Genomic DNA, 288,358 nt, shown 5'->3' with positions numbered 1-288,358 from the left:
CTGCATTGAGCAGGGGGTGGACTAAATGGCCTTGTATGCCCCTTCCATAGTATTCTATGATTCTAATAGTTGGATCGACATTCTGATTCTTCTGCAAAACATTTTAAGACGCTATTTTCAAAATGGTGGACAATTTTCTTTAGGTTGCTAGTTTTCACCAACCACAGAAGTGTTTGGTATTAAATTACAAGGTTTTGGGGTCAAGGAGTTAAAAGAATACGTTATTTTAATTGTCGGAGTACTCCTGTTATTTTCCAAGATGGTGCTGAAATATCTAATTTCTTGACAAATCAACGTACACATGTGATTCGGGCTTAAAGTATTTATTATTTATTTATTTATTACATTTCTATACCGCTCAATAGCCGGAGCTCTCTGGGTGGTTCAAAAAAAGGTTTTTTGGGTTGAGGAAGTCAACAGTGCTATTAATTTTGATGGAAAAGCAGTCCTTCCATCATTCTTAAAAATGGCGCCCAAACTTTTATTGGTATATGCAATTGTATTTAATAGGTTTTTCTCTTTTCAGGTTTGGTGAAATGAAAAATATAGAACTATGACTAAAATGGCTGGAACTAGTGCAGCGCCCTGCACTATTCTGTTGCAACAAACATCTGAGGACTACCTTGACCTAAGCAAGTCCATTATATGTCAAAACGATTCCAAAGAAAACGTAGCTTCTAACCAAAAAAGGACAAAAGAGAGGTCAGGATGCAGCCAAATTACGTGAAGATATAGTGCTAAAACGTTTGAAAATGATGAATGCAAAAGATCAAATAGTGTACCATTGCAACAATAAGTGCTATAAGTGATACTCCATGGAAAAATTGCAGAAGGCAAATCAGAAGTTACTGAAATGAGTACTGAGGAAAAGTTATCTAATGCTGGTCCAAAGAAATGGTCAGTGTCAAATCCTTGCCCACCACCAAGCCGGGAGATACCAGATAATCTCAATTGCATTATATGCGGCTTTTTTAGAGCAAACAACAAAAGAACAAAATACAGAATCATTCTTTTTCATGCAAGGTGGTCAATTCATCCCTTCTGCAATTCAAATTTACAAAGTTAAGACTCTGGCCCAACTTACGGTATTCCTATTTGGATACTGGGATTTAAAACACCTATTTGCAGCTGTCAGTAAAGGAATGTGAAAGGATAAGAAGAGAATCCAGCAGTGATACAGTAGGTCTGACTGTAATTGAAAAGAATATACCAATGCCTGTTCAGCATGAAAATTTTTAGTTATCTACGTCACACAAGACAAATTTGCAGAAGCAGGAAAAGCTATATTTGCACTCATATCTAGTGGTTCAGTTGTTGATAAGCTGCAATTATATTTATAAGAGAAGGAGTCATGTTGGAGCTCTAAGTGCCAAACCAACAAAGTATCTTCCCGACTATCATAGACTAGCAGAGTTGGAAGGGGCCTACAAGGCCATTGAGTCCAACCCCCTGCTCAATGCAGGAATCCACCCTAAAGCATCCCTGACAGATGGTTGTCCAGCTGCCTCTTGAAGGCCTCTAGTGTGGGAGAGCCCACAACCTCCCTAGGTAACTGATTCCATTGTCGTATTATTATTATTATTATTATTATTATTATTATTATTATTATTATTATTATTTATATAGCACCATCAGTGTACATGGTGCTGTACAGAGTAAAACAGTAAATAGCAAGACCCTGCCGCATAGGCTTACAATCTAATAAAATCATAGTAAAACAATAAGGAGGGGAAGAGAATGCAAACAGGTACAGGGTAGGGTAAGCAGGCACAGGGTAGGGTAAAACTAACAGTAGAAAGTAACAGTAGAAGTCTGCACAACATCAAGTTTTAAAAGCTTTAGGAAAAAGAAAAGTTTTTAGTTGAGCTTTAAAAGCTGCGGTTGAACTTGTAGTTCTCAAATGTTCTGGAAGAGCGTTCCAGGCGTAAGGGGCAGCAGAAGAGAATGGACGAAGCCGAGCAAGGGAAGTAGAGGCCCTTGGGCAGTCGTACTGCTCTAACAGTCAGGAAGTTTTTCCTGATGTCCATCTGGAATCTGGCTTCCTTTAAATTGAGCCCGTTATTCTGTGTCCTGCACTCTGGGAGGATCAAGAAGAGATCCTGGCCCTCTTCTGTGTGACAACCTTTTTAAGTATTTGAAGAATGCTATCATGTCTCCCCTCAATCTTCTCTTCTCCAGGCTAAATATGCCCAGTTCTTTCAGTCTTTCTTCATAGTCATTTTGAGGAAGTGGAGAAGTACCTTTATGCATCTGGAAACCTCACTCAAAATGTGACACTTTTGACAGTCTGCGTTTCAGTGAGTATAAAAGATCTCTACCAAACAGTGAACTTCCACCCACATCATGCTTTATAAGAGACCATACAAGAGCATTTTATCTGGTAAGATATGTTTGCCTCCTAGAGAGTCTTCATCCAAAAGTAGACCCATGTGATTACAGCTGGGAAAATGATAACGATGGCCTACATTGTTCTTGAACTTTCTGCCAAATGATCTTTTACATGTATGTAACTGTAAGGTTTGTCGTAGAATGAGATGTCTGTGTTCAAACGCAGTGGTCAAATGCAAATTTTTGAAAATGTTTTGGAAAAAAACCTGCAAAAACACTTACGTTAAACTGTATTAATATTTCTGAATAATTTTTTTAATGTTTTTGTAAGTATTTAGATACATACTGAGAAAAAAGGAAAAAATATGAACCAGTAATAGATGAAAAGTATACAAAATAAAATATACTCAAATTTCATTCCTTTTTTTTTAATGAATGATGCAATAAGCCATTACTTAAACCATAAGGTTTTAGCATCCATCATGAAAAGACGACAATATAAGCTACACATTCACATTACATGGCATGTAAGGGATAAAAGTTTGGGTTGCCATGTTTAAAAATGGCAAAACGACTGCCTTCCATCAAAATTAATGCCGTTGTCGACCTTCTCAACCCAAAAAAACCTATAATTTAAAGGCAAAATCACGTTTGTACATTGGTTTGTCAAGAAAATGAGACATTTTAGCACCACCTTGGAAAATGGCCGGAGTACTCCGACAATTAAAATAGTGTATTCTTTGAACTCCTTGACCTCAAAACCTATAATTTGGTACCAAACACAAGATAGCTACTTCTTTGGTTGATGAAAACTAGTGTCCTAAAGGAAATTGTCTGCCATTTTGAAAATAGCACCTAAATTTTTTTTGCACAGGAATCAGTATTTCTACCAAGTTAGTATGTTAATCCAATACTTCAGGATCACATATCAGCAGAAAAAATCTCTGGACCTCAAAATTTTCACAGGGGTATAGTGTGGGGACAGGAGTAGATGAGGCAGTGGACTCAGGGCAGGCAAAATTCTTCCACAAAACATTGTAACGGTCATAAGGCTTTAAAAGAGGGTTGGACAAATTTATGGAGGAAGAGACATCTCAACAGCCAGGTTCAAGGTGTTCATGCAGGTTGGGAATTTTGAAAACAAGGTGCAACACTGGAAAGCAAAGCAGGCAGGCAGCTTAGTTTATGTCAAAACTCTTGTCATGCACATGGGCTAGCAGGCTAAAAGAAAAGGGAAGGATACAGCCATCTATACCCACGAGTTGTTTTAGGTCTCGGATGGTGATATATAGATATGACAGTTCGCTGCAGGATAATGGGCAGTTAGTTCCTTCCATAGCCCTGTGGGCCGTTGCATTGGCTCAAGTTATAAATCCAGTGGATCCTGAGAAATCCCTCTCCCCCTTCTAGCATGTGAGGGATTTTAGCAACATCTCAGAAAGGATCATGGAGGTTTGGGGCAGAAAGACTTGGAGAAGTCTGTGCAGGTTTGCACGAGTTACCCTCATGTGAGAGTTGCACTCAGAACTGACCAGCTAACTGCCAGTGTGAGGCCCTTGTGTGACATAAAAATCACAGTTTTTACTAGCTTTGCTCTTGTGCCTTTAGCAGCAGTCTGACATGTAAAAATTAAGCAGCTGAACCTTTCCTGGCAGGGGAAACCTACTGCAGCTATCCTGTTTAAAGCACAGGAACAGGACCAGAGTAATAATAATAATAATAATACAGCAACTTTAGGAACTTCTTACAATCAGGGTTTTAATTTTTTAGCTGATGAACTGTTCCTATACTTTTAATAGCAATGTGGTAGGCAGAAATTAAGTCAGAGGAAAATTTCTGGCAAAGCAACATCCTGGCCAGGTAACGCAAAATTTCAGTGTGCCAGGCTGCTGCTAAAGGCACACACAGCCAATTAAAAATGGTGACAACCATAGTTTCCCAATATGCAAAGTGCCAGAATTCCTACCCTGGAAGTGAAACTGCCAAAGCTAGCAGACAGGTGACTGAGACATTTTGAAAACCATTGCCTTCCCCAATGTGCCCTCCAGATGTGTTAGACTGCAACTCCCGCCAACATAGCCACATCTAGAGGGCTCCAGGTTGGGGAACACTGCTTTAGAGCTTGGTCTCAAATGAAATTTTATTACCTCCAAATATTTCTACAAGGAAAAGACTAAGTTTTGGAAATCAAACAAGTTAACAAATAATCCCATCAACTTCCCTATTGAGTTTTATGTTTTCCATTTCACAGTTTGGAAATGGGATTAAGAATAATGACAATGCCTGCTCCAGGCAGAGCCTTACACCTAAAAACTCATTGCTTTGGGGCAATTGCAGAGCTAATGGCTTGCAGATTACAACCCTTGATGAGCCTGCCATTTTTGGCCTGTGCAGAGAAAACTATTAGTAGGACATAGATAGGGGAGGACGGAGAGGGACATGGCCTTTACAGGATTTCAGGGAGCGGGGAGGCAGGGCGAGCCTATAAACAAAGAAAAGGAAATAAATACATCAGCAGGAGAGTCACGTTGGTTGGTTTTCCCTCTTTGTCCCAAACTCGAAGGAGGCTAATTTGCTCAGCAGAGGAATTCATTGTGGACACAGCCTGATACGTCAGCGACAGGCAGTGCAAGTCCAGCTTTCTCCAGAGCTCAGTGACGCTCTTTAGTAGGAGATTATGTTTCCCTTTCGGCTTTAAGTGGGGAGTGCAGTCTGCCCCACATGAAGAAAAACATGAGCTCACTTCTGCAGAATGGCAAGAAGTGGTTCACTTTACTCCGCTAGACCAAATCTCCACGGGGAAGGAAAGACTTTAGAAACGCTCCATGTATCTCTTGGTCTGACAGGTTTATAGGGCCAGCTTTTCTCAACCTGATGCCCTCTAGATGTGTTGGACTACAATTCCCAGCATCTCGCAACCAGCTGGGGTTGTAGTCCAACACATCTGGAGGATGCCAGGTTAGTAAAGGCTATTATAGGCTGTGTCTAGAAATCAACCCCTTTCCATGTCTGACCATCCCTAAGTGGCCTGTCTCTCCATGGTCTTGCCATGATCCAGTTTGCTTCCCCATCTTCTCTGGTATGGTGCTTGTTGCTGGCTCGTTTTGTTAAATTTTGTGTTGCATGCCAGTATAACCCCCTCTGGGTATCACCAAAAAACGTCAATGATCAAGAAGAGAGGACTTCTATTTTCCTATTGGAAAAAGTGCATTTTCACGTTTTCCCAGTTTCCTCACTCAAGCTACCGATGAAGGATAGCTCATAACCCGGGATATGCGGCAGAACACAGAGGCTTTCATTGAACATACTTTTAAACCATGAAAACAACTGTTATAATACATAATTCCAAATCGTTAACAGAAACTAGACATTGGCTTAAAAATTCAAAACTTCTTGTGGATAAGTCACAATACATAAAGAATAGTTCCATACAGACCTGGAGACGCACTTAATTACAGACTTCTTTGCATGCAGACACAGGGATGGAACTGGGAGTTGGCGGGGGGGGGAAGCACGTGGGACATCATGGCCACAATCCAGTACTGAGTTCAGCATGCATAAACTCCATTGATTTCAATGGGGCACATAATTACATGCTGGGCAACATGTGAACGGTCTTTTCCAGCCTGGATGTGCTCATAGGGAAGCTATTAACACATCTATTGTCTTTTCCATGCCTGAGTCTGGACTGGAAAACATAGGTTATATTTTATCTCTTGGTAGCAATTTAGTGAAGAAACAGGTAAGTCTGGAGGCATGCATTTCCTCAGCCTTAAATAGATAAGTCTCTCAAAAACCAACCTTCTTGGATCAGAGTATCAAATAGCAGCAATGAAAATGAAAACACATCCAATGTATTTGCGGCTCCCTGTATGTGAGTTCCGTCCATTTCCAGCTTGGCAACAAAAGGTACTCGGATCTTTCCTGAAGCCTGGCATGCATTGTTTATAGAAGGCCACACTATAAAGTCGATATAGATGGTTAAAAAAATAAAAATCGTCAAAAAGATGGGAAGGGCAAATCTGAAAGTATAGATCTACTTAACATCCATTAGAGTAGAGGTAGGTAACGCATGGACCATATTGCCCACACACACACCTGTGCATCCCCCATCAAATTTGCTGTGGTGGCAGCAAACACTTCCCCCCCCCCCAACAAACAAGATTTCACTATAAAACAAGGCATGTGGGAATCATGCAACTGGTTTTAGAAAAAAATGCACTCCCAGAAACCTCCCAGATGCATGATTTTGCTTTAAAACTAGGCACAGACTCAGTTTTATAATGAACTTGTGGGGAGTTTTGCAGAAGGATTCTGTGATGTAGTGGGGGCTGGCTCCGGATTTGGGGGGGGGGGAGAATTAGCCCCTAGATGTTGCCCACCCCTGCATTATAGCATGCTTCAGGAAAGCAGGAACCACTTCAGAAACAGCAACATCTGTTCCTTCCAGAAAGGGAGGGGGCCAGAAGGCTAGGCAGGGCCCTCTCTCACTATCAGCCTCCAATTTCCTTGCCTTCCTGCGACAAACTTTTATCAGTACAGTTCAGCTGTAGGGATAGTGTCTGCTCTAGGATAAACCAGGCCTCCAAAGCTAGACTTGTGCAAGAGAAGGGAAAGGCTCTTTTGGCAGGCCTGGATGAGCTTTTGGAAGGACTGAGAGGCGTCTCCTGGCATTTACTGTGTTTCCAGCATGGCACAATTCCTCTCCCCCAGCCCTGCTCCATTCCCCTGCAGACTACATGGCACATGTTCCCCCTGCAGCTCGGATGGGTGGCAAATCCTTCTCTCCTTGGGAGAGATTTTCAGGACTGAACCTTTGGCAATTTGTTTAGGCAGCGAGACCAAGCCTGCTGACAAAAGACAAGTGCACCTGAGCCTACCTGGCTGCCCTCTGAACTAGCATACGCTCCTTCTATGTATAAATTCGCCTTCCAACATCTAATCCTCCGCCTCTCAGAGAGACATATATACAGGTCCTGGGCATTTTAACTGTTTTCCTCCATTGAGCGTGCCACATAGAAGTTCTTTCTCTACCAGTCACAGGACGCACGTTTGAGATTCTTAGAAATATTAATGATAGCAGATTTATACCCATTCAGCTAAACAGGATCCTATTTAGGGCGAAATGTTAATGACTGCCTCCTCACTGGGATCGAACTAAGGGTGTTCCCATGTGAAAGGACACCATGCCCCAGAATCCCCTGGGAACCTCAGTGACAGACTGACCACTTCCAGCATGGTGTCTGCTGGCTGAACTGTGTTGCCCCAGGCAGAGGCTTAAACTGTCTTTACGCTCAGCCCATTCTTGGATCCCTAAAGGCCCCTGAGATGCAGTTGTGGCTTGGTTTCAATCACGGAGTCATACCAGCACTGCAGCTTTCACAAGGAATGTACCTGCCCCTCCAAGCAGCACCAACAATTAACACAAAGCTCATGCCCACCCCACCCCAGCATACATGATCAAAAACCAGTGTGGAGGATTCTGTGGGTTACTTCCTGTAGCAACGACGAGGCACACACTGCAGTGCCGCGGTAGGCATCTCAAAGCAACAACGTTTACTTCCTTAATGTCGTCGGAAGCGAACGCTTCTTCATCCTGCCGTAACAGTGATTATGGCCAAGTGAGAAACCCAAGTAGTTTTCTTTTGTTTTCAGTCCCCAACAAAAGTCCTCCCCGATTCAGGGGCTGTGAACCTCTCCCTGAAGCCAAGGCCTTCCCTCCACTGGCTTCCTACTTCCGTTTCTTCCCTTTCTTTTTCGGAGAGTCTGGCCACGGGAAACCGCGGTACTCCAAGCAGGCGGCGGCATTGTGGGCTATGTAGTAGACGTTGAGCATGGCAGCCGGGCTCAGGATGTCCACCTCAGGCACGGCCTTCTTGGATTTCTTGCCTTTGCCTTTGCCCTTGCCCTTGCCTTTACCCTTTCCTTTGCCTCCCTGAAAGAAAAAGAAAGAGCAGAGCGGAAAAGTTAGTTCCTGAGTGCAGGGCAGAAGCAGGCGACTAGCTATGACACCAGGGGCTTAGGCCAAGCAGATTGGTACGGAAAGATAACGACAAAGTGGGGTGACACAGAGGCTGAAATGTAACAGAGATCAATATGAGAGGCAGTGCAGAAAGGGTTCCCCTTTTTTCCTTTTTGGTGGGGGGGTGCGTGGGGGGAGGGGAAGCGGAGCTGCCTCTGAGACCTTGGATCTAGAAATCCAAATTATCCCATGGCACTGTTGTGTAAATTCACCTGGAGTGAACCCCCAATATGTCCATTTCCACCCCCGCCTGTCCCTTTGTTGAAAAACTCTGTTTTTCCTCCCACAGCTCTAGCGCCACCTAACGTCAGGTAAACATTGCTTAATGGTGTTAACCATTTATATTATGGTTTTATACTGTTGTTTTATACTTTGAATGTTTTTAATTTTTGTGAACCACCCAGAGAGCTCCGGCTATTGGGCAGTATAGAAATGTAATAAATAAATAAATAAATAAATAGGTGCAATTTAACACCACACCAGTCAAACCCAGCCAAGTCCTTAGGACTGCCCCCTAGCCACATCACCAATAGGGGAGGGGCTACAGGCGCAAAGCACACCTGGGAGCACATGGCAATGGCGATGGCCAGCTAGTTTCAGCTGCAATTCTCCCTCTGACCACTGCATGGAGGTGTTCTGTCCAGGCTTGAGTGACGCAACGGGTGATGTGGACCAATGGGATGTGAGCTAACGACGTGAAACACCTGGAGGTATATAAGCTATTGTCTTGCCCCAGTGCAGTGTAATCCTGATTTTACAGCGGAAGCGCCAAGAGGTCACCTTATTCTCGAGAATAAACTCTGTTAGCCCAATGCTTCGTCTGTGATCTTTCTCAAGTGTACCAAAATTGGATATTGGGTTGTACTTGAAAGGAAAACCAGCATATTTTTGCAACAGCTCTCCGGATGCTGTCTAGGAGCCATAGCATTGCTTTCCTAAAGTTCTTGGTGAATGAAAGGTTTTTACCTAGTGTGTCAGAAAGATGATAAGAAGGTGCCAGGTGGGGCAAGCCTCTCTGCAGAGGCTATTCCCCATAGCCAGAGTGCTACCACTGAGAAGGCCCTGTCCGTAGTAGCCCGCCTGATGCACCCCACTTGATGGGGCATATGGCACAGAGCCTTTGAAAAGGATCTTAAGATTTGGATAGGTATATATGGGAGGGAAGTGATCTTTCCAGCAAGCTGGTCCCAAACCCTTAAAGAGCTTTAACAGCTAAAACCAGCACTTAAAATTGCGGCTGAAAATGGAAGGAACCAGCACATTATCAAAAGGTTAGAGAATTACTATAACTTTGTACTACAAGGAAAGAATGAAGCAGTTGAGCATATTGGGGGTGGGTGGGTGTATGATAAAAGATTTAGAAAATTATGAATAGCATGAAAGAAGTGGGGAAAGCAACATTTTTTCCTCCTCTCTAAAAGGTGGGACTTGCCTAATTACTAAGTATGACACTGCATCATCAACATATAGAGTTCTCTACTCCAAGTACTCCAGCTGTACTAACAGGGCAGTGTGTGTGAGAGAGAGAGACAGAGACAGGATCTCTTTGTTGCAAGAAAAACAATGCATCAGGCTCATTCTTCCTAGGGAAGGCAGACAGTTGGTGGCACCCCTCTCATCCCATTCACAGAGAAGCTGCAAGAAAGGCCAATGCTATTTTGGGCTGCATTAATAGAAGTATAGCTTCCAAATCACGTGAGGTACTGGTTCCTCTCTATTCAGCCCTGGTTAGGCCTCATCTAGAGTATTGCATCCAGTTCTGGGCTCCACAATTCAAGAAGGACGCAGACAAGCTGGAGCGTGTTCAGAGGAGGGCAACCAGGATGATCAGGGGTCTGGAAACAAAGCCCTATGAAGAGAGACTGAAAGAACTGGGCTTGTTTAGCCCGGAGAAGAGAAGATGGAGGGGAGACATGAGAGCACTCTTCAAATACTTAAAAGGTTGTCACACAGAGGAGGGCCAGGATCTCTTCTCGATCCTCCCAGAGTGCAGGACACGGAGTAACGGGCTCAAGTTAAAGGAAGCCAGATTCCAGCTGGACATCAGGAAAAACTTCCTGACTTTTAGAGCAGTGCGACAATGGAATCAGTAACCTAGGGAGGTTGTGGGCTCTCCCACACTAGAGGCCTTCAAGAGGCAGCTGGACAGCCATCTGTCGGGGATACTTTAGGGTGGATTCCTGCATTGAGCAGGGGGTTGGACTCGATGGCCTTGTAGGCCCCTTCCAACTCTGCTATTCTATGATTCTATGATCACTGGGAAAGAGATGGGATAAGAGGCACTTTATCAGAGGGTCATTCATGGAGAGCAAAAGATCCAGGAAAAATAGGTTCTATATTGGCTCCACCACTCCCAATGTCACTGAACAGCAGTGTGTCAGGAAGCAGCCGGAATAGCTGCTACTGATGGGGTCGGAGAATAATGAAGAACATCCAGAATCAATTAAGAGACATTGACAGATCGGTCTGAAAAGGCTTTGGGAACAATTGTTGACTCTCTGCTGACTCAGCAGCAACTAACAGTGCCTCCTTCACAGGTTGAGAACTTCGAAATCCAGATGGTGTAATACCTTTATTAGGGCAGCACAAAGATCACTTTAAAATGTGCAAGCTTTAGAGATCTCCAGATCACTTCATTGGGCAAGAGGTTACAAAAAGCAGGCTTTGTGGGGGAGGAGGTAAAAAGCTGACTGGATGCTGTAGTCAGGATATATACATAATCAGAGCATGGCTGGCAGGGGAAGGCTGGGAGTTGTATGACTATTTTCTGTCTAAACATGCATAAGTTTGTGCCCTTAAAAAGAGGAGGTGGGTTTTCAGGTATTCAAATTGGGCTCTGCCAGGTGATCTTGTGGTTTGGGGATTCAGTGTCCATCGGACCTCCTATTCCCCACCCTCATCCTGCAACAACCTACTTTTTGTAACACTTTGCCTGATGAAGAGATCTGGAGATCTTGAAAGCTTGCACATTGTTTTCATGATCACTTGAATTGGTCTAATAAGGGCAGTACACTAATACAGGCAACCTAGATGATCAGGGGTCTGGAAACAAAACCCTATGAGGAGAGACTGAAAGAATCGGGCATGTTTAGCCTGGAGAAGAGAAGATGGAGGGGAGACATGATAGCACTTTTCAAAGACTTGAAAGGTTGTCACACAGAGGAGGGCCAGGATCTCTTCTCGATCCTCCCAGAGTGCAGGACACAGAATAACGGGCTCAAGTTACAGGAAGCCAGATTCCGGCTGGACATCAGGAAAAACTTCCTGACTGTTAGAGCAGTACAACAATGGAACCAGTGACCTAGGGAGGTGGTGGGCTCTCCCACACTAGAGGCCTTCAAGAGGCAGCTGGACAACCATCTGTCAGGGATGCTTTAGGGTGGATTTCTGCATTGAGCAGGGGGTTGGACTCGATGGCCTTGTAGGCCCCTTCCAACTCTGCTATTCCATGATTCTGTGATTCTAATCTGGCCCTCCATCTATGTTAATGTCTTATAATTTTGTTGTGTAGTTTAAACGTTTATGGGTTTTTTCTTTTCCCTCAATGTATGTTTTAAACTTTGTAAGGCCGCCTTGAGGCCCAGCATTAGGCAAAAGGTGGGATACAAATAAATAAATAAATAAATAAATAAATAAATAATATGATTCTATGATTCTATATGAATTTTGCAATGTTTCTTATGGCCAACACGACTGCCTTTGTGTTTTGTATGCCATTGAGAACTGAGGATCTTTACCTTACCATAGCGTTGTCCGTTTACTGAACTAAATTGGTGACCATTGCATGTAGTCCCCAAGCAAGGCAGTTAGTTTTCTGTAAAGTTCCAAAGGAAGTACCTGCAATGTAAAACACACACAAAAAAAACCTGTGATGAGGTCCATTTATTATAGGGTAATCAGAGTATTACTTCAGGAATCAGATATTTTAATAAACCTTCCAAACAGCCACAGGATCCACCCAGCATAAAAGTGATGTGGCTGCTCTTCACTCATTTATATATTTTATTTAATGTATTTATTCATTTACTGTACTTTTAAGCTGCCCAATAACCAAAGTTCTCTGGGTGATTTGTCTCAAAAGGGCTTGCATTGCATTAAAGCTCAGCTAATCTAACCTTAGCATGCCTGGTAAACTGTTAACAGCGGCTGCCTGCCCTCCTGGTTGGAAAAGGCAGGCATCTTTTCTTCCCGGGACCCTTCTGCATTGACAGCAGGAACTTGGAACACAACTGGGCAAGATGTATAGCTCTCGCTGACCCTCCAGTCTCTTCCACCCACGCTTGAGGACTGCCGAGATTAAAGGAAAGGCACAAATGTTTCCAGTCCCTCATATAATCATTGTGCAGACACACTCAATGTAAAATTGTGCAACAGCAAAGTCAGAATGGTTTTGGGGGTGGGGTGTTCTCATATCAAGCAACTTGGCTTACTTGCTTGAGTAATCTGAATTATACTTAACTGCCCATTGAAACATGCAGAAATCTTTGACACAGAGATCTTCTGGTTGGGACCAACAATTTGTAAGACACAAACAACATACCTTTTAAAATGCTTGTCACCCCCCCATGTTATCCTTGATCATACTTATCCAATCCCCCACCCTCAAGAAATGGCTTACTTTAGCAAAAGCTCTGCCTGGAAAAAAAAAGACACCTCTGTCCTAGAAATGCCTATAAAGTGATTGGAACAATGAAATGGACAAGGAGCCAGGGCAACTGGCACATCACAGGCCATAATGCCAGTCTCAGTTAGCAATCTAAGAGACATGTTCTGCCCTAGCCACAGTTTCAGTCTTCAAAGGCAGCCCCAGGTAGAATGTGTTACAGTAGTCTGGAAGCTAGGAAAGCATGGATAACTGAGGTCAGGCTATCTCTGTCCAGGTAGAGCGGCCTTCCCCCACAACATGGTGTTCTTCTGATGTGTGGACTACAACTCCCATAATCCCACAAATAGAGCAAAGAGCAGCAGGAAGCTATGAACCAGTTCTTTGGGCCAGAGGGAGGGGGTGTGATTCTGTTTATATATCTATTGCCCTCATTAACGCAAATCAAGCTGCTGCTAAAGGCAGAGGCACAGGGCAAGCTGGCTTCTTTCCCTCCGCCTGGTCTGGTCAGTTGGCTACATTATTATTATTATATTTATTTATTATTTGTATCTGCCTTTTGCCCAATACTGGGCCTCAAGGCGGCCTTACAAAATTTTAAACATATACATTTTTAAACCTATGTAAAGAAATATACAAGAGTTAAAATATATTAAATATATTAATATTAGAACATTAAACATTTAAAATACACGACAATTTTAAACGAAGGCCCAGATTATTCACCAAAGGCCTGCCGGAACAAAGAAGTTTATGCCTGCTTCCAAAAGCACATCAAGGAGGGAGCCAGTCTAGTTTCCCTGGGAAGAGAGTTCCAGAGCCCTGGAGCAGCCACCCAGAAGGCCCTGCGTTCGCACCAGGTGGCCGGACTGAGAGAAGGGCTTCCCCTGAACATCTGAAAGCATGGGCAGGCTCATAAGGGAGAATATGGTCTTTCAGATAACCTGGACCTGAGCCATATAGGGCTTTTTAGGTCATAACCAGTACTTTGAATTGTGCCCGGAAACAGACTGGAAGCTGTTTTAACAGGGGAGTTGTCTGCTCCCTGTAACCAGCCCCGGTCAACAATCTGGCTGCAGCTCTTTGAACCAGCTGGAGTTTCCGAACAGTCTTCAAAGGCAGCCCCACGTAGAGCGCGTTACAGTAATCCAGTTAGGATGTAACTAAGGCATGTGTCACCGTGGCCAGGTCCGACATCTCTAGGAACCTTAACAAGATCTGCCAATGCATCGATCCAAAGGGAGAGGCGGGTAAGAAACAAATATATTATTATTATTGTTATTATTATTATTATCCCGTGGCGACCTGATTTGCTCCTGTAATATCCCAAATTACGAAAGGAAATATTTTTTTTAAAAAAGCCTTGACACGGAAGTCTTGATTCCCACGTGCTCCGCAAGCGACACGCGTTGCCAAATCACGCGGGGACGTACTCACCAGCCAACCCTTTCTTTTCAGCGCAAAGTGAATCGCGCGGCGGCGGCGGCGGCGGCAGCAACCACCACTCACCGCCGTCTCCTCCTGCTGCCGGCTCATCGGGCGTGGCTTCCCACTTGTGGGCGGAGCTTGCCTTCTGTTTACCTCCCACCAGTCCCGTTACCATGGTAAAGGGGAGGGGTGAGATCGCCTCCGTGTAGCCGGGCAACGAGAGAACCTACGTAGTAATGCCTGGGTTTACGCGTGCGCACTCGGTAGCAGCTGCGGGAGGAAAGTTGGTTTTGTGACGTCAGGGTGGCGGTGCGGAAAGGCGATGGGAGCGTAAAGAAAAGGCGGGAAACGCGAATGCTCGCGCTCCCCTCCCCCCTCATTTACCTCTAACAGAAACTGAAGGGGGAAAAGAGCGGGAATATATATAAATATTCCAATTTTTTCCTTTTATATTTTTAATGGAGGAGTGGGAGAAAAGCACGTACAGCCTCCTATCATCTCAATTTTATTTATTTAATTACATTTATATACCGCCCCACAGCCGAAGCTCTCTGGGCGGTTTACAACATTTTAGTGGTACATTCAAAAGTTGCCTGAATAGAAAAGAAGTCTAAAGCACCTCAGTTTAATTATATCCTGCGCTCTTTTGTTTTGTGGCACCAAAATCAGCATTTATTGTCATGTCTGGCCTACACCAATACATCAACTCTCTGTGTGATTTTAAGGCAGCTTTAAAGACTAGCCTTTTCCGGCAGGCCTGTCCAGATCAATGTAAAATCAAGAATTTTTAAGATGTATTGATCCCTGTTCTAAAGTTCCCCGCCTCACTCCAAAGGGAGAGGCGGGTAAGAAATAAATATATTATTATTATTTATTATCAAAAGTCACACCTGGGGGAGAGGGGGTGTAACTCACAAACCACAAGAAATGGAATTGTCAGTAAAATAAAGCTATTTCAGCTCAATGCTGCTTGTTTTCAGCCTCAATGATGAGAGTTTACGCTCAGCTTGCTTGTTTTTAAATATTAAATACTGTGAGGCTCCAGTATTCCCACTAGTAAAGGGCAAACACTATGTTGGAAATGCTCGCCTACTAAGCAGGCCTCTTCAAAAAAGCCGCACTTAAAATGCAGATGGAGCCTGAAAATGCATATGCAGGACACTCCTTCTGTGGAGCAGGGAGACGAGTCTCCATAAATATACTAAATGATACACAATTTTAGCCAAGATGGTTTCCCTCATGGTAATGGGGTTGCAATATGGGATGGGAAGCACCGGATCTCCTGAGCTGGGCGTGCGCAGCTAGGGTTGCCACACATCCCAGAAAACCGGGAATGCCACGGTTTCCAAACATTTCCAAAATGTCCCATCCAGTCAAGAATCCCGGATTCCTGTTCCAGCCGCCGGAGAAATTCCAACCTCCAAAATGGTGCCTTGAGCCTGCTCAGTGGAGTGTAGGGTGACCCTATGAAAAGGAGGACAGGGCTCTTGTATCTTTAACAGTTGCATAGAAAAGGGAATTTCAGCAGGTGTCATTTGTATATATGGAGAACCTGGTGAAATTTCATCTTCATCACACCAGTTAAAGGTGCAGGATCTATACTAGAGTGACCAGATTTAACAGAGGGCAGGGCACCTGCACCTTTAACTGTTGTGATGAAGAGGAAATTCCACCAGGTTCCCCATATATACAAATGACACCTGCTGAAATTTCCCTTTCAATACAACTGTTAAAGATACAGGAGCCCGGTCCTCCTTTTCACATGGTCACCCTAGTGGAGTGTAATTTTCCATACTGACGTCTCCTCTAACTTTTGAGAACTAGTGGAGAAATGTCATTTTTTTCTGTTTGTTTGCTTAAACTGTTCTTTGCCTATTATTTATTTGCAGGTGCTTAAGTACTTTAGGCTGCACTCCTATGCATACTTACCTGGGAATAAGTCCTATTTAACTTAATAGGATTTGTTTCTGAGTAGACACTCATAGGATCGTAGTGTTAGATAACTAAAGCTTAGATAGCTTTCTTTCTTTCCCTAGACCTTTACATATAGCTCAGTTTTTTTAAAAAAAGCCTAGCCCCCACAAAATTATTGATTGATTGATTGCATTTCTATACTGCCCAATAGCTGAAGCTCACTGGGCATTTTATAAATTTAAGACAATTCAAAACGAAACAATAGTATAAAACCTTCTCAAACTGGGGAGAGGCAACGAGTGGGGTGCCGCAGGGCTCAGTCCTGGGCCCAGTGCGCTTCAACATTTTTATTAATGATTTGGACGAGGAGGTGCAGGGAACGCTGAACAGATTTGCAGATGACACAAAATTGGGTGGGATAGCTAATACCCTGGAAGACAGAAACAAACTTCAAAGTGATCTTGATAGGCTGGAGTGCTGGGCTGAAAACAACAGGATGAAATTTAATAGGGATAAATGCCAAGTTTCACATTTAGGAAATAGAAACCAAATGCACAGTTACAAGATGGGGGATACTTGGCTCAGCAGTACTACAAACGAGAAGGATCTTGGAATTGTTGTAGATCACAAGCTGAATATGAGCCAACAGTGCGATATGGCTGCAAGAAAGGCAAATGCTATTTTGGGCTGCATTAATAGAAGTATAGCTTCCAAATCGCGTGAGGTACTGGTTCCTCTCTATTTGGCCCAGGTTAGGCCTCATCTAGGGTATTGCGTCCAGTTCTGGGCTCCACACTTCAAGAAGGACGCAGACAAGCTGGAGCATGTTCAGAGGGCAACCAGGATGATCAGGGGTCTGGAAACAAAGCCCTAAGAAGAGAGACTGAAAGAACTGGGCATGTTTAGCCTGGAGAAGATAAGACGGAGGGTAGACATGATAGCACTCTTCAAATACTTAAAAGGTTGTCACACAGAGGAGGGCCAGGATCTCTTCTCGATCCTCCCAGAGTGCAGGACACGGAATAATGGGCTCAAGTTAAAGGAAGCCAGATTCCAGTTGGACATCAGGAAAAACCTCCTGACTGTTAGAGCGGTACGACAATGGAATCAGTTACCTAGGGAGGTTGTGGGCTCTCCCACACTAAAGGCCTTCCAGAGGCAGCTGGACAACCATCTGTCAGGGATGCTTTAGGGTGGATTCCTGTATTGAGCAGAGGGTTGGACTCGATGGCCTTGTAGGACCCTTCCAACTCTGCTATTCTATGATTCTATGGACTAGATCCTTGGTCTGATCCAGCAGGGCTCTCCTGATATTCTTATGTCATACTTGCTGGATTTATTTTTGTCGGCAGCTTTACCCTATTCCGGTGCTTCCAGTGAATTTAACAGGCCAATAATTTCAGCCTTAGTTGGTACTGCATTAAATTATGCAACTAAAATACCTTTTAGGAGCTGCTCTTGGTCCTACCTTTTAATGGTCCTACCTTCAATATCCAATTTATCTCTTGGTTATTTATCGTTAGTAAGGTGGCATCCTATGTGATGCAGCTCTCTTGTTGTGGGCGGGGGGGGGGGGCTTGGGGTGGTTGCCCTGGGTGCAAAAATTTCAAAAAAAGAAAGTAGTAATAATAAATAAAAAAAATTAAAATTTGTGTAGATCCAACTGTCTAGACGGGGCAAATAAACGTTGCCACGTAACATTTTACAGCATTTTTCTTGTTGCGCACAGGTCAGGAAGGCCTTGCAGGCTGCATTTCCTCCCAAACAGGCCTCTCTACCACACGCGTTGCTGCTCTGGCTACCTTCTAAGTCATCCAGGAGGACAGAACAGCGACGCGTGTGCTAGAGAAGCCCATTTGGGAGGAAATGCAGCCTGCAAGGCGATCGGTTATCATATCAAGGTCGTCATATCAGCCATGATGCTAAATAAAAAAGAATCAGACGCACAATGCAGGAAGAGGAGGAATACTGTCAATTGAGAGAGATTTCAGTGTAGATTTCAATACTGTTATTGAAAAATTTGCACATATTAAAACCAAGTGATTTTAAATAAATGTAAGTACCGGTATACTAGTATTAAATTAATTTTACTTTAAATAGGTCAGTATTTTCGTAAAATATAATACATGTGCTTGGGGGGGGAGTAAGGGGTTCAATACTGGATTGGTGGAAGGAACTCAGGGAGTGCTAAAGGTCCATGGATTAGGGGCGCAATACTTGCCTTGCCCCAGGCCCTGGCAACCCATGCTATGCCACTGTCTTGCTGCCATAGCATACCGTGATGGGGAAAATTAATGATTTCTGATCCCTTTTCTTCAAATTCCTGTCTGCTCTTCTATCTTGACATCATGCCACTTTAAAAGACTGCTACAGAGTAAGTTCCAAGCATGGGCAGTGCTTCTCCCAGTTATAGCTCTGCAGTAAGAAGAGCCAGGGAATAATTATTATTATTATTTTACATTTGTATACCGCCCCATAGCCAGGGCTCTCTGGACGGTTTACAGAAATTCTAAAATTGAGATAAAAACAAAATTTAAATTTCTAAAACACAGAACATAAACACATAAAGCATTAAAAACCGTTAAAAAACTAAACATGTGGGTGACTAAGATGTGCCGCCATATGCCTGGGCAAAGAGGAAAGTCTTAACCTGGCGCCGGAAAGATAGCAGTGTTGGTGCCAGGTGAGCCTCGTCAGGGAGATCGTTCCATAGTCTGGGGGCCACCACCGAAAAGGCCCTGTCCCTCGTTGCCACACTCCGAGCCTCTGTCGGAGTAGGCACCCGGAGGAGGACCTGAGATGTTGAACATAGTGACCGGGTATATAAGTGTAATAAATAAATAAATAAATAAGTCCCTGGAGCATTTCAAACTATCACAGGAAGTTCTTACAGTAGCTTTAAGTGCTCCTCCTGTATTAATGTGAATGCACCTGCAGTTAGTCTTTGTTAATATAAATACAAATCATTAAATGAGCAACATACACACACACTTTAATAATAGCTTTTATTCTTGATTACAACTTGCGCTTAAAAAGCGGACAGACTTAATATGACCATTACTTTGAACAATGTTTTGTTGATACAATTCATACTAGGAAACAAATATTCTCACTACGCAGTAACAGAGAATACATTATTTTTGGAACTTGTGTATATTATTAACCAACTATAAACACAAGTGATGTGCAGTATTTGTGTAGTATATAATGGTACATGCTGCTAGAATGTTTAAAAAGTACATTTCTGGTTTCCAACTCTGAACCCCTCAATTCCAAATAACATTAAAAAAAAACCACTATGCTCTGCAAGAGGAGTTCAGATAAAAATACCAATTCTCACATTAACAGCTTAAAGATGCAAAATGTTACCTGCGTCTTTAAAGCATGCAAATGCTTTACTAGAATGGATAGCATGAACATCTGGTTCCCAGTCAATACCAATGAACTATGGAGTGATTTCTGGAGTTTACATCCACATGTCTAGCAGTGAGCTAAATGTATGCACTGTCTCTATACGTTTGCACGTAATCTTCAAACATGGGAGTAACACGTGGAAGTCCGTTTGTGCCTTTAAGAGGTAGTATGAGAAAACCTCCACGCATTCTGACAAATGCACATACTGATGAGGGAGGAAAGAGGGAGAATTAAAATCCTCTCATTTGCATTTTAGAGAGAAGGCTTTGCTGTGTTGCACATTCTACCAGTAAAAAATACATCTTACACCAGGGTGAACCTATGTATCTTTAACAGTTGCATAGAAAAGGGAAGTTCAGCCGGTGTCATTTGTATATATGGAGAACCTGGTGAAATTCCCTCTTCATCACAGCACTTAAAGCTGCAGGTGCCCTGCCCTCTTTTAAATCTGGTCACTCTAGTATAGCTCCTGCACGTTAACTGTTGTGATGAAGATGGAATTTCTCCAGGTTTTCCATATATACAAATGACACCGGCTGAAATTCCCTTTTCTATGCAACTGTTAAAGATACAGGAGCCCTGTCCTCCTTTTCATATGGTCACCCTATCTTACACACACACACACAGTACGTACAGTACGTACGTATAATATTGCCAGGATTCGATCATTTTTGTCTGTCTCTTCTGCCAAAATGCTTGTTCATGCACTGGTTATTTCTCGATTGGACTACTGCAACCTTCTTCTCTCTGGCCTTCCTTCTTCTCACATCAGTCCGTTGATTTCTGTCCACCACTCTGCCGCTAAAATCATCTTCTTGGCTCGCCGCTCTGACCATGTTACTCCACTTCTGAAATCTCTTCATTGGCTTCCAATTCACTTCAGAATCCAATATAAACTTCTCCTGGTGACCTTCAAAGCTTTTCACGGTCTAGCTCCTTCCTATCTCTCCTCTCTCATCTCACACTATTGCCCCGCTCGTGCTCTTCGCTCCTCTGATGCCATGCTTCTCGCCTGCCCAAGGGTCTCTACTTCCCTTGCTCGGCTTCGCCCATTTTCTTCTGCTGCCCCTTACGCCTGGAACGCTCTTCCAGAACATCTGAGATCCACAAGTTCAATCGCAGCTTTTAAAGCTCAGCTAAAAACTTTTCTTTTTCCTAAAGCTTTTACAACTTGATGCTGTTTGGACTTTATACTGTTATACTGTTAGTTTTACCCTACCCTGCGCCTGTTTACCCTACCCAGTGCCTGTTTGCATTCTCTTCCCCTCCTTATCGCTCTACTATGATTTTAATAGAATGTAAGCCTATGAGGCAGGGTCTTGCTATTTACTGTTTTACACTGTACAGCACCATGTACATAGATGGTGCTATATAAATAAATAATAATAATAATAATAATTTACAGTAAAATGTTTCAGGCTAGGTATAAGGATGGCTGTAGCTAACTAGGGCCCCTGGACAGAACTGGGTTTGACCCCATCTCATTCTCTACCCACTGCTTTATCGTGCGTTTGCATCATTCACACCGTAAAATAGTCCATGTATCACCACTTGGGGGCAGGTTTCGTGATGGAAAGATACTCTTAAAATGTGAATAAGAAAAACATTTCTTCAAATATGTGCAAGAGGATTCCAGGGAAACAATATAAGGAAAATTACGTGAATAACTTTTCATACTGGAGGTACACCCACACACCCTTTATAACCAGATGCCCAAACTAGCATTATGTTCTATTTAGAGAATCACTCCCATAAGAAGTTTTCATGCCTGGATAACCTGGGATATACACCTTTGGATTTTACTCTGACATGTGCAGTTTGTTTTCTGTGAACCATAGAGTTTGAGTATATGATTTTTAGGGAAGAAAACATGTTGGCACAGGTTTTATTCGGATATCCAGACACAGGAATTGCCCATGGTAGTGACCCAAGTCTTAGAAAATGACTCTCACACCAAAAGTAAACTAAGAAAGGAAATCCATCAATATAAGATTCTTTAAATATATAATATTCAAGATAGATCAGTGAAAATGGGTCAGAATTGGGACCTCCTCTGCCACTTACATGCCCCTTTACAGTAGATTGAAGTAGTTGGAGGAAAAGAGAAAATTCTAACAGCGATGAGGGCATTATATTTAGGGTGTCTAACATTTGAACTCATTGGCCAAGTTCAGATGGTCAGTGGGGGAAAAGAAGCAACTGTGCCTTCTTCCCCCACCCTCCACCCTGCGCGTGCTGCTCACACACCTGCCGTTTCCCTAATTACCTTTTTGCCATGGCACAAGTTGCCATGTGGTCCAAACCTGGCAAGGTGTGCAGCAGCGGTGGCTTCCCCGTAACCCATGGCTTGTTATAGGGGTTACAGGGTAGTTTGGAAGCCATCCCTTCCACACACCTTGCCGGGTTCAGATGACAAGGCAACCCACACGACATGAGCAGCACACGCTGGGCGGGGAAAAGAAGTCACGGTAAAGTCTTCTCCTTCGCTGATTGTCTGAACCCAGGCATTGTGAAATGTTTCCTGCCAGATATAAGGGTCCCCAAATGGAAGAATTTCCTCTTTTCCCCCAGACACAGCACCTATTATCTAGAGAGACTGAAATGGCATTTGGTTCAGGTTGAACTTCCCAGGTGCCATCACTGATAGCATAACAGTTCTTCCCAGTGGATGGGCTGTGAGAACACTTCTCTCTCCAGCCACAGTTCGTAGGAGTAATAGAAATCTTCAGGAAGTTCCAGCTGTTGCCCCAACACGCTCTGCAAGCAGTTGTCCACTGGAGCAAATTCAGACTCCTGGGGTTTATCGTACCTCCGACTATTAAAGGCTTCAATATTGGCTCGTAAAGTGCATTCTTCTGCTTGGAAGTCCCAGGGCCGTGCATCAATATCTGTGTGTCAACAAGGCAGGAGGGAAAAGTAAGACAGCTCCTCAAATGATGCAGAATTACCACTTGAACTTGTGGCTCTGTGAATGATGTTATAGGAAGGGATGCCTCAATACGTGACCCATTTATTCACAGTAGCGTAGACAGTGTGGTGTACTAGAGTCAGGAGCAGGAGAGCTTGGATTCCCAGTTATACTAATAATGAGCCTGCTCGTAGTTATTGGGGAGGAACAATAGACCAGTGGCAAAATATGTTCCTTGCAGGCTGAAGGTCCCACACTCAGTGCATGCTCCGTGTGGATCTATGGCTCGACTGCAGTCCCCCAGAGAAAAGCCTTCAGTGTGGTGGCCCCTTTCCTTTGGAACTCCCTGCCCCTGGAGGTCAGGCAGGCATCAACACTGTGTTCCTTCCAGTGCCTCCTGAAAACAGTCCTATTCCAGGAAGGAAGGAAAGAAACCTCTCGTGCAAGCACTGAGTCATTACTGACTCTTGGAGGGTCGCCAGCTTTCGCTGACGTTGTCTTGGCAGGCCTTCTAGTGGGGTGGTTTGCCATTGCCTTCCCCGGCCATTATTCCCTTTCCCCCAGCTAACTGGGTACTCATTTTACCAACCTCGGGAGGATGGAAGGCTGAGTCAACCCGAGCCGGCTGCCTGAGAACCAGCTTCCGCTGGGATCGAACTCAGGCCGTGGGGAGAGTTTCAGCTGCAGAAACTGCTGCTTTACCGCCCTGCACCACACGCCAGGAAGCACTCCTTAATTGACCAGCCATGGTTTCCATCGGTATTACAGTACTTTTTAAAAACAAAGAATGATTTTAATATGGTGTTTTAATCTTTTTAACGTTTTACCCTTATGTTCATCACTCTGGAATCTATTGTGGATGTAGAGTGGTTTAGAAATGTTGTAAATAAATAAAAGTAAATAAAAGAAATCCCTGGCATCTCTACTTCAATGAACTCAGGTAGCAGGTGCTGAGAAACACCTCTGTTTAAAGTCCAATCAGCATAGACAACACTGGGCTAGATGGACCAATGATCTAACTCTGTATAAGGCAGTGTTACAGGCTCACAACTGTAAATGCCCAAAGTGGGAACTCCACAGGCAAACTGAACATCTGCTCTTGTACTTAAGGAGCAAAGTCAATGTGCACCTGAAAGTGATTAACACCACATAGATCCGATGGGGTTTAGGTCACAAAAATATATAAGGGGACAACATGGTGAGTGCTCTGTATAACCCAGGGGGACAGATCGAGTATTTAGCAGCCGGTACAGAGATTGGAAAAATGATCATTGGGAGGATCATTGGAAAAATGATCCTCCCAGAGTGCAGGACACGGAATAACAGGCTCAAGTTAAAGGAAGCCAGATTCCAGCTGGACATCAGGAAAAACTTCCTGACTGTTAGAGCAGTACGACAATGGAACCAGTTACCTAGGGAGGTTGTGGGCTCTCCCACACTAGAGGCCTTCAAGAGGCAGCTGGACAACCCTCTGTCAGGGATGCTTTAGGGTGGATTCCTGCATTGAGCAGGGGGTTGGACTCGATGGCCTTGTAGGCCCCTTCCAACTCCTCTATTCTATGATTCTATGATTCTTTGATCGTAGTGTGATGTTCAACCAAAGCAACCACCATCCTTGCAACACTCACCGTTGCCATAAGCCCAATCATCGTTCATGCGGTGGCGCACTTTCTGGTAGATGGCAGACATCGTTTTCATGTTGCTCTTTCTCCACTGGCGCCCAAGGTACTTGGTCTGGATCTTCAGCAGCTTCAGGACATAGAGCTGCATCATGGCTTGCTTCACTTTCAGAGCCCGTTTCAGAATCGGAGCAGACTTGAAGACTACCAACATCTATCAACAAACCGAGCAGGAAGAAGCAAGACAACATAGATTCCTCCTTTTTTAAAAAGTCCTTAATGCATTAGCGCAACTTAGAAGACAACTGCAGGAGGAGAAAGACAATACAGTTAAGGCTTTCTACATGTGGTGCGTGGGGGAACACAACACACTCCACTCCTCAGGCACAAGCAACGTAAGAAGAGCCACGCTGGATCAGACCAAGGATCTACTGTATCTCGTCTAGCATTCTATTCACACAGTGGCCAACCAACTGCTTGTGGGAATCCCAGAAGTAGGATATAAGGGCAATGGCACCATCCTAGAGTTAACTCTCTGCTAACATGCACAGCTTACGGCATGAAGGTGCCACGTACTGAATCTACAGGTTCATCAAACCCAGCATTGTGTACTCTGGCAGTGGAGCAGGACCGGGTCGATCAAAATGAAAATGCCCTACTGTGTTTAGCTTGCAAACCTGTTGGGTTTTATTTTCATTTATTTCAACCATTTGTATCACAGAGTAGCTGAAACATTGCTTTATTGGTTAGGCCTCATCTAGAGTATTGCGGCCAGTTCTGGGCTCCACAATTCAAGAAGGACGCAGACAACTGGAGCATGTTCAGAGGAGGGCAACCAGGATGATCAGGGGTCTGGAAACAAAGCCCTATGAGGAGAGACTGAAAGAATTGGACGTGTTGAGCCTGGAGAAGAGAAGATTGAGGGGAGACAGGATAGCACTCTTCAAATACTTGAAAGGTTGTCACACAGAGGAGGGCCAGGATCTCTTCTCGATCCTCCCAGAGTGCAGGACATGGAATAACGGGCTCAAGTTACAGGAAGCCAGATTCCAGGTGGACATCAGGAAAAACTTCCTGACTGTTAGAGCAGCACGACAATGGAACCAGTGACCAAGGGAAGTTGTGGGCTCTCCCACACTAGAGTCATTCAAGAGGCAGCTGGACAAGCATTTGTCAGGGATGCTTTAGGGTGGATTCCTGCATTGAGCGGGGGGTTTGGACTCGATGGCCTTTTAGGCCCCTTCCTACCCCCTTCCATAGGATAGGTGAGCCAGCCAGCAACTCACCATGGTCCTGGAATGCTTCCACTTGGTCAGTTTGTTGAGAATCCTCAGCAGGTTGATGCAGGAGAACAGGTTCCGATAACAGAACTGGTTGTTGTCTCCCGTTTCCTGCAATCAAGGAGAAATGACAAACTTTTATTGTAACAAGGGTAGGGAACCTCAGGCTCAGGGGCTGCGTCCAGTGCTCCAGGGTCCACAATATGAGATCTTCTCTGAAATTGAATTCAGCCCTTGGGCTGAAAAAGGCTGCCCAGCCCTGTTCTAATAAAGAGGTTGCCCACCCCTGCTGTTGAAACAGTTCTCAACAACAATTCAGTTTTGGCAAAATATTTGTGTAGAATTTACCATCTGCATCCCAAACACACACACACACACACACACACACACACACACACCCCTTTCACATCATTCTCTTGAGAAGCTGAGAACTGTATTTAAACGGCAACGCACAATGTGATGATTAGTCCACATTACGTGCACAAGGCTTCACGGAAGTGTAAAAATGCAGCTTGCGTTTCAGCCAACTCCCTTACACTTAGCAACTGCACCTTCTGCTACCGAAGAGAAATATCTATTGCTGTGTCAGAGCTTGGTCCCCTGGTTCCCTTAGTAAATTAAACTCCAGAGGTCTCTTTGCCTTCAGGCTTTTTATTTCCATAGATCAGGTTACACAGATACAGAGCGTTCTAGTTCTTGGCAAAGGACTGACATACATAAACCTGTTTCCAAGTTATCTTAAAGAGAGTTCATGAACAGACGTGGTAGATATCGAAGCATAAAAGACGGAGCACTCCAGGAGATGTTATTAGCTAGGGCCTACTTTAAATATCAAGGTAGTCCTAGTTAACTCCTCTCAGTTCCTCACCACCACCACTTCAGATGATCATGAAATGGTGAGACACCCGATCCACTCTTTTCCTCAGAATCCTCTCATTCTTTAGTTCCTACTGTCTGGGGCACTAATTCATAGGCATAACATGACGCCTTATTTTGCAACTGGGTGCAATCTGATGATACACTCCTCATTGTGATTTATTTATTTATTTATTTATTTATTTATTACGTTTATATACCGCCCCATAGCCGAAGCTCTCTGGGCAGTTCACAAAAGTTAAAAACAGTAAACATTAAAAAAGTATTCATAACTTAAAAACCATCAGAAACATAAAAACAACAGTATAAAAACAACAGTATTAATTTAAAAACAACAGTTCTGGGGTCCGTTAAAAAACAAACTTCGCTTTGTTAAATGCTGTTAAATGCCTGGGAGAAGAGAAAAGCCTTGACCTGGTGCCTGAAAGATAACAGCGTTGGCGCCAGGTGAGACTCATCAGGGAGATCATTCCACTGTCAGGGTGCCACCACTGAAAAGGCCCTCTCCCGAGTAGGCACTCAGAGGAGGACCTTAGCTGTTGAGCTGCACCAGAGACAGGCTGCACAAGGTTCCCAGCCTTGAGGTTTCTACTATAATACTGGAGTCTAAATCATCCCTCTGTGATTCAGAATCAGATCCTGATTCTTAGTGTTAAGGCTCGCTGTGATGCTTGGGTCACACCTCACAACCACATATGTCCAAGCAGCTGAATGTGCACATATATCACAGCCAAGTATTAGCTAGCGCCTCTAACATCTGTAGAAATGAGTAGCATAACTCTCTCTCCTCCCCATGTGCAACCCAACTAACCATATTTGAACCATTTTTGGTGACTTTTCCCGAAGGTATTTTTATTTTTTAAAAACGCTTGAGATACTGAGCGCCACCCCAGAAGTGAGAGAGGATGTTTGTGCATCCCTAAAAAGAAAGGCGAACCAAAACAAGGTTACCTCCTTCCCCTGCCTCACCATTTCATGAGCGTCTGACTTTCTTTCTGCTGAAATATCCCCAGCTCCAGTTTTTAAGACAGAGGCAGGGGGTAGTGAGAATAAGTTCAGATATAATATGCTCTTCTGGAGCAAAATGCTGTGGTCAACCTTAGAATCATAGAATAGCAGAGTTGGAAGGCGCCTTCAAGGCCATCGAGTCCAACCCCCTGCTCAATGCAGGAATCCACCCTAAAGCATCCCTGACAGATGCTTGTCCAGCTGCCTCTTGAAGGCCTCCAGGGTGGGAGAGCCCACAACCTCCCTAGGAAACTGATTCCATTGTCGTACTGCTCTAACAGTCAGGAAGTTTTTCCTGATGTCCAGCTGGAATCTGGCTTCCTTTAACTTGAGCTCATACCTTCTGATGAGAGAGGTTTGTTGAGCGTAAATGACTCCGGCTCCATATTGTTTTCTGGACTCAAAATGAAAATTCTAGTAAGGACTTACAAAGCCTTAAACGGTTGTAGGCCCAGCACAGCTAAAAAGCCACATCCATCCCTGTGTTCCATCATGGCCAACCAGAAGTCCCTGTTAGGCCTATTATCTGTGCAAAAAATTCAGTTTTGCAAGATTGTGCAGAGTGGTCCTCCCCCAAACTGAGAGGTGGACAATAGAGAACTTGCATGAGAGAAAAGGGCCTAACTTAGGGTGACCCAATGGAAAGGAGGACTGGGCTCCTGTATCTTTAACAGTTGTAGAGAAAAAGGAATTTCAGCAGGTGTCATTTGTATGCATGCAGGACCTGGTGAAATTCCCTCTTCATTACACCAGTTAAATCTGCAGGAGCCCTGCCCTCTTTTGTATCTGATGACTCTAGTATAGCTCCTGCAGCTTTAACTGTCATGATGAAGAGGGAATTTCACCAGGTGCTACAGGCACCTGCTGAAATTTCCTTCTCTATACAACTGTTAAAGATAAAGGAACCCTGTCCTCCTTTCCATAGCGTCACCCTACCTAACTCCCTCCGCCTCCTTCTGCCGCACCACGGTCCCAATCCAATTCAGGACATGCAAGGCTGTTTTATGACCGAAAAGGTGAAAGAAATCCCAACTTTTTACAGAAGGTTTGGCTTTAAGAACCGCTGTTACACAGCATAGCAAAAAAATCATTAATTGGCGTCAGTTTGCATAAGCTACCACTAGAGGTCAATGTTGCTTCAGGGCAAAGTTTTGTTTGGGACGGTGACGTCAGAGCAATCCATCCTGGGGTGAAGTTTGCCAAACTTTTGGCAGCTCCTCGCTAACCTGACTTCAGCTTTATGAGTTGGGCCAGCTCACAGATTTCTATTCCCTCACCTCACCCCAAAAGTGCAATTTGCTCAAATTGCAGCCGTAATTTGTGCCAAATTAAGCAATTTATGGCTGCGATTTGTGGAGCTTCGGCTATTGGGCGGTATAAAAATGTAATAAATAAATAAATAAATAAATAAATAAATAAATAAATAAATAAAATTGTGGCCAGAAATGGCGATTTTAGGGGGGAAAAGAAAGAAAAACGTGAAATTTCCTAGATTCCAGGAAAAAGCCCAGGGCTTCAGGGAAAACTGTTCAGCCTGAAAAGGGACCGCCATCCCTAGGATGGGGTGGGGGAATACTTTTAAAATTTAAAGAATACTTTTAAAATTTCCTAGCAGTGAGCCTGTTCAATATCTGGAGCTGTCCCTGAGCAAACCCTATCAAAATAGACAGTCCGTTCATTCAGTGTGCAGAAGACATTACTGGTGGATTGTGGCCGGTCTCCTTTGCTCCCGAGACCTTTTTGGAGGGACTGCATGGTGGTCCCAGTCCACTTATTTGTTTGCACTTCATCAGAAAAGATTTCGAGGAGAGGAGCAGAAGAGACGGGGGAAGCATGCGACCAAATGTAAATCATTTTAAGAGGCAGAAACATGAATGTACCTTGCTTCACCCTTGCAGTGATATAGAATCATAGAATAGTAGAGTTGGAAGGGACCTACAAGGCCATCAAGTCCAACCCCCTGCTCAATGCAGGAATCCACCCTACAGCATCCCTGACAGATGCTTGTCCAGCTGCCTCTTGAAGGCCTCTAGTGTGGGAGAGACCACAACCTCCCTAGGTAACTGGTTCCATTGTCGTACTGCTCTAACAGTCAGGAAGTTTTTCCTGATGTCCAGCTGGAATCTGGCTGCCTGTAACTTCAGCCCATTATTCCATGTCCTGCACTCTGGGAGGATCGAGAAGAGATCCTGGCACTCCTCTTTCAAGTCCTTGAAGAGTGCTCTCATGTCTCCCCTCCATCTTCTCTTCTCCAGGCTAAACATGCCCAGTTCTTTCAGTCTCTCTTCATAGGGCTTTGTATCCAGTCCCCTGATCATCCTGGTTGTCCTCCTCTGAACACGCTCCAGCTTGTCTTCGTCCTTCTTGAATTGTGGAGCCCAGAACTGGATGCAATACTCTAGATGAGGCCTAACCAGGGCCGAATAGAGAGGAACCAGTACCTCACGTGATTTGGAAGCTATACTTCTATTAATGCAGCCCAAAATAGCATTGGCCTTTCTTGTAGCCCTATCGCACTGTTGGCTCTTATTCAGCTTGTGATCTACAACTCCAAGATCCTTCTCGTTTGTAGTATTGCTGAGCCAAGTATCCCCCAACTTGTAACTGTGCATTTGGTTTCTATTTCCTAGATGTAGAACTTGGCATTTATCCCTATTAAATTTCATTCTGTTGTTTTCAGCCCAGCACTCCAGCCTATCAAGATCACTTTGGAGTTTGCTTCTGTCTTCCAGGGTATTAGCATAGTATATATTACAGCTGTGATAGCACAGCATATTACAGCACAGTGTCTTTAAATGTGGTCATCTTTTTTACCCCATTGGCCCCTTCCACTGATCCAGAAATGCCACAGCAGGCTTTCTGTTCCTCTTCCTAGTTCCAGAGGTCCCCAATGAGCGTGATTCACCGGGTGGGGAGTGAAACATGCCAACCCCACACTGTTCCAAGCGCAGAATCTATCCCATCACCTATTTCTACCCAGATGAAGTGTTTCAAAATCCAATTCTTCCTCACAATAATTCTGTCAGTTATGACGTTTCCATCACATGTTGCTGGCAGAGAACAGAGGCCCATGACATTGTAGCTTTGCCCTAGCCCACAGGCAACCTGGAATGTGTAGAGTAGTTATAATTCCACTTACTAGGCTTTCAGCATTGAGTTCCGGTAACTCATGGACAGTACAGGAGGGATAATCCAGGACAGATATGCTGGAGGGAGATAAAAAAAATAAAGAGAGACACACACATCAATTATTGGCCATTACAGATCAGTGCCAAAACTACTTTTGTGTTTGCAGGAGGAAAGGAAGATCTATGTTTACACAGACTGTACCTGTTTTTGGCAGTTATGTAGGACATGATATTCTGGTTGAAGAACTTCAGAATTAATGGGATGCAGTTGGCAAACACTAGATGCTGAGAGACATATTCAAACTGGAAAGAGAAGAGCGGCCAAAACATTAAACAGGAAAGGAGTTTGAGACTCTCTGTCTACAAGACGTTTACACTTTCTCTCAAGCACTTGCACGCGCGCGACTTTCAACTCTTTCTTATGGGCACTGATCTGAAGAGGAGTCCCTCCAGACTGTCGCATTTCCACTCTTGACCAACTGGTTGGCTCCAAATGCAAATTCTTTTCCTTCTCCACACTGCAGGCTTCATGTGGCCTTACTGACACAGCCACATAGCAGTCCATGCAGCTGCAACATGTCCCTTAAAGATCTTTCTGAAATAAAATGCCTTACTGAATTACTCCCAGTAGTGTGTGGAATGGCAGATGGCCACCATCACTGGCTCCTACAAGCCCTCCAGGAAGCCCAAAGGCTAATAGTATAGCATTGGAAGCACAGTCACCGCCACACCCATCTTTATGCCAGGATGGATGGAGGACTTGATGGCACACTCTATCCTAACGAAAGCCACAATTAATGGGCACCTATATAGACATCCAGACAGCCTATAGATATCTATGCTCAATGTCATAGGTTCACACAGAATGGGAAACTTATGTAAGGATACCTGGAATGTGTATACACCTGCTTACTGATATTCCTTGAACTGGACCTGTCCTCAACCCTCTACTTATCTACGTCTTATTATTTTGTAAAGCATGAAAAATAGCTAATAAAAGAAGAGGAATGCCTTGAGTTCCCCCCATCAGGGCAGCTAAAATGATTCAGGGGCTGGAGCATCTCCCCTAGGAGGGAAGGTTACACAGCTGGGATTGTTTAGCTTGGAAAAAGGGAAGCGAAGGAGAGACGTGATAGAGGTGTACAAAATTATGCATGGTGTGGAGAATGTGGACAGGGAGACATTTTTCTCCCTCTCCCATAATACTAGAACCAGGGGACATCGCATGAAGCTGATTGGTGGGAGATCCAGGACAAAAAAAAAAAAAAGGAAGGACTTCTTCACACAGCGCATAGTTAAATTATGGAACTCACTGCCACAGGATGCTGTGATGGCCACCCATTTGGATGGCTTTAAAAGGGGGTTGGATAAATTCCTGGAGGTGGAGGTTATCGATGGCGACTAGCCCTGATGGTTGTGTGCTATCTTCAGTATTCGAGGCAGGAAGCCTGTATGCACCAGTTGCTGGGGAACATGGGTGGGAGAGTGCTGTTGCACCATGTCCTGCTTCATTGGTCCTTGGTTGACAGCTGTTTGGCCACTGTGTGAACAGAGCGCTGGACTAGATGGACCTTCGTCTGATCCAGCCTCAGGGCTCTTCTCTTGTTCTTATGTTCTTAGATATGCAATGATGGTCAACGCATGGCAGCCTTCTTACTCCAAGCTTTCATTACAGCTCTTCCCCCAGGGACCCTCCTCATCACCTCCAAAGAGCAGTGGAACAACAGCCCACTGCCGCATGAACAGGTTGTCTGAATCTGCTCTTCTGTCAATATCTTGAAAAGGTAAGATAGGCACCAGTTCCAGGTTACTCGTATGGGCCTTATGGAAGTAAAGAGGCTATGGAATGCACGCGCATCTAATAATCCTGGAGTATCACTGGCACAAACTTAAAGAAGGGGTTTCTAGAGGTATTTATCTCTGCCTTTTTAAAACCATTGTTGAATCCGCCTTTCAAGTTCTGTGCAAAAAGTCTCTTTGAGAATAGTTACACCCATCACAGCCCCAACTGAATTCTTTTTGGGAAGAGACGGCCTGATTGCTTTTGATTGGGAAATGCAAAGCAAAGGGCAATCCAATGGGAACCGGCCCTCAGTGTCTCAGCTAAAGTGCTCTAGAACCACAGATACGCTCTTTAAATCCAGCCCTGAATGAAGAAACGCAGGAGAAGGAAACCTTTTTGCCCTTTTAACGCCCCCCAAACTCACCTGATAAATGTGGTTCAGCTTGAAATGCTTCAGGAGCAGCAGGAGCAATGCCGAAATGGCCTTGACAATTATCTCTTTGTGCCTGTTCACATCGATCCCCAGTTTCATGCTCTGAAGGACTGTGATCCTAAGGCAAGAGGGGAAAGATGAAGAACTAAACAGCAGTCTGGCAGGATTAAACCCAAAATCCACCCATCCCAGCATTGTGTTTCTAACAGTGGCCAGCCCAACGTTTCTGGGAAACCCACGAACAAGGTGTGAAGGCCAGAGTCCTCCACAGCTATTTCACCCCAACAGCTGGAAAGCAGAGATACACTCTGGCTGACCATGGAGGTTTCATCTACCCATCACGAGGGAGATGAGAGGGGAAGCAAAACCATTCCACCAACCTACTGAAAGGCTACCTGTTTTTTCTCCCTCTTCCCTCCCCATCCCTATTTCCTTGTATGTCAGGTCTTTTTTTAGATTGTTTTAGTGATTGCATGCAAGCCATTCTGAAAACTTTTGGGGGGGGGCTGAAGAGCAAGATAAAAACACTTCCAATGTAAATACATCATAGAATCATAGAATAGCAGAGTTGGAAGGGGCCTACAAGGCCATCGAGTCCAACCCCCTACTCAATGCAGGAATCTACCCTAATATCAATTTTTGCTGTGTGGTTTTAATCCTGGTTGTGCTTTTTATATTGTATTTTGTATTCATGTTTTTAAATTGTTGGTTGTTTTTATGCTTTTCATGGTTTTGATTTTTGTGAACCGCCCAGAGAGCTTCGGCTATTGGGCGGTATAGAAATGTAATAAATAAATAAATAAATAAATATCTGACATACATTGGGAATTCAAAATTCCACTTTCTAGTATTTTCAACTTGTTGGCATCTCTTAAGCTGCCCTTTTACAGATGTCACCCAGCTGGCGATCAAGCAAGGACTTACGGCATCTCCTCTGGTAATACATCTGCCAGGATATTGATCGAATCAGTCTTGGCTTTGGACGTTGGAGCTGCAGCTAGCAGGATCTTCAGCAAGGCTATCTGCAGCAAGGAGTGAAATAACATCCCCCCCACCCAGTCCCCAAATTAGTCATTTTTAGGAAACTGGCAGGTACCTCACAGTAATAGGATGGGAAGCACCTCCAAAACCTAAAATGCTGTCCAGGGAATGAACCTGGAAGAGCAGACTCAGAACTTCTCTACATGAGCAATTGATGGCACCCTTGTGATTGGTCACTCACAGAAGTTTGTGGGTCATTTGCATGATGCCATCAATCTCCAGGATGTCTCCCACACTTGGCCCCAATAATTTTTTGGGTTTTTTTTAAATTGAGATAATGCAGTATTTAAAATAATCACAGGATGTAGCGCTATAACTCCACCACTAGATGACGCTGTTTCATTGAACTTAGTAGCATTGCCAAGAGGGGAAGTTTTCAATTCAAAAATCACATGGTCGCCATGGAAAGAAGCTCATAATAAACACTGAAAGACTCCCGAAGAAGAAACCCCGGTAAGGTTGTGGGTTTTTTTCTTTAATGTAGAGACACCCTCAGATGCAATTCCAAAAGGAAAAGAATTGAAGCAATTATCCTCACACCTATTTATTTATTTATTTATTTATTGCATTTCTATACTGCCCAATAGCCAAAGCTCTCTGCGCAGTTCATCTCATTCTGAGATGAACCTACAGCCCCCACCCCACCCCCAAGGGAGATCTACCGTATTTCTTCAATTCTAAGACACACTTTTTCCCCCATATAAACATGTCTAAAAATGGGTTGCGTCTTAGAATGGCGGGTGCATTTAGAATCAAAGCTTTTTCTCTGTTGGTGGTACTGAAATTAGTGTGTGTCTTACAATCGATGGCGTCTTAGAATCAAAGAAATACGGTAGTACAACAGAAAAGTCCCCCAGGTTCAGCTGTCAGCATTACACACACACAATATTTACCATGTACTGTGGCAAGTTGTACAGCATCACCCGATAGAGAATTTCACAAGGTGTCTCCTGAACGTCCTCTTCCCCCTGAGACACACAAGAGACCAGGTACAAATGGAGGGATGGGAAATAAAAGCTGTAAAGTACAATAGTCAAAAGACACATCCAATGAAGCAGGAAAACAGTAATGGTGTCAGTGGCACCTCAGTCCCCAGAGTGAGATCCTTACTTCTTTAAAGGTGCAAGTGCTTTCCTGCAAATTTCCCCCATGTGAGAGTTGCAAACTTAAATTCTGGGTGTAGCACCCAAGAACTATGATGTTTGCACTTCTACCCCCAAATGGCAGCTAAAATCCAAATTCTAGTGACCAGGCAGCCCCTGGGCAGGAAGGAAGCAGATCGACAGAGGCTGCATTCAGACAACGCAACAGTCAATGGTGGGTTAATCGCAAACTCCACGGTTGATTATTGAGGGGGCACTCCCCACATGACACGATTATAATCAACCATGGTGTAGATTAAGGCCAGTACTGAGTTGACTATTAGTCAACCGTGTGTTTGACTGACACATCCCCCACCCTCTCTCCCCCCTCAGTCCTCCCGCTGGTATCCCATCAGCCATTGCGAGCCCTGTTGGCTGCATTACAGCGGTATCTTGCCAGGGGACTCTGTAGTCGCTGAAAATAACCAACTGTGTGCGATGAAATAGTCAACAGTGCCCAACACACGACACGATAACTAACAGTTGTTCCAATAATCAACTCTGCATAGCGTTGGTTATTTTCGCCGAATAGCCAACTGTAGTGTGAAAAAGTCCCGACAGACAACACAATAACCAACCGTTGACTATTTAACCCACCGTTGACTATTTAACCCACCGTCGGTTATCGTGTCATCCGAACCCAGTCAGGTTGAGCGGTACGGTCACACAGGGTGCCCCGAGAGGATGCTTACCAAAGACATGGGGCACTTCTCCATCTCCTCCTCATTCTTGATCTGCACTTCGGAGATTGAGATGTACTTGTGCTGAGGACAAGGTGTGAACAAGAGGCTTTGTTGTAAAAATCACGGTGCTCTTGAGAAGAAACTTTGTTCTAGGGGCTCGAGGGTTCTGTTCCAGGGTGATGCTGGCCACCACAGAGACTCAGGAAGCCAGGCTGCCTTACTTGCTGCACCACCATGGTAGCTGGTCAGAGGAGGGAGCTGCAGGCTTTGCCGGCCAGCTAACAGGAATTCCTAGGCAAACTCGAATGAGGTAGGGACTACCAAGCCTTACCCCAGGGCCACCGAGGAACCAGAGCTTGATTCCCAAGACCCCAGCCCTACCATGAGACAGGGCAGTTTAACCACGGTGTTGCGCTCTCCATGGGAAAATCCATGACATTCACAACTAGATCCTTCTCTGAAGTTATCACTTCTGAATTACCTGCTTTAGAGTCTTCACACTTTCATGGATGGGGCGCGGCAACCCTACTAAGGTGTCCGTGTCTCTGCAAGAGTGGGGCAGGGGGAGAAGAAGGCAGGGGGGTTAAGTTTGAAAATTGGACGGTGGAGGGAGAGAGAGAGAAAAACTGAGCTAATTTTTCTACTTTTTTGTTCTGGATTTACAAGCAGAATGTTTAGGGTTCTAACGAGGCCAACTTGACAAGGACCACCTGTTCACTGCTGCTCTCCTGTTTTCTACCATCCTGCTGCATTTCTAAACAAATCTGGGGAAAGCGACATTACAGGAGCACAAGGATTGCACATGCTCACATACACAGATAAAATGGGAGGTCCACCAGATTGCCTGTCATTTGCCAGCCAGGGACATCGAATCCTAGAATAGTAGAGTTGGAAGGGTCCTATAAGGCCATCAAGTCCAACCCCCTGCTCAATGCAAGAATCCACCCTAAAGCATCCCTGTCCAGCTGCCTCTTGAAGACCTTTAGGGTGGGAGAGTCCACGACCTCCCTAGGTCATTGGTTCCATGGTTGTACTGCTATAACAGTCAGGACATTTTTCCTGACATCCAGTTGGAATCTGGCTTCCTGTAACTTGAGCCCATTATTATGCATCCTGCACTCTGGGAAGATCGAGAAGAGATCCTGGCCCTCCTCTGTGTCCAGGCCCAGAACAGCTGGGACATCCAGGCATGCAGTTACTGGGTGCCCATAGTGGCGACAGTCTCTCCAGGAAGTAATCGACACCAAGCAGGATATTGCCCTATGGAAGCGGTATGAAAGAAGTATAGAAAAGGCAGGAGCCACACTGCTGCTTGATCGCAGTATTGAAGCACACTGACAACGGTTGGGGCCCATTGACATATACCATATACTGCTTTCATACTACTATATCCTGCTTGGTGTGGCTCCTACTTTTTATATACCACTTTCATAGCTCTATAACCTACTTGGTGTAGATTAGGACCAGAACACAGTGCCTAGGGAACACTGCCTAAATTCACCCTTCCTTAAGCTCAGGACATAAGCAAAGACATTTCTATCTCATCAGGCTTCTAGCACTGGCTAGAAACTAGCTAGACTCTGGCCAGAATCTAGCCTACTTCTGAGCTAGATGAATGAACTGGAAGCTGTATTATTATTATTATTATTATTTATTTATTTATTTATTTAGCACCATCAATGTACTTGGGAAGACTTTCCTACTCAAGGATGGAAGCTGTATATGAATATGAGCCAACAGTGCAATATGGCTGCAAGAAAGGCAAATGCTATTTTGGGCTGCATTAATAGAAGTATAGCTTCCAAATCATGTGAGGTCCTGGTTCCTCTCTATTCGGCCCTGGTTAGGCCTCATCTAGAGTATTGCGTCCAGTTCTGGGGTCCACAATTCAAGAAGAACACAGACACGGAATAGCGGGCTCAAGTTAAAGGAAGCCAGATTCCAGCTGGACATCAGAAAAAACGTCCTGACTGTTAGAGCAGCACGACAATGGAATCAGTTCCCTAGGGAGGTTGTGGGCTCTCCCACACTAGAGGCCTTCAAGAGGCAGCTGAACAAGCATCTGTCAGGGATGCTTTAGGGTGGATTCCTGCACTGAGCAGGGGATTGGACTCGATGGCCTTGTAGGCCCCTTCCAAATCTGCTTTTTTATGATTCTATCACGCCACAAAGTTCCACCACGGACATTGCACAGACCCTGCTTAGACCCTTAAGATGTGCAGATTCTGCACAAGGGTAAATCACCGTGTTTTGTAACATGCAAAACGGCACCAAGAGACAGGTCTCTTCTTCATTCAGCCAGCTGCCAATTTAGTGACAGACATTAAGTGAAAACCCTCATTTAAGAGGCAAAAAATAGCCCTGCTCCCTTCCTAAATGCATGATACTCACTGGCCAAGCGTGAATCCGATGAATTTGTTCCTGCTCGCCTCCAGGAAATGTTCTATGTCCTTCTGTCTGGAGTTGTGGGGGAGAAGGAGGGGAATAAATAGGAAAAACATACCATAGATTATGGGGGAAAGCACTCTCAGCCTGAAATACAACATTCTGCCTCCAGCCAATTTATGTTCAGAAGGATCATGCACAGAGGTGATATGGAACTATCCTGAATGTTGGTATATAGGTCAAGTAGAATATTTATACAAACTTCTGAATGTCACTGCCTCTCTTTCTTAATATGGTCTGGATTTCAATAAGGGTCTATCTAATTTATATAATAGTTATTCTTTAATTCATATGTTTTGGCAATGCCCAATAGTTGCCCCCTTTTGAGAGGAGGTTAAAATAAGGATAAATTTTGTACTGAAACGATCTTTAATACGGAAGGACGTGCATGTCCTCCTAAACTACCTACCGGCTTCTTGGAAACTAACGCAGGGTCAGCGCAAATGGATTTTCAGAGCCCTTGTGACAGCTAAGAGACTTACACTTTCACGTTGGAAGGATAAATGCTCACCTCCCACAGTGCAATGGATTGAGGACTTAAAAACGTTATCAACATTTGAACGGGTGATATATAGGCGCAACTTGCGAGTGGATATATACACGGATACATGGTCTGCTTTTCTTGAAACCTATGCATAATTCACCTTTTTTTTTTTTTGCATACTTGATGAAAAATGATGACATTCCTGTATATGTAACATGTTGTTGTTTTTTCTTTGTCACAATTTATTTTTGTTGTTATCGCTCTGTTTTGTTGATATTCACAATTAAAGGGGGGGGGAACCATGGTCTGGAATAGAGGACTTTTTGCCTTGGCGTGTTATTTATTCTCTCTGCAAAATTCTGTCATGCCCAGATCTTATTTTTCGGCAGAGTTACGAGGGGTGCAGATGGCAGCAAGCGCTGGCTAACCAACACCATTACTTCCAAACATTTTTGGCACAGCAAAGCCAAACTGGGATGAACTTCACCCTGAGGCCGGCATTCGGAAATGTTTCGCAACGCACACATTCCTTGGCATCGCAACTTTGAGGTGGGCTGAATCACATAGGCCAATTCAAAACTAACCAAGGTGGACTTCACCATGTCAGCAATGGTTGCTACCGTCAACTGATCCCACGTCAACATTATTACTACACCTACCAGCCGGATACTGGCTTCCTGTCACTTGAGTCCATAATTCTGTGTCCTGCACTCTGGGAGGATCGAGAAGAGATCCTGGCCCTCCTCTGTGTGACAACTTTACAAGTCCTTGAAGAGTGCCATTATGTCTCCCCTCCATCTTCTCTTCTCCAGACTAAACATGTCCGGTTCTTTCAGTCTCTCCTCACAGGGCTTTGTTTCCAAGTGCTGCCTTCTAGCGCCTTCTTTATTTGGGTTCAGAAGAGTGGTTTTGTGTTTCAGGGTTCATCCCCCACCTCTGCCTTTGTATTTAGGTTCTTAGGCAAGTTGCCTTTTGGGAAATGAGTGTTTTCTCCTTGGCCACGCCCACTATGGCAGCCATTTTGTGAGAGTGCCTAAGATTATTATTATTATTATTATTTATTACAATTATATACCGCCCCATAGCCAAAGCTCTCTGGGCGGTTTACAAAAGTTAAAAACTGTGAACCTTAAAAACAAATATACAAAATTTAAAACCATAAAAAGTGTAAAATACAAAAACAGACAATATCCGCTCTCTCAAAATTCCAAATGTGCCCACCCACCCAAAAAGACTGGGGACCCCTGCTGTAGGCCTTTTGACAGGCTAAGGGGGGGGCAGTCCTAGGCATGATTAGGCAGAAAAAAAGTCCTACAACCCAGCCTTCCCAAGTCAGCATCTCTATTTTATTCTCTTGGGTCTTTGGACTTAACTGACTGTTGTTGTGGCTCTCTAAAGCAGCCTTCCTCAACCTGGGGCGCTCCAGATGTGTTGGACTGCATCTCCCAGAATGCCCCAGCTGGGGCATTCTGGGAGATGCAGTCCAACACATCTGGAGCGCCCCAGGTTGAGGAAGGCTGCTCTAAAGTATTTTTTCATACATAAGATTTATTTATTTATTACTGCTTTTGCTCATGCTGCTTCCAGCTTCAGTTTTTTTTAATGCTAGCAGGCTTGAATTGTCCATTCAAGAACAGGTCACACACACACCCCAAATACTTTGCATTACAAGAAAAGTTTTGGGGGGATTCAACCCCCCCCCCCAATTACTGTGAAAGGGGAGCCTGAAGAGGTGTGTGGCAGACGGGTGTATTTTTATTTATTTATTTATTCATTTAATTTCTATACCGTCCAATGGTCGAGGCTCTCTGGGCGATTCACAGCAATTTACCCAAAAAAATTACAAACCACAACATTATAAACATCACACAACGACCTGATGGTGTCATTTGCCCCTGCTAATCACAAAGTCCAGGCACTTCAAACCCCTGGGTCCACTACACCACAAACTCCAACTCCACAACTATCACAACGGGACTGTGATCACGTTCTGGTCCAGCCTGTTCCCTCCTGCGCTGGTTTTCTACTTGCAGGGAGATCTCGCGTAGGCGAGCATTCAAAAAACTAGCACACCCTGTAGTCCGGGGCTGGATCCAGCTGGGCCGCTACCTCCCAATTCTGCTGCGTGTAGAAGACTAGCTGTTAGAGTTGCACCCGAGGAAGCCTCCTCAGATGAGGAGGAGGCAAACTTACAAGAAGTAGAGGGTGTTTCCTCCCCCACAGCCGGACCAGAGACCAGTGCACAGTTGGTAGGGAGTCATTCCATGGAGGAGAATGCAGGTCCCATGGAGGAGCCACGGGCCAGTCAGTTGCTTCCTCTGCCTGTCGCTCCTGAGGCTGAGTCAGAGACGGAGGTGGTTCGACCACCCAGCCCCCGCGAAAGGAGACGAAGGAGAAGGGCAGAACAAATGCAGGTGGTGAGGCGAAGTATGCGCCTGCAGAACAGGCAGGGAAAAGACGCCGAGCTGTAGGAGGGGGTTGGGTCAAAAGGTGAAGGAATGAGGCACAGCTGGGATCTGGGTGGGGTTATGCTGGCAGGGTTTGAAAAGGGAGAACCTGACCGCTGGTCTGGTGTAGCAAACACCTTTCGTTCCTCCGGTTGCTACTGTGCCCTACGCCTTACCGTTTGACTGTGACTTTGGTTTCCTGACCTGGACTGGCTTGATTGACTCTGCTTGACGTTTATCCCTGGCATTTTGGACGACTGACTTGGCTCTTGATATCGGACTGGACCTGACCTTCGCTTGCTCTTGGCTCCTTGACACCAGCACCCTCTGTTTGGTTCTTCGACCCGGATCGGTAGGCTTGCACTTCAGAACTTGTCTCTGGCTAGAACTATTGTACTTTACTTAAAGGACTGTGTTCTTCTTAAAACGCAGCAGTTCCCTCCTGCATTCTTGGCCAGAGATTTATGGCTGGGTAATTGGCAATAAAACACTAAAGCAATAAAGCATTCAGCAGAACGCCTTGACTCGTGGCTGGTCACTGAAACTAGCCCTCAAGAGGGGGCAGGGGAGGGAATTCACAGGGGATGGAAGTACCTGACTTTGGGGGCCCAAGGAAGCCCTTTTGGGAAGGAGACCCTCTCGGCAGGCGGGTGTGGAACCGATACGGCCTGGACGCCCACGTCCCGCTCTAGAAGGTCCAGCTCGCCTTCGATGATGCCGTTCTCGATATCGTCGGCCTCCTCTTCGTCCGCCGCCACCTCGTCGTTCTTGAAGGGATCCCTCTCGTTGTAGATGTCCAGGCTGTCCTGCTTCATCAGAGGCTGCGCGCCAGGAAGCAGGGAAGAATAAGCAGGGGAAGAGGGAGAGAGCTAGGCAGCCCACCCATGGCAGTCGATCCCAGGACTCCGAGAACCATGCGGCAGCAACAACGGCCACCCCACGGTCCCTCTGCACATGCCTGTCAGGGCAGGAAATTGCAGAGGGGGGCCTGCAGGGAGAGCTCAGCTGACACTCAAAACATGAAGTCCTTTGCCTGCTGCTGCTCCTCTCGTCTCACGCCCGCTGCGATGTCTTGGGGGAGAGCAACGTTAGCACGAGAGCATAAATCTCAGCTGCTCCAGCTGTTGGGGGGAGCGGGCGTTGGTGCAGGCTGTTCCTGAGAGCCTTTCCCTGCTGCTTTAGACAGCACCTTCCCTGTAAGTCCATGCAAACCTAATGATCTTAAGAACATAAGAAGAGCCCTGCTGGATCAGACCAAGGGCCCATCTAGTCCAGCACTCTGTTCACCCAGTAGCCAACCAGCCGTTGGCCAGGGACCAACAAGGCAGGACATGGTGCAACAGCACCCTCCCACCCATGTTCCCCAGCAACTGGGGCACACAGGCTTACTGCCTTGGATACTGGAGGCAGCACACAACCATCAGGGCTAGGAGCCATGGATAGCCTTCGCCTCCACATTCTTAGAATCATAGAATAGCAGAGTTGGAAGGGGCCTATAAGGAAGGGGCCTATAAGGCCTTTGTGCTCAATGCAGGAATCCACCTTCAAGCATCCCTGACAGACTGCCTCTTGAAGGTCTCTAGTGTGGGAGAGCCCACAACCGCCCTAAGCCATGGGTTCCATTGTCATATAGAATCATAGAATAGTAGTTGGAAGGGGCCTAAAAGGCCATCGAGTCCAACCCCCTGCTCAATGCAGGAATCCACCTTCAAGCATCCCTGACAGACTGCCTCTTGAAGGTCTCTAGTGTGGGAGAGCCCACAACCTCCCTAGGGAACTGATTCCATTGTTGTAATGCTCTAACAGTCAGGACGTTTTTCCTGATGTCCAGGCGGAATCTGGCTTCCTGTAACTTGAGCCCATTATTCCGTGTCCTGTACATAAAGAAATAATACTTTATTGGAAGAAACTGATGACCTCGAATGAAAATAACCTGATAAAACTATATTTATCTGAACAGCTCTTGAAAGGAGGGTGGGCTCAGTCCTGGGTAGTATTATCACAACCATTATGTCAAGGACATATAAAACGTCCATCAGACACAGAATCTTTGAGGAAGATACCTATGATAATGTTCTATCCAGTCAGATGCAGGCCTTTTCACCATGGTTCTGCCATTTTAAGAAAGGCCAATATTTACCACAATATTTACAAGATCTAACGTTCCCAGCACTTAGGAAGGCCTTCACCGCTCTCCGCTTTCAAACAATGCCCTCAGCATATTTGGAAGGGAAATACAAAGGGATCCGTTATGCACTAAGACGCTGTATTTGTGGCTCAGGGGAGGCAGAAGACTTAGTACACCTCTTGCTACATTGCCCGTTATATAATGAGATCAGGGAGTGTTTTTAAAGAGACTTCCTGAGATCAAGAGCAGGGCTGGCATATTAGTGATATAATCTGCGACCTGTTAGCGGACCATAACAAAGTAAATACACTTAGAGTTGCAAATTTTGCAACAGCAGCTCAAAAATTTTGTCAAAAGCTCCTGAAGGAAGTGGGAGTTGACTGCAAGAGGGATCATTTGATATGACTGGTTGTAATGGTTCTGTTGGGTGTGTGTGTGTCATACTTAAATGGTAAATGAATGCTTTGCTCTTTTGTGCTCAGATATGTAACCTGAGCTATTTCATGAATGTTGGGTTTGTAAAGGCCTTTGTGCTATAGGCAAGTTAAAGAAAGCCAGATTTCAGCTGGACATCAGGAAAAATTTCCTGACTGTTAGAGCAGTACGACAATGGAATCAGTTCCCTAGGGAGGTGGTGGGCTCTCCCACACTAGAGGCCTTCAAGAGGCAGCTGGACAACCCTCTGTCAGGGATGCTTTAGGGTGGATTCCTGCATTGAGCAGGGGGTTGGACTCGATGGCCTTGTAGGCCCCTTCCAACTCTGCTATTCTATGATTCTATGAAATAAATCTCTTGTTGTAAAATTATTTCGTGTCCTGCACTCTGGGAGGATCGAGAAGAGATCCTGGCCCTCCTCTGTGTGACAACTTTTCAAGTATTTGAAGAGTGCTCTCATGTCTCCCCTCAACCTTCTCTGGCCTAAGGAAGGCACATTCTTGGCTGTGGAGTAATTTTGCCAAACTTAGGCTCACCCAAGGGCTCTTCATATGTCCACTAAAGCTCGTGTATACCGAATTCAGCGGGAGTCCTGTATCACAAGGGCCCTCTCCCTGCCAAAAAAGCTTGGGCCGCTAACACCCAATACTTCAGACGATGCGTGGCGGCACGAGCCATGCCACTTGCCCCAGGGAGAAACGGCGACCACTTCCCTCAACGGACGTTCTCCCTGGTTGCTCCAGAGCTACGAAGCCCTTGTGCCGGAGACTCCCCAAAGCAGCCTTCCTCAACCTGGGGCGCTCCAGATGTGTTGGACTGCAACTCCCAGAATGCCCCAGCCAGCTCTGGCTGGCGCATTCTGGGAGATGCAGTCCAACACATCTGGAGCGCCCCAGGTTGAGGAAGGCTGCCCCAAAGGCACAGCCCAAACGTTCTCCAGAAGTTTAAAACAGCGGTGTGGTGATTTTGCTTCAAAACAGCAACTCCTAAATGGTTGTGTCTGGTTTACTGGTTGCATTGGAACGTTGCTTTAGTGCAGGGGGGCCACAACCCAGAGTCCAGAAGCCACAAACACAGTCCCCAAAGGCCTTAACTCCAGCTCCCAAGGGTGCCCGGCCTCCTCAGCCACTGCTAAATGAGATCCTCATAGAGATTGGGTTTTTCCTCGCTGGTAAGAGCAGACGAGTCTGGAGGTTCCGATGTCAGTGGGGCAGTGAATCCGCTCCAGGTTTTAGTCTGAGCTCTAAAGGAGCTTAGAGCTCAGACTAAAACCCGGAGCAGATTCACTGCCCCACTGACATCAGAGCCACCAGACTCGCCCTGGGAAAGAGCCATCGCTATGAGGACCGGTGGTGTAGGGGCCGTACGCGGCCCGCAGGTCCCACGTTGCCCACCCCTGCTCTAGCACAAGATGCCAGGAACAGAGGTAGAGGGGGGCTGCCATGCTCTCACCCTCCTGCTCCGGTGCCCCCGTTTCTGCTGCTGCTGTTCCACCAACTCGATGGCGTAGGCCGGGGGAGAGGCGGCCCTCATGCCCCGCATGACCTGGATGCTGTCTTCCGGCAGGGGCGGAAGGCCCAGATCCAGGCGCTTCTTCACCTTCATGGCCTGGAGGGCGCCGAAGCCACCCAGAGTGAACTGGAGGAGGGGGAGAGAGAGAGAGAGAGAGAAAGACAGAGCAGCAACATCACGGCACGGCCGGTCCCATCCTGTCTGTTCCCGCGGCCTCGGCTGGTTGGAAAGTACCTCTCCTGAGGGAGCGTGGGGAGCGTCAAGCCAAAATACACCCCTTTTGCCTCGGGTCCCATCCTGCTGGACCTTCGGTGCCACTCCCACCACAGGCCCCCAAGAGCCTCTCCGAAATCGAAGCTGCCCGTGGGCTGAAAGAGTTCAAGAGCCAGTGTGGCGTAGTGGCTAGAGCGTCGGACTAGGAGTCGGGAGATCCGGGTTCTAGTCCCCACTTGGCCATGGAAACCCACTGGGTGACTTTGGGCCAGTCACAGACTCTCAGCCCTGCCTACCTCGCAAGGTTGTTGTTTTGAGGATAAAATGGAGCAGAGGAGGATTATGTACGCCGCCTTGGGTTTCTTCGAGGAGAAAAGGCAGGCTATAAATGCAATAAATAAACTAATAATAAGACCTCTGCCTTAAAGGAACGGGCCTGGAGCCTAGCGTCCCTCTCTCTCTTTAACATCGCAGGCAGGAGACAGCAGCAACATGGACTGTGCAGGCCTTAGATTTGAGGGTTCAGGCTCAGGTGCCACAGGTGTGGATTCAGACTGGAAATTTTCAGGCTCAGTGATCTCTGGATCCACAGTGGCACTCAGGCCTGGCGTCTCTTCTGTTGGCTAGGGTGACCGTGTGGAAAAGAGGACGCAGCTCCCGTATCTTCAACAGTTGCATAGAAAAGGGAATGTCAGCAGGTGTCCTTTGTAAGCAGGCAGCACCTGGTGAAATCCCCTCTTCATCACGACAGTTCAAGCTGCTTAAGCCTACAACATGTTACTGTTAGCTGCGAAGGCATTTAAGCCTTATAGAATAGGGACAAAACTGTGCAAAAGCTGGGATATCACTAAACATTTGGCAAGTGAGTGGCCCTTCTGTTGGGTGACCATATGGAAAGGAGGACAGGGCTCCTGTATCTTTTACAGCTGCATAGAAAAGGGAATTTCAGCAGGCGACATTTATTTATTATTTATTTAAAACATTTATATCCCGCCCTATATCAATAAGATCTCAGGGCGGCGTACAGATAAAAGCATCCAGTATAAAAACAGTAAATATACACAGATAAAAGCAAATTAAACCATAAACCAAGTTAAAACAATATATAATTTAAAAGCAGTAAAACTATTAAAGTTTTACACGCAACACCTGGATAAATTCCCTCTTTGTCACAACAGTGGAAGCTGCAGGAGCCCTGCCCTCTTTTGTATCTGGTCACGCTAGGCAGGGCTCCTGCAGCTTTATGATGAAGAGGAAATTTCACCAGGTGCTGCCTGCAGGGCTGTAGAGTCGGAGTCGTGGAGTCGGAAAAAATTCTTGGGTTACTGGAGTTGGAGTCCGAGTCAGTAAAAATGCACCAACTCCGACTCCTAATAAATTTAAATTGTATATAGAGTTGTGGTATGTATATTCACTTGAATTTTATATTCAAATGATACTTTAATCTCGAAAAAGGTTTATGTTACTTATGTACCTAACTGAGTTCATTTCTTTTAAAATGGTCATTTGTTAAGTTGTTTTAAGTGTTCATTTTTATTTTTTATTTTTTTTGTAGTTTTGGCTTTGATATCACAGTATATACTTTAGATTTTTGAACTAGTAGAGAAAGTTGTTCCTGATTTTTTTTTATAGTTTCATATCCTATTACTTTATACTCTATAGTCTTTTGATAAACCGCCCAGAGAACTTCGGCTATGGGGCGATATAAATGCAATTAAATAAATAAATAAAAATATAACCTCATTCTTTTCATTTTTGAGCTTCTTTAATAAATAAATAAAAAAAAAACCAGAACATCTTAGCTATAGCCTTTAGACCCAGGCTTTAACCCAGGTGGCTACTAGGAGCAGGGCCTTCTCTGCTGTGGCACCCCGGTTGTGGAACGAGCTCCCCAGAGAGGTCCGCCTGGAGCCTACACTGTACTCTTTTCGTCGCCAACTGAAGACCTTTTTATTCTCTCAGTATTTTAACACTTAATTTTAACTTAAATTTAAATTTTACTGTTCTAACTCTGTATTTTAATCTTATATCAATTTTTGCTGCGTGGTTTTATCCTGGTTGTGCTTTTGATACTGTATTTTGTATTTGTGCTTTTAACCTGTTGGTTGTTTTATGACGGTTTTAATTTTTGTAAACCGCCCAGAGAGCTTCGGCTATTGAGCGGCATAAAAATGTAATAAATAAATAAATAAATAATAAACAAACAGGTTAGAGTTCCAAAAAGTTGCATGCTTGCAGTTGACGTAGGAAATATATAGGAAATTTATTTCCTGTTTCGATATATAATGTAAGGAGTCGGAGTCGCCATGAATAATGGAGTCGTTGGTTTTATGTGCCGACGCCACAGCCCCTGGCTGCCTGCATACATCGGACAAATAAATACAAGGCAATGGTCAAGTTAATATAATATGAACAAAGAGAACCTCAACAGGCGACCACCTAAGGAATAAAGTTAAACCAGTAAAGTAATTGTTATTCAAATTTGTACATATTAAACCAGTCAATACATTGAATTAGGACCCCATTAGTAACGAGAGTAATATCCGATCAAAAACAATACACAATTCACATAGATAAAGAGTATATCTAGACCAAATCAGTCAAAGTAATTAAATATAAAAGTAATTAAAGGCGGCATGCATTTCCCTTCTCTTCTCCATTTTATCCTCACGTACCAGAGGTGGGCGGGACCGAAGGCAAAAGGGGCGGGGCCTGAAAAACCAGCATGTTTTAATGTAAAGCTCTTACAGCTTGTTAATAAGCCCTTCGGAGAGGCGTCTCAATTTATTTATTTATTTATTTATTACATTTCTATACCGCCCAATAGCCGAAGCTCTCTGGGCGGTTCACAAAAATTAAAACCATCATAAAACAACCAACAGGTTAAACGTCTCAACCGTTTAGAACGAAGTAAAAACTGGGCAAAAGCCAGAAACAGCTCAACAATCAGTGATCGGGGAAAAGTGGGAGCGGATATGAGCATCTGAGGGACTTTGGACGGCCAGAATGAGACCCCAGGAGGGCTAGATGGAACCCATGGGCCAAAGGTTTTGCATCAGCGCTTACCACATTCTATTAAAAACAGTCATCACAGTGTTGAAAGACCTTGGCAACAACCACACCAGAAACCTCAACCTCCAAGTGTTTTATAGGGGAGGTGACCCTGGCACAAATGCTTAAAGCCATGGCTGCCACCGCTAAGAATCATAGAATAGTAGGGTTGGAAGGGGCCTACAAGGCCATGGAGTCCAACCCCCTGCTCAATGCAGGAATCCACCCTAAAGCATCCCTGACAGATGCTTGTCCAGCTGCCTCTTGAAGGCCTCTAGGGTGGGAGAGCCCACCACCTCCCTAGGTAACTGGTTCCATTGTCGTACTGCTCTAACAGTCAGGAAGTTTTTCCTGATGTCCAGCTGGAATCTGGCTTCCTGCAACTTGAGCCCGTTATTCCGTGTCCTGCACTCTGGGATGATCGAGAAGAGATCCTGGCCCTCCTCTGTGTGACAACCTTTCAAGTATTTGAAGAGTGCTATCACGTCTCCCCTCAACCTTCCCTTCTCCAGGCTAAACAGGCCCAGTTCTTTCAGTCTCTCTTCATAGGGCTTTGTTTCCAGACCCCTGATCATCCTGGCTGCCCTCCTCTGAACACGCTCCAGCTTGTCTGCGTCCTTCTTGAAGTGTGGCGCCCAGAACTGGACGCAGTACTGGAGCCAAGGAGTGGAGGAGCCGTACTCACCACAAGCACTTTCCAGAGCAAAAGCAGGACTTTCTTCATGGGGAAGTGCGGAGCGTGCCCACTGCAGAATTTGGTCACCATGGTAAAAAGCAAGAGCGCAAAGGGCTCCTCGCTGTGCACAGGGAAGCCTGTGAGGGGGCACATCAAAAGGCAAATGGGGTGGGGAGGCGGGAGGCGAAAAAAGACATCAGAATTTGGAGCGGGCCAGAATGGCAGCCCAGCGGAGTCCAGCGTTTTTCCTCCAGCCCAAAGCAGCAGCAGCGACCACCCCAGACGCTACAAGAAAGGAACTCCCATCACTCCCAGTCGGCCTTTTGTCCCCGCCCCTTCTGCCTTTGGTCCCTCCCACCACTGGGATGCTGAGAACCCCAGGGCTTCTCCAAAACGGAGTCTGGGCCTCGGGCTTAAAGAGATGCGCCGCGCCGACTCCAGGCGATGCAATAACACCTACTCAGCTCGGTCCTGAACGTCTCCCGGGAGGCTCTCCGCTTCGGTGGGTCGCTCTCCGCCTCCACGCGGATGGTTTCCACCATCAGGTACATGACGCTCAGCAACACCCTGATGGAGAAGCAGAGAGAGGAGGCTCAACGCATGCACCCCCACGGCACGTAGAGGCCGCCCCTCGGTTCCCAGGAAACCCAAGAGCCAGAGCAGGTGGTGGTGTGGCAGCGGGGTTTCCTGACATTTTCCTTAGTCAAAATAGCCCCAACGCTGCTCTTAGTCCGACTGATGGGGGGGGGAGGAGGGACCCGTAGGTTCTTTTCAAAGGGGGATGAAATAGCCAGCAGGTGGGGGGCATTTTTATTGGGAAAGTGGCATGCGGCGTGGTGGTGAGGATTCCAACACTCCAGCACCCGACGCCGCTGCTCCAATCAAATCAGATTCCCCTCTGTGGCTGTTTAGCATGGAAACACAAAAACATCTAGAGATCCAAGCACAAATTTCCCGCATCGCATCTGCTTTGGTTCCATAAACACAAGGGCTTTTCCTTCCCCTGCCACTGGGTTCAACGTCACGACTCTCACATGTAGCCCCAGCCAACGGCTACAGTTGTCGTGTTTCCACCAAACCTCCCGCCTTATTGGGAGACAATACAGAGAGGTCTGCCAAGTAATCCACAAAGCTTTATTCAGGCAATAAACATCTCTTCCCACCCGAAGAGAGTCTAACCTCTAGGAACTTTCCTCTGGGCAAAACTATGCAAAGTAAGCGAGACAATGGTCCTTTCAAGAAAAAGGGAAAGCCTTTTCCCAGAATGCTTTGACTTTAAGGAGGATGGTTCTGAAGAAGCCTTTGGTGAGAAGCTAGCTGGGCTGACCTTCTCTCGCTTTCCTTTCGCTCTGCCTGTTTCAGTCTGCGCCGTACTCTAGGATCAGCTAGCCTTGCAGTGCCCTCCCCCTCGGAAGAATACTGACTTCCAACGGACTGTATGTTGTTAACGTTTTCAAAGATAAGGTCTGGCGAAGGTTCATTCCCAGACGGTGAAGAGCCCGTGAGAGTCACCTCCTCGACTCCCCAAGTAGGCTGGTATGTTTCTGGTGCCGTCTCTTCTGCTGCAGAATCTGCTTCTGATTGATCGCCTGAAACTCCTTCCCCCCAAGCCTAAGGGGGACAGGCCTAGTCATGACACCAGGTGGCTCACCTGAGTTCAGTGCTATCAGCCAGGGAGATGGCCGGTTTCCTCAGGGCGCTGCTGCAGGCCTGGCTATTGCTGAAATTAAGAAGTGGGGGAGAAAGACTGTCAAATTCCATCCAGTTTTTCTTTTTCCAGAGCTTAGCTAGGGGAGGGGAAATCACAGAGAATTCTTCGGCAGAAAATTCATAGAATAGCAGAGTTGGAAGGGGCCTACAAGGCCATCGAGTCCAACCCCCTGCTCAATGCAGGAATCCACCCTAAAAGATGGTTGTCCAGCTTCCTCTTGAAGGCCTCTAGTGTGGGAGAGCCCACAACCTCCCTAGGGAACTGATTCCATTGTCGTACTGCTCTAACAGTCAGGAAGTTTTTCCTGATGTCCAGCCGGAATCTGGCTTCCTTTAACTTGAGCCCGTTATTCCGTGTCCTGCACTCTGGGAGGATCGAGAAGAGCTCCTGGCCCTCCTCTGTGTGACAACCTTTTAAGTATTTGAAGAGTGCTATCATGTCTCCCCTCCATCTTCTCTTCTCCAGGCTAAACATGTCCAGTTCTTTCAGTCTCTCTTCATAGGGCTTTGTTTCCAGACCCCTGATCATCCTGGTTGCCCTCCTCTGAACTTGCTCCAGCTTGTCTGCGTCCTTCTTGAATTGTGGAGCCCAGAACTGGACGCAATACTCTAGATGAGGCCTAACCATTCATAAGAGCAGGACTGTGGTTGGCCACTGTGTGAACAGAGTTCTGGACTAGATGGACCCTCGGTGTGACCCAGCAGGGCCCTTATGTTTTTATGACACGGCCACCATTGGCGCCTTCCCTGAACAAGGCCGTTTTTATTCCCGACGACCAGGGGTAGTAGCCACCAATAGTTGTGGCCTCTGCATAAAGAACAGACAACTTTAGCCCCCCACGACTCCACTGCCACCCAACAGACGGTGGCGGTGCACGCCACGAAGCCATTTGTATGTTTCTGTGGAGTAACTCATCCTTCCGGCTTGCCACTTCCAGGAACGAACTCAAAGGGAAGGGGCGCGCTGAATGCGTGCAGGTTTGTAAGTCCTTTTATCAAAGGACGCCTTACGCCATTTCCATGTTGAGCAGCTCCAGGAAAGCCGTGAACGTTCCCATCTGGTACAGCAGGAAGTTGTTGTGCCGGGCCCAGTGGAGGACGTCTGCTTCCGTGTCGCAATCCCCAAAGACACCTCGAAAGAGAGGAGAAGAGAAAAGTTTTACAGGTAGATTGTGGAATTCGCTACCCCAAGACCTAGTGACGGCCAGCAATCTGGACGGCTTTCAAAGGGGGTTACACAAATTCATGATGGAAAAGGCCACCTTTGGCTACTAGTCATGATGGCCGTGGTATGGTACTTCCAAGTTCAGGGGCAGTATTAGGGGTGCGCAGAGCTGGTCTGCTCCTCCCTGAAATTCAAGGTGGCGCTCCGTTGAGCAGGCTACTTGCTCTGATTTTCGAAGGCGGTCTGTCTCTCCATAGCACTGGATTGCTCATTGGAAAAGCGCTCCATTTTCATCAATGGGAATTAACAAAAATGCATACATCTCCATCATTTTTAAAGATAAAGAGATGAAATTTGGCACCCTGGCCGCTCTGAAGCCGTGCCAAGTTTAAAACAGATCCCTCCATCCCTTGATTTTTAGGATTTTTTAAAAAATCCCCTCAAACCATTCCCTCCCATACACACACCCAAAACTGTGCAACATATTTTATCCTTTACTTCAGTTTATAAACATAGAGATCTACTGCGTTCCCTGTTTGCTCTAATGGGGTAAATTTTGGGGCGGGGGGTGCTCTGCCTATGAGAGGTCAAAAAGAACAAACATAAATATAATACATTTTATATATATATATATATATATATATATATATATATATATATATTTAAAGCATATAAATTTGAGTCCTGTATTCAAAACAGGAGATAGCTACTAGTACTAGCAATAGCCAATTTTTATATATAAAATATAAAAATTGATACTTTTTATATTTTATATAAATATAAATGATACTTTATTGACCATTAAGTCAATAAAGTATCATACTTTATTGTATGATACTTTATTGACCATGATGATACTTTATCATGGATGATACTTTATTGACCATTAAGAATCCATTAAGAAAATTAGAAAGAATTAAATATCAGTTGAGGGAATTTGAGGAAATTACAGGGTTAAAAATAAATTGGTCTAAATCAGAGATGATGTTGTTTAACTATACTAAGAAGGAAGAAAAGGATTGGGAATTTAAGGGGATGGAATTGAAAGTTAAGAATGAGATTAAATACTTGGGAATTAAAATTACAAAAAATCTAGAGAATTTAGAAAGGGAAAATTTAACGAGGTTAAAGAAGGAGGTATTAGAGAAATTGGAGAAATATAAAAGATTAAATTTATCTTGGTTTGGGAGAATAGCTTTGATAAAAATGAAGATACTAGCTAAAATTAATTTCGTATTTAGGATGCTACCTATAAAAATATCAGAAACCGAGATAAAAAGTTGGCAAAATATTATTAATAAATATTGTAATGGAGAAAAGAGAGCAAGAGTGAATAAAAATAATTGGTACCTAAGCCAAAAAAAGGGGGGAATGGGTCTCCCAAACATAAAATTATACTACGTAGCAAATAGATTAAGACATGTTGTAGAAGCAATTATGGGAGTAGGAGATTTATACTGGATGGAAGAAAAAATCATAAGTAAGGTAGAGATGAATCTGGAGAATGTTTTTTTTAAAGATGGAGGAAGAAAATGGGTTGGAAGTATAGATAATCCACTCCTGAGGACTCAATGGGAAATTTGGAGCAAATTTAAAGGGAAGCTGCTTCCGAGCAACTCTCCCTTAGCACCGATAATAATGTTAAAGAATTTCCCAGAGGATCTAAAGGGTAGATTATGTAAAATATTAAAAGAGAAAAATAAAATAAAATTAAAGGATTGGGTAAGAGATATTAAAACAAGAGAAGATATGGAAAATTTGTTAAAGGAGAAGAAGCTATCTTGGCTAGAATATGGTCAATTAGAACAATGGAATAAAAAGTGGATTAAAGATAATAGAATGTGCAGAAAGATGACGAGGTTTGAAGAATTAGTAGTAAGTAAGGAGAAAGGAAAAGGAGGTAGTATAGTTTCAAAAGGATTAATGAGTGAAATATATAAAATATTGTTAGAGAAGGAGTTTAGAGAGAATACAGAGAAAGTGATTTGGGAATCAGATTTGAAGATACAAATAGGGCGACAGAGCTGGGAGGGACTATGGAAACAAAGAGTGTTGAGAAGTTTATCAGTAAGAATAAAGGAGAATTATTTTAAAATTTTATGGAGGTGGTACCTAACCCCGGTTAGATTGAATAAGATAAGTGATCAACATTCAGCAAATTGTTGGAGAGGATGTGGGGAAAAAGGAACGTATTTACATATGTGGTGGCAATGCAAATATGTACAAAGATTATGGAAGATGGTGTTCTCAGAAATTGAAGAAATAGTGGGAATGAAAATAGAACAAACACCAAAAATAGCATTGCTGTCACTATTTGAAGATATAAAGTGTGGAAAAGGAACTATAGAGCTGATATCGAGTTTGTTGGTTGCAGCACGATTGATGATAGCTAGGAACTGGAAGATCCAAGGGGAATATTCTATTGAGGAGTGGTATAAAGTAGTATGGGACATAGCCATTAATGATAAACTGACATGTAATATTAAGTGGAGAAAAGGCGTAACTAAAATAAATGAGTTCGAAGGAATTTGGAAACAGTTCCTAGTGTTCGTGTTTACTAAGGGAAATGGGAAACCACCATCGGAAGAAACGATTAGATTTTGGACTCAAGAATGATCCCGAGGTGGGGGGTGCACTTTTATGTTAAGAATGAAAATGTTGTAGTGTGACAAGGCATATGTAATAGTTTTTGATATTTGCACTCAACAATTATTCAATATGTATGAAGCAGATATTTGATGTATTTCTTTTTCTTATTGTGTTTGTTTCAATTATATTTTGGAAATGTTCATTTATGTTTATATAGTGTTGAAAATGAATAAAAATTATTAAAAAAAAAAAAAAAACATAACGTGAGCCATTTTTCCTAAATCCTTCCTTTCAGCCAACATCAAGTTTTCAAGAAGGGAAGAAAAGTTCAGACACAGCTCCCATAATTTCAACATATGGTACCAAGTCGACACACATGAGGGACTTTAATTTTTGTAGGCGGTTCTAGTTTCTGGAAATTCTGCAAGCTCTCTTGAGAGAAGATGAAGGGCCTGTGCGGAGGGGAACTTGGACTCTTTCTCGCGCTACAAGATAGCAAACGAACGAGTTCCAGGCAGGGGGAAATGGGTTATATCATTTGCAATCCCTCCCCCTAAGCACTGTGATTGGAGTGGGGGGACAGGGAGGAGAGTGTGGGTATTGGTTAGCCACAGATGTCAATCTCAAAACTACCCCTCCCTCGCCCCTCAGTGACAGCATCTTTCTAATATGGAAGCGTGTTCAGTTAGTTGTCCATCAAGAGGAAACGGACCCATGGGTTTTTAGATTGTTGGTTGTTTTATTATGGTTTTAATTTTTGTGAACCGCCCAGAGAGCTTCAGCTATTGGGCGGTATAAAAATGTAATAATAAAAAACCTTTGGATACCTACAGATCCATTAGGGACTCTAAACAATCTTCTAACCGCACTGTGGGTTTTCAACAGTTTTAGAACTGACCCCTAACTGCACTGCAATTTCGGAGGTCCATCGGACCCCTGGATTTTCGGTGTGAAGTGCAGCCCCCTAGGCAGTATGCCTATATACATCAGCTGCTGGGGAACATGGGCAGGAAGGTGCTGTTGCACCCATGTCCTGCTTGTGGGTCCCTGGCTGACAGCTGTTTGGCCACTGCGTGAACAGAATGCTGGACCAGAGGGACTCTTGGTCTTCTCGATCCTCCCAGAGTGCAGGACACGGAATAATGGGCTCAAGTTAAAGGAAGCCAGATTCCAGCTGGACATCAGGAAAAACTTCCTGACTGTTAGAGCAGTACAACAATGGAATCAGTTACCTAGGGAGGTTGTGGGCTCTCCCACCCTAGAGGCCTTCAAGAGGCAGCTGGACAACCATCTGTCAGGGATGCTTTAGGGTGGATTCCTGCATTGAGCAGGGGATTGGACTCGACGGCCTTGTAGGCCCCTTCCAACTCTGCTCTTCTACGATTCTATGATCTAGCATCAGGGCTCTTCTTAGGTTCTTATTTGAGGTATCAAGAAACATTGTCTCCCAGATTTTGACATTCCGTTTTATCCAGCCCATCAATGATCTAGTTCAATCTGCTTTGAATTTCACCCTTTTCTCACCAAGAGCTCAAAAGCATCTTTCGGGTCCGTCTACTTCTACCAAGCAGCTGGGGGGCAGAGAAAGGGCCTCATACCTCACGTATAAAGGTTATCTACAGGTTTTATAGACTGCCTGCGACTTTGTTTTGGGTTCAATAATTACATGCCATACTGGAAAAAGCAAACGTTTTACTAAAAAGGCATTGGGAAGAGACAGTGGTCAGTTGCTGTCTTCACACAGATTTACAGCCCCTAAGACAGTGGTTCTCAACCTGGGGCACTCCAGATGTGTTGGACTGCATCTCCCAGAATGCCCCAGCCAGCTGGCTGGGGCATTCTGGGAGTTGTAGTCCAACACATCTGGAGCGCCCCAGGTTGAGAACCACTGCCCTAAGAGCTCTGCCATCATTACCTTGTGCCAGGTAGAGGATAGCACGAGCAACTTTTAGCCTCTTGTCCCTGTTCACCACCTCCAGCCCGTCCAGTAACCGCATCACGTAGGCCTTCTGCCGCCTCAAATCCAGTTCCGTCCATCGCTTGTCCTTCACTGCAGAAAAGGCATGACCCGTCAGCCAAAACCTGGTCCGCACTCCTGCCCCCTTTCCAGGACTCTTAACAAAGTCTTTGGGTACAGAAGCTGGGGGGCTGTCTACACACAGGGAAAGCCCCGCGGTGGCTGTGGATCTGCGCCCTCTTGGTTAGACGACGCAGGCGCAGGTTCGCAACTACCACATGGCTTCCCTGTAATGCCCTGATTTGAAAATGTCAGGGATTTGCCCCAACTTTTTCAAAGGAAGCGACGTCAACATGGATCTGTGTAACATCGCTCAATAGCGAATCCAAGGCCAATCTGGGGGCGCAGCCTGGTGGAAGGTGACCGGCGTTGCCTTCCACCAGGAATTGGGCAGGGGTGACTACTGGACCCAGATGGCCGCCCAGAAACCCCGTGCTCTCTCCTCAACGTTGGGATTACCTGAGACCGCCCTGGGAAAGGGAAGGCGCAGAGTTGAAGAGGGAGGCGGCACTAACCTTGCACCAGGATGACAGCCCCCTGGTTGTCATAACCGTCAAGTGCCGTTGACTGTGAAAGGGTAGCCCCAAAGGCGGCATAATATAATCATACGGCTCTCGGTGGCTTTGTAAAGAGAAGACTGGAGACCATGAGGAGCAGGTTTATGGAACTCTCTACCACAAGATGTAGTGACGGCCACCAATTTGGATGGCTTTAAAAGGGGGTTGGATCAATTCCTGGAGGCGAAGGCTATCAAGGGCTACTAGCCCTGATGGTTGTGTGCTATCTCCGGTATTCGAGGCAGTAAATTGCTGGGGAACATGGGTGGGAGGGTGCTATTGCACCATGTCCTGCTTGTTCATCCCTGGCCGATGGCTGGTTGGCCACTGTGTGAAGAGAGTGCTGGACTAGATGGGCCCTTGGGCTGATCCAGTATCAGGGCTCTTCTCATGTTCTTTAGGACACAGGAAAGCATCTCCATGAAGTCATAACTCTTGTTCTTATAAAAGATAACTTAATGTTATCTTGGCTACCACATCTCACTGTCACCACACATAAGAGGTGTTTATAGGAGCACAGTAACCACAGTAGTAGGGGAATACATCAACTAGCCAAAACACGTCCCAGCAGAAAATGCCTCCCCTAATCTGGTTCTCTCCAGATGGGCTGGCCCACAACTCCCATGATCCCCAGCTTGCATGGGCATTGACCATGTAGGAGTTGTAGCCGAACACAACCGGACAACATCAGGTCCGGTTAGGATAAAAATAAACTCACAATCAACCTGCAGTTCTGGGGCAATTTGCCCTTAAACTGGTGCAAAATACTGATTCCCGAGTCCAAGTGTCAGAGTTGTTGTCGGGTGTTTCTGGAGCTCCATCTTGGAAACATGTTGGAAAAACCGCATCTCCCACCCCATCGCTCCTGCACTTTGCCACCCCTGTGCTCCAGGACCCTCGGGTTTACGTCATTTCTTTTTGCCACAACGCCACCTCTTTGCAAAACAATCAAACAAAAGCTCCACACATAACAATGCCCTAAAGAATTATACAGAAGCGCGAAGATTCAGAGTTACGCAGGTTCACTGAGCCTTTTCAAAAATAGCGCAAATTCATTCATGATGCAAGATCAGGCATTTTGGGGCCACCAAGGACTGCATATTTTTTCAAGCTTCTGGCCTAACGCAAGCCACCACAAAAATAGGATACCTTGTGTTTGAAAATCCTCCTCAAAGCACTTCCTGTTGAGGGCAAACTCAGACTCTTCCGTGTAACTGTACAGTTCTGTTAGAGAAAGTTAAAAGAAAAGAGATTAAGTTGGGCGAGCGCATGATTATATAGCGTCCTTGTTTAAGTCAGCGCACTCATCAATCCCTTACTTTACAAGGATGTCAGAAGAAGGGATCCAAGAACCAATGTGGTACAGCAGAAAAACGGAGACATGGGAACTGGGTTCAAATCCCGCTTACTCACATACCTTGCTGGGTGGCCTCAGGCAAATTGCTTTCTCTCAAACTAATCTCTGCATCCGGTGAAGTGGACAGTGTGTCCATGGAAAACTTCTACTAGAAAGAAGTAGACTTTAGGGTGCCACTAGATTCGTTATTGTTTTTGCTGCAACATTCAGACTAACATGACTTTCCCTCCGGAAATCTCATAGAGTCATAGAATAGTAGAGTGGAAGGGGCCTATAAGGCTATCCAGTCCAACCCCCTGCTCAATGCAGGAATCCACCCTAAAGCATCCCTGACTGGTGGTTGTCCAGCTGCCTCTTGAAGGCCTCCAATGTGGGAGAGCCCACAACCTACCTAGGGAACTGATTCCATTGTCGTACTGCTCTAACAGTCACGAAGTTTTTCCTGATGTCCAGCTGGAATCTGGCTTCCTGTAACTTGAGCCAGTTATTCCGTGTCCTGCACTCTGGGAGGATCGAGAAGAGATCCTGGCCCTCCTCTGTGTGACAACCTTTCAAGTATTTGAAGAGTGCTATCATGTCTCTCCTCAGACTTCTCTTCCCCAGGCTAAACATGTCCAGTTCTTTCAGTCTCTCTTCATAGGGCTTTGTTTCCAGACCCCTGATCATCCTGGCTGCCCTCCTCTGAACACGCTCCAGCTTGTCTGCGTCCTTCTTGAAATGTGGAGCCCAGAACTGGATGCAATACTCTAGATGAGGCCTAACCAGGGCTGAATAGAGAGGAACCAGCACCTCACGTGATTTGGAAGTTATACTCCTATTAACGCAGCCCAAAATAACATTTGCCTTTTTTGCAGCCACATCTCACTGTTGGCTCATATTCAGCTTGTGATCTACAACAATTCCAAGATCCTTCTCGTTTGTAGTATTGCTGAACCAAGTATCTCAAGGAATACTTCAAATTTATATAGAACTAGAGTGTCCAGTTCACTCATACTCCTTACGATGTCCCTGTAACACAGCTCTATACGGCAGATGGAGGTGAAGTTATACAGAATGAGGCTTGTCTGTTGTGTTCAATGCAGCGGCATGTTTCGAACAAGGGACTCACTGGTTTTCAGTTCTGTCTTAGTTGCTGTGCTACAGTCACCCTTTATCAGGGTCTCCTTTTTATTCAGGTGCCTGCCTTCCCTCAACACACGCACACTCGAGGAATGAAGGAAACTCTTCTCCTAGGAACCGAGTGAAAATTCTTCCAATGCGGCAAAACAGAAGAGAAAGAAGTTACAGTTGGTTATTTCTGTCTTCCATTGGTGGCAAAACAGCTTTGAATTTCTGCTTGCCACGCGAACTCTTCAACACGCCCATGATTCCTAAGCAGAAGCCGACGAGGTCAAGAATTTTCTCTTCTCTCAGGCATTTAACAGCATACGCCGAGTTTTTTTTCTTAACTGAATAGTTGTTTTTAAATGAATATCGTCTGTTTTTATGCTTTTTATGGATTTTTTTTTTAAATTTTGCGTATTTGTTTTTAACGTTCACGGTTTTTAATCTTCGTAAACCGCCCAGAGAGCATCAGCTATGGGGTGGTATATAAATTAAATAAATAAATAAACAAATTAAATAATAATAATAATAATTATAATAACAACCACCACCCTGGCTGGGAATTGGCGACTGCCTTGCACTCTCATGTGAAAAAGCTGCCCTCGGACAAAATGCATTCCAGCCCTGTCTAGCAACAAGAGGCCACAAAACCAAAAATAGCTCAGATGGCTCAGCAAACGTGCATGCTAGGGCCCCCTCCCTTCCTCCAGACCCACAAGCATCCTGGGAGGGCTGCTACCAGTCTCAGTGAACAATTCTGGGACTTCATTTCGGAGGTTCCCAAGAGGAACCCACCAACCAACAGACTGCAAGGGTGCAGTCCTACGCATGTTTAGACAGAACAAGAAGTCCTACAACTCCCAGGAGGAAGACTTCCATGGTTGGGGTACCACCATAGAAACGCCCCTATCTCAAAGACTTCAAAGGTTGTCACACAGAGGAGGGCCAGGATCTCTTCTCCATCCTCCCAGAGTGCAGGAGACGGAATAACGGGCTCAAGTTAAAGGAAGCCGGATTGCGGCTGGACATCAGGAAAAACTTCCTGACTGTTAGAGCAGTACGACAATGGAATCAGTTGCCTGGTGAGGTTGTGGGCTCTCCCACACTAGAGGCCTTCAAGAGGCAGCTGGACAAGCATCTGTCAGGGATGCTTTAGGGTGGATTCCTGCATTGAGCAGGGGGTTGGACTTGATGGCCTTGTAGGCCCCTTCCAACTCTTCTATTCTAGGATTCTGTGATCTCTGGTGGCTCCACACTTGGCTGCCATGGGCACTAGAGAAGGCCCTCGGATGACATGCAGCTGCAGCGGAGGCGGCCAGCTCAGTGTCCGTGGGCCGTGGTGAATCTGTCCTGGGTTTCAGTCATCAGAACTCTAAAGGAGCCAGTCATGGTGATCCCGTGGAGTTCTGACTGAAACCCGGAGCGGCTTCACTGCCCCACTGACAACAGAACCACCAGCCTCCACTGCTCAGCTGTCTGACAGGTTGACTTCTTAAATCTGGGAAACGTAACCTTAACCCGAATGCATATTTGATGCATGTTTAGGCAGAAAAGAGCCCTCCAGCTCCCAGCGTTTCGCAGCCACGCGTGTTTAGACTTTCCAAGCTTAAGACTTTGTTTTCTGTCTGAACATGCATAGGACGGTGCCCTAAAAACTCAAACCAGCCTTCTCAGCCTGGCATAGAGCATTTTTTTAGATTTTGTACTGCTGCCATTTGGGTTTTAATTCTGTTTTTGTCATTTTTAACTTACTTATTATTACATTTTTTTTTCTTCTCCTCTTCATTTATCCTAACAACCACCCTGTGAGGTAGGTCAGGTTGAGAGTCAGTGACTGGCCCAAAGTCACCCAGTGAACTTCAAGGCTGAGGGGAATTAGAACCCAGATCTCCTGAGTCCCAGTCCGATACTCTAACCACTACACCACACTGCCTATTATTCCGTATCATCATCATTTTTATTTATTTATTGCATTTTTATACCGCCCAATAGCTGAAGCTCCCTGGGCGGTTCACAAAATTTAAAACCATTCAAAGTCTAAAACAAACAGTATAAAACATGATATAAAATACAGTAAATTATTGCCAAAATCATGTGTTCTGCCATCCTACTGAGATGGTCACATTTCATGAATAATTTGATAGCCTGTGTCTTTTCTGTTCTAGTTTCTGAGCCTGAAGGGGCATTCAGTCATGAGATCTAGCGACTTACTTTTAGTGGAAAGCTAAAACGAAATAAATGTAATTATATTACCCAGGTACAGTCATTGCATTACCTACTATCCAAAAATAAATCAAACCATCACATTAAATCTTTACAAGGAAAATAATCTTAGACTACAATGGGTTCCCCAACTGTTAGATGCTTTCTTTTTTTTCTTTTTTCTTATTTTAGGTTTTGCTTGGTGAACCACTCAGAAAGTTTAGGCTATTGAGCGGTAAAGTAACACCCCCACCCACAAGATGGGATGTTGATGGTGATCTCTGCCCTGCCCACATGCTTTTCAGTATTGCCATGTGCTGTATTGTGCTAACATTTTTCAGTGTGACCGGCACACATATCAGTCACTGGAATCTTCCCAGATGATTGGTGCTCTATAAATACAGAGTGATATTATTATACATCCCTTATTGACAATGGCTTGGTTTAGGAGCAATCTGGCATGCGGCAGAACCCTATTTTAAAAGCAGAGGGGAAGAGAGGGAGAGAGAGACAGGCAGGCAGACCTGCAACCATAGCTCTGTATACCCCACACAAAACAAAAAGAATTAGAAAGTTCTGCACCCAAAGGATTTCTGAATTCTACAGTCTGTATTTTAAGGCTCCAGGCACTTGCAGGAAGGATTTCTAGGGCACGGCGCTCTCCAGTCTCAGGATGCTATACTGCCGCACCTTGGAAGATCACTGAACCAAGTGACAGCTTATGATCACTGCTTTAGAGCGGTGGTTCCCAAAGTGGGCGGTATTGCCCCTTTGGGGGCGGTGGGATTGCATAGGGGGGCGTTAAGAGGCATGGGAGTGGCAGGAGGGTGCTACGAGGTAAGGGGGTGCTAAAAGGCAAAGGGGTGGCAGGGGGGCGTTCGAGGTGGCCTTTTCCGAGAAGCGCCTCTCCAGAAGGTCTTAAAACCCAGGGACATTTTTATGGAAGATGGTAGTTTGGTCCCAAGCCATAGAGTGGAAGAATCCACACATGTATTAATACCATTTAAGAAGAGTCCTTTTAACGGTGAATTGAAAAGTTTCAAAAGCACCAAAATGCTAATGAAGAGACATACTCTGCTTGGTGTGCCCCGCCACGCCGGCTGCAAAACAGAGGCGTTCGCTCTCTATTCCCTCCCTCCCTCGGCAAGCCTGTAGTGGGTGCTTCGGATTTTGAATAAATAGTCAATTAATTGTTACTGTTTTGAATTTTATTGTTATTATCTTCCTTAGTGGGTCGTTGAACACCGCTATTCTGAATAATGATTTTTATAGTGTAGGGTGGGGGGCACTGGGCATGAGTTTGTGGAACTAAGGGGGCGGTGACCTGAAAAAGTTTGGGAACCACTGCTTTAGAGCAGCAACTTATTTATTTAGAACATTTCCAGGGTGTTCAGAACGCTGACAAAAAAGGGTGAGGGGGGGAAGGTAAACCTATAAAACACTACAAAAATAGAAGCAGCAATTAAAACAAACCCATAATGGATAAAGCCATACAAGGAAAATATTTAAAAAAATAAAGGCCTTCACCAGATGACAAAATAGCATCAATGTGGATGCCAGGCAACCCATCTGGGGAGGGGAGAACTCCACAGATAAGGTGCCATGACCAAAAAGCCCCTCTCCTTGGCCATCACCCACCTAATTTAAGGTAAGGGACACGGAGGAGGGTCTCCTATTAGGCACAGTGCCTCTGTCCCAAAGGGAAATTACAACAGAAATTTCTATGTAGGGGAGGCAAGAGCAAATGATTAAGAACACAGGCAAGGGTGAACACTCGTTCCAGTCACATAACTTAAATGCAGCCATAGCTTGAGATACTCTTGTGCAGCTGTGGGCCATATCCGGCCTTCTGTTATTTCTCAGAGGTAGGAGGGACCCTATGGAAAGGAGGACCGGGGCTCCTGTATCTTTAACAGTTGCATTGAAAAGGGAATTTCCGCAAGTGTCCTTTGTATACATGCAGCACCTGGAGAAATTCCCTCTCCATTACAACAGTTAAAGCTACAGGAGCTATACTAGAGTGACCAGATACAAAAGAAGGCAGGGCTCCCGCAGCTTTAACTGTTGTGATGAAGAGGGAATTTCTCCAGGTGCTGCATGCATACAAAGGACACTAGCGGAAATTCCCTTTTCCATACAGCTGTTAAAGATACAGGAGCCCGGTCCTCCTTTCCACAGGGTCACCCTACCAGAGGGCCACTCCCTTGCCAAATGTTTGCGGAGATCCCAGCTTTTGCACATGTTTCTCCCCATTCTATAAGTCTTAAATGCCCTCGTTACTGATAGTAACATATTGTAGGCTTAAGCTACAATATGCTACTATTTCTGTATTTCGGACACGGATACCCTTTCTCCTCTGCCTTTGAGCCCAACTACCACTGGACCGTCCCCCTACGGAGCTTCTCCAAAATGGCCCTTGTGCAATGGGCCCTGTCTCATTTGTGTAGATCCTGAGAACGTGCAGAGATTTTAAAAAGAAAAAGGGTCGAAATATCCTTCTGCTATCAAAAGACACAGGAAGCAAAGGAAGCCACACAAGCTGCCATACGAGGCAACGAAATCCCGATGCAAGTTTTTAATATCCTGAAAACTGACATTTCCTTCCCTCCCCTCCCCCCCCCCAAAATAAAACTAATATAGCAGATGTCGCCATGAGGCAGGGAATAGTTTTGGAAACAAATTTATCCTCCAGAAGAGAATGGGTGAAGTGCATTTGACCTAAATACTCCGAAATATGCAGCTATTTTGCATGGATACTCAATGGTTATTTCCGTTTTACAACATAAAGCATTCTCTTCTCTTTTTTCCACGCGGCGCGGAACCTTTCTCTCTGCATTTTTTATTAATAGGGTTGCTGGAATATTATTCCACGGTTATTTTAAGAGATGCCCTAGTAACTAGGCTGCACCATGCTCCGTTAAAAAATAAAGAAACCAAATGGAAAGTAACTCAATTCAGGCTGGAACTTTAAACACACTTAGCCACAAGGCTGGAGTGGGGTCATGGCAGGCCCAGGGCTAGAAAGGGGACTTACGGATCCATTAAAGAGGGAAAAGATGAAATAGCTGCAACAGGGCTTCTCGCTGCTAGTGCTGGGAGCCTTTCTTTCTTTCTTTCTTTCTTTATTTATTTATTACATTTATATCCTGCCTTTTTGCCTCCAAGGAACCCAAGGCGGCGTACATGATCCTCCTCTTCTCCATGTTATCCTCACAACAACCCTGTGAGTAGGTTGGGCTGAGAGTCTGTGACAATTAACAAATCCTGTCAGACAAATTTGATCTCATTTTTTGATCGGGCAACCTCCTTTGTGGACCGTGGGAATGCTGTGGACGTCATATATCTTGACTTCAGCAAAGCTTTTGACAAAGTACCATATGACATTCTGATTAACAAACTAGCTAAAAGTGGGCCAGATGGAACAACTATTAGGTGGATTCACAGTTGGCTACAGAATAGGACTCAAAGAGTACTTATCAACGGAAACTTCACAAACTGGGGAGAGGCAACGAGTGGGGTACCGCAGGGATCAGTCCTGGGCCCAGTGCTCTTCAACATTTTTATTAACGATTTGGACGAGGAGGTGCAGGGAACGCTGATCAGATTTGCAGATGACACAAAATTGGGTGGGATAGCTAATATCCTGGAAGACAGAAACAAACTTCAAAGTGATCTTGATAGGCTGGAGTGCTGGGCTGAAAACAACAGAATGAAATTTAATAGGGATAAATGCCAAGTTCTACATCTAGGAAATAGAAACCAAATGCACAGTTACAAGATGGGGGATACTTGGCTCAGCAATACTACAAACGAGAAGGATCTTGGAATTGTTGTAGATCACAAGCTGAATAAGAGCCAACAGTGCAATATGGCTGCAAGAAAGGCCAATGCTATTTGGGGCTGCATTAATAGAAGTATAGCTTCCAAATCACGTGAGGTTCTGGTTCCTCTCTATTCGGCCCTGGTTAGGCCTCATCTAGAGTATTGCGTCCAGTTCTGGGCTCCACAATTCAAGAAGGACGCAGACAAGCTGGAGCGTTTTCCGAGGAGGGCAACCAGGATGATCAGGGATCTGGAAACAAAGCCCTAGGAAGAGAGACTGAAAGAACTGGGCATATTTAGCCTGGAGAAGATAAGATGGAGGGTAGACATGATAGCACTCTTCAAATACTTAAAAGGTTGTCACACAGAGGAGGGCCAGGATCTCTTCTCGATCCTCCCAGAGTGCAGCACATGGAATAACGGGCTCAAGTTAAAGGAAGCCAGATTCCAGCTGGACATCAGGAAAAACTTCCTGACTGTTAGAGCAGTACGACAATGGAATCAGTTACCTAGGGAGGTGGTCGGCTCTCCCACACTAGAGGCCTTCAAGAGGCAGCTGGACAACCATCTGTCAGGGATGCTTTAGGGTGGATTCTTGCATTGAGCAGGGAGTTGGACTCGATGGCCTTGTAGCCCCCTTCCAACTCTGCTATTCTATGACTGACCCAAAGTCACCCAATGGGTTTCCATGGCCGAGTGGGGACTAGAACCTGGATCTCCCGACTCTCAGTCCAACACTTTAGCGACTACATCACACTGGCTCTCTATAGCCCCACTGAGAGCCATTATAACCCACTGGGTCCACCTGGAAGCACCTCCAGGCTTCGATTAAAAGGGTTACATTTTTGTGCAGTGAATCCCTTGGTGACCTGGAGATCCCCCATCAAAAGGGCAGTCCTTTTTTGGGGTACACACACACCATCTTTCTCCCCACAAAAAGGGTAGTTTACAATGGCATTTCTTGATTTCTCTGATAGACTTCTAGGGACGTAGAAACGATGATGATGGACACAGCGGAGGCTGGTGACTCCCATGTCAGTGGGGCGGTGAATCCGCTCTGGGTTTCAGTCAGGCCTCTAAAAGAGCTATTCAAGGAACCCAGAGCGGATTCACCACTCCACTGATATCAGAGCCACCATCTCCCCTCTCCGTGCCTGCCTCAGGCAACTGAAGGCCGATATCACAGCTCGTGGGTCACACCCTCCTCCCCCGTTCACCTCCATTAGTCAGGTTTTGTATCCCTTCAAAAACCTCCCATACCTGTTCTATTAGAGGCGGCAGCAGCACACCAGAAGCAGGCGCAGGGCTGCTCAAACCACTTCCAACTCTATCTCCGGGCATATCCGAACGCTCCTTGCTCAGACCCACATCCGGTACCTTAGCAACACAATGCCTGACCCACCCTCCCCTCTTTTACCTGACAGCTCAGCAGCGCAGCAGTCGGAGTCTCCATATTCAAATTCCAGGTTGGGGCAGTCCACAGAGCCCTGCAACAGAGGACCCAGTTAACTGAGGCTGACACAGGGGACAGCAAGAGACACACCAACAACCACGATCCAGTGGGCTATAATGGACGAGACCCGAGAAAACATTGATCCAAGCATGGCCAGGGATTTCCCAGCAGCACACCATGGTGGGATAATAATAATATTAATCGTTTTCTCTCGGGCTCCATTTGCCTCAGTCTGGGCCTTACAAAAATGCTTGTGATTGGAACCAAAAGATTGATTCATCAGTCAGGTATCTAGTACAGCCATCCCCAACCTGGTGCCCTCCAGGTGGGTTGATAACAACTCAAAGCATCCCCGAGGCATCTGGAGGAAATTAAGCTGGAGAAGCCTAGTACTTGCACAGTGACCCTACCTCCTCAAATAATAATAAACGTATTTCTTACCCGCCCATTAAATACAAAATCCCTTTCTCCTTCACCTGTAGACCTTTTGTGAGTCTAAACCTTCTGCCTCCTGCCTCCCCAGGAACACCCCCCCCATAAATGCTACACAAGCATAAGACGGTGTTTTTCTTCCAGCCAAAACCAGCCATGCAGTTGCCCCTCACAGCAACACCACAGATGAGTTTCTGAACCTTCTCTGACATCACAGTAGCTCAGCCAGTGGCTGAGGGGACCGGGGGAGTTCACAGACCTGTGACAAAGAGTTTTTAATCCTAGGGTTTGGCTTCCAGCGGACAACAGATCCGTGTATACCAGCCCACAGCTAGTAGCGTGCAACATTGATGGAACTCTGAATGTGCTAAGAGGTATGAAGAGTATCCAAAATTAGCATCCCCTCCTCAGAGGCAAGAGAAGACTGAAGACACAGGAGCCTCCAAAATGAAGAGGGAGAGAGATGCCCTTCAGTGGGCAGCCTAGGCTGGTGGCTCCGAGGTCAGTGGGGCGGTAAATCCTCTCCGGGTTTCAGTCAGAAACCCAGAGAGGATTCACCGCCCCACTGACCTCGGAGCCACCAGCCTCCTCTGAACTGTCTAATCTTTAGAGGAACACAACCTGATCTTAAGCACGGTTACGTGCTTCTGTGGCGTTCAGTCCGGCTTTACTCCCAAGAAAGCTTGTAAAGGACTGCACCTCTCTCAGGTGCCTGCCCTCTGCTCGCATTTCCTCTGCCATCTCAGCTAAAGACATTCCAAGCGGATTGCGGTGGCGGCCATATGGGAAGCAACGGAAGCTACAATGGGCAAGGTTCTCACCCCCTTCCACAACATCCATTAAGCTTTCCCCAGCTTTTAAATAACGCCCCGGGGGTATGCTTTGACCTAGATGGGACACAGCCCATTTGGGGTTGCTGTCAGGGTCTCCTTCCCCCATGGAACGTAACTGGGGCGTGAGCAATTTAAGTGGGGTGGGTGAAGAAGAGGAAGACCACCACCAAAAAGAGAGTTTTCAATAGCGTTAGTGATGTTTATCCTTCCAAACAAATGTAGTTCATCTATACAGCTCTTTCACCGCCTACAAAGTGCTACTCAAACTCTGTTGGCCCTACTCCCCCTGCGAGGTAGGCTGTTATCTTAGTTTTGTATAAGGACTGAAGCAGTGAGAACCATTCGCCCAAAGCCATGGTGTAGAGAATGCATGATATGGAGAACGTGAGTAGGGAGACATTTTTCTCCCTCTCCCATACTGCTAGAACTCAAGGGGGACATCTTATTTATTTATTTATTACATTTTTATACCACCCAGTAGCCGAAGCTCTCTGGGCGGTTCACAAAAATTAAAACCATCATAAAACCACCAACAGGTTAAAAACACAAATACAAAATACAGTATCAAAAGCACAACCAGGATAAAAACCACGCAGCAAAATTGATATAAGATTAAAATACAGAGTTAGAACAGTAAAATTTAAATTTAAGTTAAAATTAAGTGTTAAAATACTGAGAGAATAAAAAGGTCTTCGGCTGGCGACAAAAGCAGTACAGTGTAGGCGCCAGGCGGACCTCTCTGGGGAGCTCATTCCACAGCCAGGGTGCCACAGCGGAGAAGGCCCTCCTCCTAGTAGCCACTTGCCTCACTTCCTTTGGCAGGGGCTCACGGAGAAGGGCCCCTGAAGATAATCTTAAGGTCCGGGCAGGTACATATGGGAGGAGGCATTCCTTCAAATAACCTGGCCCCAAACCATTTAGGGCTTTGACTGTCAATACCAGCACTATGAATGAAGCTGATGGGTTGGAGATACAGGACAAATAAAAGGAAGGACTTCTTCTCACAGCGCATCGTTAAACTATGGAACTCACTACCACAAGACGTAGTGATGGTCATGAATTTGGATGGCTTTAAAAGGGGGTTGGATAAATCCCTGGAGGCAAAGGCTATCCATGGCTACTAGCCCTGAGAGTTGTGTGCTGTCTCCAGTATTCGAGGCAGTAAGCCTGTGTGCACCAGTTGCTGGGGAACATGGGCGGGAGGGTGCTGTTGTACCATGTCCTGCTTGTTCATCCCTGGCCGATGGCTGGTGTGCTGGACTAGATGGACCCTTGGTCTGATCAAGCCTTCTTAGGTTCTTATGAGAACCATTCACGCAAGCCAGCAGCAGGACTTGAACTCTGTCCGCTATGAGCTTTGCGGAATAATTATAACAACAGGCAAAGCCACAGGATTGGAGGATTAAAGCACTCTACTTATTAAAAGGTCTTTAAATCTCACATTCCAAAATTGTAGATGCCCTTCCGCCTGGCCAAGGATCAAAAGTAATATCTAAAGAAACACAAATGCTTCAATCAACAGGACTGCGCAGCAGGCTGAAATCAGACATGGCCGCATGAAGATTTCATCACCGCTGAACTCAGAAGAAGAACCAAGTGACGTAAAAGCAAAACTCTTCAGATTGCAGAGTTGAGGGTTTGAGGGAGAAATCTTCTGTTTTCTCCCGGCATCTCCTTCTCCTCCTTCTCACTGTTTGGGCCAGAGTGGGAGTCAGGAGCACAAAGAGGCAGCAACGAGGAGGAGGAGGAGCCAGGCCAGGGTGGAGTCTTGCCCGTGGGTGCCTCACCATGCCCACCTGTGATGCCATCCTTGAACCAAATCCTCACCTATCACGGAGAAGACTTCGAAAGGGCTTTCCTTCTGAAGCCTGAGTACTCTATGTGCAGAGCACTTTTTTAGAAAACAAACATTTTAGTAGGGTAACGCTGGGGGGTGGGGGGAACTAAGCAAACCATGCACTACAACCTGAAATGATGCAGTCAAATAGCTGTACCACCTGAATCATAGAAAAGTATTATTATTATTTATTTATATAGCACCATCAATGTACATTGATGGTGCTATATAAATAGAGTTGGAAGGGGCCTATAAGGCCATCGAGTCCAACCCCCTGCTCAATGCAGGAATCCACCCTAAAGCATCCCTGACAGATGGTTGTCCAGCTGCCTCTTGAAGGCCTCTAGTGTGGGAGAGCCCACAACCTCCCTAGGGAACTGATTCCATTGTCGTACTGCTCTAACAGTCAGGAAGTTTTTCCTGATGTCCAGCTGGAATCTGGCTGCCTGTAACTTCAGCCCATTATTCCATGTCCTGCACTCTGGGAGGATCGAGAAGAGATCCTGGCACTCCTCTGTTTGACTATCTTTCAAGTCCTTGAAGAGTGCTATCATGTCTCCCCTCCATCTTCTCTTCTCCAGGATAAACATGCCCAGTTCTTTCAGTCTCTCTTCATAGGGCTTTGTATCCAGTCCCCTGACCATCCTGGTTGCCCTCCTCTGAACACGCTCCAGCTTAACTGCATCCTTCTTGAAGTGTGGTGCCCAGAACTGGATGCCCTATGACTAGAATCATGGAATAGTAGAGCTGGAAGGGGCCTACAAGGCCTTTGAGTCCAACCCCCTGCTCAATGCAGGAATCTACCCTAAAGCATACCTGACAGATGGTTGTCCAGCTGCCTCTTGAAGGCTTCTAGTGTGGGAGAGCCCACCACCTCCTTAGGTCATTGGTTCTACTGTTGTACTGCTCTAACAGTCAGGACGTTTTTCCTGATGTCCAGCCGGAATCTGGCTTCCTCTAACTTGAGCCCATAACCTATTGCTCCTCCAGTATTTACATTCCAGTATCCGTAGAAGTCTACAGGTTCCATCTTTCCCATATGTCCCATAGGAACAAAGGAAGCTGCCTGATTCTGAGTCAGGCTATTGTCCCTCCAGACCAGTATTGTCGGCACTGACTGGCAGCAGCGGCTCTCCAGGGTTTCAGGCAGGAGTTTTCTCCCATCCCTACCTCATAGGGCTTTGTTTCCAGACCCCTGACCATCCTGGTTGCCCTCCTCTGAACCCCCACCGGCTTGTCTGCATCCTTCTTGAAGTGTGGTGCCCAGAACTAGATGCAATACTCAAGATGAGGCCTAACCAGGGCTGAATAGAGACCTCCTGACATGCTCATGACTGCCCCTTCTATGCACAGGGCATCAGCCCCTTCCACAAGGAAGCACTGAAAGAATGCTATTCCCCGACCTGCACGTGGTACAGCCCGGGGGAAGTGGTACAGAGCACAAGGAAAATATTGCCGTTTGATTCCGCTGAATACATAAAGAACACCTCTTAGATAGCAACAGTGCATTTATAAAAAAACACACACAACCTTCTGAGATCCACTCAAAAAATATACATACCTTCTGGGTCTATTTTAAGAAAACTTTTTTAAAAAATGGAACAAAGGGTAATCTTTCCTAGCTCAGTGGCAGAATTTCTGCTTATCATGCAGAAATCCCCAGATTCACCTACGCTTACAGGTAACGCACCCAGAGCAGCCGAGGTCCATGAGTCACCTCCAAGCACAAAGCGGACTCCAGAGTGTGCTCAACAATTGTGCAGAAGGGAAAAAGTCACTGAGTTATTTGTTCCAACCGGGAGCATTATGCGCCAGGGGACAGGCAGCGCATCCGTCCTGCACACACCGTGGTGAACATTTCCACAAGTATCTCGACAATCAGGAAGTTTGCAGCGGGAGGGGCAGAGACCCAGCGAAGCCAGCATGCCCCCAGTTCACAGCCTTCGGCCGTACCCAATTCCAACTGTGATTTGTAGCCAACTAAATTATGAGGAAGCTGTGATTGCATAACGCACAGCCAAGGATCAAGACTTATGAGGTGGGATAGAAGGGGAGAAAGCGCAGACTGCTGACAAAGCCAGCTTTGGGGCATTAAAGACTAGCAAGAATTCAGTTAATTAGCAGGCTCCGTCAGCACTAATCCGCCCAACAAATGCAATTGCAGGAACAGCAGGAACGGTGCTGCAGTTTTGGGTAGTGAATTGGATTTGTCAGCCACGGGGCTTTTTAGCATATAAATTCTGTCCACTGAGAATAAAGCCCAATCATCTAAAAAAAGAAAGCTACATTGACAGGAACTTTAACAGATTAAAGTTAAGTCACCTCAATGCAGGCTGTTTTCCCAGCGCGTTGCAACAGGCAAAACCACAACGCTGCTCCAGAGCAAGCGTCGTACAAGCTGAGTGGCAAAAAAGAGTGGCAAAGGGTTACGGCGTTGATTCTCAATGGGCCAGAGCTCTGTTGCAAAATGCAATGCTTTAACCTAAAAAAGAGGGCTGTGCTCCGCTTCTCCTCGGACCGGAGAAGCAGAAGCGGATCAGGGTGCTTCGCCTCCCCTTAAGGCGAAGGCGAAGAGGATCGGGGGAGCAGCGGAGCGTCGCGGAGCATATCGAGGTGAAGGCGGATCCTTCACCTCGATCTGGAGCTCCGCAAAAAAGGTAAGAGGGAGTTACTTGGCCCTGCCGCCGCCGCCTGTGTGGCGACAGCAGCAGAGCCAGGTAAGGGGGCAAGGGGGAGGGGGGTCTTACCTGCGTCCGTCGCGGCCCATCGCCGGCTTCACTAGAGCCCGTGGCTCAACCTGGAAGTGTAGGCCGCAAGTGGGGCCTACAGTTCCTGGTTGAGCCGCGGGCTCTAGTGAAGCTGGCGGCGGGCCGGGCCGGAAGCAGGTAAGGGGGAGGAGGGAGGGGGCCTTACTTGGCACCGCCCCCTGCTGCTGCGGAGTTCCGATTCGGAGACGGAGCTCCGCAGCGGAGCAGAGCAGAACCTAGGCAGATCAAGGCGGGGCGGAGCGGGGGGTCCATGCACAGCCCAACTAAAAATACCGCTTTTGAACTTTGCACAGCAGAAACCCAAATCTACCATTCCGCCCTGAAACAAGGCAACCCCGGCCACCATCCGGCCAAATCCTCCCGAAAGTTCTGCACAATCAGCTCTGATTTGTTTCAACGAGGTTTGCAAAAGGATGACATTCCTACAAGATGGAGGAAATTCCTAGAAAGTGGAGGGCTTTGCTTCAGCAAACACACCTAAGGATATATATTCTAAGGCTTACCCTGATTTTACCGTCACAGCAGATCTGCTTAGGTAACTTTAAAAAAAGAATTCAGCCAGGCATCCCCAACCTGGTACTCGGGTACATTATTATTATTATTATTATTTATTTATATAGCACCATCAATGTACATGGTGCTGTACATTCAGCCAGCATGTCATCCGAAGGGTGGGGATGATGGGAGCCGGAGTCCAACACATCTCAAGGATGCCAGTTTGGGGAAGGCTAGATGAGGCAGACACGTGAAGGAGGGATCCATCAACGATCACGAAGTAGAGCCTGCTGGGAGTGCTTTGGACTAAAGGCGCCTTTGGCATGGGCCAGGAGGGCTCTTGCTTGCTTGCAGGGTCGGCCCTACCATTAGGCAGAGTGAGGCAGTGGCCTCAGGCAGCATAAGAACATCAGAAGAGCCCTGCTGGATCTATCAAGTCCAGCGTTCTGTTCACGCAGCGGCCAACCAGCCGACAGCCAGGGCCCAACGAAGCAGGACACCGTGCAGCAGCACCTCCTGCCCATGTTCCCCAGCAACTGGTGCATATAGGCTTACCACCCAGCAGACGCTGGGAGGTGGCAGCAAGGTGGTGAACAACCACCCTGGGCACCAACTAGCCTCTCTGATGCCATCTAAGCGGGCTTTGCTGCTTTCAGGAGTGGCGGCGGGCGCTGTCCCAATGGCAGCGTTGAAGGAGGATTGCGTTGCCCACCCAGCCCGTATTTACATGGTCCTGGAGGGGGCGCCATCTTAGAATCATAGAATAGCAGAGTTGGAAGGGACCTACAAGGCCATCGAGTCCAACCCCCTGATCAATGCAGGAATCCATCCTAAAGCATCCCTGACAGATGGTTGTCCAGCTGCCTCTTGAAGGCTTCTAGTGTGGGAGAGCCCACGACCTCTCTAGGTCACTGATTCCGTTGTCATACTGCTCTAACAGTCAGGAAGTTTTTCCTGATGTCCAGCTGGAATCTGGCTTCCTCTTGTCCTCTGCTGCCTCAGGCGGCAGGGTGCCTTGGCCTGGCTGGGCTTCCTAAAGAGAGGGGCTGCAGGACCATGTCATGTCTAACCCTACTGCTCCTGTTTTGGGAGAAGGTGTTTCAGGTAATCAATCAGACTCAGATTCAGAAATAGAGGAGGCGATGCCAGACACCAGCCAGCCTGTACCAGTGGGGGAGGAAGCTCTCATGGGTGATTCCCCAGCTGGGAGTCAGCCCTCTCCAGAGCTTATCTCCTCAAGGCCAAATCCTACACCCCCAGTGGGAAGTGAGGTTTCTTCCGGAGGAGAACGCCTCAACAAGCTAGTTGATGCTAGGGTCCACCAGAAGCTCAAACGCACGACGTGGAAGGAAGGTGTGAGAAAGTCAGTTAGATTATGCCAGAACCTGCATCCGTACCAGGCTCTCTGAAGTTACGGGTGTTTGGGAAGTGGCTTCCTATTCTTCTTGAACAGACAATTGTCTTTCTTAGTTTGCATAGTTTTGCCTAGGGGGACGTTTCCAAGACGTTAGACTCTCTTCAGGTAGAAGAGAGGTTTGTTGTTTAAATAAAGCTTTGTGGTTTACTTAGCAAGCCTCGTCATTTGCCTCCCATCGAAAGCAGGAGCGGAGAGGTTTATACTGTCTAACTGGAAACTAGAGGCCAAAGTCCTTAAATAGCAAGTTTATTTTTCCTGCTACTTGAACCCTACAAGTGCCTTTCTACAACAGATTGCCAACAACAAAAGAACAGCTGTCTAGATAAGAGAGGAGGAGCAGGCCCAGGTGCGAAGGCGACTAATTCCTCATGAGCAGACACACACAAAAAGGCCACGAAACTCCCTCATTGAGCTTCTAATCCGACAAACACTTACCTGGGAGTAAGCCGCATTGAACTCAATGGGACTTACTTCTGAGTAGACATGCCTAGGATTACATGGTTAGGAAAAAAGGGCATCACGGATACACCCTGAACTTACAACCCTTTAAATTTGTTCTTAAGGAAAGAAAAAAATTCAAGAATAATAATGAGCAACTGGTAAGGAATGAGACAATAAAAGGGGGGGGGGAGTTTCCCCACCAGATGTCCAGGTCTTCCAGAGCTTGGGAGCAGAGCAGCAGGACCGCGTGGTTGGATCCAACCGTGTGGTTAATTCCGGATATTTTTTATCAGGTGAGCAGGCTGCTTATTGCAAGGGGCAGAAAATTTGAAGGAGTATCCCTAATTCACAGAATCATAGAATAGCAGCGTTGGAAGGGGCCTCCAAGGCCATCGAGTCCAACCGCCTGCTCAATGCAGGAATCCACCCTAAAGCATCCCTGACAGAGGGTTGTCCAGCTGCCTCTTGAAGGCCTCTAGTGTGGGAGAGCCCACAACCTCACCAGGCAACTGGTTCCATTGTCGTACCGCTCTAACAGTCAGGAAGTTTTTCCTGATGTCCAGCTGGAATCTGGCTTCCTTTAACTTGAGCCCGTTATTCCGTTATTCCGGTCAAGGAAGCTCGTAGCCTTGGCTTTATATTCGACTCCTCGCTCTCCTTTATTCCTCATATTGAGGCAGTAGCTAAATCTTGTCGATTTTTCCTGTATAATATTGCCAGGATTCAATCATTTTTGTCTGTCTCTTCTGCCAAAACGCTTGTTCATGCGCTGGTTATTTCATGGTTGGACTACTGCAACCTTCTTCTCTCTGGCCTTCCTTCTTCTCACATCAGTCCGCTGGTTTCTGTTCACCACTCTGCCGCAAAGATCATCTTCTTGGCTCGCCGCTCCGACCATGTTACTCCGCTTCTGAAATCTCTTCATTGGCTTCCAATTCACTACAGAATCCAATATAAACTTCTCCTGTTAACCTTCAAAGCTTTTCACGGTCTAGCTCCTTCCTATCTCTCCTCTCTCATCTCACACTATTGCCCCACTCGTGCTCTTCGCTCCTCTGATGCCATGTTTCTCGCCTGCCCAAGGGCCTCTACTTCCCTTGCTCGGCTTCGTCCATTCTCTTCTGCTGCCCTTTACGCCTGGAACGCTCTTCCAGAACATTTGAGAACTACAAGTTCAACCGCAGCTTTTAAAGCTCAACTAAAAACTTTTCTTTTTCCTAAAGCTTTTAAAACTTGATGTTGTGCAGACTTCTACTGTTACTTTCTACTGTTAGTTTTACCCTACCCTGTGCCTGCTTACCCTACCCTGTACCTGTTTGCATTCTCTTCCCCTCCTTATTGTTTTACTATGATTTTATTAGATTGTAAGCCTATGCTGCAGGGTCTTGCTATTTACTGTTTTACTCTGTACAGCACCATGTACACTGATGGTGCTATATAAATAAATAATAATAATATTCCGTGTCCTGCACTCTGGGAGGATCGAGAAGAGATCCTGGCCCTCCTCTTTGTGACAACCTTTCAAGTATTTGAAGAGTGCTCTCATGCAACGTCTTCTGCCCAAGATGCCTTGAAAAGGATGAGTCTTGCACACGTGCAATCCATTTTCATGCCCCTTGCACAAGGAGTGCTGCTGCTGGACCGCGTCCCTTGTGTCTGGATGCTGCACGAAAGGGAATCCCTCCCAAGACGCAGCGGTGTTGCCTTGAGCAAGGGAATCGTTCTGTGGCTGGCTGTGGGGGATTTCTACGGCTCAAAATGGCCGTCAGTTGAGGGAGCTTCCTACCCCTTGTATTTGAAGAGTAAATGTCCTCCTCTCCCCACTGTTGTGTCGTCCTCATGCCTGCGGCATTTTCACTTGCCTGCTTCAAGGGAAAGTGACCATTCAGCGTTGGAATCATTGGCAAAAAATGTTGTCGGGCAGTAATTCAGAAAGCAATTAAGAATGTGAGGGCAGCATTGCTCAAGACACAGTTGCCCCTGAGGAAGACCAGCCCTGAGATTGCCTTTCTCTTTGGACCCCCCCCCCACTGCTTTGCAGTGTCCTCGGGGGACAGGCTGGCAGAACCCCCTCAGGCTGCATCCAGGGCTACGCTCTTCTCCAGAGGAGGGCAACCAGGATGCTCAGGGGTCTGGAAACAAAGCCCTATGAAGAGAGACGGAAAGAACTGGGCATGTTTAGCCTGGAGAAGAGGAGATGGAGGGGAGACATGAGAGCACTCTTCAAAGACTTAGGAGGTTGTCACAAAGAGGAGGGCCAGGATCCCTTCTCGATCCTCCCAGAGTGCAGGACGCGGAATAACAGGCTCAAGTGACAGGAAGCCAGATTCCGGCTGGACATCAGGAAAGACGTCCTGACTGTTAGAGCAGTACAACAATGGAACCAGTTACCTGGGGAGGTTGTGGCCTCTCCCACACTAGAGGCCTTTGAGAGGCAGCTGGATGGCCGTCTGTCGGGGATGCTTTAGGGTGGATTCCTGCATTGAGCAGGGGGTTGGACTCAATGGCCTTGTAGGTCCCTTCCAATTCTGCTATTCTATGGTTCTATGAATTCCTCCTGTTGTAGCATTCCCTGGGAGTTCTAGTCCGAAAGCTCTTTTAGGGATAAAACTTGAGCTTGGGTTTAGAGCAGTTTCCTCCAACCATCTGTCAGGGATGCTTTAGGGTGGATTCCTGCATTGAGCAGGGGATTGGACTCGATGGCCTTGTAGGCCCCTTCCAAGTCTGCTATTCTATGAGTCTATGTCTCCCCTCCCTGCAAGATTCAGGTTCACACACTTTAGGCGTGTTCCCGGACTTGGTGCTAATGCTGGATACCTGAGCTTTGGCGTAGGCCAGGAACACCAGTACACCTATTCCTTGAAATATTCGCTGCTTTTGACAAGTATTCGGAAGCTTCAGATGGTTTACGACGCTGTGCCAGGACTCTGGAACGCCCTGCTGAGGGATGCCCAGTGATCTCTGACAACCTTCTGCCAGCAGGAAAAGAAATCTTTATTTAGTCAAGCCTTTGGATGCTGAGCCAGTGGGAGCTGGTGGCTCCGATGTCAGTGGGGTGTTCAATCTGCTCCAGGTTGCAGTCAGCGCTCTAAAGGAGCTCTCCACCTCCTTTTATTTATTTATTATTGCATTTATATCCTGCCTTTTTTTCCTGCAAGGAACCTCACAGGGTTGTTGTTATGAGGATAACATGGAGAGGAGGAGGATTATGTACGCCGCCTTGGGTTCCTTGGAGGAAAAAGGCGGGATATAAATGTAATAAATAAAAATAATAATAACCCAAGGCAGCATACATAATCCTCCTCCTCTCCACTTTATCCTCACAACAACCTTGTGAGGTGGGTTGGGCTGAGAGTCTATGACCGGCACAAAGTCACCCAGTGGCTTTCCGTGGACGAGTGAGGACTAAAACTCAGATCTACTGACTCCCAGTCTGACACTCTAGCCCAGCCTTCCTCAACCTGGGGCGCTCCAGATGTGTTGGACTGCATCTCCCAGAATGCCCCTGCCGTAGGGAATCACAGGCCAACAGGGGCTCCTGCCCGCCTTTCTCCATCTGCCTACCTCTGCTTCTCTTTCACATTTATTCTCTAAACCCACAAGAACAACTAGCTGCTCTAGCCACTACACCACACTAAAGCTCTGACTAAAACCCGGAGCGGATTCACTGCCCCACTGACTTCGGAGCCACCAGCCTCCAATGCTCTGATCTCAAAAGCTGCAATTGGTTTTAGCTGAGAGTTTTTTAAATTGATGATTCACCTGTCTTGGGATTTTTTAAATGTTGTTTTGACTTTAACTGTTATTACCATTTAGTGTATTTTATTGTATTATTGTCGTTAGCTGATCCGGGCACCACTTGGTGGGAAGGTGGGATTTAACAAACAAAAAATACCTTGATTTCATCTCTACACCATTACTGCAGGATTCAAAAGACAACCGACTGAATAAATATTGGGGTTCATCTCTAAAGCAAGCTTAAGGTGCCACAGGGTGGGTTTTTTTTTTTCATTTCAGAAGACCATCCAAGTATCTTCTTGTAATATCTTAGCCCAGAACCTCAGAAGGAAAAGAAATCCGGAGTCAGGCACCTCCTGAAGATGTTAGAATGCAGCTGTACATATATTGGAGGTGAGGAAAGGAATTCTTCACATGTCTTGGGCCAGGGCAGCCCCAAACAAGCCCATTTTCCCATCAGTTTCATTCACTCGCGGCTTAAATACTCCCAAGATGGTCTTAGAATGAAATAAAGATGTCCCGCAATTCATCCCAAGCCCTCGCAAGACGGCAGGAAGAGGAAGAACCATCCTAGACCTGAGACGGCGTAACTACAATACACTAATGAACGCCCTTCGCCAACCAACAGAATGGCGCCACACTGAAAGCAGGGCCTTCTCAGTTCTGGCCCCTACCCTCTGGAATGTCCCCCCTCCATATGGTTCAGGAGGTAGAAGAAGTGGTGTATTTTACAAGTATTACAATTAAAGAATAAATCAACCGGTGGATGGCACGCACACCTGGTTCTCTGTGGTCCTTGCAGAACCAGAAAGAAATGGTGGTGGCACCAGCGGGGAGCTTGCCTGCAGCCTGGGGGATCACTGGATTAAGAAGCCTAAGCTACAGATCAGCGCAAAGGCTTGTAGCGAGCAGGGCCGGTGCTACCATAGAGGCCACTCAGGCGGACGCCTAGAGCGCCAAGGTAAGGGGCGCGCCGAACGCTGCACCTGGAAGCCGCTCTCCCACAGCGGCTCTGAGAGGGCGGCTTCCGGGTGCGCCGTTCCGAAGCCGGCAGCCCGCCCCAGCATCCTGGCTTTGCTTCGGCTGGGCCCCCACCCAGCCGAAGTGAAGCCACACCCGCCACACCCACACCCCAGAGTCCTGGCTTCGCTTCAGCCGAAGCAAAGCCAGGACGCTGGGGCGGGCAGCTTCGGAACGGCGCACCCGGAAGTCACTCTCCCAGAGCGGCCTCTGGCCGGGCGCACCATTCCGAAGCCACCTCCCCACCCCAGCATCCTGGCTTCACTTCGGCTGGGCGGGCACGATGGCGCCCAGGTACGCTGGGGTGGGGGTGGGTGAAAGCAGCTCACCTGCCTAGGGCACAAAATAGTCTGGCACCAGCCCTGGTAGCAAGGCCTAAGCACTCCTCACCACCGTCGCTGGGCTCCAGCCCCGTTTTTAGTCAGCTTCTACGGTGCCTGGGCTCTGACCAAAAGTCACACAGAGCTGGGAAAGGGTTCGGTCGCCTTTCCCCGTCTCCTGTTCCAGCTCGGCCAGATGTGTCGTCCTGCCTTCTCTTCCTCGCAGGCACTCACACGCCTCACCTTGCTGAGCTCCAATCCCAGAGCGGAGGAATCGGTCTGAGTGTGTGTGTGTGTGTGTGTGTGCGCGCGCGCGTTTTGCAGCTACAGCCCCCACCACGGTCTCCTGCTCCAGACCGCAGGAGGAATCGCCCTGGCGCAAGCAGAGGGAGCCCCCCCCCCTCCTCCCCAGCCTCCTGACAGGCAAGACGCGCACAGGCAACGTTCTCCACACTCCAGCTGCTCCTGTACATTAGCCACACGGGACCTGCCTGCCTCTGGCAGCACAGAGAGGCGAGGGGGGGGGGGAGAAAGGTAAGCCAGCCCAGGCAGCAGGAGAGGTAACAGGCGGGTCGGCCGTCTCCACCCAGGCTACACAAGTGCCCCTGCCCCCCCCCCCACCAAAGATGACAGCTTGGTCAGCAGAAGGGGGCAGTGAATGGTGCCCCCCCCCCCAATCTACCCGCACAGCTCCAGAGGGCACAAGATCAAGGAAGGCAGGTTCATGTGCTGGAGCACCCGCGCACCCCATGCAGGAAAGGTCTGGATAAGGGGGGGTGGGGGATGGCAGGGTCCAATGCAGCCATGTTCTCCCACCCCTGCCGCTAAAGACCTGGAAGAAGGACCCCTGCCCCAAATAGCCAGAGCGCTTCCCTGCAGCAACACACACACACACACACACACCAACTTTCTCAGGCTCACGCTGAACTCCCCTCTTTTCAAGGAGCCCCACAGCCACGGAGGGGGCCAGGAATGACTGCGAAGGGGGGGCATCACTTGCCCCCCATGCCTCTTTGGGGTGGGGGCGATCCCCCTTGGCTCTCCCAGGCACCCCTGGCCCCACAGCGTGCTTCCTCGCCCCATTGGGCTCCCCTCCCCAAACGTTCAGCTAGTCACCCCCTCCTCCCCAGCCCTGGGGGGGGCTCTGCAATCACCGGTGGGGGGCATTTTGCTGAGCTCTCGCCCTCTCTCTTTCGCCATGCCCGGCTCTGCCCCACTCCTCTTCGCTGGATCCCACCCCACCCCCAAGAAGCCTGGCTCACCGCTTCCTTCACCTGGCCGCTTTTGCCCCAAGCCTTATCCCCTCTGTAGCCTCCCCCCCACTCCCCACTCCTCCACATGGCACTAGAACCCCTTCCCTTTGAATGCAACCGACCCCCCCCCCCAACCACACACAGCATAACGTCTCCCTGGACCCCCGGGGGGGCTGCTTTCCTCCCCTCCTCTTTCCTCAAGGCCAGCAGACACACCCGGACCCCCTCCCCATCCCCTTCCTCTCAACCCAGCCTCTGCCCCACAGCTCCCCCACCCCACCCCCAGGTGACTGCCAAGCCCCCACCCCTCACCTCTCCCTTCTCAATCTGGCCCTGCAGTGCAACCTCCTCCCCTCACCCCATATCTGCCTCCACCCCCCACCTCTGACTCCTTGCGCTGGTTCCTGAACAGCTCCCTGCCCTTCGCCTGCGGGGGCGCCGCCTGCTGCTGCTGCTGCTGCTGCTGCTGCTGCTGCTGTTGCGGAGGAGCTCGGCCGCCTTTGCCCGGCAGGGCGGCGATGCCCGCCTCGTCCATCCACGCGGGCGCCCCTCCGTCTGCCTCCCCAGCCAAGCGGACCAGACACGTGGGGGGCTGGCCAGGCGTCGCCCTGCCCGGGCACGGGAGCCACGCCCACCCGCGCCTCCTATTGGCTGCCCGCCGCCTGTGGGCGGCGCCAGCGCGCACACCCCCTCGCGGCGATTGGCTGCGGCGGGAAGGAGGGCGACACCTGTGGGAGATCTGTAACCAGGGCAGCTGGAGGAAAAGGGGGCGGGGCCGGCAAACGAGTCTTGCTGGAAAGCAGCGAAGCCCGCGCCCTCCGCCCTCTGAGCATGTCCAGAGCGCCCTGCCGCAGCCGCAACCCGAAGCTAACTGGGCATGTTTAAACATACGCTGCAATCAGCCTGCCCCAAGCGGATGCCTTCCAGATGTGTTGGTCGGCAGCTCACAACGTTTTCCCCACTCCACCCGCCTGATGGGGGTTGTAGTCCTAGAGGGCCCCGTGGTTAGCACCAGTCGTGTTCAGGTAGGCTGACCCTATGGAAAGGAGGACAGGGCTCCTGTATCTTTAACAGTTGCATAGAAAAGGGAATTTCAGCAGGTGTCATTTGTATGCATGCAGCACCTGGTGAAATCCCCCTTCATCCCAACAGTTAAAGCTGCAGGAGCCCTGGCCTCTTTTAAATCTGGTCACTCTAGTATAGCTCCTGCAGCTTTAACTGTTGTGATGGAGAGGGAATTTCACCAGGTTCTCCATATATACAAATGACACCTGCTGAAATTCCCTTTCCTATGCAACTGTTAAAGATACAGGAGCCCTGTCCGCCTTTTCATAGGGTCACCCTAGTTCAGCTTTGGAATATCCAAACATGAGTTAACCAGCCCAACAACAACCCTGGAAGGTAGGCCAGCACTACTCTCATTTCCAGTAATGCCACTGGGCGGGGTGTGGGGTAGTTCTGAGCCAGAGAGATTGCGGCTCTGCTAAGTCCAGCTGGTCTGTTCTGGCAGAAGCAAGAGCTCTCTCAGTCCAGCGGCCCTCCCGCTGTGGGGACTTTGGGTGACCCACAGCAGAGAGTCAGTGGTGGGGAAAGGAGGCGTGCTAAGGGTCATTCATGTATACCCCGAGTTTTCCTTCAAGGTCCTCCTCCTCCTCTCCATTTTATCCTCACAACAACCCTGGAAGGTAGGCTAGGCTGGGAATCTGTGACTGGTCCAAAGCCACTCAACGAGCTTCCTGGCTGAGCAGGGACTAGAATCTAGATCTCCTGAGTCCTGGTCCGACACTCTAACTGCTATGCCCCACTGCCCCACCCAAGCACCAAGGTCACATTTGTCCAAGGCAAGAATTCAGCAAGAATTGGAAGAACCTTTCTGCAGCCCTTTCCCAACCTAGTATCCTCCAGATAGGTTGGACTACAACTCCTATCATCACCAAGCCAGCAGGGGTTTATGGGAGTTGTAGTCCAACACATCTGGACGGCACCCACTTGGGGAAAGGCTATTTGTATTTCGTGGGGGTGGAGAAATTAAAAGCCCGACACCCAGGAGGACGTGGGGAGCTTGGTGGTTGTGCAGGAGCTCCTCCCTTGAAGCTCAGCCTTGGTCCCTCCGTCAAGCTCCGTGGGAAGCAACACGCGGACCGTGCGTGTCCTTCAGGCCTGCCCTTGGCAGCTGTACTCAGACAAGATACGGCCTTTGCCCCATGATCCTTGAGCTGGGCCTGCCCTTGAGCATGGCGCGAAGAGACTCCCAGAGGCAGCCAAGAGGGCAGAGGAAGCGGTCGTGTCCATTTCAACCTTTTAGAACAGGTGGGAAAGGGCAAACGGTGGAATATCAGACCACCAAATGAGGAAAGGGGGTGGGGCCACGTGGGAAATGCTGGAGGACCAAATTGGGACCCCAGGTGGGCTGGAGTCTACCCCCCAGCCCTGTCCTAAACTGGTCCGGCTGAGATCAAACCTGCGGGTTTCTGGCCAATGGGATGGTCCTGCTGCCCCTGCCTTGCAGCCCGCTCCACCTGCGAGGTGCTGTGGTACTGGGCCGTGGCGCCTGCCCCACTGAGCAAGCCTCAGCGGGCCTCCCCTGTTGAATTATTCCATTACTTACCTAGATAAGTGGGGTCAGGAGGAAGTGAAGCCCAGCTGATGCTGCACCTTCTGGAAACTTTGCTGACTCCCAAGACATAGAATCATAGAATAGCAGAGTTGGAGGGGTCCAAAAAGGCCATCCATTCCAAACCCCTGCTCAATGAAGGAATCCACCCTAAAGCATCCCTGACAGAGGGTTGTCCAGCTGCCTCTTGAATGACTTAGTGTGGGAGAGCCCACAACCTCACCAGGCAACTGATTCCATTGTCGTACTGCTCTAACACTCAGAAAGTTTTTCCTGATGTCCAGCTGGAATCTGGCTTCCTTTAACTTGAGCCACGGCTCGGGGCCAGCGGCAGCAGCCCTTGAGGAAGAGCACCGCAGCCAGAGGAGGTGCTTAAGCATTTAAGCAACGCTTGAATCAAGTTTAAAGGGGTGCCGTTCTACCCCAGTGGACCTCCTGAAGAGACCAGGCCTCGCTGTAACCACGGCACTTTAAGAACATAAGAAGAGCCTTCATATAATACTTCAATGACATTCAAATGTAAATTTCCCTTATATGAGAACGGTAAAAAAAAATGTCAACGCAACACATCCAGCTGTCTACTGTATATCTAATGTCCGATCATACCAAAATCTAAGCAGATATAGGCGATATGTCAGTAGAATCATAGAATAGTAGAGTTGGAAGAGGCCACTAAGGCCATCAAGTCCAACCCCCCGCTCAATGCAGAAGCAAAACCCCACAATCCACGGGGCCCTTCGGTTATTATACTATCTGGTGACATAGTCATTATATTCCTCAAGTTAAAGGAAGCCAGATTCCAGCTGGACATCAGGAAAAACTTCCTGACTGTTAGAGCGGTACGACAATGGAACCAGTGACCGAGGGAGGTTGTGGGCTCTCCCACCCTAGAGGCCTTCAAGAGGCAGCTGGACCACCACCTGTCAGGGATGCTTTAGGGTGGATTCCTGCATTGAGCAGGGGGTTGGACTCGATGGCCTTGTAGGCCCCTTCCAACTCTGCTATTCTATGATTCTATGATTCTATAACCTATTATGTGCAAATCATGCCACTGAAGCAATTAACCAGAATATACATATGCACTGGTTGTTTATTTATTTACATTTCTATACAGCTCCACATCGAGGACAGATTCCGGAGTGAATAGAAGGGTAAAACATTAAAAATATTAAAACATTAAAACAGCATATTAAAAGCGTTCTTTTAAAACAGAGTACCAATAAAATACCAATAAAAAACATGGCTGTTCAATTAAGGAATGCTTCCTATTTTCAGGAGGGGCCAGAAGGCACACAGTATTGGTGCCCCCTTGACCTCCAGGGGCACGGAATTCTGAAGAAAAGGGGCCACCACACTGAAGGCTCTTCTCTGGGTGGACTCCAGTTGGGCCATAGGCCCATGATAGCCCTCTTCCTCATTGGTAACAATCAGTAATGAAGTTGTTACCACTGCAGTGCCTGTAAATCGCAGTACAAACAAGACCATAAAGTTGGCATGAGAACATCAGAAGAGCCCTGAGGCTGGATCAGACCAAGGGTCCATCTAGTCCAGCACTCTGTTCACACAGTGGCCAACTATCTGTTGACCAGGGACCCACAAGCAGGACACCGTGCAGCAGCACCCTCCCACCCATGTTCCCCAGCAACTGGTGTATGGAGGCACGCTGCCTCTGAAACTGAGGTAGCAGATAGCCATCAGGACTAGTAGCTTTACTCTCCTCCATGAATTTGCCCAGCCCTCTTTTAAAGCCATCCAAAGTGGCTTTGGTCTTGTAGTAGTGAATTCCGTAGCATGACTATGTACTGTGTGAAGATCGGCATGTGCAACATTGACGGCACGTTTAGCCGACAGGTGCTGCAAACTGTCTTTCTCTGTTGCCAGTGCTTTTTGTGTGTGGCTATTGGGTGGATTCCTGCATTGAGCAGGAGGTTGGACTTGATGGCCTCGTAGGCCCCTTCCAACTCTGCTATTCTATGATTCTATGATGAAGATATCCACATAAAAGTTGCCATTACTGCTGTCAACCCCCAAGTGTTTTCCATACCAAACACTGAACGTGAAGCCCGTGCAGGAGGTATATTCCAGCAGCAACAGATACAAAGTGTTATTCTCTCTGCAGAGCATTTCTGAATGTTCTTTGCTGCATGCAGAGTGCCTCAGGATCCGTGGGGCTCGTTGGCGTTCCATCATTCCCTGTATGTCCCCATGTACCAACCTTCCTGGGCTTTTTGATTATTGCACAAGTGTTTGCTTTATGAACATATCTCGGCTTTTTTTGCTGTTTATTCGTTCAGTCGCTTCCAACTCTTCGTGACTTCATGGACCAGCCCACGCCAGAGCTTTCTGTCGGCCGTCGCCACCCCCAGCTCCCCCAAGGTCAAGTCTGTCACCTCCAGAATATCATCCCTCCATCTTGCCCTTGGTCGGCCCCTCTTCCTTTTGCCTTCCACTTTCCCTAGCATCAGCCTCTTCTCCAGGGTATCCTGTCTTCTCATTATGTGGCCAAAGTACTTCAGTTTTGCCTTTAATACCATTCCCTCAAGTGAGCAGTCTGGCTTTATTTCCTGGAGTATGGACTGGTTTGATCTTCTTGCGGTCCAAGGCACTCTCAGAATTTTCCTCCAACACCACAGTTCAAAAGCATCTATCTTCCTTCGCTCAGCTTTCCTTATGGTCCAGCTCTCGCAGCCATAGGTTACTACGGGGAATACCATTGCTTTAACTATGCGGACCTTTGTTGTCAGTGTGGTGTCTCTGCTCTTAACTATTTTATCAAGATTTGTCATTGCTCTCCTCCCAAGAAGTCAACGTCTTCTGATTTCCTGGCTGCAGTCAGCATCTGCAGTAATCTTTGCGCCCAGAAATACAAAGTCTGTCACTGCCTCCACGTTTTCTCCCTCTATTTGCCAGTTATCAATCAAGCTGGTTGCCATAATCTTGGTTTTTTTGAGGTTTAACTGCAACCCCGCTTTTGCACTTTCTTCTTTCACCTTTGTCATAAGGCTCCTCAGCTCCTCCTCGCTTTCAGCCATCAATGTGGTGTCATCTGCATATCTGAGATTGTTAATGTTTCTTCCTGCGATTTTAACTCCAGCCTTGGATTTGTCAAGCCCAGCACGTCGCATGATGTGTTCTGCATACAAGTTGAATAGGTAAGGTGAGAGTATACAACCCTGCTGTACTCCTTTCCCAATCTTAAACTAGTCCGTTGTTCCGTGGTCTGTTCTTACCGTTGCTACTTGTTCGTTATACAGATTCCTCAGGAGGCAGACAAGATGACTTGGCATCCCCATACCACCAAGAACTTGCCACTCCAGCCCATACTCTGAGGCTTTAAGGTGCAATTTTATGCATGTTTAGATGGAAGAAACTCTTAGAACTTCCAGCATTTCCCAGACAACATACTGGGAATTACAGGACTTCTTTTCCATCTGAATACGCATAGGATTGCACCCTTAATGTGAAATTCATTTCCTGGAATGCTTTGTCTACTTCTAGTTACCTGTCTTTACATTCTGTTATTTGCTGAATGTATAGTCTTGCACATTTGGTGTAATTATTGTGTCAAGCATTTGAAAAAAAAATGAAGCATTAATTCAGCTCTATGCAAATTTAATTTCCAGTTTCCGAGCATTTCTGCCCATATAAATGCCTTTGCTAGATCAACCAAATGAAGACACATAATCCAAAGGTATACTGTTATTCTACTCTTTCTCAGAGATTCTTTAGTTTCTTCAAGCGTTTTGGATTAGATTTATAGAACTACTGAAGAAATTATCTGGCAAGAATCCTTTAATTATTGGGGTTGTCAATCTCCATTGCTTCACTGGGGTTAGGGGGAAGTTCTTCATTTTCTTTGTGGTCTTTGCTGAGGTGTGTTTATCGATGTCCGAGAATGAAGACTTGAATGTCTTATAGCTCCTGACGAAGGAACTCCAGATCCGAAACGTTGAGCGTTTGTACAAGTTTTGGGACATGGGAGAGGGCCTTCTCTGGTGTGGCACCCGGTTTGTGGAATACCCTCCCCTTGGACTTCATTTCGGTGCCAATTTAAATCATGGCTTTTTATCAAGGCCTCTGAAGGCTGGATTCTGCATGGTTGCACATAGTTCTTATTGTTTTTAATAGTTTCTACTGCTTAAAAAAAAATCTACTGGTTTTACATGACCAATTTAATATGTCTTTAGCTGTGTATTGTTTTACATTGTTCTGCTTTTATCTGTATGCTGCCCTGAGATCCCAGTGATAAGGGGCGGAAAACAAATAAATAAATAAGTGGGCAGGGACAGCATGTAGGTCTGCTTCGCATGTCCTTATATGACCCACAGCTTTACCCACACACCCCAGGTCCAGGATTTCCTCAATACTACATCCACTCATCAGATTCCCAATGGCTCCCAAATATAACATCAAAAGGTGGGGTCAGCCAAGACGTATAATAATCTATTAAACTCTGTAGGACAGGAACTTACTACTTGAATTGCTTTTATCCGTAGACTCCAATGGAAAGTAACAACAGGCACATGCATACCCAAAAGCTGCAATTCTGCACATAGAATCATAGAATAGCAGAGTTGGAAGGGGCCTACAAGGCCATCGAGTCCAACCCCCTGCTCAATGCAGGAATCCACCCTAAAGCATCCCTGACAGATGGTTGTCCAGCTGCCTCTTGAAGGCCTCCAGTGTGGGAGAGCCCACAACCTCCCTAGGTAACAGATTCCATTGTCGTACTGCTCTAACAGTCAGGAAGTTTTTCCTGATGTCCAGCTGGAATCTGGCTTCCTTTAACTTGAGCCCGTTATTCCGTGTCCTGCACTCTGGGAGGATCGAGAAGAGATCTTGGCCCTCCTCTGTGTGACAACCTTTTCAGTATTTGAAGAGTGCTATCATGTCTCCCCTCAGTCTTCTCTTCTCCAGGCTAAACAGGCCCACTTCTTTCAGTCTCTCTTCATAGGGCTTTGTTTCCAGACCCCTGATCATCCTGGTTGCCCTCCTCTGAACACGCTCCAGCTTGTCTGCGTCCTTCTTGAATTGTGGAGCCCAGAACTGGACGCAATACTCTAGATGAGGCCTAAACAGGGCTGAATAGAGAGGAACCAGTACCTCACGTGATTTGGAAGCTATACTTCTATTAATGCAACCCAAAATAGCATTTGCCTTTCTTGCAGCCATATCGCACTGTTGGCTCATATTCAGCTTACGATGTTAGTTTGGTGCACAAGCAACTGAGACTCGTTGGGTTTCAGTTGAGAATTTGGAGGAACAAGGTGGGAAAACCCATCTGGCTGAGGACCATCTGGACCCTGGTTGACTTTGCAATCTTTTGCTAAGCTACAGCAGCAGGGCCGGCCCTCCCATGAGGCAGGGTGAATCCTCTGCCTGAGACGGCAGAGCAGGGAATCGTGTGTTCCTTTCCCCCGACCAGGGGGGCACCACCACGGCTTTTGTTCCAGAGAGCTCCTGCTCTCTCCTTTCCTGCTGCAGCATTTGCTGGCTTGAAGGAACGCCTTCCAAAGCAGCTTGTCTTCCAAGGACAAAACAACCCAAAAAGTCTTTTCTCCTTGAAATTATTAAGATTCATCAAGGGCTGTTTTGGAACAAGAACGAATCCTACTCGACCCAAAGCCAAAACATTCCCTGCTTCTCCAAGGCCATCCTTCAGCCACGGAGGACAGATTCGCTCTACATGAGGGTGATTGTGCCTGCTGATGCCGACGTCCCGTGAACGTGGCAAAACGTACAAAGGGCAGATGCAGCCCTCAGTTGGGGTGGGGAAGTGGCATGAGCCAGGCAGTCACGACTTGCCCCGTCTTCCTAATGTGCCTCCGTTCTGCTGCATGTGAGGCTGCACGATTGTTAGTGGAGCCTGGACAATTCAATCCTATAACGCCACTGCCCTGTTAACTGCACGGGCTTTCAGTCCCTCTCCGGACCCAGTTCAAAGGGCTGCTTTTGACCTGTAAAGCCCAGAGCAGTCCTTGTTTCCTTACAGGCCCTCAGATCCCAGGAGACAATCTGCCAGGGATCCTTCCCTTGGGTAAAGGCGTTCTTGGTAAGGTGGCTCCAGAGAACAGCTGCAACAGTGACAGATACTGTTTAAACTTCATCCGGCCCACAGAGCGCTGGATGGTTGGCTGGCGCCCTCTGGCCCCCCACCCAAAACTAGAACTGGACCCCTGGTAGAAGGCTTGATTTAGACAAGCTTAATTTGCCTTTACATTTAAACTTAAGCTTTCAACAGTGTTTGCTGCTAGGTCACAGCCTTCCTCAACCAGGGGCGCTCCAGATGTGTTGGACTACAACTCCCAGAATGCCCCAGCCAGCTCTGCTGGCTGGGGCATTCTGGGAGATGCAGTCCAACACATCTGGAGCGCCCCTGGTTGAGGAAGGCTGTGCTAGGAGAAGGCGTGCTAAGAAGCAGCAGCAGCCTTGAAGCAGAGGCCACGGCCCTCGGTGGCACCATCTCACCCACAATGCGGAACATGGAGATGCAAAATGGGCCCCAACTGGCGAGATTGGCCACGCTGCTGCTGCTCATGAATGTGGAGGCAACAACTTTTTAAAAAGGTGACTGGCAGTGGGGGGTTGGGGAGAGGATGGAGGGTCTTCCTCGCTTCAGTCGGAGCGCTGGCTGGTGCTGGCTTCTGTCTGGATGAACAGAATCTTTGGGGGATCTTCGTCCACAGCCATGAAGACACACAGGGAACGTGGGAGCCTGAGCGCTGGATGCCGATGGATCTCATGCCAGGGGGAGAGAGGTGGACGGTGGTGAAAAGTGTGTGTGTGTGTGTGTGTGTGTGTGTAGCAACAGGCATGGGTGGCGTAATGGAGACCGTGAGGATAGGGTGACCATTAGGGTGACCATATTTGGGAAACCAAAAAAGAGGACACCTAGTGTGTGTGTGTCGAAGCAGCTTTCTGGGTCCTGCAAAAAGTACGTTATTCCCCCGCCACCTTAAAGAACCCGATTGGAGTGGAAGAGGGGAAAGGATTTCATTCTGCACCACCACCATCCACTCCAATTGGGGCCTTTTCTATAATGTCCACGAATGATCCACTTTCCCCTTTAAGACCACAATTGGAGCTCGGGGTGGGGGAATGATGTGCCTCAAGAAAGCATGTCACTCCCTCCTGCCATGCTAATGGCAGCCTTAAAGAGGAAGGTGTGTCATTCCAGGACATAATTGAAAATTATAGAAAATCCCCCCTGACACCATGGAAAGAACAAAAACCAGGACAAATCCGGGGAAATCCTGACAGTTGGTCACCCTAGTGACCATATGAAAAGGAGGACAGGGCTCTTGTATCTTTAACAGTTGCATAGAAAAGGGAATTTCAGCAGGTGTCATTTGTATATATGGAGAACCTGGTGAAATTCCCTCTTCATCACAACAGTTAAAGTGCAGGAGCTATACTAGAGTGACCAGATTTAAAAGAAGGCAGGGCACCTGCAGCTTTAACTGTTGTGGTGGAGAAGAAATTTCACCAGGTTCTCCATATATACAAATGACACCTGCTGAAATTCCCTTTTCAGTACAACTGTTAAAGATACAGGACCCCTGTCCTCCTTTTCATAGGGTCACCCTAGTGAGGAAGCCCCCTGCAAGGGATCAGTTCAGGTGGGCAGGGAGGAAGAGGAGGGGAAATCTGAGAGGGGGGTAAGAAACGAGAGCTTGCTCAGTGATGACTCCAAGAGCACTTTCCCCGTTCCCTCACTCCCACCACCACCAATGTTTTGGCTCTCTGGCAAGACATTGCTCTGAGGAGAGACCCCAGAGTGGGAGGGGGCTTCAGAGCCCTTTGCTGCACCAGAGCTCCATGGCTGGCTGGGAGGCAGCAGCAGTCCTGGAGGAGAGGAGGAGAGGGGACACCCCCGGGGGAGGTGGTGATGGGCGGCCCTGTGGGCCGGGGGACGAACATTCACCCATCCATTTTATTTCTATACCACCCGATAGCCAAAGCTCTCTGGGGCCGTAGCTAGACTCAAGGTTTATCCCAGGATCGTCCTGGGGTCAAACCTGTTAGTCTAAGTGTCACACAGGGCATCCAGCGCTCAGGGGTGATCCTGGGTTAAACCTTAGGTCTAGCTACGGCCTGGGTGTTTGACAAAAATTAAAACCACAAGGTACGGCCTAAAATAGGGAAGCTTGAAATGACAACATCAGTCCATTGGTTTCTGTCCACCACGCTGCCGCTAAGATCATCTTCTTGGCTCGCCGCTCCGACCATGTTACTCCACTTCTGAAATCTCTTCATTGGCTTCCAATTCACTTCAGAATCCAATATAAACTTCTCCTGTTGACCTTCAAAGCTTTTCACGGTCTAACTCCGCCCTATCTCTCCTCTCTCATCTCACACTATTGCCCCGCTTGTGCTCTTCGCTCCTCTGATGCCATGTTTCTCGCCTGCCCAAGGGTCTCTCCTTCCCTTGCTCGGCTTCGTCCATTCTCTTCTGCTGCCCCTTATGCCTGGAACGCTCTCCCAGAACATTTGAGATCTACAAGTTCACTCGCAGCTTTTAAAGCTCAGCTAAAAACTTTTCTTTTTTCTAAAGCTTTTAAAACTTGATGCTGCTCGGACTTTAGACTCTTAGTTATACTGTTATACTGTTAGTTTTACCCTACCCTGTGCCTGTTTACCCTACCCAGTGCCTGTTTGCATTCTCTTCCCCTCCTTATTGCTTTACTATGATTTTATTAGAATGTAAGCCTATGCGGCAGGGTCTTGCTATTTACTGTTTTACTCTGTACAGCACCATGTACATTGATGGTGCTATATAAATAAATAAATAAATAATAATAATAATAAAAGGTACATAAGAACATCAGAAGAGCCCTGATGCTGGATCAGACCAAGGGTCCATCTAGTCCAGCACTCGGTTCACACAGCGGCCAACCAGCCATCGGCCAGGGACCAACAAGGCAAGACACGAAGCAACAGCACCCTCCTGCCCGTGTTCCCCAGCAACTCGTGCAAACAGGCTTATTGCCTTGAATACTGGAGAGAGCACACAACCATCAGGGCTAGTAGCCATTGATAGCCTTTGCCTCCAGGAATTGATCCAGAATAAAACTGAGCAGCAATGCAGGGATTTTAAATACAGATTTAAAGCAGCAGAGCTAAAAGACTAGGATGCTAAAAGACTGGGAAAATAACAAGGGCTTCACCTGGTATCAAACAACAATGGAACCCATGACCGAGGGAGGTGGTGGGCTCTCCCACCCTAGAGGCCTTCAAGAGGCAGCAGGGCAGCCATCTGTCAGGGATGGTTTAAGGTGGATTCCTGCGTTGAGCAGGGGGTTGGACTCAATGGCCTTACAGGCCCCTTCTAGCTCTATGATTCTATGATTCTAGGAGTCCAACGTACGGGCCAGGCAAACCTCTTTAGGGAGCTTGTTCCACAGCTGAGATGCCACAGCAGACAAGGCCCTTCTCTTGGTACCCACTCGCCTCACTTCCTTGGGCAGGGGCCATGGAGAAGGACCTCTGAAGATAATCTCAGGCAGGTACATATGGGAGAAGGTGGTACTACTTTCAGATAACCTGGCCCCAAGCCGTTTAGGGCTTTAACTGGGCCTGAACATGGAATCGCAGCCAATGCAGCTGGAAAAGTACTGGTGTAATCCCTGGCTTGAGCCATGCTTGGTCCCACTCCCATGTATTTTTACCCAAAACTCAGGCGCCTTTTCAGAGGTGCAAAGTGAAGGAAAGCAGGGCCTTTTTTATGGCGGCACCCCAAGTCTGGAATGCCCAATCCCAGAGCAGCTTGCCTGGCACCTCCTGGGATGGTTACTTCAGCAGCAGGTGAAGACCTGACTTTAATCTCCCAGGCGTTTTAAAAATCTGTGATGGCAACTTTTAATCTGCTGCTTGTTTATACTGTATTTTTAATTATAGTTTGAAAATGGTTTGGTGACAATGTTATGCTTCAGTCTGCTATTTATAATTGTATTTTAAATATTTTATATCCGAGATCCATCCAGCGAGCATTGCTACTGGGCAGCCTGTATAAACGTCATAAATAAATAAAGGGTTAGATCCAACCTGCTAGTGGCATGGATTCCCCACCCACCCCAAATCTGCTCCGGAGAGTTGGGGGAATCTTCCAGGGAATATTTGGGGCACATGCGGGGAGCTGCAGGTGGCAGGAGAGGACGAGGAAGTTCCATTGCACCAGTGGGTGGCTGCTTGTGCAACGTTGGGCGAAATCCAAATCGCACATCATCAGAAATTGCATCTCTCCGTCACACTTTCAAGCACTTGCTGCCACATGATAATAGTGTACAAGCAGTACATGCATCTGCTATATGAAGTGGGAGGCAGACACACACACACCCCGCCACGGGTCAGCTTGTGAAATCATTAGAAGGAGCCAACTGTCAAACCTGGGCTAACCATCCGCACACCCCAAATGACCACCCACTGAACACTTACATGTTGCGGAAGCTGCAGCTAGTGCAAAATGCAGCAGCTAGACTGCTGGCGGGTACATCTTATATTGCCCACATAACACCGGTCTTAAAGGAACTGCACTGGCTGCCTATACGCTTCCGGTTGGAGTTCAAGGTGCTGGTAATGACGTTTAAAGCCCTAAACGGCTTGGGACCTCGATACTTGAGGGAGCGCCTCTCCTTATATATGCCTGCCCGAGACCTTAGATCTGTTGGAGGAGCCCTTCTCCGCATCCCACCAACGCAACATATACGCCATGATGGGACAAGGGAGAGGGCCTTCTCTGTGGTGGCCCCCCGACTGGAATGCCCTCCCCTTGGAGGCCCGATTGGCGCCAACATGGATTGCATTTCGACACCAAGTAAAAACACGGCTTTTTAACAAAGCCTTTGATGGTTAAACTCACTGGCACATTGTTTTAACTGTTTTAACTGTATCCATTGCTTTAAAATTATATATTGTTTTAACTTGGATCATGGTTTAATTTGTTTGTAACTGTGTATATTTATTGTTTTATACTGTATGTTTTTATCTGTACGCCGCCCTGAGATCTTAGTGATATAGGGTGGGATATAAATATTTTAAATAAATAATAATAAATAAATGTCATAAGCAGTAACTGTGGCACCAACTCTACAGAAAGGGGTAATCCTTCTAGATGACCTCAACAAGGTAGGCAGGTGCTAAGTTCCGCAACAACACTGAAGAATATAACAAGCGCCCTGCTGGATCAGACCAAGGGTCCATCTAGTCCCGCACTCAGTTCACACAGTGACCAAACAGCCATCGGCCAGGGATGGACAAGGCAGGACATGGTGCAACAGCACCCTCCCACCCATGTTCCCCAGCAACTGGGGCACACAGGCGTACTGCCTCGAATACTGGAGGCAGCACACAACCATCAGGGCTAGGAGCCATGGATAGCCTTTTCCTCCAGGAATTTATCCAACCCCCTTTTGAAGCCATCCAAATGGGTGGCCATCACTTCATCTTGTGTTAGTGAGTTCCATAATTTAACTATGTGCTATGTGAAGAAGTCCTTCCTTTTATTTGTCCTGGATCTTTCATCAATCAGGTTCATGGGATGACCCCACTGGGTTCTAGTATTTTGAGAGAGGGAGAAAAATGTCTCCTGGTTTGAATCCAGTAAGTGAGAAGTGTGCTCCTTGTACTAATAATTATTCTCTGCAGCATCCCCCCAAATATGAATTCAAGTTCAGTCGTGCCTGATTTTGGAGCTGCAAGGGCCAACACCCTTCACTTTCTGCTCATCTATTAATTGCCATTTTTATCTTTATAATGTTACTCTGTATAAAGAAGTTTACAGACTCCGTTTAGCCTCACAGTGGTCACTGCTACTCACATTTTAGGCCGTGAATTGAGGCAGAGCACATCACCCTCGACTTCACGTATTAAGGGCGATTTGGGGCGTTAAATCTCCCCGCTCACCTCACTAGAGGTTGCACAGATGCACCAGAAGGAGCAGGCCAGAGTAGAAGACATGCGATTCTTGAGACGTCCCTAGGAACTTTGCATGATGCAGGAATCTCCTACTCCAATCAGATTATTTCCAAAAGCACAGAGCACCACACCACAGGGCCTATTTTCTGATTGCTTCCCTGGATGCATTTTCAAATCTCCCCCCACAAATAGGGATGCTTAATGCCTGGGGTTTTAAAAAACTTGAAGCTACGAAGGTAGAGAACCCCTCATCTGAAGAGAGAGCAGCATTCTCTTCCCCCGTCACACCTAACGTCACGACGTTCAACTCAGCCTGGAGCTGTGATGGAGGTTGGAAAATTTCCCAGTGCTGTAATTTTCCAAAGAAAATCTTCCGTTTTGTATTAGTAACAATGAATGGATGCCAATTGCAAATACAATATTAGACAAGCCTTGACAATTTTGAAATTGTAATTAACACTTTTCAGGTGATTATCCCTAGCAAGCATGTGAGAGATTACATAATGTCATTGAAAGACATTTACGTTCCAGTGTGAAATAGAATTAGTAAGTATTGACTATGAAACGGAAGATGACCCCACGCTTCAAATGAAAGCAAGTTGAACTCTGGTGAAATAGATGCGTGGTTGTTAGCATATCAGAACTTGTTCGACTTCAGAATGAGGCTCTTATATGACTCTTAATACGCAGAAATGTCCCTGTAAATTGCTTCTACATCCAATATGACTTCCAGATGCCTCTTGGACCAAGACACTCCGATTCACTTCCCGTTTGGACAGGAGGTCTCTGGTGGACTAGCAACTTGAGCTGAGAACTATGAGGCTTGCATCATTTCTACTTCAATCCAGGAATATCTGAATGACCCAAAAGCTCATGTAAAACTTCCCAGAGACCAATGTGGATTTTACAAGATTTTATTTGTAATTTTGAGATTACAGAGTCCTTATTGCTGATCTAATACAATCACTCAGACATTAATATTTAAAACATCCTTTTGAAAATATTATAATCTCATACTTTTTTTTTTTAAACTTCCTTAGTGGTGAATTATGACATGATTTTTGTTTCCTGGTTTCTGACATTTTGAACAGAATTCATTGTTTTTCCTTATACAGCTTTCCCCCTCTTTTTGCTGGTGTTTCTTATAATTTTTTTTCTTTAATCGTCTTTCAAATGTTACATTAGAAGATAAAACATCACACTGTTTAAATTTAGAGATGATCACAGAGTATGGCGATTCCAAATTGATTAGGAAAAGCTGAGCAAGCGAAATAGCTTACAGGTAAAAAAATATGCAGAACACAGAGAAAGTTTTTTTGTTTTTTGTTTAAAATCAAAGGGAGATAAAAGCCTTTTTTTCTTTCTTGTGGGACATTTTTGTTCCTCCCTCCCTCCCCGCTCTACAAAGGTAAAAATGATTAGCACAAAGGATTTACAAATGAGCATAGCGCCATCACACACTCTAGCTAGTGACAGACACAGAGTAGGTAAGTGAACCCCCCTTCTCCCCTGCACACACACTCTCGCACTCAGGGTTACATGGGCAGAATGGCTGTGTTTCATGCCTGAGGTAGGGGATTAGATTGTCCCCTGTTCTAATCAGAGGGCTCCTCCCTCCCTCCCTCCCCACAATGACATCACTCCAAAAATTAAGCAATTGGGAGGGGGGTGTCCACTAGATCTCTCTTCTCCACAAAACCAAAGCTAAGCAACAGGAACGCTGGCACAGGCGGGCACGTTCACCTGGGCGGCCTGCTGACCTGGTCTTATGAACCTCACCCCCACGCAGCCCTCGGCCACTTCCCTTCCACCAAACGGTCCTCCACATCACTCTCTTATTCCTGATCCGAGTGCAGACGGCAGGCGCTACCTGCAAACTGACGCTTCCCCGCCCCCAAGACTGCAGGCAGCTCCTGTGTCTAAAAACGGTTAGCCACAATCCATGCTACAGGGTTCTCACCTTAAGATGCTCCCCATCTAGAGTTGTGAAGGTTTGGGGAGGGAAACCCCCCGTTCTTCCCCACTGAGTTTTTTGTCCTTGGGGAAAAGATACTGGGGCGTGCACTGGGAAGGAATGGGTTGTTTTGAATGTTTCATTGGCCCCCGGGGGGCTTCCCTTCTATTCAACTCCCCGCAACTGGTTTGCAGCTCAGGCCGCACAAGGAATGTCCGGACAAAACACACGCCTCCTAACAAGCGTTCGAGATGTGTCAAGTCACTTCGTTCGGAAGAGCACGGGCACAGCTCTAGCTCCAAACACCCCTTTCGTTTAAGCCCTGCTTACAGCAGCTGCCAATAGCTTTTTAAAGGCACTTGCTTGTGCAGGACATGGGGCTCAATACATCAACTCAGGTGCATGAGCCTGAGAGAGAGAGAGAGAGAGAGAGAGAGAGAGAGAGAGAGAGAGAGAGAGAGAGAGAGAGAGAGAGAGATGCAGACATGGGAACCCTGTTGCAGCCTCTCTGATGTTAGAGAGAGGGCAGTGCAGGGAATACGTTTAAAACAGCAATACTGCATTTGCACCCATCTTCCAAGCAGTCTGTGGCTTTCGGAGGAGGCTCCTCTCTCTTTAAAAACTAACTGGAGAAGAGACCCTTCCTCTCCAAGCATGGACAGGATCTCTTCTCGATCCTCCCAGAGTGCAGGACACGGAATAACGGGCTCAAGTTATAGGAAGCCAGATTCCAGTTGGACATCAGGAAAAACTTCATGACTGTTAGAGCAGTACGACAATGGAACCCGTGACCTAGGGTGCTTGTGGGCTCTCCCACACTAGAGGCCTTCAAGAGGCAGCTGGACAACCATCTGTCAGGGATGCTGTAGGGTGGATTCCTGCACTGAGCAGGGGGTTGGACTTGATGGCCTTATAGGACCCTTCCAACTCTACTATTCTATGATTCTATGACAAGGTGGCAAGGAAGGACAGGTGAGCAATTCTGCAACACCAACGGGAGACAAGCCAATGTGCAAGAAGCGAACAGGACTGCAGGGAGCCTCCCACAAGGAGGAACGCTTGAGCGTTGCGTGGGTACGTAGGAAGCTGCCTTATACTGGGAGAGATTAATGGTCCATCAAGCCCAGTATTGTTGACGCTGACTGGCAGCCATGGCTCTTCGGGGTTTCGGGCAGGAATTTTTCCAGCCCTACCTGGAGAAGCCGGGGATCGAACCCGCGACCTTCTGCATGCGGAGGAGGGGCCCTGCCACTGAGCCATGGTCTGTCACTGAGAGCACAAGGACGGAGGAGATTTGCATTTGTGGGCTACCAGAAAGGGGAAGAGGAGTTGCCACAATTTGAGAGCCAGGGAAGCTATGCCCACTCTTCAAATACTGGAAAGGTTGTCACGCAGAGGAGGGCCAGGATCTCTTCTCCATCCTCCCAGAGTGCAGGACACAGAATAACGGGCTCAAGTTACAGGAAGCCAGATTCCGGCTGGACATCAGGAAAAACTTCCTGTTAGAGAAGTACGACAATGGAATCAGTTACCTAGGGAGGTTGTGGGCTCTCCTACCCATGAGGCCTTCAAGAGGCAGCTGTACAGGGGTGCTTTAAGGTGGATTCCTTCATTGAGTGCGGGGTGGGGTTGTTGGACTCAATGGCCTTATAGGCCCCTTCCAACTCTACTATTCTATGATCCTATGGAAGGAGAACAACTTCAGAAACATTCCTGTAGCAAATACGACTCAGGAGGCGAGATCTGGCTTCCAGAATCCAGAGGCAGGGACAGAGTCACTGCCGCCTCCCTGATGCATGTGCAGTTCAAGTCTCTCCTAGGTCACCTGGAGCAGCCTTCCTCAACCTGGGGCTCTCCAGATGTGTTGGACTACAACTCCCAGAATGCCCCAGCCTGGCTGGGGCATTCTGGGAGATGCAGTCCAACACATCTGGAGCGCCCCAGGTTGAGGAAGGCTGACCTGGAGGCTGCATCAGCCGTGCTGAACAGCCACTCAGCATCTTATGGAGGCACGGCAGCTGAGACGGGATGCCCTGTGCCCTGGGTCTGAAGCCATTCTTCTCGAAGGAAGTCACGAGGACGTGGCAAACCGGACCAGACTGCAAGAAGGACAACGATGACTCACCTGCAATTCTGGGGGAGGGTGGGCAGTGTGTTCACATATCCACCTTTTCTTCCTGCACTAAAGGGTCTCCTTGCTCTGGTGCAAAAGTACCTGTTTTTTCCACTCTTTTGTATCTAGACGAGAATGTGGCCTCCAGTGTGGTAGTGGCTCCAGTGCTGAAGCATCCCCTTCTCTAGTTTCCTTACCACTTATCTGCATCCTCCACGCCCACAGTACCCTGGCTCTGGCAGGTAAGAAACCCCGGCCGTTTCACTTCAAGATACACCACACTGGCTCTGGGGTGAAGGCAAACAGCCGCAAACTATACTCTGAGAAGCCGAAGAAACGACGTGATTTTCTTTTTTTAAAAAAATAATGATAAACCCAGCCTGCACTCAAAACTACGAAACTGCTCAACAGCCTCTTCCGATGTGGTTCCAGATTAGCATATAAAAGTCACCAAAGATTGTTTTAGATTTGCAATGGGTGTTGGAAAGTCACTCAGCCAGACCCCTTCGCGTCGTCCAGCCCTCCAGAAACACCAGTCAGACTAAAGGATAAAGGATGCCTCTGGGCTGGCAGGCTTTCACCACCAAAGGCACACCCAGGAGAGCATTTTGTTTTCTACTGTCAAACTATTTTGCAATCATTCATTGCTCTACTGCCATCAGGCACACCCAGACACTGTGTCCGCTTGATCTGTCCGTTGCTTTCAGGAGACGCTCGATCATCCCCAAACGCAGGGCCCTTCGTGATCCCATTTGGAAGGCAAGACACAACACACCTTCTTTTCCGGTAAATCAAATTCACTAGGGCAGGTAATAGGTATGCAGGGGAAACAGTGCCAATTCAAAGGATGAAGACATTAAAAAAATATCTTGAGGCTACAGTGCCAGAGAGTAAGCAGATACAGGGCATTAGTACCAGCACAGGGCAACATAAAAGTAAAACCAACTGCAAGAATCCTAGAATAGTAGAATCAAAGAATAGCAGAGTTGGAAGGGACCTACAAGGCCATCGAGTCCAACCCCCTGCTCAATGCAGGAATCCACCCTAAAGCATCCCCGACAGATGGTTGGAGGAAACTGCTCTAAACTCAAGCTCAAGTTTTATCCCTAAAAGAGCTTTCGGACTAGAACTCCCAGGGAATGCTACAACAGGAGGAATTCATAGAACCATAGAATAGCAGAGTTGGAAGGGGCCTACAAGGCCATCGAGTCCAACCCCCTGCTCAATGCAGGAATCCACCCTAAAGCATCCCCGACAGATGGTTGGAGGAAACTGCTCTAAACTCAAGCTCAAGTTTTATCCCTAAAAGAGCTTTCGGACTAGAACTCCCAGGGAATGCTACAACAGGAGGAATTCATAGAACCATAGAATAGCAGAGTTGGAAGGGGCCTACAAGGCCATCGAGTCCAATCCCCTGCTCAATGCAGGAATCCACCCTAAAGCATCCCCGACAGATGGTTGGAGGAAACTGCTCTAAACTCAAGCTCAAGTTTTATCCCTAAAAGAGCTTTCGGACTAGAACTCCCAGGGAATGCTACAACAGGAGGAATTCATAGAACCATAGAATAGCAGAGTTGGAAGGGGCCTACAAGGCCATCGAGTCCAACCCCCTGCTCAATGCAGGAATCCACCCTAAAGCATCCCCGACAGACGGCCGTCCAGCTGCCTCTCAAAGGCCTCTAGTGTGGGAGAGCCCACAACCTCCCCAGGTAACTGGTTCCATTGTTGTACTGCTCTAACAGTCAGGACGTCTTTCCTGATGTCCAGCCGGAATCTGGCTTCCTTTAACTTGAGCCCGTTATTCCGTGTCCTGCACTCTGGGAGGATCGAGAAGGGATCCTGGCCTTCCTCTTTGTGACAACCTCCTAAGTCATTGAAGAGTGCTGTCCTGTCTCCCCTCAGCCTTCTCTTCTCCAGGCTAAACATGCCCAGTTCTTTCCGTCTCTCTTCATAGGGCTTTGTTTCCAGACCCCTGAGCATCCTGGTTGCCCTCCTCTGGAGAAGAGCTTAGGCCTGGATGCAGCCTGAGGGGGTTCTGCCAGCCTGTCCCCGAGGTCACTGCAAAGCAGTGGGGGGGGGGGGTTCCAAAAAGAAAGGCAATCTCAGGGCTGGTCTTCCTCAGGGGCAACTGTGTCTTGAGCAATGCTGCCCTCACATTCTTAATTGCTTTCTGAACTACTGCCCGACAACAATTTTTGCCAATGATTCCAACGCTGAATGGTCACTTTCCCTTGAAGCAGGCAAGTGAAAATGCCGCAGGCATGAGGACGACACAACAGTGGGGAGAGGAGGACATTTACTCTTCAAATACAAGGGGTAGGAAGCTCCCTCAACTGACGGCCATTTTGAGCCGTAGAAATCCCCCACAGCCAGCCACAGAACGATTCCCTTGCTCAAGGCAACACCGCTGCGTCTTGGGAGGGATTCCCTTTCATGCAGCATCCAGACACAAGGGACGCGGTCCAGCAGCAGCACTCCTTGTGCAAGGGGCATGAAAATGGATTGCACGTGTGCAAGACTCATCCTTTTCAAGGCATCTTGGGCAGAAGATGTTGCCACTGGAGCAAGCCAAAGGGTGGGTTTTTTTTGTTTTTTGTTTTTAGCAAACACCCCTATTCAGTTCACATTACTGGCATTTGCCCAATTCTTGTGAATAACTGAAAAGTAGATTTTGTCTCTTCGGGAATTTGGGGGAAATGAAGCCCCAGATCAGATTTGCAATGGTCTGAAACGCCTTTTAAAAAACAGCGCCCAACCAGGGGAGGCTCAGAAACGTCAAATCTAGAAGGGTCTCAAGGACTATTCTCCCGCAAGGACCGAAATCCCTGGGGACCCAGAAAAGGACTGTGAACCAAGAAAAGGCCTCACAGGGAGGCTCTGTTTCGTTTCGTTCGCACTGTTCCACAGTGACATGTGAATTACAAGCTTTTCCTCCGGGGAATTGATAAAACGCAAGCAGCGGTTGTCCGAATGAGTTGCTTGGCCTCTTACCAGCATGATGAGTGCATGACGGCCCAATAGTGCGGTCCCCCGAGAAAGCAGCCTTGGGAGGTTTGGAAAAGGGTCAGGGCTGGTCGCAGCTCACGTATAAACCCTGCAGAAGCGCGACAGCGGCCTTAAGCAAACGTGGCGACTCTGCCACGGACCCCAGAGGACCCCTCCCCAGCAAGGGGCGTGGGCGGCAACCTCGGTTTGGCCCTGCTCCCCCAAAGTTGCCCCCTTTGCACAAGCAGCTAAGGAAAGAAGTGGGTTTCTTGCAATGGGCTCGGAACCGTCTTAAGCAGCAACTTGAGCAACAAGCTTTCGAGACGTCCTTTTGAACGCAGCAGGGGCAGCAGGCCCCTTCCTCAGCTGCTAGGGCCTGAAAACATGAATGAGGCGAAGGAAACCAAGAGAGACGGGTGCCATTGATACCTGCTCTCCTCCCGCCCGCCTCCCCCTGGCTGCTTCCTTCGACGCCTTGCTGTACATGGGATGAGACAGAACAGTGATAACAGATGGCTTGAAGCTGACAGAATCTGCTGTAAAATTCATTTGGCCAGATACGCTTTCTCCCACCTCCAGCTTTCACCCCACCCCTCCCCACCAACCAAGGACCATCATCTTACAGTCCCATGGCAGTTTAAAAAACACCATTGGCAGAGGCCGCATTTACAGTATTCTAGTTTAATAAATAAATAACCTAACACACTGTGTACTACGGCAGCAAGCCTGGTTCTAACTTGAGAAGCTTGTACTGGTTTGTCCTGTACAGTAGCCGAGAGAGGCCGCGGGGTTCTTGTTCCTCCCCTTCCTTCCAGCTACAGCCACAGGAAATTAATACCTGTTCAGAAATCACAAAAACAAACCGGGTTAGCCAAAAGCACCCCAACTTCGTTCCACCTCTGGAGATGTTTGTGGGGAGAGGAGGGCTTGTGCAATGCTTCGACATTTGTCCCTGTAACATTTCTGAGCTCTCCTCCCACACCGGATTCCTGCTCTAACACCTTTCTTGGAGATGGCAGCATCGTGAAAGAGTCAGACCTGGTAGGGAAGCCAATGCATTTAGCTGGGTTGAACCGTCCTGGAAAAGCAACACCCATGTGGCACTGTGAAGTCCACCAAGCTCTGGTCATGAGAGTCTCGGGTCACAGTCAGACCCAACCAGCTTCTATCTCCACTGACACCCCAAACTAAGTTATGACTTGGGCAGCCTCTGTGTTATTGGAATCAGAGGTGCAACGCCATAAGGGACTCTGCTGCCGTTACCATTTGGTCAGGCTTTTGCAGCTGCAGAATTCACTGGACCCAGTTCTCCCTGCTTCCTGCCACAAGGCGACTGCAAAAGACCATCATCTGCTATAATCTTCAACCTAAATGTCTGGCATCATGGCGAATCCTGCACACACTCACTCACTCACCCTAAAGACAACCCGGTCAAATATGAAGGCCTCAATGTACCTGTTTGGTCTCTTACTATCAATTCCGTTTAGTCGCCATCCAGCCTACAGGTCTGACTTTGATGCAAGCTCCCTGTTCTCCAATATGCGGGACACTGTATGTCCTGACAGGTGGGGCATGGGGACGTGTGCTTCAACTGAACACTAGGAATTCAGTATCGGTCTTGGCACGGTTGTTGGAGAGAGACGTCCTGCTCTTGAATACTCCACGGAGTAGCAGATGGTCCCGTCTGGGAAAGCAGGTCTGAATCGGCTGCCCCACCTGCTTCACGGGAGGGTTTCCCAAAGTTCTGCTAGCTGTGGCGGCACACTTTCCTCACTGGATTAACATGGGAGGCGCCTTCATTGAAGTGTGTAAGAACCAAAAGCATCTGCCTGCCTGTATGGCCCTGAGAGAGTCCTTGGTCTGGGAGGGCTTCCTTATTGGGAAAAGGCAAACCCAGAGCAGCGACTCACACAGAGATGGAAGAGGCAGCCTCCTTGGAGCGATGGGTGTGCCAGAGCGACTGAGTGCTCCAAATCGCAGCCAATGCAGACATGGCAGAATGACCCATTCCCAGCGAAGGCTCGCTGGAAAGGTACACGGCCAGGTAGAGGAACAGCCAGAGGGGCGGCAGACAGCCTCCTCTGACAGTGGATACGTGGTGTCATGCGCTTTTAATCATTTAACTCCTTTCACATGGCACACTAGTGTGCCCCACCATGAAGACTCAGAATTACCACATGGTTTGTTCGTTTGGTGAAGTGATCAGGGCAAACAGTGCCATCATCAACACAGTCCACTTACCTTCACCATTGGAACGTGCAAACTGCCCCCCGCCCCGCCCCTGTAGTTCTGCTCCGGGAACTACAGACAACACCCCCGGGGTGTGCCGTTCCTAGTGGATCGTATGCCCTGCAGATAACTTTTGCTTTTTTATTTTAACGAAAGGAAAGTACCTGTAGTAGTTTGGTTTGAATGGCCCGTTTTTATTTAGCCCCAAGTATTTCGCTTGCTCATCTGTAAGCTCCGTCAGGTGTGCGTCAAATGTTGGGAGATGAAGACTTGCCACATACTCATCTGAAAGAGAAAAAGGAGCGGCCCGAAATTAGCCTGGCTGATCACGAACGCCGGGACCTTGCCGTGCAGCGAGGGAGGGGATGGATGAGGCGTACCCATTTTTTTAGGCAGCAGGTAGACGTCCTGCTTGTAGCGTCCCTCTGGGGCGTTGTAGAGCTCTATCAAGGCGAGAGCCTGGAAACACACAAAAAGAGGTTCTTAAAGGAATTTAAAATAAAGACACACCTTTTAAATAAAATCCTGTTAAGCCGGGACCCAAACTGCACACAAATCCACCCATCAGTGATGGCTTAAGTCTACTGGAATAGCCGATGGTGAGGGAGTTTCGTTATTAAAGACAGAATTAGAAGTGGCCAAGCTCATCCAATCGAGGACTCAGCCCTATGGCAGGTTTTTTTGCATATCTGAGGTAAAATGTCCTTTCCATTTTATGTAAATCTAAAAAACCAGAATGTAGTATTGTTGTGATTGTAAGAGTAAGAAATTAAAAGGTTGCCGGTAACTGAAGCCTGTTACTTTACATCCAGGGCTTTTAAAATATTATTTATTGATTGCATTTGTATACTGCCCCATAGCCAAAGCTCTCTGGGTGGTTCACATAAGATAAAAACACTTCAAAACAATATGCAAAGATTAAAAACCACAAAAACAAGCAAAATACACATACGTTTAAAACCACTATAACAACTTTAAAAACAATGAGCCAAAAAACAGACCTAGGGTCATTACATATTGCTAAATGCCTGGGAGAAGAGAAAAAGTCTTGACCTAGCGCCAAAAAGATGACAATGTTGGCTCCAGGTGGGCCTCGTCAGGGAGATTGTTCCACAGTTGGGGGGCCACCACAGAGAAGGCCCTCTCCCTTGTTGCCACCCTCCAAGCTTCTCTCAAGAGTAGGCACCCGGAGGAGGACCTTAGATGTTGAATGTAGTGTTCGGGTAGGTTCATGTCAGGAAAGGTATTCCGACAGGTATTGTGGTCCCAAGCTGTGTAAGGCTTTATATTTTAAAAGTATTTTAAAAGTTGCTGTACTTCCCAAGAAAACTGTTGCAGGCCTCGCAGGGGTGGGCCGCTTGTGGCCCTCCAGGTGTTTTAGCCTACAACTCCCATGATCCCTCACCATTGGCTATGCTATCTACGGCAGATGGGAATTGTAGGCCAAAATACCTGGAGGGCTCATATGTTGCCCATCCTTGTCTTAGTGCAGCCTTCCTCAACCTGGGGTGCTACAGATGTGTTGGACTACAACTCCCAGAATGCCCCAGCCAGCTGCTGGGGCATTCTGGGAGATGCAGTCCAACACATCTGGAGCGCCCCAGGTTGAGGAAGGCTGTCTTAGTGGTTCACAGTTAATCTTGTCAGGTTATATATTGGACAAGAAAATGAAAGGTCAGGTTTTGAGAGGCTAGTTAACAAACATGCTTTTCACTCTTATAAATATCGGCCTGTGGGTTGGCTAATCTAGAGGGGGCAGAAGGTCATCTGGGTCACGGGGTCCTGACTGACAGTGCCTACAGAAGGCCAGCCGCCAACAGTCAGTCGGTTGATGGAAGCAGCTCAGCCAGTGTGGTCAGTTCCAGCAGGGAAGAGGCCGAGAAAGCAGGGAACACCAGCGCCCCGGGCCAGCCTTCCAGGTGAGCAGGGGCTTGGATTCGATGGCCTTTTAGGCCCCTTCCAACTCTACTATTCTATGATTCTATGTGTTGAACTGCACATCCCGTGGACCTGCTGGCCTTCCACGTTTGAAACGGTGGTGGGATTAAGGGTCCTTGAAGACCAGGCTTTTATCCTGACATCACCCTGGCGTTCACAGAATTTTATAGAGGGTCTAGATCAGCCTTCCTCAACCTGGGGTGCTTCAGATGTGTTGGACTACAACTCCCAGAATGCCCCAGCCAGGCTGGGGCATTCTGGGAGATGCAGTCCAACACATCTGGAGCGCCCCAGGTTGAGGAAGGCTGGTCTAGATAGCATCGTCCTCCGTTCGTAACCCTCCCATGTTTTCCCAGCACTTCTTCCGTCTTTTCTCTTACCGCAGAAAACCCATCAAGGAGAATAAGACGGAAAAGGCTGCACCACGCTTTCTGAATGATAGCGCTAGGAGCCCTTTGTCTGGAAGCACCCTGGGTCACAACCCGCCACAGTTCAGTGTCCAGAGAGGTGGGATGGATAAAATGTAAATACCCCACCTTTGACACAACCCCAAACTGATCCTCCCCACATCTCAGAAGCTGAACACAGGCCAGCAGTGTGGGGGGGGTGGGAATGGGAGGGGGAGCCCTTTGCCAACTCCAGATATAGCAATCTGCTAAATACACTGGCTGTGAATGCCACACTGGAGGCCTTCAAGAGGCAGCTGGACAGCCCTCTGTCAGGGATGCTTTAAGGGTGGATTCCTGCATTGAGCAGGGGGTTGGACTCGATGGCCTTAGAGGCCCCCCTTCCAACTCTGCTATTCTATGATTCTATGACCACACAAAGCATATCTAACTTGCAGAATCCATGGCTGCAAGATGGGGTAATGACCAATAACTGAGATGGCTTTTTTTAAAAAAGGTTTAGACAAAGTCATGGTGGAGAAGTCTGTCAGCAGCTCTTAGGCACGAAAGCTACATGGAGCCTCCGGTTTCACAGACAGTGGACCTGGATAGCAGATGTTACGGGCAGAAGAGCAGCAGGGGGCTATTCAGCCCGCAGACAAGGCACCCTGAGTGGGACCCGCTTAACCTGCAAGAAGAAAGCTGTGCAAACTAAGGGGACGCTTGCACTGCCTTCCTGGGTGCCCCAAGCAAAGTGAGAACGGCCTCCCTGTCGGGGCCAATTCAAAACAAGCTTGCCATTATTACAGAGTGCTGAAATAAATGGCCTTGGGTCTGATCCAGGTCGGCAGGGTTTCTTGAATACCCCCCCCCCCACAACCCCGCCCCCATATCCCACTCACCTGGGTAGTTGCTGTGATGGACAGCACAAAGGTTGGAACGGTGGAACAGCTGAGGTTCAGCAGGCGTCCCTGAAAGAGAAACACGTTTCTGCAGTCAGCACCGTCTTCTCTGCTGGCAGATCCTTTGATCTGCGTGGGGAATCAGCAATCGAACCCCAAGAGCAAACAAGAGATATGAGGAGGAAGCAACAGGAGCAAGTGAATTTCGTCAGCACAGCCTTTGATTCAGCCAGGATGCAAGTTCTAGGGCGAAGCATCGGAACTGTTGGCGTCTGGAGGCCTCCCTGGCAGGCGCTGGGCCCTCACGAGTTGACATCCGGGAGGAGGTCGCCTTCTCATTCACAACTGCACTCAGGCGCCAGCGCACCTGTGTAGGTTCTACCCTGTCTCAAAAGCCCTCCTGGGTGCTGTGCACTTACCTCTGCCAGCAGAACTATCCTCTTCCCGTCAGGCCAAATGACGTGGTCTACCTGGGACCTCACCCTCTCCCACGTCAGCTCAGGTGTACGCAAGCTAGCCTGAAAGAGAGTATAGGAAAGGTTAGTATGCAAACTTCATGAGGGTTGAGTGAGATTTAAGGTCTCTAGAAGGGACAACCCAGCTAGTTTTTCAACCCACCTGCACAAGTAACCCCAGCGGTTGCCTGGGGGCAGCAATATTCTGGAGAATGATACCAAAATACACTCAACGGTTATAGAATCATAGAATAGTAAAGTTGGAAGGGGCCAACAAGGCCATCGAGTCCAACCCCCTGCTCAATGCAGGAATCTACCTTAAAGCCTCCCTGGCAGATGGCTGTCCAGCTGCCTCTTGAAGGCCTCTAGAGAGGGAGAGCCCACAACCTCCCTAGGTCACTGGTTCCATTGTCATACTGCTCTAACAGTCAGGAGGTTTTTCCTGATGTCCAGATTAAAGGAATAGGCTTGGATTCCCCAACTCCTCTGTTGCCACCCCCAAACGGGGAGGTCTGATCTGAAAGTAGCTCTTAAGAGCAATGTGGTGTTTACTAATTTACTGCAGGAGCTGCGTAGCTGCTGAACACAGACTGGCACCAGCAGATGTCCAAAACAGCCTTGAGCTCCATTGCTTATCTCTTTTTCTTCAGACTTGGCCTCAGCTCAAGGATGCTTTCACAAAAAAAGATTTTAAGTTGCCTCTTGAGTTACCTATTTCTCCTCACGCCCCAACCCTGAGCTGCGTGACGTTTATTCAAATGTTAGCATCTATTATATTATTTATTACACTAGTTTGGAAATAGCAGAGTGCCAGATCAAAGAGTGCCAAGCAGATCTGGGTTTGCACTCAGCCATGTAGCTCACTGGGTAGAACCCGGGCCAGTCACTGTCTCAGACTAACCTGCTTCACAGGGTTATTGAGTGGATTAAGTGGGGCGGAGGGAACCTTGTACTCTGGGCAACTTGGATGAAGGGCAGAATTATTATTAATAATCGCAGTTTTTAAAGCTCAGCTAAAAACTTTTCTTTTTCCTAAAGCTTTTAAAACTTGATGTTGTTTGGACTTTACACTGTTAGTTTTACCCTACCCTGTGCCTGTTTGCATTCTCTTCCCCTCCTTATTGTTCTACTATGATTTTATTAGATTGTAAGCCTATGCGGCAGGGTCTTGCTATTTACTGTTTTACTCTGTACAGCACCATGTACATTGATGGTGCTATATAAAATAATAATAATAATAATAATAATAATAATAATAATAATAATAATAATAATAATAATAGAAGCAGTAAGATATTCTTCATAATTAAATCATTCTGGGTATTTTCTAGTTCAGAAGGTGGCACGCCTCAGGAGAACTCTCACACAGTAGTTATCTGGTAATATGTATGGATTGGCTGACAAACTTCTAGGCTCCACAGAGCTCTACTTCCCATCCTCTGTTTAGGTGTAGCTCTGCCAGCAGAAGCCTAGGAGCTTTCCACGCTTCCAGTGACGCACTGCATCTAAGCCCTCTTCGCCCGAGACTAGAAAGGGGAAGGAACGGCCCAGTTCTTACCACGTCGATTTCAGTGTTGGAATGTCCCATGTTACAAACAATACAACTGTTCTTCATTCGGTCAAGATGTTCTCTGGTCACTACGTTTTTGTTGCCTGTAAAGAGGAAACGAGAATTAGTCATGGCAGTAGTGAATGATTATTGTAGCCCTTCCTTTCGTAACAACGGGCACAATCCACCAGCACGTTCCCTTTCCTGACTGAAAGGGATATAATCTGTGCCCACTCCACCTCCCCCCCGCCCTGCCCACAGATATGCCCCCACTGTGGATTTCCGACAACCATTGGCAGGCTTGGCAAAGGGGCAGGCGTGTGATCATTTTTACAGATAAATTGCAATACAACACGCGTACCTGTGCAGGTGATAACAATGTCGACTTGCCGAATCACTTCGTTGAGTTTCACGAGACGGAAGCCATCCATGCTATGAGAAATGAACAGACAGGTCCTGAAAATCTGAGGACCGGCAGAAAAACACCCAAACCTGACTATGAACCTCAACGACCAGCCCTTCGCAGCCAGGGACTTGGGAACCACAGGTGTGCAACACTGCGGGGTCTGGTCCTGCTTGTTCCAAGGCCCTGGGCCACGCTCCTCCGCTGAAGTCCCTCATGCATTTGGGGAATGGAGGACACAGCAGGCTTTTCGGTAAGCATGGGCTGGGATGACTGCAAAAGTGCTGCATGAGGAACCACACAGCTGCCTAAACACAAGAATTTCTACGGAAGGGTGTTTCCATCCAAGATTAACGGGGTCAACGTTTTACTCTTGGGCCTTTCAGGTCCTGACTAGTATGGCTGAGAAGGCATTTGTGTTGGTGCTTTGAGAATAAAGCAAGCATGATCTTGCCTGCCACGGCTTGGCAGCACTGAGTAGGGCCTTCATATAGTGCAACCCTGAGTAGCAAGGGGGGGGGGGAGGGGGTTCCAGTCTACACTGTGCAGGTACAGGTCTGTTCTGCTGCGCGAAGTCTCCAGCGATCTGTGCGGTCCAAGGACACTGGCGTGACATCCGGTGCTTGAGGAGGCAAATCCTCCACTCACCGCTCCTATCAGCTCCTGAGTTGCTGAATGAAGCCTTGAGACGGAGACACACATCATAGAAACTGATCTGCTGCTGCTGCATGGGCTTTTGTAGGCAACAGCCTGCTCCGTCCCTTGCATGAAGGAAATGGACCAAGTGGCATTCTATTTGTTTCAATGATATCCTACTAGTCTCCCTTCATGGAACTCAAGGCAAGGATCTACCACCTGAATATGGGCCTGCTTAGCTTTCAGCCAAGTTCTATTAAGTACAAACACAGCAGTAGTTCCCAAACTTTTTCAGGTCACCGCCCCCTTGGTTCCACAAACTCATGCCCAGTGCCCCCTACCCTACACTATAAAAATCATGATTCAGAATAGCGGTTTTCAACGACCCACTAAGGAAAATAATAACAATAAAATTCAAAACAGTAACAATTAATTGAATATTTATTCAAAATCCGATTACATCTTTTCCCTCTCTCCCTTGGCAAGCCTGCGGCGGGTGCCTCCCATTCAAAGGGGCCACACTCCTCTGGATCCTGCTGGTCTGGGCGTCCGGGCTGAGCAGCGGTGGTAGCCAGGCGGGAGAAGCCAAGCTGAGGAGCTGAGAATGAAAAAGGGGCCATACTGCACGTGGCCCCTTCAAATGGGAAGCACCCTCCGCAGGCCCACCGAGGGAGGGAGGGAAAAGAGAGCAAACGCCTCTGTTTTGCAGCCGGCGTGGCAGGGCACACCAAGCAGGGTATGTCTCTTCATTAGCGTTTTGGTGCTTTGGAAACATTTCAATTCACCGTTAAAAGGACTCTTCTTAAACAGTATTAATACATGCGTGGATTCTTCCCCTCTATGGCTTGGGACCAAACTACCTTCTCCCATAAAAATATCCCTGGGTTTTAAGACCTTCTGGAGAGGCGCTTCTCGGGAAAGACCACCTCGAGCGCCCCCCTGCCGCCCCTTTGCCTCTTAGCACCCCCTATGCAATCCCACCGCCCCCAGAGGGGCAGTACTGCCCACTTTGGGAACCACTGCGCTAAAGCAGATGGTAGGAGCTGTAATCTCAACACAGCTGGAAGGTGCCAGGTTGGAGAAGGCTGCTCTAGAGGATAAGCCAATAAGATGAACTTTAAGGTAACTGAAATGTCCAACCCCCAACATTTGGTCTGACTCTACTGGAGCCCTGTGATTTTCCTAACAAATTTGACTGCATTTCCCAAAGTTTGAATAAGACAAGCGTTCCCAACACCACGCCTGCAATTACCTCCCATGGCGCTTGTGAAGAGGTCCCCAACATGGTGCCCATTGGCACCCAATTTTTGGGTGTGTGTGTGTGTGTAAATCCATTTTTTAAATCTGGATACATGGAGTTGTATGAAAAGCATACAGCTTTCTAGCAATTATACATAGGCCTCAACAAAAATGGACCAAATATCCAAATGCGTATCCATTTGAAGTGGGCGTCCATATGGCACCCGTTCAAAAATTGAAAGCGTTGTAAAATCCTCAATCCCTTACATTACAGGAGGAGAGCGTTTCTCCTTTCAATGTTGTGATACCACTCTTTTAGCAGTCAAACGGATGGAGAGAATCCATTTACGCTGACCACGTTAATTTCCGTGAAGCAGGTAAATAATTCAAAGGAGTGTGTACATCAGTGAATACTGAAGACTGTTCCACTACGACACTTATCTATGTCATAATCACCCCACAAAAGAAGCAACTACTGAACATTGCCAAAACATATGTTTAAAAAGAAACATTAGCTGGACTGCACCATCAGTAATTAGCCAAATTAGACAATATTAAAAAGACGCTGCGATATCCAACAGACACAGGAAAAAAAAACAATTTTGATGAATAAGACGCCGAATAAGATCCATAGACGTGACAGGTAAACACCACTGATTAGGCATTTCATGGTGCTGCCCACAACAGTTTCTCAAATTCCCAAATGTGTCCTTAGGCCCACAAAGTTTGCGGGGCCCTGTAATAAAAACTGTGGCTGGCTCTGCCTTGATATGCAATTTTTGTCCTATTAACAAAGCACCTTTTGTTTTTGATCATGCAGCCCACCAGAAAATACTGAGATGACATACTGAAGTCAGCCACCCCAGCTATGAGGGTGTGGAAGGTTGACATTCCTATGCTCTTGAGTGTTCTCGAGCTCCTTTGTGAACTGGAGAATTAAACTGGCTTTTAACAGCTCAGCCACCGCTGATTCATTGGGTATCAAATAGCAGGTGCCTCTCTTAACTCCCCCACCCCAAATGCTGATGGCAGTTGACTATTCACGGGATGCCAACCCTTGGCTGACACAAGAAGGGCAAATGGAGTTGGCCAAAGCAGGAGTCAAAGCCACTGCCAGGCCCGTTCCCTGGAGCGGCTAAAGGCTGCCCCTCTTCCCTTCATAGAATCATAGAATAGCAGAGTTGGAAGGGGACTACAAGGCCATCAAGTCCAACCCCCTGCTTAATGCAGGAATCCACCCTAAAGCATCCCTGACAGATGGTTGTCCAGCTGCCTCTTGAAGGTCTCTAGTGTGGGAGAGCCCACCACCTCCCTAGGTAACTGGTTCCATTGTCATACTGCTCTAACAGTCAGGAAGTTTTTCCTGATGTCCAGCCGGAATCTGGCTTCCTTTAACTTGAGCCCGTTATTCCGTGTCCTGCACTCTGGAAGGATGGAGAAGAGATCCTGGCCCTCCTCTGTGTGACCACCTTTCAAGTATCTGAAGAGTGCTACCATGTTCTCCAGGCTAAACATGCCCAGTTCTTTCAGTTCTTTCAGTCTCTTCATGGCTTCAGCTCTTACCAGGCTTGTAGGGCACAAATGGGGTCAATCTCCGTCACGTACACTATGGAGCCCATGGCCTTCAGTGCGGCACAGCAGCCCTTCCCAACCTGCGGTAGGAGAGCAGAACGTCAGGAAAGACACGGAGGCCTGAGCGGCTGAACAGCGGGGCAAAAAAGGCAACTGGACTTCCTCAGCCCAGATTTAGAGTTACAAAGTCAAAATAACAGCAAGATAAATTCTGCCATTGCCACCTGGCCTGTGCAATACAAAGGTCTTTACATCCCTTCTAAACATTTGAAGTGAGCTAGTCAGAGAAGTTTTTTCTGGGGAGGGGAGTTCCATATTACGGTTAGCTAAAGAGTCTTCACCTCCCTACTTCTTGAAAAAGAGGCTTCAGCAAGATAGGACAGAAGCACACTGCATAGGTGTGGTGATTCCAAGCCCTCCCACTGAGATGCAAGGCAATAAAGACGTCTGTCATGTAATCCACAAAGCTTTATTCAGCGAATAAACATCTCTTCACACCTGAAGGAAGAGAGAATCTTGTAACCTTAATTTAGGGAGTTGCCCTTTCAACTAACAGGGAGAGTTTCTCGCACAGTCCAAGAGCCACTCGGGGAGGGTTTTTTTTGGGGAGAAGTCTTTGGAGAGTTGCTAGCCTGGCAGACCGCCTCAACTTCGCCCACTTGACCCTGCGTCAGACTCTGGGATCTGTCAACTTCCAAGTCCCCACCCCCTCTGAGAGAGGCTGAGTTCCCAGGGACCGGGGAAGGATGGGTTCTGAGTCATTGGCATTCTCTCTGATAAGCTCCTGGGAAGATCCCTCCTTGACTCCTGAAGAATCTTGGGAGGATCGCCTCCCCCACTCCCTGTCTTGGCTGGTAAATTTCTTCTTCTGACCTCCTGAAACCCCTCCCTCCACACTAGGGAGAACAGCCTGATCCTGACAATAGGCTAAGCGCATGAGTACAACAGCAGGCAGCTCAGCAATTTCAGAGCATTTGCTGCAGCTCTATTCATACACTGCTAGCATTCCTATTTAAATAAGCAATAGGAAACCAAGTGTTCAGACTCTGTTGACAGAAAAGAGAAGGTACTCCAGGGTGCTTCTGTGCCCATTCTTGTCAATGAAAGCTGAGCAGGAAACACAGAAGTCCACAGCTAGCCTTCCAAAGAGAAGGCTGCAGGGCAGGCATGGGGAACCTCCAGCTCCCCATGCAACCCGCTAGCTTCTTCCCCAGGTCCTGCCCTCTCTCCCCAGGCAAAAGGTCTTATCTTATCCTTCAAAGGCCTCTTGAAAACGTATCTTTTTAGACAAGCGTTCCCTGGACTATCACTTATTCTGGTTTTATATGACATTTTTAAAGATTTAAATCCTAATGTTTGTATATCATGGTTTTAATTGTAAACTAACCACAGAGCCTTGGGTGTTGGGCCGTAGAACTATGTAAATGAATCATCATCATCATCATCTTTGACCAAGACCTTTTGCCTGCTCGGCACTGAGAAAGGAAACATGACCCCCGAGTGATCAACATGGACCCACTGAGGTGGTGGGGCTGGGAAGTAAGTATGTGTGTGAATGGTATGGATGGATGCACGTGTCTGTGTGCACGGTGTGTGGCAGTGGGGCATCCACACCCACTTTGGCCACGTTCACTGCTAGCGTGTGCCCCCACCCCCAGGAGTTTTCCCAAGTGACAAGCCAGAAAAGGTTCTCCATCTGTTATAGGGCTTTAATACACTTCTGGGAGTTACGGAAGACTCCGCATCTACGGGTCTCCAATGGGAGGGAGCCCCACAGTTCTGAGGCAATCACTTAAGTTGGAAAACCTCTTTGCCTGTCCCTGCCATATCGGGCATTCAGATGTGCTTTCAAGGAAGGCATCCCATTCATCTTACGAGATCGCAAAAGACAGAGGAAGAAATCAGTTTTCACGGCAGCCTTCTGCAGCATTTAGTACGGTAGAATTTCAAAGCCAGATGGCATAGAAAACATACAAGAAGAGCACCCAAGAGAACCAGGCAGACCACCAGCCTGTTGCCCCACAATAGGTTAAAAATGCCGCAGAGTGCAACGCTTCCTTTGACATTAGGTTGAAAGTCTCATGTGCTGTGAGATGTTGAAGATCAAGGGGTGGGGATCAATACAGCCTCAACACTTCTGGTTGTGTGTACTGCAGCGTTCAGGAGTTATAAGATGAATCCTTCTCCAAATCATCCTTTCAAAAACCTATTATCTAGAGATGCCCTTAGATATCCAGAGGGGAGTCTTGGAGAAAAGTCTTTCCTAGAACTGTACAAGGAGGGTATCTGTTGCCATCACACACAGATGTAGCTTGCCCTGAAGGGCATGTGTTCAAGTCTTACCTCTCCATAGCCACAGACGACCACTTGCTTCCCTCCAAACATCATATCGGTGGTCCTTTTAAGGCTGAAAAATACCAGAAGACATTTGCCAAAGTTAATCTCCAGCAATCCTGTAAATATGGAATTTCAGGCAGAAGGTGGTACAGATTTTAGTCTTCTGAACTCCTTACTATTATTGCTAAACCCTGATTTAATGTCAATGGTGTGTACTAGATGCTGTGCAAAACACAAGAGTAGCACAGTTCTTGCCAAAAAGGTGTTACGATCTGCAGACCACTTTGCATGTGACAAAAGTCTTAAGTGGGAAGTGACAGCCTAGAGATTAGTTGCCTGTTGTGAGACAAATGTGTAGGCTGTCACAACCACATGTGTGGATTGTTTGGCCTCTGTATGCACACTGTGAGACTGCAGAACGTGCTGTGGTAACCGTGCACGCACAATTGTTGCACGTTATTCACACATGGGGCCTTTTGCAAGAACCTGCTGTGGAGGCATTTTGCAACATGTGAAGTGGTCCTGTGGTTTCATAGAATCATAGAACAGCAGAGTTGGAAGGGGCCTACAAGGCCATCAAGTCCAACCCCCTGCTCAATGCAGGAATCCACCGTACAGCATCCCTGACAGATGGTTGTCCAGCTGCCTCTTGAATACCTCTAGTGTTCCCACAACCTCCCTAGGTAACTGATTCCATTGTTGTACTGCTCTAACAGTCAGGAAGTTTTTCCTGATGTCCAGCTGGAATCTGGCTTCCTTTAACTTGAGCCCGTTATTCCGTGTCCTGCACTCTGGGAGGATCGAGAAGAGATCCTGGCCCTCCTCTGTGTGACAACCTTTCAAGTATTTGCAGAGTGCTACCATGTCTCCCCTCAATCTTCTCTTCTCCAGGCTAAACATGCCCAGTTCTTTCAGTCTCTCTTCATAGGGCTTTGTTTTCAAACCCCTGATCATCCTGGTTGCCCTCCTCTGAACACACTCCAGCTTGTCTGCGTCCTTCTTGAATTGTGGAGCCCAGAACTGGATGCAATACTCTAGATGAGGCCTAACCAGGGCTGAATAGAGAGGAACCAAGACCTCACGTGATTTGGAAGCTATACTACTATTAATGCAGCCCAAAATAGCATTTGCCTTTCTTGCAGCCATATCGCACTGTTGGCTCCTATTCAGCTTGTGAGCTACAACAATTCCAAGTTTATAGTATTGCTGAGCCAAGTATCCCCCATCTTGTAACTGTGCATTTGGTTTCTATTTCTTAAATGTAGAACTTGGCATTTATCCCTATTAAATTTCATTCTGTTGTTTTCAGCCCAGCACTCCAGCCTATCAAGATCACTTTGAAGTTTTGTTTCTGTCTTCTGTCTGTCGCTATCCCACCCAATTTTGTGTCGTCTGCAATTTTGATAAGCATTCCCTGCACCTCCTCGTCCAAATCATTAATAAAAATGTTTGAAGAATCACAGACAGGGAAGAGGATGGGAACGGTCAGTGAGTGATAATGATTGCGAGCAAGGAGCACGAGGAAGGCAATGGATTTGCACGCACTGGATCTCAAGCCATATCCACAGCAATTAATTACCAATAAAAAGGTTTCCGCCCTTCTTAGGACCTGTTCAGAAGACACTTTAAACCCTGCCGGTTAAGGCTTTTGGTTAAGCAGCAGGGTTTAAGGCATCCTGTGTGATGTGTTTTGCTAAACCCTGCTCACTCACTAACCCCAGTTGGACTGTCTGCAGGAGGGTTAGCGGCTCTAACCACGGCTTAAAGTGTTGTGTGTGATAACATGGCTTGTGGTTAGGGCTAACCCCAGAGAACCCCAACCACAGAGCTTGAAGTGTCGTCTGAACAGGCCCATTGTCTTTTCATGTGTATGATCAGGGGTCTGGAAACAAAGCCCTATGAGGAGAGACTGAAAGAACTGGGCATGTTTAGTCTGGAGAAGAGAAGACTGAGGGGAGACATGATAGCACTCTTCAAATACATGATAGCACACAGAGGAGGGCCAGGAACTCTTCTTGATCCTCCCAGAGGGCAGGACACAGAATAATGAGCTCAAGTTACAGGAAGCCAGATTCCGGCTGGACATCAGGAAAAACTGCCTGACTGTTAGAGCAGTATGAAAATGGAACCCATGACCTAGGGAGGTTGTGGCCTCTCCCACACTAGAGGCCTTCAAGAGGCAGCTGGACAGCCCTCTGTCAGGGATGCTTTAAGGTAGATTCCTGCAATGAGCAGGGGGTTGGACTCGATGGCCTTGTGGGCCCCTTCCAACTCTGCTATTCTAGGATTCTATATATTCCTTCTGTATATATTCCAGTCTCTCCCATCTTTTGTTGTTAATTCTTTGTTCTGCTTGCACAGAGCCACACAGTGCCTCCTATACTCTTCAACTCCGAGAATCATGGGATTCTGTGATGTCCCGACCTTTGCCATATGGTAGAATTCTCTGCTTTGCGCTCTGCTGAATTAGCCCCAGAAGGGGCAGACACCAAAACCCAGTGATTTCCAGGTGAAGCCAAGCTGATCTGCATAGGCACACTCCTTCCTAGTGCATCCTCCCTGCTTAGCATCTCTGCAACTGTGCCCTACATTGTAGTCTATTTTTAGCAGACGAGTAAAATAGGTTAGTGGTGTAGAGAGAGTGTACGACTCCCATTTTCCACTGAATGTAGCCAGCAGTCCCAAAGGACTGAACAGCGATTCTGCTCCAGTTTCTTGTGGCCCATTTTCCAAGGCACAGGCCAAGCTTCTCCTAGCTGTTTAGTTTACTTGAATCTTTTAACCATTTCCATATCACACAGCAGGACAGTAAGTAGGGCGGCGATCGCAGCTGGTATCCCATTCACAACTAAGCGTAACTGCAATTAAGACTTAGAAGGCAGCCATATGGGTTTGTACCAATGGGGGACCAAGAAGAGGGTAGTGAGAAAGGCTCCTTTTCCCGGGCACAGCAGACAGGTTTCCAACACGCCCACTACGGTCTCGGTCTCCATGAGGTCATCCACCTGTGTCTGAGCTCTACCACTTCAGAATACAGGCCATAGGATCATAGAATAGCAGAGTTGGAAGGGGCCTACAAGGCCATCGAGTCCAACCCGCTGCTCAATGCAGGAATCCACCCTAAAGCATCCCTGACAGATGGTTGCCCAGCTGCCTCTTGAAGGCCTCTAGTGTGGGAGAGCCCACAACCTCCCTAGGGAACTGGTTCCATTGTCGTACTGCTCTAACAGTCAGGAAGTTACTCTTATCCTAAGAAATTTAAGGAAGTGATCCAGTTGTCTCAGCCAGCTGCTCATAGCTGCTTTGTGTCCCACTTTCAGTGATCATATTTATTACTGAGAAGGTCTCTTTCTCTTCTCAGAACGTGCATTTAAACAGCGAGATACATACCCATCTAGAATGGATTCCCGGCAGCAGTACAGGTTGTCAAACTTCTGCTTGGTGACCGAGTCGTTGACATTCATAGCCGGGACACACAGCTTGCCTGCCTTTGATAGCTGGTACAATCTGAGGTAAGTGAGGAAAAGAGCAACGAGAAAACGACCAAAAGTTTCCTCCGGTTTCCTTGGACGCTCTCCAGTCTTCCAGGATAGCGCACAATCAATTGACCAGCACAGTTGAGGTTGACAGACTGTTACAACTGTGAAGTCTCAGGGTTCAAATAACTTGGCTCTGTTTCCAGATGAGCGTGCTTTTACTTCAGAGCAGAAAGAACAGCTGAATATTAAAAGGCCTTTTAAAATGTAAGTACTGCACCACTCTGAAACACTGTACAAGAGTACAGCTATTTAAAGAACGGCCTACCTGGGAAAAGCAGCCGCAGTTTATGCGTTACCTTTCCCCGCTGCGGTGCTCGCATGCATGTCTGTATAGAAGCCAAGAGAAAGGGACTTGAACGAGACAGTGGCCTAATCTACACCAAGCAGGATATTGCACTATGGAAGTGGTATATAAAAGGCAGGAGCCACACGACTGCTTTATAGCGGTATTGAAGTGCACTGATAACTGTTTGAGCCCATTGACACAGTCCATAGACCGCTTTCGTAGTGTTATATCCTGCTTGGTGTGGCTCCTGCCTTTTATATATTGCTTTCATAGTATGATATCCTGCTTGGTATAGATTAGGCCAAGGTCTCCTTTCCCACGAAAAGGAAGACGGAGAGCCAGATTCTCACGCAAGGCCTGTCCTCCAGTCTTACGCTGCTTCCATGAGTACAGGCACAGTGATCTGTGCTTACCGGCAGGGAAAGCTGTTTTATGAACCTGGTCTGATATTCAGCGGCCGAGACTGCTCTTTGTAGAAGTCATGCTCAGGAGAGAGAACCATGCGGACACCCACACACCCCTCTATATTTCCTAGAAATGCAGCTAGTGGACAGTAAATCTGGATTAGCTGCAATAAGAAGGAAGTTTCAACCCTGCCACACCAGACGACTGATTCTGTGGAACTACAGTTCACCTTGAAGAGAGAATACGTATGATAATGGTCTGTTGACTGCAAATATACCAGCTGCGCCCTTATCTGGACAGAGATAGCCTAGCTACAGTGATCCATGCTCTGATAACCTCTTGTTTGGATTACTGCAATGCGTTATACGTGGGGCTGCCTTTGAAAACGGTCCGGAAGCTTCAGCTGGTACAAAACAGGGCAGCACGGTTACTAACAGGGACTGGCCAACAAGACCACATCACACCAGTCCTTTTACAACTTCATTGGCTGCCAGTCCAGGTCCGGGCCCGATTCAAAGTGCTGGTATTAACATTTAAAGCCCTAAACGGCTTGGGGCCAGGCTATCTGAAGGAACGCCTCCTCCCGTATGTACCTACCCAGACCCTAAGGTCATCCTCAGGGGCCCTTCTCCGCGAGCCCCTGCCAAAGGAAGTGAGGCAGGTGGCTACCAGGAGCAGGGCCTTCTCTGCTGTGGCACTGCGGCTGTGGAATGAGCCGGAGGTTCGCTTGGAGGTTCGCTTGGCACCTACATTATATGCTTTTAGACGCCAGGTGAAGACCTTTTTATTCTCCCAGCATTTTAACAGTCTATAAATAAATTTTAACATGGTGTTTTGTAATTTTGCATTGCTGCTGTTTTTATCTGGTTGAGCTTTTATATTGTATTTTATATAATGTTTTTATACTGTTGTTTTATACTTGGAATGTTTTTAATTTTTGTGAACCGCCCAGAGAGCTCTGGCTATTGGGCAGTATAGAAATGAAATGAAATGAAATGAAATTAAATTAAATAAATAAAGATTGACTGACTGATTGATTAAGAGAATACATATGACTAGTTAAGTGGCCAAGTTTGTATCTTCTCCTGTCAGGCTCTGACCCCTGAAGAACCCAACCAGGTGAGCTCCTCCACGTGACATCCACAGCATACCAAAACACCGATGGCATCCCCTCCCCTCCCTTTGCTACTTCAAAATTTTGGCTCTTTTCTAGTGGCCTTCTTACCCGCTGCGGTCTCAGAGTTTTCCTTTGGAATGGCCTGTCCATATCAGTCAGAATCCTGAGATTCACACATCCCTATCAACACTACACGGCCACCCTATTAGCTCGTAGTTCCTGAACTGTGATCTCCTCTTCCCCCCACTTGGCCTGATTCTGTAAGTTCACGATTCATAGGCCAGGTCATCACCCAGATCTTGACAGAAGCGGGGAGAGTCAATGGCTACAGCCCCCAGCTCCGCACTAACTCTAATGCAAACACAGAGCTCTGCAAACACAGGGGCTTCAACATTCACTTCCATGCACAGAGCACAATGGGGACATGTTCCCCTGAAATGACAAAGCACCCCAATAATACACCGCAGTTCATGAGCTTCACGTTGGAGCTGACTGCACTGATACGCTTACTAAATTTTTGTGCCGTACTTAACAGCCCACAAAACGGCATCCTGAGGCTCAAAGTCCAAAGCAGAGGTTTGAAATACTGTAATTCACAGCCCAAAGTGTGGGGCATCAGCCACTGGGGGCTTGACGGCGGGATGGTCAATTCCCACTCAGCTATGAAGCTCACCAGCTGATCTCAAACGCGTCGCTACTTCTCAGCCTAACCTAATGGGATACTGTTGGGCTACAGGGCTGCTCTGAGTTCTTCAGAGCAATACAATTAAACAAGTTGTTATTCTCCGAATAGATGCACCGCTGGGCTACAATCCATTCCCCAGCCCTCCCCTCACAAGTTCGTGAGCGCAGTTACCTATGAACACCAGTAACACTCTCCTCCACAATCCCCTTGATCTTCTTAAACATGTTGGGGTACTTCTTATAGATCCAGTGTGTGAGGTCCCCACCGTCGTCCAAGATCTGCAACAACACAAAGGTGTTATTAGCATATTGCTTTAGCCCAGACCCATAGGGGGTCATTCCACATAAGTGGTGGATATGAAGATTTCCCCATTGTTGGTTGTAGATATAGTGGGATTAAAGGAAAACTGGCTGAACAGCAAGAATCTGTGTGATATAATGCCATTATCCCAGGTAGAAAACCTTTAGAAAGAATAGGAGAGGGTGTATTATGGGGTGGCTTTGTTGTGTATCAAAAAGGGCCAAAGCCCAGTAAACTAGAAAACGTAAGAGGAACAAACCCAACCACAAAACCACTGTGTGAAGAAATACTAGTCGCAACAAGCAATTTCGCAGCGGAGCCCGTGTGGTGTAGCGGCTAGAGTTTTGGATTGGGAGCCGGGAGATCCGGGTTCTAGTCCCCACTCAGCCATGGAAGCTCACTGGGTGACTTTGGGCCAGCCACAGACTTTCAACCCAACCAACCTCACAGGGTTGCTGTTGTGAGGATAAAACGGAGGAGGAGGAGGAGGATTATGTATGCTGCCTTGGGTTCCTTGGAGGAAAAAAGGTGAGATATAAATGTAATAAATAAATAGCAGTGGAGACAAACCATCACCCCTTGACCCAATCTTGAGATGGAAAAATAATATTAGGAAAGCAAGCAAAAAGGAGAAGATGTCATAAAAAGTGACTTCAGCTATCCTCATGGATCCCAAACGTACATTCATGTCATGTTGGAAGAGACAAGCATTCTAGATACCTTAAACGGCTCTTCCTTAGACCTGTTCATCATGGAATCAACTAGAGCAGCCTTCCTCAACCTGGGGCGCTCCAGATGTGTTGGACTACAACTCCCAGAATGCCCCAGCCAGCTCTGCTGGCTGGGGCATTCTGGGAGATGCAGTCCAACACATCTGGAGCGCCCCAGGTTGAGGAAGGCTGAACTAGAGGGAAGCAATGCCTGACTTAGTCCTGAATGGCATCAAGAATCCGGTGGGAAATGTAGGTGATGTTGAACAATGACCGTTGTTGCAATAAAATCCGACGGATTTTAAAGTGGGAAAAGTTGCCAAGGAAGTCCAACAGGGTGACATTTACCTTCAAATACATTTCTAAAAAATGAGGTGATTAGTTAAATGGGAGCTGTCCTTAGCTCCAACTTAACTTTGGAAGGTTAAGTTAGGGCCAAGGACAGCATTGTTATCAATACATGGAGGGGTTAAATGTACACAAAATAGTAAAGAATTAATAAACAATTTATTAACCGCAGCTAGATTAATAATTGCCAGGAATTGCAAGGAACAAAGGGATTATCAAATAGAAGAATGGTACAAAGAAGTCTGGGATATAGCTATTAATGACAAACTTACGTGTAGTATTAAAGTTGAAAGGATTTTTGAAACGAAATGATTTTGATGAGGTTTGGAGTCCATTTGTTAAATTTGTACTGGAAAAAGGGAAAGGGAGTAAACCGGTGCAGGATACATTGCAATTTTGGAAAGGAGAATAAGGGTCCCAGGGGTGGGGTGGGGTGCACGAGATAGTTCTATATTACTTTATTTAGTTTTTTAATTCTTATTATTGTGGTATATTAAGTTGATGTAACGTGATTATTGTATATGAAATGAAATTCAAGTAAAAACTATTTAAAAAAAAGGGGGAGCTGAAAAAGAGAGCCAAGAGGTCAAATGTCTCCAGGATGCTTGAAGGTTATTTAAAACCACTATAATGAGAGCTGAGGTAAAAATGTATACCACAGATTAAGCAAGGCAGAAGGTCATGCGGAAGTCCCTGTGCCCGACAAGCGAAGTTAAATAAGCAATGAAGGAGGTTAACAAGAGACGGCATTCAAATGCTAAAAGACAAAGCTACATATGAGTAAGTCACAGGGTTGATTCACATATATGGCTTGGTGTTACTCGCAATCCTGGCTTTAAGAACTCACGGTTCAGATGTAACTTCTTGCGAAAGTGGAAGAAGTTTGTTAAAATGGAGCATGCGAGGGAGAGGCAAAGAATGAATGAACAAGCACAAAGCGGATTCGTGGAGATGCGGTAGCCATTGACCTCCACAATTCAAGAAGGACGCAGACAAGCTGGAGCGTGTTCAGAGGAGGGCAACCAGGATGATCAGGGGTCTGGAAACAAAGCCCTATGAGAAGAGACTGAAAGAACTGGGCATGTTTAGCCTGGAGAAGAGAAGATTGAGGGGAGACATGAGAGCACTCTTCAAATCCTTAAAAGGTTGTCACACAGAGGAGGGCCAGGATCTCTTCTCGATCCTCCCAGAGTGCAGGACACGGAATAACGGGCTCAAGTTAAAGGAAGCCAGAGTCCAGCTGGACATCAGGAAAAACTTCCTGACTGTTAGAGCAGTACGACAATGGAACCAGTTACCTATGGAGGTGGTGGGCTCTCCCACACTAGAGGCCTTCAAGAGGCAGCTGGACAACCATCTGTCAGGGATGCTTTAGGGTGGATTCCTGCATTGAGCAGGAGGTTGGACTTGATGGCCTTGTAGGCCCCTTCCAACTCTGCTATTCTATGATTCTATGGCTTGGTGCTACATGCAAACCCATGTGCATTCACCTGAGTGTCCTTAAAGACCTCAAATGCAAAATGACTCAGGAATTGGAACATCTTCTCTATGAATAAAGGCTAATGCACTTGGAAGGTTTCAGTTTAAGGAGGGTGGGGGGACACACGACAGACATAAAATCATGTGTGGCATGGAGAGAGAGAGAGAAAGAGGATGTTCTCTGTTATACTAGAATTTTTTGGGGGTGGGGGTCACCCAAAGAAATTGACAGCAGATTCTGAAATTAAAAAAGATGTGTCTGTGTAACACATAATAAAATTATGCAGCGCCCCAAAGTGTGATCGACATGGCCTTAGACCAGCCTTCCCCACTTAATGCCCTTCAGCAGTTTTGAACTAAACCTCTCAGAATTCCAGAGCTTGCGTGTGGCGGGTGGGAATTGAAGTCCATAACACCTGAAGAGCACCAGGTTGGGGAAGTCTGGCTTAGATGGCTTTAAAGACGGATTAGACAAATCCATGCAGGAGGAAAAGGTTTAGTGATGGCTATTAGCCGTGGTGGCTAAATTGAACCTCCGTGTTCAGTGTACCAGTTGCTGCCTCTGCTGCCTTTATGGGATGCTGGAAAAGACTGGTCTGTTCCAGGTCTGTTCCAAGAGAAGGTAGGCTCTTCTTCGTATTAACAAGAAAAGCCGATGTGCTGCTGCCGCTGCCACATGAGGACCAGCTGAGCATGCATTTTTTCTCAGAGACAGAGAGGAGAGAGCTGTGCCCCATTCTACAGGAGGCAAGACTTTTAAGGTGCCTTTAACACACCCACCCAAATCTACCCTTATCCTCGTCCGAATAGGAGCGTCCAAGGGTCAAACCTAGAAATTCCAAGTACAAGCCCTATGCTCTGCCACTGGGCAGCAGCAGCAGCAGCGTCATTCGTGTTTCAGCGCGTTCCCACGCAGGGAGCCTATTTAGGCCATGACAAGCAAAGTCCACCCGGGGATTTGCACTTTTTGAAGTATCCCAGAGGGACAGCCGTGTGACTCTGTTGCAGCAAAACCAACAGAGTCTCAGAGACATCGCAGGCTTACTGCTGCCTCTGTTGGAATCCTGGAATAGGATCCTGGTTATGTTTCCATTGATTTGCTAATTGTTGAGGAGCTGGAAGAATCAGAAGACTCAGCAGAAAACTTAAAGGTCAACATTGCACCTGGACATTGATGTCATAATTGAATAATTGGTAAACTGACTGTCTTCAATTAAGGGTTGCAAGAAGTTGCATCGTTGTACAGGTAGTCTATAAAAGTAAATGTATTTCCATGTACATGTATCACTCTGAATGTATCACTCAGAGCTGTGAGCTGTATTGACCGACCATTTGTAAGTATTTGTTATCTGTGATTGCCATAACTAAATTATATTTTTATATGCCAGTAAAGGTTTGTTTAAACCAATTCAAATCTCAGTCTTAATTAGTGTCTTTGCTGACTTGGCTGGAAAACGCTGTAATACTCTGCTACAAAGTTATTGGCCAGAAGCCTAGTCTGTGCAATAACTAATGAGGTTGGAAAATCTCCCATAAACCTCAATCATAAAACCTCAACAGGCTAGCAACCTCTACATTTCTCGGGGGGGGGGGTTGGCCCCCAACGATGACAATTTCGTTTCTGGGTACCCACACAAAATTATATAAATTATCTGCTAACAGAGGATTACCTTTGCATCTTTAAACACACACACACGCAAATATAATAGAAAAATAGGGGTTTGGGGCCACAAATGGTTCTGCTTCCATAAATTAGTCTTCAAGAGACCATGGTTACGGTGTTTGCTCCTGCTTTTTGAATCAAGCCTTTTGTCTATACCTGTTGAGGGCAAAGCACTCACTTGTCCACCAGGATAAACTAGAGAGGCAGCAACTACTCTGCCTATGAAAGTGGATGAGGATCAAACTGCATGTGTGGATCATAGGGACTTGGCTGGGAGACATTTAAGGCATTCCCCAAGGCTATAGAGCCTGACTCCAGAAGTGTTCGAAAACCCTAGAGGCGTTCAAGAGGCAGCTGGACAACCATCTGTCAGGGATGCTTTAGGGTGGATTCCTGCATTGAGCAGGGGGTTGGACTCGATGGCCTTGTAGGCCCCTTCCAACTCTGCTATTCTATGCTTCTATGATCTGTCAGAGACTTGTTCTGGGAATGTTTGGGAAACCCAGGGCTGTTGTAGCAAGATTTTAAAGAGCCAGGAATTATCCCAGCCTAAAACACACTGTTACCTGGATGTATTTGAACAGCCGTCCTCTACCTGCTGCCCTCCACGTAAGGGAAGGCTGCATTAGAAACACCTGCAAGTTTATTTTTATTTTTTTGCTTGTGAATTACTAGGAAACCTTGTCCCTGAGCTTCCTACAGCGTTCAGCACCCTCTGCTGGTTTTGCAGCAGTCGCTGCTTTGCATCCCCAAGCCAGAATTCGTCTCTACACAAATAGACGGTCGCAGAGGAACCTCCTACCCTCAAAACAAAGCCCGATCAAGTCCCAGCGTTAAGCATGGAGAGATCGATGGCTGTTTTATACAAGGAAACGCAGTGCAACGGTGGAGCGCGATGTGCGATGTGGCTCTTCCAGCTTCTAATGCGAGAGAACCGTTGGCAAAGCGGAAGGAAACTCCTTGAAATTAGATGGACTTGCAAACTTCAGACGGGAAAAGTGGAATTTCAAAATCATTTTGTCACGCAGCAAGGGAAAAACAAATGCCAACCTTCGCTTTCTGCAACAAAGATGTGAAATTTGCTACTGCGCTCAGAGCCTCTCTCTGGAACGGAGACTCCCTGCGCCTACTTCTTATGTGGGATTTAGATAGTTCGGCTGTAGGATAAGGAAGAGTCCGAATTTGTTGTTGTTTATTTGTTCAGTCGCTTCCGACTCTTCGTGACTTCATGGACCAGCCCACGCCAGAGCTTTCTGTCGCCCGTCGCCACCCCCAGCTCCCCCAAGGTCGAGTCCGTCACCTCCAGAATATCATCCCTCCGTCTTGCCCTTGGTCGGCCCCTCTTCCTTTTGCCTTCCACTTTCCCTAGCATCAGCCTCTTCTCCAGGGTGTCCTGTCTTCTCATTATGTGGCCAAAGTACTTCAGTTTTGCCTTTAATACCATTCCCTCAAGTGAGCAGTGTGGCTTTATTTCCTGGAGTCTGGACTGGTTTGATCTTCTTGCAGTCCACGGCACTCTCAGCAATTGTTACAAGGAGCTGTTATGGGCCGGCCATAATTCTAATGGAATCACAGGGGCGGGGGGACGGACACAGAACATGTTTATGGAGTCTGAACGTCGCTTCCTGAAAATCCCTTTCTTTTTAAAACAATTCCTAGCCCTTGTGGCTGTGAAGATGGGGGCAACCTCAGAAGCCAGCAAGTGGGTGGCAAACAAGAGTTTTGGCGGCTGGGGCTTTGGGGAGGGCTCTCGCAGCTAAGGGTATGACTGTGGTTGGCACAGGGGCTCTACTGATAAGGTTATAACCCACCACAACAGGACCCCAAAGCCCTTTCAAATGCACGGAGCTAGCTGGAGCTCCAAATATGGAAGCCACTGGGGCTCTCGACCGCTGGGCACGAATGTTGAATTCTGAATCTCTCCTCTCCCTCTTGGTGGTGTTTGCATGGCACTGCTTGGCGAGTGAAGATAAAACTTGAAGCGAATGATACGTGAGAAGCAGGACAACAGAAGGTAAAGAGAGAGACCAGCCGCTCCCGCGCCCTGGCCCGTTGCTCAAGCCACATCATCTTCAAAACCAACGGATTAGTGGCCTGGAGAAAACTTTGCAATACAAAGCTCATTCTTCCCTCCCAATCAAGGCTTGAGCTCATTAATCTTCATTTAATTAAGAAGTTGCGTAATCCACTCCCCCCCCACACACTTTAAAGTGCACAAATAGGCCATAATTGCGCATTTTGGCTAGCTCCCCTCGTGCCTTTCAGGGAAAGAAGAACAAGGACTAAAGCCAAAACATGCCCGGTTCCTGGGGGGGAGGAGGCATCGCCTGTTTTCCTGCACAAAGCACCACCCGTTACAGCTTTCGTTGTAAATTTCAACTGCGTCTCTCCATACGCATCAGGACCAACAGAGAGGCAATAGCGCCCACAGGGTGCAAAGCACTTTACAAAACATAAGGGAACAGGTCTGCATTCTGAGGGGGGTTTACAACCTAAAATTCGACACAAAGGAGAGAACAGAGAGAAGGGAGGGGGGGCAAGGTGGAATAGGGGAAGGGCAGGCATTTGTTTCTGTTAAACGTACTTAAGCTCGGTTACAGCACGGTAAGGACCAGCCTTCCCCAACCTGTGTCCTCTATTGTGTTGCTGGCTGGGGATTCTGGGAGTTGCAGTCCAACACATCTGGAGGACACCATAACAACGGAAAGTGTATTGTAACTGCTAGACTCCATATCCAAAACCTGGAGACGGCTATTAATGGCTAGTAGTCCCGATGGCTATGTGCTACCACCAATATTAGAGGCAGTATGTACACCAGTTGCTGGGGAACATGGGTTGGAGGGGTGTGTGCTGTTGCACTCAGGTCTTGCCTGTGGGGTTTCCCATGATTGGCCACTGTGTGAAAAGAATGATGGCCTAGATCAGCCTTCCTCAACCTGGGGCGCTCCAGATGTGTTGGACTACAACTCCCAGAATGCCCCAGCCAGCTGGCTGGGGCATTCTGGGAGATGCAGTCCAACACATCTGGAGCGCCCCAGGTTGAGGAAGGCTGGCTTAGATGATGCCTTGGTGTGATCCAGCATCAGGGCTCTTCTGCTGTTCTTAAGGAAAAGAATAATTATTATTATGATTTTATTAGAATGTAAGCCTGTGCGGCAGGGTTTTGCTATTTTATTGTTTTACTCTGTACAGCACCATGTACACTGATGGCGCCAAATAAATAAAAAAATAAATAATAATAGTCTCTCAGGGAGCACTGAAAATCCTACAGCAGGGGTGAGCAACTTGTGGCCCTCCAGATGTTTTGGCCTATAACTCCCATGATCCCTCACTTCAGTACTGCAAGGTGGTTGCCGTGTTCCCACAGAAGTCACATTTGAAACCGCAAGCAGAATCATAGAATAGCAGAGTTGGAAGGGGCCTACAAGGCCATCGAGTCCAACCCCTTGCTCAATGCAGGAATCCACCCTAAAGCATCCCTGACAGATGGTTGTCCAGCTGCCTCTTGAAGGCCTCGAGTGTGGGAGAGCCCACAACCTCCCTAGGTAACTGATTCCACCGTTGCACTGCTCTAACAGTCAGGAAGTTTTTCCTGATGTCCAGCTGGAATATGGCTTCCTTTAACTTGAGCCCGTTATTCCGTGTCCTGCACTCTGGGAGGATCGAGAAGAGATCCTGGCCCTCCTCTGGGTGACAACCTTTTAAGTATTTGAAGAGTGCTCTCATGTCTCCCCTCCATCTTCTCTTCTCCAGGCTAAACATGCCCAGTTCTTTCAGTCTCTCTTCATAGGGCTTTGTTTCTAGACCTCTGATCATCCTGGTTGCCAGAATTCATCCAGAATTCCAGAGCAGCTGATTTGCCTGGCAAAGGTCTTGGGTTCATTCTGTGGAATCTTCAAGTAAAAGGCTCTCAGGCGAGACACATCTTTCCCAGATAGGCTACCTGTACTCTTGGAATGCCGCCCGGAGTAGAATGAACTGCTCTACATAGACTCTGTGTAAGGCCGCTCCATAGGCTCACATGCACTTGGGGCTTCCCACGCAAGGCAGCGCATGCTTGCAAACTCTCCGTAATCTGCAGAACTGCCCAGCTAGGTGGCAATTTCCCACCTCCCTTCTGTCAACAATAAGACTGGCACTCCCTCAGACAAAATTCAGCCGGGCACCTTTACCAGCTCTGTGAGCTACGAAGATGCAGGAAGAGAACCCACCATGTTTGGCTGCCAGCCTTCAACGTTGACACAGCGATCGATACACCACCAGAAGTCGTCCTCGGATTCTCCCTTCCAGGCAAAGACAGGGAATCCTGCACGAGAGATGGGGAAAGAGTACTTTAAACAATGGCAGCAGTAGGCAGATACAGCATGGGATGCTACACGCGCATGAGGAGAAGGCTATCCATGGCTAATAGCCCTGATGGTTATGTGCTATCTCCAGTATCTGAGGCAGTCAGCCTGTGTGCACCAGTTGCACCAGTTTTGGACTACAACTCCCAGCATCCCTGACCACAGGCCATGGAGTTTCGTTGGCTGATGGGAGTTGAAGTCTAAAACATCTGGAGTGCACCAGATGCTCTGCTCACGTCTGTAAAAAGCTTTGGCTATTGGGACGAATAGAAATGTAATTAACTGAGCCCCGTGGGTGGAGTGACCTTCTTAAGAGGCGTTAATGAAGCAGGGTGAGATCAGACTATGGGAAAGCAAGCTCTAACAACTGAGCTGGACCAGACTGTGAGCATCACAAGGAAGTTAACAGAAGTCGGTGAGCCATCTTGAGTAGGCACCGATGGAGCTGGAAGGCAATCTAGTCTCTCTATTGGCACAAGGCTAAATCAGCTACCCAGCACCAGCCTACACAAGATGGCCCACTGTGTGTCATAAGTGTAAAGAAACCTGTGAAAAAAGTCACCCACGGAGCAAGTAATGAATACCAAGCCACACCTTGCAGAAGGGAAGAGGCAAAATCCCTAGCATCACCGGTCAGTCTTACAAACAGGGGGAGAAAGGGCAAATGGCCTCCTAGCTCCTCAACAGAGAAGTCAGACTTCCCCTCACCAAAACCCACTTGTGTCCATTCTAAAGTACATTTTGCAGCGGCACAAATCCAGACTTCCCAACCTCCTATGTCTGTTGCAATCCCTGAAGCCCTACAAGAATAACAGCAAGATCACGTGGAGAGAAAGACAATGTCCCTGACAAGCCGCAGAGCCTGAGAGCAGCCATCGTTGATGGGGAATGTTGGCTCTGGACTTTCCAGGGCTGGGCACCTCGGCTACACAGCCTCAGCTCCTCCCGTATGAGTCGGGAAGGCTTCGTGTGGCACAGAGAGACACCTTAAGTCCAGATTTCAAATGCACTAGCTAGCAGCCAGAAGCAACAACGCGTAGCTCCATCGACAGCAGCAACTCCTTTCCCCGAGGTCAGAGGCTTTAATCTGAGCTGCTTATAAAAAAGAAAAGAACACCAGCAGGGCCTGTCCCACAAAGTGAGCGAGTTGCACCATCATCTGGGCTGCTTCTGTCAAAGTCCATCCTATCCTTTCCAGCCATACTTTTAGTATTTTTTAGCGATCTCTGGCTAGAACTCTGAAGACAGGCAAATCCTTACCGCTCTCAGCCAGGGCAGCAGCCACTTCGTTGAGGGTGGAGTAGATGTTGCAGGCAGCCCATCGGCACTGAGCACCCAAGGCACCTAGGGTTTCCATGAGAACCTGGGACAAGGAGAATCCGGAGTGAGCACGGCTGGCTTGATCATCGCCAGGGCTACACAAATCTTCAGGCACAAAGTAAATGGCTACTGGTCCTGGTGGCCATATGCTACCTCCAGTATCAGAGGCAGTAAGCCTATATACACCAGCTGCTGGGGAACATGGGTGGGAGGGTGCTGTTGCACGGTGTCCTGCTTGTGGGTCCCTAGTCAACAGCTGATTGGCCGCTGTGTGAACAGAATGCTGTACTAGATGGACCCTTGGTCTGATAACGGGCTCAAGTTAAAGGAAGCCAGATTCCAGCTGGACATCAGGAAAAACTTCCTGACTGTTAAAGCAGTACGACAATGGAACCAGTGACCTAGGGAGGTTGTGGGCTCTCCCACATTGGAGGCCTTCAAGAGGCAGCTGGACAGCCATCTGTCAGGGATGCTTTAGGGTGGATTCCTGCATCGAGCAGGGAGGTTGGACTCGATGGCCTTGTAGGCCCCTTCCAACCCTGCTACTCTATGATTCTAGGATCTAGCAGGGCTCTACTTGTGTTCTTATGTAAATGTCACACCAGTTACCTACTAAAGGTAGTATTCATATTTGCTACCTATAACTTTTTTATTATTATTTTATGTTATTTTAGCACTATTCATGCTGGGCACATTTCAAGTATCATTCGCACATTGCACATCTGTCAGCTTTTATGAACCTACAAGAATAAGGGGCAACACAAAGAAAGCCAAGTGACTGATCAGTTCCAGCCGGTAACATGAATGTTACCTCCCAAGTGCTCGAACCCTGGACTCCAGTGCTTTGCTTCCTCCTCTTCTGTTGGAAGAAAGATCTCTCACTTCACTTCACATGCACAGAAGATGAAATGCTCTCTTTTATGATAGCCTACCACGTGCCCGTGACCACACCAATTACCAGCAAAACCTGACAGCAGCTGGCGCAATGCCCTCCCTTTCCCACTAGCTCATGCCCACACCCTGCATACGAAATGGTGTCTGGAAGAGCAGGAAGTGAGAACAGCAGGTCGCAACGGAAGAGGGCAAGCCCAAGAAACAGCCTTACCCCAAGGTCCAAAGGAAAGGATACTTAGGCTGAAGCTGCTAGGGAAGCATTACGTCACCACGCGGGAATACAAGGACCATCCCTTGAAGACAATGGGGTAAAAGGAAGAAGAGGGACGCACAGCAGCATTAATCTCCCCACATGCTGCCAGGCTCCAAGCTCCCTCAACCATCAACTTTCTCCCTCTCTCAAAATACTAGAATCCAAGGGGGTCATTATCCCATGAAGCTGATTGATGGGAAGTTCAAGACAAAAAAAAAGAGAAGGACTTCTTCACTTGGAGCCAGGGTGAATAATAAATCAATGATTTAAAAAAAATTTTTTTAAAAAAAAATCAGTTTTTTAAATTTAAATTGGATTTTTTTGATTTAAATTGGATTTTTTAAAAATAAAATGCTTTTTGAGGAAAAAAATCTATCTAAAGATCGTTTTCTATTTAAGATACATTATAGTCCAAAGGTTATTCACAGAATAATGGGTTCAAGTAAAAGGAAGCCAGATTCCAGCTGGACATCAGGAAAAACTTCCTGACTGTTAGAGCGGTACGACAATGGAACCAGTGACCTAGGGAGGTTGTGGGCTCTCCCACCCTAGAGGCATTCAAGAGGGGCAGCCATCTGTCAGGGATGCTTTATGGTGGATTCCTGCATTTAGCAGGGGGTTGGACTTGATGGCCTTGTATTATTATTATTATTATTATTATTATTATTATTATTATTATTATTATTATTATTAGCAGCACCATGGTGCTGTATAGAGTAACAATAAATAGCAAGACCCTGCCGCATAGGCTTACATTCTTACATTGTAGGCTCCTTCCAACTCTGCTATTCTATGATTCTATGAAATAAGGATTAGTTTTTAATTATGTAGCATGAGGCTGTATATTCATGCAATGTTTAAGTTTTTAGTTAAATAAATTCCATTAATCCATTCGCAATGTCATGCTCTTCCAGAAGTTTCTGTTAGATTACTGGGCAATTTTTCTATCTAGAAGGTATTATCACAGATGCTTGGTTTTACAGTTCTCAAAACCGTGAATACGTGTCTGCAGGGAGGCAAAGGCTATCAATAGCTTCTACCCCTCATGGTTATGTGCTCTCTCCAATATTTGAGGCAGTAAGCCTGTATGCACACCTGTTGTTGGGGAACATGGGTGGGAGGGTGCTGTTGCACCATGCCCTGCTTCGTTGGTCTCTGGCCGACAGCTGCTTGGCCACTGTGTGAATGGAATGCTGGACTAGATGGAACTTTGGTCTGATCCAGCCTGGCGCTTCTGATGTTCTGGTTTTCGTAATACACACGATGAAGTGTGTTCAGGCAAGTGAGGGCACAGGGGTTGCTTACACGTTTCAGCAAACGGCCCCCTGGTTGGCCTTTGGCTTGCTTACCTGCCAGAGGCAGCAGCAGCCAGCCATTTCAATGTCCCACAATGCCCCTGATGTACCATCACTCCAGGGCATTGTGGGAAATTTAGAATTGGGCTCGCAGACCCAGCTGCCTGCTTATTCAGGGGAGACCTCAATGGTGGTGGGCCTGCTAGGGTGCGAGGACCCAGCAGCTGCCCATGGGTGCCAGGTGGTGACACTAGCAAGATGCGTGGAAATCTCTGCAAGTTCAGCTGCTAGAGAATTGCAGGGCAGGGTATGAATTGAATAAAGTAAGAAGTGGCCGTTTCCTGAAAAGCACAGCACGGATTTCCCAAAGTGAAACACGGCTGGATTTCTGAAGACATCCAGTAATTTCCTGGAGGAGTCACAAGTGCCTGAAATCTGAGTTGCCTGTCTATTCTCCTCCCATCCCAGTGCAACAATGCAGGATATCAAATATTTAAGTCAAGATGTGGTATTCGGGTGGCCATGTGTCCTGGCTGTGAAGCGCCGCAAGGATGTACGGAAGGGCTGACTTACAGCAGTCTGGGCCGTGATGTGCGTGCAGCCCACGATCTTGGCTCCAGCCAATGGCTTCTCTCCCTGAGCTCGTTTCCTCAAAGCCATGAGCGCAGGCATTTCTAGGAAGGAGGAGAAAGGAAAGCACACCAAAATGAGCAAACTCCAAAAAGCGGCATGAATGCCCAGCGGAGGACAGGAGACATTTTCCAACAATACATTTAGCATCCCATACCCCCAAATCACCTCCTTAAAATATGGCAGTATCTACCAGAATCCGTTATCTATGTATCTTTTGCAGGGGAGCAGGGAGGAGAGACAGAGAATACTTTGCAGTAACGACGTCCCAAATTGCTGGGGAACAGTCAAAGATTTGCTTCCTCCACCCTCAAAAGGTACAAGGGAATAACTAGACAAGGGAATTTTGGAATCTCAGGGTTGGAAGACACCCAAAGGCAATAGCTGGGGCCCAGCCTCTGCCACGAGGCAGGACATTCTTTGCTTAAAAGGCTTCCCTAGGGATGCTTCTCCAACATTTCCTCAAGAATCCCCAAGGAAAAGGGTTCATGGCATCTCCCTACACTGTGTAATTCTCCCAAGGCTAAATTCATTTTAGGAGACTTCCACAATCCACCTTGCTATAGGAAAAGGGGTGGAGAGAGAGAGAGAGAGAGAGAGAGAGAGAGAGAGAGAGAGTCAAGGAGAGAAAAATCAGTTTCACTTGAATCTATAGGATTACAGTTTTGTTTTGCTTGCACTGGCAATGGAAGCTGAATATTAAAAATGTATGTGATTTTGCTGGGCTCTATTTTGTAATCTCAAATGGGACTCAAGGTCCAGAATACCTTGCTGCTTGATAACAAAGTCAAAGGATTAAATTGAAGACTGGTGTGTACTAAAGAAGATGACAGAGAACCATTGAAAGCTCTTTTGTTCTGTCAAATCAGGGAAAAAATGAATGGTGTGTTCATTAGGTTGGGTGAGGGAATGTCCAGGTGGGAAATTATTTATTTATTTATTTATTTATTTATTTATTTATTTATTACATTTTTATACCGCCCAACAGCCGAAGCTCTCTGGGCGGTTCACAAAAATTAAAACCATTAGGAACATAATAAAACATCCAACAAGCTAAAAAACCATGCAGTGACAAGAAGTGACAACACAAAATTGCCTGAGCTACTTAGGAATCCCCACCCATGTAAGCTGTGAATTCAGAATATTCAAGAATCTCCTAAAGAGCTTCATTTATGGAAGAAAGACTTAAGGGCTATACATCACACTAGCAAATGCTGATTTCGGGGACGCACGTTTACCAACCAACAGAAACGTGTGCAGTGTATACATTCCACCCCCTGTCTGATTCTCATCTGCAAATGCCTCCTCCCACCCCACGTGGGTTATAGAAGAGTGCTTCCAGACAGAAGGCTCCTAGAGGTAGCAATGAGAAGCCATTGTGCACCTGGTCTTTTTAACATTTGTTCTGCATCAAAGGAAAAGACGGAAGAAGATTTAAGAAAACACAGGAGTGATTTATAGAAGACAATGAGGTCTCGACGCCTCATAAATTTCCATAAAAGCCTTGCCTGAAAGCACTCTTAGTCTCTGGGTCTGGCTAGGGAAAAATAGGCTAAAGATGGCCGGGGGTGGTGGTGGTAGGGTTGCCATATTCTGAATCCACAAAACTGAGACAACTTTATTTTTATTTCTCCCCTCTCTTCTTTCCTCTCCTTCACCCCCTCACCTCCCCCTCGCCCCCACAAAACTCTCTTTCTTCCCCCACAAATAACTGAGCAGCTCTGCCCTCCGTTTACCCTAAAGCTGTGACCAAAACCAGCCAAGCTCACCAACCTCTTTTATTTATTTATTACATTTATATACCGCCCCATAGCCGAAGCTCTCTGGGCAGTTTACAAAAGTTAAAAACAGTAAACATTGAAAGTATACAAAATTTAAAACCATCAAAAACAGTATAAAAACAGCAGTATCCATTTAAAAACAACTGTTCTGGGGTCCGTTAAAAAACAAACTTAGCGTTGTTAAATGCCTGGGAGAAGAGAAAAGTCTTGACCTGGCGCCTGAAAGTTAACGGTGCCAGGCGAGCCTCATCGGGGAGATCATTCCACAGTCGGGGGGCCACCACTGAAAAGGCCTTCTCCCTTGTTGCCATCCTCCGAGCTTCCCTCGGAGTAGGCACTCAGAGGAGGACCTTAGATGTTGAGCGCAGTGAGCGGGTAGGTTTATGTCGGGAGAGGCGTTCCATCAGGTATTGCAGTCTCAAGCCGTGTAGGGCTTTATAGGTTAAAACCAGCACCGTGAATTGGGCTCGGAAATGTATAGGTAGCCAATGCAAGTTGGCCAGAATCGATGTTATATTTTCAAACCTCCTTGTTCCAGTTATCAATCTGGCCACTGCATTTTGCACGAGCTGCAGCTTCCGAACCGTCTTCAAAAGCTGCCCCATGTAGAGGGCATTGCAGTAATCTAATTTGGAGGTAACCAGAGCATGGACAACTGAAGCCAGGTTATCCCTGTCCAGATAGGGGCATAGCTGGGCCACCAACCGGAGTTTGTAAAAGGCACTCCGTGCCACCGAGGCCACCTGAGCCTCAAGTGACAGAGATGGCTCTAGGAGAACCCCCAAGCTACGAACCTGCTCCCTCAGGGGGAGTGCAACCCCATCCAGAACCGGTTGAGCACCTGCATTGCATGGGACTCAGGCAGCCTGAGGAGAGCACGTGCGCCTTTCCTTGCTGTTGTTCCTCTTCTACGCATCCGCAGGCGCAATAAGGTGAGTCACGGTGAGTGACTGAGCTGAGCCTGTGGAGGAGCGGTGGTGCTCTGGAAAAGGTGCCAGAATGATGCATCTTTTTCTCTGCTGCTGCCACTTCACTGAACAGGCTCAAGGCACCATTTCAGAGGTTGGAATTTCTCCGGCTTGCTGGACCAGGATTCCGGGATTCTTGACTGACCGGCCGGGACATTTTGGAAATGCTTGGAAACCGTGACATTCCCAGTTTTCCAGGACGTATGGCAACCCTAAAGGGAGGGCGGGATGTGCCAGCACAAAAGTTGGCAAATAGGTTACTTTGGGATGTACAGCTCTGATTTAAGAAGTTCCATTGACACAACAGAAATTTGTTATTCTCTTTTCCTTGTACATTGTAGTGCACCCTGTTCTATAATCTGTAAGATCTCCTGATCTATACAGAATAGGAGCAATGTCAGAAAACATTCTGGGGGGAATGCAATAATTTGTTCTAGAGTGTAGCACCCAAAAACCCCTCCATGTCCCATCTCAGTTCTTGAGAGATGCTTCGTCCCCTATACTTTAGTAGACGTGCCTCAAGGGGTTCTGTGACAGAACAGAAGAGTCCATTCTCAGCGCTTGTCCAATAAGCTCTGCCGGAACAGGTGTGTAGCCAATGGCTGCAAGGTCAAGAGAACATAATGCACCAAATGTACCCAGGAAAATATCTCGCCCTTACCTTGTTCGGCAATTTCTATTTCCCGGCGCCCAAATTCAGCCTGCTTGATGTTTTTCACACAGAAGTCACTGCTGCCTTTGGAGCTCTTCTGCTGCTTGTCCCGGGGGGAGGTCTCATCATCGGAGCTGTCTGTGTAGGAGGCAGCTGGAGAAAGAGACAGAAAAGGCAGTGAGAGAATTGCCACAACGACCCCTGGCATTTACGAGAAGAGCGCAGCATGGGATGCGGCAGGGTGGGGAAGGGAAAGGGATCTAAATAAGCAAAGCTCCTGAACCAAAAGGAGCATCCTGCATACTTGATGGAAGCATAAGAACCGAAGAAGAATCATAGAATCATGGAATAGCAGAGTTGGAAGGGGCCTACAAGGCCATCGAGTCCAACCCCCTGCTCAATGCAGGAATCCACCCTAAAGCATCCCTGACAGATGGCTGTCCAGCTGCCTCTTGAAGGCCTCTAGGGTGGGAGAGCCCACAACCTCCCTAGGTAACCGGTTCCATTGTCATACTGCTCTAACAGTCAGGAAGTTTTTCCTGATGTCCAGCTGGAATCTGACTTCCTGTAACTTGAGCCCGTTATTCCGTGTCCTGCACTCTGGGAGGATTGAGAAGAGATCCTGGCCCTCCTCTGTGTGACAACCTTTTAAGTATTTGAAGAGCGCTACCATGTCTCCCCTCAATCTTCTCTTCTCCAGGCTCAACATGCCCAGTTCTTTCAGTCTCTCTTCATAGGGCTTCTTTGTTTCCAGACCCCTGATCATCCTGGTTGCCCTCCTCTGAACATGCTCCAGCTTGTCTGCGTCCTTCTTGAATTGTGGAGCCCAGAACTGGACGCAATGCTCTAGATGAGGCCTAACCAGGGCCGAATAGAGAGGAACCAGTACCTCACGTACTGGTTCCTCTCTATTCAGCCCTGTTGAATCAGACCAAAGACCCATCTAGTCCTGCATGATGCTCTCACAGTGGCTAACCAGATGTACCAAAGGGAAGCCCTAAGCAGGATACGGCACAATAGCGCCATCCCAATTGCGTTCCCATGAAACTGGTATTCAGAGGCATGCTGCCTCCGATCCTAGAGGTGGCCATCGCTACATCTTGTGGTAGCCAATTCCATAGTTTTCAACTATGTGCGCTGTGCCTCCTGTTGCCTATCTTGAACCTCCCACCATTCAGCTTCAAAGGATGACCCCACAGGATTCGTGTACCGGGAGAAGGAGAGGAGCTTCTCTCTATCCACTTTCCCCACATCAAGCCTGATTTTATATGGTATCACATCCTTCCCCCTTACTCACAGTTTTCTATGCTGAAGAGCCCAAAACGTCACCTTTTCTCATGGGGACCTGCTCCAGACCCTTGATCATCTAAACATCTGTTGGGCAATGTGGTACTTGCTAGCATAATCAGCCTTGAAACACCAGTTGTAAATGGCACCTCACCAGGCCCAAAGCTATTTATTTATTTATTACATTTCTATACCGCCCAATAGCCGGAGCTCTCTGGGCGGTTCACAAAAATTAAAAACATTCAAAGTATAAAACAACAGTATAAAACCATAATATAAAATACAATATAAAAGCTCAACCAGATAAAAACAGCAGCAATGCAAAATTACAAATTTAAAACACCACGTTAATTTTTTTTATAGACTGTTAAAATGCTGGGAGAATAAAAAGGTCTTCACCTGGCATCTCCAAGCGAACCTCCTTAGGGAGCTCAGCCGGGGTGCCACAGCAGAGAAGGCCCTCCTCCTGGTAGCCACCTGCCTCCCTTTCTTTGGCAGGGGCTCGCAGAGAAGGACCCCTGAGGATGACCTTAGGGTCCAGGCAGGTACATATGGGAGGAGGCGTTCCTTCAGATAGCCTGGCCCCAAGCCGTTTAGGGCTTTGAATGTTAATACCAGCACTTTGAATCGGGCCCGGACCTGGACTGGCAGCCAATGAAGCTGGAAAAGGACTGGCGTGATGTGGTCTCATCGGCCAGTCCCTATTAATAAACGGGCTGCCCTGTTTTGTACCAGCTGAAGTTTCCAGACCGTTTTCAAAGGCAGCCCCACATATAATGCATTGCAGTAATCCAAACGAGAGGTTATCAGAGCATGGATCACTGTAGGTAGGTCCAGCTAGATTATATAGCACCACTCCCAATTCTGACATCCACGGAATGACTCCTGCAGTGGTTCCTGAAGCCTACACAACCTGCACTTATGTGACAATCCTGCAATGCAAGGCTGAATTCCTCAACCACTGAAGTTGCAGGTTTCATCTAGGAGAAGCTGTGTGGAAAGTCCCTCTCACCCAGGTGCTTTAATACAGAGATGCCAGTGGCAAATCGTCACAGCAGGTGTTGACTGCACCTCATATTGTCAATGTGATTTTAAAAGAGCGGTTCTTCTGAAAATGACCACAGAACAGGAACTTCTCAGAGACTTAATTTGTTGCCAAAGGTTGCTTTAAGGATGTGAGGAAGCTTTTACTCTGGAATATCCACTTGCTTTTACCATTTCTATTCCCAGGGTCTACCTAACTACGTGAACCCAGCCCAATGCTCAAGCAGTTCACCCTGTCGAACGTAAGTACACACAGTCAGGTGGGTAGTTACATTGGTCTGGTTCACACATGTCACCAATTCATGGGTTGTTTGAGCAAGCATGGTGACTCAACTTTCATGAACAATCCAGGAACGTCCCATTCCAAGTTGTTCGATGTGATGTGGAAACCTGGAACTCTGGGATGTTGAGGGACAAACAACCTGGAGTTTTAATCCAACAACAAACCATGGGTTCCCGGGTTGTTTATGGAACCTAATGCAAAGCGGAAGTGACAAACAGGCAGGAGGCAATGCTCACACTCACTGCTACTCAGCCACGACGAACCATGGGCTGCTTAACCTGTAGCTAGTTGTTCTGTGTGAACCAGGACATTTTAATTGTCACTCAGCAAAGCTGATAAGTCCTTTTCTCACCCAGGTGCAGAGAGGAACAAGATTTATAGGACTGGGATCCAAGTTACACATTCTTTTCCCCCAATATCTGTTCAGGTAACTGACTGTTTCTGTCAGACCGTTCTAGGTCTGTCTACCATTTTGATAGGTAATACCAGGTTATCCAAAGAGCCACACAGCAAAATCTTTGTATGATTTCCCCCTGCCACTTTCCCCTGCCTACTCTCCCTCTGACTCTGCCACTTCTCACTCACCTCGGTCCACCTTACTTACAGCCCGGCTTGGCCTCCTGCCTGGTTCTAACCGCATTGAAATCTGTGACACAGCAGGGATTTCACCGTTATAAGAGTCGCATGAGAAGACCCTTGGTACATCCATCTTATCTGCATGGAACCCTTCCGTTCAGCAGAGAAGTGTCTTGCGTATGCAGATGTACATGGGCATATCTGAGGATGATTTTCCTGGACTGCTTTGTGGTTGATCAGTCAAAGTCATGCTCAGGGGCTAGGGATGAGTCACAAATGGCCATTGTGACATTGGGTTCCAAAGACAGGAGGGAAGAGAACATCATATTGGCTCTCACGGTCAGGCACAGTAGCTCCCTGTACTGCTGCCATACCACGGCTGCAGACAAACAGTAAAAGCCGTATAGTCACGTGGGCCCCAGAAAGGCCCTTCGGTATCTACAGATGTCTCCATCTCTCTCTCCAGGTTTCCAAGTTCATACCACCCCTTTTCTGTTCTCATTTGAATTCTGTGACGCAAGCTCTAGCACACACATATTCTCAAGCCTGCAGTGAGTTCAAATAGAGCAAACGCTAACAGGCATCATAAGACTTACTTAAACCGACACAACTCACCCTAAGGAAAGCTGTATATGGGTAGCACTGCTGGATCAGACCAAAGGCCCATCAAGTCCAACATCTTCTTTCCAACAGCCAGCCTGTCGCAACACTCACAAGCAGATGCTGAAGACAAGAGGGCTTCCTTGTTGCTCCCCGGAACTGGTGCTCAGGGGCACAGGTATACTACTTCTTGTCATGGAGGTTCCATCTAGTCCTCCTGGTTAATATCTACTGGTAGACCGACCCCCACCCTTCCATTAATTTGTCAAATCCCCCCTTCAGAACCATTTAAAATAGGGCTCTTACCACATCTCATGCAAGTGAATGCCATTAGTAAATTAATTATGTGCCTGGAAGAATGACAATATCTGGGTTTCATGTTTTGTATTGTTTTCCCTAATTGTTTTCCCCCACATCCTTTGAACTTGTGAATACAGTTGATGCATTTGAAAGCATCGCAATTTAATCTGAATGACAGTCCCTAGCCGTGTGGCTGTTCAATTTATATGAACACAGAAAGCTGGTCCAATACCATTCAGTCATTGGTCCTACTTGGCAATATGGACTCCTGCGAGTGGCACTGGCTCTCCGAGGTTTCAGGCAGGGAATGGTTTCCCCCAGCCTTATTTATTTATTTAGAATATTTATATACCGCTCCCCACTGAAAAATTTCAGAGCGGTGTAGAAGGTAAAATGAAAATAAAAACAGAATAAAACACTTAAAACAAAATTTAAGAGAAGCAATAACAGTAATCCAAGGCTGCATGTTAGAGAAAGGCTTCTTGGAATAAAGATGTTTTCAGGAGGCGCCGAAAGGAGTACAAGGTTGGCGCCTGCCTGACCTCCAGAGGCGGGGAATTCCACAGGAGGGGCGCCACCAAGCTGAAGGCTCTTCCCCTGGTGGATTCCAATCGGAGGATGGATCTATGTGGAACCACCAGGAGCAGGCCCTCGGATGACCTCAGTGCCCGGGCAGGTTGGTAGGGAGAAGACAGAGCTCTCTCAGGTATCCTGGTCCCAAGTTGTTTAGGGCTTTGTACACAAGTACAAGAACCTTCAACCTGGCCAGGTAGTGAATAGGCAGCCAGTGCAGCTCCCTCAGCAGAGGAGTTACATGCTGGAAAGGGGCAGCTCCAGACAACAGCCGAGCTGCAGCATTCTGCACTAGCTCCAGCTTCCGGAGCAGCTTCAAGGGCAGCCCCACATAGAGCGCGTTGCAGTAATCCAGGCTTTAGGTTACCAATGCCTGTACCACCGTGGCCAAGCTATCCCTGTACAGGAGAGGCCGTAGGTGGCGAACCAACCGAAGCCTTATGACTGAACATCCTTCTCCTCACCTGCTCTTTCAACTGCAGATGCCAGGGATTGAACCTGGGCCTTGCTGGACGCAAAGCACCTGCTTTACCACATTGCTGTGGCTTCCCCCCACCCCAATCAGAATGGTTCACAAGATGCAGGGTCTGCATTTGCTGTTCCTGGCAAAAAGTGTCACCTTAAGCATGGGTTGGCTGCTATCATGCTCCTCCGTCTCTCTTCCTCGCCTCCTCTTGCATTCCAATTCTGCCCTCACAATAACCATTTTTACGGCTGCAGCCAAACTGGGCAAATGATATTTACCACAAACCACAACTTCTCTCCACATCAGAACTGGAAGCCACTGAGAATCAAAGAGCCTGAGAGAACGAGGGGAGCACAAGCCCAGCCAAAACTTACCCTCTACCTTGATCTCTCCCAGGGTAATTAAGCCTTGTTTAACAACATGGGGGGGGGGGGAAACCCCATGAGATTATTTTTTGTTTATTTAAACTATTTTTATACCACCTTTCCAGGCAAAACCTCCTCAAGGTGGTTTTCGAGATACATTTCAAAAACAAAACATAAAATGCAGTGAACTAAAGCAGCAGCATAAAACATTTAGAACAAGAGTACACCTTACAAAATAAAAATGGGCATCCATTCATCTAAAAGCATATGAGAACCTGCAGATCTTCAGGGCTGAGAAGGGAGGGAATCACACGTACATCTCATGGGCAGGGCATTACATAAGGATGAAGCCACTAGCAGACTTTACGGGGGGGGGGGGGGCATGTGACCGTGGCCAGTCTTAGGGCTTGGGCAGGTTTATGTAAGTGTCTGTGCTGGTGGTCCTCCAAACAACCTGACCCAAGCCCTGACTTGGTGGCGAGTTTCATTGTCTTTACAATTGATATATGTTTGATTTGGATGTGAAACTTCCACCTTGGCGGGGTTCTATAAGATAATATATCATCTCTTATTATGTTTTTCAGTCTGAAGAAGCATTAAGCGAAACAGGTTTATATTAAGCCGGCAGCCTGCCAAATCAAACAAGCTTCTTATCAAGTGTCTCGCAACCATAAACAACCTTTGCTTCCTTAAGTGAATTAAACAAGCTATTGTACAGGCTCATTATCAAGCTATAATTTTGCAACTATAAACGACTTTGTTCAATTAAGTTTCTTGTTAGGCGTTTTCCAACTATAAATTACTTTTGTCTGTTCTGAGCACTAAATACTACGTGCCAGATACTGTAAAAAAAACAAGTGTCTTATGTTAAGCGTTTCACTACTATAAAATACTTTTGTCTGGTCTGAGCACAAAATAGTACGTGCCAGATACTATCAACTAAAGAAGTGTCTTATCAAGCATTTCTCAACTCAAAACAACTTTTGTTTGGTTAAGTATCTATTGTTAACTACCTGCTGTTACATTGTTAATAAATTGAGGCATTATTGTTAATTAAAATGTTTCTTTGAATCCATTACCCCAATTTTTGTTCATATTTTGTATACTTGGTTTTTCTAGACAGACGTGACGGGCTTTGCCAAATCATGCTGTCTTTTACAGATTCAGGAATTTCCTGACAATTGAGCATGTTTTAATTATGCCTGCTTTCTGGATGTTGGTGGGGATATATTTTGGTAGGCCCAGTTCCTGAAGGTTTTCTGTATAGTTTTTTGATGTGATGCTGGTGACTGATGTGACTAATGGAATAAATGTGACCTTTCCTTGTTGCCATAGTTCTTTGACTTCCATGGCCAGTGGTGTATATTTCCCTCTCTTCCTTTCCAACAATATTTTTGTCATTCGGTATTGCTATGTCGATGAGGTATGTGTGTTTTTCTTTTATGTCTATGACCAGTATGTCTGGTTGGTTGCAAGGTATTGTTTTGTTGGTATGAATTGTTCTGTCCCAGTGTATTTTATTATCTGCATTTTCCAGGATTGTTTCAGGTAAGTATGTATAGTATAGTGTAGGTTGTTTGATGAGGTTGAATTTGATGGCCATTTGTTGGTGAATTATTTTTGCAGCTGTATCGTGTCAGTCCATATAGTCCATTCCTGCCAGAATTTTACATCCTCCTGTTACATGGTCTATTGTTTCTTGGAATTCATGGAATTTCCTGCATAGGTCTGTTGTTACATAGTTATCTTTTTATGATGTATTTTTGGTAGTTCTTGGCTGCTATAACTTGATCCTGTATAGCTATTAGGAATCTTTCTGTTTCTGGAAATAGCTCACCCTTCTTGAGCCATTCGTACAATTGTTCTTTGTTTATTTGTGGATTCTGTATTATTATAATTATTGTTGTTGTTGTTGTTGTTATTGTTGTTGTTGATGATGTTGTTATTATTATTATTATTATTATTATTATTCTGCACTCGCTGAAGCTTCAGAAAAATCTTTAAAGGCAGCTCCATGTACAACTAGAGATGTGAAAGCCCGGTAAAAAAACAGAAAAATTCAGGAAAAAAAGGTTTTTTTCCTAAGCCTCTTTTTTTTCCCGAAAAATTGAAAAAAATGAAGAAAAAACAGATTACGGGATGTTTTATTTTAGCATGATGAATAAAATGTTTAAGACAAGGTGTTCAGATATTTACTTCTCCAAATGATTTCTAAAAATTGTACAGTATCAGATTATTACAATGTCTGTGCACCAAGGACAAGCAAGTCCTAGGTTGCAAACTGAGACTACAACTCTTAAATGCAAGAGCAAGATGCATTTCTGCCTCTAGGGGGCAGCACTGCCATTAAAGCAGAGACTGAAACTGACAGTGATAGCTATAGGTCAGAAAATGAGTCTGATTAAATTTCATGTATATTCATTGAATCTTGGTTCCCCCATTTTTCTCAGTTCTTCTTATGGGAATGGGGGCTTTACGTATTGACAATGGAGGACTTGCGGAAACATAAATAATTTTCTTTGTTACTAATGTTGGTGGTTTCTTCTGTTGTTGTGTTTTTTAATTGATTTTTTTTGCCTGCTCCACATAAACTGGCATAACCAAAGAGGTTCCTTACAGTTCAGGTGTTCCTAACAGTTCAGGAGCTTGTAGCTCCATTTCTTACCAAAAAGAAGTAAAAAAAAGTAAATTAAATTTGTAATAATTGTTTGAATACACTAGTTTTAATATACCAAATGTAATAATTTTATGCCATACCAACTTGGACGTAATTACATTTTATGTTCCTAAAGAAACAAAGTGACTTTCAATCTGTAAAAAGTGCTAATATTGCATTATTTCAATTTTTCCTGAAACCCCTCGGAAAAAAACAGTTTTTTTCCCCCATGGCTTCCAAATTTCCGGAAATTTTACATCTCTATGTACAGCACATTACAGTAGCCTAGTCTGGATGTAGCCAGCACATGGATGACTGTAGCAAGGTTCGCTTTCTCCAGAAACCTGGGCTTTTTAATCCTTCAGTTTTGTTTTTGAAATATGTTATTGCATTTTTAGACCTTTACACACTGCTGCAGGCTTTTATTCTGGTTCTATCCGGAATTAAACTTTTAAAGGTTTTATATCATCATCATTATTTATTGCATTTATACCCCACCTTTTTTCTTCCAAGGAACCCAAGGTAGCGTACATAATCCTCCTCCTCTCCATTTTATCCTCACAACAACAACCCTGTGAGGTAGGTTGGGCTGGGAGTTTGTGATTGGCCCAGAGTCACCCAGTGGGTTTCCATGGCCGAGTGGGGACTAGAACCCGGATCTCCCGACTCCCAGTCCAACACTTTAGCCACTACACCACACTGGCTCTATTATGTTTTATTATGTGGTATTTTAGGGTTTTAGCTGTTGTGAACCATTCAGAGAGCTTAGGCTATTGGGTAGTATAGAAATGTAATAAAGAAATAAGCGCTGACACAGCTGGTGAATCAGTCAAGGTTGGTAAAGGGCACTCCTAGCAAGCAATGCCACCTGGACTTCCATAGAAGAACCCCCAAGCTGCCCACTTGGTCCTTCAGCGGGAGGGCACCCCATCCAGCCCTGGGCTCATGCTTCCATCCAAACTGGCAGGTTTCCTAACCCTCAGTGACCTTTTGCCTTATTCGCCGTGGTTTAAGGTGTCTTCTGAACAGGGCCAGTATTTCCATCTCACCTGGATTAAGCCTCAGTTTGCTTGCCCTCTATCATCCCAAAAATGCCTTCAGACACTTGTTGTGGGTTTCCGCAGCCTCCCTGGGACAGGTTGGAGGAAAACAGGTAGAGCTGCGTGCCATCTGCATACTGATAACACTCAAACCCAAACGTCCAGATTACTCGCTGATATGTTGATAGCACTCAAATTTGTGCCCTTTTGTTTCGAAATAGTAAATCGTTAGAAACAAGGGAAGTAGTGCAATGCTGCACTACTGTGAACGTAAATGACACCGCCCTGGTGTAAACTATTTCTAGCACAACGCCAATTGTATTTGTTAGCGTGATGAATTTTCCGGGGAAACCCTATGCACCAGCAAGTGCTACTGGCAAATCACTAGGGAGAGTTTCCACTAGTGCAACGTCATTACATTAGTGGTGAGGTGAGGTTGTTGCCTTATTATTGATAATACTGTGAACTGCCCAGGGAAAGGTGGCATGAGCGGTTGCCGAAGACGAGGGAATTGCAGATATACATCTAGAGCCCACGCCGAAATTCTGAGAATCCTCTAAAGAAGAGGCTGAGGCTAATGGCACATACCAGAGCTGTAACTATCCGTTGATGATTGAGAGATGGATCGGGACAGCGAACGGCGACCAATCTTTGTGGGGCGCTTGTTGAATTCCTGCTTTTGGTCAGCAAACTGGATCTGTCAAGAGAAGCCCAGATTTAGCAAAGTGAAGGAAAATTAAGAACAAACAACCCACTAGGTTCTGTTTTGGGGTCAAGGAACAACTGCCTGTATTGGTAATTTGACTAGATTGCAATCTCTTCAACATGAACCCTGTTTCAATAATTTTGGGGGGGGCTTCGCTACTTCTCCTGCTTCAGCCCCAAGCAACACCCTGCCTATTTACCCAATACGCCCTTTCCAATCACAACCATCTTCCATTTTCACTTTACACACACATTCAAAGCAACGGGTTGTATCGGATACAGGCAATTTGCCGGTTCTAAACACGTCACATTCTCAAGAATGCCTGCTGCCGTGACGGGAAGGTAGTGCTTACGAGCACAATATAAAAATTACCCAAAACTACCAGTTCCAGAATGGGATGAGTCAGCCGAACTCTCTCTCACACACAATCGCCACTGACTTGTGCCATTCTGGAAGTAGTAATTTAGGCTAGTTCCTTGGCAAACACTTACTGGCAAGCATTACTTTCGTATTGCAGTACAGGTTCTTCCCTAAATGTTTTTGTCCATACCCCCCTTCTAAAACTGTCCACGTTCCTCATGAGTACAGGCTATTTTGGATCCTGTAAGGCCAGAACAAAATCTGAGACACTCAAGAGTCTGATACTTGCACCAAACTGTGCTGACATTTTTCTCCACTCCTGCATAAGGGATGATCTTAACATTTGACAGACGGGTTAAAAAAAACTGGGGTTCTGGTGCCCAGGAATTTGAAATATATTTTAAGCTAAGCCCTGCTTGCAGAAAACTTGGGGAGGGGCTTTTGTAAAGAGACTGGGGAATGTCAAGATGAAAAATTAAGCAATACTGTAGCATGGGGGAACGTGTACAGATGGGGAGGAGGTAGTGCGAGCCAAAATCAGTAAGTAGAAAGCATATGTTTAAAAAACAGTTTCATGTGACTTGGAGCCAGACGGCAGCAGAGAAATGGGGAGCAGGGAGAGAGGCATGTGTGTTTGCCATGTGGTTGCTGCAACAGCAGGATTAAAATGAACAACCAGAAAGCAACTGGTTGGAGGTGAGGGCCAAAGAGATGCTCAGTCTTCTCCCTTTCCACAATGACTGCCCAGACCCTTCGGCTAACTTCGCATTACCTAGGCTACTGTCAGGTTCTGTCCTGCAGCACCACCTGGCGGCCGCAGTGCACCTTGTGGGCCGCAGAGTAGTTGCAGGATCCAGGCTCATATCATAGAATCATAGAATAGCAGAGTTGGAAGGGGCTAACAAGGCCATCGATTCCAACCCCCTGCTCAATGCAGGAATCCACCCTAAAGCATCCCTGACAGATGGTTGTCCAGCTGCCTCTTGAAGGCCATTTGTGTGGGAGAGCCCACAACCTCCCTAGGTCACTGGTTTCATTGTCGTACTGCTCTAATAGTCAGGAAGTTTTTCCTGATGTCCAGCTGGAATCTGGCTTCCTTTAACTTGAGCCCGTTATTCTGTGTCCTGCACTCTGGGAGGATCGAGAAGAGATCCTGGCCCTCCTCTGTGTGACAACCTTTTAAGTATTTGAAGAGTGCTCTCATATCTCCCCTCAATCTTCTCTTCTCCAGGCTAAACATGCCCAGTTCTTTCAGTCTCTCTTCACAGGGCTTTGTTTCCAGATCCCTGATCATCCTGGTTGCCCTCCTCTGAACACGCTCCATCAAGCACTCACAGGTGGGTTGATGCAGCTAGGAAAGGGCTATATAAGAACTGCATTTCCACTCCAGCTTTGCTACAGCAACACGGTCTCCTATGGCTGCTGCAGTCTGTTCCCAACTACCTGCAATCCTGGACTTTGCCTTGCCTGACCTTCTGTTTCTCCTGACCATGTCTGTTTGCCTCTGGACTCCGAACCTTGCTTGCCTCTGGACCTTGCCTTTTGCCTCTGGCCCTGCCTGGACTCTTGATTGTCAGTTCCACCATCGTCCATCCTGGCCCTGGCGTTCCTGCGCTGAGGCCTTGCCGCCCACGCCCTGGACCCTGACAGCTACATTCATGTCAGTATCATAAAAGGCCCAACAATTGAACTGAGAATTTGCTAAATGTGTTAAGAACATAGGAATCTGCCTTATACTGAGTCAGACTGGCAGCAAGGGCTCTGCAAAGTTTCAGGCAGGATTCTTTCCTCGTCCTTCCTGGAGAAGCCAAGAATCAAACCTGGGACCTCCTGCACGCAAATCAGGTGTTCTATCACACTGCGCTATGGCCCCCTCCCTGTGGTGTTATTTCAATCCCCAGTATCTAATCAAAATTTAGGGGAAGGGTTCTCTAGCCCACAAGACAGAGGACTGTGAAAACTCTAGCTAAATCACAGTAGAGGGCAAATAGTTTTCAAATCTCATACAAATGTAGGAAATTAATAACATCATCCTGCCTACATGATGGGAGTATATACACACATGAAATGGGATTCCTCTACAGAAAACTGAATGTACACTGTTAGAATAAAACAAGCTTCATGAGACAGGGCTGGGGGAGGGGGGGGGTCTGAAGTTTTTAGAAAAGATGGAGCTGGATGAATTAAACTAATTCAATTTTTAGAAATCCAGCCAATTCCCATCAGAATAAATAAACGTGTTTTTTTTTTTAAAAAAAAGACAGAAGCAATAATTCATACCAAGGGATGCTGTGTGAAGCCCTGCCCACTCAAAGCCTTTGCTATATTCACTTCTATTCATGGGAAACCCTGCCCACTGTTGCAATGGCAATAATAGATGCATTCAATAGCTAACCTTTTCTTGCAGGAACCTTGTAAGGTTCCAGAATATGCTTCCTTTTCCTCCAAATAAAGAAGTGTATCCTTTGAAATCCACTTCGCCCTAGTTACATGCATCAACACAGCAATAGTTCTAAACAGCACACAGTAAAGCAGACTCTTTTCCATGACCGGGGGGGGGGGGGGCAGGGTTCTAGACATCCAAGTTACTGCTGAAAAACTGAATTGCCACTGAATTGGTGGTTTAGAGAAAAGGCCACCAATAATAATAATAAATAAATGAATAAAACCAGAAATGGTGGTCAACTTTATGGGGAAAAAATTACAAGGAAGAACAAACATGGGTGATAAGTAATAATTATACTCATAGTTTTTCATTTATCTTTGCCAGGTACCTGCGCTCAAGTTGCATTCCTAAAAATTATCAGCATTCATTTCCACCCTAAAATAGCACATTTCTAGTCCTCATATTTGTTGAAAAACACCCAGAAAACATGTAAGCAATATCGGTCCAAGGCTCCAACATTTACGGTGCTCCAACTACCAAAATGGCAAGTTATAGGAAAGTTCGAACAAAGCCTTGGTCAACCGCTAATTTTCCTGGGGGACGAAGGCTGGTGGGCCATCATCATCTATTTATTGCCCGCCTCTCCCTCTGGATCAACGTGGGGTACAACACAAAACACCATAAAATACATATAATTAATTAAAACATATAAAACTAATACATTATTAAAAGGCAACACATTATTAAAAGGCATCTTAAAATTCAACCCATTGGTAGGCCTGCCAGAATAGATCAGTCTTTATGGCTTTCTTAAATTCCGGAAGACTCTTACGTTGACGAATCTCTCCCGGCAGGCCATTCCACAATCTGGGAGCGGTAGAAGGGAAGGTCCTCTGGGTAAGGGTTGTCAGCCTTGTTTTTGTTGACTAGAGTAAATTCTTCCCAGAGGACCTGCGTGTGTGGGGCAGATTGTACAGGAGTAGGCGATCTCCCAGGTAACTTGGACCCAAACCATGTCGGGCTTTAAAGGTAATAACCAACACTTTATACTTCGCCCGGAAGCTAATTGGCAGCCAGTGTCGTGATTTTAAAGCTGGTGTAAGATGGTCAACCCTAGATGTACCGGTGACCAACCTGGCTGCCATATTTTGCACTAGTTGAAGTTTCCTAGGGTGACCATATAAAAAGGAGGACAGGGCTCCTGTATCTGTATCTTTTGTAAACCGCCCAGAGAGCTTCGGCTATGGGGCGGTATATAAATGTAATGAATGAATGAATGAATCTTTAACAGTTGCGTAGAAAAGGGAATTTCAGCAGGTGTCATTTGTATATATGGAGAACGTAGTGAAATTCCCTCTTCATCACAACAGTGAAAGCTGCAGGAGTTATACTAGAGTGACCACATTTAAAAGAGGGCAGGGCACCTGCAGCTTTAACTGTGGTGATGAAGAGGGAATTTCACCAGGTTCCCCATATATACAAATGACACCTGCTGAAATGTCCTTTTCAATACAACTGTTAGATACAGGAGCCCTGTCCTCCTTTTCATATGGTCACCCTAAGTTTCCGGACTAGGCACAAAGGTAGCTTTATGTAGAGCACATTGCAGAAGTCGAGCCTTGAAGTTACCAGCGCATGCACTACCATCTTTAGGTCTTCCGACTCTAGGAAGGGGCGCAGCTGGCATATCAGCCGAAGCTGATAGTAGGCACTCCTGGCCGTTGCATCTATCTGAGCTGTCATTTGGAGCGACGGATCCAGGAGCACCCCTTTCACCTCCATCCCCTTTGAGTAAGTCTTGTTTCCACAGATGATACTCCCTCTATACATTTGGCTGGGAAACAGAAGGCCCAGAATGCTGGATGTGGACTTCCAGTCGCTGAGCCTGAGTACATCTGCAGAAACTCTGAGCCTCCTGGGGGTACATTTCCCCCTTTTCCCACAGACTTGATCTTAATCCACTGAACATCTGAGACTCCAAATGGCTTTACACTGGCTACCTCATGAGCTGCTCTTCTCCGAAGAATGAGAACATGTAGGCCTGGGCAGCTCTATATTTATCAACTCCAACCGAGAGTACAATACTTGCTACGTTCCGCTTACAAAAAGTTTAAAAAATGTGCTTGTGACAGACTCTGGACTGTCAAGCCAAGGGCTTTTTATCCATCGTCAGGGCTTTGCTGCAATTCTATCGTTTGCCAGCGTAAGTGAAAGGAATTTGGCAAGTAGCTCTATAGGTAAAGTCAGAGCGCCAAGGTCAACCCAACCAGCCATCCTTTTTATCTACTTTGCACTGACCCACCTTAACACGGCCAACTCAATAGTGGTGGTGGGGGGACCATAAAGGGAAAAGCCAACCAGCCACAGCAGCCTCAAATATAAATTATATTATTGCCCTCTCAGTTTAAGAAGCTTTGTGTATTCTTCTTTCCTTTCCTTTTTTTTTTCCAAAAAGAAGAAAAACAGAATAAAAGTGAGAAAAACTAGATACATCATTTTTGGTGCCTGTATTTTCCCCAGCTATGTCCATGCATTGCAGTAATTCAGAGCTACTAGGGTGTGGGTCCAGAAGAAGGTTTTTATTTATACATACATTTCTACTCCACCCTTCTAATGCTTATGCAGCATGCAGTGCAGCTTCCAAAATCAATCAATCAATCACAATATCACAACAAAACGATATCAAATATAAAAAAAACACAGCAAAAACTTCATTACAATGGGGGCAGGCATTACAGGTAAAAAAAACCAGCTCTTCAGGTAAAAGCGTTATCTGCCCAGCTCGGCAAAAGCCTCACGGAATAAGAAAATCACCAGCTAGTGGAAGTCAGTAATAGAGGGAGCCACCCAGGCCTCATGGGGTAAGATGTTCCACAGTTTGAGCAGATACCAAGAAGAACCTCTCCACCAGATCTTCAGCGGTAGGCAGGCTGGAACAGAGGAGATGGGCCATTAGGGTGTCCCCCTGTGGACTTTCCCTGAACCAACCACCCAGGCACATATCCAGCAGCAGAAATAGAGTAAGGACCTGAAGAGGGGAGAAGCTCTCTGAGCACCATATTAATCCCTCCAATTTTCCAATGTTCCTGAGGGGTTTATTCCCCAATCATGGAAGTCGGTTCAGACTATGACCCGGTTCGCATGCAACAGTTGCAAACGATGAGTGAATTCAGCATCAATTTCTTGGGCAGTCATGAATTAAATAACCCATGATTTATCTCGGTTGCATGTTGCCTCCATTCTGAATATGCAATCTCCAATCAGAGGTTGCTCTATGACATGCAACACAGAAACTATGGGTTAATTGTGGGTTAAGCAACCCACAACAAACGTACAATTAGTTCTTTGGTTAACTGTGGATTGTTTAACTAACCCATGATTTGCTGCCATTATATGCGAAGGGGGCCTATAGGTTGAGACACGTGCCCGAAGCAAAGGTGATAACAGCTGGGAAAGAAAACTGGGAGAGATGCTGCCAAACCATGTATATCATGCTAAGCTAGATGAACTAACCATGGTCTGACTAGGGAAAGGCAAAACTAAAACTTTGAAATATGAAGCTCAAATTTCTTATCTGGTGAATTTTCTTGGTAGCGATACAAACAGACAATAATGTTTAATTTAGATTATGATGCAGTTGTGCTTTCGAAAGTTTTATTCGGCGGGTAAAAACCTAAAATAAGACTCCTCAGTTCGTCCCCTAAAAGAAAGCTGCCGCAAAACAGCACGTCTTCATGGTATATAAAATGAGCGTCCTGTGTTACAGTTACCGGATCTCCGCTTGCTATTCAAAGCCAGAATGAGCAGGGATACCCATTACCTAAGGTGGTGGGGAGGGGGGCAGTTTACTCTAAGAGACAAGAATCCATTAAAAGATAAGCATCCATTTCTGGGGCAAGTTGATTTCTGCATCACTAATTTTGGGGCCCTAAAACACAGCCACCCACAGAGCAACTCACAACTCTGACCTGCTGCGCTTAAGGTAAGTGCTGCTAACACAAACCATGCCCAGTCTGACAAGCTGTGAACATTTGAAGCTAGGAACTTAATTTGCCAAAGGACAAGAATGATGTCTAACACAGCAAGGCCCTATCCCGCATCTCACCCCCCCAAAAAAAGACCCTCTTCCACAACCCGCAGAATCTGCCTTGCGTTATCAGTTCTCCATCGCCTCGTGGAACCCAGGAGCACACCTTGCCATCTGAGGATACGACAGGTCTGGTCTGTCCTCGCCTGCAGCACACTGTGAGGGCTGAGGGGAGACAGAAGGATAGTCCTAACTATCAATACTTTCAACATGATGCTTCTACGCTTGACCTGTGGAAAACGCAGCCAAAGGCAGGTGGGTGCTGAGGTGCTGGAGCTGCAGTCGTCCGCCCGCCTCTCCAAAGGAAATGGGGAAGGCAGGCAAAGGTACACTCTCGGCTACCGTAACAAACTGAAAGGTTTCCCTCACCTGGGCTTTAATCCCCGAGTCGCCGTTCACAACGTACTTCTTTTGGTTCGGCATGGCGCTGCTACCTAGAACTTCCTGGCAATCCCTTCCAGCCCTCCAGGGAGGCAGCTGGCCATTCCTTTATACCTCCCTGCACCAGTGATCCTGTCTGCTCTGGTTTCAACTCTTTTGCTCAGGGAGGGAAGATGGGGCAGAGGCGGGAGGGGAGGGAGGTTGCGAGAGGTAAAGAGGACTCCTGCCTCTTGCCTGGCTGCTTCAACTCTCTCTTCCAGGGCTCCATTTAGCAGAGAAAGAAGCCCAAGGTTTAATGAGGCATCGCTGCTTGTGCCTGGCAAACAAAACCTCACCATCTATCTGCCACCCGCTATTTCTTTTCCCTCCTTTCATTTTTGTTTTGCGTTGCCCTCACCTCAAAATCATTACGCTGTGGTTTCTAATATGGCCTGGCTTGTGTGTGCATAACAATAGCTTGTTTATGTAACCAGTACATTTTCTTGTCTGCTATAATTAACTTGCTAATTAGGCACCTTTTAACTTGGGTCTCTCGCCCTACCCTTCCCCCCCCCCCACCTCACTTTTCTCAGGGTCAGATTATGTTTAAACGGAGGCGCATTAGAACAAAGTTAACTAATGAGCAGCTGAAACAAAGAAGGTATTTACTGGCTGGCTTGGTAGTTGAGAGGTCCGTCCCCCCACCTTTTAAAAACGTTAGGGCGGTTGCAAGGGAATTCTGTGCCCTTCAGAGGGTCAAGACCTCTTGCAAAAACAGTGTAATTCAAGGAACCTACATGAGCCTAACACCTGCATGGTTGTTTTTCTCTCGGTTCTGGCACCTCCCTGAAAAGGGAAAGGAATGAGGAAGGACAAAGGCTTGTCGACAGCTTTATTATGTATGTTCCAAGAAGAGACCATGTCACCTACAATACACTGGTGTCCTCCTCCTTCCAACCCTTTAATTTGTTTATTTATTTATTTATTTATATAGCACCATCAGTGTACATGGTGCTGTACAAGGCCCCGGCCTAGGCACAGAACATCTCTTTATTAGTTGGTTAAAATGCCGCTTACCAATGGCTCTCACAATTTGCAGCTAACAAAGCTTGAGAAATCTACCAGGCAAGAAGTCCCAGTCACAATAACACGAGAACTGACTTATTATTATTATTATTATTATTATTATTATTATTATTAATTATTTATATAGCACCATCAGTGTACATGGTGCTGTACAAGGCCCCAGCCTAGGCACAGAACATCTCTTTATTAGTTGGTTAAAATGCCGCTTACCAATGGCTCTCACAATTTGCAGCTAACAAAGCTTGAGAAATCTACCAGGCAAGAAGTCCCAGTCACAATAACACGAGAACTGACTTATTATTATTATTATTATTATTATTATTATTATTATTATTATTTACATTTATAGACCGCCCCATAGCTGAAGCTCTCTGGGTGGCTTACAAAAGTTAAAAAACAGTGAACATTAAAAAGAAATATACAAAATGTGAAGCCATAAAAAGCATAAGGGATGTAGGAAGCTCTCTCTTCTGATCACAGCTACGCCAAGAGTCTAGCAGCAGGAAGTTGGATCAGTTGGCTTCTAATCATATTTCAGAAACTTGGGCTACTTCCAGACAGGTAGTCCCCTAGTACTACAAATCCCAAAGCATTTGCACCTATCCCATCTTTTGCTCCTTTTTTTTGTCATAAGAAAAAAAAAAGATGGAAGAAGCAGTGGGAAAATGCAGGAAGGCTCCAAATGGAAGACATCGTATCTTTCTGTGTCTGAGGGAGGGCAACAAAGGATTTAATCAAGGCACCCTTGGTCAAACTTGGGAGGGGCCGTACCTCAGTGTGTTAAGCACCTGCTTTGCAAGCACAAAGTCCCCGGCTCAATTTCCTACTTCTCTAGTAAGGGCAAGGAAAGAATCCTGCCTGTAACCCTGGAGAGCCACTGCTTCCAGTCAGCGTTGACAATACTGGGCTGGATGGACCAAGGCAGCTTCCTTTGTTCCTAAGCCAGCTCTCTCTCAGCAGCCATTCTCCATCTGTAAAATGGGGCTGCCACACTGAACAGTCCAGTTACGACAAACCAAAAAAGAAAAAGTAGTAGTTAGAACTATGTACATAGAGTGCTGGACTAGACGGACCCTTGGTCTGATCCAGCATGGCACTTCTTAACTAAGCATTTTATTTACGAAGCAACGGTTGAGTGATGGGTGGCCAGCAAAAAAACTTTCTCTGTTCTGAGAGGCCCTAATCGATACAGGTAAAAAGTTTTGCTCACAACTGCACCTGCTTGGAAAAAAACAATAACCTGGTTTGCACATTATAGCAAACAAGTGGAGCACTTGAGCACACACTCGTCGTTTCTGCTTTCATAGAATCATAGAATAGCAGAGTTGGAAGGGGCCTACAAGGCCATCGAGTCCAACCCCCTGCTCAATGCAGGAATCCACCCTAAAGCATCCCTGACAGATGGCTGTCCAGCTGCCTCTTGAAGGCCTCTAGGGTGGGAGAGCCCACAACCTCCCAAGGTAACTGATTCCATTGTTGTACTGCTCTAACAGTCAGGAAGTTTTTCCTGATGTCCAGCTGGAATCTGACTTCCTGTAACTTGATCCCATTATTCCGTGTCCTGCACTCTGGGAGGATTGAGAAGAGATCCTCCCAGAGAGATCCTCTTATAATTTGAATTAAAATTGTCAATTAACAGAGTTCTGCATTGGTGATGTGCAAACCCAGAACTCTGGGTTAGTTACTGGTTAAACAACCCAAAGTTAACCCAACAATTGCCCATAACATACAACCCAGGAATTGCTGGCATGGCACGGCCATCAAATCTCTGAATGCATTAGATGTAATTTCTATAATATTACTGTCTTGGGTGCATTTTGAAAAGGAAAAAGACCATCTCTGGAATATCCTTTTAAAGGCGATATTCTTAGGAAGTTACATTCTAGGACCAATGTTACATTCTGTGCCTGTGAAAAAGATAAGAGCTCTCCTGGATCAGACAAAGTGCTTAACTAGTTCAGCATCCCAGAAAAGGAACTCAAAGCTGTAGTTTTGGGCCCATCAAAAAGAATGTTGACCTTGTTAATTTGTGTGTTAAGTTAGAAGCACAAACTAAATAAAGTGCCAAATGAAGAAAGGGGGGGGTGAAGGAAGGGAAAGCAGTTCTAGAAAGGAGTCTAGAGTCTCCATTCTCTAGACTTGAGCACACAAGTGAGCCAAGTAAGATGTCCTACACAGAGAACGAAAATTTAGACAGTTAAACAGAAAGGTGAATGAACTTTACCGACCAAAGTTCATGGCAGGCATATAGTACAAAGTCACTTCACATTTCAGCTTTCCCCAGCATATGATTCTCTTCCCGGCTAACACGCCTTAGTAAAGAGAAGAAATGAAACTGGACTCCTAATGGCAAAAGGGTTCTACAGCCCCAACAACATATTAAGGTTAGAAGATGGCCAATGTTTGCTCAGACCTGGTTTTGTATCAAAGGATCTTTCTGATGTCCATCATACCGGCCCTGGGTGGAACCTTCTTAGCGGGATTCCAAGTCATCAACTTTACTTCACCATACATTAAGAAGTTCATCAATTACACCTGGCTGGAGAGAGATACAATGCCCCCATTGATGAACCAACCCTCACCTTCTTGAGGTCATTTATAGTGTCTGTCTTAAGTATTGGAGGACTGATAGGAGGCTGCCTCTCAAGGTATCTGTCTGCAAAATATGAGAAAAAGAACTGCCTACTATTCAACAGCCTACTCATGTTAGTAGCTTCAGTGATCATGGGCACCAGTAAAGTGGCAAAGTCATTCAAAATGATTCTGGCTTGGACATCTCCTCTATGGTTTTAATGGAGGTTTTGGTTCCTGTATCCAAGGTCAGTATCTGGGAGAAATTTCTCCAAAGCACCTCTGTGGTTTGACCAATGTCACCCATGCACTCTTTGCAAGCCTGGGGAAATTCCTAGGGCAACTGATAGGACTACGTGAACTTTTAGGGACTGAGTCTCTGTGGCCTCTCCTGCTGGCCACCAGTGGAGTGTTAGGTTTGGTGCCGCTGATAAGCATTTCATTCTTCCCTGAATCTCCAGCTCACCTGCCTAGCTACAGTTATCCGTGCTCTGATAACCTCTCACTTGGATTACTGCAATGCGTTATACGTGGGGCTGCCTTTGAAAATGGTCCGGAAGCTTCAGCTGGTACAAAATAGGGCAGCCCGTTTACTAACAGGGACTGGCCGACGAGATCACATTACGCCAGTCCTTTTCCAGCTTCATTGGCTGCCAGTCCAGGTCCAGGCCCGATTGGCTGGTATTGACATTTAAAGCCCTAAACGGTTTGGGGCCAGGTTATTTGAAGGAACACCTCCTCCCATATGTACCTGCCTGGACCTTAAGATCATCTACAGGGGCCCTTCTCCGTGAGCCCCTGCCAAAGGAAGTGAGGCAGGTGGCTACTAGGAGGAGGGCTTTCTCCGCTGTGGCACCCCGGTTGTGGAATGAGCTCCCCAGAGAGGTCCGCCTGGCGCATACACTGTACTGCTTTCGTCACCAGCTGAAGACTTTTTTATTCACTCAGTATTTTAACACTTAATTTTAACTTAAATTTAAATTTTACTGTTTTAACTCTGTGTTTTAATCTTATATCAATTTTGCTGCATGGTTTTATCCTGGTTGCGCTTTTTATACTGTATTTCGTAATTGTGCTTTTAATCTGTTGGTTGTTTTATTGTGGTTTTAATTTTTATGAACCGCCCAGAGAGCTTCGGCTATTGGGCGGTATAAAAATGTAATAAATAAATAAAATAAATAAATAAATAAAATCCAGAAGGGAGATTTAGAAGGCTGTTCGAAAGCTCTGAAAAAGCTATGGGGTGAAGGGGATCATAAAGCAGAAGTGGGTGATATGTTGAGGGAGCAGGCATTCATGAAAGAAGCCAAAATTATGAGTGCTCTGGAGCTCTTAAGAGATAATGCCATGCGTCGTCAGCTCTGCTTGTTGATCCTAATATCGTGCACGCTATGACTATGCAGAGTCCAGGCCATCTACTTCTACTCTTTTGATGTGTTCCGTACTGCTGGATTTGATGAAGAACTCATGCCCTACTTGTCTATTGGAGTTGGACTCCGTGGGCTGTGTTCCGAACTGGTTTGCTTCTTTATCATTGAGCATCTGGGCAGATGAAAACTTCTACTGTGGGGATATGGTCTGATGGTGCTGGTCTTAGCACTTGTAACAGCTACTTTCTCATTGGAACACAGTGTCTTCTGGATGTGACACTGTAACATTGCCTTTATCTTATCATAGAATAGCAGAGTTGGAGGGTCCTACAAGGCCATCGAGTCCAACCCCCTGCTCAATGCAGGAATCCACCCTAAAGCATCCCTGACAGATGGCTGTCCAGCTGCCTCTTGAAGGCCTCTAGTGTGGGAGAGCCCACAACCTCCCTAGGTCACTGGTTCCATTGTCGTACTGCTCTAACAGTCTGGCTTCCTTTAACTTAAGCCCGTTATTCCGTGTCCTGCACTCTGGGAGGATCGAGAAGAGATCCTGGCCCTCCTCTGTGTGACAACCTTTTAAGTATTTGAAGACTGCTATCATGTCTCCCCTCAATCTTCTCTTCTCCAGGCTAAACCTGTCCAGTTGTTTCAGACTCTCTTCATAGGGCTTTGTTTCCAGACCCCTGACCATCCTGGTTGCCCTCCTCTGAACACGCTCCAGCTTGTCTGTTTCCTTCTTGAATTGTGGAGCCCAGAACTGGATGCAATACTCTAGATGAGGCCTATCCAGGGCCGAATAGAGAGGAACCAGGACCTCACGTGATTTGGAAGCTCTACTTCTATTAATGCAGCCCAAAATAGCATTTGCCTTTCTTGCAGCCATATCGCACTGTTGGCTCATATCGTCCTCTTCATCATTATCTACTGAACAGGGCCAGCTGCAGTAACATTCCCTATTACAGTAGAACTCTTCACACAGTCATCCAGGCCTGCTGCATTCGTTATCAACTCGACTCTCCAATGGGTTGGAATGTATGTGAATGGGATGCTTTTCCCATATGCAGTGCGCTATTTGGGTATCTTCTGTTTTCTGGTTTATATGGGTGCCACTGCAATTTCATGGGTTCTCATCTCCCGGTTCCTCCCAGAGACAAAAGGCAAGTCGCTCATGGACAATCCTACAGGAATTCAACCATTTAAAAATGGAAAAGAAAGAGGATGCAACTGTAGTAAACAATTTGCCTAAAGAACTGGCAGAGGGCACAAAACTCTAAAAGGATGAAAAGAAGGGGCTTTTTACAGGGAGGGAGTTGACGGTCACCTTTGGAGTGGCTAACGGGGGGAAAAGACTTACTTAAAGCAGAATTGCACTTTGCAGGAATGTAGTGCAACCCTCTTCATACTAAACCAAATCAGATGCAAGTGGAGAAATTGCCGGTCTGGATATTTCCCCCGTATTAAACGACAAACTCGCTCCCTTTTAAATACAGAAACTAGCACTTCAGGGAGGTGGTCAGGCTAGAGCCCTCCTCCCTGATAAATTCTCTGCTTGTGGAAAGCTAGCCTGACAGCGTTCAACCTGAATATCCCATTCAGAAGAGGCGCAGTCCCTTTCTTCTGAGTTTGCAAGCTGTACACTTAATTTCTGTCAAAACATGGGAAAGACGTCTTTTGAAAAGGCATGAGCCATCGTTAGAGGGCACTCTGAGCTCCTTCAACCTCCTTGCAGACTGTTCATAGCAACACAGTTGCATAGTCCCCATATGAGCGCATATAAGCACTGTTTGGGTGTTTATGTCTATAGGTATGTGCAGCAAAAGTTATTATTTCAAATATGTATTTTTTGCATATTTAAATCAGGGGTGTTAAAGCTCAGGCCCACCCGCTAAATGCAGCCTGCCTGGGGTCGTAATCCCCTCCTTCCGGATTCAAAAGATCACCATGCCCCCTTCCCTTGGCTGCATCCCTATTAACTGGTAATTTTTTGGTGGTTTTCCAGTTATGGCACAGTATTTTTCCATTCTAAAATGGGGGGAAACGCCCATCCTAAGACTTACTTGTAGTGAGAGCATTAAGTTTCCAGTCCATTTCCAAGTCCAATTCAAAGTGTTGGTGTCCTTGGAAGCTAAGGCAGGTGGCTACAAGGGAGAAGGCCTTCTCGCCGGGGCACTTGCGTTGTTTTTGTTTAATGTTTTGTTTATTTACAACATTTATATACCACTCCACATCTAAATAGATCCAGGAGTGGTGGAACGCTTATGGAATATTCTTCCCAAAGAGAGTGAGGGGCTTAGGTTGTTGCCATTTCATTTCTATGAAATAGCAACAAACAATTCATAAAGATACAAAATAGAACACAATAAAAAAGTGGTCTAAAACTTTTTAACAGAAAAATTCAAACAATGTAAACAGCTAATTATTATTTTTTAAATAAAACAATGTTTTTTCCAAATAAACCTGTTGTAAAACAGCAGACAGAGATGCCCTGTGTCATATACCATTTTAATGCCTAGGAGTAGAGAATGGATTTTACCTGGCACTGAAAAAATGACAGTTGTCTTGTTATCTTTTCAGCACCAGGTGAAGACTGTTCATTTCTCCCAGGCATTTCAGAGAGTTAGTTTTCAATTTTTATGGCTTTTTATCGATGCCTGTGTTGTTTGTTGTTTTGAATTATTTTTTATTTTAATATTTAAAAATATTTGTATTGAATTTTATATTTTAACTGTTTGCATGGCATATTAGTCTTTTAATTGTGTAATCCACCCAGAGGGCATTGATTCTTGGGTGGGTTAAAATGTAACCAATAAATAAACTAAAAAAGGCAGGTCTTTTTGGGGTGCTTTGACCCCATTTCCTTTTGCCTTTCGCCCCACCTGGAATGCAGGCCCCACACCTTCCCTAGTTTAGTTCAACCCTCGGGCTGAAAGAAACTTGACACCCCCGGTTCCAAATGTAAGCTGTGTGTTGTGAGAGTAAGGTACAAACTCTTTAGTGAAATAGTGTCATGCACAACGAATCGCTTTTGATATTCCTAACAAAGAAAGACCTTATATGTAAATACATAGAAGTTATCTGATCCCAAGCCAAACCATTGGTCCTCCTAATGCAGTAGCATCTCCTACGACTGGCACCAGCTCCATACTCCACAGTTCATACTGTCCCTGACTAAAGCCACTCAAACACTACTAGTTTCCTACTGAAACTTCCTGTGGAGGCCACCTGCTAATCGTTGCCACCTGAAGTTGACAGAAGCCATATTTAAGGGACGAGCGTTAGGGGTGGCATTCCACAATTTGGGGGCCACCACAGGAAAGGCCTGCTCCAGAGAAGCCACCCACCAAAATGTCAGCATGTAGGGGCACTCAGAGCGGAGGCTGAGCTGTTAAGGGCTTAATAGATTAACACCAACACCTTGAATTGGGCCTGGAAACAAACTGGGAACCAGTGAAGATGGTACAATACTGGTGTAATATGGTCCTAAAGCCCAGTTCTAGTTAGCACCCTAGCATCTGTATTTTGTACTATCATCTCCTTCCTACCAGATGTAGTAAGCCATGGAGGGCAAGGGTAGTAGAATCCAATTACTGCTTGAAATACTCAGTATATAATGAATTATACATATCGACCAATTCAGAATCCAGTACACACTTGGGGCTCTCGCTTCCTGGTGTGCCAGAATCTCTCCTGTGACTGCCACCAATACATGGGAGCCGGGAGACTGTAGAAAAATGGTACTTCTGCAGGGATCACCACTACTGTCCATCGTATTATTTCTCATTTTCTACGCTCAAGTTGTTTGCTTCTTTTAAATCTGATGCTCAGTTAGGGTTGGGCATTTGACTTGTCAAAAAGAAATTGGGCAACTGACTAGTCAATTGTTGAATATTAGTCAAGTATGTTTAAAAGATTAACTGTACTAGTGCAAAAACTACCTGTAATTATCTACAGATTTGCTGCTTATGCTAACTACAAACTACCAGTTATTGTGAAATAATGGAACTAATTTGTAAAAAATGGTAACGACATATAAACTTCAATTTTATAATGTTTCTGATACTGTTTAGGGAAGCCTGCATTTCCAACAAGTCACTAATATGCTGTTAGGTTTGCTCCCTAGCCGGTGCAAGACTAGGGAGCAAGGATCACTCACACCTCCCATTACTAACCAATGACAGGATAAGGAAATGACAGAGGTGAGCTGCTATCCACACAGTCTCTTTCTTTGCTTCATGGAGCATTTAACCATGGTCAATTAATATCTGATATGTCAGATGACTAGGATGCCAACCATATCCTCATTTGCACCCTACCCATTAAAGGTTGCTTATGACTTCACTGTTTACAACCCACCCATTCCCACGCACATTTGAGGTAAACATGTTGTGCATCTAATGAATTGGGCAGTTTCCACAAAAGCTTTTGCTATAGTGAAGGTGCCACGAGATTTTGTTGCTTTTGCAACAGCCGAATACGGCTACCACTTCGAATATTCGAGAGCTGGTGTGGTGTAGTGGTTAGAGTGTTGGGCTGGGAGCCGGGAGATCCGGGTTCTAGTCTCCACTCGACCACGGAAGCTCACTGGGTGACTTTGGGCCAGTCACAGACTCTCAGCCCAACCTCTCACCCTACCCGGTGCCTGTTTACACTCCCCTGTGTCTGTTTGCATTCTCTTTCCCTCCTTATTGTTTACTACAACTTTATTAGATTGTAAGCCTATGCGGCAGGGTCTTGCTATTTACTGTGTAATCTGTACAGCACCATGTACATTGATGGTGCTACATAAAATAATAATAATAATAATAATAATAATAATAATAATAATAATAATAATAATAATAGGGTTGCTGTTATGAGGATAAAATGGAGAGGAGGAGGATTATGTATGCCACCTTGAGTTCCTTGGAGGAAAAAAGGAGGGATGTAAATGCAATAAATAAATAAATAATGTTCTCAATGCTTTTCTTTATTCCCTGCCCTAATTCTTAAAACAAAAAGTTTTATTAGTCTGGTCACCATTGGAATTATTCCTTCCCTTCTGCATGCCTACTGCAATATATATATATATATATATATATAAAAGGTAAAAGATCTTCCTCTCCCTTGAACTGCCAGCTTACTGAAAAGGACACAGAGTGGTGGGGACCTTCTCTGACTTTGCCCTGGGTTTGGAGAAGGTAGCAGCAGCCATCTTTTATGCCACAGAGAAGGAAGGGGCTCTTTTAGAGATGCCAGCACAAAGTGAGAGAGGGTCTGCCTCCCCCAACCCACCCACAAACAAGTCCTTGAGTGCCAGAGAACAGAGAGGGAAAGGGAATTGATGGTGGCCACAAATAACAGCTGCCTAGGAAGCTAGGCCAGGTTTACAGAACTCCTGTTTTAATATACTACTTCTATGTCTTCCTGCAAATTCTGTTCATACGAATCGTCTTGTACAGGGGAGGACCCTGGGAGGTTCTGCATTGAAGAGTCCAAACACCCATGTCTTCTTAACAGACCTCAACGTGTTCTGGCACTGACAAACTAATGGCTGGTTCAGACAAATGTTATCAGCGCTCAGCTGAACGTGTTCATGGCCTCCAGTGAAAAACGATTCTGCTTGATGAGATAAAAAAAATTCTGATGCTGCAAGTCATGAACCAGCTTGCTCTGGCATGAGTGTTCACAGTCAGCAGTCTACTACTCCAGATGCAGAAGTGGGGAAAAACGCATCTAATAAGGCAAACTGCTGTCTTCAAAAACCATGGTCATGTCATAGTATCATGTCAGATCATAGAATCACAGAGTCATAGAATAGCAGAGTTGGAAGGGGCCTACAAGGTCATCGAGTCCAACCCCCTGCTCAATGCAGGAATCCACCCTAAAGCATCCCTGACAGGTGGTGGTCCAGCTGCCTCGTGAAGGCCTCTAGTGTGGGAGGGACCACCACCTCCCTAGGGAACTGGGGAGTCATACTGCTCTAACAGTCAGGAAGTTTTTCCTGATGTCCAGCCGGATCTGGCTTCCTTTAACTTGAGCCCGTTATTCCGTGTCCCGCACTCTGGGAGGATTGAGAAGAGATCCTGGCCCTCCTCTATGGGACAACTTTTTAAGCATTTGAAGAGTGATATCGTGTCTCCCCTCAATCTTCTCTTCTCCAGGCTCAACATGCCCAGTTCTTTCAGTCTCTCTTCATAGGGCTTTGTTTCCAGACCCCTGATCATCCTGGTTGCCCTCCTCTGAACACGCTCCAGCTTGTCTGTGTCCTTCTTGAATTGTGGAGCCCAGAACTGGACGCAATACTCTAGATGAGGCCTAACCAGGACCGAATAGAGAGGAACCCGGACCTCACATTATTTGGAAGCTATACTTCTATTAATGCAGCCCAAAATAGCATTTGCCTTTCTTTACAGATGTTACAGAATGCCTTGCAGAACTACACCCCATACACCTTGATCTGCAATCAGCTGTACAGAATGCTTCCCCAGAGTCCTCCAATAACGTCTGTTACATACATTGTTCCAAAGTTCAGCCATTTATTTGCCCATTAACAAAGTCTCAGTAACACTTTTAGTGATCTGTAAACCACGCTATCTCAAAGGAGAGTTCCCAGCTTCCTGGAACACTTTCACACCAACGTATGCCCCCAGTCAAGAATGAAGTCTTGGGCTGTTTGAGCAAGGCCAAGGCGAGGAAATGCTACGACAAACATCCTGGAAAATCGAGTCACGCTACTTAGGGAAATAAGCTCTTGGGAAATCTTAGCTATACAGATTGCACAGAGTGAACAGTTTGCTCTTCTATCTCCTATCTAGAGTATCCTCACTCTATCACAGAGGTGTTGCTAGAGGGCAAAGGGCTACTGGGCTTCAGTAGCTGAATTCTGTACTTCTGGTTTTCAGAATTGTGTTGTGCGTTAAGCAAAGAGATGGGACTGCCAACTGCGTAAGATCTCTTCGCTAGTTAGGAAAGGAAAGTCACATGACAGCAGCTACTTAAAAAGCAATGGCTTGGTTACAAGCAAGATACTTATCAGCTGTCCTACTTTCTCACATGAAACTCCAAGTGTGCCTCTGGATGCCTGGGGTCAGCACCTGAGGGAGAGTCCAAGACACACAGATAGGCGGCTTTTGAACTGCTGGGGATGACACACACCTTCCATCATCCTTTCTTTCTTGTAGAGAACCATTGTCTTACACAAAAGAGGGATTACAATAGGGAAACTTCACTTGCTCCAACCTGGACTCCTTGGAGTCTAGGCTCATGTGGTGTAAAGACCACTTCTCCCTTCAGAGAGGTAGCTGCTTGTATTGAATTCTCATGCCTTAAATTAAGGCTGCAGTGCCAAGGCCTTTAAGGATTTAACAGAGTGGTTAAGATTCCAGCCTGCAGTTAGAATGTCACATGAGCTTGAACCTGAGGGGGATTAACACAAACACTTTAACCCTTCAGCTCTTAAACTCTGTTCCCCCTTCTCTTTCTTCTTTCTTCTCTTTCTCTCTCTCTCTCTCTCTCTCTCTCTCTCACACACACACACACACTTTCCCACTGCAGATTCTTGTCCATGTTGATCCCACAGTGCCTCTTGATCTGCCACACTGATCATAACACAAATGGCAAATCTCTCCAGAGAGGCTCACCTGGCGTCTTACACTGATCTTTTTGGTGCCAAATGAAGATTTTTATTTTCCCAGGTCCTCAGTTTTAAAAACAGATTCTTGGGGCTTTTAGATTTTTGGCACTATTGTTCTCTTTTGCTGTTTTTTACTCTGACACCATTTTAAAATTTGTTTTGATGGCATGTTTTTGGTTGTACTTTTTTATTGTATGGTTTTATCGGTTTCTGTTAAACCACTGTGAATGGGCAGTATAGGAACGCTGAAAATCTTACACTTAATAGGTGCATGTGTGCAAGTAAGAGAAGAGGAAGGACAACTGAGCACCTAATATGGTTAGAGTCAAATAGTCTACGAAGTCATGATGCTTACTGTGCAGGCTTGTCTTTAAAAAATGGCTTTCATTTTTGAATAGTTGCTGTCATCTCATTTTATTCCCATGTTAACGTCATAATATTTAACTGTAACTGTAGATCAATCCAGGAGTTCCAGGATATAAGACAAGAAACTGGTTCCTCTCTATTCGGCCCTGGTTAGGCCTCATCTAGACTATTGCGTCCAGTTCTGGGCACCACAATTCAAGAAGGACACAGACAAGCTGGAGCGTGTTCAGAGGAGGGCAACCAGGCTGATCAGGGGTCTGGAATCAAAGTCCTAGGAGGAGAGACTGAAAGAACTGGGCATGTTTGGCCTGGAGAAGAGAAGATGGAGGGGAGACATGATAGCACTCTTCAAATACTTAAAAGGTTGTCACACAGAGGAGGGCCAGGATCTCTTCTCGATCCTCCCAGAGTGCAGGACACGGAATAACGGGCTCAAGTTAAAGGAAGCCAGATTCCAGCTGGGCATCAGGAAAAACTTCCTGACTGTTAGAGCAGTACGACAATGGAACCAGTTACCTAGGGAGGTTGTGGGCTCTCCCACACTAGAGGCCTTCAAGAGGCAGCTGGACAACCATCTGTCAGGGATGCTTTAGGGTGGATTCCTGCATTGAGCAGGGGGTTGGACTCGATGGCCTTGTAGGCCCCTTTCAACTCTGCTATGCTATGATTCTATGAAACCTTCATTAACTTGCTATAACATTTTATGACCCTTTTTAAGAAGCTAATTATGAAACAACGAAATCAGTTAATTGGTTGGTGCAATTAGCATAAATATCAAGCCTGTTGAATATGAAAGTATATTTTTTACTCTAAAAGGGTTAATGCTTTAAAAAAATATTTGACCTTCATTTGACAATACTTTAACAGCCAATTGACAAAATCTCTTTTGGGCTGGTCAAAATGACCAGTCCTCACCAGATAATATCAACAGACATTATTTAACACCCACCTGAATCAATAATTGACTGCCTTAGCAATCAGAAGTTTCAACTTGGTTATGGTAGGAACAAGTTATAATTCCATACAGCTAGCAGTGCAGAAAGGACCAAGCAGCAGCAACACACACATACACACACACACCCCACATAGAAGACTGTCATTGAATTGCTGCTACTACAGAATTTCTAGAATTAGCGGATGTGAGGTGTGAAAGACACCCCATTTCAGGCTTTAACAATTTTGAAACTACACAGGCTGCTGGTCTGTTTGAACACAATTCACAGTGCTGCTGCTTAACTTTGAAGCCCTTTTACAGCTTGGTTCATCAAGCCTTCACCTATGCAAACTTGCAGGTATATGAAAGTCATCGTTGGAGGCCATTCTTTGGGTGCTTTGTAACTAGCAAGAGAGCCTTCCAGGGTAGCTCAACTAGTGCTCACTGTTATGTATTTTCGGTGCTAAGATAAGCCTTTTTTATTTTCTCAAGGCTTTTAAAACGTCACATGAACTGTCACATGAACCGCTGTTTTAATAGATTTGATTAGTTAACATGTTGTATTATGATTTAGATTGTTCTTACTTAGGGTGACCACATGGAAAGGAGGACAGGGCTCCTGCCTCTTTAACAGTTGCATAGAAAAGGGAATTTCAGCAGGTGTCATTTGTACACATGCAGCACCTGGTGAAATTTCCTCTTCATCACAACAGTGAAAGCTGCAGGAGCTCTACTGCAGCTATACTGTGACCAGATTTAAAAGAGAACAGGGCACCTGCAGCTTTAACTGTTGTGATGAAGAGGAAATTTCAACAGGTTCTCCATATATACAAATGACACTTGCTGAGATTTCCTTTTCTGTGCAACTGTTAAAGATACAGGAGCCCTGTCCTCCTTTTCATATGGTCACCCTATCTTACTGTTGACTGCTGAGAGTTCACTAATGAAGGAAAGGACATTTCAGTATGTTATTTAATTATTTGTTACATTTATATACCACCTTTTCCTCCAAGGAATCTAAGGTGGTGTACATGACACTCCGGCTCTCCATTTTATTATCCTCACAACAACCCTGTGAGGTAGCTTAAGCTGGGAGCCAGTGACTGCCCCAAAGTCATTCAGTCAGTTTCATGACCAAGTGGGATTTGAACCTGGGTCTCCCAGTCCAACACTCTAACCACTACACCGCTTCTCTAAATAGCCAAACTCTTCTTCCCTTTTGTATATGATTCTATGGCTGTAATTTACCTTCTTTTAATGAACTGTCTTATAGTTGGTTTCAGTTGGGATTGAAGTTTAAATTCTAAACCATTACACACATTTAGGCTTTTCAAAACCGGCATGGTTTAGGATTAAAAGCAGACTTGTGTGGATGATCCTAGAATTAATGAAGACTTTTTGCCGAAACTGTAATGCTTTCCAAATGACTCATGACTAGATTCAGACAATTGCCAGTGAGACCAAGAACTTTATGGCAGAGGAAAAACAGGGCCCCAAACCCAATGTTACTATGCAACTGACATCTTGCAAAGTCTGATTACTGCAAAGACTTGTTAATTACAAAATCATCACATTACACTAAAACAAACACACATGTTGTATTTAAAAGAGACCATTATGTATACACTTTGACATACCTCAGATATTTTCTAGAAATATGCAAAAGGCAAGATAAGTTGGGTTAAAGTACAACCAAGAAAGCCACTTTGCACCAAGTCTGGTAATTTGATAAGCATTTGATAAGTTATCAATGTTTCTTGTTGTTCTAGTGCACTTTTAAGACAATGCCAAATTTGTGCATGACAAAGTAAAACACACACACACTTCATGGTTTTCCAATTAAAGACAACCTTCAACAAAGGAGGACATTCCTATGATTTTACATATGTTATACAGTACCACACTGAAGCCATGACTTCCACAGGTGAAACAATCACAGTTCTTAGTATACCGAAAGGAGGAGAGACAGCGTTAATGGAAATTATGAAACTACACCCTAGTGACAAAGGTTGTTTCCATACAAATGGCTCCTGGCACTACCAATCAAAAGGCATTGTGCAGCAATTCCATCTTTTTCCTCCTTAACTTTTTTTTTTTTTTTTTTTTTTTTGCAGTAAGGAAAAAGATGGACGTGGTAGGAAAGCACGGGAAGGTTACAACTAGAAGACACAGTCATCTGCACCCCAAATAAAACTTGCGTGAATGAGGAAGGACTGTGGTGCTATAAAGGCCTCATCTGGAAACACCCTAAAATAAATCCCTATACACTTACTTCACAGTGTCATACCAAGCAGATATCCGTTGGCAGAAATCTGGTACCCTATTTCTTCGATTCTAAGACGTACTTCCCCCCCCCCCCATAAACAGCTCTAAAAATGGGGTGCGTCTTAGAATCGCGGGTCTTAGGAGGTTTTTTTCTGTTGGTGGTACTGAAATTAGTGTGCGTCTTACAAATGATGGTGTCTTACAATCAAAGAAATACGGTATCTCAGCATCTAATCCCAAGGAATATCTTCCCTCTCCAAAATATTTACATAGGTAATAAAATTTCTGGAATCCATCCAGTGGAAGAATATAAGCGATAAAATGCCATCCACATAGCAAATTTATTTCAGTGTACTACTCATTAATGAAGGAGAGGGCCTTTTCTGTGTTGGCAGCTTGACTCTGGAATGTCCTCCCAAGGGAGGTATGACACAACTAGATAATTTTTCAGTGCCAGGTCAATATTTTTCTTTTTTTAAAATATATGTCCAGGCATTTAAAAATGGTTGTGTAATTTTAGCTGGTTGAATCATTCTTTAAAAAAAAAAAAAACTTATCAAAATTTCATTCTAATGATATGCAATTTTTATATGGTGATTTTTAGTATTATACTGATGGTTGACATATGCCCTAAAATCCATTTTGTGGATGAAGGTGTGATATAGAAGTTTTTGAATAAAAGTAAATATTTAAGAGCATTCATGGAAGGATGGTTTCCCAACCATTTCTTCCCAGCAGTCCCCTGCAATCCGTATCACATTATTTAGGAAGCTTTCCAGAGCTTGCATGTGTCTGCAATTTGGGGTCGGGGAAAGTTTCTTTCTTTGAACTTCCTTAAGTGAACTTATCTTAGTATCAAAGGCTTTTTTTAAAAAAAGTTATCTACATCAAGTAGATTTCTTGCTTCAGCAGGTCCGGGTGATTTTTGAGGTCTCTTCCAACTCTAAATGAACCAAAGCAGGTTACGAATGAAATAAATAAATTTGAGTTCCTGATAGCCAAAGAATCCTGTTGTGAAAAGGCTTCTCTAGGTTTATCTGTACTTCATCATCTCTTCCTGCTCTCTAGTATCTCCTCTTTCAGTCTAACAGCCAACAGAAAACTAGCTCTGCAATGTAGATTAGAAGATCTTTCAAATATGCACCATTGAAGACCGGGGCATACAGTCTGCAGGCGAAAACTCAAAGACAGACTTCCAGAGTCCTATAAAGGCATCATTGCCTTGACCTTCAAGTGTTTGATTTTCCAGAACATCCCATTAGCACCACACCACTTTTTCACTACTACTACTACAGGTTATGAAAGGATAGATTTGGATTTTTTCTATAGCAAACTGGTATTAAATGATATTTAGTTATTGTTTAATAGGAAGCAATGGTAGTAATTCTGATCATCCCAAGGACCTAGAAATCTGAAGCATAGAAGTCCTGGAGCATTTCAGTGAAAACAGATTTGTGTACTGTACCCGCCATATCTACAACTCTTACGCATCTCAAAAGGAGTACACAGTAGCTGTCTGAAGGCAAAAACTGCGAGGAAAAATGAAATGAGCGCATACAGAATAACTACGGTAACATATTAAACAGAAGCAAGGTAATTAAAGCAGATTTTACTACTTGGAGGTGGGGGCAGGAACCTATTAGAAGTGAGCACTAACTTTCACAAAAGTTTATACCAGCCTTGAAGTTACCCACTTGCCCACTAGGAAAGTAACATACTCTGGCAAGCAAATATGTTACCAGAACCAACCACTCCAGCTGCCCCGTGGCTTCAAAAGGCCACACAAAAGATTAGTAGAAGCATCTGCAAATGGCAGGTTCCGCACAAGGGACGGTGGCTCCTGACATGGCAAACCCAAAAGTTTCCCACCCTACTAATTACCATGGGGACACAAATCCACTGGGATGTCTTCCTATGCAAGCCTCAAAGGAAGGAACAGGATCCGCGCAAGAACACAACAGTGTTCCTGTACAGCTGTATGTGTGGTATGCTGCATTGCGCGCATCCGATCTATTCCTAATTCCTTTAATGGTACTCAAAAATTTGCTGCCTGACATGCCTCCCTCATTTTGCCGCTTCCAGCAAGTGGGCCGTTCTTGTGCCCTTCCTTGCAATTCTGCTTTATGCCCAAATCAACTGAAAGTGGGGCAGGGACTCTTGAATTAAAAAATATTTTGCATTCTTTAGATGGAGTCTTGACGTCTGCCCATTTGTTTCGGTAGTTAAGCATCATCAGGAGTAATAACACAAGCATATAGCATGGTGCAAAATGACTCACGTCCAACCAAGAACCTTTGGCTGCTTGCTAAAAAAAAGCTGAACAGCAGTTCACTCACCATCCAATCTGGCATGTGGAAAGCCGAGGCACCTGCACTGTTGTCCCACTTCTCCATCACAGACACTTTGTGACGTTTGGAAGGAAATTTTGATTTGGATCTGGAAGACTGACTCAGTTGTGTGCAAGGGTGGATGCAGGCTCTTCACGGGGACTGCAATTTCTTTCCAGGAGAGTTCTCTCTCTCTCTCTCTCTCTCTCTCTTCTCAAGTAGTCAACAGAACATTTGGCTCCCAAAGGGACTGTGGCTTGTTACTGCCGCAAATCCCGGGGCAGACTAAGGCTCCAAATTCCTTGCTGAGAGCTGTAGCTTTATGCTGTACTGATTCTTAGTTCAGATTGACAGCACATGGACAGGCAGCCTTGAAGTTGTGCGAGTGTGTGTGTGTAGTCAACTACCACCAGCCTATGTATAGCCAACAGATTACGTCACCCAAACAGCCAATACTGGGGATCAATAAGGCTCAAGGTCAAGGAGGCGCTTTATTACATGCATTTCACAAGACACGTCTTCTCACATATAGCTTTTGGTACTTGATAGCATTAAAAGTTCATGTAATTGAAGCAAGAGACCCAGTAGGATTTCCAGCTGCCAAGCAAGTACACCTGGCAGGAGACCAGCAAGGCAGAACTTAAAATTAACTTCTGAAAGCCTTGACTTTTGGGAGAACGGCAGCAAGGCTATTGTTCTCAGCTTTTATTTGTCATCCGCTTGCCTGCGGCTCCCTCTTTTGGGCAGTGATGAAAGGAGCATGCACGAACAGTCACCACTATCATCCTTCTTCGCCAAGTGTGTGCCTTCTTCCGTCCTCCAAAAATCATCCACCCACCCATCAAATGCTTCTCAAGCCTCCGATATCAACATTATGTCAGGTATGCCCACCCTAGAGGCCTTCAAGAGGCAGCTGGACAAGCATCTGTCAGGGATGCTTTAGGGTGGATTCCTGCATTGAGCAGGGCGTTGGACTCGATGGCCTTGTAGGCCCCTTCCAACTCTGCTATTCTATGATTCTATGGTCACCCTATCAGTGAAGTCCAGCAGGCAAAGTCTACAAGCTGGAGGGGGTTCAGAGGAGGGCAACCAGGATGATCAGGGGTCTGGAAACAAAGCCCTGTGAAGAGAGACTGAAAGAACTGGGCATGTTTAGCCTGGAGAAGAGAGGATTGAGGGGAGACATGATAGCAGTCTTCAAATACTTAAAAGGTTGTCACACAGAGGAGGGCCAGGATCTCTTCTCAGTCCTCCCAGAGTGCAGGACACGGAATAACGGGCTCAAGTTAAAGGAAGCCAGATTCCAGATGGACATCAGGAAAAACTTCCTGACTGTTAGAGCAGTACAACAATGGAACCAGTGACCTAGGGAGGTTGTGGGCTCTCCCACACTAGAGGCCTTCAAGAGGCAGCTGGACAACCATCTGTCAGGGATGCTTTAGAGTGGATTCCTGCATTGAGCAGGGGGTTGGACTCGATGGCCTTGTAGGCCCCTTCCTACTCTGCTATTCTATGATTCTAAGTGGCAACTCTTAAATGAAAACCAAGCCAGTCACACAACTAAGTGCACGTCAGCTGCAAAGGAGTCATTCTGCAACGCTTTCAAAGTGGCAAAGGCGCTGGTTTTGACAAAATGTATACATTACAGACTTAATTCAAATGTCAGTTTCATGCAGACATGGATAGGAGTCCTAAAATGGCTTCTTGCACTTAAATTTGGGTTTGCTACAAGCTGTTTTGACATGCATGTTATCTCAGTTGCAGGGGAATTTCCACGTATGTTTTGGTAGGTTTTATTACTTTTAACAATCACTACCTGCCCAAACCAAATGGGACAAGTCTGACAGTAAACAAAACAAAGCAAACATTGTGAAGAGCTCCAAGGGGATCTCTCCAAAGCTGGGAGATTGGGCATCCAGATGGCAGATGCGGTTCAATGTAAGCAAGTGTAAGGTGATGCCCGTTGGGGCAAAAAACAACAACTTCAAGTATAACCTAATGGGATCTGAGCTGGCGGTGACCAGAAAGAGATCTCTCGGGGTTGTGGTGGGGTTCTTATAATGTTAGGCATTATAAGAAAAGGAACTGAGAATAAAACGGCCAGAATCATACTGCCTTTATGCAAACCTATGGTGCGACCACAGAATACTGTGTACAGTTCTGGACACACCTAAAAAGGATATTAAAGAGCTGGAAAAAGTGCAGAAAAGGGCAGCTAAAATGATCAAGGGGCTGGAGCATCTCCCCTATGAGGGAAGGTTACACCAACTGGGATTGTTTAGCTAGGAAAAAAGGAGGCTGAGGGGAGACGTGATAGAGGTGTACAAAATTATGCATGGTATGGAGAATGTGGATAGGGAGACATTTTTCTCCCTCTCTCAAAATACTAGAACCCAATGGGTCATCCCATGAAGCTGATGGGTGGGAGATCCAGGACAAATAAAAGGAAGGACTTCTTCACACAGCTAAATTATGAAACTCACTATCACAGGATGTGGTGATGGCCACTCATTTGGATGGCTTTAAAAGGGGGTTGGATAAGTTCCTGGAGAAGGCTATCAATGGCTACTAGCCCTGATGAATTCAAGGCAGTAAGCCTGTGTGCACCAGTTGCTGGGGAACATGGGTGGGAGGGTGCTGTTGCACCGTGTCCTGCTTGTTCATCCCTGGCCGACGGCTAGTTGGCCACTGTGTGAACTGCTGGACTAGGTGGACCCTTGGTCTGATCCAGCATCCGGGCACTTCTTATTTAAGCCCCCACCCCTCAAAGGGCTATCCACTCCACTCTTCCTGCCCATCTCTGAGAACTAGAAATTCTGTAAACCCACCTTGGAGGATTCTGACACCACAGGTCATAAAAGAGTGCCTTGTGGGTGAACTGAGGCCTGAAGGCCATAGCACCTGGCACTCTGGACACTCCCTCCCACGCCACTCTAGACAAACCAAACTATGCTTTCTTCTCAACTGTAACCAAGCCTCACATCTTTTCAAAGTCACCTTGATCTCTGATTAGTAAATGGAATCTAAATGTTTTGAATAAACTTGGAACAATTCCCTTGCTCCTCTCAGTTTATTCTCTTGCATAGGACAAGCACTGTCCCATATGTATTCTCTTCTTCGTCAGTATAATAAGGAACAAACACTGAAAAAGAAACTGTTCAGAAACTGTGCATTTCTCCTGGCTGACACAAGCTGTATAACCCATTAAATACCTAGCCTGTGAAAACTCCTTCTACATTTTATTGCTTCCTAAACATCCATACTTTAGTTCAAGACTCCTGAAAGTAGAAAACAATTCCTGACCCCACAAGGAGTCCAAGGGACAAAATTTCACCTCAAAACGAGACTGGCCTTATCAAGCTCCTCCTGAAGGAAATGGGAGAAAGACCCTGTAACGTCAGAAGGACTCTCCTCCCAAATAAACATGGACTTTGAGTCCTAAGAGCACAGCAGGCTTGCAAAACTTCCAGCAATCTAGAAAGTGAACCTTGTAACATGAAGAAGAACCAACTGCGTTTCTTCCAGGTCTAAAAAAATGGAGCGGGGGTCAGGAGGAAATGGTGCTAAGGCAGAGTCGGTTCCTCCAATTCCAAAGTGATAGAAAGCAGGAGGGGAAACAAGTCCCACAGGTCCTCCGCAAAGTGGAACTGGAACTGATGCTCCAGTTCAACTGGAACTGATGCTCTCTGGTGTGGGCAGCCCAGAGGGATGACTCAGTACTACGCACAGCACTTCCAAGGCCTTCCCAATGCATTTTGTGAACCGCCCAGAGAGCTTCGGCTATTGGGCGGTATAAAAATGTAATAAATAAATAAATAAAATAAATTTATGCCCCCACCTTTCCTTGACACCATTCAATCAGCACAGCAGGCGCCCTGTTTTAGGGCTGCCCCCATCTGCTCCATTGGCCGTGTACAAATGTCACGGTGCAGTTTGCATCACCCACTGGGTGTTGCTTAATGGACCCACAGATGTTGGCCATTGTAAAGGCCAACGGTTCCTGCATATTCCCATAGCTCAGCCTTCCCCAACATGGTGCCCTCCAGATGTGTTGACTACAACTCCCGACAGCCCTCAGGCAGAATAGGTGGATTGGAATGCTGAGGGTTGTAGTCCTAACAAAATTGGAGGGCGCCACATTGAGAAAACTACCATAGCTGTTGGGTCTCTTGTGTAGAGATATTTATTTATTTATTTATTTATTTCACTTGTATAATAAGTGATCCCCATAGCCAGAGCTCTCTGGGCGGTTTACAGAAATTCTAAAATTGAGATAAAAACAAGTATACAAAATTTAAAATTCTAAAACACAGAACATACATACATACATAAAGCATTAAAAACCGTTTAAAAAATAAACATGTTGGTGATTAAGATGTGCCGCCATATGCCTGGGCAAAGAGGAACGTCTTAACCTGGCACCGGAAAGATAGCAGCGTTGGCGCCAGGCGAGCCTCATCAGGGAGATTGTTCTAGAGTCTGGGGGCCACCACCGAAAAGGCCCTGTCCCTCGTTGCCACACTCCGAGCCTCTCTCGGAGTAGGCACACGGAGGAGGTCCTACAAAGCTTTTCACTGTCTAGCTCCTTCCTATCTCTCCTCTCTCATCTCACACTATTGCCCCGCTCGTGCTCTTCGCTCCTCTGATGTCATGTTTCTCACCTGCCCAAGGGTCTCCACTTCCCTTGCTCGGCTTCGTCCATTTTCTTCGGCTGCCCCTTACACCTGGAACGCTCTTCCAGAGCATTTGAGAACTACAAGTTCAATTGCAGCTTTTAAAGCTCAGCTAAAAACTTTTCTTTTTCCTAAAGCTTTTAAAACTTGATTTTGTTCTGACTTTTTACTGCCTGTTTGGTGCATTCTCTTCCCCTCCTTATTGCTTTATTATGATTTTATTAGAATGTAAGCCTATGCGGCAGGGTCTTGCTATTTATTGTTTTACTCTGTACAGCACCATGTACATTAATGGTGCTATATAAATAAATAAATAAATAAATAAATAAATAAATAAATAATAATAATAATAGATGTTGAACGTAGTGACCGGGTATATTCACGTCGGGAGAGGCACTCCGACAGGTATTGTGGTCCCAAGCTGCGTAAGGCTTTATAGGTCAAAACCAGCACCTTGATTTATTAAGACATTTGTACCTCGCCCTATATCACAAGGATCTCAGGGTGGCGAGATGGAGGTCATGGGCCAGATGTAAAGGCTGTGCTGGCTACATCTGATCTAGCCCACAGTCTGGAAATCCCCCACCCTGCAATGTAAATGCAGGGCAAGTATGACTTCACCTTTATTTAGACTGACCTGTGCTTAAACTGCTCAATGCAAACTTTGCTTTTCCATGGGCTAATGTTTCAGCTGAGAATGAGGCCCCATTGCTGTGCTCTTAACCCAGACGTCTCTGCTCTCCTCTCAAGCCAAACAGTACATGAGTTAATGCAGATGCTGCTAATTAGATTACAAATAACCCATGCTGGCTAAGAGTGAAATTACAAATTGGGCTTTTGTCTACTGGGTGATGCTCCACATGGACACTAGAGGGGGCTGTCAATCCACGCAAACCATCTTAGCTTGCAGGAAAACCTGATGGTCTGTGGGGGCGAGAGAAAGCAGAACTAAAATCAACATCCCTTGGTGAGAACTATGAAAAGTCAATAATTGATGAACTTAGTCACTGCAGCTCTGCTAGTTTCACAGTGTTTAATCAGTCCCAGTCAAGGCCTTTTAGAAATTTATCACAAACAATTATGATTTAATGGGAATCAAGCACAAACATTAAAGGTCGGTCAAAAGATGGGACTCCCGTGGAAAGTACAAGTCCTGGGTTAAGTAGCCAGAATGATCCAAATTGGAAAGAGGCCAGTTTAAATTTCACAATAGCCATAAGGGCCTCCTTATAGGTGTTGCTGCTCGTCTTTAGTCCAACAAAGGAGTTGTTTAAAATTTATCTAATGAGGTAAGGGTGGAATGGAACGTATCTGTGATTGGGATACCACATCCTGTTCATAGATGTTTCTTACAAAATACATACGAGCAGTGGTGTAGTGTGTGTAGGGCTCTTTGGGGTGCAAAAATTTCAAAAAAGGGGGGGGAGAAAGTAGTAATAATAAATAAATTAATTAAAAACTGTGTAGATCCAACTGTGTAGATGGGGCAAATAAATGTTGCCATGTAACATTTTACAGCATTTTTCTTGTTGCGCACAGGTCAGGAAGGCCTTGCAGGCTGCATTTCCTCCCAAACGGGCCTCTCTAGCACGCGCGTTGCTGCTCTGGCTACCTTCTAAGTCATCCAGAAGGAGGACAGAGCAGCGACGCGTGTGCTAGAGAGGCCCGTTTGGGAGGAAATGCAGCCTGCAAGGCGATCGGTTATCATATCAAGGTCGTCATATCAGCCATGATGCTAAATAAAAAAGAATCAGGTGCACAATGCAGGAAGAGGAGGAAAATAGAGCAGGAGCAACAAGGTAAACTAGCTGGAAGCCTTGACAGGTTTCTTGTGAACACTGCTGAAAGTACACCAGGCTCACCACAGGAACCTGCTCCAGTGTCAGCGGACATTCCTGTTGTTGCTTCAGAAGCAGAGACAGCTTTGCCTGAGGATGCTTCTGCTTCTGCTCAGCCGAATATTCTGCCAGAGAGTATTGACCTACAAATTTTCACTGATATTACCTATTGGCCAGAAACATATCAGAGATCTACAATGACCCAAGAAAGACTGAGTAACCTAGCAATACTGTCAATTGAGAGAGATTTCAACGTAGATTTCAATACTGTTATTGAAAAATTTGCACATATTAAAACCAGGCAATTTTAAATAAATGTAAGTACCGGTATACTAGTATTAAATTAATTTTACTTTTAAAAGATCAGTATTTTCTTAAAATATAATACATGTGCTTGGGGGGGGGGTAAGGGGTTCAATACTGGACTGGTGGAAGGGACTCAGGGAGTGCTAAAGGTCCACAGATTAAGGGCACAATACTTGCCTTGCCCCGGGCGCCAGCAACCCACACTACGCCACTGCATACGAGAGACAGTGTGGTGTAGTGGCTAAAGTGTTGGTCTGGAAGTTGGGAGATCCAGGTTCTAGTCCTCACTCAGCCATGGAAACCCACTGGGTGACTTTGGGCCAGTCACAGACTCTCAGCCTAACCTACCTCACAGGGTTGTTTTGAGGATAAAATGTAGAGGAGAAGGACAATTACGTAGGCCACTTTGGGTTCCTTGGTGGAAAAAAGGTGGGATATAAATGCAGAAATAAATAAATATGGGTTTTCCTTTCCATTTTCTGTCTCTTGCTCCACAGGAATAAAAAAAAAAATCTAAAAGGAAGGATATACATGTATTAAATAAAACAAAGCATTTCTATAAAGAAACACAGTCAGGAGCAAAGCAATTCTCCACCTCAGTTCCGGATTTGTGAAATGGGAACCAGCAACTGTGAATATTCACACAACACATTTAAAAACATTGGGAGGATAAGTACGATTATAACGCACTTTGCAAATGCAATTAAATGAACTGCGTTTTCAATAGGTGGGCACGCTACCGTGAAGCCATCTCTGGCAAATCATAGGCGAGGCTCAAATACCCGAAAACTTCCCTCACCCTGATCCCAGCATTTCACAGACAGCCCCACTTCTTGCATTAAAATCAGAGCTGAAGCACTTATGAACCAGAGTCAAACAGACCACTGCAAGGTTTCTTTTCCCATTTACCCCATGTTGTGTCAAGCACAGCCTTCCTAGTCAGCACAGAATCTCTGCTTTCTATTCCCTGCTTAGCTACAGAAACTCCATGAGCTGCAAAGCTGTGAAACGTAAACCTCAACCTGCATGTGGGCCCTTTGCTAATTGCACACAAAACAGCTACAACCTCAGGGACATTCCTTGCGAAGTGTAGAAGCAATAGTCTCTGCTTGCCATGCCAAGTTCAAAGGACGTTCAGAAAGGACAGTGGCGTAATTAGGGTGCCTTAATTGGCACACGCGAAGCAGCCTTCAGCCATGACTCATTAACGCTCTTACTCATGCCTCTTAAAATCCCACCAAGCCACCCCCGTGCCGTATGCTTGATCATACTGCCGACCTTTTGCTATTTCCACCCCTCCCTTTTCATGCCTAGGAGTTAGCGCCGGACTTCCTTTCAGTCCTAAACTTGGGATGCCCAACAAGCCAGGAACTGCTTTCTTTTGCATTGAGGTTTTATTGTTTTAATATTGTGCTACCGTTTCCAAAATCACAGTAAAGTGCATTTTTCCTCAGCTCCGGATGAAGCATGTATTTCCGAAGCACATAGAGCAGAGCTTGGCTCTCATTTTTACATCAGTCAAGGCAAAACTAGGGCTGATGGTGGAGCCTCTGAGCCATATTATCCACAGGTCGAACCCCCGACCCACCTGGGGTTCAAATCCAACCCCCTAGGCCAGGGGTCCCCAACCCCCGGCCCACGAACTGATACCGGTCCGTGGCCTGTTAGGAACAGGGCTGCGCAGGTGAGCTGCTTTCACCCACCCACCCCAGCATACCTGGGCACGGGGCGCCATCTCGCCTGCCCAGCCAAAGCGAAGCCATGGCCGCCCCGCCCCCTCCAGCATCTCTCAGAACCGCTGTGGGAGAGCGGCTTCCGGGTGCACCGTTCCAAAGCTGCCTGCCCGCGCCAGCATCCTGGCTTCGCTGCAGCTGGGCGCCCACCCAGCCGAAGCAAAGCCATGGCCGACCCCCCTCCAGCATCTCTCAGAACCGCTGTGGGAGAGCGGCTTTCGGGTGCACCGTTCCAAAGCTGCCCGCCCACGCCAGCGTCCTGGCTTCGCTTCAGCTGGGCGCCCACCCAGCCGAAGCAAAGCCATGGCCGACCCCCCTCCAGCATCTCTCAGAACCGCTGTGGGAGAGCGGCTTTCGGGTGCACCGTTCCAAAGCTGCCCGCCCACGCCAGCGTCCTGGCTTCGCTTCAGCTGGGCGCCCACCCAGCCGAAGCAAAGCCATGGCCGACCCCCCTCCAGCATCTCTCAGAACCGCTGTGGGAGAGCGGCTTTCGGGTGCACCGTTCCAAAGCTGCCCGCCCACGCCAGCGTCCTGGCTTCGCTTCAGCTGGGCGCCCACCCAGCCGAAGCAAAGCCATGGCCGGCCCCCCTCCAGCATCTCTCAGAACCGCTGTGGGAGAGTGGCTTCCGGGTGTAGCGACCAGGGTGGGGAGGCTGCCGCAGCTCTGCTCCTCCCTCTGGCCACTGCTGCCACCGTTTGCAGGCAGGAGCAGGCCTTGCGCGTGGATGAGCTAGAGGCACACGGCGCCGTCGGCACTCTGAACGTGGAGCAGGTTGCAGCTGGGGCTGATGCTTGGTGGGAGGAGGAGGGAGGGTGGCTGCGGCTGGCAAGGAAAGGGGCGGCCCACCCCTTGGTGCCTCCTCCCTAATCCCTCAGCCCCAACCCCACCCTGTCTGTGGAAAAATTGTCTTCCACGAAACCGGTCCCTGGTGCCAAAAAGGTTGGGGACCACTGCTCTAGGCTTCTCCAGACAGCCATGCCCTCTTTCCTTGAGCCCACCCCTTTCCCCCTAACCTCCAACTGATTGGTGGTACCCAGCTCCCCCCCTCTAGTTACTAGCAATAAGAGACAAATATTATGTAAAATAAGAATGTAGTAGAATATGCTGCTATTTTAGCCCTGTCTCTCTTGCCTTCAGCCCTGCCCACCACTGGAATACAACCCCTGAGAATTTCTCCAAAATTAAATTTGGCCCTTGGACTGAAAGAGGCTCAATTTCCCCTGATTACAGTGTAATGGGAGGTGGGACTTCAGCACCTTGCTTAGTTTACTGCCTCTCTCTCCATTACATAACTAGCAAAATAAGTTAAGCAAACTAAGGAAGTCTATTATTTGACAAGAGAAAGGCGATAAACAACAGTCTCACACCTTGCAATAGTGAGTTGTTCAGTTAACTGCACATTAGCTAGGATCAAACAACAGAATGAAATTTAATAGGGATAAATGCCAAGTTCTACATTTAGGAAATAGAAACCAAAGGCACAGTTACAAGATGGGGGATACTTGGCTCAGCAATACTACAAACGAGAAGGATCTTGAAATTGTTGTAGATCACAAGCTGAATATGAGCCAACAGTGCGATAGGGCTGCAAGAAAGGCCAATGCTATTTTGGGCTGCATTAATAGAAGTATAGCTTCCAAATCGCATGAGGTCCTGGTTCCTCGCTATTCGGCCCTGGTTAGGCCTCATCTAGAGTATTGCGTCCAGTTCTGGGCTCCACAATTCAAGAAGGACGCAGACAAGATGGAGCGTGTAAAGAGGAGGGCAACCAGGATAATCAGGGGTCTGGAAACAAAGCCCTATGAAGAGAGACGGAAAGAACTGGGCATGTTGAGCCTGGAGAAGAGAAGATGGAGGGGAGACATGAGAGCACTCTTCAAATACTTGAAAGGTTTCACACAGAGGAGGGCCAGGATCTCTTCTCGATCCTGAGTGCAGGACATGGAATAACGGGCTCAAGTTAAAGGAAGCCAGATTCCAGCTGGACATCAGGAAAAACTTCCTGACTGTTAGAGCAGTACGACAATGGAATCAGTTCCCTAGGGAGGTGGTGGCCTCTCCCACCCTAGAGGCATTCAAGAGGCAGCTGGACAACCATCTGTCAGGGATGCTTTAGGGTGGATTCCTGCATTGAGCCGGGGGTTGGACTCGATGGCCTTGTAGGCCCCTTCCAACTCTGCTATTCTATGATTCTATGATCCAAAACAACATGCAAATTAACCATTTGGAAAATCCTACACTTACTTGCAAGAATGGCGTGTACCATTTTGTTATGGATAAGTGTCCCTCCCAAATACACGGTGTCATTTTTCAACAAGGAGACTGTTCCTGTAGAATTAACTGGGGATGTCCCATGCATCCTTTTGAGAAAGCGTTTGCCTAGATTAAGCACAAGGGCAGCTTGCAGGATTAGAGTTCTCTGTAACCACATCTTGTTCTGAAAGACCTTGCCAGTGGGAAACTGGAGAAGGCCAGGTCAACATGCAGGAGTTGCCCGATGTTATATAATTCCAAAGTTCATCAAGAGCAAAGTTTATTAAGATGATGTTCCAGCTCTTACCTTGGATAATGTGTTTCTAATTTTATGAAATAAGCGTTCATATTTAAAAAAACTGACCAAAGAAGGAAGTTTGCCAGCAATCTTGGCAGAAAGCCTGCTACACACAGAGAAAGCTCAATTGTTGTTAGCTGCACCTAGATTGAACTAAAGCACCTACACCTATTCAAATGTGTTGGCCAATGCAATCATGAAAAAAAATTAAAGTACATAGACATCGTCGTCGTCATCTTCCAAGCCTCTCTCAGAGAAGGCACCCAAGGAAATGAAACCTTTAACTGTCAGAGACTTTCCAACCATCAATATGCCGATATTATCTCATCATTAATACTATGTGTAAAAGTGGACATGCCTGACAGGACATTTTGATTGTGATAGGTACTCAGGATGGCATCTCCAAAGCAATTTTAAAGGGTATCAGAGCTTTCAATACCAATCCAAACTATTCCCACACAAGGGGCTTTGGGCCTGGTCTGCCCACATATCTAGCAAATTTCATTGTGACCGTAAGGAGTTCTGGAAAAAGAGGGGGCACTTCCCACTTTGGGAATAAACTCTCCCCATCCATAAACTTATGTGGATGGACCCAGCTGTCTTCTTATCAAGTTAGTTGGTCCACCTCTAGCCCAGTGTGGTCTCTTCTGAGTGGGGCCTGAGATAGACATCTCTCCCACCCCTGTGGTCCAACAGAGTTTAACTGGAGATGTGAAAATTGAAGCTGGGACCTTGTGCATACAAAGCACATGCTCTACCACAGTGGTTCTCAACCTTCCTAATGACATGACCCTTTAATACAGTTCCTCATGTTGTGGTGACCCCCAACCATAAAATTATTTTCGTTCTTCTCTACACGATCCATTGTCATGGGACGGTTTGCTAATGAAAATAATACATAACAATAGCTTTAATAATATAAAAGATGATACATGACATAGTTCAGTCAATACAGTTTCCTAAGACCATCGGAAATATGTGTTTTCCGATGGTCTTAGGCAACCCCTGTGAAAGGGTCATTCGACCCCCAAAGGGGTCCCGACCCACAGGTTGAGAACCGCTGCTCTACCACTAAGTGATGGGCCTTCTTCCAGAAGCCACACCTCCAACACTGTACTCTACTGGAGGGAAAGGATTCTTGAATCTACACACTGAGAAATATGTTCATAATGCAGCAATTTCTAAATATAAGGGAGGGCAGTTCTAAAGGAAGACTTATTTGCATAGATTTGCTCCTGATAAGTAGCTGCACTGATCCAGCATGGGAGTGTCAGGTGCCCCCAGGGGAATGGGCTGTCGGCATGTGAAATGTGCATGTGACTAGGATGGAGTATAGGGGGCGGGGGGGGGGAGTTGAGACATTGCCAGTATGGATTTTTCCACGGCAGCCACAAGCAGCTAAATAGGTCTACCCAAGCACCACGTTTCTGCCATCCAAGGGAAACCACTGGAGCCTTGTTGCGTAATGACGTGTTGTTGCTTTTATGTATCTTTTAGGATTTCTATATTTCCCATTGTTGTAAAGATTCCAGGGTGGTAACTTAGCTATATTAAGGAGAGAAGATGTTGGAGGGATCCGGGTCTTCTCTGGAGAGAACTATGTAAGCAGAAAGTGGACAGATGCTAATGAGCATCTGTCATGTGTTCAGAGGAGGGCAACCAGGATGGTCAGGGGTCTGGAAACAAAGCCCTATGAAGAGAGACTGAAAGAACTGGGCATGTTGAGCCTGGAGAAGATAAGATTGAGGGGAGACATGAGAGCACTCTTCAAATACTTGAAAGGTTGTCACACAGAGGAGGGCCAGGATCTCTTCTTGATCCTCCCAGAGTGCAGGACACGGAATAACGGGCTCAAGTTAAAGGAAGCCAGATTCCAGCTGGACATCAGGAAAAACTTCCTGACTGTTAGAGCAGTACGACAATGGAATCAGTTACCTAGGGAGGTTGTGGGCTCTCCCACACTAGAGTCATTCAAGAGGCAGCTGGACAACCATCTGTCAGGGATGCTTTAAGGTGGATTCCTGCATTGAGCAGGGGGTTGGACTAGATGGCCTTGTAGGCCCCTTCCAACTCTGCTATTCTATGATTCTGTGAGCATTTGACATAAGACAAAAACCAGAAAACATGAGAGAAAAATTGATGTTCTAATTCTGCTCCTTAGCTATAGGTGGGTGGACTCAGTTGTGACAAAAGGGCCAGACTAGCAACCACAGACCTAGGGCCCCACAGCCTCTGAGGGGCCCCAAATGATAGAGACAGTGAGCAGCAACACAGTGGGCATGTTGCAGAGTGAAGCTTTAATTGTGCCAGCCAACATCTTTGGCCCAGTGTGCTTCTGGACCAATAAAGGTGACAGATGCAGCTGGGACTTCGGTTTACGACATGCCTGCTGTGAAAAGCTTTTAAAAGAAAAGGAAAAAGATGTTGGTGCTACTGGTGCCCAGCTGGTGGGGCTGGGGTAGGGAGAAAGAAGAGGTGAGGGAAAGTGACCACATAGTGCGAAAGGAAAGGGCTGGTCCTCTTTTGTTTTCTTTTAAAAAAAAAACTATTACAGAAATTGTCAGGCTACTAAGAACACTGGATGATCTCTGTAAAAAGGTTAAGGAAGAAAAGCAGACGGACCGGTTTGTTCCCTTTCCGCCACCTGGCAAGGGGCTGAGTGTGAGCAACCAAGGCACCTGGGGGTGGGGGGAGGGTGGACATAGGAAAAGTGGGCCACAAAGTGCCCATTAAGGTGTAGAGTGGAAGCCCCCCAAAGGGTATCTTGACTTGGGGGACAACCCTGGCAGCACTACACCCACACTAGAGGCCTTCAAGAGGAAGCTGGACAACCATCTGTCAGGGATGCTTTAGGGTGGATTCCTGCATTGAGCAGGGGGTTGGACTCGATGGCCTTGTAGGCCCCTTCCAACTCTTATTCTATGATTCTATGATTCTAATATGCCATATCTGAAAAATACTCTAGCCTCATACATGGAAAGTGCTTAGAGTTCATGGTCAGGAAGCCCCAGGGGAAAAATTACAAGATATTGAAATGCCAAAGCTTTGAAAGAGACAAAGCTGCAAATAAAGGCTCGTATATATATTTAATTTTTTTTTAATACCGTATTTCTTTGATTGTAAGACACCATCGATTGTAAGACGCACACTAATTTCAGTACCACCAACAGGGAAAAAAAACCTAAGACGCACCCGCGATTCTAAGACGCACCCCATTTTTAGAGATGTTTATATTGGGGGGAAAGTGTGTCTTAGAATTGAAGAAATACGGTATTATTTGACTCTGCTGATATTGTTCTTATCTGCCACTGCAATAATAGTTTTAGGTATGTTAGTATATTTTAGATTATGATTTTACGGCTTGTAACGTTGTTATAGATCTCTTTAATATGTTTTGAGCAGCCTTGAGTAACCCTGAAAGACAACCCATAAACGCAGAAATAAATGCTGTCAAACTATGAGGAAAGTTTTCATTCTCAAGAGAGGGGGGACTGGGGGTGGTAGGGGGGAAATAAAGAGAGAATCAGTAGGAAGGAAGAGGTGGGGGGAAGAAGTCATAGAGCCCTTTTTGCTTCAAGAACACCAAGCCCAGGCATGTGAAATCAGCTCTCCTAGCAAAACGGTCAAAGGCTGACTAACAGGGAGGGAGGAGGGGTCATTCAAGAACACACTGGATAATAACCTCGGGGAGATGAATATAGCAGGAGGGATTTGCATGATGTGCTGAGCAGGCACTGGCTCGGTTCAGACAACACATTTCTCAGCGGTGGCGGAGTTCTACACTCCCACATGTTGCCTGGTGGGAAAACTCCACACAATGGTGGAGGTTTTCTTTAGAAAACACTTCACGCTGAATATCCACACTATGCAGAGGAGAGTTCTTGCACAACCGTTGTGTTGCGTGTTGTGTGGAGGGCTCCTTGGAGTTTTCCATTGGGTTGACTTTTCCCACTGGCTACAGAGTTCTGCGGCAAGAGCGGCAAAAGGAGCAAGTGCCGCTCTAGGAGAGCCGCCAGGATTGGTTTTTTTGTAGCAATGGCTGATGGGATATGATCAGGAGGACTGGTGGAGGAGAGAGGGTGGAGGAACTGACAATCAAACATCACAATCAAACATTACTCAACTCAAGTCATACAACGGTGGAGTTAGAACACGTTGTGTGGGAAGTACCTCCTAAAAACTCAAACTACCGAATGGAGTTTTCACACTGGGTAGAGGAATGTGTTGTTTGAACTGAGCCAGGATTTAGTAGTTCATTGAGACCATGAAAACTATTTGACTGCTCACATGTTCATTTCATACAAATAATCAAATTAGCACCAATAAAGGAGTGTTTATCACTCTGTTTATGTGTTAAGATGTCTGGCCGATCGTAGCTGTGCAACTGGGGTCCTTTTACAACTATTTTCGCCATAGGTTTAACTGTGCTTATGTCAAGAAAGCTGCTTCCTCTGATAAACAGGGCTGCCAATATTAGCCATAAAGTCCAGATACAAGGTGCACATTATCCTGAACAGAAAATGCCAAAAAAATAAAGAGTAGGCAGATCCCCTAGGCTGGAGTGAAGCAGGGTTAAAAGAGGAGCAACATCTGGGACTGCTATGTAAGCATTTCATATTAGAAGAGAGCCCATTGAAGTTGGCACAGTTTGCCACGTTGTTCAAACCCAGGCTGCATGGCTTGTTTGGAGCGGGCAGCAACCCTAAAATACTCCCAGCAACAGCTTGGTTGCTGCCACCTCAAACAAGCCATGCTGCCTGGATTCAGGTGATACCTCAGGCTGTGCCAGTGAGGGTAATTAGTGAAATCCAGCCACCATGTGCAATGGGGTTAGCAAGCCACTATGGCTTGTTAACCGTGCCACAACAGTGCAAACTGGGTCCATGTTTGAAAGAACTCCTAGGAAACTGATTTGATGATCCTGCCTTTCTCCATATACTGGATCAAAGGTGGTTTAGAAGTCAACTCAAACAGAAAGACAGTAAATAAAATGATAACATAACCACACTGCTCTAAGTGTAACTTCCCATCTGCTTCCTGCCCAAATAGCATCACTTCTGGAGCTTGTGTTTGGAACCTCCTCCTCTCTCACATGTTCTTCACTTCTGTAACCTGCTTGGTCTTGAGATTTGGGGTGTTTCCAGCATTAGCAACCAGAAGGGACTGTGCAGTAATTCCATCTTTTCCTTAACAGATTCTTCACAGTAGGAAAAAAAGATGTAAGCAGTAGGAAAATACCAGAGGGCTATGAGTGGATGATCCCCTTTACTGCCCCCATAAAATGTTGTGAATGAGGCAGGGCGATGTCAAAAGAAAAGCCTTATCTAAAAGCACCTTTGGTGAATTAACTCAGGCTGGAGATACTATGATCAGTGCACCCCATGGAGTGTAGTAGCCACCAAGAATGCTCCTCATTCAGATCAATTGCACAGATCGTTATTATGAGGACGTTCTCATGATCCTATTGGGCAAGAACCAGACCAAAGCAAACAAACCATGCCTGAAAGTCGCAGAATCATAGAATCATAGAATAGCAGAGTTGGAAGGGGCCTACAAGGCCATCGAGTCCAACCCCCTGCTCAATGCAGGGATCCACCCTAAAACATCCCTGACAGATGGTTGTCCAGCTGCCTCTTGAAGGACTCTAGTGTGGGAGAGCCCCAACCTCCCTAGGTAACCGGTTCCATTGTCGTACTGCTCTAAAAGTCAGGAAGTTTTTCCTGATGTCCAGCTGGAATCTGGCTTCCTTTAACTTGAGCTTGTTATTCCGTGTCCTGTACTCTGGGAGGATCGAGAAGAGATCCTGGCCCTCCTCTGTGGGACAACCTTTTAAGTATTTGAGATAGGGAAGTTTCTATGGCATGATGAATAAATGTTTAAGACAAGGTGTTCAGATATTTACTTCCCCAAATGATTTCTAAAAACTGTACAGTATCAGATTATTACAATATCTGTGCACCGAAGTCCTAGGTTGCAAACTGAGACTACAACTCTCAAATGCAAGAGGAAGATGCATTTCTGCCTCTAGGGGGCAGCACTGCCATGGAAGCAGAGACTGAAACTACCCTATTTCTTCGATTCTAAGACACACTTTTTTCCACATATAAACATCTCTAAAAATGGGGTGCGTCTTAGAATCGCAGGTGTGTCTTAGGGTTTTTTTTTCTGTTGGTGGTACTGAAATTAGTGTGCGTCTTACAATCGAAGAAATACACTGATAGCTAAAGGTCAGAAAATGAGTCAGATTAAATTTCATGCATATTCATTGAATCTTGGTGTTCCTCCCCCCCATTTTCTGAGTTCTTTTTATGGGAATGGGGGCTTTATGTCTTGACAATGGAGGATTAGCGGAGACATAAATAATTTTCTTTGTTACTAATGTTGGTGGTTTCTTCAGTTGTTGTTTTTTAAAATTGATTTTTGCCTGCCCCACACAAACTGGCAGAACCCCAAAGAGGTTCCTTACAGTTCAGGTGTTCCTAACAGTTCAGGAGCTTGTAGCTCCATTTGTTACAAAAAAAAAGTAAAAAAAGTAAATTAAATTTGTAATAATTGTTTGAATACACTACTTTTAATATACCAAATGTAATAATTTTATGGCAAACCAACTTGGACATAATTATATTTTATGTTCCTAAAGTAACAAAGTGACTTTCAATTTGTAAAAAGTGCTAATATTGCATTATTTCAATTTTTCCGAAAATTTCCGTTTTTTTCTGAAAACCCCCCGGGGAAAACCCTTTTTCCCCCCATGGCTTCAAAATTTCCGGAACATTCTGGAGAGTTGCTATATGTTAAAACACTCCTGTTTCTAGAGAAAAGCTTTGGATGGGGATTACGTTAGCGTGAGAAATTCTGTCCAAAGACTGGCTGGTAGTTTACAGAGAACAAGGTACACGTTTTGCTCAAGGCAGGAATTTAACTACCAATCTATGTTAGTGTAGGGATTTTGCACAGTTGGAACTTTGCATTCCTACAACAGGTAAGAAATAGGCAGGTGTTTACTGGAGCCTCCACCAAGTGTAGAACTGGCAGACTGGGATAACTGAATAATCTGTGTATGTAATACTACCCATACTGTGGATGAGAAGACGGAAGCCTGGCTTCAATGGCTTAAGATCTGAGCATGTGCCCCTTTCGAAACAGCTGCTGCAAGAAGCAATTCGACACGGCACTGGAGTGCTACCAAGTAAGATTGAGGGGGGACATGATAGCACTCTTCAAATACTTAAAAGGTTGTCACACAGAGGAGGGCCAGGATCTCTTCTCGATCCTCCCAGAGTGCAGGACACGGAATAACGGGCTCAAGTTAAAGGAAGCCAGATTCCAGCTGGACATCAGGAAAAACTTCCTGACTGTTAGAGCAGTATGACAATGGAATCAGTTACCTAGGGAGGTTGTGGGCTCTCCCACCCTAGAGGCCTTCAAGAGGCAGCTGGACAGCCATCTGTCAGGGATGCTTTAGGGTGGATTCCTGCATTGAGCAGGGGGTTGGACTCGATGGCCTTGTAGGCCCCTTCCAACTCTTCAACATTCGTTGAAGGGTTCACAGAGATTTCTACTCATGTTCAAGCTGTTGGGCCCATGGCACAAGCAGGCGCTTCAGACCTCTCCACTCAACTCGGGAAGGCTTGGGGCAATGTTTGAAGTGACATCTATGACCCCTACCCACTTTTAGCCCCCACGTGACTAGACTGTACGTCTGCACTGAACCTGAGAGCCACTGAGATCCAGGGCAGACCAATGAACGAATGCAGCAACAAGACTGGAGCAGTATTCGAAGATTTGCACTAGATCCCAGTTTGATTCCAGACTCAAAAGTGCTGCTCTTGACTTTTTAAATAGGTCCCACCCCTGAACACCCCCATTCCATTTTCACTGCCCCATCTGCAGATGATTAAGAAGGAGGGAGGCACGCATCAACAACTGGGAGGAAGCTAGGGAATGTACTTTTGCAATTTTTATTCCCCCACCCTCAAAATGTTATGTCATGATAAGGCATTTTATAAGAATTTCTGGGAAATTAAACAACAACAACAAAAACCCAGCAAGAAATCGGAGGAGAGCCACAGCAACAAAACAGTAGCAAAAACCGAACTCAATTTGTCTGAGGATCCTGAAAATTGAGCTAAAAGTTCTCATGATAATTTTGTCTTTTAGAGCCCTAAACTGCCCGGGTCCTAAAATAATGCCTTCTCCCACATGAAGGTGCACACCAATTCAGATCTTCAGAGGTGCTTCTCTGGGAACCCTTGTCTCCAGAGTTTAGGTGAGCAGGGAGATGACCTTTTCTGTCCTGGGACCTCAAATTATGGAGCTTTCCTCCTAGATAACGTGCCTCCGACAGTTTTAGCTGATTTTCTTTATGTGGTTCAGTGTTTGAATACTGTATTGCATAACTTTATTGGGAACTGCCCTGAGAACAATTCGCAGTGAAAGGCAGGATATAAAGCCAATAAATAAATGCCTGAAAAACCTGGGTTTAAATACTAGCCAAACTCACTAGGGTAGAGTCAGGCAAATAATTCTCTCTGTCAACACCCATGCATAAAATGAAAAAAGTGAACTTGTTCAGTGAATTGTTTTGGTTTAAAGTGTTTGAATATTAAAAGCATTGTAGAAATTAGATAATATGAATAGTTTCAGAGAGAAGAAAATCAAGGGTATTTGAAAGGAAATCACACGCCACCCTAGCCTGAGGGCTGCAGGTGGATGACAGCACCCATAACAATAAAACTGCTTCCCTGCCCTAGAGGTACACCATCTAATTTTCTTTAAAAAGCCCCACCTGCATCCTTGGCTTTATTTCAAGAGAGAACTTTATCATACAAACCACCCTATCAATTGAAAACTCTCTTGTCCCAACCAGCTGAAAAACAGGCCTAATCTATCTGCATTCTCAAATTTCCATCTTTTTATTCATACCCTCTCTAAACCGGCCTTCCTCAACCTGGCACCCTCCAGATGTTTTGGACTTCAACTCCCATCACCCCCAGTCAGCATGGTCAATGATGGGGGATGCTGGAAGTTGTAGCCCAAAACATCTGGACGGCACCAGGTTGGAGGAGACTGCTCTAAACTCAAGCTCAGCTTTTATCCCTAAAAGAGCTTTCGGACTAGAACTCCCAGGGAATGCTACAACAAGAGGAATTCATAGAATCATAGAATAGCAGAGTTGCAAGGGGCCTACAAGGCCATCGCGTCCAACCCCCTGCTCAATGCAGGAATCCACCCTAAAGCATCCCTGACAGTGTGGGAGAGCCCACCACCTCCCTAGGTAACTGTTTCCATTGTCGTACTGCTCTAACAGTCAGGAATCCTCCAGAGGATTCTTCCGGGATGGGTGGGTTTGAAGGTCAAGGAGGCTTCCGGGATGGGTGGTTTTGAAGGTCAAGGTGGCGAGGTTAAGGCCAGTGGGCTGGAGATTCCACATCCCTGCTATAAAATATACATGTATTTCCAAAACACGTCTCATTCACATGCTACATTTCTAGGTATACACAAGTGTAATTTGTTAAGCAGCCCTCAATAATTATTATTATTATTAATTAATTAATTATTAATTAATTATTATAATAATTAATTGTGACTAAAATACAACAGCAACAACCGCCGTCGCTGCCGCCACCCCAGGAGAAAGATTTCCCTCTGTTGCACAGTGTTCTGAATCCAACTGGCAACACTATCAAAAGACAGTTAAACTGTGACAGCCACAGGCAAGATCCTGGTTGCAGGGGTGCGTGGGGTGGGGTGGGTGGGGTGTTCAAAACCCAACCCAAATCCTCCTGCGGAGCTCTCAAGCCCAGAACTCTGCAAGGGGATCGGACCAGCTGTAGGCATCTTTGTGCCCCCAACTGCCAGACTTGCCTCCCCACCCTCCTCCCACATGCATCAGCCTGTCACAAATTGTTGCTTCTCTTCGCAAACCACGCAAAACATGCATACACATCTCGCCTCCCTCAGAGAATTTGTTCCAACGAACCGCAGGAAAGCTTTCTGGCAGGGGGTTGTATATAATTAGATGACGTCACTCATTAGTGCATCCGTTTATGAGAAGCCTCTTGCATTCTAGAGCCAACACCATGGGCAGTTTGAAAATGGCGCGAAGCATGCAGCAGGAAATTAGTGCTGCTCTCCTTCACGTCACAAATGACAAAGCTGTCAGTGGACTAGGGAAAATGAAGTTAATGAGCAGGGCATTAATCAGCAGACCTTGTTCTAGTCAGGGAAACGGCCTTCTGAAGAGAGTAATGATGGGAGATATCCCTACACCCACCCCATTTTCTCATGGGAACATACTGGAGATTAAGCCAGCGTTTTAAATTCCCAGAGGGGTAGTCATGATAAGTCTGTTACAGTTAGAAGCAAAAACAGAGGGTCTTCTGTCACCTTAAAGACTAAAAAGTATTGTGGCGTGTGCTTCTGTGAGCTAGAAGATGAGTTCTTCAGATGCACTCTAGTTAAAAAGCTGCACTAATGGCCAGAAATACACAGACTTTCAAAGTGCACAGGCGTAACTCGCAGGAATGGAAGTGAATAACACACTTCTATAGCACCCAATAGCTGATACTCTCTGGGCCAGTCACAATGCAAGACGTACAACTACAAATTAAAGCAAGATAGTAAAGCATAACATAAAAAAACGTATGTTTTAAATAAAATAAAAAGAATTTTAAAAATCAGGGCAAGAGGCAGCAGCAGTGCAAAGATCTTTAAAATGCACTAATACAATTTTCAAAAATGAAGGACTATAAAGCTTAGGAAAATAAAAAGGTCAAAACCTGGTGTCAAAAGATCACAACGTAAGTGCCAGGTAAACTTCTGTAGGGGTGTATCACCACTGAAAAGGCTCTCTCCACAGTAGCTAACTTGAAATATAGGAAGCTCTTTGGATCGCTGCCAAAAAGACACTTTTGGTCCATCTGCAAGTTTTGCTCACTAACACATTGAATTGTCAGGAAACAGTCAAATTAAATTTGCATTTTCACTTAATTTCATTATTTGCAAACAGGTAGAGTATTAAACTGAGTTAGTGCCTGCCAAAACAAAGATGTCCTTTGATATCATTCACCACGCTTGCTTATGTTACTGGAGTACTCTGAAATAAAATCTTTAGACACAAAGAACAGTTTCAACATAAATGCCTGAGATGCAGGTACTCTTATGATAAGAATTGGTTTAAAACTCTGCCAACATTTTCTGTCTTTTGTTACTAATGTATTTAGGGTTTTGACGCAGAGTTGTCCTGACAGCTTCTTTAACTTTAGTTGATTGCTAAGGGACTTACATAAAAACGTTTGCCGAGGCACCAAGCTCCATGAATATTCTCACGGAAAGTTCACAGCTGCAGTGGGGGGGGGGAATACAACAGCCAGATGACGTGGGTAAAGATGAGACGTGGGTGAAGAATAGTATTAACAAATCACGCATTAGACGTTATTAATACAGACTTAGAACTATAGCTAAATCAATCTTGCACTCGACGTATCATGGGATTGGGACGAACACTTCAATAATGAGCGTGCTTTAAAATAATGGGAAATTGCTAACACTTTTGGTCTCAAACAAGAACATTCTGGCAGCTGAAGAGGCAACTGTTTTATTATGTCATCTGTGGGGTTGATGAATATTTACTCCCACACTCAGAACAAAAGTACAGAGGTGACTGGCATTCCGTACATGGAGTACAGGCGCAGGATACTGTGAATTGCCTGGGGTGGGAGTCCACAGTGGAGAAAAAGACTTCTCAGAGATTTTTGGTGGAGTAAAGAAGGAACTGCCAGGTTTGGTTGGCTCAGTCTGTATTACTCAAGTTCAACCTTCTCTCTTAAGGCTATTCAATCATAACTGAATCCAGAGGCAACACTTCTCTCTTAAAACTAGGGTGCAAGCAACTAGCTCCATGAGATAATAATGCTAGTCATTTATGCTCTCTACCTAATCTACCGTTTGAAAGCTTGCTCAGTTCTCACATTAATATTTATGATTACTCATCCAACATGAACTAATCTCACAGAAAGTCACTTGGTAACTTACTTTATGCTCATGATCTATTTGATAACCAATGGTTATGTGCCATTTCCTAAATCAAGTATCACCTCTATGAGTACCAGCCTAAAATACTGTCACTCTTGAAATTTTTCTAAGGCTAGCAAGCATCGCACATAGTAAAGCAGGACCAGTAATTGGCTTAAGAGAGCTCTAATGACATTGATAAACCACTTAACCTTTACTTTCTCAGTCTAAGATAGCAACTGATCCTTTCGGGTGACGATTACCTTAAGCACAACCTCTGGAAATGTGTTACACAAGGAAAACACTATCATCTGAAGATGCCAGCTGATTGTCAGGATTGCTCAGAAAGTCACCACACCCTTAAAACACACACACCTCCTTTCAGGACAAGAAAGAGTTTTAATTTGTAGAAGATGCGTAGAGAAAAATGTTAGATGCACAGAGATGAAACTTTTAGAAGATGAATACAAAGAAGAGAATACGCAGAAGAGAATAGCTCCAGAATTAGGGCAGTATAAAAATGCAATAAATAAATAAATGCAGTGGATGAGGACTTGGAATCTAATAGGGCATGAAGACACACTAGGGCACATTAATAGGGCATGAAGAAAGAATTTCTTCACACAGCACATAGTCAAACTATGGAATTTGCTACCACAAGACATAGTGATGGCAACCAATTTGGATGGCTTTAAAAGAGGGTTAAACAAATTCCTGGAGGAGAAGCCTATCAATAGCTACTAGTCCAGATAGTTATGTTTAACCTCCTCCAGTATCAGGGGCAATAAGCTTATGTGCACCCATTGCTGGGGAACATGGGTGGGAGGGTGCTGTTGCACTCATGCATTGCTTGCAGGTTCCTGGTTGACAGCTGATTGGCCACTGTGTGAACAGAAAGTTGGACTTAGATGGACCACTGGTCTGATCCAGCATGGCTCTTTGCATGTTTTTCAGCTTGCAGCTTGACCGTGTTCAGAGGAGGGCAACCAGGATGATCAGGGGTCTGGAAACAAAGCCCTATGAAGAGAGACTGAAAGAACTGGGCATGTTGAGCCTGGAGAAGAGAAGATTGATAGCACTCTTCAAATATTTGAAAGGTTGTCACACAGAGGAGGGCCAGGATCTCTTCTCGATCCTCCCAGAGTGCAGGTCACAGAATAACGGGCTCAAGTTAAAGGAAGCCAGATTCCAGCTGGACATCAGGAAAAACTTCCTGACTGTTAGAGCAGTACGACAATGGAACCAGTTACCTAGGGAGGTGGTGGGCTCTCCCACACTAGAGGCCTTCAAGAGGCAGCTGGACAACCATCTGCCAGGGATGTTTTAGGGTGGATTCCTGCATTGAGCAGGGGGTTGGACTCGATGGCCTTGTAGGCCCCTTCCAACTCTGCTATTCTATGATTCTATGACTTGCACAAGAGAAATGCAAGCAGACAATAACATTAAGACCAGTTAAAAGTATTTAAATATATCAGATATAGAAAACCAATGAGGGAGGCAGTTGGATGACAAGGAAGTTAAAGGAGTATTAAAGGAGGATAAGGAGATTGCAGATACTTGAATCATTTCTTTGTGTCTGTCTTTACTAAAGATGTGACACAGATACAATTGCCTGAACGAATATTTTCAGGGAGTCTGATGAGCCAATGCAAATAGTGGTAACAAGATCTAGACCTCATTAACAAATTGAAAGAAATAAATCATCACCAGGTACAGATGGTATCTTAGCATTCATAAAGAACTCATAGAATCATAGAATAGCAGAGTTGGAAGGTGCCTACAAGGCCATCGAGTCCAACCCCCTGCTCAATGCAGGAGTCCACCCTAAAGCATCCCTGACAGATGGTTGTCCAGCTGCCTCTTGAATGCCTCGAGTGTGGGAGAGCCCACAACTTCCCTAGGTAAATGTGAAACTGTAGATCAACTGTTGATCAGTTGATCAACTGCTGATTCAAATGTGAAACTGTTGATCTTCTAACAAAAATATGTAACTTGTGCCTAAGATTGGCATCTGTTTCAGGTAAATTGGTGGAAAGCATTATTAAAGATAAAATTCTCAAACATAGAAAAGGGGTGCAATAACCACAGCCCCCACCCCCCTAGCCAAAATTGCCACTTAATTTTCTGCCATCACTGTTAATGAGACTCTAGGAAACAGCACTCAGAGGGCCTGCTTCACGTTTTAAGGAAAAGGGGAGGAAAGGAGAGAACGCATATACATGAGAGAGGTATTACAAGGGCACGCTTGTGTACATGTGCTGCTCACAGCCCCCCAACTAACATCACAGTTTGCTATCGGGACCAAAAAGATTGTGCACCCCTGATATAGAAGGACAAGCAAACTCCTGTCTCACTGTTGTTGTTTTTAAAGAATTTTTTGAGAGCCTGTCACCAAGCATGTGGATAGGAGTGATCCAGTAGACAATGTTTACTTGGGACTTTCAAAAGGCGTTTGACAAAGGCTCTTTTCTAATGCCCAATACAGCTACTTTTGCTTTCTATGCCTTTACTGTTTCTCATGAATATATTGCATTTTCCACCATTTTGTTTGTTATTTTAATAAATTTTAAAACCAATTTTATTTTTTTTGTTATAGTTCCCCCTAAATGATTATCTTTATTGGACTCACTGAAAGAAATTAAAATAGAGAGAACAAACAACTGATGTTCCAGTATTTTCCACATTAAGCACGACACAGCCTTGTAAATATTTCCATTTCCTGCTCCACTCACCTACGCTGTTCTTGGTACTGCTGCTCCCTCCTCCACTAGCCACAGCATAGTACAGAGATCCACTTTTCTGCTTTCTAGCTTTATAAATGCTATTAACTATTTGAATCTGGAATGGAATTGCAAACTGAGCATGCCTCTGGTTCCAAAACACCCTACACTGCACAAGGTAGGACAAAGAGCCAGTTCCTTGCACAAGTTGAATTTCTTGTGTAGGCTTAAAGAGAAGAGAACACACACCACAAGTATAGGGACTATAGAGCTACATTGCTATAGTAATGTAGAGGTTAGGGTTAGGGGGTGCTCTTGGATCCAGAACTGTCACTTGAGGCACAGGTGAACTCAGTAGCAAAGAGCACCTTTTATCAGCTTATAACCACTGCGCCCTTATCTGGATAGAAATAGCCTAGCTACAGTTATCCATGCTCTGATAACCTCTCATTTGGATTACTGCAATGCGTTATATGTGGGGCTGCCTTTGAAAACGGTCTGGAAACTTCAACTGGTACAAAACAGGGCAGCACAGTTACTAACAGGGACTGGCCGACGAGACCACATCACGCCAGTCCTTTTCCAGCTTCATTGGCTGCCAGTCCAAGTCCAGGCCTGATTCAAAGTGCTGGTACTAACATTTAAAGCCCTAAACAGCTTGGGGCCAGGCTATCTGAAGGAACGCCTCCTCCCATATGTACCTGCCTAGACCCTAAGGCCATCCTCAGGGGTCCTTCTCCGCGAGCCCCTGCCAAAGGAAGTGAGGCAGGTGGCTACTAGGAGGAGGGGTTTCTCCGCTGTGGCACTCCAGTTGTGGAACGAGCTCCCCAGAGAGGTCCGCCTGGCGCATACACTGTACTGCTTTCGTCACCAGCTGAAGACTTTTTTATTCACTCAGTATTTTAACACTTAATTTTAACTTAAATTTAAATTTTACTGTTTTAACTCTGTATTTTAATCTTATATCAATTTTGCTGCATGGTTTTATCCTGGTTGCGCTTTTATTCTCCCAGCATTTTAACAGTCTAGAAATAAATTTTAACTTGGTGTTTTAAATTTGTAATTTTGCATTGCTGCTGTTTTTATCTGGTTGAGCTTTTATATTGTATTTTATATTATGGTTTTATACTGTTGTTTTATACTTTGAATTTTTTTAATTTTTGTGAACCGCCCAGAGAGCTCCGGCTATTGGGCGGTATAGAAATCTATATAAATAAAAATGTAAATGTTCATTCGAAACAGACGTTATATCTCCGAAAGTTCTTCACCAATTGCTTTGAAATTTTGACACAAGGTTGCATTCGAATATGCGAGCGTTGTTATGTAACTATGTTCTATATGGGGTCAAAGGTTTGTCTTAAAATCAAAGAAATAGGCCTCCTCAAAACCAGTCCTGCTGATCATTGTGACATCGCCAACCAGTAGGCCAATCCGCTGCCTCTGCCTCCTCTCTTATTTGCATGTTCTCTCACAATTGGCTGAGTGAATATAGATGTCACACCTGTGACAGTTACACGTTCTGAAGAAAGGTAACTGCCAGGAGTTTCCACTAACCTCCTTACCGTAAAAACATCCTTTTTTAAAAACCAAACAATTTGCTTTACTTCATCCAAATAATGCCTCACAGAAGATCACACTTAGGTCGTCGTACTCGCAGAGCGGAAACACTGCGACGAGAAATTGCAAATCAGACTGAGGAAGAACGGGCATCAGCAAACGAGAAAAAAAGAAAAAGAATGCCTCAAATACGTGCCAAGGAACCAGCCAAGCAACATTCAGCCAGACTTGAGGATGCACGATTGCGAGCACGGCAATCGCGTTCTACAGCTTCAGATCTGCTTTGTTCTCAACAGAATGAACGCGACAGGCTAAGAGTGGCTGAAAGACGTCAACGAGAAACAGCACATCAGCGTCAAACACGACTCCGTGGTAAACAATCACACGATTACAATCGCCTTGCATTCCGGTACAACCCAGCTGATGATTATAGTTTGAGGCGGCATGTTCTCATCGGCGCTATGACTGAAGTGTGTCCTTATTGCAAGGCTCTTAAATTTAATGGAGAAACAAAAGGAATGTGTTGCGCTGCTGGAAAAATTAAACTGCCTCAACTTGGAGAACCACCAGAGCCATTACAAACTTTGCTTGCCGGATATACCGCAGAATCAAAGCATTTCCTATCTAACATCAGGAAATACAACTCATGCTTCCAAATGACGTTGTTCGGCGCAGAAATCATCACAGCTCCATTTATGCCAACTTTCAATGTCAAAGGACAAATTTATCATAAAGCCGGCTCCTTCCTTCCGTTTCAAGATAGTCAACATAAATTCCTACAAATGTATTTCGTTGGTGATGGCAATGATGAATTGAATGCACGCTGAGGAATTTATACCGGCATAAAAAGGTCCGTCGTTTCAAAACTGCAACAGCTACTTCACGAAAAAAACATTTTAGTACATTTGTTCAAAACAGCAATTGACATGATGCCATCTGATACACACAAGATTGTTATTCATGCTGACAAAACGCCTGCTGGAGAACATGTGCGAGGATTCAATGCTCCAACTATAGACGAAGTGGCAATTGTTATAGTCGGAGATCAATCTTGACAGGACCTTTCAAAGGTGAAGATGTCCTCATTCCTCGCATTCCTATGATTCCAACAGATATGCCATTTCAATTTAAGAGATTGCAATTCCCCATTCGATTGGCGTTTGCAATCACCATCAACAAAGCTCAGGGCCAATCTTTAGAATTGTGCGGTTTAGATCTAGACACAGATTGCTTCTCACATGGACAATTATATGTTGCGTGTTCTAGAGTCGGCAAACCAGACAATCTCTATATCTACACAGACAATGGAACAACTAAAAATATTGTATATCCACAAGCATTGTGAAATTAAACATATTAGAAACATCCGCTTTGTCTTTTCTTTCTTTTCAATTTAACCAGACTGAGCCACAGCAATGCGTGGCAGGGTACAGCTAGTGTAATAAATAAATAATAAATAAAAACTGCCACAGCATGGCATTCTGTGGAGTCTGAAAACATGGCTCTCCATAAAGTGCCACATCCAGTAGTGGGGACACATTGCCACTTGAGCATTCACTCAGGGAGCAAAGTGCTATTTACCCCAGGCCAGCAGGTAATAAGGCCAGTGAAGGCTTGGGCTGCAAGTTAGTTGTGACAGAGCTTTCTAAAAGTCTCCACAATCACATGTTTTCAATCATGTTTACAGGAGAGCATTCTCATCTTCTCAGAGGCATATTTAAGGCAAATATGTGAATGTCTGGTCTCTATGTTTAATGTTATAGACCTAAATTGGAGAGTAGGTGGGGAAAGAGTTGCGCACACAGTTTGCTTTCAACTTCGTGGAGTGCATTTAAATATCTGCAACTGCTGAACGCTGCAAAGGAACATGGCAGACAACACTTCAGTCTGGAAGAACAGATTAGTCATCTCTTGAAGTTCAATGCTTTTCTGAGCCTGTAGTGTGACATACCCCGCTCCAAGGTCTTGAGAGGCTAGAGCTACATTCCCCCTCCCCCATTTTCCATTCTCAGGTATCTATAGGTCTGTTCCACACACACACACTAAAAACATGGTCAACCTACAGTTTGATCTTTCTACATACTTGGGAGACAATTTGGCTAATGTCTCCTAAAGCCTTTACCAACTGCTAAGGACATCTAGGTGTCAAGACATCAACAGCAACATAGCATAACAAGATGCAGAAAATACTTTTGATGTGTGATCTGATGCTGCTGTGGATGACCTTTTGGAAGAGCCATCTCTTTTAACTTCATAATCCTTTCCAAAAGGAAATGCCCTGAGTAACAAATATAAAAACAGCACAAAATAAGCCAACAACGATTACACACAATGTACACACAAGTAGCAATAAAACATACAAGAGCCAGGAAACAGGACAGCCAGACTAATAAAGGGGAGAGAGAAAAACAAAGTGGCAGAAAAGTAAAAGCTGTCTAACATCAACAACAAAGAGGCAGATCATCGAAACTCTCATGGGAGCAAGTTCCACACACTTGCTACTATGGAAAAGGCCCTCTCATGCACAGTCACGATCTGCACATCAAAAGGCAGTGGCATGAACAAAAGGGCTTCATCAGATAATTTTATAGAGCAAACCAATTCATAGGAGGACTTGATCCGAGACCAATTAAAGTTCTGAAATTGCTACCTTACACGAGAAGGAATTGGTGGTGCACTACAGCATATTCTCAAGCTCTTATAGAAATGGATTTAACAGCAGTGTAATTTTTGGACATGCTGATTATATTGCCATATTTGGGTAACAGGAACATGAGTACAAGCTGCTCTAAAATCCTGTGTCTCCAGAAATGCTAGACCAAGGATCTGGTTGCTAAGCAACATGACGCCACACTTAACTTCCCACGCATGTTTCTGAATGCACAGCAAGCCACAGTAGCTACACTTCTGTATAATTCAGCCAATAAGCCTGCCTACCTATCCGGATTAGCAAGTGTAGGAACATAGTTGATTCAGTGACGGCCCCCCATTTACAGGACAACGACATAAATGTTCCTCACACATAACAGATTATCACATGCAGCAAATATCCAAGTACTTCTAGAGGCAAGAGAGTGAGCCATGGATTTGAAAGCACCATTTTCTAGACCAGTGGCCCAAACCCATCATCATAAACACCTATTAATCCAGACGGGTGTTCAGTGTTTGAACGCATGGCGATTTCTCAAACGGCAGTTTTTTCTGGATGATATAGTGTTCCCGTGGTTCCTGTCCTTTCTGGAAGGACTGTTCCAGAAAATGGTGTTGGAAAACAACCATTCAATGCCTTGGCCTTCAGCCCAGAGCGCCCCACTGGGTGTCTGCTATAGCACCAAAGACTCCACGTGTGCACGTGCACCACAAACCCAAACCTGCCACTCATTCCACATGCACATGAGAGTGGTGATGGGGTGTCTGTATAAGCGTGGGGGTGAGGCACACGCACTACGGCCTTGAACGGTGTGAGTTCACATAAGCTATAGGAGAGACAAGTGGAGGGTGTGATTTATATTGTCTTGATTTAAATGAAGTCTGAAGCCGAGGGTTCACCCTGCCTAAGGATGGGACATTAGAGACTGGCTGGAATTCTCTACTGTGGTGAGATACATTTCTCTTGAAAGGATGAATTGTCAACATTCAAGACTGGGGCTTTCTCATGGATGCCTCAAATTTATAAAACTACATCACCAAGGGGTTTCTCCCTCCGAGCCTTTAGAGGTCTCCCTAAAGCCCTCCCAGATAGTCCACATCCTGCAGTAAAACGTTGCAGCCCAATGACAAACCAGTGTTAAATGCCATTGAGAGGTCAAGGCTAGTAAGACGTCCAAATGACAATTGCCTAGAAGGCCAACTAACGGCACATCTCTTCCAAAACCAGGACAGTAGACAGACTTTCAAGGAAAGTCCATCACCCAAGAGTTGTTCTGAAACATGTTCAATCCACCTCTCCAAAACTGGAAGGTTAAGCACTGGTCTTTAACTCCATGTGTGTGATATGAAGGTCACAATTTCAGCTGTTAAAGGCTGTAAGTATGCTTTAACATGTTTGTATTAAATTAAATTTTCACTTTAAACTAGGTTATTATTTATATATAAAAAACATTTAACTGAGTATGTTGAAAATGCAATTCTGACTTTTAAAAAATCATTTTACCTACTCTGCTCCAGACAGGAGGAAGTGATCCACAGACCAGTGGCTAAATGCCATTGAACACAAAAGAGATGACATATACTAGAGAGTCACGAGATAATAAATCATAAAAAACTGACACTGGTAACAGTTTCCAACAGTCCAAAGCTGGGGCCCCAAGGCTAAGATTTCTATTTATACAAAGATGTCACAGTAATAACACAACCAACTGGCTGCAAAGATAAGGGAATGCAGAAAGAACGTCTTTATGGAATCACAAAAGGTACAGACCAACACAGAATTCATGCACACAGTCATAAATCCCTGCATAAGGATGACTCTCTTGCACCTGGACCGTAAAATTGATTCAAGTATTCGACACCTGACCTTCAAACGGTATTGTTTGAACTAGGGCTCCACAGAAACAGCATCTTTAATAGCAGCAGGACAGGAGGACAGGTTGCTTACCTGTAACTCTGGTTCTTGAGTGGTCATCTATGCATTCACACAACCCACCTGCCGTCCCCTCTTCGTTGTCATGTCAAAATTGATAACGACGTTTCCTTTGGTTCCGAGGCTACTACAGCGGTCTCAGAGAACTGAGGGAATAGGCGGGAACCGTTAGGAACATGCGCAGTGGGACGGATAGGGGAGGGGTTTCCGCCAAATAATTTCACCTCAGCTTTAAAATGTTCCCAAAGTGAGGCTCCGCGCAGGTGCAGAGCTCCCATATGTGTGATGCACAGAGACCACGACGAAGAACAGTAAGTCCATGAAAGCTTTAGTGTAATATGCTCCTGGCTTCCCACCTGTTAATGATTCATGCCACTACATTCTGCTCCGAGCTTAGGATTTCAAGCAGACTTCAAGAGCTCTGCAGTGGGTGATGAAGGCCACAGTGAGGGTCACCAGATCTACATCAGTCTTCTCACCAGTGGTGAGAAGGAGCTCCTGGGCACTGCTGCAAACAAAGCTCCAAGGTGTTTCCATGGATCCAGAACTCCACGGCAAAGAACCCAAAAGCAAGGCAGATCAAGTTTGAGATGAATGTCCCAATCTGCTCAAGTCACAAGGTCTGGTGATCATTATTTCAGTCCTGCCTGCATCCAGGCCCCATCATAACCAGATTATCAGGCACTAAACACTGCAGAACATGAAGCAAGATCAAGTTGGGATACTGGTACAGCATAATGGCGCCCCACAGTGTTCTACCTGCATAGGACTTCACTCACAAGCCTCCAACACATTCAACATGTGAAGAAGTCAGGACAGAAACCATAGAATATGTCTGGGTGGGGTGGGGTGGGGTGGGGAGGACAGAAAGACCCACAGTCACCCACTGCTAGTCTACAGTAAGCTATTTCCATTTATCCACAGAGGCAGGCAACCTTGAAGAAGTGGAGGCCTGACACTCGCTATATTTGCCCACCTTCCATTACAAGCCTTTGTTCAACGAAAGCACGACAAACATAGAAAATGGTTTTTACTTTTTCCACTCTTTCAGTGAGTGGGTGTTCTCTGTGGTAAAATGCATGCCTTGCTTACAGAAACTCCTAAGTTCAATCTGTAGCATCTCCAGTTAGATAGCAGCAGTGGAATAGTGGTAAATGTTTAACTGCAGAAGCTCATCATGTCTGTGTGTATGTGTACATACATACACACACAAGCAATACATTGCATAATACCTAATTAGTTAGGATCAGCATGACAGCCATCCTATGCATAGTTCCCTGGGAATAAGTTCAATTGAACTCAGTGGTTCTTATTTCTGACTACATGGGTACAACTTGTAAAAAAATTGAGCTTTGACCAAAGTTCTTCAGCCAGATGAGATTTTTAATTTTAATTAAATATGCAAACAAAGTAGTATTGCCATTTAAACTACTTCTGTGAAAAAGGTAGTGTCCGGGCTCTGTTTCATTATTTTCCTTGTTCTCTACGCTAATCTGTCACCAATAATAAAACTTGAAAACCTCATTATCGCCTTGTTCATGTGCCAGAGCAAAGCGCCCCTCAATGCTCCAGCAGATGTGTGCTGAAAACACCGCTGTGCTTTCATCACAGTTCCAGAGCTGTGCTCCTCCATGTTCCACTATACACCACTATCACCGCAGGTTTTAAGAACAATATCAGAAATATCACCAGACCACATGCAAGCCATCCTTAAATGCAACAGGAAAAGCTTGTCAGCAGCTTAGCTTCTTGTAGGAAGCGGTGGGGGTGGGAGAGAGGATGCTCGATTCAAAATCCCACGTGTGTCTTTGTATTTTGTCTCCATGAGCCCCTGCCAAGGCAGGTGGCTACTAGGAGGAGGGCTTTCTCCGCTGTGGCACCTTGGCTGTGGAATGAGCTCCCCAGAGAGGTCCGCCTGGCACCTACACTGTACTCTTTCATCGCCAGCTGAAAACCTTTTTAATCTCTCAGTATCTGTAAACCACCCAGAGAACTCTGGCTATGGGAGTGGTATATAAGTGTAATAAATAAATAAATAAATAAATAAATAAAATTAACACTTAATTTTAACTTAAATTTAAATTTTACTCTTCTAACTCTGTATTTTAATCTTATAGGCCCCTTCCAACTCTACATAATAATAATAACAATAATAATAATAATAATAATATCAATTTTGCTGCGTGGTTTTATCCTTGTTGTGCTTTTGATACTGTATTTTGTATTTGTGTTTTTAACCTGTGGGTAGTTTTATTATGGTTTTAAATTTTGTGAACCGCCCAGAGAGCTTTGGCTATTGGGTGGTATAAAAATGTAATAAATAAATAAATATTTAGATATTTTAACCGCAAGGGTTTGAGTACAACATAATGTAAAGAGAGACTATAAACTATCTGCAAAGTGTCAATTCTAAGATGGTCCAATCAGACTTGCAGAAAAAGAAATGGACAACCATCTGTCAGGTATACTTTAGGGAGGATTCCTGCATTGAGCAGGGGGTTGGACACGATGGCCTTATAGGCCCCTTCCAACTCTACTATTCTATGATTCTATGAAATTTGTTTCATTTTAAAAAGAACAGAAAAAAGAGGGAGAGTTTTGTCTAAATATTCTAGCCTGAAGACAAGGTCTGAACTTGTAAATTGGGGGGGGGGCATTTATTACACTGGAAACGCTGACAATTGCAGTCAAGATCAAAGCAGCATACACCATTAAGTCAAGTCATAATGCCTCCGAAATACGAGCTGGGGAGGCCACACCTGGAACAGTCTGTGGTTTAATTGGCGCTGTCCTGAAGAAGGAAAGTAGAAAGGCTCACAGCTGTCTATGCCACTAAAGCTGTCTAGATGTGGAAAGGACTGATGAGACCCTTCCCGTATTCCTCACAGACCCAGACAGGCCTGCCCAAACACAGCAACAGCATATAAAAGACAGAAGACTTCCTTAAACAAGGAGATAGTGCTCAGCTGGAAGATACCTCCAGGTGCATAAGAATTAAAATCCCAACATTTATTGATTTCATTTATTTCTTACATTTCTATACCACCCAACAGCTGAAACTTTTGGGCGGTTCACAATTAAAACCATATAATACGATATAAACGTTTAAAACTACAGTATAAAATAAAAATACAAATCAAAATAAACTTAGCAGCAACGCAAAGATTTAAAATATAGTAACAGATTTAAAACAGCAAAAACTGAAAAACTAAACTGTCTGGGAAAACAACTCTCGGGTGCTGAACAGAGCACAATGTAGGCACCAGGCAAGCCCCTCTGGGAAGCTCATTCCACAACTCTGATGCCACATCAGAAAAGGCCCTCTTCTTAATAGCCACTTACCTCACTTTCGTTGGAAAGGGCTCCTAGAGAAGGCCTGCTGTGGATCTTAGGGTCTTGTTATGGGGGGCGGGGGGAGTTTTTTCCCAGCCACAACACATCACTTTCACAGTTGTCATAATCTAAACTGATGTGTATTAGCACAGCTAATTTGTCTAGCGTTTCACACTAACAAAGCTGCACCTACAGTATGCTAGATATTGCAAATGCTAGAAAAACAGCCTTATGAGCTTGGGGAGGGGGGAATAATGTGGCACTTTAAAGCAGAACACGTATATCATGGCATGCTTTTTTAGAGCAATATATTACTTTTATCAGATGCATGAAGTGGCCAATTATTTACTGAAGGTATTTACATACCACCCTTCAATCAAATTCTCAGGGTGGTTAACGTATCAAAGTAATAAGCAAAATACAAAACCACAAAATAATTAAAACACTATAGGGCAGTAACCCAAGTTACATAAAATATTCAACAGATTAAAAATATGGGAAAGTAAAAGTCTCTGCCTAGTGCCAGAACAATAAAGTCAGCGCAAATTATAGACTCATAGAGTTGGAAGGGGCCTACAAGGCCATCGAGTCCAAACCCCTGCTCAATGCAGGAATCAATGTATATGGGGTTCCCTGGTAGTCGCCCTTCCAGAAACTGACCAGGCCTAGACCTGCTTAGCTTCATCAAGGTTGCAGCATCCCATGCCATCACACCAAGGGGAGCATTCCATAGTTGGGACACTACACTGTCCATGGTAACTACCCACCTCACTTCAGAAGGCAAGGATACTGGATGGAGAGTCTCTACCACAATTTTAAAATATGAGTAGGCATGTTCAGAGACAGGTAGTGCTTCAATGACCCTGGGCCTAGGCTTGATTAAGGGGTGTAAAGGCCACATTATGCACTAACTGTACCTTCTGAACAGTCTTCAAAGGCAGGCCCACATATAGCACACTGAGGCTAGCTGTCCAAGTAGAGATACAGTTAGTGGACCACAATAAACTGCTAAAAGTTACTCTGTGCCATGGACACATACTTACCTGAGTGAAGTCATGGTGTGCATGTGTAATGTGCATGCGCATGCATGTGTGCACATCTTCACAGATCAGAGGGGTGAGAGGACAAGTAGCTATTTAAAACATTGTGGTTCATGTCAGTATTTAATCCTTCCTATGCCAGACTCTGTTTTTACCACCTAGTACAGGACTTAAACAGATATTCCTCCCTTGCGATGAAATAGATGCTTAAACAGTAATGACACCAGTTGCAAAAGGCTCTGGTGTTCAAGAAATGGATTTTGCTGAACCCTAACCCCTCCCCTGACATAGACACCTCCCTACAGATTTCCCCAAATGCCCTTATTACTGTTCACTTACTCCATGTGGCACACTTCATGCCAGTGGTCCCTCAATCTTAAATTCAGATTACCCCTGCCCTAACCACCTTTGTTTGAAGTACATGTTTATGGTTGTGGCTTAAACCCGCAAACTTCGTACATTTATGCAAAAATTAGCAAGCTACTCTATATGCCACATGTTCTAGTATTGTAAACTTGCCATGCCCCTTCCCGGAATTTCAGCTAACATCCTGCAGAATAACAGTTTCAGAAATGCACATCTTTTGCTCACAACTTCAGGTAATAAAACATTCTTTTCCAGCCCTTGAATCATAAGCATATGACTGAGTTCAAAATAATAAACTGAGGCTTGATTAAGGCTTGATTAACTGAGGAGGAATGAGATGTGCTGTATGAAACTGAACAGACTAGGCCACACGCAAGGAAGAGAAAAGAAGCTCAGCCAAGACCCTCCCACTCTCCCTAGGACTCAATGCAACCACCGTGCCAAGCAGTTTACTTCAGTCACCCTTTTTTAATAAAAAAAATTATAATCCTGACAGCAATTATGGCTGCACACACAGATCAACGCTTTCCAGTAAGTGCAACATAACACCAAGGCTTGTTGTCTAGCAGCCTTGTGTGCACCTCTGAGAGTACTGGAGAAGGCAATACGGTCTGGAAGCCACAAAATTACACAAGAAAATGCTGTAGTCAGAAGAGACCATCACTCCCTCAGAATTCCAACTCCAGGTTCAGGTTTAGATAGGACAAAGTACTTCAAAGAAATCTGCTATTTTGGGTGGACCACGCTTGCCAGATTCTTCAAACCTCAAAGGTTTAAGAGATGATGAGCAGATCTTATATGGTTATTTGCTATTTGGAGAAGCATTCAAGTTCTTTACAGATCTCCTCCTTAAGCAAAACACAAAACCATGAGGCCTTGGGAATAGTTCTGTAGAATTCAGAAGTCTTAGGCCAGTTCCGGCTGTAGTCAACCCTGAGGCTAACAGATAGATAGATGGTCCAGGCCAAGTCCTTTGCCCCCCAGGAAAGAGCATAGCCAGCTTATCAAATTGATAAAAAGCCCTTCCCCTCACATATACACACAGAGGTCATCTGTTTATCAGGGAGCAAAGCAGATTTAGAAGAACCCCCAAACTACATACCTGTTCTGATAGGGATGTAGAAACCCTACTGATAACTGTCCAGAGCACCAAGCACCCCTACTAACCTCATTCCTTGTCAGGTCTGGCTCTGTATCGGAACAGGCAACAGGTGAGGAAAAGTGGCCAAGGTGAATGGGCCAGAGGCAGACAGAAAGTGTGGCCAAAGTCAGGATGGTGGATAGGAGATAATGAGTCTGCATGGCCAATCTTAAGATACTCAGATGAAGCTGGTTTGAAATCAGCCTCGAAGTTACCAGCACGTGCTGGTAACTTCAAGGCTCGACTTCTGCAATGCACTCTACATAGGGCTACCTTTGTGCCTAGTCCAGAAACTTCAATTAGTTCAAAATATGGCAGCCAGATTGGTCACCGGTACACCTAGGGGGGACCACATTACACCAGTTTTAAAATCTCTTCACTAGTATTCGGGCAAAGTATAAAGTGTTGATTATTACCTTTAAAGCCCTACATGTTTTGGGTCCAGGCTACCTGTGGGATCGCCTTCTCCTGTACAATCCGCCCCACACACTCAGGTCCTCTGGGAAGGATCTACTTCAGTCTGCCAAAATTAGGCTGACAAGTATTACCCAGAGGACCTTCTCTTCTGCTGCTCCCAGACTATGGAATGGCAGTCCAAAGGAGACTCATCAACGTAATAGTCTTTTAGCATTTAAGAAAGCTATAAAGACTGATCATGACAAATCTTGATAAAATAGTTAAGAGCAGAGACATCACACTGACAACAAAGGTCCGCATAGTTAAAGCAATGGTATTCCCCACAGTAACCTATGGCTGCGAGAGCTGGACCATAAGGAAGGCTGAGCGAAGGAAGATAGATGCTTTTGAACTGTGGTGTTGGAGGAAAATTCTGAGAATGCCTTGGACTGCAAGAAGATCCAACCAGTCCATACTCCAGGAAATAAAGCCACACTGCTCACTTGAGGGAATGGTATTCAAGGCAAAACTGAAGTACTTTGGCCACATAATGAGAAGACAGGATACCCTGGAGAAGAGGCTGATGCTAGGGAAAGTGGAAGGCAAAAGGAAGAGGGGCCGACCAAGGGCAAGATGGATGGATGATATTCTGGAGGTGACGGACTCGACCTTGGGGGAGCTAGGGGTGGCAACGGCCGACAGAAAGCTCTGGCGTGGGCTGGTCCATGAAGTCACAAAGAGTCGGAAGCGACTGAACGAATAAACAACAAATTCTGGCAGGCCTATCCAGTGGAATTTTAAGAAGTTTTTAGGATGTTTTAATAATGTATACTATGTTTTATGTATTTTATACTTATTGTTGTTACCTGACTTGATCCAGAGAGGCGGGTAAGAAATATTTTTATTATTATTATTGTTGTTGTTGTTGTTTTAATAGGGCCTGCTGTGGCAATTTGCCTGTGGGGTCAGCTGACCTCGTTAATCTTTATCCACAAGATCAAAATCCCAAGCACTGGTGCTTAAACAAATATATAAAGCTGGCTGCCATCAGTATTCTGATGATGCCCAATCAAAAGCTTCAGACAACCTCTTCTGGCAGCTTTATAAAGCCAATGAACTACCTGGTGATAAACTCCTGTGGAACTCCATATATAAGCTCAACAAGCAAACAGCGAACTTTTCCAAGAGCCATCTTCTAAGTCTGCTCTGGTAGAAGAGTGAAAATAGAACTAGATCATTAAAAAAAAAACTTAGAGGTTAAGCAGCATGAACTTATGGTCCAGTGTCAAAAGCATCCAAGAGGTTTAGCAAAATCACCAGATTCTCCCACCAACTTACAGAAATCATCCTCGTCAAAAGGTAACCCAAGAACTCTTCACACTTCATGAGGAGCCTTTTGGATCCTGGAATGGATCCTGGTTATGTTTTCCATTGATTTGTTAATTGCTGAGGATCTGGAGGAACAGAAGACTCAGCAGAAACTTAAAGGTCAACTCTACACCTGGACATTGAGTGTCATAATTGAATAATTGTCTAACTGATTGTATTCAATTAAGGGTTGCAAGGAGTTGCATCATTGTACAGGTTGTCTATAAAAGTAAATGTATTTTCAAGTGCATGTATAACTTCCATGTCCCTTACCCAACTTGGTGTGAGCTGTATTGACTGACTGTAAGTATTTGTATCTGTACTGCCATAACTAAATTATATATTTATTTGCCAGTAAAAAGGTTTGTTTTAACCTACTTAAATCTCTGTCTTAATTCACGTCTTTGCTGACTTGGCTGAGAACCGCTGTAATCTCTGCTAGTCTCTGAAGGCCCAGACAGAGACTTAACACAAAAGGTTATGTGCCAGAAACCCAGTCTGTGCCATAACTAATCAGCTTCTAAAGCCATAACTCAACAGAGCCATGTTTTTTCTACTAGTGCTTACCACCATGAACATGCGGCATTTGAAGAGATGATCTCTTAACATGTAATGGTCACAAATTAGGGTACTGCTATGCCCAACTGTAGCTCCCTAGTGCATTTCCCCAAGAGTTTTGAACCTGTCAACTCCAAGAGTATCAGTTACAACGACTTTTTGTTGCTGGGAGCAAAACAGCTGCATAATATTTGTTACACTTGGGCAAGAAATGCCACTTTCCTTTCTGGCAGTGTGATGGGAATTTACTTTTTAGGTCGCGCACAAATACTTCAACATCAAGAAATCTGCATTTGACATACTCCCATGGCTGCTTGGCTTATCTGAGATGACTGAACAGGTGTTCCCTGGGAGTTACAAGGAACTTAGTTGCTATTGATCAGTAATTCACAACAGCTCTATTATTATGGAGGAAACAGGTAGAGAAACAAAGTGGCATGAAGGCTTCAGAGGAAGTCAACATTGACAAGAAAAATGAATGAGGCAGACACAGGCAAAGGACAATCAGTCCTCTTCTGCATGACTCATCAGCATGGTACTGTTAGCATATTGCAAGGACATTAAGCCGTTTTGCTAGACAAAACCAGCTGTCTGACTCAGAAGTATTATTAAGTATCACACCTGGTACTGGTTGAGGTTATTCTGTTCAGTGCTGTCCCCCAATTAGGATAGCTTCGTTTGCTGTATTCATTTCCCACTACCCTTCCATCAAGAAGCTCAGAGTGATGTTTAGCAATGCAACTACCCTTCCTGGATGACACTTGACAACCTTCGTAGCTAAACGGGGATTTGAGCCAGAGTTCCTGAAGCCATGCTTTTATTTAAAGCATTTTTTTTAAAAAAAAAAATCCACCATAGTCACCTTCAGCATATGAATTTTTCTACCATTAAGAATATTAATTGCCAATAGTATAGCAACAACCAACCAACCTGGCCCAACTAAATGGGAGAATAGGACTAATTTCAATTAAGGAATTTATACCACAATTATTTAAATTGACTTCCTTTATTATTTTAATTAACCTACTAAATCGGGTCCCATTTTGAACTTTGTTTTTTGAACTAGCATGCATGCTAACTGATTGTTGTATTAAGAAATAAAGTATACTGGCTTGCAACTAAATAGAGCATTCATACAACCTGATGACCAAACCCAACACTCTAGGTTGTTGAGGGTTAAACAACCAAGAATTTGAACTCATGGTTTGTTGTTGGATTGAAACGCTGGGTTACTTAACCCTCAACACCCCAGAGTGCCAGGTCTGGACATCACCCAGGGCTGTTTTGGAAAGCAGATGCCAAGCAGGTGGGAGGCAACATACTCACTTACTTCCATGCTGCTCCACCAATTCATGGGTTGTTTCACCCATGAATTGGCAATACATGCCAACCAGGTCAGAGTGTTTTTCCCCATGGTTCTTTTCTGCAGAAGATGATTCAGCCATGATTCAGTTTTAAGAAACTCATAAATGTGTTAAAGCCTACACTCTAATTTCTTCTTAAAACAGTTTTAAAAAAAGATGCTCACATAATTGAAGTTTTAGAAATACCAAGGACTCCAATATATATTTAAGAGTTTTTAAAAGGTTTTAGAAACCCAGCCTAATATCTTGGTAATTTTGGTGGTTAGATTAATTACCCCCAAGAGCACCTACTTTCTGGTTTGCACTTTTTCTATATTAAAAATTGCCAGAAACACATTCTTCTTCCCAAACTGCCCAAGTTGATCTTACCTCACAAACTAGGCATCTGCTCATCTCTTAATTTTTTTTCTATCATCACTACCCAAGAACACGAGTTCTTTTATGTTGTCATTTCAGCTCTGCGTTACATGAACATCTCGCTGCTGTTGCAAAGGATACAGATGAATGCAACCAACATGCACATATTGACACAAAGCCGTGTTTTCCAAGGAGATATATTTCAATTATAATGGTAACCAAGGTTACTTTTAAATCCCAGCCACAGTGTCAAGTGCCTTAGCTTAGCCCTGAGTCTTCCACAGCCCTGTTTAGGCTTCTCTAAGAACTCACTTACAGAGACCACTGAGGCAAACATAAAATAACACTTTCATTTGGCTCTTCTCACTGCTATTGTGCTAGGTTCTTCAGCAATCTGCTTTGCTCCTACCAAGGGTGTCAAGTGGATTGGAAGACTACAGTCCCCTACTCAGCTGATGTTTGTTTGGGCAGTGCCAAGAGCTTTGGCTATTGGGCGGTATAAAATGTAATAAAAATAAATAAATAATATGTTTTTTTAAAAAAAAAACACTTGATACCAAACATCATCTCTACCTTATTAATTTTGGGAAATTATAAACATTCCCTAACTCTAACCCTGACATAATGGAGCTGTTTAAGATATTTTATATTGCATTTTCTACCAAAACTGGTACGTGAAGAAGTATACAGTCAACAGGAGAGCACACTATGGGCCAGTTCACATGATCACTGTGGCCCACCATGGCTTAAACAAACTCTCAAATAACCTTACAATAGACAATGGATTATCTGAGGAACATTTAATCCTCAAAAAACCCCTGCCGCCTGGGTATGGACAAGTCATGGTAACCCCCTCCCAGAGGTTGAATATTCAAAATGACAGCCAGCATGAACCACAACCCACCTGCAGTGATCATGCGAAGCCTTTCATTATAAGCTTTCTTGCTTACATCTCCCAGCATACATTACACACCTTAAAAATCCTGCCAGCTTCTGTAACCAAATCTTAGGTGGAAACACTATTAAAGGATCTAATGTTAACCACAACATTAGGGGACCATTATCCTGCTCATTGCCCGATATGATATATGCCACCTTCCGTCAGCAATGCCCTTTTGCGTTCTGCACAGGGCAAACAGGCCAATCTCTATGAAAAAATGGACATAAATCTGACATCAGAAATGGCAATATTTTTTTTAAAAAAAGTGGGAGAACACTTCAGCCTCCTAGGACAACCAGGGCAGTTCGCACAATCTCAGACGGAAAATAATCCAAGGAAGCTTACTTTCTCTCATCTAATTTGCACAATTATCCTCGCTGGGCACAAATTGTTGTAACATCCAAACCCAGTGAGGGTGGTTGGTTGGGGTGGCTTACCACCCACCCTGAAACCCAAGAACAGGGATTCCCAACCTTTTTCGACCCATGGGAATTTGAGATGCTGCTGTGGGCACCACCACAAAATGCCTAACCAGTGGGTCACCACTTTGGTGTCTACCTTTTACGTCTATGGATCTTAGGCTGAGTTTTATTCAACAAAAACGTTAGCTTCGGGTCTACTGGACACCTCAACATCTGTTTAATTAAACTAACTGCTGGCAGGGCAGTACTAATGTTTCTTTTAAACATATGTTTTTGTCAATTTTCATCAGTTGCTTCTTTTTACAGGGAGGCTATTATGCAGAAAAAAATTATACAGAACCCTCTTTAATGTTTACTGATGTACACGTTCTTTTAAGTTGTAAAGTAATAAATGGTCAGAATAAATGGATTCTCTGCGCCCTTTAGACAATGAAGACTGATTTTACAAAATTTTAAGGATAAACTCATTTCGTTTAATGCAATGGATTGAGGCCCTTACAACATTTTCAATATTTGTAAAGGTGACATATAAATGTCACCTTCAAATGGATATTTATTAGGATATTTGGTCCACTTTTGTTGCAGCCCATGTTTAATGGCTAAAAACAGTGTATGCATTTCATACAAATCCATGTAGGTATATTTTAAAAATAGGAAACAAATAAAACATATATTTTGAGTGCCTGCAGGCTCTGCGTTCAGGACCTCTTCCCTAGCACAAGCCATGGGTTCCAGAATGGTTTGTAAACAACTCCCAACCACCCATTCTTGCTAGGTTCAGATGTCACACCGCCGTGTTCAGCAAGGATAATTATGCTAATTAGGTGGCTCGTGACTTACATAATTGGAGAGGGTGGTCATGCAAACTGACCTTAAACTGCCCATTGTAAAGCAGGGACTTCAAAGGGTTAGAGTGCGAAACTGCTTAAACTTCATCCACAGGTTCAATTCTATCATCAGTGGCTGGAATCTGGATAATAGATTTTTATTACACTACATGTGTTATTTGGCTTACCTAGGCCCAGGATGTTTCCATTAACAGCAGCAAGTGTACTGCGAATGGCTCCTACAAACAATGTACTTGTCACTATCAGTACTTTCTGAATTTCATTTCCTTCTGACCTCACTGTTTACAATTCTCACCACCATGACATATTCTGCATATAAATCTGAAACTCTCTATGAACCAGTTAACACATGGTGGGAGCATATTGTGAGTTGTTTAAGCAATGATATGTGGGGACCGAGTCGTTCCATTTTCTGTAAACAGCCTCTGATCACCCTGAAACATAGGAAGCTGCCTTACACTGAGTCTGACTATTGGTCCATTTAGCCCAGTATTGTCGACACTGACTGGCAGTGGCTCTCAACGGTTTCAGGCAGGATTCTTTCCTCGTCCTACCTGGAGAAGCTTGGAATCCAACCTGGGACTTTCTACATGCAAAGCATGTGCTCTATCACATTGAGCAATGGCCCCTTTCAACCTGATCAAAGCTTCTGACCTTGGTAAGCAAACCTGGACCAATGGGTTGTTTAAGGGCTAAACAACCCAGCGGTTAACCCATGGTTTGTTGTTGGGCCAACCATTGAGTTGCTTAGTCCCTAACATCCATCCGGGTTGTTTACAGAAAACGGAAGTGGCTCGCATTCCCGCAAATCACCCACGATTTGCCACGAAATGCCACCATGACATGTGATGACTCCATCCATCTGATGAAGAGAGCTATACTCCACAAAAGCTTATACCAGAATACATGTGTTAGTATTTAAGGTGCAATAAAACTCTTCTTTGTTTTTTCTGCAATAGACTAACACAGCTACCCTCTGGAAACTGAAACACCTAAAAAAACACCACCACCAAAAGTGTCTGGTGAGCCTCTCTGACAAGGGCATTCTACTATCTGGACAGGCTATGCATAAATGCACAGCTCCATTTTGTTTAGATACTATACTGCTTCTCAACCTAGAGCACTGAAGTTGGACCGTATAAATTGTCTTATTCTCTATTAAAACCAGAGACTTCCTACGATATGGGGTTAACTAATCAGTAAATCATAAGGGGCTGTAGCCATCCAAACGTATAGCATGTGAAGAGCAAAGGGTGCCAAGATAAGCCGTGCTAGTTATGTCTGTTGTTTACAAAAATCAGTAGTAGTTATTTTAGGGTGTTTTAGCCATGTACCTTTCCCCTACTCTGGATCATACTCAAGTCACTGGTTGCCTGCCTTAAGACCACTCACTCAATACCACCAGCACCCAGGTGAAAGCCAAGTAACAAAATCCTTATTGTCCGGATTTACAGAGACCATTTACATTTCATGTGGGGATGACTTCTCACTTAATTCAATGACCTTCTCCTCCTAAAACCTAATGAGCCTTAACTGGTTAACAAAGGACATGTGCTCGCTCCAGGCCAACTACCTCCAAAGCACCCCTGTCCCCACAGCCATTTAGCACAGGAAACCAGATTTGGCCTGGCCTAGCTCTTTACTACTGCCTTTAGGCTCCCCCATAAGCACAAGTGACCCAATTCCTCCTTCCTCTTACTTATATGAGCTCTATTGCCTGCAGTCATGAACCGCTCTTGTAAAACAGGCTGGAACTGGAGCGACAAAATAAAAGTGGACAAAGGCCTCTCAGCAAAGGTGGAAAGGATTTTAAAGCATGCATCCCAAACTCCAGACAATGAAACAAAAGGTTTCAAATTTCTTGTGAACGGCTCCTGTTCAAAACAAAGTTCAGAGGCAAAGAAATTGTTTAGGTAGTGGGGGGAGCCCTGACAAGTGGCCTTCAGGAAACACAGGTTGTAAGCCTAATTTATATTGCAGTAAACACTGAAATAAGAGATTAGCACCTGCTAGGGAAAGTCCAAATGATCTGCACACCACACGGATTACCCACCAGCATCATTCCTGTTCTGCTAGAACAAGAGTTATGTACATCTGAATACTTAACCCCATAAGGTATAGTATACAAATGGTCAGTTTAAAATAAAACATGCTACTATTACATTTTAATCAAGTCAAACACTTGCATTAGTCAGTCCTAAGATGTCTACTTCCTCAAGTACTCTCCCATGCTAACTATTCAGACCAGATCAAGCAATAGCTTCTTCTGAGTTATTGCTGATCTGCTCTCTTTTTGAAAGAAGGTGCTTTTAGAGATGTTTATAATTTTCCTTTGCATCAGAGACAAATGCTACTAACGAAGCATATGAGATCCTGGTCATTGTTTAAACATATTTGATTGCACCTCATGGTGATTCTAAGGGCAACCGTGATCATATGAGTTTTTCTTCTGATGACAGAGGCATACGCTAAGGCCATCGGAGGGAAAGGAAGCAGCAGCCAGGCACCTCTCCATCGTGCCTGGGTCCAACTCCTGCTGAGAGCCCCCTCCCTCCTGCTACCAACCATTGCTGCTAATGCCATCGGAGGGAAAGGAAGCAGCAGCCAGGCACCTCTCCATCGTGCCTGAGTCCAGCCACTGCTGAGAGCCCCCTCCCTCCTGCTACCAACTGTTGCTGCTAAGGCCATCGGAGGGAAAGGAAGCAGCAGCCAGGCACCTCTCCATCGTGCCTGGGTCCAACTCCTGCTGAGAGCCCCCTCCCTCCTACCAACCGTTGCTGCTAATGCCATCGGAGGGAAAGGAAGCAGCAGCCAGACACCTCTCCATCGTGCCTGAGTCCAGCTCCTGCTGAGAGCCCCCTCCCTCCTGCTACCAACTGTTGCTGCTAAGGCCATCGGAGGGAAAGGAAGCAGCAGCCAGGCACCTCTCCATCGTGCCTGGGTCCAGCTCCTGCTGAGAGCCCCCTCCCTCCTGCTACCAACCATTGCTGCTAAGGCCATCAGAGGGAAAGGAAGCAGCTGCTGAACTCTGCAACTAAGAATCAAGTGCCTGAATTTGCTCTTCTCCCCCCCTCTTCCCTCCCAATCCCCTTTCCTTTTGTGTCATTTTTTTAGATTGCAAGCCTGTGGGCAGGGACTGTTTTAAGAAATATTTTTGTAAGCCACCTTGAGAGCCTGTTTGGCTAAAGAGTGGGGTAAAAGTACTATAATAAATAAATAAATATTTGAGCATGTATCGGAAGACTACAGAGCGGTAAAAATCAACAATTTAAAAATAACAACAAAAAACAGTTTCTATTTGAGTTTTTTTAAAAACAAAATCAATAAAAATGCTGAATTTTTCTCCATTATGTTTTAAAAGTAGCATAGTTACAATTGAATCTAATCACAAACAAAACAGAAGCTGCACAGGATTGTTGTTCTGTGCTTATGTGGTGGTGGAGCTGGGCCAAGCAAGGCAGAGAGCAGAGGAACAATAAAGGAAAAGAGGCAGCATGGAAAAGAACAGTGGAGTGAACTGGAAAGAAAACGACAAGACATTATATTATAGTACAGGCAGAGCTTCAAGTTCCTATATTGCCCCCATACCTTTGCCACAGAAAAAGCTGTCATGTGTTTTGGGCATAAGAAATCCAATCTGTTGTAAAATGCTGTACTGAGTTGTAAATTAACTCGTTTTAGTGATCAGATTTCCATCATTGTTTGAGAAATATGTGAAGACCTATCAGTGGCAAACTTGATTTAAACCAATGAATCATATCACATCGATGTAAAGCAATCCATGGAGGAAAACTACCACATTACCCAATGCTATTCACACACATGGCTGCTTAGGGCAGAACTGATCAACGCTAGACCAAGAAAACCGCCGGGGGTATATTTACAAGACCCTTAGACAACCTGTTCCCAGGAAAGAGTCCATCAAGCAGGCAGCTAATGTGGGTGATGTTAACTACAGCTAGAAAATTGCCATCACAGCAGGAAAAGCTATGGGCATATGGTTATGAGTGAAGGTTTTTAAAATGGAGAGTAGTGGTTAGAGAGTGTTAGACAGAGACAGGGGAGACCCAGGTTGAAGTCCTTGCTTGGCTATGAAGCTCACTGGCTGACCAGGTCTGTCACTGACGCTCAGCCTAACTTACCTCAAAGGGTTGGTGTGAGGATTAAATGGAGAGGGAAAAGATCATGGGTGCTATCTCAGGCTCCTTTGAGGAAAACGCAGCATGCAAGTGTAATAAATAAAAAAATAAAATACCAGCCATATAAATAAAATACCCAACGAACTTGCACATGCATAACAACTTCACAAGTGTCTCATGTTAATTCAATTAGCCCATCTTTGGTACACAAAATGGGGGGGGGGGGGCTGAGAAAGGCAAAAGTCAAGTAGCTACTACAGTATAGTAAGAGGCTGTCGCCAGCTCCAATCAGCCCAGTGAGGTACCAGCTAAATGACCAGAGGTCAAACACTGTCTTTTAGTTCCAATTTGCAATATAGGGGTATAATGGCCTAACTTAGTGGGTGGCTGCTCTAAGGATTGCCACGTGTTGCATATGGATCACTTAAATAAGCACCATCTAAGTGCTTTCTTTGCCAACATATTTTTTTCTCCCAGATTTCAAATCCCCTCAAGCTTGTATTAATTAAAAAGGAGCACATCCACCATCAAACAAACACTGTGTGTCTTACTGTGAATGTGACTATGGGACCAAACTTGCCTCAAGATGCGTATGCAAATCCAGGCATGAAGGTTCTCCAGCTCATAGGCAGACCTGAGTCAGCGTCTAAAAATCAAGCAACTAACTCCTAGGAGGAAACCAAGAGCTCGGAAGACAGACATAATGTGAAAATCTCCAGAAAAGGAAGTTTCAGACAGGCACTCTAACACTTAACAACTGAATCAATTGCTTGCCTTTCCCCCTTGATTGGTCTGGATTATTTAAATCCCATCAACGTACCAGGAGTGTGACTAGTTTACTTTAAAATCACAACAGGGAGTATGAACAAATGTCCAATGCAATTAGGACAGACATCACCAAAGCCCAGTGAACTTCTCAGGTCCTTCCATACAACCCATGGAAGATGAAAACAGCTACCTTGCAGAATAAAATGGGGTTTGGGAGCATCTGTTCTGCTAGCTAAGAGCCCAGTGTTCTCAGATGACTTCTTGCAATGTCAAACATGCAAGCCCCACTGAGCACCTCGATACTTACTTCTAAGTAAACATGCATAGCATCACACTGTTAATCATACCTTAAAAACTTAACATGCACACAGCTGTTTTCTGCCTCATTACTCCCAGGACCAATTACACTCTCATTGAAAACGGAGTTCAGAAACCAGACACACCATACATGTTTAATTGAAAAGATTGTGTAGACTTAGTTCATTACTTTTGCAGGCCCTGAAACTGTAGGAAAGATGAGCATACTCAAGACAAACACCAGACAAGTGGCTGTTGGATTATTTAGGTTGAACTTTGTACTGAAAGGTCAAGAGCACAATTTCAAATTTATAAATGCATCTCTAGTATTGTTAAGCACTAAACTGAAGGATTTGGTAACTTCATTGTTCTGCTATCCAGCTAACAGGTTTCTAAGACTCCTAGCCTGGGCTATGCAGCAGAATATCATAGCTCAACAGAAATGAGCCTTTGGCCATGGGTAGACCAGGCCTATATCCCGGGATTGTCCAGGGATCATCCCCGTCTAAAACTTCCCGGGATCATCCCCGGGAGCAGGCAGGGATGACCCCTCCATTTGCCTGGGATAATCCTTAGGTCTAGCTAAAGCCTTTAACTATGGACACACAAGAAAAGGGGAGCAACACCACTGATATATCAACTTATGGCATCATTTATACAGTGTTGGAGTTGCCTTTGTGTTTCCTAATCAATACGTTCCTGATATACTCTTAATGGAAAGAGGCAGAATGTGGTTCCTAAATTTAGGGACATGGCTATTTATAATAGCATTACATTCAATGAATAGTAAAATGCCTAATCTGAACTCCATAAAGGGTGATGTCAGGTCCTTTTCCTACAGTGATTTTTTTTTTTTTTTTTTGTTCTACATCCTGTTCCTCCCAGCGTACAGATTGTGGAGAAAGCATGTGCTATTACCTTGGAACAATGAGAAGGCAGGAATGGGATGTAGAACAAAAAAAAAATCATAGAATCATAGAATAGCAGAGTTGGAAGGGGCCTACAAGGCCATCGAGTCCAACCCCCTGCTCAACGCAGGAATTACTGTAGGAAAAGGGGGTAAAAATCCTAGGGCAGAGAGAAAGAGGGGCACAAGAAAAGAACATTTTACTATGGGATACAGAAAATGAAAGAGGAAGAAGAGCATGTACAACCCCCTGTGGTGATGGGAGAAAGAAAAGAATGCTCTATGGCGGGATTGGGCAACACGGGGCCTTCCAAATGTTTTGGACTACAACTCCCCTCTGAGGTGCATCTGGTGCCTTCATTGCATGCGTCTCATGTGCAAGTCAAGGCACACCTCTTTATCCAGGCCTTTGGAAGTGGATGAAATTTTTGGATGATCATGTGAATGGAGCTTTTGAAGGTGGCTTTAAGTTGGTATATATTGTTTTATTGCTATGCATGCCCCTTGCCCTGGGTCCAAGAGGTGAACAAGGGGTTATATATCTTATGTAAACCACCCAGAGAGCTACAGCTATAGAAATGTAGTAGTAGTAGTAGTAGTAGTAGTAATAATAATAATAATAATAATAATAATAATAATAATAATAATAATATGCACAGATTTGTGTTTCGGCTTCCCAATTGCCCAGACATCTGTGGCAAGTAAGAATTAGCCCCAAGGAACCAGGCAGGGAAAACATTGGACATTAGCTATTTGGAACCAAAAAGAACATCTGTACATTCTTAGCGGAGTCATTTCCAAGCCTGTTAGAGGACCTGAAAGCCTTATTCAAACCAGGAACTTTTAACCTCGATATTTTGAAAAGGAACTGCTCATGTCAAGTTTCACTGAACATTCTGAAGGGGGGTGGTGGTGGGGAGATTTCTTCAGACTCCTTAGTGTTTGCAGTCTCTCTCCGCCCATCAAAACGTTGTCGTCCCATTAAACACTCTCAGATACAGTTCTCTAATGACTGCCAGGTGAGGGCAGCCCAATGCCACCTTCTGTTCTCAGCATACCTATCTGCAGTTTTCCATCTCCCCACACCTACCTCCACCACTTATCGTATTCTAGTGCAGTCTTCAATGACTTATTCCTGGCATATCTTCTGACACAACTCCTGACATCCTTTAGTTTCATTTAAATGCCTCCAGGACAAAAGCAAGCCTCTTGAGTAAGAGGAACATCCAGATTTATGATTTCCCCTCTCCTGTCCCCCTTCACTTCAAATGTGCATTTTCTTCCTCTTCCTGAAGTCTTTCTACCTTAGTCCATACTGAAATTTCTTCCGCCTCCTTCATTGCAGCTGACCCATTACCCGTATATTTCAACTTTTACTGTTCCCCAGCTACTATCATTTCACAAAATTTAAGCCTCCAGCTTGCTTTACGTACTTGAATCTTCCTTCACTCATCAAATCTTAAAATACACAGGGACAAAGCAAATGCCAGGAGTTTGTACTGGCTCATTTTCTCTCAGACAAAGAATGTCTATAATCTCTTCACTCATAATTTCAACGTTCTACCATAAATTTCAGGAAGAGATTCAAAAGTAGCCTTCTCAAGTTACACACAGCACTATGGACTCTGCTCAGCTTTCTCCTACATCGGTTCTGACCAGATTTCTTTTGTGCCGACATTTTTCTCTGAAGCCAACTGTCAGAGTATGTGGGGGTGGAGATGTATTGACAATAGCCTACTGTCTTTCCAGCAACTCTATAGACATCTACATGCCTACATCTAATCTGTTGATAAGCCAAGTAAGATACAAACATGAGCTGTAAGTAAAGATAGACTCATAACGTATATCGCTTTTGCTGCAAAAGTCCCAAACACAGACTATTGAAAAACAACAATAATCTATTTTATTACCCTGGGCAGCTTAACATTGCTCCTGCTGTTTATATAGCAGACCACCACTGGAGACAGGATACTAGGTTACAAGGATAATTGGTCTGACTGAATGAAGCTGAACTCATGCTCTTAAAAGTTCTAGAGCCTTATTCAGGAAGGGAAACTGAAGGTCTTAGGAAGGGAGGCGACCAATTTAACTGCAGCAAGCACATCCCCACCTCCATAAAACAAAAATATAAGAAGACATCAATCCCAGAAGTATTTACGCATCTGATTTCCTCAAGGAATTTAAAAATTCTGCCCTTGCCAATCTATTTCAGAGCAGTAGGCTAGGAGTACTGAAATAGTCCTTTATTAAAAGGATCTGAGTGTTCAACACAAATTTCAATTCCTTACATTTTCTGACATTCATTAACCAAGGATGCACCAAATGTCTACAGAGCCTTAGGATTACTATAAATGGGAGTTCGCATTGCCCTTTGTCCATTATTTTCCTCCTCCCATCTTACTGTCTCATCATACTGGAACAATAGTGCTAGGAAGGAGGCAACAAGTGGCTGCAGACGAGGCCAAGAATAGGCAGTGGAATAGATCCAGGCAGTAGGAACCTGGGATACCACATTTTTTCTAGCCCATTCAGCTGAAGTTACATATATTTAAACTGGTTATGAATGCATGGCATGTTTAAGCCATTGGAGTTTATGACATTTCCAGTGCTATATAGATTAAGGATTAATTTCCCAACAACATACTTATCTTGAACACCTATGTATTCCTATTATTGAAAGACAGAAGCAAAGCTACTGTTTCTATGGAGTCTTTGCACCCAGCTGTAGATGCATCAGACATTCCTTCCTAAAAATAAACAGGGTAAATACAAAAGGAGATGGTCCATGCGTGCTGGAACTAATGAGTAAATTTCCCTATGATGATATCTACTTAACAAACCATACTCATGAGACAGAACATGGGGAATTAGTCTAAGGGGAAACATTTATTAACATATTATAAAATTTATTGCGATTGGTTAGAATGAAAATGAGTAAACATAGATTGTATGATCAAAATAAGTTCTAAACTAGTGGTTCCCAAAGTGGGTGGTATTGCCCCCTTGGGGACAGTGGGATTGCATAGGGGGGCGTTAAGAGGCAAGGGGGCAGCAGGGGGGTGCAAGGGGGCAGCAGGGGGGCGCTCGAGGTGGTCTTTTCTGAGAAGCGCTTCTCCAGAAAGTCTTAAAACCCAGGGACATTTTTATGGGAGAAGGTAGTTTGGTCCCAAGCCATAGAGGGGAAGAATCCACACATGTATTAATACCGTTTAAGGAGAGCCCTTGTAACGGTGAATTGAAATGTTTCAAAAGCACCAAAATGTTAATGAAGAGACATCCCTTGCTTTGTGTGCCCTGCTATCCTGCACTATGGAGAGTGGTTCAGAAGCTCCTGATTGCATTTCCAACATCATATTTGGTGGAATGTGGTTTTAGTGTGGTCTGCCTACTTCTCTCCAAGCAAAGAAATCGACTCCAGATTACTTAACGTGGTGATTTAAGACTCATGTTAAGTGACTTTAAACCAGACATTGGGAAACTGGTATCACTTCATAAAGCCCATCCATCACATTAAGAATTTAAAGAATAGTGAGGTATTCTATCCTACCGTAGTTACTAAATGTGATATCTAATATTTTTGCTAAATGGCTATCAAACTTTGAAAAGATGATATCACTGGATCAAGTTTAATTGAATAAACTAAAAAAATGTAATTGGATTTTGAATAAATATTCAATTAATTGTTACTGTTTTGGATTTTATTGTTATTATCTTCCTTAGTGGGTTGTTGAAAACCGCTATTCCGAATAATTATTTTTATAGTGTAGGGTGGGGGGCACTGGGCATGAGTTTGTGGAACCAAGGGGGCGGGGTGTCCTGAAAAAGTTTGGTAACCACTGTTCTAAACGGAAGGCACTGGATTTCTGGGAATCTTTCCCTGCAATACACACCACAATACAGAGCAATCAAGAAGGACTATGTCAAATCAGTCATTTCCAGCCCCTCTGCAACCCAGACTCAGTGTCAAAACCCATTTAGAAAAGCAACCGAGGATAATTTTACCATCCCTGCAACTATTTCCCAGCTCATAGCTTAAAGTGTTAGCAGGGCTCTCATTTCAATTAATGGGATGCTCTGTGTTACGTGATATAGAGATATGTGACCTCCCTCTTTAGGTCTGTGTTTGACTAGCTTAATAGCAAAACTCACTTTCACCAACAACAGTAACACAGCTCTAGAAAAGTGATTGTCCATTATGTTGCTAGATTGATTCCAGTTTCAAGAGTTGTTTTGACCATATTAAGAAAGAAGGAAAGATATAGCTTGACTTCTCAGGCTATACCTGCGCTAGTCATTAAGGGAGAATCAGGGGTTTGCATTTGGTTACAGAGAGCATTTATTTTATGAATGTAAAAATGCTGCCAAGACACAGTCATTTCATGCAAAGGTCAAAGTGTGCTTAATATTTAATAAGCCTCATTAGTCTGAGACCACTATTTCACATACTCATGATAGCTTCAGTACACACATATCCCGAATAAGAACTAGAGACATGCTTACAGTCTAATAAACCACTTTGGCTGAGCGTTCACACACTCAGAGGAGCCCAGCCAATGTGTATGCATGTACTTGACTCCTGATAAAAGAGAAGCAATCCCAGGGCAGCAACTCATGCAGAGACCCAACAGGCATATTGAGGGCAGATAATTCTGCTCTGTCAGGTGTGACTTAAGTACCCAATCACAAATAGAACAGTTACCCACTCCCAGCAAAGGCTTAACAGAAGGAAACAAGGCCAGAGCAGTACAACATGAAGAGTCGATAGGTAGAGACTTAGCATTCTCTGCGGATGGTGCTTTGGACACAGGAAACCTTCAGTTATTTATAGGGTTGTTTGTTGTGAGGAAATCTGCCCCTTTGCGGGCATGATGGGACCCCGTGACGGACCCAGCTGTGCTTGCACTTGTGAGCTGAGCTATGCAATAGTTCCCGAAACCCAGGAACTTTACCGGAGGGGGTTGCACAGAACCGCAGGCCCAAATTAGACCATTTACAGCTGCAATTTTGTGCACATTGTGCTATTTACAGCCATGATTTGTGTGCACACACACCCAAAAAAATTCACAAGTTGACCTGACCCGTCGCGCACCAAGCTCATGGATCATCCTCAAGCCAGAGTCTGAGGGGCCAAACCAGACCCTTGCCAAACTCCACCCCTCCATTCCCAGTTATTTACAGTGCAATCCTATGCATGTCTTCTGGGAAGTAAGTCGCACACAGTTCAATGGGACTTACTCCCAGGTAAGTGTACACCGGATTGCAGCCTTAGCTTTATTGCGGGGTATCTGCCCTTCTCTCAAGGAACAATTTAAGAATAAGTAGTAAGTAGCAATATCTTGGCACAGTTATTAAACAAAATGGAGACAATATCCAAGAAATCAGAAGAAGGTTAGGTTTGGGAAGGGCGGCTATGAGAGATCTGGGGAAAAATCCTTAAAAATAAAGACATAGCTTCAGAAACCAAAGTCAGGATTACTCAGACCATGGTATTTCCAATCTCAATGTATGGATGTGAAAGTTGGACAATGAATAAAGCAAACAGGAGGAAGATCAAATCATTTGAAATGTGGCGCTGAAGGAGTTTTTCAATACCATGTACAGCGAAAAAGACAAATAAGTGGGTTCTAGAACAAATTAAGCCAGAACTCACACTAGAAGCATAAATGCTGAAACTGAGACTATCCTAGTTTGGACATATAATGAGAAGAAATGACTCATTAGGGGGGGGAAACCAATAATGCTGGGGAAAGCAGAAGGCAGAAGGAAAAGAGAAAGACCAAACAAGAAATGGATTGACTCCATAAAGGACGATACAGACATGAAGTTACAAGATCTGAATAGGGTGGTTTACAACAGATGCAACTGGAGGTTGCTGATTCATAGGGCCGCCATAAGTCGAAGCCTACTTGAAGGCACATAACTTTTTACATTTTGTAAAAAGTAACTTGTATTCCAATTTTACAGACAAGACAGAGAGAGGACCAGTTATTGCAATAAGTTCAAAGCCACAAAGTGTCCTGACAGCAGGAAACAGAACGGGGAATATATTGATCCCTGTTCTAATCAGCAGATGAGAACACATCTTGAGATACCAGCCACTAATCCTGAATAACTCCATTTGCAACCCATCTTGCAAATGTTATCTCTGGGTTTATTGGTGTGGTTTTGACTTTGAACTACAGGTAACAGGGGCTCCTGAATGATCAGCCAAGCTTGGAAAGAAGCATTTGCTGATAATGAAATCATCATTTCAATTAAAACGCTCTTTAAAGTGCTGAAAACTAAGCCCCAGGTAATGCTTTCAAGGAGGAGGGGTTATCCACATTCAGACACTATAATTACCGCATTCCAAGGCCCAAGAAACCTTTATCCCAATTTAAGTTTGGTAGCAGCCCTGTAACAAAAGGAGGACTGATTCAAAGGCCTCAATACAGGTAACTAATGCAGCTTAAGCTTTCTTCCTTCATAGACACTCATCATTGCCTCTTGTAAATTGACAGCTTATGTGCAAGTGCTTATCCACAACTGAGGCAGATGAAGAGAGACTGAAAGAACTGGGCATGTTTAGCCTGGAGAAGAAAAGATTGAGGGGAGACATGATATTTATTTATTTATTTATTACATTTATATACCGCCCCACAGCCGAAGCTCTCTGGGCGGTTGAAGAGTGATAGCACTCTTCAAGTACTTAAAAGGTTGTCACACAGAGGAGGGCCAGGATCTCTTCTCGATCCTCCCAGAGTGCAGGACACGGAATAACGGGCTCAAGTTATAGGAAGCCAGATTCCAGCTGGACATCAGGAAAAACTTCCTGACTGTTAGAGCAGTACGACAATGGAATCAGTTTCCTGGGGAGGTTGTGGCCTCTCCCACACTAGAGGCCTTCAAGAGGCAGCTGGACAACCATCTGTCAGGGATGCTTTAGGGTGGATTCCTGCATTGAGCAGGGGGTTGGACTCGATGGCCTTGTAGGCCCCTTCCAACTTTGCTATTCTATGATTGTATGATCAGATACCAAGGCACTGAATAGCTCAAGTCAACAGTTATGGACCCAGACACAAGATCTGCTCGTTATTTGCAAATAAGTAAAGAAATATATTTAGATTAATAGGATATGTGGGATCTACAACAAAATGTTGCAATAGGAGTGCTCCTGTTCAAGGTTCCAGCTAGCTAGCCATGCCTTCCTCTTGGATAATCCATTCCATTCCCCCGCCCCAGTTATTTTTCTCTTTTCTTTTCCTTTTCTTTAACAGTCAGCATTCCATGGCCACTGGGTATGTCCAGCCCTTGTTGGACTGTTTTGGGAGTGTCTTGCCTCTTCTCTCTAAAACAACAACGTACTTTTGCAAAATGTGGAGCATGTTGCCACCTCCCTTTTATCCATGGGTGGTGCATTCTTTGCTATATAAGAACATAAGAAGAGCCCTGATGCTGGATCAGACCAAGGGTCCATCTAGTCCAGCACTCTGTTCACATAGTGGCCAACCAGCCATCGGCCAGGGATGAACAAGCAGGACATGGTGCAATAGCACCCTCCCACCCATGATCAGCGCTTGTACCACCACTAACAGAAAATAAGGTATTTCAAATAAGGGCAGATACTACCTAAGGTGTCCAGTTTTATCAGTGTGTTAAAGGGTTATATTCATTTTGCTAACCAAAAACTTACTAATCCTTAAAGGCTTAAGAAATTGCATTTACACACTTATTTATAGGCCACCTTTTAGAACGTTATTTTGTAACCCTTGCAAAGTGACTTACAATATAATAAAAGTTATAAAAACAATTAAAACCAAACATGCACCGTTAGCTGAGAGCAGCATAAAAAATTTAAAACTGGAGGCCAGTTAAACATAAGTAAAAAGTACCATAATATAAATGCTAAAGATTACTCTACTCCATTATTTTAAAAGCTCTTTTAGTTCATATAATGTCATTGGCATTTCTTCATAAAAATGAAGATTTTTTTTTAGCCAAAAACAACAAACACCAAGACAGTTACCAGGAGCATTCAGTGACAATGCTGGACTAGAGCTAACATCAGTCTGATGTAGTAAGACCAGCTCCCAAAAGCCATCCTGTCTCTCACAGAGGCCAGCCAGATGCCGCTGGGAATTTCAGGGAAGCAATTCTTCCAAGGCCACAGAACTTATTATATTGTATTTTATGTTATGGTTTTATACTGTTGTATACTGTTGTTTTATACTTTGAATGGTTTTAATTTTTGTGAACTGCCCAGAGAGCTCCGGCTATTGGGCGGTATAGAAATGTAATAAATAAATAAATAAACTTTCTGGAGAAACAGCACACCTTCATCTTGCCTTTCCAAGGTTAGCTGGTTCTTTTCAATCTCTGGGAACATCACAAAGAAATGGCTTAGAACAAAACACACTAAGTTTTCTAGATAAATAACCTTTTGGTCTTTACAGTCATTTTACCAGCAATAATAGCTCTAACTGCAAAAGGTGTGTTAGGCTATCCGTGCCCTTGACTGGTTCAAGTTGAAACTGGAAACATTTTTTTTTGGGGGGGGGGGGGAATTAGCAATTACAGGTATTTATGCTAATATCTCTCTTATGCTAACGTCTCTCTTAAGCTGCCTTGTCTACATTTGTGAACCCTGTACGATAAGATACAGGTGTATCCCTTTCCAATTACTGTATTTCTTCAATTCTAAGACACACTTTTTCCCCCATATAAACATCTCTAAAAATGGGGTGCGTCTTAGAATCGCGGGTGCAATTATTATTCTTAGAATCAAAGCTTTTTTTCTGTTGGTGGTATTGAAATTAGTGTGCATCTTACAATCGATGGCGTCTTACAATCGAAGAAATACGGTACTATAGCAAGCCCCACAATGAAACTCAAAGAGAAGGAATGCTGCAGCAGGAGAAAATGTTGTGTGTACTCCTTAAAAGTCGGGATATAAATGCAATAATAATAATAATAATAATAATAATAATAATAATAATAATAAAAATCAGTACACCTCACCTACAGCCACTGCACAAATCAATCTGATTCCATTACAAATTTATTGGTATGATAAAATGGATATATAAAACATGGATTTCTACAATTATTTAATTGATCTCCCAGAGTGGAAGTCAGGATGGGAAACCAACATTTCCACCACATCATCATCATCATTTCTTACCCACCTCTCCCTTTGGATCAAGGGGGGGGGAACAACATTAGTACAATAATATATAAATCAAATACATAAAATTAATTAAAAGAGCATATAAAACCAATACAATATTAAAACAACAATCAGGACATCTTAAAATTCTTAGGTTTAAAATTCATCTGGGTAGGCCTATTATGAAATAGAAATAGATGAGAGGGATCAGGATAATACCCGCCTTGGATGTTTCATCTGCTGCTGCAGTAACGCAAGGACTTGGAAATGATTCCTAACCCCCCTACCCCTAGGCTCTGTACTCATTGCTCTTCTTTATCTGAAGTACGCATAATCAAAATTCCAACAGCAGCAGTTGCATTACATTTTCATTAGAACTAACTGCAAGTTACGTAGTAGTGAGCTAGCAGTTGAGTTTTACATAACTCTTCCTCAAGTTGAACCATTAAAATGGAACCCAAAAGCCTCTACACTGGGTAAGGAACACACTGCCCTCATACAATCCCCTGGCCTTTTTTGCAGGGGCCTAGCACACTGCCAAATTCACACAACAGCAGCAAAAAGGACCTATTTTGCTATAAATACCCCTTTTTTGCTGGTGCTGTGCCAGCGAATTTCAGTAGCAAATTCAGCGGGGGGGGGGGCAGGGAAAAGCCCCTCAACCCATGGAACTGGCTTGCTCTTTACCAACAATATTTTTCTTTTCCTCTTCTGCCCCCTACCTTTTTTTTTTTTGGCTGTTTTAACACTCAAACTGAGGAAGTGTTTTATGAAACTAAAAGCTAGTTATTACTTTGCAACTTTCAGCTGGTCCTAGTCAAATTTTATGTCATTGCTGCTCCTTGAATGATTCTCTAATAACCCACACTGCTGCCAATATTTTTTGTCGACTTCGGAGAAAAATCAAAATTGTAAAGTAGTAGATGAAAACATATCCTAGGAAAGTGGGGGAGGAAGGGTTAACAATCCCAGCAAACATAGACCCACCATGTCCCTTGAAATCTCACTTGGGGGGGGGGGGGAGAGAAAAGTGAGAAAAGTGATAAGGCTGGTCAAACTCAAATACAAACTGCAGGTGTGCCTTTCTATTAACAGAAGATTGCAAACAGGTAAGGAAGAGAGTCTGCGCATGAACAGCCAAGCAGTTTCAACAGGAGACTGATATTGGGAGAAATGACTTTCAAATGCTCGAAGAACATCTCACAGGAATCTGAGAACAGCAGGATTGTACCTTTAAGAGGTTCAAAGCCAAGGAATCCCAATCCCATGAAAACACAGGGAAGGTGTGTGTGTGTGTGTGTGTGTAGAAATAACTCTTCCCTATGGAAAATTTGAGGACAGAACCAGGATCAAAAATAGCCCACCTAGAAGAATGGAAACGCTTCTAGACGGATTTGTGAAACAAGAAAAGCAGGAGATCTCCTATGAAAAAGGTCCCAGTAATAATATACAAACCACTTTTCTATCATATAACGGCACCCCAACAGAAACGAACAGTAAATTCAGGTCCCACAAAAGAGGGGATGGTGCAATGATTACACACCAATGACTCAAAGTAATCATGTTTAAGGGCAGCCTGCCCCAACGTGGCCACGTATGACGCACTCCTCTCTTAACCCAGAGATCAAGTTGGCACAAAACCCAGACTCTGATGCAGCTGGGAGAACCTGGAACAAATCCTTCAGCCATGGACCAGCCTATCTACTTATCTTCAACATCCACTCATGTAGAGCCTTCAAAAAAGTCCAACCCTCTTCTCCCCCCCCCCCCCATGCACACGCTGGGTTCCTTTCTTCTTTCAAGTGCTTCTCATTCTTGGTATTGTTATGAACCTCTCCCCACACCCACGCCCCACAACAGAACTCCTTAGGAAAAGGGATGTATAAAGAATATCCCTCCTTTGGCTAATAACTGGAGCAACAGAGAGAGGAGGCCTCTCCCCCCTTGTTACTGCTTAGCACCCTCCAGATGTGTTGGACTACAACTCCCAGCATCCCCAAGCAGTTGTAGTCATAAGAACATAACAAGTGCCAGGCTGGATCAGACCAAGGGTCCATCTAGTCCAGCATTCTGTTCACCCAGTGGCCAACCAGCCATCGGCCAGGGACGAACAAGGCAGGGCATGGTGCAACAGCACCTCTCACCCATGTTCCCCAGCAACTGGTGCACACAGGCTAGCTGCCTCGAATACTGGAGACAGCACACAACCATCAGGGTTAGTAGTCCTTGATTGCCTTCATCTCCAGGAATTTATCCAACCCTCTTTTCAAGCCATCCAAAATTGGTGGCCATCACTACATCTTGTGGTAGTGAGTTCCATAATTTAACAATGCGCTGTGTGAAGAAGGACTTCCTTTTATTTGTCCAACACATCTGGAGGGCACCAAGTAGAGGGAAGGCTGACTTCACGGCAGTAACAAGTGGGGGGGGGGGGGGAGGAGAGGCCTCCACTCTCTATTGCTCCAATTATTAGCAAGAGGGGGGGATATTCTTTATACATCCCTTTTCCTAAGGATTTCTTTTTGGTGTGTGTGTGTGTGTCATAACAATACCAAGAACAGGAAGCACTTAAAAGAAAGGAGCCCCGCAGGTGTGTATGGGGGGGGGGGGGGAGAGGGTTGGTCTTCCTTGAAGGCTCCACGTGCACAGGATCATATCCCTCTTTACCTGGGAGTAAAGAATTACCATTGAGCGAAAGGATGGGGAGGGGGGTGTGATGCCCAAAGTGTGTGTGTGGGGGGGGGAGAGAATCACTGGGCAGTGGGAGGTGTTATTCAAGAGGGAAGCAACTTTCTTGTGGGGGTCAGGGGGGGTGTTCCTCGGGGTCTCCCTCCCTCCCTTCCCCCCACGTGTGTATGGGGGGGGGAAGATGGTTGGTCTTCCTCGAAGGCTCCACGTGCACAGGATCGTATCCCTCTTTACCTGGGAGTAAAGAATTCCCCTTGAGCTAAAGGATGGGGACGGGGGTGCGATGCCCAAAGTGGGTGTGTGGGGGCAGAGAATCACTGGGCAGTGGGGGGGGTATTCAGGAGGGAAGCAACTTTCTTGTGGGGGTGGGGGGGGAGTGTTCGTGGGAGTCTCCCTCCCTCCCTTCCCCCCACGTGTGTATGCAGGGGGGGGAAAGAGGGTTGGTCTTCCTTGAAGGCTCCACGTGCACAGGATCGTATCCCTCTTTACCTGGGAGTAAAGAATTCCCCTTGAGCGAAAGGATGGGGACGGGGGTGCGATGCCCAAAGTGGGTGTGGGGGGGGCAGAGAATCACTGGGCAGTGGGGGGGGGTTATTCAGGAGGGAAGCAACTTTCTTGTGGGGGTCGGGGGGGCGTGTTCGTCGGCGGGGGGGTCCGTGGGGTCCTCCCTCCCTCCCTCCCTCCCGCAGCGGCGCTACCTTCTTGACGGTGCGGGGGGCCTCCGTGACGGTGCCGTCGGGGCTGACCAGGGCCTCGCCGAGCTGCCCTGCCGCGCCCCCGCTGTCTCCCCCGTCGCCGGCCAGGCGAGGCGGCTGCTGGGCCTGAGAGGACGAGGCGGGAGGCGGCTCGCTGCGCTTCAGGACCGAAGCCTGAGGCGCTTTGGGGGCCGCCGGTGCGCCAGGCTCGGCTTGAGGAGGAGGCGCCGGCGCCGGCGCCGAAGCCGGGACGGGCGATGGAGAGGCGGCGGCGGCGGCGGGCGGCAGAGATGCGCAGGGCCCGGCGCCGGGAGTAGCCGTAGCCGCGCCGCCGCCTCCTCCTCCGCCGCCGCCGCCGCCTCCGGCCTTGTCGAGAGGCCCGCCCAGCTCCTTCAGCTCCACGGCCGGCGGGGCCGCCACCCGCACCGACATCATCCCCGCTGCTTCAGCCGCCTCAGCACACAAACGACGCCGGCTCGGCTCGCCTCAGCCCCCGGCTCCGCCCCCCACCCCAAGCCCCGCATGCGCAACCGCTCGCCCCGCCCCCTGCCCCTGCCCCTCACGCGGTGCATCGCGGGACATAGAGTCCGCCGCCCGAGGAACCGGCGCCCGCTTGGAGAACTGCCTTTCCCAGCAGGCGCCGCGAGCGCGAGCCTAGAGGGACTTGGGAGTTGTAGTTCTCTTCCTTTTATTCCCCGGCCCAACCGCATGTCTTCCCATTTCAATGAGCGCAGCACAGGCAGTGCAGGCGGGTGGCTCCGATTTCGGTGGGGATGTGGATCCGCTCTGGGTTTCGGTAAGAAATCAGCCAGAAATCAGCTCTTTAGAGTTCTGGCTGGTTCTGACCGAAACCCAGAATGGACCCACAGCCCCACTGAAATTGGAGCCACCAGACTCCACTGATCCCAGGGTCATTTTCTTGCAGTCTCAGGTTACCCCCTTTAAATGCGGGATTTTCAAGGTATCTGGGACACTGGCAGCGTTTTCCTCCTGCCTACCCTGCACTGTATGTACCACCATGTTCTGCCCCCATACCTACCTTTCATCCCTCCCCCTCCCCCACCAGCCCCTCGCCCACTTCAGTCTCCCATAGGGTGACCCTATGGAAAGGAGGACCAGGTTCCTGTATCTTTAACAGTTGTATTGCAAAGGGAATTTCAGCAGGTGTCATTTGTATATATGGGGAACCTGGTGAAATCCCCTCTTCCTCACACCAGTTCAAGCTGCAGGTGCCCTGCCCTCTTTTAAATCTGGTCACTCTAGTACAGCTCCTGCAGCTTGAACTGGTGTGAGGAAGAGGGAATTTCACCAGGTTCTCCATATATACAAACGACGCCTGCTGAAATCCCCTTTTCAATACAACTGTTAAAGATACAGGAGCCCTGTCCTCCTTTTCATAGGTTCACCCTAGTCTCCCACTGTGCGCATGCGCGCAGGTGTGTCAATTCACCTGTGCGCACACGCACCTTTTTAAGAAAAAGAGGAAGAGGAATGGTGCAGGACTGTCATGGAAGTTTGCAGGTGTGCATTTTCCAAAGGACCCCAGAAGTGCATGAAGGCTGCTTCCTCGAAATATAATAATAATAATAATAATAATAATAATAATAATAAAATAATAATAATAATAATAATAATAATAATAAATTATTTCTTACCTGCCTCTTCCTTTGTATCGAGACAGGGAACAACATTAGTACAACAATACAATATAAATCAAATACATAAAATTAATTAAAAGAGCATATAAAACCAATACAATATCAAAACAACAGTCAAGACATCGTAAAAATTCTTGGTTTACAATTCATCTGGGTAGGCCTGCAGGACAAGGCTAGTCTTTATAGCTGTCTTAAACTGGGAGAGAGAGTTAAGTTGACGAATCTCCTCTGGCAGGCCGTTCCACAGTCTGGGGGCAGCAGAAGAAAAGGTCCTCCGGGTAACGTCTGTCAGCCTAGTTTTGGTTGACTGGAGTTCTCCCCAGAGGACCTGAGTGTGCGGGGCGGATTGTACGGGAGAAGGTGATCCTGCATGTAACCCGGACCCAAACCATGTAGGGCTTTATATAAAAATATAAGGGGTAAAGAGCCGTGCTTCCACTATGCCAACCGGAAACGAAATGGCCCAAAGGGGAATGAAATTGTGCTATGCCGAAATGTCGTAGGGGACGTCACCAGCCCACCACCGCAGAGATGCTGCAGGGTCCCCAAAAGAGCGGCTTTCTGGGCAGGAAACATAAACGCATTTTCCTCGGGTTTTGAAAAAATGCAGGCAAAGCGAGGGTGGGGGGTGGAATCACGGGATGAGACGTGGCAAAGTTGGGCAAGTGGGGCAAGGCCATATAGCACAGTGCTGGTATTGACAGTCAAAGCCCTAAACTGTTTGGGGCCAGGCTATCTGAAGGAATGCCTCCTCCCATATGTACCTGCTGAGACCTTAAGATCATCTACAGGGGCCCTTCTCCGTGAGCCCCTGCCAAAGGAAGTGAGGCAGGTGGCTACTAGGAGGAGGGCTTTCTCCGCTGTGGCACCCCGACTGTGGAATGAGCTCCCCAGAGAGGTCTGCCTGGCACCTACACTGTACTCCTTTTGTCGCCAGCTGAAGACCTTTTTATTCTCTCAGTATTTTAACACTTAATTTTAACTTAAATTTAAATTTTACTGTTCTAACTCTGTATTTTAATCTTATATCAATTTTGCTGCATGGTTTTATCCTGGTTGTGCTTTTTATACTGTATTTTGTAATTGTGCTTTTAACATGTTGGTTGTTTTATTATGGTTTTAATTTTTGTGAACCGCCCAGAGAGCTTCGGCTATTGGGCAGTATAAAAATGTAATAAATAAATAAATAAAAAACCTTGTCTGGTCCAGCCCCAGGTCAGCTTAGCCCAAATTTGAGACCCTCCAGATGTGTTGGACTACAACTCCCATAATCCCCAGCCAGCATAATTGTACTCCCAACACATCTGGACCCCCCCCCCAAATTGGGTTAGGCTACCCAAGGTGATCAATTCTAGGGAGGGGGGGCAGAGGAAAGAATAAACAATTAAGAAGACTTGTGTCACTTTAAAGCAGTCTTGAGATGTGGGGATTATGGGTGCTGCAGTCCCAATACATCTGGAGGGCCGCATGTTGGGGAAGGGCTGTCTTAAAGACTTAACAATTATTGTCACAATCAGCAGCAGCCTTCAGGGAGCTTCCATCAAGTCCATGAAAGCATTTCTGCCACAATAAATCTGCCCACAAGACCCCCTTGTCATTTCCCCAGGAGATAGCACTCCTCCTTAAATAATTTCATTTATTAGTTTATTTGATTTGTGCCTCACATTTCTACCAAGAAAATGGCATTCAAGGCAGCTGGTAATTTAGCATTTAAAGAAAATTCAAAGTGCTTCACATATATTGTCTTAATAATATTTACAACAGCCCTGTAAGGTAGACTAGTAGTTAGTATTATGATCCTCGTTTTGGTGAAGGGTTGAGGATGAGAAGATCATTTGAATGTAGCCGTCCCCAACTTGGGGCCCTCCACATCTGCTGGACTACAACTCCCATAATCCCTAGCCAACATGTTCAATTATGTGAGGTTGGGGAAAGCTGCTCTAATACATGTGTGTAGAGGCAGGATTTGAATCAAAGACGCTAGACTTAGGCTGCAATGTTGCTCACACCAGCTTGTAAATAAGTCCTGTTACACTACACCAGTAATGACACATAATCAATATAGTAATATAATCAATAATACAGTGATAATGCATACTAAATATTTGTCTTCCCTTTCAAATTCTCCCACTACTGTTTCTAAAGTATATGGCAGTTTAAAATTGCTAAGTGCTTTACAAAACTTGATTATGTTCTCAGTACAAAACTGTTTGGTATGCTCTTCTAACTCCCGTTTTACAGACGGAGAACAAACAGTGAATAGCTAAAGACAATACAAGGAGTCTGTGGCACAGAGGAGGCTTGAACTCAGATCTTCAACATCCACTCTCATTAGGGTGACCATATGAAAAGGAGGACAGGGCTCCTGTATCTTTAACAGTTGCATAGAAAAGGGAATTTCAGCAGGTGTCATTTCTCACCTGGTGAAATTCCCTCTTCATCACAACAGTTAAAACTGCAGGAGCTAGCCTAGAGTGACCAGATTCAAAAGAGGGCAGGACACCTGCAGCTTTAACTGTGGTGATGAAGAGGGAATTTCCCCAGGTTCCCCATATATACAAACGACACCTGCTGAAATTCCCTTTTCAATACAACTGTTAAAGATACAGGAGCCCTGTCCTCCTTTTCATATGGTCACCCTAACTCTCATTCCATGCACAATGGCAGAAAACGTGAAAGATCAATAAAAGGACACCAAGCAGTGATTACAATGAAGTATGCAAGCCTTGAGAGTTACACAGAACTCTTGCTCATGCTGGATGTTCAATTAAATCTCCAATGAGAAGGGGGATGTGTGTGTGTGTGTGAAGAGAAGTACACAAGAGCCTTGCTGGATCAGACCAAGGGAATATTTAGTCCAACATCCTTTTCCTACAGCGGCCAACTGGATGCCTCCAGGAACCCCATGGTGGTTTTAGAATTGTTTATCTGGGTTTACAGATGGTTTCAATTGCAAAAATGTAATGGAGACGTCCTTGCTGTGGTTACTCAGGGGAGACAGAAATGCACTCTGCACCTGTTCAGAGGCACTCCCATCTTTACTCTTGCATCACATCTTCCAGCGCTAGGCTTAGTACTGGGTTTGCGGTCACAGAAAGTGGGCTGTGGTTACTTAGGGGAGACAGAAATGCACTCTGCACCTGTTCAGAGGCACTCCCATCTTTACTCTTGCATCACATCTTCCAGCGCTAGGCTTAGTACTGGGTTTGCAGTCACAGAAAGTGGGCTGTGGTTACTTAGGGGAGACAGAAATGCACTCTTCACGTGTTCAGAGGAACTCCCATCTTTATTCTTGCATCACATCTTCCAGGGCTAGGCTTAGTACTGGGTTTGCAGTCACAGAAAGTGGGCTGTGGTTACTTAGGGAAGACAGAAATGCACTCTGCACCTGTTCAGAGGCACTCCCTTCTTTACTCTTGCATCACATCTTCCAGCGCTAGGCTTAGTACTGGGTTTGCAGTCACAGAAAGTGGGCTGTGGTTACTCAGGGGAGACAGAAATGCACTCTGCACGTGTTCAGAGGCACTCCTATCTTTACTCTTGCATCACATCTTCCAGCGCTAGGCTTAGTACTGGGTTTGCAGTCACAGAAAGTGGGCTGTGGTTACTCAGGGGAGACAGAAATGCACTCTTCACATGTTCAGAGGCACTCCCATCTTTATTCTTGCATCACATCTTCCAGGGCTAGGCTTAGTACTGGGTTTGCAGTCACAGAAAGTGGGCTGTGGTTACTCAGGGGAGACAGAAATGCACTCTTCACATGTTCAGAGGCACTCCCATCTTTATTCTTGCATCACATCTTCCAGGGCTAGGCTTAGTACTGGGTTTGCAGTCACAGAAAGTGGGCTGTGGTTACTCAGGGGAGACAGAAATGCACTCTTCACGTGTTCAGAGGCACTCCCATCTTTATTCTTGCATCACATCTTCCAGGGCTAGGCTAAGTACTGGGTTTGCAGTCACAGAAAGTGGGCTGTGGTTACTCAGGGGAGACAGAAATGCACTCTGCACGTGTTCAGAGGCACTCCCGTCTTTACTCTTGCATCACATCTTCCAGGGCTAGGCTAAGTACTGGGTTTGCAGTCACAGAAAGTGGGCTGTGGTTACTCAGGGGAGACAGAAATGCACTCTGCACGTGTTCAGAGGCACTCCCGTCTTTACTCTTGCATCACATCTTCCAGCGCTAGGCTTAGTACTGGGTTTGCGGTCACAGAAAATGGGCTGTGGTTACTCAGGGGAGACAGAAATGCACTCTGCACGTGTTCAGAGGCACTCCCGTCTTTACTCTTGCATCACATCTTCCAGGGCTAGGCTAAGTACTGGGTTTGCAGTCATAGAGATGCCGGTGAGAGATCGTTGGCTCTGGTGGAGCGGAAGACCACCTGTGAGTCAACATTTGCTTTCTCAAGTTCCAGCCGCTCGTCTGCCAGGGTGCCTGAGCCGTCCCACCGCCCACAGACGCATCTCTTACGGGGAACCGTGCCAAACGAAGAAGTGGGAAGGAAAGTTAAAACGCCAGTGAGGAAAAAACACAAGCAGATGGTGCCAGGAGCATGGAACGCCTGCAAGCCCCGTGGCCAAGAAGAACAGAGTCCCTCCTTTCCACGATGTTCCAGCGTGGTGCATATTCCAAACACCTGTCAGGCTGTTGCACAAGCACTAGAGCTGCTGTCCGCAACAGGACTGGCACCCTGACTACTTCAGCTTGCATATAAATTTATTTTAAAAAGACAAGAAACAAGATCTTAGTCCTCATGAGACATAGGAAGCTGCCTTATATGGAGTCAGACCCTTGGTCCATCTTGCTCAGTATTGCTGACACTGACTGGCAGCAGCTCAGGGTTTCAGGCAAGTTTCTTTCCTCACTCTACCTGGAGAAGCTAGGTATCAAACCTGGGACCTTCTGCATCCCAAGCACGTTTAATGTTTACTATTTTTAACTGTTGTCAACCGCCCAGAGAGCTTCGGCTGTGGGGCGGGATATAAATGGAATAAATAAATAAATATATAAATTCTGACTGCCGGGAGCTAAGCCTAGGTAGGGTGACCCTATGAAAAGGAGGACAGGACTCCTGCATCTTTAACAGTTGTATTGAAAAGGACATTTCAGCAGGTGTCATTTGTATATATGGAGAACCTGGTGACATTCCCTCTTCATCACATCAGTTAAAACTGCAGGTGCCCTGCCCTCTTTTGTATCTGGTCACTCTAGTATAGCTCCTGCAGTTTTAACTGTTTTGATGAAGAGGGAATTTCACCAGGTGCGACATGCATACAAAGGACATCTGCTGAAATTCCCTTTTCTATGCAACTGTTAAAGATACAGGAGCCCGGTCCTCCTTTCCATAGGGTCACCCTAAGCCTAGGAGAGGCGTTACAACCTTTTAGAATGTGGTGGCCGGGGGAAGCTTTGCAAAAGCTGGAAAAGGGGTGTGTGGGGGAAGGTTGTAGGAGATCCCAGAGGGTGGGGCTGGGCCCCCTGGAGGACCAAATGTCGCCCCCTGGGGCCTGGGGTTCTGTATTCCTACTTTTGGTGATATTTTGGCCATCCGAACGCCCAAGTCGCCTGCATGGGATTGGATCCGCTGCTTGTCTGCGCCGCTGCCAATCTCTAGGGCCTAATTGCCACCTGGAGGCCTTCCAGGAGTGGGGAGGGAAGATCACGGGGTTTTGCCCTACTGGGATGATCCCTCAGGGCCCACACGCCAGTGAGCTTTCCTGGAAGTAAAGGAGGGCCGTTCCAGGGCGCCATTTTTAAATGTATTTTTTACAAGTGGAGACATTTGCGCAACAGCGCGGGCGCGATACTGCGTGAAGGTGTAATTTTTAAAACACACACACCGAACTCGGCATTGCAAGATGCCATATCAAAGATGGAAAAATGCTCTCTCCCCTCCCGATGCCCACGGACAGCTCTGTGCCCGTTTCCTGAGCCCCGCTACTTGTCGTGTTTCTCAGAACACTCCTACTTTCGATGGGAGGCAAATGACGAGGCTTGCTAAGTAATCTACAAAGCTTTTACTAAGCAACAAACGGTCTCTTCTACCTGAAGAGAGTCTAACCTCTTGGAAACGTTCCCCTAGGCAAAACTATGCAAACTAAGCAAGACAATTGTCCGTTCAAGGAGAATATGAAGCCACTTCCCAAACGCCCGTAATTTCAGAGAGCCTGGTGCGAAGGCAGGTTCAGGCATAAGCTAACTGACTTTTTCACACCTTCCTTCCGCCCTCTGCGTTTGAGCTTCCAGCGGACGTTAGCATCAGCTATTATTTATTTATTACATTTCTCTACTGCTAGCTTGTCAGGACGCTCTTCTCCGGAAGAAACCTCACTTCCCACTGAGTGTGTAGGATTTGGCCTTGAGGAGATAAGCTCTGGAGAGGGCTGACTCCCAGCTGGGGAATTGCCCGTAAGAGCTTCCTCCCCCACTGGTACAGGCTGGCTGGTGTCTGGTGCTGCCTCCTCTAGTTCCGAATCTGAGTGATTGATTACCAGAAACACCTTTTCCCAATACAGGGGCAGTAGGGTTAGACATGACACTACTTACAGGGAAGAGGGAGGACCCCAGCAGGAGGAGCTACACCGCCCGTAGAGGGGGGGAAATGGGACAAAAGCAGTCCCAGCTATCCCGGGAGAACTGAATGGTGGTCCCCAGTTCACTCCGGGATCAGCTGTGGGTCATTTGGACCAGCAGGGACGACCTGGAGTCCGCCCTGGGATAAATGGCAAGTGTAGATTAGGCCTAGGCCTGGAGGGTGGCAGCCGTGGGCTGATCAAGCCCTGATCTGTATGGGGCTCATTAAGGTGGCTCCTGAACGGCTTTCATCTGTAGTAGCCACATGGAGGCCGTGGGCAACCTGGTGCCTGCCAGAGGAAAAACCAGCAGAAGAGGAGACGGTTTCAGCCAAATCCGGCTCTGCAGCACCACCTGCTGGGAGACACTCTGCTAACAGGTCATCTGGTAAGGAATATAATCATAGAATCATAGACTAGCAGAGTAGGAAGGGGCCTACAAGGCCATCGAGTCCAACCCCCTGCTCAATGCAGCAATCCACCCTAAAGCATCCCTGACAGATGGTTGTCCAGCTGCCTCTTCAATGCCTCTAATGTGGGAGAGCCCACAATCTCCCTAGGTAACTGCTTCCGTTGTCGTACTGCTCTAACAGTCAGGAAGTTTTTCCTGATGTCCAGCTGGAATCTGGCTTCCTTTAACTTGAGCCCGTTATTCCGTGTCCTGCACTCTGGGAGAAACTTTATCCAGGCTACATCTACACTACTGCTTTATAGCGGTTGTGAAGTGCACTGATAATTGTTGGGGCACAATATCCTGCATTTTATTCCACATTCGTAATGACGGAATAAAGAGCCAGTGTGGAGTAGTGGTTAGAGTGTTGGACTGGGAGCTGGGAGATCCTGGTTCTAGTCCCCACTCAGCCATGGAAACCCACTGGGTGACTTTGGGCCAGTCACAGACTCTCAGCCCAACCTTCCTCACAGGGCTGTTGTGTTGTGAGGATAAAGTGGAGAGGAGGAGGATTATGTACGTTGTCTTGGGTTCCTTGGAGGGAAAAAGGTAAGATATAAATGATGATGATGATGATGATAATAATAATAATAATAATAATAATAATAATAATAATAATTTGACACAAGGTGTAGATCTTTTCCCTTTTGCTGTCTTGGATGCCAGACCTGGGTCCTGAGAGGACTTTGGGAGCAGAAGGCAGGGGAGACAGTTCTGCCAGTTGAAGTTGAAGGCAGGCATTGCGCTGGGAGCTGAGGGGAAAGGAGTTCAAGATCTGTGTGTGTGTGCAGGTTTGATGACTTATCATAGAATAGTAGAGTTGGAAGGGGCCTATAAGGCCATCAAGTCCAACCCCACAAAGCAACTTGACTTTCCTTTGGAAGAACTTGAGCTGTTACTTCATAAGGAAATGAAAACCTTATTTCTCCCACGTGGCTTACTGGCGGGCAATACTCACATGAACTGGAGCTGGCCATTTAGATAGCAACAACGTGGGTACCCTAGTATTCTTGAGGGTACGGGGTAACGGAAGAGAAATGGGGTAACGGAAGAGATATACCTCAAGTGGGGCAGCGGGCTGGTAATTCCCTGCTAAGACCGCTCCTCCTCGGGGGCCCTCAGACATAAACACGACATGCCTAACATTCAAGGACGCAAGGGCTGCTCTGCATTCATATGGGCTAGGAACTTCAAGGCTACTATTTAGTTTCAAGCTGAAGTCAGAAAAGGGGAACCAAAAAAAGATGCTTGCTCCCCCCCCCCCGCTGCCCTGCAAACCCATCTGGCTCAGGCCTTTGAAAACATTGATATTGCCATCTGCAAACAGAGTAACCACAATGTCTGAAGAGCGGGAGGAGCTGGGTTGTTTTGGGGCTGGGGGTGGACTGACCACGGGAACAAGCCACGCTGCACCCGGTTCAGACGCCACTATAAGCCGCAGCAGCTAGAACATTCAGAATGGTCAGCGGCACACAATGCAATAAACAAGCCACGGTGGGCTGCAGTGAATCGGCCCTGGACACGTGTTCTGGGGAAGAGGGTGCAAGCGTCCACAAGCAATGTGTTCGTTTGTGCCACTAACGGCAAACTTTTCGGACCTTTAGAATGTGTTCTGTATCATCTCCCTAGAACAATGTTCTCGAACTAAACTTCTCCCCAGCCACATTGTTGGGTGGTCTCTCTCTTCCCCCCACACCCACGGCCAGTGCCAGACTATTTTGCGCCCTAGGCAGGTGAGCTGTTTTCACCCACCCACCCCCACCCCAGTGTACCTGGGCACGGGGCGCCATTGCGCCCGCCCAGCCGAAGCGAAGCCAGGATGCTGGGGTGGGTGGGGTGGCTTTGGAATGGCGTGCCCGGCCGGAAGCCGCTCTGGGAGAGCGACTTCCAGGTATGCTGTTCCGAAGCCGCCCGCCCGTCCCCCCACCACAGCATTCTGGCTTCGCTTTGGCTGGGCGCCCACCCAGCCGAAGCGAAGCCAGGACGCTGGGGGTGGGCGGGCATGGCTTCACTTCGGCTGAGTGGGCGCCCAGCCAAAGCGAAGCCAGGACACTGGGGTGGGGGAGCAGGTGTGGCTTCACTTCGGCTGGGGATGGGGGCAGCCGAAGCGAAGCCACGATGCTGGGGTGGGGGAGCAGGTGTGGCTTCACTTCGGCTGGGGATGGGGGCAGCCGAAGTGAAGCCACGACGCTGGGGCGGGCAGCTTCAGAACGGCGCGCCTGGAAGCTACCGTCTCAGAGCCGCTGTGGGAGAGCAGCTTCCGGGTGCGGCATTCAGTGCCCCCTTTACCTTGGCGCTCTAGGCGGCAGCATGAGTGGCCTCTATGGTAGCACCAGCCCTGCCCACACCTCCGTTCTAAGAGGTTGAAATTCCTCTCCTGGGGCTTTAGTTATTGGCAGTCAGCGCTTGAAGCTACAATGTGCTGGAATGTTTGGCATTTGGGCCTGCCAACCAAGAGGGCTTATCCACAATTGAATTCAACCCTTGGGCTCAAAGAAATTCCCTATCCCTGTCTCCCACTGTAGAAAGGAAGGTATAAGTAAAGTATGTGCCCGGTTTTAATTTCACACATCCCTCGAGTATTAGAAACTTGGGATACACTGGACAAGGGACTCACAAGGCCAGGACCAGACAGGTCTTAAAAGATGCGACGTCTTCTCTTGCCAGGCAGAAGGGGCTGTGCTGCATCTCCCAACGTCCGTACCGCTCCAGTACCTTTTATGTACAACGAAAAGCCTTCCACCGTAGGAAATTTCTGTACTGACGATATACGTCCATTTATCCATTTGAGAATGTTTATGCTGGGACCCAAACCCACGTATGACTCATGCACCAGCCGGTGGAACAAAGGCAGGGAAATTGTTCTTTAATTCCTCCCTCCCACCTGCCTTGACATGCTTTAATACACTTGGAAACCAACTTGAGTATAAAACAGTACATATTTATTTGACAACTGCATATCGAAAATACACTTTTCCTTGCCCCACAACAGGTACTTGGTTACAAAGTAGGAAAATGGTTTTGTGCTACTAAAGTCCAGTCGAACACACTGGGACTTTAAAAGGTCACACAGACCGGCTTTCTGGTCCACACCCCTTGGGCTGCTACCTCCGCCCTGCAACAGGTGAGACAAGGACGGACAATACCTGCAATGACCTACGGTGGGCATCTTTGCAAACACCTGCTGCAATGCTCCCTTGGCCATCTAGTCTCGCAGATCCCTCTGTGGGGGCCCCACTTGGTCCTTATTTATTTATTTATTTATTACATTTCTATACCGCCCAATACCCGGAGCTCTCTGGGCGGTTCACAAAAATATTTGGGTTCCAATGAGTGAGTTTGTGTTCTGGAGCACAGGGTACACCTCTCTGCCATGGACTTTAGATTCTTGGGCACGTCATTTTCCTTTTAGTCTCTTCAGTTCACCTCCTGGGAAATGAGTGTTCTGTGACAAGACAAGCCCATCACGGCAGCCATTTTATAAATGGGCAAGCTCCCCCGGGCAGCTGGGTGTTGTTTTTTAAATGCCCACGACACTCTTCATTCCAAATGTGCCCACTGACCCAAAAAGGCTGGGGAGCTTTTGTACAAGTAAACCCTTACTGTGCTGCTGGCGTGCGGTTCAGGTACGGGCCGTGGAATTCGTTTGTGCAGTGCCCAGGACAACCTTTAGCAAACAAGTGTAGGCCACAGCATGAAACATGACCTGTGCTCTTTCAGTTGACAAAGAAGGTTCAACTGGACATCAGGAAAAACTTCCTGACTGTTAGAGCAGTACGACAATGGAACCAGTTTCCTAGGGAGGAGGTGGGCTCTCCCACACTAGAGGCATTCAAGAGGCAGCTGGACAACCATCTGTCAGGGATGCCGTAGGGTGGATTCCTGCATTGAGCAGGGGGTTGGACTCGATGGCCTTGTAGGCCCCTTCCAACTCTGCTCTTCTATGATTCTATGAAAGTCTTGACCATTTGAGGGAGGGGGACTCTCCAGACCATCACCAGAAAACCAAGGGGCAAAGAGCCAAGTTTTTAAGCCATACATCTCAGGTGAACAGGCCAATTTTGTGCTGTGTCTACCCCCTCCCCCGCCCCGGGTCCTAGAATTTTTATTATATTTCGAATTGGACCACCACCACCACGCTTTGGTTTTAGGTATAGCTGGGTATGTAGACAGCTCAACAGCACAATGGATTTTTCTCAGTCTCACCATTTGTAATAAAATTGGGAGCGTTTTCAGGGAGGTATGGGAAATGTAGATCAGATTCATAAAAATTGATTTTGAAGAAAAGAAGATCCTTCTTGAGAATTGTATGTGCTACTAATCTGGGTCTACTAGCATGAAATTTAAATAAAATGGCCCTCAGACATAGCCCCAAACTATGGCACAAGTCCCCAAGATGGCCCCTCAATAAGCACTGGACTTCAATTCACATCATTCCCAGCCAGCATGATGGGAGTTGTAGTCAAAAACATCTGGAGGGCCCCACCTTGGGGAAAGCAGAAATATGGCTTGTATTTATAAAAGACTGGGCCTGTTCAGACAACATGATAAACCATGGTTAGGCCGCTAACTCCTTTGCAGCAAATGGTTAATGGCCGTGTTTAGACTGTAGTTATGGTTAATGGGCGTCTTTAAACCACGGTTATGCATCCACCATGGTAAGGAATGGTTCACATGTGAAGTCATGGTTCGCACAACATGCTAAGCCATAATGCTTAGCTCAAACTGCTCAAGCACCGTGGCTTGAGCAGTTTTGTCTGAACAGGGTCACAGCAAGGCCTTCACTCCTTCCTCTTCTTCGCGCCCCTTCACATAAGAGAGCAGATTAAAAGCTCGCAGGCCATTCGTCATTGTGTCCAAATGCAACAAACTACGATTTCTGCAAATCATCATTTGTTCTTTAACCAGGATCGAAAACTCTGGCTTGATCCTGGCTCACAGATCCTGGCTTGACAGCAAGCGATGGTTTGCACAAACCATAATTTGCTACAATCAAAAGCAACGAAAATGGCAGTTGTCTGTAGATTTGAAGCGGAAGCATTTCTGATGCGTCCCCTCCAGCACGATGGAGGGAGGAAGGAGGACAGAAGACCAATTCCAGTGAAATGATCTTGGCGGAAGCGAAATGTAGATAATTTGAATTACATTCAGTTCAGCAAGGAATTAAGAAATTTAGTTTGCTCTTTTTTAAAAAAAGAAAGGGTATTAATTAGGTGAACTTCTCCAATAGCATTTATCGGGAGCTGTCGGTGTTTGGAGCACATGCATTATGAGTACTCCTTGCAACCCACCTACCCCTTTATGGTAGGTCAGGATTATTCCCATTTTGCAGATAGAAGGGTTGAGGCTGGGATAATGGAGCTATGCCTTCAGCCAGGGGTGCATTTCAGAGAAGCTCCCAGGGGCCACATTCCAGAGGTGGGTAGGGCAAAAGGGGCGGAGCAAGTATATTTTAATTTAAATCCCTCCCTACCAGTAATTAAGAGAGGAATTTCAACCTGCGGGGGGGATGTCACAACAGTTGGGAAAACACTGAACAAGTGGTTGGGGTGAAAGGGTACTTTCTGGGGCTCCTTGAAGAGAATTTGGCCCCCAGCCAGAGGTTCTACATTCCTGGCCAAAGGTGTACTTTTGTGATGGAAGGGAGATTCGAACCCAAGACTTTACAGCTTCTTGCTCATCACCCCACAGCAGTAGAGAGTTGGTGGAGCCCCCTAGGGGACAGTAATACTAAACTACCATACAGGGGTATCACAAAGGTTACTTAAATACTGCAGAGGCTGGTGGCTCCCATGTCAGTGGGTCAGCGAATCCGCTCCAGGTTTCAGCCAGAACTTCTAAAGGAGCTCCCCAAGGTGCGGAGCAAGGGAGAGGAAGGGATGAAAGCAGCAGCTGGGGTAGCTCCTTTAGAAGTTCTGACTGAAACCCGGAGTGGATTCACAGCCCCACTGACGTCAGAGCCACCAGCCTCCACTGCTTCAATAATGGCTCGCTGTGTGCCCCACTATAAACTATGGTTTGCACTAACTTTTTTGCGGAATGCTTTCCTTTTCCTTCTGCTCAGCACCTCAGTCTCAAGACCCGCGGAGGCGGAGTCAGATTTGCCAGCGGATCACAAGCCGCGTTTTCTCAACTCAGATGTCACACGAAAATGTGTTTTGTCTAGGGTGACCCTATGGAAAGGAGGACAGAGCTCCTGTACCTTTAACAGTTGTATTGAAAAGGGAATTTCAGGTGTCATTTGTATGCATGCAGCACCTGGTGAAAATCCCCCTTCATCACAACAGTTAAAGCTGCAGGAGCCCTGCCCTCTTTGTATCTGATCACGCTAGCATAGCTCCTGCAGCTTTAACTGTTGTGATAAAGAGGGAATTTCACCAGGCGCTGCATGCATACAAATGACACCTGCTGAAATTCCCTTTTCAATACAACTGTTGAAGATACAGGAGCCCTGTCCTCCTTTAGCCTGGAGAAGAGAAGATGGAGGGGAGACATGATAGCACTCTTCAAATGACAATTTAATTCATTGGGTTTATTTCTACGGTTCCTTTTGTTCACATTTTCACCACCACTGCCTCCCTTACTATTGTTAGAGCAGTACGACAATGGAACCAGTGACCTAGGGAGGTGGTGGGCTTTCCCACACTAGAGGCCTTCAAGAGGCAGCTGGACAACTATCTGTCAGGGATGCTTTAGGGTGGATTCCTGCATTGAGCAGGGGGTTGGACTTGATGGCCTTGTAGGCCCCTTCCACCTCTGCCATTCTATGATTCTTTCCATATAGTCACCCTAGTTTTGTCTGAGCGGCGCAAACATTAACAGAAGCGTCCCGATGGCTCACCGGTGCTCTGTCACTTCTAAAGGGCTTATTACAGGACCGTATTTCCAAATAACGCCCACAATAGGGCCGGCTTTTAAAACAGGGTCTACTAGGGCCCAGGACTACATGAAGTCCATCGGAGAGTAATGGGGGCTTTACTTCCAAGTAGGTATGGACCAGATCGTGGCCTTTAATAGGTCTCCTTTCCTCTTTTAGCTGAGCCTTTCTTCGGAACGGAAAAGGAATGATTTCACAAATGCACGGCAAGAGAGAACGTCCCTTAGCGGGAGAATTTCTGGTTAGAATCTTCTCTTTTAAGAACCATTTTCCTATGAGAAGACTACAAGGTCTAAGCTTTGACACTACTCAGAACAAAAGCCTCTGTGCATTATACACTGACAGGTTAAAGAACAATAGGGGGGAAAAAACAATCCCCAAACCCAACAGAAAGAGTTCAGCATGTGCCCGGAGGGGCATGAAAGTTTCACTGAATACTATGGGTGTTTGTACCGTCCTGGGCAAGATCATGTGAGGCTGCAGAGGGACTGCAACTCCCAACAGGCAGTGACAAGGGCTACATGCTAAGATATAGGTAGAGCCCTGCATGCTGGGATGCGGAGTCCTTCAGGCTGGCCCAAACCTTCAGATACTTCGTATGGAAAACTTCCTCAGAACAGGGTGAATTCCATTGTGGGTGCAGAAGTTTAAACAACAATAAAACAAAGGAGAGAAAAGAGAGACATACACACAGCCACACCAATGTTTTGGAGTTCCCAATGTGTTTCCAGAATATCTCTTTATCAAGGGAGATTCTTAATTTCACCCCAAACTTCCAAGTGGTTGTTTATAGAATTGTGGAGTTGGAAGGGTGCACAAGGGTCAACTAGTCCAACCCTCTGCAATGCGCAGGAAAACCAATTCAGCCATCCAATAGCGGTGGCCGTCCAGGCTGCTCTTAAAAACCTCCAGAGATGGAGAACCCACAACCTCCGTAGACAGACTGTTCTGCTGTTGTACAGATCTCACCATCAGGAAGGGTTTCCTTATATTTAATCTAGGCAGCTGTAACTTCTACCCGTTATTTCGGGTCCTAATTTCTGTGGCCGTGGAAAATAGTTCTTGACCGCCTTCCCTGTGGCACCTTCTTACTCACTGCAGGGTCTAAGCCAGGGCTGAGCCACTTACAGCCTTCCAGATGTCTTGGCCTACAACTCCCATGATCCCTCATCGTTGGTTATGCTGGCCAAGGCTGATGGGAGTTGTGGGCCAAAACTCTGGAGGGCCGCCAGTGGTTCAGCCTGAGAGGCAATCATTTGCAAGATGTTCTAAACCGGACTTCTGCCCTCTAAAGGTGTCTGACTACAACTCCCAGCGTTCCTCCAGGCAGCCATGGATGCTGGGTGGGGGATTCTGGGAGCTGTAGTCCGATGCCTTTGGAGGGCACCAGGCTGGAGAAGGCTGCTCTACGTGATAATTTGGGATGAAATTAAGTGTTTTCCTCAATTTAGACAGATTCTCGAAATGTGCCAACATGGAAACATTTCCCCAGTGAGACGAACACACAGTGCTGCCGTACACAGAGTCCAACCCAAACTGACCGGCTGCAGGTCTCCAAGTTGCTTTAACTGGAGTCTGGAGCTGGGATGATCCTGCACCCAGTTGGTGAGCCTTTAACTCAGGGGGCGAGAATCCGGTGGCCCTCCAAACATTGTTGGACTCTGCCCCAAACAGGGGCCAGGGATGATGGGAGATGTAGTCCAACATGCGGCGGGCCACCCCTGCTTTAACTGGAAAAGGCAAGATCTGAACCCGGGGCAGCCTGCCCTGTGGCCATTTCACTCCATTCCGCCCGTGTCTTGTCTAATAAAAGTTCTTCCTGGAATCCTGCTTCTCCCTTTCGGGGTCCTTTCTGCCTAGTATCGAATTTGTAAGGAGGCAAGACAGAGCAGGATGCCTAAAGCGACCCTTGCAAATGCAGCGCTCGGCCCTTTCGCCTTCAGCCCCGCTACACCGTGGGCCCCCCAACTGTCTTCCTCCAGGCCAGTGAGAGACTGGTCAGCAAGAGCATTCCTAATCCTGGCTCCACGGCCGCCCCAGACCCAAATGGATTTCATACAGCCCCGGATCTATACCGCAGAGCCCTAATTCGGTGTCCATTGGCACTAAAGGTAGCATCCCCCCCCCAGTTTAATTATCATGCAGGGGGCAATTTTCCAGGGGGAATAAAACTGGGGAGAAAAGGGTTAATCCTCTCCCCACTATCAGCAATGGAGCAGCGGAAAAAAGTAAGTCCCTTGATGCAGGTGGGAGGCTTTTCCGAATCATTAATGAAAAGGTTTTCCTAAGCTGAATTGCAATGAGAAGAGGGATTGGGGGGGGGGGGCGATTTCTAGGTGGATCTCAGTTGGGGAGGAAACAGGGCCGGTGCTACCATAGAGGCCACTCAGGCGGCCGCCTAGAGCGCCAAGCTAAGAGGGGCGCCAGGCACAGCGCAGCACTCATACATGTTGGCTGTGAGCCGGCCCAGCCCAAGGATTCAGCTGGGCCTGGGCGGGCGAGATGGCGCCCCGCGCCTGCCCAGCTGAAGCAAAGCCAGGGACGCTGGGGTGGGGCGGCTCCGTGTTCGGATTTCCGGAACGCACCCAGAAAAGAGAGAGAGAGAGAGAGAGAGAATGTATGGGTGAATGGGGTGCATCTTGGGGTCTTTGAGTGAATGCATGTGTTCATGTGTGTGTTTGTTTGGAGTGAGTGATGCTGAGAGTGTGTGCGCGCGCGAGAGAGTTGGGGGGAGATGATTTGGAGGTGATATTCCTATTAAATAATGCATTTTAGACCCATAGACGTTCCTTTCCAATTTGTTTGCTATAATTGGAATGACGTATTTCTTGCACTTTAAAATAAATTTAGCAGTTTCAAGTTTTGTGCTTATTTTTTCCAGGAAACATCTGTTCTTAAAAATCAAAGTTGGCATTTTGTGTGTGTGTGTGAAAGTAGCTCACCTTGCCTAGGGCGCAAAATAGTCTGGCACCGGCCCTGGGAGGAAAGTCAAACCTCCCTTCGCTGTGCACCCCCACTCGAAAACCCCTCTCTGCATTGCGATTAAGTGTAGAGGGAAAAACCCTTTCATTAAAGCCACTGGAGAGATGGGGCCTAGAATCTCTGAAGCACCCAAAGTGAGCCTCCGACCCCTGCAAAAGCCACACAGCCGGAGACTTCTGGAAACAGCCAACCACACATCCCCCTTCCTGACCCCACATCGGCAAGAACTGGTGCACCCAGTCACGGAGTGTCCCTCCTCCTCCACAGCAGCAGCAGCAGACGCCCGCCCCGGTGACGGAACGGTTCGCGATCCGCTCTGGTGTCAGGGCAAAATTTGGGTTTCTAGAAGCCATTTGGGGACACGGGCCAAGCGAGAAGCTGTTTCATTTGGAAGACCGGAGAGAAAGATAACGTGCTGCCTCCCCTGGATGTCCTGTCCTTTGGACATCCAAAAGGCTCTCTCGCTCTCGACATGGAAAGCAATAAATATTCCAGGAGATTCATCCACGGATCTCTGGCCACCCCGCTTTTCTAAACGCCAAAAGGAGGAGAGCATTGAAGTCAGGTCAGAAAAAAAGGGAGAAAAACGTCCTGAGGACGCAAAAGAGGTTTTATTTCAAAGCCCCGTCGGGCTTTGAAATAAAACCTCTTTTGCGTCCTCAGGACTTCTTTCTCCCTTTTTTTATGGCCACCCCGGTTTCCTAGCAAAGGTGACCTCAGGCACATTGGGACTTGCCCGGCTGCTTCAAGGGAGGAACAGCGGCAGGAATCCAAAAGGGAGCCAGGAAGGACGGGGTGTGTGTGTGTCTCCTACGCAGGACAGAAGCCCCCAAACCATCTCTTCATTCACGAATTTCAGCACGAAACTGAACCTCTTGCCGGAGCCGGAGGACACTTTGCAGGGCAGGCAACGACCCAACATCCGTTCCTCCTCACCCCACCCCCCGCCAAAACCCACGGCTGATCTACAACCAGGCGCCCCCGCAAACCTGCCCCCACCCCCGCCAAAAGCCCTTCCCAAATCCTAGAAGTCGGAATCCAGATCTAGCAATTCGGCGTCCATGAGGTTGGTCCTGGAGTGGATGGGGGGCAGGCCGCCGCCTCTCCTCCCCGGAGCCTGAGGCGCCCTATACGGGCTGCTGCCGAGGAACACGGAGGCCGAGGCGGCGCTCCGGGAGGGACGCTGGAGCAAGCCGCCGTCGCCATGGAGCTGCTGACGCTGCCCGGGGAACAACCACGCACCGGTCCCCGGTCCTGGCTCATCCTGGGGGCCGTTATCCGGGCAAAAGGGGTGGCTGATGAGATTCAGGACGCTGCTGCGCCTGTAGCCGACGGGAGGCTCCCGGGGGTTTCTGGGAAAGGGGTCTTCCTGCTGCAGAGCGCCCGGCCTCCATTCCGGGTAGGGTCTCGGCGAAAGCACGTCATTCAGCGCCTGGGACTCCCGGGAGCTGGCCACGAAACGCTTGGCCTTGGGGAGCTGAGGGAGGCGGGGGACGGAGCTGGCCCCCGGCGGGGCAAAGCAGTCCGCCTCGTAAAGCCCGCCGGCGGGGGCCATCGGGCCCACCTCCTTCTTCTTCCGCCTCTTCTTCTTCTTGCGGCTCAGCTTCTTCTCCCGCCAGGAGGCGCGCTCGCCCTCCGCCAGCCACAAGCTGGCCCGTTCCTCGGGGGGCACTGTGAAGACAAGGCAGAGAGCGTGGCTATTTCACCCAGGGGCACAGACAGCGGCCCGAAACGGCGTCAGACCCTTGGCCCATCTCGCCCAGTATTGTCGGCACTGACTGGAAGCGACCATCCTCCAAGCTTTCAGGCTGGATCTCTTCCCAGCCGTAACTGGAGGAGCTGGGAATCGAACCGGTTACTTTCTGCATGCAAAGCGAGGCCTCTACCACTGAGCTGCAGAGCAAGCATCTGCAGCATTCTTAGCTTTGCTGACCCTTGGGAGGGCAAGTTTTCCGGCTGTTTGTGTGAGGCGTCGCGGCTCTTTTATTTTTATAGGCAATTATATATTTTTAATCTTGATTTTAGAGCCTCGTGTGGCACAAAGCGGTAAAGCAGCAGTTTCTGCAGCCGAAATTCTCCCCACGGCCTGAGTTCGATCCCAGCGGAAGCTGGTTTCAGGCAGCCGGCTTGGGTCGACTCAGCCTTCCATCCTCCCAAGGTCGGTAAAATGAGTACCCAGTTAGCTGGGGGAAAGGGAATAACGGCCGGGGAAGGCAACGGCAAACCACCCCGCTATAAGGCCTGCCAAGAAAACGTCAGCGGAAGCTGGCTTCCCTCCAAGAGTCAGTAATGACTCAGTGCTTGCATGAGAGGAAATCCTGATTTTAAATCTGCCTTGGATGTTTTCATAGACAGGCAGCATATGTGAAATCTTCATATCAGATAAATAGCGCATAGCTGAATTATGGAATTCACTACCGCAAGATGTGGTGATGGCTACCAATTTGGATGGCTTTAAAAGGGGGTTGGATAAATTCCTGGAGGCAAAGGCTATCAAGGGCTACTAACTCTGATGGTTATGTGCTATCTCCAGTATTTGAGGCAGTAAGCCTGTGTGCACCAGTTGCTGGGGAACATGGGTGGGAGGGTGCTATTGCACCATGTCCTGCTTGTTGGTCCCTGGCTGATGGCTGGTTGGCCACTTTGTGAACAGAGTGCTGGACTAGATGGACTCTTGGTCTGATCCTGCATGGCACTTCTGCATAACCATCAGGACTAGTAGCCCTTGATAGCCTTCTCCTCCAGGAATTGATCCAACCCCCTTTTAAAGCCATCCAAAATGGTGGCCATCACGACATCTTGTGGCAGTGAGTTCCATAATTTAACTATGCACTGTAGGGATGTGCTCAGCTTCTAATCAGACCGGCGAATTAGAAGCGGAGCGGGGGGCTTCGCCTGCCCTTAAGGCGGAGGCAAAGAGGATTGGGGGGCCGGCGGAGCGTGGCGAAGAGGATCGAGGTGAAGGCGGATCCTTCGCCTCGATCCAGAGCTCCGCCAGAAAGGTAAGTGGAGTTTACCGGGCCCTGCCGCTGTCGCCCATGCGGCGACAGCGGTAGGGCCCGGTACCCCCCCCCCCGCCCTCCTTTCCCTTACCTGCCTCCGTCCGTGGTCCGTCGGCGTCTTCAATTGAGCCCGCGGTTCAACCAGGAAGTCTGGGCCGCGGGCTCAATTGAAGATGCCGACGGACCGCGGACGGAGGCAGGTAAGGCCCCCCTTCCCCCTTGGTCCCTTAGCAGGCTCTGCCGCCGTCGCCGCACGGGCGGCGACGGCGGCAGGGCCCGGTAAACCTCCCGCCCTCCTCTCCCGGCCTTACCTGGCGCCACTCCCCTCCACTGCAGAGCTCCAATTCGGAGCCGGAGCTCCGCGGCGAAGAGGAGCGGAGTATGGGCGGAGCGGCGCGGAGCGGAGCGGGCCGACCCGAAATTTTCAGATTGGCCCGCAGGGCGGAGCGGGGGGTCCGTGCACACCCCTAATGCACTGAGTGAAGAAGTCCTTCCTTTTATTTGTCCTGGATCTCCCACCCATCAGCTTCATGGGATGACCCCCCATTGGGTTCTAGTATTTTGAGAGAGGGAGAAAAATGTCTCCCTGTCCACATTCTCCACACCAGGCATAATTTTGTACACCTCTATCATGTCTCCCCTCAGCCTCTTTTTTCCCAAGCTGAACAATTCCAGTCGATGTAACCTTCCCTCACAGGGGAGATGCTCCAGCCCCTGAATCCTTTTAGTTGCCCTTTTCTGCCCTTTTTCCAGCCAGTCGTCACCCCCGGTAGCCCAAACACCCCTCTACCAGCAGCATTACCAGGCGTCGCGACCGGAGTGACGGAGACATCCTGAGACAAAATGGCGCCTCTTCGGGCAACCATCTTGGTCACATGCTGGGCCCAGGCAGAGGACACGTCTCCCGAGGGTTCGTTGATATCAAAAGCCAAACCAGCTTGAAGGAGAAAAAAACAAGATTTTTTTTAATTAAAAAAACACGTTAATTTTTAAATTTTAGTTTCTTGAAGTCTGTCTCCTCAAAGAACAAAGTGAGATTTTTGTGAACCGCCCTGAGATTTTGTGAACCACACAGAGAGCTTTGGCTATTGGGCGGTATTAAAATGTAATAAATAAATAAATAAATAAAAAATAGAATTCCACACCCGCCCCCCAAAAGGGACCATCGGGTCCTTTCCGAAGGGTCCCTTTTTGAACCCAAGTCCTGGTCCTGTACCCCTAAATCAGCCTTCTCCAACCTGGTGCCCTCCAGATGTGCTGAGCTGTAACTCCCAGAATTCCCTGCCAGCATGGCCCCCGGCCGGGCATTCTGGGAGTTGCAGTCCGGCACGTCTGGAGGACAGCAGGATGGGGACGGCCTTCCCAATTCTTGCCTCTGGGGAGCCCCATTTCTCCTCACTCTCCCGGACGTACCAACCGGCCCCTCGTGCGAGACGGTGCGCAAGCTGAAGGAGAGCTCCTGGTTGGGGTTGTGCTGCAGCTCTTTCCGCTTGGAAAAGGCCTTGGCGATCATCTTGCTCTTCTTGATCCTCTTGGGCTCGTTGTTGCTCTGGCCGGTCAGCCTGCGGGAAAGGAGATCTGTGGAGCCCTCGCACTGGCACCGCTACGCCCAAACTTTCGGCTGGGAGCCCGGGGCCGTGAAACAGGAGCAGGGGAACCCCCTGGATTTGTTTTGTATGTTTTAAAGACCAACCTCCTGCCCGCCCACAGTAATACACAAGTGGGGTCGAAGGGCGTCTCTTTCCAGTTTTCTCTTCCACTTTAAAACCCAGCTGTGGGTTCCGCCGAGAATGCAGCCCGCCTGCTCGAGTGCTCTGAAAATGGCAGCGCGAGTGGCCCTGGTAGCAGCGACACGTCGTTCTGCACCGTCACTACCAGGGACGCCTGCACACCGTTTGCAATGCGCATGGGTGGCTGGGCTGCCATGCCCCGTCGCGTCCATCCCAAGCCCTCGTACTTTCAATGGGAGGTAAATGATGAGGCTTGCTAAGTAATCTACAAAGCTTTTATTAAGCAACAAACGTCTCTTTAGCCTTGTCCGTTCAAGAAGAGAGAGAGAGGAGTTACTTCTCAAACGCCTGTAACTTCAAGGGGCCTGTTGCGGTGGTAGGTTCTGGCGCGATCTCTGCGACTTTCTCACAGCCTTTTTACACGCTGTGCGTTTGAGCTTCCGGCGGATTCTAGCATCAGTTAGTGTTTCAGAATGCTCACCCCCAGAAGCTCATTCGTTTCCCTCTGAGGGTGTAGGATTTGGCCTTGAGGAGATAAGCTCTGGAGGGGGCTGATTCCCAGCTGAGGAATCTCCCGTGAGAGCTTCCTCCCCCACTGGTACGGTCCGGCTGGTGTCTGGCGCTGCGTCTTCTAGTTCTGAATCTGATTCTGATGGATTACCTGAAACCCCTTCTCCTGAAACAGGGGCAGTAGGGTTAGATATAACAAGCCGCCCCCAAGGATGGCTCTACCCTTACCTGCACCAGGTGCGCTTCCAGATGAGAAGGGTGGCTTTGGTCCACACCCAGGTACTCATGGAAATGCCGGTCCCAAACATGGCAAAGAGGTTGATCTTCTCCACCAAGAGGCTAGGGCGGTTCTTGATCTCGCACTCCGGGACGGGCTTGTTGGTCTGCGTGGCGATTGTCACGTTGGCCTCACACCTGCAGCAGAGAAAGAGCAGATGGTGAGGGAATTGGGGAAGACGCCTCAAATCGGAAGGGCCCCAAGAAACACAAAGGGCCCCCCGGGATAGTAGAGCAGGTAACTTTGGATGAAGGACAGTTGATAAACATCCCAGCAAAGAAATATTCAAGCGGCAACTTTGAATTAATTAGTTAATCAAAAATATTTATAAGCTGCCTTTAAGGGAAACTCCTCCCAAGGCAGCACGCGACATTTAAAACCACAAACACAACAAATGGATAAGGAAAAACCATAACAAAACAACAGCCAAATCGAAATCAACAATTAAGACCACGGAACAGCACTCAATAAAGTCCAGATCTCAGTTAAAGGCCAAGGTAAATAAATCAAACTCTAGGCTCCACTTGAAGGGATGTTTTGGTGGGCAGAGCGAACACCCTATAAGTGGGAGGCCATTACAGGCCCCGTCCCCCTTGCCTGCCAGTTTTAAGTTGATTAATTGCTTAGATCAGTTGATTATAATAAACATTATCAATTCAAATGGCAGGTGTGTGTGTGTGTGAGAGAGAGAGAATTAATACAAGCTCTGCAAATAACAAATTAAAGAGTTTTTTCTCTTATGTGAGTAATTCAACACATGTGCGTTGTGAAAGTTTGCTTCCCTGACCTCCTCTCCGCTCCTTTATATCTGTTGTTTTGGCTCGAATGCAAATTTGGACAGGTTTCATGGATTGTTTAATCAGTTAATCAACCAAAATCCATACAATTAATCAACTACGATCTCTTGAACCAGGTTTCAACACTACAAAAATATGAATTTTTCAATATTATGGGTAACCTGCACTGATGTCAATAAGGGTCCTAAGCACCTACCTTCCACTGAAAATAAATTCTGAATGATTTCACACATTCAGGGCGCATACTGCAGTCACGGGACTTTGAGCGAGACGTCAAAACGTTACGATTTGAGAGATGCCCAATAACCAAAAAGTAGGGTGACCCTATGGAAAAGAGGACAGGGCTCCTGTATCTTTAACAGTTGTGTTGAAAAGGATATTTCAGCAGGTGTCGTTTGTATATATGGAGAACCTGGTAAAATTCCCTCTTCATCACAACAGTTTATTTATTTATTTATTTATTTATTACATTTTTATACTGCCCAATAGCTGAAGCTCTCTGGGCGATTCACAAAAATTAAAACCATAATAAAACAACCAACAGATTAAAAGCACAAATACAAAATACAGTTAAAGCTGCAGGAGCCTGCCCTCTTTTAAATCTGGTCCCTCTAGTATAGCTCCTGCAGCTTTAACTGTTGTGATGAAGAGGGGATTTCACCAGGTTCTCCATATATACAAATGACACCTGCTGAAATGCCCTTTTCTATGCAACTGTTAAAGATACAGGAGCCTTGTCCTCCTTTTCATATGATCACCCTACCAAAAACCCTACCACATTCCCAGGAAGTCCCAATGTGGAGGTATTTTGACTCCAAGTTAGGAAGAGAAGGAAATAACTGGTTTTTCATCAGATTCTGGACTCTTGTTGCAGGAGCTGAATTCCGTGGCACGGGGCTCGGCGTACGTGGTTTGCGAGTGTTGTTTTTGCAGGGCATAACGCCAGGGGTGCAGAAATTCGAGCCCAGGGGGCAAATCCCGACCTCCAGCGCTCCCAACTCGGCCCTCATGGGGTTCCCTAGAAGGCTCCTCCCCTAGCTCCCCCCCCCCCCAGTTATAGAGCTGGAAAAAGGGCAGAAAAGGGCAACTAAAATTATTAAGGGGCTGGAGCATCTCCCCTTCGAGGGAAGATTACATTTATTTATTTATTTATTTATTGCATTTTTATACCGCCCAATAGCTGAAGCTCTCTGGGCGGTTCACAAAAATTAAAACCATCATAAAACAACCAACAGGTTAAAAACACAAATACAAAATACAGTATCAAAAGCACAACCAGGATAGAACCACACAGCAAAATTGATATAAGATTAAAATACAGAGTCAGAACAGTAAAATTTAAATTTAAGTTAAAATTAAGTGTTAAAATACGGAGAGAATAAAAAGGTCTTCAGCTGGCGATGGAAGGAGTACAGTGTAGGCGCCAGGGGGACCTCTCTGGGGAGCTCATTCCACAGCCGGGAATGAGCAAAACATTCAACTGGGATCGTTTAGCTTGGAAAAAAGGAGGCGGAGGGGAGACATGACAGAGGTGTACAAAATTATGCATCGTATGGAGAATGTGGAGAGGGAGACATTTTTCTCCCTCTCCCATAATACTATTATTTATTTATTTATTACTTTTAGAATATTTATGTACCACCCCCCATTGAAAAATTTCAGAGCGGTGTACAAGATAAAACGAAAATAAAAACAGAATAAAACAGAACAAATTGTAAAAGAAGCAAATACAGAGATTCAAGGCTGCATATTAAGGAAAAGCTTCTAATACTAGAACCCAAGGGGGTCATACCATGAAGCTGATGGGTGAGAGATCCAGGACAAATAAAAGGAAGGACTTCTTCACTCGGTGCATAGTTAAATTATGGAACTCACTACCCCAAGATGTAGTGATGGCCACCCATTTGGATGGCTTTAAAAAGGGGTTGGATCAATTCCTGGAGGCAAAGGCTATCCGTGGCTACTAGCCCTGATGGTTGTGTGTTATCTCCAGTATTCGAGGCAGTAAGCCTGTGTGCCCCAGTTGCTGGGGAACATGGGTGGGAGACCATGTCCTGCTTTGTTGGTCCCTGGTTGATCGCTGGTTGGTCCCTATGTGAACAGAATGCTGGACTAGATGGACCCTTGGTCTGATCCAGCATCAGGGCACTCCTTCTGCTCTAATGTTCTTATGACAGCTCTGTTAAGAGTTCTGACTGGCTCTGACGATGCCCCACTGACATCGGAGCCACCAGCCTCCACTGTTTTAACTCCTGATGTCAAGTGGCGATGCTGCAGCGGATCTGGCACCGAGGGTTCCGTGGACTGAACCATCCTAAAGCGGGGGGGGGGGAAGGGGGGGAGGCGCTCCCCTACTTACAGGACGTACTCCCGGAAGCTCCGCTCCCACTCTGCCTGGTTGAAGAAGTCGTAGAAGTGGCAGCCAAACGTGATGAACACAAACCCGAAAGCCAGGAAGCCAAAGATCCCTATTGTGGGTGGGGAAAGAAGGGGTTCACCAAGGGGGACTTCCTCCCCCCCTCCCCCGCTCCAATGTGGGTCCATTGGCAGGAGACCACAATTTGGCCGTCTTAGGGCTCCGGGGAAGCAGGAAACAGCCCACCTCCCCTTCGGCCGGCCCTAACAGGGCCACGCACGGCCTCTGATCTTGCACCACAGGTTTCAGGAGATGCCTTATGTTAGCCTTCCCTAACCTTCTCGATGCTGGGGATGCTGGGAGTTGGATTCTAATGCATCTGGAAGGCGACGGGTTGGGGGAAGGCTACCCAAGGCTACGGAATGTTGGTCCGTCCAGGCCAGGGGGGCAAAACCTCAGTCCCACCGGCCACAACCGGCCACAACTATACAGCACCATGTACATTGATGGTGCTATATAAATAAATAATAATAACTGCCCCCCCCCCCCCGGGGTTCCCCGGGGAGCCCTGCCCCCGACCCCCTTTTGGGGGTCCCATGGCTTTTGCATGCCCATTCAAAATGGTTGAAATGCCTCTCCTTCATCTCAGTGACTGGCAGCAAGAACTTTGAGCTAAAACGCACCTTTGGGGCATTTTCGCCTTGCCCATTTTGCCTTTGGCCCTGCCCACCACTGGAATGCACCCCCTCCCCCCGGTAGCTTCTCTGAGCAAATTCGGGGCTGCCCCACGGAGCTACCTGCCCTCCTCTTTCCCTGCAGCAACATCTAAGGTCCTCCTTCAGGTGCCTACTCTGAGGGAAGCTCGGAGGATGGCAACAAGGGAGAGGGCCTTTTCAGTGGTGGCCCCCCGACTGTGGAACGATCTCCCCGATGAGGCTCACCTGGTACCTATATTGTTATCTTTTCAGCGCCAGGTCAAGACTTTTCTCTTATCGCAGGCATTTAACAGCATATGCTGAGTTTTTACCTGACCCCGAATAGATGGCTATTGTATGTAATCTGTTTTTATGGTTTTAAATTTTGTATATTTGTTTTTAACGTTCCCAGTTTTAATCTTTGTAAACCACCCAGAGAGCTTCGGCTATGGGGCAGTATATAAATGTAACAAATAAATAAACAAATAAATTGACTGAGGCTGCCCTGGTCCTGGCTACAGGTTTTCCACACATAATGCAGCCTGCCGAATACTTGGGAGCCACGTGAGTCCTGCTGATGATGTCCCTCACGAAGGCTCGTCCTCCCTCAAAGTGTCACCACCATCAGCCATCCCAGCAGGCTGCGCTGAGGGTGATAAACGCGGCCACCCCACCAGGCCTGCCGAAAGACTTAATTCTTTCCTCTTCCCTCCCCGTTCCTTTTTCCTTGTGTGCCGTGTCTTTTCAGATTGCAAGCCTGCGGGGCAGGGACCATCTTGTTTTACTGATTTTATCTAAGGCACTCCAGGAGACTTTTTGGAGGAGAAGTGGGATAAAAAATACTTCAACTAAAGAAAGGAGTCTTACCAAGGCGTAACATCGTCTCATTAATTTTGCTGGCAGCTTTCTCGCTCAGCAAGCCGGGGTGGTTGCTCTTGATGGAGAACAGAGTCATCACACCTGGAACGAGGCAAGAAAGGCGCACCGTTATAAGTCTGCAGCCCCGACGGTGCCCAGGCTGTCTTTGCCAAAGGGGAGTAACTGAAGGACAATAGCTGGTGTTGCCTGCCGCAGGACATGGGACGTCAAAGGCCAAACTGGACATGATTTGTCCTTCGTTGTTGTTATTTTTTAAAAAGGACACTATGGTTCTAGTCCCCATGGGAAAACAACCCAGTAAATACATTGGTGTCTGGTTAACCCGAGACCGCTTGGGTGGGTCTCCAAGCAGGAGAAATGGAAAGAGATTGGAAAACAAAAACAGGGCATTTCTACAGCTCCTCCATTGAGTCCCAAGACCTCCTTCTCCAGTCCTGAGCGAAAAGGAACCTGAATGTGAAAGTCTGCAAATTTTAGTCTCCCAACCCCATCAAAAGGCACAAATAAAATAATGCAGATATATGTGGAAATATGCCAATTTTACTGTTTTAACCCAAGTTCTATTGTCTGCTGATGTTCAATCCACTTTTGACTTGGATTGAACGTCAGTTAGTCAATAAGGGGGTCACCCTTATGGATTCCAGGAACACAATCCTCCTAAACTCCAAAGTGGTGACATTCCTGGTAGTGAACGTGGGAGATTTCCTAGGAAGCCCCTCAATGTACAAGTTTCTACTGAGATTAATTACGAAAGCTGCTTCACTTAACATCTGAACCGTGGTTGGGTTTTAAGGGTTATGGGGTCAACGTGGGACGTGGAGGTTTCTTGCTCAAAAGTGCGCGAACCCATCGAGGGAATTTGCTCATCATCGCTCACAGAAGCACTCGTCGTGCCATTTTGACATGCAACTTAAAAGCCGACTGACGTGTTCCCAACCAGGAGAGAAGCGCATGCCAGAAACATGGAAACCCTATGCACAGCCTTTCTTTGCAATGTGACCCCCCCTCCGAATAAACTCAGTGTGTTTATGTGCCGAAGCCTCTAGCTCAGCCTTTCCCAGTCGCGCGCCCTGCAGATGTGTTTGGACTACAACTCCCATGGTCTCCAGCCCAGCACAGAGGGCATTTGGATGAGGAAGGCTCTTCTAGATCTATTCAACACGCAATTAGAATCTCTTGGTGAGGGGGGGAGGACGACAAACGTGAGCACCCTCGGCCCAGCCTATCACCCTCCAGAAGTTTTTTTCTTTATCATTTTATGTATTCGTTACATTTATATCCCGCCTGTCTTCTAAGGATCCCAAGGCAAAATACCTCTTCTCATTTTTATCTTCCAAACAACCCTGGGAGGTAGGTTAGGCAGAGAATTAGTAACTGGACCACTGTCAATGAGTGGGGGATTAGAACCAGAGTCTCCCCAGACCAACGCTCTAACCACTACACCACACTGGGTCTCTGGGGGCAAAGGTGCCCCATGCAAATATTCCTCTTCAGACGGCAACAGAGGAGGGTGCAGCAAAGGTGCTGGTGCCACTTTCCCTCATGCGAATCTAACCACGTGCTAGATTCAAAGGCCCAAATAGAGCTTCTCCCCATAGGCTCATCTGTGTGCCGGCTCTTCCTCAGGAGCGGGAATTGTGCTGTGAGTCAGGCAGCTTCGGACCGGAGACCAGAAGAGAAGCGGAGACCCTTATCCTTATCATTCTGTTGTTTTATTGAAAACAACAGGATGAAATTTAATAGGGATAAATGCCAAGTTCAACATTTAGGAAATAGAAACCAAATGCACAGTTACAAGATGGGGGATACTTGGCTCAGCAATACTACAAACGAGAAGGATCTTGGAATTGTTGTAGATCGCAAGCTGAATAGGAGCCAACAGTGCGATAGGGCTGCAAGAAAGCCTACACTGTACTGCTTTCGTCGCCAGCTGAAGACCTTTCTATTCACTCAGTATTTTAACACTTAATTTTAACTTAAATTTAAATTTTACTGTTTTAACTCTGTATTTTAATCTTATATCAATTTTGCTGTGTGGTTTTATCCTGGTTGCGCTTTTTATACTGTATTTCGTAATTGTGCTTTTAACCTGTAGGGTGTTTTATTGTGGTTTTAATTTTTGTGAACCGCCCAGAGAGCTTCGGCTATTGGGCGGTATAAAAATGTAATAAATAAATTGCGTCCAGTTCTGGGCTCCACAATTCAAGAAGGACGCAGACAAGCTGGAGCGGGTTCAGAGGAGGGCAACCAGGATGATCAGGGGTCTGGAAACAAAGCCCTATGAAGAGAGACTGAAAGAACTGGGCATGTTGAGCCTGGAGAAGAGAAGATGGAGGGGAGACATGAAAGCACTCTTCAAATACTTAAAAGGCTGTCACACAGAGGAGGGCCAGGATCTCTTCTTGATCCTCCCAGAGTGCAGGACACGGAATAACGGGCTCAAGTTAAAGGAAGCCAGATTCCGGCTGGACACCAGGAAAAACTTCCTGACTGTTAGAGCAGTACGACAATGGAATCAGTTGCCTGGTGAGGTTGTGGCCTCTCCCACACTAGAGGCCTTCAAGAGGCAGCTGGACAACCACCTGTCAGGGATGCTTTAGGGTGGATTCTGCATTGAGCAGGGGGTTGGACTCCATGGCCTTGTAGGCCCTTTCCAACTCTGCTATTCTATGACTCTATGATTCTATGATTCCCCAACCCATGGGCAACTATGCTCAACATCTAAGGTCCTCCTCCAAGTGCCTACTCTGAGGGAAGCTCGGAGGATGGCAACAAGGGAGAGGGCCTTTTCAGTGGTGGCCCCCCAATGATCGGACGATTTCGGACGATTTCCCCAATGAGGCTTGCCCGGAGTTCAGTTTTTAACTGACACAGGATAGTTGTTTTAAATGGATATTGTATATAATCTGTTTTTATGCTTTTCATGGTTTTAAATTTTGTATATCGGTTTTTAATAGTCAGTGTTTTGATCTTTGCCAACCGCCCAGAGAGGTTCGGCTACAGGGCGGTATAGAAATGTAATGAATAGTAATAATAACAATACTTGATGGTTTTCCGTGCGGCGCACCAGAACCTCCAGCCAGAGGGAGCTGGAGGGAGAGATTTCACATGGAAAGGAAAGGAGCCCACCTCTAATCAAAAAATAGCCCCCAACGAGCAGCACCAGGCCAATGGGAGCCAGGACGAACCCCGCCCGGTAGTGGTAGTGCTTGTACCCGACAAAGCAGATGCCGCTGACCGAGTCTCCATCCACCTGGAAAGGAGAGAGAAAGTGCGAGCGGTCAGAAAGCTGGTCTGTCATCTGCTAAACTGGACTGGGGTGGGAGCCTCTTCCAGCTAACCAGGGGAGAATCCAGTTCCGGAAAAGCTCCCTGGGTCTGCATTCTGGCGGTGGACGGGGCCCCAATACAGAAAATGTCGTCCTATTGTCACCGAAAGCTCTTACTGCTAGAAACAAAAGCCTTAGAAGCGGCGTTTCAGCCTTTCAGAATGGGGTAAATGTTCCAAGACCCGGGAAACACCCAAGATTGGCGGTTGGTGGAAAGGGGGCGGGGCCAGGGGAAGAGGCGGGGCCATCTGGGGAATATGGGAGGGCTAGATTGGGAGCTCAGGGGGGCTGAATTTGGACCCCGGGCCTAAGGTTCCCCACCCTTGCACTAAAACACTACTCTGGGACGGCCCAATATCCCCGCCGTCTTACATCTCAAGTCATTACATGGTTAGATTGTATCAGGGCAAGCCGTTGGCCGTCTGTGGTCCTCCATTGCTCTGTATGTGGCCTGCTTGAGCCCCGGGGCACCCTGTGCTGCCCCCTTCCCCCCCACAGCCCAGCTGGTCAGTCATCACCTACGCAGCCAGCGAAAGACAGCTGTCCCCTCCAGCCATGAGAAACGGATCTGCCCCCCACGACTGAACTGCAGAGACACTTGGCCCATCCACCCCGTTACCTGGGCAACGGCCAAAATGGCCACCGTGAGGACGAAAGGAATAGACCAGGTCACCAGGTGGAAGTAGGAAGTCTTGCCCACCAGCGGCTGGTAGGTGGTACCCAGCGCCTTGAAGGATGTGTGCCAGGCGTAGGTCAGCATGACGAACCAGATGACGCCCGACATCAAAGAATAGTAGACGATGACGAAGATGATCACACAGGAGAGGGTCTCGTTCGAGCTGTAGAGGGGGGGAAGGACAGAGATCCCGTCGGTCGTTCCCCTTCTACGGACAGGGGAATGGGGCGTCGCTCCCCCCAAATACATCCCCCCCCAACACTGGCAAATCATATCCAAGCCTGACCCAGAATGCAACAGGCAGGCTCCCCTAGCAAAGGCTGGGTCAGTCTTCGAGAGGCAAAACGGTTCCCCATCAACCATAGAGTTTTAAGGGTTGGCAGCTCCAAAGAGAAGTTGCCAGCTCAGTCCCTAAACCCCCACTTCCTCCCTCTATGATCCTGGAAACAGTTCAGGTGGACATAAAGGCGGGATGGACAGGCGAGAGCCCTCTGGCCAGCTAAAGCAGGGGTGAGCAACCCACGGCCCACAGGAGCCCCCAGAGGCTGGCTGTGTTCAGAAGACACAATAGCCAATGGTGCGCAAACACGGTTGATTATCGAGGGGCTACTCCCCACGCAACATGAGTATAATCAACCGTAGCATGGATTAAGGCCAGCACTGAGTTGGCTATTAGTGAGCTGTGTGTTTGATTGACACATCCCCCGCCATCTCCCCTCCACTCCTCCCACCGATATCCCATCAGCCATTGCAAGTTCTGCCAGCAGGACTAGAGTGGCAGCTGCTGCCTTGGTCGCTCTTGCCGGGGGACTCTATAGTCGCTGAAAATAACCAACTATGTGCGGCTAAACGGTCAACGGTGCCCAACACAACGGTGCCCAACGTTGGTTATTTGCGCTGGTTATTTTGGCTGAATAACCAACTGTGGCGTGAAAAAGTCCCGACAGATGACACAATCACCAACCGTTGACTATTTAACCCACCGCTGTTTATCGCGTCGTCCGAAACCAGTCGCTGTCTATGCGCCCCCCAACCCCCACCAGTGGGCCTTCGCCAGTGGTCCAGCATCACCACCACCACCACGCAGGGCACATGAGCAAAGCCAGCGCTACGTGCCCAGTGTCCAGCCAAGTGGAGCCCCTGTTTAGCCACTCAAACAGCTGCCAGGAGCCCAATTCTGTTGTGGGGAGGGGGAGATTAAAGCCCCCTTTTCCCCTCTGCCATCAGTATGTCTGCGGTGTACGTGTGAATGGGTGTGTGCATCGCCCGAAGAATTCCGTGAGGGCCACGTGCGGCCTCCCAAACTAAAATAATTCAATCACCCACTCCCCAATCTAAAAGGCAAGAAGCTTGCCTTTTAGGGTGAGGGTTTTAATGGAATTGTTGTAATGTGGGTTTGAGGGTTTTAATGGAATTGTTTTATGTGTTATTGTAAAGCGCCTCGATGCCAGAAATAGTGAGGCGGCACTATAAAAATGCTTTAAATAAATAAATAAATAAAATCGTGGTTTTCCCACCCGACCCCGCAAAATAAAACGAAGCGGAGAATTGCTGGATGCTATATTCAAGGCCACTTGTGCAGTAGAATGTGAAATACGTACAGCCCTGGTTATCTACCGTTCTTTCTAGAGCAGCCTTCCTCAACCTGGGGCGCTCCAGATGTGTTGGACTGCATCTCCCAGAATGCCCCAGCCAGCTGGCTGGGGCATTCTGGGAGATGCAGTCCAACACATCTGGAGCGCCCCAGGTTGAGGAAGGCTGCTCTAGAGCCTAGCTCAGAAGTGGGTTTTTGTATGTCCAGCAGCACCCAAGTGCGTGAAAGGCTGCCCCACACAATTAAAAAAAGTTCCTTCTCCTGCTCAGCGGCCGTTATGCAGCTGGATAGATGAACCCTCCGGGCGCCAAGGCTCTTCGAAGGTGTCGCTTAACCCTGATCTGAAGAGACGCCACGCCAGCCCAGCGCTTCCTGAGGTGGTCCACTTGTGAGTGGGCGGCATCATTGCAGAGGGCTGGGGACGTGGCATGGTTGCATGCTACTCCGTAACAAAATCAAGTCAAATCCCTGCACGCAGAAAGCTAGTGTGTCAGGGATAAAATCATAGAATAGCAGAGTTGGAAGGGGCCTACAAGGCCATTGAGTCCAACCCCCTGCTTAATGCAGGAATCCGTCCTAAAGCATCCCTGACAGATGGTGTCCAGCTGCCCACAACCTCCCTTGGTAACTGGTTCCATTGTCGTACTGCTCTAACAGTCAGGAAGTTTTTCCTGATGTCCAGCTGGAACCTGGCTTCCTTTAACTTGAGCCCGTTATTCCATGTCCTGCACTCTGGGAGGATGGAGAAGAGATCCTGGCCCTCCTCTGTGTGACAACCTTTCAAGTATTTGAAGAGTGCTCTCATGTCTCCCCTCCACCTTCTCTTCCCCAGGCTAAACATGCCCAGTTCTTTCAGTCTCTCTTCATAGGGCTTTGTTTCCAGACCCCTGATCATCCTGGTTGCCCTCCTCTGAACACGCTCCAGCTTGTCTGCGTCCTTCTTGAATTGTGGAGCCCAGAATTGGACGCAATACTCTAGATGAGGCCTAACCAGAGCCGAATAGAGAGGAACCAGTACCTCACGTGATTTGGACGCTATACTTCTATTAATGCAGCCCAAAATAGCATTTTGGAAGAGTTCAAAATCTTCCCTAACCCTAACCCTAAGTTCTGGTCCAGCTTTATTCCCCGATAGGTTTCATGCAAAGGGTAGAAAACCAAAGGCTGTCAGACTACAGCTCCCATTAACAGGCTGTGGCTGATGGGAGCTGGGAGTCCAACGGCAACCAGAGGGCTCCTAGTGCCCCAATCCTGCCTCAAAACTGGTCTCGGTTGTGAACAGCGCCCCCTTGGGGAACGTACGTCGGCTCTCCCAGGCGCATGGTCCCGTCGGCACGGCACACGATTTCACTGCGGGCCCCGTCCATGAACTGGGCCAGCCAGCCAATACTGCCCATGAAGAAGCAGGCGTTGACGTAGAACAGGATGACGGCCGGGGGTAGCGGTTCGAGTTCTTCCAGTCGGCGACGAAAGTGGCCTGTGGGGGGTGGAGGAGCAACCGAATCAGTGCACGCTTCGGGGTGGGGGTGGAGGGAGGGAGGCGGTGTGGCTGAAGATGGATTTTACAGCCCACCTGACCGCTAAAAAGTAATAATCTAGCGCTCAAAGTGGTTAACTATCAATTCATTTCACAGTTTGGGGGTACAAAACAAGAACTGGAAAAGAACATTAAAAAGGTGTAAAAGAGGGAAATAAAACAGCAGGAAAGGAAAGGAAAGGAACCTCTCGTGCAAGCACTGAGTCATTACTGACTCTTGGAGGGACGCCAACTTCCGCTGACGTTTTCTTGGCAGGCCTTATAGCGGGGTGGTTTGCCGTTGCCTTCCCTGGCCGTTATTACCTTTCCCCCAGCTAACTGGGTACTCATTTTACCGACCTCGGGAGGATGGAAGGCTGAGTCGACCCGAGCCGGCTGCCTGAAACCAGCTTCCGCTGGGATCAAACTCAGGCCGCGGGGAGAGTTTCAGCTGCAGAAACTGCTGCTTTACGTTATATAGCCTGACGCAACTTTCCCCACCCTGGGGATGATGGGAATCATAGTCCTAGACATCTGGCTGAACGAAAGGCTCACCTAAAAAAAGCCATCTTAGAGTGCAATCCTATGTCTATTTAGGCAGAAAAAGGTCCTACAACTCCCATCGTTGTTGGACTTTCTTCTGTCTACACAGGCATAGGATTGCACCCACTCCTGCACAGATGAAGAGGCCGGACAAATTACTCACGAAAGCGAATCCTACAGCCGCACAAAAGACCCTCTCGTGTGCCCCAGCCAATCTTGCAGGATCGGGCCGGTGGACCTGAGGGGGTGCTCCACCCTGGTCTTAAACTCAGTCACCCCAGGCAGCTGCCTGGACCACTTATAGCATTGGGCCGGCCCAATTACGACTACGGGCCTGTTCAGACGACACCTTAAGTCACGGTTAGGCCGCTAAACCCTTTTGAAGCGAGTGGTTAGTGAGGGTGTTTAAACCGTGGTTATGTTGTAGCCACTGTGGTTAGGAACGGTTCATGTGACACGCGAAGCCATGATGTTTAGGTCAAAACGCTTAACCCTCATGGTTAAGTCACTGCAGCCTTCCTCAACCTGGGGCGCTCCAGATGTGTTGGACTACAACTCCCAGAATGCCCCAGCCAGCTGGCTGGGCCATTCTGGGAGATGCAGTCCAACACATCTGGAGCGCCCCAGGTTGAGGAAGGCTGGGTTAGTGTGTTGTCTGAACAGGGCCAGGGCCTTCCTCGCCACCCCCCTGCGGCATTCTGCTTACCAGGGTGAAGAAAGTGCAGAAAATCGTGACGGAGCTGAAGGCGGCGATATAGACGTGCATCTCGTGGTGCTCCTTCTCCGTGAAAAGGGGGTTGTGGCATTGAATCCCGCAGCCTTCGACGTCCTCATACCAGCTCTTGGGGTTGTCCGTCCTCACCAGCGGCGCCTCACATTGCCCCGAGCTGTTGAACTTGATGTTCTGAACTTCGTTCTGCGTGAACAGAGGAGAAACGAAGGAGCAAAACAGATCGTCAAGATTCTGCTGGAGTGATGCCGCGCTCCACCTCACCGCACACAGAGCCACAGTGCTTTACCAAACCCAGAATAAATGATAAGGCAGTTCCCCCCCACACCCACCCACCCATGGTGCCCTCCAGTTGTGTTGGACTGCAACGCCCATCATTCCCAGCATAGGAGTTGTAGTCCAACTGGAGGGCGCCAGGCCTGGGAATGATGTGATAAGGGCGAAGCTAGCCCAACACCTTTCTTGACACCCTCGCTTTCTACATGCAAGGAGTTCCCCATTTCCTCCTTATCCAGAGTAGCATTCAAACAATTGATCTCCCACCTGAGGCTGCAGTGGCTCAGTCCAGAAAAAGCTGCCCTGTGGGATTTTGGTTCTCATTTCTTGTTGGTTCTCATTCTCCACCCTGGCAGACACAGTCCGATGGACTACTGCAACTTGCGAAATGAAGAACCGCTGCACTCGTCCTTATTATTTTATATATTTTCTACATTTACAGCCCACCTTTCCTCCAATGAGACCAACATGATACTGCTCTCCATTTTACTCTCACAACAACCCTATGAGGTCGGCTAGGCCAAGAGCCAGCAACTGGCACACAGTCTCCCAAGGACAACCATCTGCCAGGGATGCTTTAGGGTGGATTCCTGCATGGAGCAGGGGGTTGGACTCGATGGCCTTGTAGGCCCCTCCCAACTCTGCTATTCTCTGATTCTATGATCGGCAAATTCAGAACCTAAATCGCACGAGGTACTGGTTCCTCTCTATTTGGCCCTGGTTAGGCCTCATCTAGAGTATTGCGTCCAGTTCTGGGCTCCACAATTCAAGAAGGACGCAGACAAGCTGGAGCGGGTTCAGAGGAGGGCAACCAGGATGATTAGGGGTCTGGAAACAAAGCCCTATGATGAGAGACTGAAAGAACTGGGCATGTTTAGCCTGGAGAAGAGAAGATGGAGGGGAGACATGATAGCACTCTTCAAATACTTGAAAGGTTGTCACACAGAGGAGGGCCAGGATCTCTTCTCGATCCTCCCAGAGTGCAGGACACGGAATAACGGGCTCAAGTGACAGGAAGCCAGATTCCAGATGGAGATCAGGAAAAACTTCCTGACTGTTAGAGCAGTGCGACAATGGAATCAGTTTCCTAGGGAGGTTGTGGGCTCTCCCACATTAGAGGCTTTCAAGAGGCAGCTGGACAACCATCTGTCAAGTATGCTTTAGGGTGGATTCCTGCATTGAGCAGGGGGTTGGACTAGATGGCCTTAGAGGCCCCTTCCAACTCATCCCTGGCCCCATGACCTCAGCTAGGTCCAGCATCTTGTGCCGACATGCGACAGTGATGCCTCCTTACCGGGCAGCCTTCGGGGAAGCGATCCGTGGTGCATTTGAGGAAGTCCGGCCAGCCCCGCTCTCGCTCCACGATCGTGCAGGGCCCCCGCGTGGCCTGGCACAGGGTTTGGCTGGGCAGCTCCACCTTGCCATCTTCGCACTTGGGCATATACACAGCACAGAGGAGGGGCTGGATCACGTCCCAGCAGCGGGGGGCATTCCGTAAACCTTGAAATAAAGATGCAAGAGTAAACGGGGGATGAAGAACTCTTCTTTTCCTGGCATCTCCTGGCTGTCAAATTTTCAACTTCTCTCCGGAGCCCATAAGAGCTAGAAACTTAAAAGTAAAGTAAGGGAAGACCGTAGCTCAGTGGTAGAGCTCATGCATCTCCAACTGCAGGAGCCTTGCCCTCTTGACCAGATACAAAAGAGGGCAGGGCTCCTGCAGCTTTAACTGTTGTTATGAAGAGGGAATTTCGCCAGGTGCTGCATGCACACAAAGGACCCCTGCTGAAATTCCCTTTTCTATGCAACTGTTAAAGATGCAGGAGCCCTGTCCTCCTTTCCATAGGGTCACCCTGCCTCAGGAAATGGTGGGTTCTCCTTTTACTGAAGGTATTTAAGTAGAGATTAGAAGAGGGTCGCCCGTCAGGGATGCTGCAGCAACACAAAGCAGGGGTTTGCACTAGACAGATGATCTCCAAGCTTCCTTCCAACTCTATGGCTGGATGAAATAGACAATATGACTGAAACAATGTTGTATTGTAATGCCTTATAGTAGCGGTCCCCAACCTTTTTGGCATCTGGGACCGGTTTCGTGGAAGACAATTTTTCCACAGACCAGGGTGGGTTTTTTTTTTTTTTGAGGGAATGGTTTTGGGAAGCCACACCTGTCCCCCCCACTCCAGCGTCCCGGCTTTGCTTCGGCTGGGTGGGTGGGTGCCCAGACGAAGCAAAGCCAGGACGCTGGGGCAGGCGGCTTCGGAACGGCGCGCCGGAAGTAGCTCTCCCAGAGCGGCTTCCAGCTGGGCACACCGTTCCAACCCCAGTGTCCTGGCTTCGCTTCGGCTGGGCAGGCGAGATGGCGCCCTGCGCCCAGGTACGCTGGAGTGGGGGTGGGGGTGAAAGCAGCTCACCTGCGCGGCTCGGTTCCTAACAGGCCATGGACCATGGCCTGGGGGTTGGGGACCCCTGCCTTATCATTTGTTTGGTGAACCACTTTGATCACAATGTATTGTGGAAAATGCAATATGCAAATAACTCGACTGTGACTTGTTAAATGGATACTGTTGTTTTTATATTTTTGATAGTTTGTATACTTTTTTAACGTTCACTGTTTTTAACTTTTGTAAACCGCCCAGAGAGCTTCGGCTATGGGGCGGGATATAAATTAAATAAATAAATAAATAAATAAATAAATAAATAAATAAATAAATAAATCTGAGAGCCTGGTGCATCTATTGTAGTCATCTGCTTTTTTCATGTACTGAGAGGGAAAAAAACCTGCAAAAAAGGGGGGCCCATTTTTGCAGAGGCTCAATTTAAAAGGACACCGCCAAATGGTCACCCAAGCTTTTGCGAACGCACACCCTCCCAAAGTCACTTGGGGTGACTTTGGCTATACAAACGAATTGTGCATCTCTGTCCAATTCCAGAGATATTACATCTTTCGGCAGGTATTCGAGCAAACCATAGGTTGAAGGCTGCAACATCTATTTTGAAGTGGGGCTATCAAAACAACTCATCTTGAAAGAAATTGGACACAGCTGCTCTATTTGTGCTCAACAGGTAATTCTGTCAAAGACATGACCCTGACCGTAGGAAGTGCCTGGGCGCGTTGGGTAGGAACCAGCGACGTCCTACCACTGCCGGCCACCACCACCAGTTCCTGGTACACACGTGGCCGGCTTTGCACGTGGGGGTCATGGACAGCTCCTACCGCTGTGGCTGCAGCCACTGCAATTCTGGGGGCAAGCCTCCAAATGACCGGAAATAAAGGTTTCCAGAAGGAGCAGTCCTTGCCTCCCAAACACTTGCGTTCTTGGTCATTTGGGCCTTACTTCCAGAAGTGTGAATCTGACGGCAGCAGGAGCAGGAGCCGCGCATGCAGCGGGAATCGGTGGTGATGAGCTACAGTGCAGGATTCTACAACTAGAGTCCAAGGAAAGGGTGCCGGGGAGAATATAGGGGTCCCTCATGTGGCGCAGAGCGGTAAAGCAGCAGTTTCTGCAGCTGAAAGTCTCCCCACGGCCTGAGTTCGATCCCAGCAGAAGCTGGTTTCAGGCAGCCGGCTCGGGTTGACTCAGCCTTCCATCCTCCCAAGGTCGGTAAAATGAGTACCCAGTTAGCTGGAGGAAAGGTAATAACGGCTGGGGAAGGCAACGGCAAACCACCCCATCATAAGGCCTGCCAAGAAAACGTCAGCGAAAGCTGGCGTCCCTCCAAGAGTCAGTAATGACTCAGTGCTTGCACGAGAGGTTCCTTTCCTTTTTTCCCTGGTCCTGGAACACTGTCTCCCAAAGAAAAGTAAGCATCTCATCCTGACGAGGCCCACTTCAAACTCCTTCTTCACACAGTGCATAGTTAAACTATGGAATTCACTGCCACAAGATGTGTTTCTCCCACTCCCATAATACTAGAACACCAGTGGGGTCATCCCATAAAGCTGATTGGTGGGAGATTCAGGACAGACAAAAGAAAGGACTTCTTCACACAATGCAGAGTTAATCTATGGAATTTGCTACCACAAGATGTAGTGATGGCCACCAATCTGGATGGCTTTAAAAGGAGGTTGGATCAATTCCTGGAGGAGAAGGCTATCCATGGCTACTAGTCAGGCTGGTCACCGGTACACCTAGGGGTGACCACATTACACCAGTTTTAAAATCTCTTCACTGGCTGCCAATTAGTTTCCAAGCAAAATATAGTGTGTTGGTTATCACCTTTAAAGCCCTACATGGTTTGGGTCCAGGTTACCTGCGGGAGCGCCTTCTCCCGTACAATCCGCCCCGCACACTCAGGTCCTCTGGGAAGAATCTACTTCAGTCTGCCAAAATTAGGCTGACAAGTATTACCCAGAGAACCTTCTCTTCTGCTGCTCCCAGACTGTGGAATGGCCTGCTGGAGGAGATTCATCAACTTAACAGTCTACTAGCATTCAAGAAAGCTATAAAGACTGATCTCTTCCGGCAGGCCTACCCAGTGGAATTTTAAGATGTTTTTAAAATGTTTTTAGGAAGTTTTTTAGGATGATTTTAACAATATATATTACGTTTTTGGGGGGTATTATGTATTTTATCGTTTATTGCTGTTCCACGCCTTGATCAAAATGGAGAGGCGGGCAAGAAATACATTTATTATTATTATAATAGTCCTGATGGCTATGTGCTATCTTCTGTACCAGAGGCAGAAAGCCTATATACACACCAGTTGCTGGGGAACATGGATGAGAGGGTGCTTGTGTCCTGCTTGTGAGTTCCTGGCCGACAGCTGGTTGGCCGTCATGTGAACAGAATCCTAGACTAGACTCTCTTCTGATGTTCTTGGCCGCTATCTAGCAACTGAGATCCTATATACGAGGTGCATGAACCCCTCTAAACGCCAAAGCTTTGGTCTCCAAACCCATCTCAAGCATTGATTGATTGATTGACTGTATTTCTACACTGTCTTTCTGCAACCAACCAGGGCAGTTTACAAAAAGTCCAGGAAATAAAAAACACAATTGAATCAAAACAAAGCAGAACATAAAAAAACAAAAACTAAAAAACTGAACTGAGAAGACATTTGTCATGTTTCTTTTACCTATATTTAGTAAGCAAAACTAACAATTTGACTGCTCATTTTGAGTTGTTTTATAGCTTTCGACACTGGGAGAGCAATTCTATGGTGATAGCTGGGGGAGGCTTCAGAAGCTTCAGATTCCTGGATCCAAGGTCAGAGAGAGGACTCCGACCTCGGACCCAGGGTCCAGGCTTCCCAACTCCTCATAGCCGGTGCAGATATAATCTCGCTAGCGACCTTGGAAAGTTACTACCCCCAGCCTCCGCCCCCTTCCCTGCCCTGATGCCTCAGCTGGACAGGTGAAAATGCAGAGCAGGGGGGAGTGCAGAGGCAAAGATCGCCTTTGTGCGCCTCCCACTCTATTTATTTATTTATTATTTATTTAGAATATTTATATACCGCTCCCCATTGAAAAATTTCAGAGTGGTGTACAAGATAAAATGAAAATAAAAACAGAATAAAACAGTTAAAACAAAATTTAAAAGAAGCAAATACAGAGACTCACGGCTGCATATTAAGGAAAGGCTTCCTGGAATAATGATGTTTTCAGGAGGCACCGAAAGGAGTACAAGGTTGGAGCCTGCCTGACCTCCAGGGGCAGGGAGTTCCACAGGAGAGGTGCCACCACGGTGAAGGCTCCTCCCCTGGTGGACTCAAATCGGAGGATGGGTCTATGTGGAACCACCAGGAGCAGGCCCTCGGATGACCTCAGTGACCGGGCAGGTTGGTAGGGGAAAAGGCGCTCTCGCAGGTATCCTGGTCCCAAGTTGTTTAGGGCTTTGTACACAAGTACAAGAACCTTAAACCTGGCCCGGTAGCGAATAGGCAGCCAGTGCAGCTCCCTCAGCAGAGGAGTTACATGCTGGAAAGGGGCAACTCCAGACAACAGCCGAGCTGCAGCATTCTGCACTAGCTCCAGCTTCCGGAGCAGCTTCAAGGGCAGCCCCACATAGAGCGCGTTGCAGTAATCCAGTCTTGAGGTTAGCAATGCCTGTACCACCGTGGCCAAGCGATCCCTGTCCAGGAGAGGCCGTAGTTGGTGAACCAACCGAAGATGGTAAAAGGCACTCCGAGCCGTGGCGGCTACTTGAGCCTCCAGCGACAGAAACGGGTCTAAGAGTACCCCCAAACTACAAACCTGTTCTTTCAGAGCAGAGCAACCCCATCCAGAACAGGCAATGAGGCTGCCTCCCGGACTCGGGAACCACTCACCCACAGGGCTTCCGTCTTGCCAGGATTCAGTCTCAGTTTATTGGCCCTCATCCAGCCCATTACTGAGTCTAGGCACTGGTCCAGGACCTGCACAGCCTCACCTGATTCAGTTGTCACAGGGAGATAGAGCTGCGTGTCACTGCACCCCTAAGGGTGCAACCCTATACATGTTTAGAGAGAAAAAAGTCTTACAATTCTCCGCATCCTTCCAGCCAGTCACGTGTTTCAGGAACCTTTTGTTCCATCGTGCGCTCGTTGACAGAATCTGATTTTTTAAAGGATGTACGAGAAGTTCACTCTACCTGCGCAAGTGCGCCTAAGTGCAAAGTGTGCATTTGCATCAATCACTTGCATTGACGTGCATTGGCACAACTGTAAATTTGCACAAATCCCCCCAAAAGTTTTTTTAAAAAACCCAGCACTTCACAAGTTTGCAGAATCCAAAACAATCTGGTCTGCTGCAGAATCCACAGGTGGGATTCAAAGATATCCAAAATCGTTTGGTTCCATTGTGGACTTCTGTGACATCCTTACTAAACACACACAGGATTGCACCCCAGTGGACCCATCAGGAAAGCAGAGAACCCAACTCTGGGTTAGGATGCTGCCCCTTTAAGCTTTCTCGTCTTTAGAGAGACAACAGAGACCAGGATAGGAGGTGCACTCTGTACAGGAATAACAGGGCTCACCCTGGCTCGTAGGAGCAAGTTGTCTACTATTTGGCCTTGGTGTGTCTGATCCTGACGTTACTTTGGGGCCTGAGAGTGACCCTTCTGAGAACACCTCTCTGTTTATTTGGTGGTTAAGGCCTGCCCTTCTTGCCATCTGTTTCCTGCAACTGTAAGATGAGCTCAGCCAATACCTGATAAGACTTAGATGTTCAGTTTTCCGGAAAAAATTGATTTGGAAAATATTCCAGTAACCGTGCCTGAACTTTTTCCTCCTCCTGCTGCTGGCCGCCCTAAATCATTTGGGGTCAGATTTGGCATGTTTCTATGACCGATTCTAGAACCCGGGGACATCCCATGAAACTGATTGGTGGGAGATCCAGGACAAATAAAAGGGAGCGCATAGTTAAATTATGGAACTCACTACCACAAGATGTAGTGATGGCCACCCATTTGGATGGCTTTAAAAGGTGGGGTGGATAAATTCCTGGAGGCGAAGGCTATTCATGGCTACTAGCCCTGATGGTTGTGTGCTATCTCCAGTATTCAAGGCAGTAAGCCTGTGTGCACCAGTTGCTGGGGAACATGGGTGGGAGGGTGCTGTTGCACCATGTCCTGCCTTGTTGGTCCCTGGCATATCTTGTGTTCTTATGTTCAATTGGGTGGGAACTTAATTTGCTGCTATTTTTGGATGGCTTTTTCATTTCATTTTATTAGTAGAGAGGCTGAATTGTGTTTTTAATTATACTTGCAAGCCACCTCAAGTGTAGGATGAGGCCAGAGGGCTATACATATTTTAAACCTATACATTTCTCATTTGGGGCTATGCTAGGGCCATCCAGGTGGGGTGGACTGGAGAGAAAAACATGAGAGACAGGAGCATTTAAAACAAGGGACAAGGCAAAAGACCCAAAGTTTCTATGCATCCATGGAGCAATGCACAATGTGTGTGTGTGTGTGTGTGTCATTTCTGGAATTCCTGCAGAATCGCAGGAACAAGGGGTCCCTACCCACCTAACAACAGGAAGCGCCTCTACGTAGGAGACTTGTCAATCTGTTCGATAGGATGAATTTTCATACAGGTCAAGTTGCCATTTTAGATCATAATAGACAACATTTGCACTTCGTCCTTCTTGGAAGCGCTTTTATGTCTGAGTTACCTGTATGACAAACACCCATTGTGTGCGGGTTCTCTAAGAACGTCTACACTTTGGGCACAGGAATATTTTGAACAGCGACACGCTTATTCTAACCATCCCCAAAGACGTAAGGGGACAACTCAGTGTCTGAATTGCCCTGGAAAACTCAGATGCACCTGCTGAATTCACTCAGCAGGGGGGTCTTTGGAAATGCACTCTGCATATGCTCAGAGCTGGTCTTTTCAATTATTATTGCTTGAAACATTCCAGGAGAAAATGCTGTCGAGGGAAATGGATTCTGGAGCTGAGCCCTGGTAGGATTCGTTATCCAACATTAGGCCTAGTCCCCAAACGGCCCTGTCTGCGGTGACACCCTCCCCCACCACTCCGCGCCTGCTGTGCGTGACACCCGCCAAGTGGTCACTAAACCTGGAGTTTCCAAAGGGGCTGTGTATTAGACTGCTGCAGAAAAGGCAAGAGAGATCCGGTGGCACCTTAAAGACGAGAAAATCGAGTGTGGCATAAGCTCTCATGGACTAGAGTCGAACTCCTGGGATGCAGCCCGCTGTTGCTGGTGACTAAGCTTTTTGGGTTGTGCAGCTCTCTGAAGCAAGGTTGTGAAAGGGAAGCGACCTTGTGCAGGATGGCCTATTGCTCCCTGCTAGAGTGGTTCTACCTGGGAGCTGCAGGTGACAACAAGCGGTGTTCTGCAACTCTGTTAAGCATGCCCTGCAGACACAGACTTCAACTTCAACTGGTACAAAACAGGGCAGCACGTTTACTAACAGGGACTGGCCGACGAGACCACATTACGCCAGTCCTTTTCCAGCTTCATTGGCTGCCAGTCCAGGTCCGGGCCCGATTCAAAGTGCTGGTATTGACGTTTAAAGACCTAAACGGCTTGGGGCCGGGCTATCTGAAGGAACGCCTCCTCCTATATGTACCTGCCTGGACCCTAAGGTCATCCTCAGAGGTTCTTTTCCATGACCCCTTGCCAAAGAAAGTGAGGCAGGTGGCTACCAGGAGGAGGGCCTTCTCTGCTGTGGCACCCCGGCTGTGGAATGAGCTCCCTAAGGAGGTTCGCTTGGCACCTACAGTATATGCTTTTAGACACCAGGTGAAGACCTTTTTATTCTCCCAGCATTTTAACAGTCTATAAATTTTAACTTGGTGTTCTAAATTTGTAATTTTGCATTGCTGCTGTTTTGATCTGGTTGAGCTTTTATATTGTATTTTATATTATGGTTTAAAATGTTGTTTTATACTTTGAATGTTTTTAATTTTTGTGAACCGCCCAGAGAGCTCTGGCTATTGGGCAGTAGAGAAATGTAATAAATAAATAAATAAATAAGCAAATACAGGGAGCAGAGCCTGGTGTTTGCCAATTCTTGTCTCTCTTTCTCCGGACCTAATTGAATCTGTCACAACATCAGGGCTTCATTCATCTGCTCAGCTGACAGTGTGACCTCTGCCGTCATCGATGGAGGGGAAAGCAAGTCCCTCTCTAGACCAGCCATTCCCAACCTCCCAGGACACACTGTCAGCTACTCTTGAACAAAGGGACTTCACTGGGAAACTACATAAGAACATCAGAAGAGCCCTGATGCTGGATCAGACCAAGGGTCCATCTAGTCCAGCACTCTATTCACACAGTGCCCAACCAGCTTCCCACGGGAAACCCACAAGCAGAACATGGTGCAACAGCACCCTCCCACCCATGTTCCCCAGCAACTGGTGCACACAGGCTTAGTGCCTGGGATACTGGAGACAGCACATAACCATTAGGGCTAGGAGCCATGGATAGCCTTCTCCTCCAGGAATTTATCCAACCCCCTTTTAAAGCCATCCATATTGGTGGCCATCACTACATCCTGTGGTAGTGAGTTCCATTATTCAATTCTGCGCTGTGTGAAGAAGTCCTTCCTTTGATCTGCCCCCAAATCATCAGCTTCATGGGATGACCTCATTGGGTTCTAGTATTTTGAGAGAGGGAGGGGAAAAAATGTTTCCCTATCACTGCCAACTTACCAAGAAGTTCACCTCTATCACCTGCGGAGTGAATCGAGATTGCGGGCTTTTATCCCACTACACAGGGAACTGTTGGTTTATCAACTCTGTTTCCTAAGAGGTGGCTGAAGCCGAATCACACACGTCTTAGCTCTACCCTGATGTTCACTGCCTGAAGTTCTTGCCTTGGGCTAATGGTCTCCGTCAACACCTATCCATGTGTTGGCTCAAGACACCTCTCTGGTTTGGGGCTGGGTTATCTGAAGGAACGCCTCCTCCCATATGTACCTGCCCGGACCTTAAGATCATCTACAGGGGTCCTTCTCCGCGAGCCCCTGCCAAAGGAAGGGAGGCAGGTGGCTATTAGGAGGAGGGCCTTCTCCGCTGTGGCACCCCAGCTGTGGAATGAGCTCCCCAGAGAGGTCCGCCTGGCGCCTACACTGTACTCTTTTCGTCGCCAGCTGAAGACCTTTTTATTCTCTCAGTATTTTAACACTTAATTTTAACTTAAATTTAAATTTTACTGTTCTAACTCTGTATTTTAATCTCATATCAATTTTGCTGTGTGGTTTTTATCCTGGTTGTGCTTTTGATACTGTATTTTGCATTTGTGTTTTTAACCTGTCGGTTGTTTTATGATGGTTTTAATTTTTGTGAATGCCCAGAGTGCTTTGGCTATTGGGCGGTAGTATTTCTTCGATTGTAAGACGCCATCGATTGTAAGACGCACCCTAATTTCAGAACCACCAACAGAAAACAAAACAAAACAAAACAAACCCTAAGGCACACCCGCGATTCTAAGACGCACCCCATTTTTAGAGATGTTTATATGGGGGGAAAGGTGCGTCTTACAATCAAAGAAATAGGGTAATAAATAAATAAATAAATAAATACCTCTAACGGTGGGCCCTGGTCCACCAACGCTCATCCGCCCTCGGAGATGCCCAATGTCAGCCCTACTTAGAGTAGACCCATTGAAACGACCGATGCTTCAGCTGGACTGACTGCGTAAGGAGACTTTGGGGTCGCGCTGGCGTTGTCTTCTGGCCCGCTCCTCCCCCCCGGTTTGTGGGCGCCCCCCGGGGCGACGACCTCCCGCCACTCCCCACCCCACCCCCCGCCGCGGATCGCCGCCCGCCTTACCGGACCAGAGCAGCAGCTTGTCGTGCGCCTCCGCCTGCGAGCTGGAGTCGCCGGCCAGCAGCGTGGAGGTGGCGCCGTAGGGCAGCGGCGAGCCCAGGCACACGCGCTGCTGCAGCGCTTCGCAGGGCGCCGCGCGCTTGCACCGCGCCTCCTCCTCGCTGCCGTTGAGCCGGGCCGCCGCCGCCGCCGCCGCCAGGGGCCCCAGCCAGAGCCACAGCCAGAGCCGGAGCCGGAGCCGGAGCCGCCCGCCCGCGGCCATCGAGCCGCCTCCGCGCGCCTAGGGCGCAACCGGCGGGCCCAGCAGCGCGGCGCCCGGTCCCGGGATCCCGCGGCCCGACGGCGCGGCCCCGTGGGGGGCCAGCATCCCCCTGCCCGGACGGCGCCCCGAGGCCTCTTCTCTCCCCGCCCCCCCTCCTCCTCCTCCCCCCCCAAAATGGGTCTGCTTTTGTCCGCGAGGGCCGCGCGGCGCCCGCCGAAACTTTCCCCAAACTTTGCTCGCTCTTCTGCCAAAGTTTCCCCGGCGAACTTCGGGCCGAGCCCTGCGCTTTCCGGCCGCCCAGCGAAGCTGCGCCTTCGTCCTCGCTGGGCTCCGGGCTCCTTCTTTGTTGTTCTTGCTCCGTTCTCAAGAATGCGGCGGCGGCGGCGGCGGGAGCCAAAAAGAAGGCCGGCGCCCGCCCGCCTCGCCTCGCCTCCTCGCCCCCCTCCTACCCCTCTCTCCTGCCTCCACGCGGAGAGCGCAGCAGCAGCGCGAGGAGAAGCGGCGCTGCAGACGGAGCTCTTCCAGGCGCCTCCTTTCAGAGGAGCAAAACACACCCGACAAAGTTGTGAGAGTTGGAGCGGGGGGGGGGGGAGAGAGTGGGGGGGAGCAGAGCCAGAGCTTGGAGAGAGGCCAGGGGAAGGTCAGGCGCTGGAGAGAGGCAGAAAACAGCAACAGGGTGAAGACCCCCATGGAAGCCCTACTCGGAGTAGACCCATTGGATTGCACGCGAGAAATTAGCCCCTTAAATCCCGTTCATTTCAATGGGTCTACTTTGGGTAAGCCTTAGGTTGGATTTTACCCACAGGGCCCCGAAATCCATTTCCCCTCTCTCTCCCCCCCCCCCAATCGATTTTTTGGGGGGTTCTGCTCGCGTTTAGACGGCGTAGAAAAGCCAAACGCCCAACATTCGGTCTCAGGCTGGCGTGACCAAGGACCGAGCACGGGCGGGGCCCTGCGGATGAGGACGGATTCTCCAGGCTCGGGGTGGGTGGGTGAGAACCAAATACTATGGTGACCATATGAAAAGGAGGACAGGGCTCCTGCATCTTTAACAACTGTAGAAAAGGGAATTTCAGCAGGTGTCATTTGTATGCACACAGCACCTGGTGAGATTCCTTGTTCATCACAACAGTGAAAGCTGCAGGAGCCCTGCCCTCTTTTGTATCTGGTTCACTCCAGTATAGCTCCTGCAGCTTTCACTGTTGGGAAGAAGAGGTTACTTCACCAGGTGCTGCATGCATACAAATGACTCCTGTTGAAATTTCCCTTTTCAATACAACTGTTAAGGATACAGGAGCCCGGTCCTCCTTTCCATACAGTCACCCTGTTATGGTTGACTGGAGCCCATCTCTGTCATCAAGGGTTGCTATATAGTCCGATTTAGGAGACTGCGTTCTCAGCAATAAAGCCGGGGTTGGTTTGTGCCCATCTCTTCTTTTTCCCTGTGCAAGTCCCAGGAGAAGATCTGTTCCGTCCCCCAAGCAGGTTGAAAAAAAATACTCTCTGCTGTTCAGGTCCCAGACTTTTGGAGGTGGTTCCCACAGGGAGGCCCAAGCAGTCCTTAGGATATGCCTAAGGTGGGAAACCCACACTTACAAAGCAGATCTGCAATGAAACCAGGGGACGTTGGTGGCAC

The 288,358-nt window shown here is 46.5% G+C and overlaps 4 protein-coding genes and 1 pseudogene across 5 annotated transcripts; 1 reads left to right on the top strand and 4 right to left on the bottom strand.

The window, feature by feature from the left end:
* Positions 1–4,450: 4,450 nt before the first annotated feature.
* On the bottom strand, positions 4,451–14,477 carry SMKR1 (small lysine rich protein 1). Its single transcript, XM_063134636.1, has 3 exons — positions 14,391–14,477; positions 12,093–12,187; positions 4,451–8,263 (listed from the first exon to the last, which is right to left on the bottom strand). The coding sequence occupies exons 2-3, from the start codon at positions 12,093–12,095 to the stop codon at positions 8,060–8,062; spliced, it is 207 nt and encodes a 68-aa protein (XP_062990706.1). The 5' UTR covers positions 12,096–12,187; positions 14,391–14,477; the 3' UTR covers positions 4,451–8,059.
* A 7,667-nt stretch (positions 14,478–22,144) lies between these two features.
* STRIP2 (striatin interacting protein 2) lies at positions 22,145–82,066 on the bottom strand. Its single transcript, XM_063134499.1, has 21 exons — positions 81,914–82,066; positions 66,942–67,011; positions 58,189–58,263; positions 56,381–56,515; positions 51,723–51,843; positions 50,653–50,721; positions 49,462–49,568; positions 49,011–49,138; positions 45,002–45,187; positions 41,581–41,807; positions 38,002–38,067; positions 36,092–36,155; positions 35,620–35,691; positions 34,679–34,753; positions 33,669–33,766; positions 32,736–32,862; positions 30,731–30,831; positions 30,540–30,606; positions 25,523–25,627; positions 24,246–24,450; positions 22,145–22,597 (listed from the first exon to the last, which is right to left on the bottom strand). Exons 1-21 carry the CDS (start codon positions 82,064–82,066, stop codon positions 22,347–22,349), a joined length of 2,502 nt encoding a protein of 833 aa, XP_062990569.1. The 3' UTR covers positions 22,145–22,346.
* A 21,709-nt stretch (positions 82,067–103,775) lies between these two features.
* On the bottom strand, positions 103,776–238,247 carry AHCYL2 (adenosylhomocysteinase like 2). Of its 2 annotated transcripts, none has more exons than XM_063134616.1 (17): positions 237,799–238,247; positions 149,206–149,314; positions 139,437–139,580; positions 135,970–136,070; positions 132,895–132,997; positions 131,500–131,594; positions 122,960–123,066; positions 120,147–120,263; positions 116,763–116,826; positions 114,411–114,499; positions 110,931–111,001; positions 110,579–110,673; positions 108,985–109,083; positions 108,566–108,634; positions 105,720–105,798; positions 105,504–105,624; positions 103,776–103,948 (listed from the first exon to the last, which is right to left on the bottom strand). In XM_063134616.1, exons 1-17 carry the CDS (start codon positions 238,228–238,230, stop codon positions 103,942–103,944), a joined length of 1,902 nt encoding a protein of 633 aa, XP_062990686.1. In that variant the 5' UTR covers positions 238,231–238,247; the 3' UTR covers positions 103,776–103,941. The 2 variants fall into 2 exon arrangements, with proteins under 2 accessions (XP_062990686.1, XP_062990687.1); XM_063134617.1 differs by lacking the exon at positions 237,799–238,247 and adding an exon at positions 175,057–175,204.
* Positions 156,367–161,568, top strand: LOC134403898 (solute carrier family 2, facilitated glucose transporter member 11-like; annotated as a pseudogene).
* A 19,102-nt stretch (positions 238,248–257,349) lies between the features above and the next one.
* SMO (smoothened, frizzled class receptor) lies at positions 257,350–286,722 on the bottom strand. Its single transcript, XM_063134498.1, is given in 13 exon segments — positions 257,350–258,004; positions 260,138–260,272; positions 260,749–260,897; positions 261,804–261,989; positions 265,009–265,117; positions 266,568–266,660; positions 269,709–269,832; positions 270,527–270,746; positions 273,480–273,613; positions 273,616–273,654; positions 274,943–275,152; positions 276,537–276,742; positions 286,464–286,722. Coding segments are annotated over 13 exon segments (2,511 nt in total). The 3' UTR covers positions 257,350–257,357.
* Between the last annotated feature and the right edge of the window lie 1,636 nt (positions 286,723–288,358).

Source organism: Elgaria multicarinata, chromosome 9, assembly GCF_023053635.1.
Source record: "Elgaria multicarinata webbii isolate HBS135686 ecotype San Diego chromosome 9, rElgMul1.1.pri, whole genome shotgun sequence".
In the NCBI taxonomy this organism is placed as follows: Eukaryota; Metazoa; Chordata; class Lepidosauria; order Squamata; family Anguidae; genus Elgaria; species Elgaria multicarinata.
This window is presented reverse-complemented; position numbering and strand designations above follow the sequence as displayed.

Coding starts and splice junctions, on each gene's coding strand:
- STRIP2 (XM_063134499.1), bottom strand. CDS start 82,066: ATGGACGAGGCGGGCATCGCCGCCCTGCCGGGCAAAGGCGGCCGAGCT. Junction 36,156..38,001: donor ATCGGATTCACGCTTGGCCA/GTGAGTATCATG, acceptor CCACTCTTGCAG/AGACACGGACACCTTAGTAG. Junction 24,451..25,522: donor GGAAGCATTCCAGGACCATG/GTGAGTTGCTGG, acceptor GTTTGTTGATAG/ATGTTGGTAGTCTTCAAGTC.
- AHCYL2 (XM_063134616.1), bottom strand. CDS start 238,230: ATGATGTCGGTGCGGGTGGCGGCCCCGCCGGCCGTGGAGCTGAAGGAG. Junction 120,264..122,959: donor AGTGTTACTGGTGTTCATAG/GTAACTGCGCTC, acceptor CACTTACCTCAG/ATTGTACCAGCTATCAAAGG. Junction 109,084..110,578: donor CCAACACTGAAATCGACGTG/GTAAGAACTGGG, acceptor ACTCTCTTTCAG/GCTAGCTTGCGTACACCTGA.